Source organism: Biomphalaria glabrata, chromosome 16 (assembly GCF_947242115.1).
Source record: "Biomphalaria glabrata chromosome 16, xgBioGlab47.1, whole genome shotgun sequence".
NCBI lineage: Eukaryota > Metazoa > Mollusca > Gastropoda > Planorbidae > Biomphalaria > Biomphalaria glabrata.
Genome location: NC_074726.1, coordinates 25,177,221 through 25,432,824, shown reverse-complemented (window position 1 = coordinate 25,432,824; position 255,604 = coordinate 25,177,221). Strand labels below are relative to the sequence as shown.

The window sequence follows — 255,604 nt, the reverse complement described above, 5'->3', positions numbered from 1 at the left end:
CGTCTGTAAAAAAAAAAAAAAAAAAAAAACACACACACATGAATGTAGTCAAATATAGAATGTATAAAGCGAAAGATTACTTGTTCCCCCCCCCCTCTTTTTTTTTTCTAAGCCGTGTTCTCTGTCGCCGCGAAACTTACGTGGGGTAACTCTAGTCCGACTTGCAGAAATAAAAGAGTTATCTTTCCATGACTTTTTCGTGGTGTCCCGCATGTTTGGGCCACGAAGAGAATTATATATATAACGATAGATTAGAAGAAATAATATGAAAAGATCAACTAGAGTCTTTGCAGTCCTTGTGACACCGTGTCGCATACATCCGCTTCTCTAGGACATGACTCGGATGGCCTATATTTCATTCAAGTTAAGAAAGATGGCCTCCTTAGTTTTATGAAAGCGGTAGCAGGTGGATGAAAGTTCAGAAAGACATAATTACTAAGTAGAGTAAAAACAGGAGGCGCTGTGGCTGAAGTGGTACAGTGCTGGGCTCCCGAACCGACTATTTTGTTATTTAATTTCGGGATATTCAGAGTGCCTGCAAATGTCGCAACCTGTGGGCAATGATGACCAATAGCCCGTTGCCAAGTCACAGATCTGTACGACTTGGCAACGAGCTATTGGTTACTCTAAACTGCCCACAGTTTGCGACGTCACAGGTCAGTATTGAGGCCTACTATTACGATTGATCTCGCTCTGAATCTATCCAGCTCTAATGGGTATCTACTTTTTTTTTTCTAGTGAGAAAAGGCGGTTGGTCATTATCCTGATCACATGACACCCAAGTTTGCCGTGGGCCACAGAAATAGATTAAAAGGGGAACTTTCTAGTATAAACACAAGATATTCAGCTATACATCCACCATTGCTAAATTACAATTATGTATATTTTATCTTGAAATAAATAGTTCACTCATGTCTAATGAAGACCACAATGGTCAACCTAATGATTATGAAATTTGAATAATTTCTGAACAATGTTGACCTGTATCTTTGTGAGAACATGGAACCTACTTGTGAGTTTGGCGATGTAGTTTTCTACAGATAAATAATTATAAATTAAAAAAAAAAGACAGTTTATAAGTTACAGCAGCACAACATATGATATGATGATATAGTTATCTCATATATTGTATATAAATTAAAATATTGGTTTAAACAAAACAAATAATATATATATAATAATATTTTGTTCATTTATAACTTTTCAGTTAGGAGAAAGATAATTAAATGTACTTTATATAAATCAAAGGTTAAAGGACATCCCTGAAGGCGTGTTTAAACTTAACGAACACTTGCACTTCTGAAAGGTTATATGAATAATAAGTGCAAAGGGGAACAACTAGTAAAATGTTTATAATAGAAAAAAAAAGTTTTCGCATTAAATGTGTCATCTAGATTAATTGACGGCTAGATTGGTCTGTACAGCAGTCCCACCATTTCAATACGACTTATGATTGACCCAGTTAGACTTGGTTAAAGCTCATTTCATTTATGTTGGTATTTATGTTGATCTCGTTTTAAAAATAGACTACCTGTTCTATTTTAAGTCGACAATCGACCTTCTTCAGCAATCTGACCTTAAGGTGATTTTTACAGGCTCATGACAAGAGGCTGTACAAGGTGAACTTGCAATAAATCAATTTAAATAAACACAGAACTCATTCCTAAGAGGAAAAGCCAATTGTCTACCGGAAACAGGTTAGTTGATGTCATAAATTTAAAAGTAGCGCCTCCAGCAAATGTCGTAAAAATGTGCACTCTTTTTTTTTTATTTTTATATTTATTTCTTTATTTTGCTGCAAGGTATAATGATACAAATAGCATTGCTGTTATTATTATTTTGATTCTAATATTAAAAAGATATATATATTTTTTTGGCACTGCCATGGTTGAGAATCGTTAGAGACATGAATATTTCGTAAAATACTTCTTGACGTGCGGTGGACATCTTCAGAAAAGCGTCTATGGTGACGGTGAGAGAAAGTTAATGGTTGGTGGCTATGCATGGTGAATGACGCAATATAAGCTGCGCTGTCGTAAGCTGTATTGATGCACCACAGACGACCCAGAATGCCAGAGTGTAAAGACGTGTTATTCTAGTGATTTAGATTTTGTTCAAAATACCATTTTTATAGTATTACTAAAATCTACTAAGTTTATTGTACTTCATCTCAAGTTGAATATGTCTATATTATAATCAAAGCATGGGCGTAGCCAGGATTTTTTTTCGGGGGGGGGGGGGGTTTGGGGGGGATTTTTTTCTCCCCCCCCGCCCCCCGCCCCACCCCGCGAAAAAAATATATTTATATGCATGTATGTGTGTGTGTACATAATCTTTATTACATTCTGACCCATCATTCTTTTGGAAGACGCTTATTGTGCCCTAGAATAGGTTCTTCCTGGAGTTGGTGGAAAAATTGTAGACTTCCGCCAATGCTAGCAAGGGGGTCTGGGGGAGCGCTAGGAGCTCCCCCAGCGCGGGGCGATGCCCCGCAGCCAAGCACGATTTCTGATATTGAAAGCCAACAAAATGCATATTCTGAGGTATCTATAGTGAATTTTCCTGCTATTAAAAAGTTTTATTTCAAAAACCTGATGGGTTATTCTTACTGACTTACACTCTCCCGCGCCGTTCGGCGCATTAACCGTCAAGCTGTTTCCACAAAAATCTGTCACTGGCAATGTCTGAAGCCTCTTCCCACCTGCTCTGAGGACCTCCATGAATGAGTGGCGCCAAGTTATACTTAATAGGATGTCATTGCAACTCTTCTTATGCGTAATTCATTTTGTCGGAGAACATGTCCTGCAAACCTCATGCGACGCTCTGTCACAATCTTAATAAGGGGTCGACTCCAAGTTTGGCATAGGATTTCCTTGATTTACACCCTATCTCTATATCTGACTCCTAAAATCTGTCTAAGCCATCTTTGTTGAGCCTCATTTAGTGTTTTTCAATTTCGGCAGATGACTATTCACTGCACTTTATTAATTGAGCCCCGCCACTGGTAGAAATGTGTAACCTCTCTTGAATACGCTCTTGGAATTAAGAGACTGTAGTTTGCTTTAGATTTTATATCGAAAGGGGTTAGGGTTAGTTTTATCGTCAAAATCATCTGTTGGGGGTTGAAAACTAAAAAATCTCTGGAGTTATGTTTGTATTAAAATTCAAAACCCCATTTAGCTACGGTCATAGAATTTAGTAACTGTAGTTTGCTTTAGAATAATATTGAAGATAGAGGTTTTCCACCTCAAAACGCTCTGTAGGTTTTTTTAAACTCAAAACCATCTGGAGGGGTTTTAAACTTAAAAAATAAGCAATCTGTACTAAAAGGATCTAAACTCAAAACCCCTAATTGTCTTGGCTACGCTCAAATGATTTTAGTGTGTAATTTATTTATTTTTATATTGAAGAGGTATTTTTTATCATTAAACCACTCTGAAGGGGGGTTCAAACTCAAAACTCCTTTTGGCAACGCTCATAGTATTTTGAGTGCGTAATGCTTTTTTCTTACATTGAAGATGTAATTTTTAGCTTCAAACGCCGATTGCGGGGGGCTTAAACTCAAAACCCCTTCTGCTACGCTCATAGATTTCTGAGTGTGTAATTTTCTTTTTTTATATTGAAGAGGAATTTTTTTAGCTTCAAACTCCACTGGAGGGGAATTTAAACTCAAAACCCCTTTGAATACACTCATAACATGTTGAGTGTATAATTTGCTTTGTTTTTAATATTTAAGAGGTATTTTTAGCTTCAAACCCCGCTGAAGGGGGGTTTAAATTCAAAACTGAGTCAAAACCCATTTAGCTACGCTCATAAGATTTTGAGTTGTTTTTTTTTATACCGGGTATTGAAGAGGTATTTTTTACCTTCAAACCCTACTGATGAGGGAGTGGGGGTTAACTCAAATCCCCTTTGGCTACGCTCGTAGAATTTTGAGTGTGTAATTTTCTTTTTTTTTATATTGAAGAGGGGGTTTATCGTACATTTTGGAGGGGGTTTAAAAATCAAAATCTTCCTTAACTGTGCTCCTGAAATTTGGGGGATTGTCGTTTGCATTTTTGTTTGTTTTGTGTTATAGAAGAGGGGAATTTAACTGCTAAAACCCCTGGTAGGGGGGTTTTAAACTCAAACCCCCCTAGTAGGGGGTTTTAAACTCGAACCCCCCCCCCTGGTAAGGGTTTTAAACTCAAAACCTCCCTTGCTATGCTGAGGCAAGTGATAGTTTAGTATTAAAATCTCATCTAAAATAAACAAAATCAAAGCAAAAATCAGTGACTAAATTTCGATTTCCCCTACGCCCATGAATCAAAGTTATATATCGTTTTATTCACAAAGAAGTTATTCAAGTCATGTCAAGCTTTTTTAAAGTTAAGCTATAATACGCCTACAGCGGTTTAGTTGTCTACCAGAAGTTTGGTGCCACAAGTCAACGAACGTCCACAACCAGCTAACAGTGTACTTCTTAAAAGCACGAAATAAATAAAATATTACAAAACCCTGAGAATGTCTTTTAAAAGATGAATTGTCATCCGTGGTTCCTTTTCCAGACTTTATCTCACTACAGGAAGTGGACCAATTAGTTTGATACGGGGTGGCGGTGTGGTGGGGGAGGAAAGAGCAATGAGTTACATCAATGGCTAACGGGACACTGGTTCTGTTTGCTACAGGATCTAGTATTTAGAAAGACTATCTTGGACATAATTGTGTCTAGCTAGTCCACAAGAATGAAGTCATAAAGTGCACAATAGACAGTGATGAATGATAGTAGGGGAAACAAAATGTTGTTATTTATGATTCTTATAGTGCGTTCTCTTCCTTAGGGGAAACTCGCTGTACCTTCAGAAGAGCTTTGTTTTAAAACAGATACTAATGACCACATTCTCTTATTTGTAAGACTAATGCTCTTATCATTATTACAGGCTCCACTTTGATACTTTTAAAGTGTATTCAGAGCTAATGTACAGTACAAACTAAGATGTCTTTAAGAGCTTACTATAAAAGATAAATAAGATAGATAGATAGATAGACAGACAGACAGACAGACAGACAGATAGACAGATAGATAGATAGATAGATAGATAGATAGATAGATAGATTGGAGGAAGAGAGAAAGAAAAGGAAAAAGAAAGGGGGAGAGAGAGAACAAGAAAGAGAAAGAAAGGAGGGAGAGAGAAAGAAAGGGAGAGAGAAAGAAAGGGAGAGAGAGAAAGAAAGAAAGGGACAGAAAGAAAGAAAGGAGGGAGGGAGAGAAAAAGATAGAAAGAAAGGAGGGGGAGAGAGAACGAGGGAGAGAGAGAACGAGAGAGAGAAAGAAAGGAGGGAGAGAGAGAACGAGACAGAGAGAAAAAGGAGAGAGAGAGAGAGAGAACGAGAGAGAGAAAGAAAGGAGAGAGAGAGAGAACGAGACAGAGAGAAAAAGGAGGGAGAGAGAGAACGAGAGAAAGTAAGGGGGGAAAGAGAGAGAACGAGAGAGAGAAAGAAAGGAGGGAGAGAGAGAACGAGACAGAGAGAAAAAGTAGGGAGGGAGAGAACGAGAGAGAGAAAGAAAGGAGGTAGAGAGAACGAGACAGAGAGAAAAAGGAGAGAGAGAGAGAACGAGAGAGAAAGAAAGGAGGGAGAGAGAGAGAACGAGACAGAGAGAAAAAGGAGGGAGGGAGAGAGAGAACGAGAGAGAGAAAGAAAGGAGGGAGAGAGAGAACGAGACAGAGAGAAAAAGGAGGGAGGGAGAGAAAGAGAGAGAAAGAAAGGAAGGAGAAAGATTGTGTCTGTACTTAGACAAAAGGGAAGACACTCTATTACAAATAACAGGCCTTCCTACTGGCTAGGGAAAGAACAATAACAGGATATCTAAAAATAGCAAACATCTCCCGCCACTTTTCATTTGATGTCCTCACGTCCCCCGGAGATAGATGTCACTGAGAATTAATTGATAGACTAATTATTGACAAAACTGTATATTTTTTGTCAACAAGAAAATAAAAAAAGAGTTAAAGCAAAGAAAAAAACAGAGAAATGGGGGGGGGGGGGAATTCTTTCTATTGAGTTTGTCTTTCTTTTGAAGGAACTTGCATCTAATAATAGACCGGAGACATGAAAACGTAGAAGAAATTAAGCAAAAACTTCTTAGTATTAAAGGACGACACGGTGTCACAGGTTTTTCTTATTGAGATTGTTGAGATGTCAGATGTTACAAGATGTTACTGTGGCGTGCCGGGGATTCTGTAGATATATCTCTAGATCTAAATATCCTTTTTAATTCAAATACAGAACTTTAATTCAAAAACTTGGAACCACAATAATGTACAGTATGTACAGAAATAAATCTGTAACTTCTTTCAAAGTTGAGCAGCATAGGTAACATATATCAATACTAGTGATCTAATTTCACAACTGAAGAAATATATGCGACTTCTCTCTATGACATTTCTTCCACACCTAAACTCTCTAGATACTAGATCTTTCTCTACCCAGTCGTTTTCTTCGCTCCACCCCTGACGCTTCCTTTAACCAATCCAATCATACCCACTGGCGGATCCAGGGGGGTGGGGTGGCGGTAGGGGCGATCGACCCCCCCCCCCCCCACTCGGCCGCATGTATACGAATTTATTACTTATGTTAATAATATATACTAATTATTTATATTTCAACTTGTTTTTAGATTATTTCGCCCCCCCCCTTTCTAGTATTTTGGCCGATTTGGTAGGGTCGGGAGGGGGCGATGGCATCAATCCGCCCCCCCCCCACCATAAACTTTCGAGTGGGGGGGGGCGGTCCTATTTATTTGTAGAAATCACAGCTTGCTAACAGAATCAATTAAATATCTATATGATTAAAACTTGTTATTGGTATTTCAACTGGTCTTTATATTATGTCGTTCCCCTCTTGGCCAATTGGAAGGGGAGGAGCGAATACCTCTACTGCCCTTCCCATCTAAACCCTTTGAGTGGGGGGGGGGCGGTCCAACTTTTATGGAGAAATCATAGTATGTGAACAAAATTAGTCGAATATCTATATAATATAAACAGCTGGAAGTGCGATACATGCAATCACCTTCCCCCCATCAGACAAACCAATACTTTTTCTTTTTCTATTATAGTAAGAAATTACAAAATTTAAAAAATCTGTCACTAATATAATTTATATATACTATAAAGTAAATTCTTATATCGAGTCGCCCAACCCCTATTCTTTAATTCAAAATGCAATCATTAGCAGAAATTATAAAAAGGAGCGAGAATTAATAGTTTTCATTTTACAGCCCTTCCCCTTTCCAGACAGAGTTTGTGTAATTTCACATGAATTTTTAATAACTATTTTAAGAAAGAATTTGCTTTGGAAAAGTTATAATTCAAACGAAATTTTTCAATATAACAGTCACGGTTGAGATGAGTTCAAAAGACAGATAATCTTTTCCTAGTCGACTTTTTCCAACCTTTACTCTATCTCATATTTTTCTAGTTAAATAAATTTAGGATTATAACTCACAATTTATGCTTACATTTTATTGAATATTATTAAACGAATTTTTTTTTTTCGGCGCGCTCCTCAAAGCCTTAATCTAAATATGTGGGGTATCTTATCTTTTCAAAGAACAAATCGGTTGTATTTGCAATGTATTAAGGGACTATACATTCATATTAGAATATTTTTCCACATTATTCAAAAGGTCCTTTATAACAGAATGAATAATGAGCTGTAGGTCATGAGAATGCGTTACTGCAGTGAAGAATGCCAAAAAACGCTTTTAGTGTTGAGGCTTCTCCCCGAACCTCACTGATGAATAATAAGCTGTATAAGCTGTATATGTCAGGAGAATGCGTTTCTGCGGTGAAGAATGCAAGAAAACGCTTTTGGCGCCCACTGATAAATAATGAGCTGTAGATGTCAGAAGAATGCGATTCTGCAGTGAAAAATGCAAGAAAAAGCTTTTGGAGTCGGGGCTTCGCCCAGAACCCCACTAATAAGTAATAAGCTGTAGATGTCAGCAGAATGCGTTTCTGCAGTGAAAAATGCAAGAAAAAGCTTTTGGAGTCGGGGCTTCGTCCAGAACCCCACTAATAAGTAATAAGCTGTAGATGTCAGCAGAATGCGTTTCAGCCATGAAAAATGCAAGAAAACGCTTTTGGTGTCGGGGCTTCGCCCCGAACCCCACTAATAAATAATGAGCTGTAGGTGTCAGAAGAATGCGTTTCTGCAGTGAAAAATGCAAGAAAAAGCTTTTGGGTGTCGACTGAGGAAACTTACAGCGCTTTCCCAGGCCTCAACATGACTGTGTTTTTTTTCACCGAAGATTGAAAAACAGTCTTATTTTATTCTCATATATATATATATATATATATATATATATATATATATATATATATATATATATATATATATATATATATAATCGCCCCCCCCACTCCAAAGTTCTGGATCCGCCAGTGATCATACCCCGCCAGATTTCACCGGATGTGTCATGTCATGGGTTTCTCTAGAGTCTAGCACGTGGGGGTTTTCCTGTGAGTGAACTAAAACCTAAGTTTATTTTACCCTAGATTAAGTTTATTTAAATTGATACGTGACACTTAGATTACTTCAATACTTAAAGTTATTAGGGATTTTAAAAAACAAAATCTCAATGTGAAATTAAAAAAAAATGGATGACGGAAAGTAGAGAGACAGACAGAGCTAGAGATAAAGAGAGAGATAAAGAGAGAGGGAGAGATAAAGAGATAAAGAGAGAAAGTATGTGAGAGAGATAGAGATAGTGAGTGATAAAGAGATAGAGATGTATAAAGAGAGAGATAACTAGAGAGATAAAGAGAGAGATATATAAAGAGAGAGAGACAAAGAAAGACAGAGAGATAAAAAGAGAGAGAGATAAAGAGAGAGAGAGATAAAGATATATATATATATATATATATATATATATAAAATTATTATATATATATATATATATATATATATATATATATATATATATATATATATATATATATATATATATATATAAATAGAGAGAGAGAATGAGAGATAAAGAGAATGAGACAGAGAGAGAGAGAGAGAGAGAGTGGAAGAAAGAAATAGAAAAAAAAGAGAGGTGAAAGATAGACAGATAAGTAAGTAGATAGAATGATGGGTAGGAAAATGGTAAAAATAAAGTTCCCATTTCAGACCTTACGATGATGTAGGCCTAAAGATCACCGGTGGCCAGCACAACGACCAACCACCTTTATTTTTCCCCCAACAGGCAAGTATCAATTAGAGCTGGGCTGACCCAGAGGCGCCCAAAGATTCCGAAATTAAGAATCCCAGTCTTCACCCTGGATTCGAACCCGTTACTCCTGTTCACAAGCCAAACACTTTACCGCTCAGCCACCGCGTCTCCAATCCAGGTAAACCGTGTCTAGGTCATTGATAAAATCTCACCAAGTACTTTGCCACACATAGGTAATCTAATTAACTCATTCATTTAATCTATACTCTATGTTACTTAGAGGCTTGTCAGACAACGGAAGATATTTAAAATTCTCATACTTAAGAAACATGATGGTATTTATCGGGCATTCTATTTTAAGATACTTGTGTTCTATTTATAGACATGTAGCAGAGACTAGGTCAGTCTAAATTAAGGTACTGTTATTGTCAAAAAATAATGTATTCATATGCTTTCCGGAACTTTTTTTTTGCCGCCCCATACAAGTCACGACTTGGTTGACACAGAGGCGGCAGACGTGAGTCTAAGTCGTTTTTGACTAAGTCGTAGGTTTTTGACTTTTTGTTTGACGCCCTAATTTGTTTTGTTTGATGTCTTAGTTTCTTTGACGCCCTAATTAGTTTTGTTTGATGTCTCTGTTTCTTTGACGCCCTAATTTGTTTTGTTTGACGCCCTAATTTGTTTTGTTTGATGTCTTTGTTTCTTTGACGCCCTAATTAGTTTTGTTTGACGTCCTCACTTGTTTGGTTTGATGTCTTTGTTTCTTTGACGCCCTAATTAGTTTTGTTTGACGCCCTCATTTGTTTGGTTTGACGTCCCAATTTCGTATCTTCTTTTATGAAATACAAACGTTACTTCAAATAAGATGATTACGTCCTACGCTAGGTCAATCTAGTCATGCATGTTTCATTTGACGTCCTTATTTTTTTTTTTTTTTGGTTTGACGCCACTGGAAGGCTATTTAAATATAGATCAGTACAGGGTTTCGCAAATATAGATCAGTGCAGTTCTACGAAAATATAGATAGTAGCCTACAGTGTAAAAATAACCTTTTAATTTAGAACGAGCCCTCCACAGTACTCTACACCTACACAAGCTTTTGACACGTGAATTCTACTATTACTTTGACTTATACTTTCTGTGCTGCCTTTAGGCGCTCAGTAAACACAAGTTTGTCCGAGTCCCCTTTATAGTTAGCCAAGCCAAGGCAAGTTCAAGCGCACTTAGCCTCTCGACCATGCTTCCACAATACATTTAATCTGGCGTTTATCCTCTAAAAATAAATAAAAATAAACAATATCTGCAAATGCAAGTATCGCGCCTAGGAGTGCTAATTAAAATGTACGAACAAAAAGAGTTTAAATAGTGATTAACAGACGGAAGGATGTTTAATCTTGTAGTTTTTAATATGTCGGCTTAAAAAAAACAAAATATTACGTATATAAAAAAAGATCATTTTTGGTAAATTTAACCGCTGCGGTTTCGATCATGAAAATATCAAAAAGTTTTTCTAGATCCACGTTAAGTGATATCAGGTGAAATTTACATATAATTTCGTCTACGCCAGGTGGGAGAAAATTGTTAGTGATACGTGAGTGAGGGGGTTTGGCGCTTATAGATACGAATATTACAAGATGAACTATGTCAAGATTTTATTATTGATTATAAATTTAAAAAAATGCTTTGTTCTCATTTCTCTTAGTTAACTAGCGCTATTACTTCATATATATATATAGATAGATAGATTATAGATTATAGATAGATAGATAGATAGATAGATAGATAGATAGATAGATAGATAGATACATACATACATACATACATACATATATACATACATACATACAGAGATACATAGATAGATAGATAGATAGATAGATAGATAGATAGATAGATAGATAGATAGATAGATAGATACATACATACATACATACATACATACATACATACATACATACATACATACATAGATAGACAGACAGACAACAGTTGACATATATGTATCCTAACCCTTACCATAGATAGATAGATAGTTACATAGATAGATAGATAGATAGATAGATAGATAGATAGATAGATAGATAGATAGATAGATAGATAGATAGATAGATAGATAGAGAGAGAGAGAGAAAGAGAGAGAGAGAGAGAGATAGATAGATAGATAGATAGATAGATAGATAGATAGATAGATAGATAGATAGATAGATAGATAGATAGATAGATAGATAGATAGACTGATAAATTTCTTTATTTGTGGCGAATGTTTGTGAAAAGGATTACTTCAAGAACTGTACTACCAACACACACACACAATATAGACACAACACACATCACACACACATTGCCCGTTGCCTAGGGATTTTTTTTTAACATTAATTTCCAAAGACCATAAAACGGTCACATGTTTATTGCCTTCACTTGTTGTTAAGTTGTCATTAGAGGAAATGAACTCTTTGAGGGGAAAAGTTTTGTAGGGCATTTTCAGCAGACTTACCGCGTAGAGGTCGAAACGCAATGTCAAACTGTACCTTTTGAGGCTTTTTTTTTTTTAAATAACATAGCCATCTTTCAAACCCTGGCTTGATTTTTTTGAGGGCTGAACTTGACGGTGTTTGAAACCGTGTTGCTCTTAAATGCATGCATCTTTAATCCAGCTTGCTTGAATGGCAATGTCTTCGGTTCCGAGATGAAGGAAAAGTGCATGCCCAGCAACCACAGTGGCGACCTACATATTTTCCGACATTTGATGCAAAGCCGTTGTTTGCCGGGAGGGGGGGTCTTAAGTTTTTTTTACGTCTTCTGCGCATGTCTTCTGCACATGTCTTCTACAATAGGCTTTCTTCTGGGCCTCAAATGTGTGCCCCGCGGTCTTCTTGAGAGCTCTCCAACTGTCTTTGAGAAGCCCTATGCTGCCAGGTACTTTTCTCTATGCAAAATAGCGCCTGAGTTAATCTTTATAGCGCTTACGGGGGCACCCCTGTTTCCCTGTTCTTTAAGCTTGCCAAAAAAAAATCTCCTATGGCATACTGTCGTGACTCATGCGGGATTAGTGTCCGACTCAGCGCAGCTGTCAAGTTGCAAGTTACACCAGCCTCCTGCAGAACATGGTTATTTGCAAGGTAGTCCTGCCAGCGTATGCCCATTTTTGGAGAGGAGGCATCTTTATTTGAATCGTTCGAGGAGTTAGATGCCTTTTATAGAGCATCCAGGTCTCAGAGTCATACTCAACATAGGACCTGATACAGACTGGTGTGCCATGTGTATGCTGTTTTGACCATGTACTTTTTAATTATTATTCAGTGTGAGCGACGTAGATTAGAGTCCATTTTGCTACTATATTAGTAGTGCCTTACCTATCTCTTCCTGTGGTCAGAGGGTCCTATAAGTTATTGGCGCTCGTTTTAGCGCTTAAAGTCCTCGAGTCCAGACGAATCGATCCTCTGCGGTTTATTTCCACTGTGGGTAGACGTTTCGATGAGACTAGATGGCACCGCGGCACGGACCAGATGAGGCATGCGGGTCGTAGTTGCCATACAGTAAGTCAAGGCATCACTGTAAGTCACGTGACAGCGACCTACGGGTCAATGTATGCTCGTATTGGTAGTTCGGTGTCACGTGACACGCAGAACCAGCCAATGACACGTCTTATCAATACCGAATATTGGCGATTGCCAGGTTGGCTTACTCTTGATGTTTAAACGCCAGACCTCAAGCCTGCTCTTTGACATTCGACCAATATATATAAACATTCCACTTCCACTGTTTTCCATATAATCAGATATGGCCTGCTTCAACGTGGGTCATGTAATTAGGGACTTTTGGTTTACAGAGGTTCATGATTACAGAGAACATGATACTGGTCTAATGGATGTTTGGTTATGATTTGGGATGGTTCTAAAACTATATTGAAGAGAACACGCAAACGCTTTGCCAGCATTTTTTTTAGTTGCATTGCCATGTATTAATTAAAAGAAAAACAAGAAAAAAAATGATGATCTGTGATGTAATTAAATTTGTAATTGAGGGACAGAAGTGGATATTTCGTGAATTTTACCGTGATCGATATTTAAATGTATCTTATATAAAAAGTTGTACAAAGCTGTACAGCTTAAATTCGAATATGAGCATTCAAGCCTCCTCAAGCCAATACACTAACCACTGTGCCAGCGAAGGGTTTATCAAAATAGAAGGTTTTACAGATATCTATTGTAGTTAAGCGACAACCAAATTCTTTACACAAAGTATAAACAAATTAATCTCATACCACACACATCTGTCGAGCACAATTTATTTCCCTTGTTTGTTACTTAAAAAAATAATTACCAATAGTAAATTAACTAATTGGTTAATTTATTGAATTGATTTTTGTTTCGTCAGCAGCAAGAAATAACTTAGCGCCATATCTGTGAATACTGAAGGATGATTTTCTCTTGTCGGTATCAAACAAAATAAGTAATTACCAGTAATTAATTGACTAATTGTTAAATCTTTTTTAACTGATTTATGTCTGGTCGTCGACAATGAATAATTGTGCAAAGTTTCAACTTGATCAGAGATTGTGTGTGGGAGAACTAACGTGCACAAACTTTTTACCAGACAGACAGAGAGTTGATATAATGATATAAGCTTTGTAAAACTATGCAGATAGATAAAAAAGATGTAACATCTTGAAAACTTTTTCGTTTGATTTGTTGCATTTTCCTTCTAAAGGTTTAGTCCATTTGCGGCTACAGTATTGAAATGCTATCAGTGGAAATAAGTCACGATCTCTTGTTTCTAAGACTCATTAAGCTGCTAAGAAACTAAATGGCAGAATTGTTAGCTTAACTCTTTCTCTCCTAATTGACGATACCAACGTCGATTCGACCCCATTAAATCCAGTTAATTTTTGATTTTATGAACATTTATTTGCGTTGTGTAAAAAGAGCACGCAATCCTCTTTCTTTACCAAAGAAAACATTTTCTCAAAGAAACCAAAAAAAGTTATTCAAGTTAAATCAAAACAGGATAGTGAAATACAAATGAGCTAAATGAATAATTCCGTTGGAACGTGCAAAATTATTACGGTGAGAAAGAGTTAATTTTGCTGTGCAAAATTATTACGGTGAGAAAGAGTTAATTTTGCCAGTTTCTAAACAACATTACCCTGTATGTAGTCTATGACCATTGAAAACATCGTCCAGCGATAATTTTGCCACTACCCTGTATGTTGTCTATGACCATTGAAAACATCGTCCAGCGATAATTTTGCCACTACCCTGTATGTAGTCTATGACCATTGAAAACATCGTCCAGCGATAATTTTGCCATTACCCTGTATGTAGTCTATGACCATTGAAAACATCGTCCAGCGATAATTTTGCCATTACCCTTTATGTAGTCTATGACCATTGAAAACATCGTCCAGCGATAATTTTGCCATTACCCTTTATGTAGTCTATGACCATTGAAAACATCGTCCAGCGATAATTTTGCCATTACCCTGTATGTAGTCTATGACCATTGAAAACTTTCTTTCGACGTTGCGTTGCGCAAGGAAGATAATGTAGAGTATATACTTTTTTGGCGAGGCGCGGTGGCTGAGCGGTAAAGCGCTTAAATTGGCTACCGGTCCGGGGTTCGAATCCTGGTGAATACTAGAATTTTTAATTTCGGGATCTTTGTGCGCCCAGCTCTAATGGGTACCTGACATTAGTTGAGGAAAGGTAAAGGTTGTGCTGGCCACATGACAACCTCGTTAACTGTAGGCCACAGAAACAGATGACCTTTACATCATCTACCCGGAATTATGATTATGAATTAGTCTGAAAAACAAAACATTTAATTTTAAAACAAAATTTTTAAAAGTTCGCTTTCAGAAGATCAAATGGCATAGGTCCCACCAATTTTTAGCCCGCTTCAAGATTGATGACATCTAAAAAAAAAAGCTGCTTTTCCGATATTGGGACAAACTCGGGTAGGAAACACATCTATTGATGAGCGAAATAGTACTCTGTTCAGTCATCCCCCAATGAAAAGACTTACTTAGCTCTCTTTACCTATTGCCAACCATTTATGAGTAAAAGAAGTTAAATATTGCGAAGTTAAATATTGCGTACCAAGTTTATGGCTATACGCTATTACAGTTGTAGAAGAACACTGTCAACCTTTGTGAATAAAATAAAAGCCAACCTAATATTTCTAGATGGTCAGTCCATTTCAAAAGTAGCAGAAAGTTGTTTAAGGGCAGTAATTCAAAATGTTTTATAAGTAAACATAATAGCTAAAGTTACTCCCCTTACGTTTATTCAAAATAATTTTTGACTTTACTAAAATTCAATCATTCTTATCTTCTGTTCTAAACACACAGACTTCTTAGTAATTATAAAATCTTATTGTTATGCCGTTTGATTGTCTAAGAGCTGAGCCAAAGGCTCTTTGAGCTCTAGGTTTGAGAAAAAAAAAACTGATTAAACAGGAAAGAAAAAAAAATCTGTTTGAACAACCTTTCTGTCTGGAAGAGATCTGAGTCAATGCCTATGTAAAGCATTGCTATTTCCGATATATCTGGCTCTCCGGGCGCATGGGCTAGAATGCATGGCCGAAGGCCGAGTATACCATTAATGTAACGGTCCCTTGAGGAACCGCGCATGGATTATCGACAGGACCGCGGGAGCTCCGCTCCGTGCAATGGGACCACTCACGCGTACCCTTGGACACACCCACGGGAGTTTTGTTTTGCTATTCATTTAGCCTAATCACTTCCTCTAATGGTCGTTTCCACCCGAGTGCCATGTTGAGGCAGAACAGCGTGCCCGGGTATTGTAATGCCTACATGCAAAGTTGGTTGACCAATGTTTTCCAACTATTGTTTTCACCTAATTCTCTACACAAGGCTATCTCCCCTTAGTTGGATACACAAGGCTATCTCCCCTTAGTGAAATACACAAGGCTATCTCCCCTTAGTTGGATACACAAGGCTATCTCCCCTTAGTTGGATACACAAGGCTATCTCCCCTTAGTGAAATACACAAGGCTATCTCCCCTTAGTGAAATACACAAGGCTATCTCCCCTTAGTTGGATACACAAGGCTATCTCCCCTTAGTTGGATACACAAGGCTATCTCCCCTTAGTTGGATACACAAGGCTATCTCCCCTTAGTGAAATACACAAGGCTATCTCCCCTTAGTTGGATACACAAGGCTATCTCCCCTTAGTGAAATACACAAGGCTATCTCCCCTTAGTGAAATACACAAGGCTATCTCCCCTTAGTGAAATACACAAGGCTATCTCCCCTTAGTGAAATACACAAGGCTATCTCCCCTTAGTTGGATACACAAGGCTATCTCCCCTTAGTGAAATACATTCCCATATACAAACAAAGTAACAAAATTAAATAAATAAATTACAAATTAATGGCAATATCTTCCATTCCGAAGATTACGGATGATTGGGATGCTTTCACTAAATTTTTTAGCCTGCATCCATCAAAAAATTTGCTACACTTGGTAAATGATAATTATATTTTAGTAACCTTTTAATCAACTAAATTGGTAGAAAAAAAAAAGCCTAGCAACGGAATTGAGATGCTACAGAAAGATCCAAGGTGTCACTTACAGAGAACGCATCACGAATGAAGAGATTAGAAACAGGATTCATACAGAAATTGGGTCGCACGATGTTCTGCTAACCAATGTCAAAAAAAACGTACACTCAATTTGGCCACATCACAAGGTCGCCAGGGCTCGCAAAGGCATTCCTTCAGGGAACAGTACCAGGAAGAAGAAGAGGAAGAGAAAGCGGTGGGAAGACATCAAAGGATGGACAGGTCCTGCAGTGAATAAAATTCTATCCAAGGTAAATACCCCACCCACGTAACATTGGTTTAACCCCCTTCCGTTGCTAGGATCCTCTTCTGGAGATCTGCTGTCAGCATCCAAGAGTCCCATGCATATAAGAATGTAACCGTGACCAGGGAGCGCATCATCGTCTGATTTTGGTGTCGTGGGCTATGCCTTTCCAGATTTATTTTTTGCAAGTGCTGCTGAGGCCTGCACATCTGGCCAGTAGCTCCGAGGTATTTAAAACTACTGACACTTTTCAACTCCAATACGGATTCCCTTTTTTAAAGCCCTCTTGGCTATTGGTCATATTTTATTTTTACCAATTTAGAAGTTGTTTTAACAACTGGACGGGTAAACTCTCGCTAATTGATAGCAACGTGCAAAATAATATTTAAAAAAATACAAATAAATTTCTAAAAAAAAAACACGAAGGCTCTAATATTTTTGAAATGTTTTTCAACATTTCAATTTTTACCATAAACATACGATATATTGAAACATAATCACATGGATCTGTAAGTAATATAGTGAACCCAATCATGTAACATAGTGAAACTAATCACATGGATCTGTTAAGTTATATGGTGTACATAATCATATCACATTCAGTGGCGTAGCTAGGGTGAGGGAGGGGTCTAAATTCGAAAGTATTTCTCATTAGGTACGATATTGTGGACCATGGGACACAACGGAGCAACAGAGAAGAGAAATAAAAATAAGGACGCTTTAGCTGTTATTAGTTTATCTCTAGATCTAGTTTCTTTTTGAAGATTAAACGTATTATTTTGTAATCCTTTCGTTGAGGTTATTTGGCTAAGTTATAACAATATTATTTCATGTCATGATGTCGAATGTCAAAATGCGGGAGCCCCTAAAAAGGTCAGCCCACCATGGCCCCTAATCCCTAGCTACGCCACTGATCACATAGTGAAACAAAACAAGATGGGTCTGTAATGTGGTGTACATAATCATATCACATAGTGAAACAAAACAAGATGGGTCTGTAATGTGGTGTACATAATCATATCACATAGTGAAACAAAACAAGATGGGTCTGTAATGTGGTGTACATAATCATATTACATAGTGAAACAAAATAAGATGGGTCTGTAATGAGGTGTGCATATTCATATCACATAGTGAAACAAAACAAGATGGGTCTGTAATGTGGTGTGCATAATCATATCACATAGTGAAACAAAATAAGATGGGTCTGTAATGAGGTGTACATAATCATATCACATAGTGAAACAAAACAAGATGGGTCTGTAATGTGCTGTACATAATCATATCACATAGTGAAACAAAACAAGATGGGTCTGTAATGTGTTGTACATAATCATATCACATAGTGAAACAAAACAAGATGGGTCTGTAATGTGTTGTACATAATCATATCACATAGTGAAACAAAACAAGATGGGTCTGTAATGTGTTGTACATAATCATATCACATAGTGAAACAAAATAAGATGGGTCTGTAATGTGGTGTACACAATCATATCACATAGTGAAACAAAATAAGATGGGTCTGTAATGTGGTGTACACAATCATATCACATAGTGAAACAAAATAAGATGGGTCTGTAATGTGGTGTACATAATCATATCACATAGTGAAACAAAACAAGATGGGTCTGTAATGTGCTGTACACAATCATATCACATAGTGAAACAAAACAAGATGGGTCTGTAATGTGCTGTACACAATCATATCACATAGTGAAACAAAACAAGATGGGTCTGTAATGTGGTGTACATAATCATATCACATAGTGAAACAAAACAAGATGGGTCTGTAATGTGGTGTACACAATCATATCACATAGTGAAACAAAACAAGATGGGTCTGTAATGTGGTGTACATAATCATATCACATAGTGAAACAAAATAAGATGGGTCTGTAATGTGGTGTACACAATCATATCACATAGTGAAACAAAACAAGATGTGTCTGTAATGTGGTGTACACAATCATATCACATAGTGAAACAAAACAAGATGTGTCTGTAATGTGGTGTACATAATCATATCACATAGTGAAACAAAACAAGATGGGTCTGTAATGTGCTGTACACAATCATATCACATAGTGAAACAAAACAAGATGGGTCTGTAATGTGGTGTACATAATCATATCACATAGTGAAACAAAACAAGATGGGTCTGTAATGTGGTGTACATAATCATATCACATAGTGAAACAAAACAAGATGGGTCTGTAATGTGGTGTACATAATCATATCACATAGTGAAACAAAACAAGATGGGTCTGTAATGTGCTGTACACAATCATATCACATAGTGAAACAAAACAATATGGGTCTGTAATGTGCTGTACACAATCATATCACATAGTGAAACAAAACAAGATGGGTCTGTAATGTGGTGTACATAATCATATCACATAGTGAAACAAAACAAGATGGGTCTGTAATGTGGTGTACATAATCATATCACATAGTGAAACAAAACAAGATGGGTCTGTAATGTGGTGTACATAATCATATCACATAGTGAAACTAAACAAGATGGGTCTGTAATGTGGTGTACATAATCATATCACATAGTGAAACTAAACAAGATGGGTCTGTAATGTGGTGTACACAATCATATCACATAGTGAAACAAAACAAGATGGGTCTGTAATGTGGTGTACATAATCATATCACATAGTGAAACAAAACAAGATGGGTCTGTAATGTGGTGTACATAATCATATCACATAGTGAAACAAAACAATATAGGTCTGTAATGTGGTGTACACAATCATATCACATAGTGAAACAAAACAAGATGGGTCTGTAATGTGCTGTACACAATCATATCACATAGTGAAACAAAACAAGATGGGTCTGTAATGTGGTGTACATAATCATATCACATAGTGAAACTAAACAAGATGGGTCTGTAATGTGGTGTACATAGTCATATCACATAGTGAAACAAAACAAGATGGGTCTGTAATGTGGTGTATATAATCATATCACATAGTGAAACAAAGCAAGATGGGTCTGTAATGTGGTTTACACAATCATATCACATAGTGAAACAAAACAAGATGGGTCTGTAATGTGGTGTACATAATCATATCACACAGTGAAACAAAATAAGATGTGTATGTAATGAGGTGTATATAATCATATCACATAGTGAAACTAAACAAGATGGGTCTGTAATGTGGTGTACATAATCATATCACATAGTGAAACAAAATAAGATGGGTCTGTAATGAGGTGTACACAATCACATCACATAGTGAAACAAAATAAGATGGATCTGAAGCAATATAGTGAACAAAACAAATGGGGAAAAAAACAAGATTTAAAAAAAAAACGTAGTGTACCGTTTGTTTAAAATATTTGTACAGCACATTGTATACCAACGACACAAAATTTGTCACGTTTATTAAACGCCAAACCTAAGCTTACAACACAATTACTATAGATTACTCAGCAAAGCTATATAGGCTAGGGCCGTGGGGGACTTCAATATGACCACTGGTTATAGAAGGTCTGAATACTGACCTGCAACGTCACAACCTGTGGGCAGTTCAAAACACTAGGTCATCGCCACATCACAGGTCTGTACGACGTGGCAACGAGCTATTGGTCTAAACTGCCCACGGGTTGTGACGTTGCCGGTCAGTGTTAAGGCCCTCTATAACGAATGGCCTCGACCCAAGCCAAAAGACTTGTGAGAAAATAAAAAAAAGCAAGCTGCTAGATAAGACAAGAGAGTTATGCACAAGAAGCAGAATTCTGGGCTGGCATAAATATGCGGGGATCGACTTGTTCCACTGAGGCCATAAGAAGATCCATGAAGATACGATAATTTCCAAAGCGTATTGATGCTTCGTTCAGAATGTCTTACAACCTTCCTATCAGTTCAGAGGATTTCTTCCATTAAATCTTCAAGCGAAGAATCTAAAATTGAGGCAAGTTATATTGATTCGCGAGCATCTCTCTGTTATCTGCAACTCCATTATGATCATTATAAGGCATGGCATGAACATGCTTCAGGTTCATCATTGGATGGCTGTATTTTTCAAAGCCGTTGTAAAGAATACATTTTCTAGGCACGATGTTCTCTGTAAAGCGTGGTGCCAGCATACTACAGCCATAGGGAGAAAGCGTCGGCACCATACGAGCCGTAGTGTCCCACTGCGTCTGAGAAAACGTGGCCCCCTCCAGCAGTTTCTGATTAAATCCTGTCGGCTCAGAATGTGTGTCAATGTGAGTGAAAAGGCGAAACCTGTTGGCGAAGCTGCAATTACAAATGGGGCAAACGTAATGACTTAGTTGTTCGTGAGTTCCTCGCCTTTGCTTAGTGGCAAACTCTTTCTGGCACACGGGGCACTGGAATGTGATCTTAGCGAGTTCAGCAGCGTGAACTAAGGCGTGTCTCCTTAAATCAGACTTGTACACGAAACCACGAGAACAGACATTACAAGTATGAAGCTGATCGAAAGTACGCTTTTTGGCAATGTCTTTGTTGAGGACCTTTTGATTAAACTGCAAACGAAAATCTTGCTGCTGGCTTCCAATCGTCACAGGCGTATACCCGTTCACGTGAACGCCTTTATGCATATGGAATGAGGTCAGCGGCTGGTTTGATTGGCTGGCTGCTCTAGTGGTATTATGTTTGCTAATCAATTCTGATGACTTGATATGTGAACATAAATGTTTCTTCATGTCACAAAGTCTTTCAAATTTCTTGTAGCAGTGAGGGCAGGAGAAAAGAAAAGGTTGTTGATGTTGCAATATTTCATCACTCGAGGTTGTTTTTTGGTGGGGTGTGTTTGGAAGAATCCTTCTATAACCATTAAACTGTATATAGGCTCCATAATTTGTGTTTTCCTTGGAGAGAGACATGTAGATGTCAGCATTCTTTTGCATAGGTGTGTCTTTTGATTGGTTGGGTTGTTTGGATGCTCTACGAGTGTCCTTATCATTGCAATGGCTTTCTTTATGATTTTCAAATCCATTTCGAGATATAAATATTTTCAAACATAATTCACACCTTAAAGACAGAACTGGCTTTCCTGGTAGCTTGATGTGTGAATTCAAATGTCGCTTCATGTGACTGAATGTTTTGAAACTCTTGTTGCAGTCAAGGCACTTGTACTGAGTTGCTTTATGGCAGTGTATACGTCGATGACGTTGTAGGCCTCGATCACTTGTGAATGATTTTCTTGATGGTCCATTATGAAATTTCATATGCTTCTTAATGTAATTGAGTGTTTCAAAACTCGTGTTGCAGTCAAGGCACTTGTACTGAGTTGTTCTTCGGCAGTGTATACGTCGATGATGCTGTAGGCCTCGATCACTTGTGAATGATTTTCTGCACTCGGTGCACTCGTGGGGCTCGTTTGGTATGTGTTTTTTAAATGCGTGCTTCCTGAAAGCAAAATTTGAAAGAAAATCTTCATTGCAAATACTGCAGTGAGTGAGTTGGCAGTCAGCCAGTTTGTGCCTTTGGAAAGCAAACTTGGTGTAAAACGTTTTGCCACACGATTCACACTGAAAGAACTTCTTTTGGAGGTGCGCTAACTGATGACACCTGAATCTCCTTTCCTGGAGAAAGATCTTGTGACATTTTCGACACGCGTAAGGATAGCTCTCTGCCAAAACGTGCCGGAGCAAATGAACCTTGAGATTATAGAGACATGTGAATGACCTGTTACACAGAGTGCATATGTTCCTCCTTTGGAGGTGGTACCCTAAGTGGTTTCTTAAACTGCGAAGCAGAAACACGGACTTGTTGCACAAAGTGCATGTGTATAGTTTCGTATACTTGGTCAAGTGAAACGTCAACCTATATTTTTTGTTAAACCTTTTGTTACAGTTCAGACATTGAAACATTCGAGCACGGTGAAGATCCGCGGAGCTCGAGCGCATAGTTTTATCTCTTCGCTGATGTTCCTGTCATTAGTTTCGTTTTCAGAAATGTAGGATTTAACACCACCGATGCCGTCAGACAACCTAGCGAATTCTTATTTCATGTAAGCAGGCGGGAATATGTTTATACAATATTATATTTATTCTAAATCGACCACTGGCGGACGATGGCTATGCCTGCTCTAGTGTGGAAAAATATGTGGGTCGCAGCTGAAGCTGCGTATCCACGGGAAATACTGCATTGCTCATTAATCTTCGGACTGGAAGACAAGCTTTATTATTATATTTTATTCTCTTAGTTCAAGTCTTTTCTTCTGGTATGATTGGATTTCTAAAAAAGAAAAAAAAAAGGTCATTAGGTTCAAATGATGCTAGATTGAGATCTAACTCTTGTTAGCTTGTCCAAAGCACAGGTTTATTTATTTGTAAAATGTTTAATTACAAAAACATCTTAACTTATCTTATGGGGAAAAAAGGATAGAACTGCAAAATCCATGTCATATATCTCAATACTCTAATGTTTAACTCCCTTTTGCAAAAACAAAATTAATTAATTAATTTGAGTGGTACATTTTTTTTGTAAGGATCCATGGTATGTCATGAAAATGAATAATTGTGCACAATTTCATCTTGATCAGAAATCTGTTAAGTGGGAGAAACAAACGTGAACAAAACGTGTACAAAATGTGTGCCAGACAGACAGACAGAATGTAAGCTTTGTAACAACATTGTAGGCAGCACTAGGCACTTACTGTCTGGGCCTTACATTTTAGACATGGAGATTGTATACTAGGAACGAGAAACTGGTGTAAAGATCTGGACTTAAGAGATGCAGACTTTATGAATCTGAAAAATTAAACATCAAATAAATACTCTTCAAATTATAGTTTCCTATACAAAAGCCGTGTAGTTCTCATCACACGGAATGCCTGAGACATGCGTTGATCTTGGGATGTCAGAGCAGAGGCGGACTGGCTAGTTGGGAATTCAGACACATACCCGATTGGCCGGTGAGGCCGCCGAATTGACCACTAAGAATTATTGATTTTAAAAAAGGTGATCTGTTCACTTGGCACAAGGGATTCAACAACTGTTATTGAATCTTCTGGTTCACGAAGGAACATTCGCAACGCCATTTTTGTGGCATGTTGCGTCTCGAGAGACGGTCTTTTTCCTTTTCAACTTTTCATGTGACCAAAGAAGCCAATCCTGGATGCGGTCACAGTTTGGGCATCTGTAATCATCAGGCGCTGTGGCACTTTCACACTTCTATTTGTTTCTGGTGTATACGCCATCTGCAATTCAGTGGTAAATCGCTTGGCTTCCGAACCGAGGGTTCCGAATCCTGGTTAAGACTGAGATTTTGAATTTTGGGATTTTAGGGCGCCTCTGAGTCCGCCCAGCTCTAATGGGTACCTGACATTAGTTAGGTAAAAGTAAAGGTGGTTGGTCGTTTTACTGGCCTCATGACGCTCTCATTAACCATAGGCCACAGAAACAGATGATCTTTACATCATCTGCCTCATAGAGCGTAAAGTCTGAATGGGAAACTTTACTTTAAAATCTCCGATCAAGCAGAAATTTTGCCCAATTATTTCTTTTACCTGACAACAGAAGGATCAATTTTTTAAAAGTACTAAAATTAGTTGATTAACTATTGGTAATTAATTATTTTGTATTGGTATCTCGAACAAGGTAAAAAAAAATTCAACTTATTGAAGTAGTGGTATAAGTTGAATTAGTTCCCTTTATATGTTGCAGCTCTAAATGGAAACAAAAAATATATAACTATACTAGTTTCTAGTCACAAGTACCTCAATAACAGAGTGGCTAGGACGTAGGGTCCGAGGTGGCCTGAGCCACAAGTTCAAACTCATGACTTTCAACCTTTTTTTTTTTTTATGTTTTTAAAAACGGTAAAATACATCCAGATATCACTTTCTTTACCCCCCCCCCTTCCTCCTCCATTTTCCAAACTTGTCCAGACAGGTGATAGGATCGTACCGTACTGAGACAGCTAAAAGAATGAAATAGCGCTAAAAAAAATGGTACAAAGATTATTAATCACACAGATGATAAGAAATAATGTTTTGCAACAATAATGAAGAGTTGACAACGTACCCGAGTCGGGCTTCATTGCTGGTCTAGATCTATTACAAATTGAATTGCATGGCTGATCCAGACATTTACACTTCGTATAAGCTTTGTTGCTTTTTTTTTTAAGTATTTTTTTTCTTGTGTAATCATCGGCTTGGCTTATTTAGTTAGTGCTTACGCTGCAATGTACGTAAGTAGCTTGTGAAAGAAATGTGTAGGCTTCAGAAGAAATGGTGACAATAAATTTAAAGCCTCTTTCGCCTCCGACAGAATTCCTTCATGAGATTAATTTCCAACGAGATTTAATAGGTGCAAATAGGGCTGCCTGGTCGTGCGGTTTGCGCGCTGGACTGTCATTTGGATTTATCGATGGTCCCGCGTTCAAACCCTGCCCGCTACCATCCCCCGTCGTCCTGCGGGAGGTTTGGACTAGGAAGTAAACCATCTTCAACTCTAAAGAAACATCCGAAACATGTAAAACATGTAAATCATGTAAAACATTTTACAAAAGCAACAAAAATTTACGTTTATCTGCAACATCATGAATTTTCTCCAATCGGATGATTGTTGATTTTTTGTGTGTCAATATAGACCCCCCCCCCTTTTTAAACTAGCATCGTGTTTTCATTATTTCTAGATCTATGAGGTTCTGTTTTCATTCTAGGTCTGGGCACAGGCTTTTGGAAAAAACTAACTTAGGTTTGAGCGATGTCCAGACTAGTAGCTGAGACTATTTTTAATGTTTTCAGTTTCTATGCGCAGTCTTGCATTGACAATCTTTGTTGAGGTCGTAGCTTGTGGGGGCGTATATTTCAATTAAAACATGTTCTCAAAACCTAAATCAGATGAAATTAAGTACCAAAAAGCTACTAATCATTGATCATATATTGGTGTGTTGCGCCAGCAGGCAGCAGTCGTGTTTTTTCGTCTCTTGTTTTGGATGATTTTGTGTTGCTATTTACTAAAGCTTAGTGATCTTTCTTATACCATTAGATTTGTGTAGATTTCGTCTATAGATTGGTGTATTTAGTTCGATAGATTTAAGTCACGTTAATTAAAATTTAATTAGTTTTTGTATTCATTTACTATCCTTTAGTTTAACAAGCATCTAGATAAACAGTGACAGAGTGATACTCATAGCCCGAGGGATTGATGTGCTTGGTAAAACCGTGTGCCGTGGCCACTACATAGCAGTCGCGACGCAAACCTGTGTGTCATCCTTGCTAGTGTGTCAAGTCGTCGTACTGGAGTCATGGACGCAAATCTACTACGTCGCTTAGGACGCACATGTGTGTTACTCAAATCACGACTAGACAGCGAGGTTTTCCGAAATATTCGTCGACTTGGCATCGGGAGTAAACTGCCGACAGTTCGTGGGTCTAGGGCTGGGCGTCTAACACGCCTATGGTATAATCCATCGCAATTCAACTCAACAGATGCATGTCACACAGTTTCCAGGACTCTCAACTGTGTTGTTAACCCCACCCCCACCCCTGTCCTTTCTTCTACGACAGAGTTCAGCAGTTCCCTACAAAACTATTTTGTCAACCACCCCACCCCTACTACTCCTCACGCGACAGTGGTCATATGTCCCCATCAAAAACCTATAATTCGTGATATTACTCCTCCGGTGTCTTCAACATGTGCTACACCTCTGGTGACTATATCCTCCAGTCTTCTTAAAATAATGCACCTCAACGCCCAGTCATGCAGTAACAAAGCTCTTGAGCTTGCAGACACCATCACTGATGATAGCTACGACATCGTTTTCCTTAGTGAGACATGGTTTAAAGAAGTTGGTGATGAGCCAAGAACCATTGAGCTAACGCCACCAGGCTTTATTTTAAAGAGTCTACCTCGAAAAACAGGCAGCGGAGGAGGTTTAGCAATACTGTACAGAGACAGTCTAGCCAAATATGTAACAATAAGACCTGACAGCTCACCGTACACCACCTTTGAGATGTGCGAGTTACGCCTCTCCCACCACAGCAGAACACTGACTTTTATTTTCTTGTACCGCCCACCACCAAGCAAGAGAAATAAATTGACAACAAAAGTTTTCATCGAAGAATTTCAAGACCTCCTTGACAGTCACATTGCAACAAAAGATCTATTTGTCATAGGCGATGTGAACTTGCATTTTGACAGTGAAAATGAGACATACGCGGTGTCGCTAAAAAATGCGCTAAAGGATCGCAACTTAGACCAACTGATAAATGTTCCGACACATGTCAAAGGCCATACTCTTGACTGGATAGTTACAAATGCAAGTGAGCTTATAGCCAAACTCAGTATTTTAGACCGTGGCTTGTCAGATCATTTTCTCGTAAACTTTGAAATGCGCCTATCAAAAGCAAAAAGGCCAAAGAAAAACGTGACTTCCCGTAAACTTAAAGCCATAGACATTGCCTCCTTTAAAATGGACGTGACCTCTTTGCTGTTGCAACAGAGCAACACAGACGTTCTCAGCAATTACAGTTTTTGCTTGAAAAAGTTACTGGACAGCCATGCACCTCTTGTCACTCGTACAGTCTCAGTTAGGCCATCTGCACCCTGGATGACGGAAGACATAAAGACTGCCAAACTTATTCGCCGACGTGCCGAACGTACATTCCAAAAGACAGGTGTGACGATACATCGACAAATATATATCCTAGAAAAAAACAAGGTTAACCGTATGATAAGAGACGCAAAAGCTAGTCATATTCGACAAAAAATTGAAACTTCTAATTCTTCAAAGGAGCTATTTAGGATCACCGCTGAAATGTTAGGGGGAGCAAATAACGAACGTTTGCCGTCATCTATCCCAGTATCTGAACTTCCTGATTCCTTCAATAGATTCTTCATTGGGAAGATTGAGCAGATCAGAAATGACATGCCATCCCTCTCATCACAGCTTGACCACTCTCCAATCTTTCAAAATTCTCCTTTTTGCGAGTTTCAGCTTGTATCTGAAGATTATGTCAAAAGTACTATTTTAAAGATGCCAAATAAGTCATGTGACCTTGATCCCATTCCAACTTCCTTGCTCCTTGAATGTTTAGATGAGATTGTACCCACAATTACTAACATTGTGAACTCTTCACTGACTTCAGGCATTGTACCACAGCAATTTAAGCATGCACTTGTCAGGCCCTTATTAAAAAAATCCAGTCTTGACCCGGAATGTCTAAAAAACTATCGCCCAGTATCAAATCTTCCCTTCCTGTCAAAGCTTCTGGAGCGCATCGTGTTAGCGCAAATTCTTTCTCATCTTGAACAGTACTGTCTCTTGGAAGAATTTCAATCTGCATATAGGAAGTGCCGAAGCACAGAGACAGCAGTGGTCAGAGTACTAAACGACTTACTTCACAATTCCGACATAGGCCACATCTCAATTCTTTCAATGCTGGACTTGTCCGCAGCCTTTGATACGCTAGACCACGAAATTATGATGGCCAGGTTCTCTGCCACTTTTGGTTTAACAGGAATCGTCCTAAAATGGCTTGGATCCTACCTGACTGAACGCACCGAAAGTGTCGTTGTTAACGGAACAGAATCAACAAGCTTACTCTTGAAGTACGGAGTACCCCAGGGATCAGTTCTAGGCCCTGTACTGTTCACTATGTATACATATCCACTCAGCGGTGTCATACGGCCAACCGGCATCCTATACCATTTCTTTGCCGATGACTCACAGTTATACGATTCCTCAGTACCATCAGAGGTGTCGCATCTGGCAGAGAAAATCAGTAGTACCGTTGCAAGGGTGAGCAATTGGATGGTTGAAAATAAGCTCAAGATGAACGAAGATAAGACAGAAATAATTAAGATTGGCACTCGTAACAACGTCTCGAAAGTTGAAAGCACAGATTCTCTTTTTATTACGAACTGCCAGCTTCCTTATGTCCATGTAGTGCGGAATCTTGGAGTTTTCTTTGACTCAACACTATCTTTCGACCCACACATAAGTCAGCTCTGCAAGGGTCTTTATCTGCAGCTGCGTAGATTAGGCCAGATCCGACCATATTTAACAACGGAGTCAACAAAAACGCTAGCTGTGGCATTCATACTCTCCCGCCTTGACTACTGTAACGCCGTGCTAGCAGGTATACCTGATGACAAAATAGCCAAACTGCAACGCATACAGAATAACGCCGCACGAATAGTACTTAGAAAAACAAGACAAGATTCTGCTTCTACGCTCTTGCGCATGCTCCATTGGCTTCCCGTGAAAGCGAGAATCGATTACAAGGTCGCCACACTTTGTCATCAGTGTATATATAACAATGAGATGCCCCTGTACCTTAGAGAACTGATTACTCCATATGTCCCCCAGAGAGCCCTACGCTCAATGGACTCAACGCTTTTAGTGGTGCCACGTTTCTCCCTCAAAAGCTACGGTCTGCGGGCTTTTTCCGTGCACGGACCAAAGGTTTGGAACTCACTCCCCATTGATCTCAGACAGACAACATGCTATACCACTTTTAAGAAGAACATTAAGACCTACTTGTTTAAAACTTTTTTAGATTAGTTTTTGATTGCCATTGTCGTGTTTGTGTTTGTAATGTTATTACAGCGCCTTGAGCCTACATTTTGTTTGTTAACAGCGCTTTATAAATAAAATTATTATTATTATTATTATTATTGACTCTTGTATTAAAATGCGCCATATAGACTTAAAACAATTTTTAAAAAAAAATGATACCGATCAAAAACATAGATCTTTTTAAAAGACTAGATGATATTGATTTTCTTAATTATACTTGGATCTAGATCATCTAGAATACATATAGATCTAGACTGCTGGTCTCGGTCTAGTCATCTGGAACTTACATTATCATATATTTTACAGACATTACTTTAAAAAAAAAACGATTTTTACATCCTACGCATTTCATGTGTGTATCTAGTGATGCGTGTTAATCAATGACTTACACTCTACTAAATCGTTAGTGTTCCTGGCTGATTCAGTCATGAGTCAGGCAATCCATTCCATTCTCTAATTAATCATTAATGGTACTAGATCTACTAGTGACTAAAGAAGAAGGAGCACTTGTATTACTTGTTCAAATTAGTTCTAGCGTATGGAATAAGAATTAAAAGATCAAAGTCTGAAACTAAATTACTTAGAATAGATCTATGTTTCTAGATTGCATTTATTTTAGATCTAGATCTATTTACCTCCTGTATGTTATCAAGCTTTGAAAGTTTTTAAATTTTTTTAACTTCAACGGTGAACCGGAAGTTCATTACTGTGTGAGAAACAAAAAGTAAACGGGAAAAAATTTTTCGAATGAATACCTTGGAAATGAAGTGTACCCTTATTTATGTCAATGGGTGTACGTGTACCGTGTGCCCTATTTAAAAAAAAAAAAGAGTTAGCTTATATATTTAGTTCATTGAACAAGGAAAATTTCAAAAAATGCTTTAAAAAATGACATTTCCTCTTTTATACACCTGTTCAACCTTATTGCTTATGCCGAACAAAACAAGTATAATTTTTTTAAATTAACAAATAGTGGATTAACTATTGGTTATTATGGGTATTGGTATCGAACAAGGGAAAGAAATTGTGCTAGACAAATGGTGGTATAAGTTTCATTAGTCCCTTTGGGGAGGCTTGAGGCCTTTAACCCCTCGAGTTGGAATTCAACATTTATAAATGTATTTAAAAAGCAATCAAGGTAACGTTTAACCTTTAACCCTTTTTCCCAACTGGTCCAGACAAGGATAGGATCACAGCGCCTTAAGAACGCAAATAATATGCAATTGCGCTAAGTAAAAACAATTAACAAACATATGTATTATTAATAATATATTTATAAGCTTTTTGTTGTTGTTTCTAAAAGTATTTCACATATTTTTATTTACAATTCCTCTATTCAACTTGCTACTTCTTCGTCTTCATTATGCCCTGTGGTCAGAAGTTTCGAGTTGCTGGACATTACCACCTCACGAGTCAGATGTGGCACTGACAAGTAGAAGGATGGCCCTGTGTTTATGAAACACGTCCACTCTCAAAAGAATATGGACTATAATTGAAAAGGGCAGCAGACGACACGCGATCACCTGGACCGGGCAACGTGCACGAACAGCCTGCAGACACTGGACACTGTTTGGGACTATGTTGAATGGATCGCGTTAGTAAGAACTTTGGCAAGTGATTAGACATTGTTTGGTACACATTGCTGTTTGGTAAGTGGCTACAGTTTGCAATTTGGGAGTGCTACACATTGCTGTTTTGTGATGGGCTAAGCATTTTCTGTTCGGCATTGGTCACGCATAGTTGTTTGGTAAATGGCTACAAACTGCTGTTTGGAAAGTGAGCACACCTTATTATTTGATAAGTGGCTACACATTGCTGTTTGGTAAGTGGCTACAGTTTGCAATTTGGGAATGCTACATCTTGCTGTTTTATGATGGGCTAAGCATTTTCTGTTCGGCATTGGCCACGCATAGTTGTTTGGTAAATGGCTTCAAACTGCTGTTTGGAAAGTGATCACACCTTACTGTTTGGTAAGTGGTTACACATAGTTGTTTGGTAAATGGCTACAAAAGGTTTTTTTTTTTTGGTAAGTGGCTATATATTGTTGTTTGATAAGTGACTACACATTTTCTGTTTGAAATGGGCACGAATCGCAATTTTGGTAAATGGCTGTAAACGGTTGTTTGGTAAGTGGCTACACATTGCTTTTAATAGTGGCTACACATTTTATGTTTGAAAGGGGGCAGCAATATTGTTTGGTGAGTACACATGGCTGTTTTGTAAGAGACTGAACATTGTGGTTTGGTAAGCAGCTACACTTTGCTGTTTGTTAACTGGCTAGACATTACAAGTTTGCAGGTAGTAAAACATTTATTGGTTAGCATGGGCACGCAATTGTTTTGGTAAGTAACAACATATTGTTATTTTTGTAAGTGGTTACACATTGCTGTTTGGTAAGCGATTACACAATATCGTTTACATTTTCTGTTTAGGGGCACGAAAGCACACATTGCTGTTTGGTAGGTTGCTTATACATCGATGTTTAGTAACAGGGGCTACATTACTGTTTGTCGGGTGGCAAAATATTTACTGTTTGGTAGGGGCATGCATTGATCGTTGATAAGTGATTGCAAATTGCTGTTTGGTAAGTGGCTACAAACTGATGTTTGGTAAGTGGCAACATCTGGATGTTTGGTAAGTGATAACAGAAAGAAAAGCCCTTGCCAATTACAGGTGCAGGCGACCAAAATAAAACTTAAAAAGACCCCCGGAAAATAAGTAACATTAAAAATAAGAACCTGGAAGATACGCCGAAACATTCAAATTTTTCAGTCAAAATTAACTGATTCCGTGGGAAGGCAATGAAACAGAAAAGGAAAGGGACTTCACGAAGAATTAAGAGTAATAGGAATTATTTGATACCGAAAGTGGGTCCGTAGGACGCCCTGGACTATATTTGTAGAAATAATTTATCTTTGTTTTACTTAAAGTATTAAATAATAAATTAATATGTTCATGTTGTTTTTTGTAAGAGCTTACAGTGGAAAAGTGTGTTTTTATTATACATTTATTCTGTGGATAATTATAGTTAGACTATTTAAATGATTAGTAATAAGTTTTCACTTGTTTACTCTTGCACCTGTACATACTGCATCTATATACAAATAATGAGAAACTGCCAAAATATAAGGAAATATTTCTTTTTCCTAGAAACAATAACAATGGCCGGCATTTGTTTTCCTCACGTAGGCGGTTGTAATCCTCGGCGTGGCCCTGTACATACATACGATATATTAACCTATTAGCACTTGTTTAAATGGATGTAGAATATAAATATATTTTTTCCTCATGTTGATAGTGTAAATTGGTAGTATACGTTAGTCAAAGAACGAGCTAAATGGCCCGCTCCAACCTCCCGTCGTCCTGCGGGAGGTTTGGACTAGGATGTAAATTATCGAAAACTCTGAAGGAACATCCGTAACAATGTTCAGCATTTTACAAACGTTTTAACGTGTGTTAAGGTGGCGATCCTAACTTTGCCTTCTTTTCAATCCAACAAAAGGCTTTTCATTGTCTCAATGGACTCATTCACCGAAACGAACGGTCACGTGATAATATTGATAAAACAACGGGAAAAAACTGTCACGTGATAACCATAATTGATTAAAATTAGATTGTAATTTGTATAGAAGAGACAACGAGAATCATGTGGCTCAATGTTGTTTGTTTACGATTGGTGAATGAGGTCCATTGTGTGAAAGGCGATAGCAACGTCTTCTATTCTCAATATTAAGCATGAGTACAGTGTTTCAAATGACTTCGCAAACTCATTAATGACCTACATATTTTTCCACATCTCTTGCAGACACAATGGTTGTCCGCCAGGGGTCAATTTACATTTTATTTGCGTTTTCTGCGCCTGTCTTCTACAAGCGCTTTTCTCTGGACATACGTGTTCCACGCCTTCCCGAGAGCTCTCAGTATCTTTCAGAGACTTTTTTTTGCTGCCATCGATATTCCACTAAGCTAGTGAAGGCGAAATGTCGCCCGAGTTAATCTTTATGGTGCTTACGGGTCAAAAAAACATCGCCTTTGACATGCGATCATCCTTTAATCTATGACAAGTAAAAAAAAAACAACAACAACATAGCTAGAACACAAAGTATAAAAGAATTTCAATAACCTCACTACTTAACTCTTTCTCTCCTAACTGACGATACCAACGTTTGTTCCACTCGAATGTGGTAAATAATTACGGAGAGAAAGAGTTAAGTTGATGAAGCTATCAGAGAGACAGGGTTCTACCATTGTAACTCTAATAGCAAACAATAAGTTGTATGTCTTACCTGAGTAACTTAATAATCCATTTTTAACAGTAAAATATAAATTAAAACTTTTTATTTTGGTGTCAAAGAAAAGATTAATAAAGAAAATGATTAAGATTATTGGAAGTTTGAATAAGCAGAGGTGACAATCCATGGATAAGCCAAGTGATCTTGAATTAGTATAGGTCTCGTGAGCCAATGAAAGCTGGGTAATCAATTCTAAAATCTAATAGGCTTATATATCATTAAGCAAACAAAATTTCACCTGAAAATAACTATAAAATATGAAAACAAAACAAGAAAAATCTTATATTATTTCAAAGGTTTAATTTTTAACAATAATACTATTAACATTTTGGAACATAAAATTCAGTAATACAGTAAACACTGTCATATTATATAGTGAAACAAAACAAGGTGAATCTGCAATCAATATAGTGAGCATATTGATATCACATCGTGAAAAAAAGGGGAGATCCGTAATTTATGTAGCCTACACGAAAGAAAATTTAATTTAAAAAGCGAAAAGAAAGTAGCCAAAATAATGTGTCTTTTTAATATTCTCTTAATGACAAAATTTATTTTTAAAACACACACACACACACACAATTTGGAAATAAAACAAAATATGTAATTTAGATCTGAAACAAATCCCATTTTTAACCCATATAATGACCCTAATATCTGTGAATAACAATACGGACTACTACAGAGTACTCAACAATGCAACATAGGCCTATAAATGGAATGCCCAGAACACTTAGGCCTATAAATGGAATGGTCAGAACACACAGGCCTATGAATGGAATGGCCAGAACATACATGTCTATACATGGAATGCCCAAAACATACAGCCCTATAAATGGAATGCCCAGAACACACAGCCCTATAAATGGAATGTCCAGAACACACAGGCCTATAAATGGAATAGTCAGAATACACAGGCTTTTGTATGGAATGCCCATAACACACAGGCTTGTAAATGGAATGGTTTATAAATGGAATGCCCAGAACACACAGGCCTATGAATGGGATGCCCAGAACACACAGGCCTATGAATGGGATGCCCAGAACACACAGGCCTATGAATGGAACATGGTGACGCATTAAACTAAAAGAAGAGTTAAGAACAATTAGAGAAACTGGCAAGAGAATGTAGTGAGCAATATGTTTTACTAAGACCCTTTGTTTTATGTTTTTTTAAAAACAAAATATCCTATGATATTTATAACTCTTGTTGGTGCTTCAATAAGAATGCTGGACTATAAATCTCACAGCATTCTATTCTCAAAGAGTTTCTACTCCTTCCATTGGACTTTCCAGATTAAAATCTAGAATTGAGGCAGGGTAAATTGATTTGAGAAGCTCTCTCTGTTACATTTAAGTCCATTGTGATAATTATACGGCATGGCATGATCATACATCATGGGGATCATGGGAAGGATTCTTTTTTCCATGCCGTTGTAAAGACAGTGTTCGAATACATGTGCCGTAATTTTCTCTGTAAAGCATGGCGCCTGCATGGTGTGGACTCTCTCAGGGCCATGTTGTAGTCCGTGCAAATTGTGGACTCTCTCAGGGCCATGTTGTAGTCCCTGTAAATAGTGGACTCTGTCAGGGCCATGTTGTGGTCCCTGCATATTGTGGGCCCTGTCAGGGCCATGTAGTAGTCCCTGCAAATTGTGGACTCTGTCAGGGCCGTAAGATGAACAATCAGGCATCACATGAGCCTTTGCGTCCCAGTGCAACGGGGGAAACGTGGTTTCCTCTATCAGCTTCTGGTTCAGTCTTGTCAGATCTGAACGCCTGTCAATGCAATTGTTGAGCGAGGAGCTGGTAGCGAAATTCTCATTACCCAAGCGGAAAATGTAATAATTCTGTCCATGATTATGCCACTCATTCGCGCCATGAAGTAGCAGGTGTCTCTTTAAATCAGACTCAGCTAGGAAAGACTGGAGGCAAATTTGGCAATAATAAAACTGAGCCTTATGATTTTTAGAAGTTACGCGCATGGCGCTCATGTTCATAGTCTGTCTACCCCTATGGGAACGAAAAGCTTGCTGATGGATTTGTATTTGTTTAGGTGGATATTCGTTAAGGTGAACACCTTTATGTATATTGAATGAGGTCATTGACTGATTTGATTCTCTGGCTGCTCTCAGGGTATTATACTTGCTCATCATTTCTGATGACTTCATCTGTGAATGTAAATGTTTCGTCATGTCGGAGTGTCTTTCCAATTTCTTGTTACAAAACTGAGGGCACGCGCCAGAAAATCGCTGTTGACACTGAAAGACCACATCGCTTAAGAATTTTCGGCTTCCTGTCAAATTATGGGATTCTATTGGAATGTCTGTATTATCTTTCGGCTGACTAGAAGTACCGTAATTATTGTTTTTCTTAGGCTGAGACCGGTAAGATTGATAATTATTCGAGTTCAAACGGTTTTGTATTTTGAATGGGCCTATCGACTGGCTTGATTGGTTGGTGGGTCCTTGAGTACCCTTATATTTGCAAAAAAAAACTTTATGTACATGCAGGTGAGCATGAGATCTAAAAGTATCAAAACAAAATTCACATTTTAAAAGCGGAACTGATGGATTGATATGTGAATTCATATGTTGTTTCATATAATAAGGAGAGTTCAAATTCTTGTTGCAGTCGAGACACTTGTACACGTGGCAGTGAAGACGCTGGTGCAACTGCAGTCTTTTATTGTGCGCAAATGATCTTTGGCAACCCGTACAAATGTGATGATCCTTACTTTTGATATGACAAACTAGATGCTTATGCAATCCACTACGAGATCTAAATATTTTATAACATAATTCACATCTTAAAGACAGGACTTGTTTTTCTGATGGCTTAATATGTACATTCATATGTTGCTTCATGTATTTGAGTGTTTTAAAATTCTTGTTGCAGTCAAGGCACGTGTACTGCGCTTTGTGGCAGTAAGTCAGTTTGTGCCTTTGGAATCTAAACTTGGAGTAAAAATTCTTACCACACGATTCACACTGATAGAACTTCTTTTGAAGGTGCGCCAACTGGTGACAGTGAAGACGATGCAACTGCAGTCTTTTATAAAGCGCGAATGATCTTTGGCAACCGGTACAAATGTGATGCTGCTTACTTTTGATATGACAAACTAGATGCTTATGCAATCCACTACGAGATCTAAGTATTTTAAAACATAATTCACATCTTAAAGACAGAACTTGTTTTTCTGATGGCTTAATATGTACTTTCATATGTTGCTTCGTGTATTTGAGTGTTTTAAAATTCTTGTTACAGTCAAGGCACATGTACTGCGCTTTGTGGCAGTAAGCCAGTTTGTGCCTTTGATATGCAAACTTGGAGTAAAACTTATTACCATACGAATCACAATAGTAGAACTTCTTATGGAGATGCGCCAACTGGTGGCATCTGAATGTCCTTTCCAGGAGGAAGATCCTGTTGCATACACGACATGTGTAGGGGCAACTCTCTGCCAGAACGTGCCGTAACAAATGAACCTTGAGTAAAGAGATCTTTATGAAAGACTTATTACATAAAGTGCATAAGTTCCCCTTTTGGAAGTGGCACCATAAATGAACTCTCAAACTCTCCAGTACAGACATCGACTTGTTACACAGAGTACACGTGTATACCAGCAGATACTTTTTCAAGTGAACAGTCAGAGAATGTCTTCTCCTGAACCTTCTGTTACAATGCACACATTGAAACTGTTGACGTGACTGAAGATCCATGGAACTCAAGCTCAGACTAACACCATTGAAAGAATCCAGTCTTTGATTTGTCTGACTTTCTTTACAGCTTTAAAAATGTATGATGACTTGGTACTACTCCTGATCCTATCAGAAAACAAATGGAATTCTTAGTTCCGTTAAGCAGACACATGTATCTGTATAGAACACCATGTTTTATTCTCCAAGTCTTTTCTCTGCCATGATAAGATATCTGAAAAAAGACTAGTATAATGTTAGTACCTTACACCGTTGTAATGTCATTCTGGATAGTCAAACCAATCGTGTGTGTTGGCGTACCTAAAATATTTCATTACAACCACGTCTATAACTTTAAGCTCCAGTAAAACTAACCAAACTTTCTCACTTAACGTATACTGTCACTAGCAGTACACACAATCGTTTATCTTACCCCTTTTGCAATGTAGCGAAATGATAATAAATCTAAATTTATCTCTTTAATGCTATTAGGATTATGTTGTTTGTTTGTTTGTTTTTGTCAGTGTTACAAAGTACCATTATTAGCGCTCTCTCTCTTTCTCTCTCTATCATTCATGCGGATTGATACGACAGTTTAAGTGATTTCTTTGTAAATGAATCAGTGAGTCAGTGGTCAGTGGCGGGTGGTGCGAGCCGCACGTGGCATCAAGTGGTGGGGGCATCCAAACGAGGACCAAATTTCTCAGTAAAACTACACACTGGAACTACATAAATTAAAACAAACGCATTTATTTGTGTTGGTAGTTTGTTGTCCTATATTCTTTCTTAAATTAAATTAAATGTAGGCTGTAGACAAGCTTGAATCAAATGTTACCAGATTTGTTTAAATCTCTGAAGGCAACGCACTATTAAAACTTTTTCAAAGCCATATAGGATGTTACTTCATGGTTCAATGCACTGGTTATGGACAAGTTTATAAAGTTGTTGTTTTTTTAATTACTAATTAGTAATAGTCCAATCTCTTTTGTGGATCAGTGGGGGTATCTGGCAAAAGGATTTCCAACCGCTCAGCAAACACAACCCTGCTAGAGGCGGATTCGAATTCAAGCCCCCTTGTAAGGTGGCCAAGCCGTAGCCAAGGGGTTTTAGCCTCTCTGCCACACATCACTTGCTTGGAGGGAACTTGAAGTTTGTCTGTGACTAGGCAACAATAATGACAGCAAGGTTCAAGATTTAAATAAGCAAGAGGGGAAAATGTGGAGACATTATCTGTAGAGAATATTGGACATCGTGCGTTTTCCCTTAAAGCAGAATGTGGCACTCCGTGGGCATCACGAACTAGTTGAAGAAGAATTGGCAGTACAAAATCAAAGAAACAAAAACAAATCATACAGAAAGTTTAAAAAGCAAATATTTCTCGATTATTTTCCACAGAACACCTAAAATCTGGATCAAAATGTGTACGGTACATTGTCTTGCAGAGTGTCAAAGACGTTTACTGGCCACAAGAAAAAATTGCCTGGCCAAAAAAGATGAAGTCAGAGTTTCTATCAACACAAAAGAAAGTGGCACTTATGAAAGACCTTCCTTGGAAAGTATTGTTCATTAACAAATAACCCCATAAGAACAACGTCATGATAAATATGAATTTCCTGGCGACCGCTAGTTGTGAAAAAAAAAACACCAAAAAAAAAACACAAGCTCTATGAAACCTTTGTGTTTTATTTTCGGTATTTCCCCAAAAGGGCCAGAGTCTATATAGAAAGCATTAATAGGAATAGTTCACAAATTTCGTTTTTTTTTTAAGTGGTAAGTGTATGGTATGTCCGGTGTGCCTCAGTATCTTGCAATTTAGAGCAGAAAGAAATAATCTGTCTAAATAGGAATTGTGTATAATCATGTTGGGGTATACAACTGAAGTTGACTATGAACCAGTATTGCAGATGTGTTTAGATGTTTATGTTTTATTAATCTTTGTAATTGCTTTGACTACTTGCTGTTGTGTTGTATGTATAAAATTTAAACGTGGGGTGAATGTCGTGAATTGGCTTGTTTGGATCGTCGCCCCCTTAGTGTTTGTTTACATTTGTTAGCCTGTGTACTGACCGCATTTCGTATTTCGTGTTGTGATTTCTACTATGTGTGTAGATGTTTGGCATTCAGTGAAATAAAGCTTTGAATGTAACATGGTTTGTTATTATTAAGTACAACACACAACAAATCACACTTTGAAAAAAAATAAAATTATCTGCTATTGCAAAAGTGGGTGTCACCCGGTGTGGACCGCACCCCATCTTTTCAAGTGATGCCACTGCTTGGGTTTAAGTCTAGAAAACATTTCTAATCTAGGTATCTCTAGTGTAGATTTTGATCTATTTAGATAATTAGTAATAGTAATTAAATGTACATCCAACTATAGATCTTGCAAGCAGTAGGCCTAGATGCCTAGATCTAACTTTAACTTCTAAGAGTAGGCCTAAGTCTAGATCTAATTATCTATGCTTGCAAAAGTCGGTCTAATATTAGTGTTTATAATTTATATCGTATCTAGATTGAATAGATCTATATAGATCCTAGATAGAAATTCTAGAGTACGTAGATATGGAATTCTAGACATAGCTTTTTTTAATTAATCTAGATATCATTAGTAGATGAAGTTCAGACCATTAATAATTAAGAATTCTAGATCTACTTGATCTAGGCCAACTAGATCTAGATATATATCTATATCTGTAATCTAGGACTAGATCAGTACTAGATCTGTAGGCCTAGTGTAATCATATTGATATTAATGATAATAATAATTAATGTCTAGATCTATATATTTAATATTAGATTAGTATAGGCCTCTATATGCCTAGAGTGCCCTAGAGTCTATATATCATGACATAATTCATATCTAGATCTAATTATTAGACTGTAGAGATCTATTACTATTACTTACTAGATCTATAATTGAGTATTATTATTAGATCTAGATCTAGTTATTCTAGTAGTATTACTAGTAATATTAATAGTAATAGTAGCCGCAGAATCAGACAGTCAGACTATTAATACTACTACTAGATCTAGATCTACTAATTTTTTAATCTAGATCTAGTACTATAATTTATGTATAATAACTATATTACTATTAGCATTAGACTTAGACTAAATTATGATATATACTATATAGACTATGACTATAGTAATAGTTCTCTATAGACATATAGAGAGTTGATAGAGTCTAGATCTAGATCTATAAAATAGATCTATCTAGATCTATAAAATAGATCTAGAATCTAAATCTAGTCTTTTACATTGAAAATGTCGATCTATATATAAAGTAAACATAGAACTAGATCTATATCTACAAACGTCTGTAATAGTCTATAAGATAAGAAGAACACATTACCAAAATTTAAAGTTTCACACTTGTTTACTTCGACGGTTAACCGGAAATCAATTAGATTTAGTGTCAAACGGTGTAAGACGAAAAAGTAAACAAAAAAAAAAAGGAAGAATTCTGCGTTACGGTTGAAACCTTTTATTACCTATAGAGTACATGTATGCACAAACACATCTTCGTAACCCGTTGCATATAATAATGCCCCGAACTACACACATTTTTTTACCCGTGAATTCTAGAAGTACTGACAAATAATTTCTTGATGCTTTGCTCTTCCCGAGGAACAGATCTTGTCTTATCTTATATGGTACAGACGTTACTGTATTGAAAGAAGAAAGATCACTGTTCTCAAATTAGTCCACTCTTTACATATGTTTTAATATTTAGTCATCCAATCATAGATCTAGATCACTTATTCCCCCCCCCCCCCAAAATCGCCTTTCAAAAGTTCAATACACAATCATTGTATACCAATCTTAATTTGGCTTCGTCCATTGCTAGGCTATGTTTAACAAGTAGCCACAACATCTCAGCATCAAAAGGACGGAGCTATTTCATTCTGATTATTTCTTAAATGAACATAAACATTAATTTCTCGACTCTCAAGTTGTACTACTGCTCGCCCCAGCGGAGCGCGGTGTGATAACAGAGGTTATGGTTAGGTTAAGTGTCTCATTGGCCGAATAGCTGACTGAATTGTTCCATTACGTTATATTAAGATCAAGCGTTTACTGTTACTTTTGTCATAAAAATGTGTTGTTGTTGTTTTTTAAATATGTGTTAAGATACTCGATTAAATACCCTTTGGTTTGCATGATTTCGACGTTCTTTCACTATTGAAGCTGATTAAATCCAAACCTAAACCTGAGCCTGTACCTAATGGGGTGGCGACGGGCAGGCTACGAGTCTGGGGACATCGAGGCGACAGTCTAGATCACATAGGTTATAACACCAGGTTCAATTCAAAAAAGGTTTATGTGTCCCTAAATGCCTCGTGTGCCAGTAGGCGTTGAATGAATAAAGTGTAGATCTAATTTATTCTAAATCAATGAGCTGAGGTGGACCTCCTTCGATTGTGCCGTAGTTGTGGAAAGACTGATTCATCTCGAAGAGTAATTAGAGACGTTGTTTCATGTGACTCTAGAGCAAACTACTACTCCTTCCTCCATTCATCTCTCAAGAGAACTCTGGAACCCCTCAAACGGATTTACTTGAAATTTCGTAAACAGGTTCCTCTTACCTGCTCGCTTAGAAACGGTTTTGATATATTTGCAATATTGGGGGGGGGGGGGTAAATGCAAACTATTAAACTGTGTCTGTGTATTTTTTTTGTTTTAGTTTTTAGTATAATATATATATATATATATATATATATATATATATATATATATATATATATATATATATATATATATATATATATATATATATACAGGCCTACAGGCTCTAGATAACGGGAATTATACCATATAAAAATAAACAGGGAGGTTGTACTATCATTTTAAAAGGTTTATCTTCAATAATAATACTGATAACATTTCTTGAAAAACATAATATCATAACCATATCACAAAGTGAAATAAATTAGCGTTTATGTATGTATGTAGTGAATGAAACAATTTTAAAAAATCAATACATTTAATTAATCACAATAGCCTAAATATATGCCTAAATTATAGAAAGTGAGAATGAAGGTTAGATATGAAAAATAACAGTCTACCTTATGGTCTAAACAGAACAATTTTTTTAAAGACAAATAGGTTATAAACCCAAATATGTATGTACTCAAATAAAACAAGCTTAACACTCACCTGAAACTGAACCACCCCTTTTCATTATAAAAAGCTTAATGATGACATTGAACGGAATATCTAAAACAACAAACCAAATTCTACAGAATGCCCAACATAGCAATGCAGACCTTTTAAAAGCATGTCCAGGACACACTCCGACACAGTCCTGGACACAAAACTCAAAGGCCTAAAAAAATAATCCATGCTGCTAGATGATACAGGAAGAATAGAATTCTATGACTGACATGAGAAAGTAAAGGAGAGTCATAGTTTACTTCGGCCATATGCTTCAATAAAAAAAAAAAAACAATCCATGCTGCTAGATGATACAGGAAGAATAGAATTCTATGACTGACCTGAGAAAGTAAAGGAGAGTCATAGTTTACTGCGGCCATATGCGTCAATAAAAAAAAAACAGAACAGTTATAAGATTGCAAGACAATCATTTCTTTTCATTAATATCATCTTCTTCCATTGGATTTTCGAGAATAGAATCTAGAATTCAGGCAGTCTATTCTGATTTGAGAACATCTCTCTGCTTCCAACAACACGATTGTAATAGTTATATGTTAGGACAGGATCGCACGTATTGGAAATCACCGGAAGGTTGATATTTCCAAAGGCGTTATACAGACTATATTGTGACACATGTTTTGCAGAGGTGTTCTCCGTAAAGCGTGGCGGCAGCATGGCGTGGACTCCGCCAGAGCTATAGGGAGAAACATTAGGCATCACACGATTGGCCATGGTGTTTTTGTGCATCTGGGAAAACATGGCTTCCTCCGGTGGCTTCTGATTAGTTCTTGTAAACTCAGAATGTGTGTCAAGGTGGCTGAAAAGCAAAAACCTGTTAGGAAACTTGAGATTACAAATGGGGCAAATGTCATGACTTTGCACTTCGTGATTTTTCAGCCCAAGATTAGTGTCAAAAAGTTTCTTGCAGATGCCACACTGGAATGTGCTCTTAAAGATGTGTGCAGAGTGAAGTAGAGTGAGATTAGTGTGTTTCTTTACTTCCGACTCGGTAATGAAATTCCGGGCACAGTTTTTACTAGAATGAAGCTGGCCGAAGGAAGAGCTATTTGCTTTGTGATCATCTTGAGAGGATACGCGCGTGTCGTCCATATTCATAAACTGTTTATCCCCGTGGAATCGAGAACCTCGAAACAGGCTGACTCTTTCCCCACGCGGATAACCGTACACGTGGGGATTACTTTGCATCGATTGGTTTGATTGGTTGGATGCTCTCAGGGAATCATAATATTTGCTAAGCCATTCTGACGACTTGATATGTGAATTGAAATGTTTCTTCATATCAGAAAGACATTTGAATTTCTTGCTGCAAAGTGAGCACTACGGGTTTTTCGTTTTGTCCCACCACTGTTTGTAATAATGCACGACAGCATGACTTGTCCCATGACTTGTCCCATGACTTGTCCCATGACTTGTCCCATGACTTGTCCCATGACTTGTCCCATGACTTGTCCCATGACTTGTCCCATGACTTGTCCCATGACTTGTCCCATGACTTGTCCCATGACTTGTCCCATGACTTGTCCCATGACTTGTCCCATGACTTGTCCCATGACTTGTCCCATGACTTGTCCCATGACTTGTCCCATGACTTGTCCCATGACTTGTCCCATGACTTGTCCCATGACTTGTCCCATGACTTGTCCCATGACTTGTCCCATGACTTGTCCCATGACTTGTCCCATGACTTGTCCCATGACTTGTCCCATGACTTGTCCCATGACTTGTCCCATGACTTGTCCCATGACTTGTCCCATGACTTGTCCCATGACTTGTCCCATGACTTGTCCCATGACTTGTCCCATGACTTGTCCCATGACTTGTCCCATGACTTGTCCATGATTTTCGGTCATATGGAAAAAGCTGAGTTTTTATTGGAACGCCGGAAGAATCAATCAATGGCGTAGAAGTGCCATAGTGATAGTTTGTCTTAGTCGGATGCAAGTACGTGTTGAAATCCTTTAGCTTATTGAATGGGTCTATCGGTTGATTTGATTGTTCGGATGCTCTTGGAGTTTTCTTAGAGCTGCAGTGACTCACTTTCTTCAATATATGCGTTTTCATGTGTAACTCCATGTGATAAAATGTTTTAAAATTCCTGTTACAGTCGAGGCACATGTACATGTACCTTTTGTGGCAGTGCAGGCGTTGATGGCAGTCCAGCTTTCTATAACTTGCGAATGATCTTCGACAACCCGAACAAATGTGCCGTTCTTTCGGAATCTCTCTATAATCCTTCAACTGTCTAGAAACACCATACAATTTGCTTTTCTTGGGCGGATATCCATAAACGTGAGCGTCACTTTGTATGTTGAGTATGTCCTTCAACTTTTTTGATTGGGTGGATGCTTTCAGATCATCCTTATATCTGATATGACGAACTAGATGCTTGTGCAATCCACCACGAGATCTAAATATTTTCAAACATAATTCACATCTAAAAGGCTGAATGGATTTTCCTATTAGCTTGATATGCGAATTCATGTGCCTCTTTATGTGGCTGGATGTTTTAAAATTCTTGTTGCAGTCAAGGCACGTGTAGAGCGTTTTGTGGCAGTACATGCTTCGGTGACGCAGCAGGCCATGAACACTTGTGAAGATTTTTTCGCAATCAGTACATTTGTGGGTTTCTTTTGGTATGTGTTTTTTAAGTGTGTGTTTCCTGAAAGCAAAATTTGAACAAAAATCTTCATCACAAATACTGCAGTGAGTGAGTTGGCAATCGGCCAGTCTGTGCCTTTGAAATGTAAACTTGGTGTAAAACTTCTTACCACACGAATCACACTGGTAGAACTTCTTCTGGAGATGCGCCAACTGGTGACATCTGAATGTCCTTTCCAGGAGGAAGATCTTGTTGCATACACGACATGTGTAGGGGCAACTCTCTGCCAGAACGTGTCGTAACAAATGAACCTTGAGTAAAGAGATTTTTATGAAAGACTTATTACATAAAGTGCATAAGTTCCCCTTTTGGAAGTGGCACCGTAAATGAACTCTCAAACTGTCCAGTACAGACATCGACTTGTTACACAGAGTACACGTGTATGATGTCCTGTACCTTGTCAAGTGCAAATTGAGATTCATCATGGTCGAAAACCGTCTGTTGCAATGCACACAGAGATATTGCTTCGATTTTGTACGTTTCATTGTATTGAAGGTCAAGCTGACAACTTGGAATAACGAGAATTGAGACTACGTTGATGTTTCTGTCTTGCTTTCAAACTGTAGAATGCCTCGGTAACTATTGATGATCGTATCAGAAAACTTTTGAAATTTTTTTTTAATCAGTCAGCAGACTGACATGTATGTATTGAGCACCAGGTTTTATTCTCTCGGTCCAGGCGCGATGCGATTTCTGAAACGAAATTTAGAAAAGCAATTAGTTTAAGTGCTACTCGATTTGGGATAAAATTGTTGTTAGTTTGTCCGAAACTCACAATGAGGCGTGTTGAAATGTCTAATTACCAACACGTCTAAATTTAAGTCTTCTTCGTAACTGTCGTTAAGATTTGAGTCTAAGATTTGCTAGGCCGATGGAAACTACCTTACGTCTGCCTGTCGGAACAAACTTCTGTTTTGGAAAGATCCAAGCAGATGTAAATTTGTACATCCCTAGTAGCGAAGTCACGAAGTCTTTCTAGCAAGAAACAGGGCCGTTCGGCGTAATGCCTCGTAGCTACCATATATGTTGAGTGACTGCTCAGACACCCCCTTCCCCCCCAGCCCCCCCAAATTAGCTCTCGGAGCTGGGGACACTCGTACAAGATATGAGACATTGTTTCGACGCTGTCCACAGTGACGGCATCGGGAGTCGTAGTTAGGACGGAACAGGGCAAAGTATGCCCCAATTGTGATAGTAAGTGCATGTTTTTTTGCTTTGAATGTCTTTGTTGGGGTCTCTAGGGTCTAGACATATCCTTAATCCACCTCCTTTCTTCGCAACAATAACAAGTGAGTTGACCCATGCAGTGGGATGACACTAAAACAACATGAGCTTCAATAAACACAATGATTTTATTAGTCTCTACTATGTTCTTTACTCCACTTGTTCTCTCTCAACTGACTTCCTTTTACCCACAGTCCTGACACACTGCTGTTCACTCAACCATGTACACTCAAGGTCCACTGGTCATTTCATACACAGGCACACACATTGCACTACCAGACACTCAAAACACATACACTTACTATCACACCAATGTTCCGTCCTACATTGTGTAATTATTGCTTGTTCTAACTTCTTCAACCGCCGCCACGGATCATCGCGATCTGGGTGACGCATACGCTGCCAGACACTACGTGCTCTGTTGGATTGATGGATTCCTCCCGGGACTTTAACCACTCCTCATAAATGAGATATGGGATATCTGAAGTAGCTTGTAAAAACTTGCTTGGTGCTTCGAGGTGAGAGGCTGCCAAAGCTCCCTCTCGTGCAAGGGCGTCTGCCGTTTCATTGCCCCTAACGCCGAAATGTGAGGGTGTCCACTGCATGAAAACGACAGCGCTAATGGCTCGGCGGATGTTATCTGCGGCGCCGACTGCCTTTTCTAATACGGGCGACCAGCACAACTGTAGGCGCGCTGGTTTCGTTTTGGGTCATTTGGGCTCTAATGCCCGAGTTATCACTGTAAGTTCGGCGTCCATGATGCATGCAGCGAAGCCGCATGGCCTAGAGAGCCGGTCTGGGTAGATATATAAGGGCCCGATACCCAGAACTATCGGGGTCCCTCAATACCGACCCATCGGTATAACAGAATATGGCATCTGATGGGTAGGATTTTATTGTAACTGATGCCAAATTTTGAAGTTTTGAAATTTCGACGTTTACCGCCCGGTTTCAACTTGCCCCGTTTACGTTCACTGACTACTGCCTTTTTAGCATATACTGATATAGATCTAATAAAATTATAAACAGATGCTTAGATCTAGATCTAGATGTAAAATTCTTGTCCAGATCTAGTGTCTAGATCTAGTAGCCTATATAATAATCTAATAATCTAATTTGAAAATAAGGATCTATTTTAAACTATTTACCAATCATTAGAGATCTAGATTAGATAATAAAAGTACCAAATTTCGAAGTTTCACCCTCCTTACTTAAACGGTTAACCGGAAATTTAATTCCTATATCAAAAGAATAAAGATGCGAAACAAACTTTCCAAATAAATAAAATGCTTTAATGAAATACCAGGGACAATGGGGCGTATTAGAATAGAGTTACCAGACATCAGTAGCGGCCCTAGGGGGTGGCAAGTGGGACAACCACCCAGGCCCCGTACCTGAAGGGAACCCCGCTTGTAGATTTCCTTTTCACATTCAGCTTCGTAATCCAGATTAGTTCTCATTAACTAGATCTAGGACTTGTTACTCAATATTTTGGAAGCCTTCACGGCATCTATAAGATACCAATCCAATTACCATGCAAGTTCTAAGCGTGACATTTTTTGGTTTCAAATGGCGTTCAATTTCGTTAAAGACAGCCTCTTATGACCTGTCGATTCTACGAACATATCATTGTTTAACAGTTCACCTTGGCATAAAAAAAACAACTAGTACTATCCGGAAGCGACCAAATAACATCGTTTATTTTGTAAATAAACATCCAATGGGATTTGAATAGGAAAAAGCCTTGTGATCTGGTATGAACCAGTTGCAAGGCTATAGTTATTTCTGCTTGAAAGATGTAAAAACTTAACCCTAACCCTAACCCTCAGAACTGTGGACACCAGGTGGGAGGAGGCTTCAGACATTGCCAATGACAGATCTTTATGCAGACAGCTTGCCGCCCAATGCGCCGAACGCCGCGGGAGGACCTAAGTCTAAGTAAGTCTAAGTAAGTAACCCTCAATTCAATTTTACAATTTAGTAACTGACGTAAGCAAAAAAAAATAAATTAATAAGATGTAACTATATTACGTTTTTTTTGATGTGACAATAATTTGTAGGTGCCACCACTCAATGATGTGGTAGAGGGGTGTCTAATGTCTAATATGTAGGTCAAAGCCTCAGTAGCTAAGTGTGCACTTCCATAATCTTTGGACTGGAAGACATTCTGTTATCTTTGAATTACTCTTAATACTAACCCGACCAACCCATTTTATTTTTTTTCGATGAAAAAATAAATCTACCTTATATGGGAGTAGCTGGTGTCACTAAAATTCCAATTATGACATCTAGGTTGAGAGTCTAAGTCTAGAATGGACTAATCAGCATTTTTATATTTAACGAAGAATATAGCCGATATCAGGGACAGAACTGGGTTTTAAAATGTGCCCTGGCATTACCAAGGTCTGAAAGGGGAACTTTACTTTACTATAGATTGATTTTAGCTTTGAAAGAAATGTGGAACCACCCCCAGAAGTTAGTTTGTATGTTTTTGTCAAATTTGTCGGGAAATCGTTAGATCCGTTTTAGAAATACCCGATCAGTGTCCAGGTTACACCTAATGTATCTTTCGGACAGTCTCCATGCCACAGTAAAAAGGTCCCAATTTTGATGGGCGGGACACGTAGTTCGCATGCCAGACAATCGCTTTCCCAAACGACTTCTGTATGTGCCGGAAAGCGCTCTGAAGGTGGTCAATGCAAGCGCTATAAAGACACCCTTAAGAGCTCCTTCAAGGAGTGTGGGATTGACATTCGCGGCTGGGAACCACTAGCTCTCGATCGCTCCTCATGACGTGAAGCTGTAAGTGTCGGAGTCACGAGATATGAAGCAAGGAGTTTGGCCAGCGTGAAAGAGAACCGAACCAACAAAAAGCTGAGAGAAGAAGCAGGCCTATCTGCAACTGTCCAAACCTACCCGTGCCACGTATGCAGCCGGCCTTTCAAAGAGACGATGGGACTTTACAGTCATCTTCGAGTCCATAGGAAATGAGAAATGTACTCATTTTCAACCACGACTGAGGAGCTACAATGTACCTTTTGGACCCATGAAGAATTTGCAAGCATATAATAATGATAATCCACATGACTTATTTTGTAAATAGGTTGAGTAGTTTAATCAATTGTTTTATTAACTATACACATAAGTTGAGTCTCCTTGGAGAGAGTGCTATTGCTCCATTGGTAGATGTTAAGATGTTCCTGTCGTCAAAAGACTGAACAAGGGCTTGGGGTCGCTCGCCATTGATCCAACCCCCTAGACAACGACCCTCAAAACTGAGTCAAAACCACTAATGGCAACCCTATGTATAGGTGTGTGACAATGTGATTCTAAAGTGCTGAAAAGAGGGACACACATTATTATGATGTTTATAAAATGCTTCGCTTATCGATATTTCCGTATTAACAAAGCTTATATCAACTCACTCTGTCTGTCTGTCTGTGTGTCTGTCTGACCAAAAGTTTGTACACTTTATTTATCCGACATCCAATCTCGGATTAAGCTGAAATTTTGCTAAATTATTTCTTTTACCTGACAACACACGAATCAATTTTTTTTTAAAAAGTTAATAAACTATTGGTAATAAATTACTTTTTGTTGTTGTTGGTGGTGGTGGTGGAATCTCAAACAAGGGAAAGAAATAGTACTTGACTGAAGCGGTGGTATAAGCTGAATTAGTCCCCTTTATAGATTGTCGTCTGAGGCTTATTGCTAATTTTAATTACATGACTGATACAAACTAATTGATACACTTAATATAAGCTTTGTTTTTTTTTTAAAGTATTTGTTGTTTTTTTGTTGTTGTTTTTTTTTTTATTTTGCTTGTTTGTACACCGCATACACTAAAAAAGCTTTCTTTTTATAGATTAGCTTCCATGTATGAAAATCTCTAATAAGATCTTGCTACTAACATGATATTCACATCTGCCTTCAAGACCATCTGGGCTCTACAACTTTTCCGCAGGTTTAGAGTTAAACACGGAGGTGACTTTAGACTGTATAGCCTAACTTTTGTCTCAAAGTTCACAACTTAAAAGTAGAAAGTTTAGTTCTTTGGTTTTGGGAAATTCTAAGAAAATGAGTAAATCCTGTTTATGTTCTTACTTGATGTTATGGAATGTGTGTGTGTGTACTGGCTGAATAGATCCTTCGGTAGCCCTGAGTAAGACATGACAGAGGAGGAGAGGGGGGGAATAATTATGTAAGACAGTGAAAAAAAAATGTTTGTAAAATGTTTTACATGTTTCGGATGTTCGTTCAGAGTTAATAATTTCCTTCCTGGTCCAAACCTCCCGCCGACGATGGGAACGGGCAGGGTTTGAACCCGAGACCATCGATACGTCCGAATGACGGTCCAGCGCGCAAACCGCACGACCTGGTAGCCATCCACAGTGTAAGTTGCAGGGGGGGGGTGACAGAATGACGTGTGCTGCTAGCAGTTTCTTAAAGTGAGCTGTATTTGGTTAAATTGTTTAACTTGTGTTTATACATATGAATGTGTCTACATTGGACATGCGCACTTCATGTCCAGCCCATTGTAGATGATATGGCTGAAAATCGCCTCCCCCATACGAATTTTTAATGTGAATTTTTCTATGTGAAAGAATATTTTCAATGACTGCCGGACGGACGATGTGACATCAAAATGTCCTCTTTTTTGTATGATGTCTGGTACCTCAAGTTGTTCTAACTGCCATAATGTTTGTGGGCTATGCTATTTGTTGAGGTACGGGCCTTTTGATTCTGATGTGCCTTCAAAGAGAGTAAGACTGTACACGTTGTGTCTGCAGTGGGAAAGCTGCGTGGAATTTATTATGTTGTGAATCCTGTTGTGAGTCCTGTTGTGAGTCCTGTTGTGAGTCCTGATGCGAGTCCTGTTGTGAGTCCTGTTGTGAGTCCTGTTCTGAGTTGAAAGATAATAGATCGCTCTTTTCGGAAGAGAAAGTTCATGTTGTACTGTTTTCTTGGTATGGTCGTGTCTCTGGGACACTCTTCTTTATAGTTAATATCATTAATATCAAACACTGACTTGACGGTGTTAAATATATCTTATATTATATAATACAGAGGTTACTTAAAAAAAAGAAGATGATTACGCCCTACGCGTCATGCATTTAGTCATGCATGTTAACCAATGACTTAAATTCTGCCAAGTCACTGGTTTTCCTGGCTGGCTCAGGCAACCCATTCCATGCTCTAGTAGCACTAGGGAAGAAGGAGCATTTGCACAAATTTGTCCAAGCATATGGAACGAGGAATGTGCCTCTATCTTTGTGTCTTTTTGAGTATCTTATTAGATTTTGTTTTTTGTATTTGACGATTATGGTTTAGTGTTCAATATATGTGCTGATCTTTCCAGTGATTCCATTGTTGCAACCACAACCTTTGATAATCTGTCCATCTTTTCATTTCCCATGATGTGCGCGAGATCCGAAACATGTCAAACATTTTACAGACAAACAATTTACATTGTCACGTGACTGTGGTGTAAGAAAACAATACCTTTTGCTGACCTTGGTCAACAGATTTAGATGAGATGGACGTGTCAGAAATAAGTAGTAAATAAGTATACAGACAGCACTGAGTATTTAGAACACACACACACACACCCCACCCCCCGGGCCTCAATATAAAAAAAATAATAGTTGCACGAAAAACTATAGACGATCCATTATCACCGGGCAAGGTGCTACAACGGAGGCGAGGTGGCTAAGTGGGTAAAGCGCTTAAATTCCCAACCGAAGGGTCCCGGGCTCGAATCCTAATGGGATTATTTTTAAGGCTAAGACTAAGACTGCTTTATTGATCCTTATGGGAATTTGTTGTGATCTTTAAAGAGTCTCTGATTCCACCCAGCTGTAATGGGTACATGACTTTAAGTTAGGGAAAAGTTAAGGCGGTTGGTCGTTGTGCTGGCCACATGACACCCTCGCCACAGAATGACCGTTGTATTATCTGCCCTATAAATCACAAGTACTGAAAGTGTATCTTTATTTCAGGTTCAAAGTGGTGCAAGAACAATCTGCATATTCTGGGTGATGACTGGAACGATGCTACACATTGCTGTTTGGTAAGTGGCTACACATTGTCGATTGGTAAGTGGCTACACATTGATGTTTCTTAAGTGGCTACACATTGTCGATTGGTACGTAGGTGCACTTTGCTGTTTGGTAAGTGGCTACACATTGTCGATTGGTAAGTGGGTGCACTTTGCTGTTTGGTAAGTGGGTGCACATTGTCGATTGGTAAGTGGCTACACATTGCTGTTTGGTAAGTGGCTACACATTGCAGTTTGGTAAGTGGCTACACATTGTCGATTGGTAAGTGGGTGTACATTGTCGATTGATAAGTGGCTACACATTGCTGTTTGTTAAGTGGCTACACATTGTCGATTGGTAAGTGGGTGCACTTAGCTGTTTGGTAAGTAGCTACACATTGTCTATTGGTAAGTGGCTATACATTGCTGTTTGTTAAGTGGCTACACATTGTCGATTGGTAAGTGGGTGCACTTAGCTGTTTGGTAAGTAGCTACACATTGTCTATTGGTAAGTGGCTATACATTGCTGTTTGTTAAGTGGCTACACATTGTCGATTGGTAAGTGGCTACACATTGCTGTTTGGTAAGTGGCTACACATTGTCGATTGGTAAGTGGGTGTATATTGATGATTGGTAAGTGGCGACACATTGCTGATTGGTAAGTGTCTACACATTGTTGATTGGTAAGTGGGTTCACTTTGCTGTTTGGTAAGTGGCTACACATTGCTGATTGGTAAGTGACTGTGCATTGAAGATTGGCAAGTGGCTGCGCATTGCTGTGTAGTAAAAAGCAGACTTGCTTTTATGTTTCCTGTTTTAAATATATAAAATAAGTTAGAAAAAAAAAAGTTCAGATCAACCGATTTTCTATCCATCACTTAAAAATATTGCTAGTATGATAATAATAATTATCATTAGTAGTAATATATATTGTAAATTATCATAATTATAATTATAACCTGAATAATAAGTCCGAAGATTAAGTATGAGTGCAGTATTTCGCGTAGCAATGCATTTCTGTGATTTACAAATTTTGCTAGTGGTATACATGATTAAAATTTAATTTAAACTTAGTATTGATATTGTTTTTTCTTATAATTAAACACAAATTAAAACTTTTTTTTTCCCAAGGAAAAAACAAACAATAATGATTGTAGTTTTCTTATCTCAGTTGGCATTCGTTCTGTTACATATTTAGATCTGCAATTGCTATTGGCCAATCTAAATATAGCATGTCACGTCAAGTCACGTGGTGTTTGTTTGATAACTACGCGAGACGTAGTTTATAAACACCGGCACCGAGGATACATCGAGGCTTTTTTTTAGTAGGTCAGATTGCAACACGTCACACTATATTTTGGTTTTTCTATTCACTGATACAACAATTTAGTCAAAAAGATGGCTTTGGTAGGAATTCTTGGCAAAAAAGTCTTGCGAAAATCAGATGCTGTAGATGTAACCACCTTGTCTGAAAATGATGTTGTGGGTAAGTAACTAATTATATTAATAGTACATATTGACTTATAATTATAATCATCTCAAAATAAAATAATCTTATAAGGATATTAGATTTAGACTCATGATCTACACACAACAATCTACAACAGCACACCCCTGGCCTTGGCTGACACGGTGCCGGTAAGGCTATCTAGATTAGATTAAATCCTGTGTTTCTCTGGGTTCACAACTATTAACTGTAAATTGGCAGATTTCGTGTTCAAGTGGTAGTTCTATCATATCTAATATTCCGTGGTTAAAGAATAGCCAAACCTCCAAGGTCCAATGTTACATTTATTGACACTTTGGGTGTGTGACTGATTTCATTATTATTGACATTTCTTTTTGAGTTACATGCACATCCTATAATTAAATATAGATTTCTAGGACTCTAGGTCTAGATAAAGACTTCTGAAGTCCACAATCTAATTTAATTCTAGATCTAGTGATTAGTGTTAGGCATTCTTACTCAACTTACTGTCCATACAATAAAAGTGTGAACATATTAAAAACATAATCTAGATCTACACAAACTCATAAGCGGCCCTAAGGGTAAGCCTTACTCAAACATTTTGGTACACATAAACTCTTATCCCAACCACATTCACATTTAAGGATAATCCACATCCAAAATAACTGTTGAATAAAACCCAACTGTTTGTTTTTTTATCTTGTTCAAGAAATAAATTATATGCATGTGCATAAAGTTTGATTTCAGAAAAGTACAGCTAAGGTGGTGCGTACTTTTAGCTTCAAAGATCTAAATATAATGGACGGACAGACAGCACAAAATCATTAGCCTCTTTTAAAAGGTTAAAAGTTCCCTAATTAAAGCTTAACTTAACAGATAGTTTAGACTCAGTCAGATAACAATAAGAAGAATTTTTTTTTCTCACAGTAAAGATGCAATGTATGAGTGTTGCGTCTCTATAATAGTCATCTCTCAGACATTTAACTCTTTCCCTCCTAATAAACAATACCATCGTTGATTTTACCCCTTTAAATTCTATTAATTTTGTATTTTATAAACTTTAATTTTGTGTTTTATAAAATAAGCATGCATTCTCCTATTATTCTATACCAAAAGTAACATTTTCTGATTTTAAAAAAATGTAATTGAAGTTTTATCATAACAGGGTAGAATGTACAAATGTGAAAAAATAACAATTCTGTCAGAAGTCACAACGTAGGGAAATGATTGCGGAGATAAAGAGTTAATTTGCTATGTATAAAGTTGATTGAAATTAATCTCATTGCATTTGGGTTTCACAATATATCCTTAAAGAACTTGTTTTTTTGGTTTTGTTTTTTTTAATATCCGTTTCGTTCCTTCATATTTCTTACACTTGAGTTGTTTTCAACTTACAGCAACAATGAAATATTTTTTAGCATAATTATATTATTGAACAAGGGAAAGAAATTGCACTTGACCAAAGTGGTGGTAAAAGCTAAATGAGTCCCCTTTATAGGTCGCCACTGTAAAGTAAGTTTGAATCAAACAATTGATTACTATACAAAGTTCTATTTTCATACACACCTCACTAGCAGAGTGGTTAGAATGTCAGCTTGAAGAGGCTTGAGTCATTAATTCGAATTCAGGTCATTTCCCCCCTCCTTTTTTTTTTTATTATAAATGCTTTTATAAAACAATTATGGTAAAATTCACCAAGATATCTCTTATAGCTTATGAGAAAGCTAAAAGCATGAAATAATACTAAACAAAAAACAATCTTTTAAAATGTTTCTAATTGCACAGATTTATTGTTGTTTGCCTAGATCTATTACAAAATTACATGACTGATCCAAACTAATTGATACAATTACACTTTGTATAAGATTTTATTTTTTTTTTGTTTTTTTTTTAAAGTCTATTTTATGTTTTTCTTTTTCTTTAATATATCTTAGTATACTTTTCAGTCTCAGTGTTGTCTTTGGCTTCATAAAATGTACTTGAATGCCACATAGCTATGATAAGCCCTATCAATAAAGTGTAGTACATAGTTACATCCTCTTGTGAAGTGAACATGTTTTTGTCTTTGATATACATTATATCAGTATGTGGTTAAAACAAAAAATATAACGGGAACAGGATTTCTCTAAGTTGCTGGGTCAGAAAAAAAAAAGGGTGAATGTCATCTTTGTGTTTTCTGTTTTTCAAGAAACCTGTTAAATCTATAAATAGATATGAATCAGCATAAATTAAAGGAACCTTCGTTTTTTTCCCTTCCGACCCCCTCCTTTGTTGTTGTTTTTTTTTTATCATCATGTTATTTGATTCGTTTTTTGGGCTTTTTTTTTTATAATAATGACGAAATTGGCACCAGCTCAGGTAATAATTTCTGGAAAATGTATCTTTAGGCCCTATTTATAACCTTATCAGCTCAGAATCAACTGTACCATGTCCACCCCCTCCCTCTTTTTACTCTCTCCCTGTGTCTGTCTGTGTAGAATTTATTCGTTGGTTTGTTGGTTTTTGTTTTCCACCTATAGCTTTTTTTTTTCCTGGGAACTTTAGTCTTATAATTTCACTTAACTATATAAACTGTAGACTATCTTTGGGGCGTTAGTTAAAAACTCTACCTGGGTTGAACAACTTTAAGAAAATCTGTGTGTGCCGGTATCTCAAAAATGGTTCCCGGTCACTTCATCCTCGGTCACTTCATCCCCGGTCACTTCATCCCCGGTCATTTCATCCCCGGTCACTTCATCCCCGGTCACTTCATCCTCGGTCATTTCATCCCCTGGTCATTTCATCCCCTGGTCACTTCATCCCCCGGTCACTTCATCCCCCGGTCATTTCATCCCCAATTAAATATTTTATTTATAAATATGATTATGTAGAATGCTTTCTTTTTTACATTTTATGACATATTACTAATGCGTTTATAGTGTTTCCTCTTCCACTTTGTATTCTTAATGAGAAATCTAATATTATATGGTAAATCTGGATGTGTACTTATCTATAGCGTAATGATTAAAGGCCAAGGTGTAGTGCAAGTAGTGGGGATCTTTTGAGAGATAGAAGTGCGATTAGAATAATTATGACCGTGCCGCTGATAACTTATCATCAATGGCCAATGTGTAGTGCAAGTAGTGGGGATCTTTTGATAGATAGAAGTGCGATTAGAATAATTATGACCGTGCCGCTGATAACTTATCATCAAAGGCCAATGTGTGGTGCAAGTAGTGGAAATCTTTTGAGAGATAGAAGTGCGATTACAATAATTATGACCGTGCCGCTGATAACTTATAATCAAAGGTCAAGCTGTGGTGAAAATACGACCATGTTTCACTTTATTTGATTTTTCAATCGCTCTTTCTTGAAAATGGGCGAGTCATTTTTAGCCTTGTAATAAAGTTTTATTTTTTTCTAATAAAGGCGGTCTTCCTTATAAACATTAAAGTTACAAATTGTGTTATAGGACTTTATTTCTATCGATATTTCATTTCTACATGTAAATGTAAGTATGTATTTTGTTTATTGATATTCATTTTAGATATCGAAACTGGTGGGGGGCCTCTAGTTCTGAGAACATACCCGTCATGATGAGGTTCCTATATCCTTAAAATTAATTGTTTGAGTGCTTATTGGAAATAATCTTGCATGTATATTTAGGGTGTGATTCTCTCTCTCTCTCTCTCTTTCTCTCTCTCTGTCATTTAAATAAAAAAGGGATACATTAAATATTGCTTATTTAATGCTTTTTAAAATTACAATTTGTTAGATAAAATTATCAGATGATGAAAATATCAGGGGATGAAGTGACCGGGGATGAAATGACCGGGGGATGAAGTGACCAGGGGATGAAATGACCGGGGGATGAAGTGACCGGGGGATGAAGTGACCAGGGGATGAAATGACCAGGGGATGAAATGACCGGGGATGAAGTGACCGGGGATGAAGTGACCGGGGATGAAATGACCGGGGATGAAGTGACCGGGGATGAAGTGACCGGTCACCCTCAAAAATGCTTCTCTAACGATTTCCTTACAAATTTGACAATTTCTGTAGACCTATATCTTTATGAAATAGAAAATAGATACCTAATGGACACACGGTGGATTCTAAGATACGGACGTTTTTTTGACAAAAAAGATTAAAATAGAAGGGTTTTGACAAAAAAGATTAAAATAGAAGGGTTTTGACAAAAAAGATTAAAATAGAAGGGTTTTGACAAAAAAAGATTAAAATAGAAGGGTTTTGACAAAAAAGATTAAAATAGAAGGGTTTTGACAAAAAAAGATTGAAATAGAAGGGTTTTGACAAAAAAAGATTAAAATAGAAGGGTTTTGACAAAAAAGATTGAAATAGAAGGGTTTTGACAAAAAAGATTAAAATAGAAGGGTTTTGACAAAAAAAGATTAAAATAGAAGGGTTTTGACAAAAAAGATTGAAATAGAAGGGTTTTGACAAAAAAGATTAAAATAGAAGGGTTTTGACAAACAAAGATTAAAATAGAAGGGTTTTGACAAAAAAAGATTGAAATAGAAGGGTTTTGACAAAAAAGATTAAAATAGAAGGGTTTTGACAAAAAAAGATTGAAATAGAAGGGTTTTGACAAAAAAAGATTGAAATAGAAGGGTTTTGACAAAAAAGATTGAAATAGAAGGGTTTAAAATGTTTCGTTTGTGAATGTGGAGCAAGAGACCCACTTATGTCTTATAGTTCCTCCCTCCTCCATTGTACTTCACCTCTGACACGTTTTCAGTCCTCTTGTGTCTCATAGTCTTCCAAGTCCACGGGTCAACGCTTTCATAAATCGCGGCTGCCAGTTCAGTTTCTAGAAGTCTCTGTGACACCATCTTGTGCTTAGGGCCTGTTACGCGTGGGCTGAATCTTTGATGCGCTAGTCAAGCGATTACTTTAGAACAGTGGTTCCCCAACCTCCATTGTGTTCTTTGGTTCTACAGCCGCACTTGTATGTGACCTTGATCTTGACGTAGCCTACTAGTCCAAACTCGCTTTGGATTAGTGACTCCCAAGCCCTCGCTGTATTATTTGGTACTAACTAGTGCTTACATCGTTCATATGCTGTAAACAATCTAAAGGTTGTTGGTCAGTACGGTGTTGTTGACTGTCGTAGAGTAAGGAGACGGTCTACTGTCGACGTCGGTAATAAACAAAAACCGGAATGCCTTCTAAAAGAAGACGCTTCTTGATAGCTCCAAGATCAAGTCTCTTGCGTAACTATCTTAATTTCCGTTCTCTATTTTTATATTTAGTCACGTGACTACTCGTTTCCCCATGTCTATTAATATTTTATGCACCAACTACCTCACCCTAAGAACGATGTTAGTTAACAATCATAAAGGAATGGCTCAACCAATAGGTATCGGAACTACAAAGCAGAGCTATCTATGTTCAAAGAAATGACCAAGCCAAACAAACTGGACAATTACTAACTTTCTCCCCCGCAAAGAGCAATCTACAACCTTCCGACTAAGAACAGGACACACACCTTTAAATTACCATCTTAACCAAATAAATCCCACACACCTACCCCTCACCCTTATGAAACTGTAAGCAACATCCTCTTTGAAGGTGCCATCTTAATCCACCTTAGGCAGACCCTACTACCACTACAGTCCAACATAACCAACACCCTGTACGGCAGTGCTGAACAACTGAAGAAAACGGCACACTATTTTTCCTTAGCACATTCTGCAAAAGAGCTGACAGCTGGCAAAAAGAACGTGATGATTGCACCAACCCTCTCATCGGCCTCCTTCATTCCTAGAACGACTATGGTTCATCTCGCACACTTCCTCTTGTGACTGTGGAGAAGTGAGATGAAAGCCTGGGCATTGTTTATGGTCGGAACGTTGTCGCCCACACAGCAGTTCCCCCCTCTCCGCGCAGCTGATGTGACCAAAGGAACGGAATATCCGATACAGTTTGGGATCAGTAGCGCCGCAGGCTCTGCCAGGTTGTAGCACGGTGTGCCACAATCTGCCTAAGAGTCACCAGCTCCTGATTTTTCCCAGGGTTGTCTCCCGAAGCCTTTCCCGCGTTTGGGTACAGCCGCAAGGCAGCGGAGGTTTGGATTCAGAGTTTTCCTTCTCCTAGATGGGTAGCCAACCAAGGCTAACGAGCCCCTCCTGCCCGAAGCTTACTGGTTTAGGTGCAAGTTGCTCGCCTTTGCCCCTTCTCCTGTCTGTGGTAATGGTTCCGCCAGGCTCAGTATCTGAACGACTCTTGAAGGCCATGAGTTGGATTGGTTGTCAGAGGCTGTTTGAGACGCATGCTATTGGAAGCATTTTATAGGTAATGATGGGCTTAAGACCATTACCACTTCCGGCGTTAACAACCTTGCGGAACTTTAACAACCTTGCACCAACCCTCTAAGACTATATAAAATGTAGACTTGATCTTTGGGGCGCTAATAAAAAAAATTGCTTGTAGTTTGTAGTAATGGCCCCCCATTTAAAACACAAATGACTCGGGGTAGGCCTACTAAAAGATTGCGTGGATAAACTACAAAATCTAATCATCAGAAAAAAACAACTTTGCAGTGTCCCGGTTCGTTGATTGAGGGCCTCTACTTGAGATAATAACCACCTACACAGGTCATGATCTTGTTTGCTTTAATTCTCCGACGAGTGTACTCTACGCTTAGGTCATCACATCATCACTTGACTTACTATCAAATAAACGCCTGTCTTAAAAAGTGTTCCATGATATCTTGTGAATTACTGTACCATTGCAATGTTTTATAAGACACTTCTGACAATCTCACCCTACTAAAACCATTAACACTGTGAACTTAGGAGTATTGAGTGATTATATCTGAAGTCAGTGTTTATCTGCCTAGCATAGAATCAATATCGGAGGCGAAAAACCTTAGTCATAGGTCATATGAACTTTTGCATTACATTCCTGGTTGTATTTACAATGGCTAAACAGTGGTTCACAAATCACTGGAATGGGTGTCTAGCGAATTGAATTGTTGCTTTTGCCTCATTATGTTTAGCATTAATTGTTATTTTATTAAATGTGTTCTTGTGCGACAATAAGTTGAGAACCCCTGTAGCATAGAGGGATGGTTGTTAGATCTCAAGCGTTTATTTCGCTTATCGTACAAGAGACTTCATTTATAATTAAGATCAGTAATGCAATCATTGCTTGGTATCTTGACAGTATTTTTTTCTGGGTTAAATATGGTTAGTCTAAGTAGGGTTAATTGTTTTTAAAGGTGGTAACTCAAACGAAAAGGGGAGGGGGGGCAAGATGGCTTGATGTTGAGTTACAATGGATAATGTGTAGATGATTAAGACGACAAACACAAATAGCAGATGACAGATCTCCGTTCGCCTCCGCCTCAGAGAGCCCAGTTCTATCTCACTTCATAGCACAGTCCCTTCTGTCAATCCAGGTTATAGGGCACCCCCGCCGTACAATACCAACAGCACAACCCCTAGGATTGTTTCCGGTCCACGGCGACAGTCTTGCAAGTTACCAAGCAGGACGAAAGGCGTCTCTTTATCCCTCTTGTTGAACGCCCCAGACTTTCCCTTCTTGTCACTTTCATCTCATCTGTGCCCGTGGTTCCGTCTGGGGCACAGGCTACCAACCAGCTTCCCCCGGTTGATTCGGTTCTGTGCGAATGTCCCCGGGCCCTGTGACAGGGGCGTAGCCAGGAATTTTCCATCGTTTGGGGGACCGGGGGCTAGATCTCTTTTGGGGCCCCTGCATTTTGCGTAATATTTAATTTTTATTGTAAAAAAAACCACTCTTTTGGGGGCCCTCCGGGGGGGGGGGGATTTTCAAATTCTCCCCCCACCCAAGCTATGCCACTGCCCTGTGACTTGTCACTTTGGGTGGAAGGAATCCCCCCCCCCCTTTTTTTTTTCCAAAAACATTCCATTCTTGTCTAGAGTTTACTAGTGCGAAATGTCGTTCAGGCAGTGTCTGAGTTACATGGACATAACATAGTGATCTTCAGCGACTATCTCTCATGATGGTCATGCGGCTTTAAATCGTAGATCATCAGAATCTCTAAAACACATTTAAGTCAACATAGATCTATATGTAATTCAGGTTTACATAGTTTACAGATTGTGCTCCCTTGTCTACTGTTTGCTCTCTCACTATGGAAACACATAAGAGATAAACTGACCTCTGAACTTTGTCTATATGCACGGTGATGTTTTAACAAGATCTCTATTGAAAAAGTAGATGATCGATTTTTATAACAGCTGTTTAGTGAACCGCGACCATGGTAAGAACTCTGTCTAAATACGGCTCGCAGTTCGATGCTAACAAAGTCTTATAGATTATGTGGTCCATTGATTTTGTTTTTACTAGTGACTGAAATACCCCCTCCAAGTTAGGAGTGAATTATAAAACTTAAAGGCAATATTAATATGGCTTCTGCTGATAAGTTGTCACCGCCAATGACGTTTCTGGATAATTTGTGCAATCTTATGATTTTTTATTTATTTATTTATTATTTTGCTGGAAAGGAAAAGGGGGGGGGGGTGGACTATTGATGCTTTAATACAATGGTTCTCAAACATTTTTGAAGATCCGGGGACCCCTTTATGTAGTCAAGAATTACCCACGGACCCCTAAGTGAAAAAAACTACATAAATGCATAGATGATAGACACTAGTATCTAAGTTACAAATCTAAAAAAAAAAAATAATAAAAATATTTTGATGAGGGAGAAGTCATTGAAATTATAACTTTGGTTAAAATAGTTTAATATGATTTTTTGAGTGTAATTTAAGAGTGGCTCAATGTTAGTAAATAGCAACGACAAACTTACACTGGCAACTGTTTCTAGTCTGTTTGTTGTATTTGTTATGAGATTCATAGCGGCACTGAATCCACTTTCTACCAAATAAGTAGACAGGAAAGCAGTCCACAGTTCAGCTCAATGGAATTTTCATGATTAAACTAGACAATGTCAAGGACGCTACAAAAGCTACAAACAGAATAGTTTTAAAAATAGATTCTGCTGTGTTAAAAATTGTTCAAAAAATAATCATAGCAGAACCAAAAATAATCATAGCAGAACCAAAAATAATCATAGCAGAACCAAAAGCAAACAATAAAGAAAAAGCATAGCTTGTCAACACTTCTAAGGGCTTGGTGGCTCAATAGTAAAGCACTTGCTTTCTGAACCAAGGGGTCTCAGGTTTGAACCTTGGTGAAGACTGGGATTTTGAATTTAAGGATTTTTTTTTTAGAGCGCCCCTGGGTTAACCCGATTCTAACGGTTACTGAGCATTAATTGGGCATGGTCATTGTGCTGGCCACTCTTTCTTATCTTTTGCTCATCAACTGTATATTCGTATTTGCAGGCATCTATTTCTCTGCCCACTGGTGTCCTCCTTGCAGAGCTTTTACCCCAGTCTTGGTCGAGTACTACAACAAGCTGAGGAGTGCTGGGAAGAAGTTTGAGATTGTGTTCGTCAGCTCCGACAGAGATGAGGCCTCCTGTAAGGAATATTATGACAGCATGCCCTGGCTGCTGTTACCTTATGAAGAGAGAGACCTCAAGGTAAGACCCACTGATCTTAATCTTATTGTATATTCATATTTACTAGTAATCTTTCATATTAAAGAAAAACTTTTTTTTTTTGTATAATTTGGAAATATCTCTGCATCACTTTATATTTTCACACGAAAAGCTTATCATTGTATATTTTTTTTAATACTTTGATTTCTACAAAGTTTATATCAACTCTGAGTGTCTGGTCAAAATTTTTACACATTATTTCTTCCACGCCCATTTTTTGGATCAAGTTGAAATTTCGCACAATTATTTCTTGTACCTGACAAAACGGAAGAATCATTTTTTTGTTTAATTAACCAGTTAGTTAATAAGTGGTAATTTTAAAACTCTTGGTTTCCAAATCAGAGGTCTCAGGTTCAAATCTCAGCGAAGACTGGGATTTTGAATTTCAGGATTTTTCTGGTGCCCTGGTGTTCAGCCAACTTTAAAGGGTTCCTGACATTAGTTAGGGAAAGTAAAGGTGATTGTTTGTTGTGCTGGCTAAAATGTCACTATCGTTAACTGCCAACTAGAGTTACAGAGAACCTATAGATCACAGGCCAGAAAAAGTGGTGCTTTGCTCTTTCTACTTAGTAATAAAAACACGACCCTAGAAAATTGAATATCAGTTGTCTACCAGAAGTTTGGTGCTACAAGTCAACAACTGTCAACAACACACCAGATACACCAAAAAGTGTTGTTGTTGTTGTTTTAACAGATAACCAAAAAGTGTTGTTGTTTATTTTGTGGATTTGTCTCCATTTTATGACAATCTCCAATAATTAATTTTCTTATTTTTTGGCAAAAATTGCTCATCAAATCAAGAGACAAGTCTAACGTCCCTCTCACATCGTCAAGTTGACAATCATGATGCTATTGTATAAAACTGATGCACACAAAATATACTTCTTATAAAATTTTATATCTCATATTTTCTTCTTTTATTTATTTTTTTATTTATTTTTATATAGGAGGAGTTGGCCCAGAACTATGGGATACGAGGAATCCCTACCTTAGTTTTTGTTGATGCCAAAACTGGTGATACTATCTCTCTTGAGGGAAGACAAATTGTCAACACAGATACAGAAGGAGCCAATTTTCCATGGAAATAAATTCATTAATATTTATTTCTGTTCACTGTTTTTGTAATTTTGTTTGTTCTTTAGTCTTACGGGGTATTTCAGATAATTTTTTTTTCTTGTAGATTTTTCAAAATATTTGTAATACTTGACTTTGACACAGTTTTGTGATCATGCTATTTACTATTTCTTTCTCTTTAACATGAAATAAAATTTTATTAGAAGGGGCTAATGTATTTATTGAAATTTCTCAAACCACAATTTAATGTTGTTGTTTTGTCTCCATTTTTACCACATTTGTATATGAACTTCAACATACATTTAATGTTGTTTCTTCCAACAAGATTTGATAAGACACTTAAATCTGAACAAAAAGATATGGAATTTTTTTAAAGCTGTAAAACAACATAGAAATGGTTAATATTTTGTGTGTAGGTATGTGCCATAGTGTTTTATGTTTTCATTCATTCAAATATTAGTATGTTATGTAAGTAGTCAGTTATGTTACTATAAAGTCTACTAATTTTTTTTCTTACCATACTTATTTTGTAAATGTGCAATTACTTCTTTATTTTCAGCTTTTGTTGTTGTCTAATAATTATGCAAAGTGTTCAGGTCAGGTAGAAATGTTTCTATTTCTCAATGTTTTCTCCTAGGAGACTAAAACTCTTTGTTTTGTTAAACATACATTTTTTTTTAAAGATGTGTAGCTTCAAGATTGATAGATAAGTTTTGGTCTGTGAATATTTTTTAGATACAGTTCAGAAACATTTGTTTTCTTCCTTTTATTGCATAAACAGGAGAACACCATTTTATCAGATAAAAATTTCATATTCTGATACATTTACAACATAATCAGATGAACTATAGTATTAGTGAAATCCAAAAGGCTCTGTCATGTCTCATTTCATTTTGCATTGTATAGTTATTTATTTTGTAATTTTTTTACTCTTGGAGCTTTAATACTAACAGTGTTCTTAATCTAAAGAATGGAAAGGCCTAAATATAAAACAATCCATATTTAATATACTTTGTCATGTAAATTTTGTACTGCTAAAATATACAATCAAGTGAGGTCTTCTCTTGTTCAAACCACAATAATTTTACAACTCATTATGGACCAATTAGCAATTGTGATACCACATGTGATATTTTCTCTATTGCCATAGAACATTTTGTAACCATCTCATTAGCAGGCAATCTAATTATACAAATGTGATACATTCATTTTGAACACTTACTATTATACTGACTTAGTTACCGACTTGCAAAACATAATTCCAGTTTATCTTTAAGGAATTTTTTTCATAATGTTGTTAAATGTTATACTTAACCTAGTGAGGAAATTGTAACTTATTTAAATTGGCTTAGATCTGTTTCATATCTCAATGCTATAAATTTTAATTTTTATTTTTAAATGGGATTTAATGTTTTAGAATTAATAAACCTTTTTTTAAGGCTTGCTCATTAACAAGTATTTTCTTTTTTTTTATTTCCCCTATTTACAAAATCAACTAAATTTATTCACACAGAAAAGCAAAGTTAATAAAAATGACCATTCGAGACCAAACATTGAGAGACTAGAACTAGAGATTCTGACTGTTTTAGTAGCTTAGTGCGCCAACCATCTTTCTGCTACTTCATCCCATTGTTCGTTCATATTTTCTTTAGACCGACCCAAACACTTTGTTAAGTATGCAATTAATTTGGTTTAAGTCAAAGAAAATGTTTTATCAATCACAATTTAAAGGTATAGATATATTGGTGGTGTGTGTCAGGCAAAGAGCCACTTGAACCAGGGATCACTAAATATTTATATACCGGTATATATTTTGATTCTTCACTAATAAAATTCTTTAAAAAAAACTCATATCTTGTTCTTGTTTTCTACTTATAGATCTATCAAGAATCATCCTTCTTTGTCATTACTTATATCTTTGATTTGAAATCATCACATATTTTAAAATAGTAAGAAATCTGCAGCAGATAAATTTCTGACGACCTTCTTATCAAGTAAATTACAGGCTTTCTTCAAAACAAAAGATAATTATGTCCTATGCGTATCCTTGTGTAAACCTAGTCATGCATGTTAATAAGAGATTACTTTTCATGTCTGAGTATAGCAACCCGTACCATGCTTTAAGGACGTTAGGGGAGAAAGATCATTTCTACGAATTTGCCATAGGAATAAGAATTGTGTTTTTCTGGGTATTTTTTAAGCTTTTTTTTTATCAGTAAGTATTACAATGGAATTGTTATTATCAAAAATTATATCTGATGACTCAGGATTTAGCCTGAAATAGCAGAATTCATTGTTTAAGAAACGAAAAATAAAACTCTGTAGCCATATTACAAGGTCTACGGGGCTTGCAAAGACCTTCCTTCAGGGAACAGTACCAGGAAAAAAAGAAGAGGCAGACAGAGAAAGTGATAGGAAGACAACATAAAAGAATGGACGGTCCTGCCATTGAAAGAGGTTCTACCCAAGGCAAAAGACAGAAAGGAATGGAGAAAGACGGTTGACAAATCTTGTGTGGTACCCCAACGGTCCAACAAACTAAGGTAAAGGTCATCTTTAAGAAGAAATCTTGAAAAGATTGAACACACTAAGTTTGTAAATGTTTGTAAAATGTTTGACATGTTTCGGATGTTCCTTCAGAGTTGAAGATAGTTTACTTCCTAGTCCAAACCTCCCGCAGGACGACGGGGGATGGGAGCGGGCAGGTTTGAACCCTCGACCGTCGATAAATCCGAACGACAGTCCAGCGCGCAAACCGCACGACCAGGCAGCCATCTATATATCAAGCAATAATACTAACACTAATAGAAGGTAGGATTCGAAGATTTTACGGTATGCTGATGTATCCAAACACAGCTTGAATTTAATCTGTTGAAAATTGACACCAACAGTTGGGAAAATGAGTTACCGGATAGACTCCCCTTTCAATAAATAAAACTATAGTTTAAGTCGCCATATTCCACGAACGCAGCCCCGATGGGGTTTTGAGGTTTAAACCCACCTCAAAACACCCCTTTATTATTATTTTAGGCTAAAAACAACAGTCACCGAATTCCAAGAGCGTAGCCAAGAAGGTTTTTGGGATTAAAACCTCCATCCAAACCTCAAAACCCCCGCGAGCGATTGATTGTTTCTCGTGGCGCCGTGAGTGTCGGTGTTTTGGGGACGCAAAGAGCATAGCCGCGAGCAAAGAAAAAGATTAGCCCCAAATCTATCTAGTCATTCGTGTTAATAAGTGACCTAAACTCTGGTTAGTCGTTTGGTTTTCCTGGTTGATTCAGGCAAATTATTCGACTCTCTAATGGCAATAGAAAAGAAGGAGCTCTTCTTCTAATTTGTCCAAGCAATAAGAAATGTGTCTTTATCTGTGTGTCTTTCTGAGTATTTTATTAGGTTTTGTTTTTCTATACTTATCTTAGGCTATAAATTACAGACGTTACTTCAAAAGAGAAGATAATAACGCCCTACGCATTTCAATAGATGACAAATGTCGCATTTGGGGTTATCAATCCCTACTTTGATAATTGAAGTTTAACCGTATAGGGCCTATCGTACAAAAATGGACATAAGGTTTTCTTCTTTTTTTTTTTAAACTTTCTTTTGTTCCAAATAGTCTATTACCTAAATGTCCTATTACGAATTATAAAGTAATTTTTAAAATATTTATACCGCAACAATAACATTGTAACTTTCAATGTTTGAAGTCTTTCTGATTCATCATTCCGCTTTCTGCCACCTCGTATTGCTCCTCGAATGGCAATTATAGAAAAAAAAAAGTAAATGGAAAAATGTCAAGTTTTTTTTGCGTTAAGATCCATATCTCGATGTCTTAAGTTACCCCTGATAATTCCTTGTTCAGCATTACCCCCCCCCCCCTTTTTTTTTTCCTTTGGGGGTCTCGATCCCCGGTTGTCTGTTTTGAGAGCCGCTGATTAAATCGTGATTATGAAACTTAATGATGTTTTTTGGTAGAAGAGTTCCAATATATAGATCTGTATAGGTTTTTGACCGGTGTTAGCTTCTCGTAGTCAATGTTTGGCAGGTTGTTTTGACTACCGCAATGAGCACACTTAAGACACAAGGCCTAGTCAACCGAAACGAGATGACTTACAGCTACACACTTAGATAATTTTGATCTTTTTAGATCTACTCCTTTAAAGGCAATTAATTCTTGTTTAGTAGATCTATTCTGGTCTAGAATCCAATTAGTATTACTGGTAACTAAATTTAAAATTAAGTTAAATCATATCTGATTCTGATTGATATCACTATGCTGCATGCATAGACTGTGTCATAGATGATAGACGGATAGTTAAATTATTATTATACAATTTATAATACGCCTAGCGGCTAGCCTATAACTAGATCTATATGAGTGAGTATATCAGCCATAATAATCAGCTAATTACATAAATCAGGCTAACCTAATCATTTGCCTAATGACATGATAAATGATATGATTAGATTATTCATTTCTAGTATCATACTATGATTCATAGTATGATTAATAACTATGATATAGTATAGATTATAGACTCTTATAATAGTAGTTATAGACTCTATAGAGTCTACTATCATGCAGATCTAACTGATGACTTATCATATTCATATTGTGTCTATCATTATATGATTATTTATAGTTAGTATCATACTATTTATTACTATTATCATAGTCATAGTGACTATGACATAGTCTATCTCTTAGACTCTATGATGATTATGATGGTAGGAATAGGATAATAATTAATCTAAATAATAATACTAATAATTGCTTTTATATTACTTTCATGCTTATACTTATAGACTTTATAGTTATAGCATGCTCAGAGTGCTAGATCTATAAATTTGAATGATTATACTGATTCAGTCATTATCTTTTGAAGTATGCCTACTTTAGTGTCTTAAGTTACTAGTAAGACCTAATTTAGACTATGATTAACTTTATAAAAATATAGTTCAGATCTGGGAAGAGATCGATATCTAGTCATTTTAGAGTTTGAGTCTAGAATCTAGATCTAGTAGATTAGGATTTAGGAAAATATTATTTATATGTAAAGAAAATAAAGTTAATGTAAATTAACAATATGTTGTTGCTATGTTTTTTGTTGTTGTTTATTTACAATTGTCATATTTTAGTCATATAGACAATATGTAATATAGTATAAAATAATAGTATAATACATAGAGTCTGTCTAGATCTATGTACAGCTATTTTTTATTAAATTAAATTAATGATAATGACAAAGTATGATAAAAAGCATAAAATTTTTTTTAGAATTAGATCTAGATCGAGTAGGTTTTTTTTTTTTCTTCCTTTAAAATAAATGTCATCCTGATCTAATACCATACATTGGTTAACCTCTTCAGTTACAAGCATCAGTGCTATGGGCAGAGAGTTCAAATCAGAGAATGGTTCTCCTGCTTCAAAACAAAATGTTACATATGAGACAGTTACCGAGCACAATAAAAGAGATGATCAGTGGATAGTGATCAATAACAAAGTTTACGATGTGACAAAGTTTGCAAAGAAACATCCAGGAGGTGCTAAGATTCTGAACCACTATGCAGGAGAGGATGCTACAGTAAGTTTGTTAGGATCAACTAATTGACCTCATTCACCAATCGTAAACAAACAACATTTAGCCACGTGATTCTCTATCTCTTCCATACAAATTACCTAATCCATCAAGGCTGTCACGTGATACTTTTATTTTCATTGTTTTATCAATATTATCACGTGGCTAGATGTTGTTTGTTTACAATTGGTGAATGAGGTCCATTAGTTTTTTTACAACTTGCTTTGTATTTCTGGATGGTTGCCTGGTTATTTAGACTGCTCCTGAGTTCTAAGCCTTCCTGCGTCCATCCCCTGCCGTCCTGCCTTAGGTTTGGGCTAGGATGTAAAGTAAATTTAAGATCCCCTCTTAGACCTTGCTATCTATGGGTCAGATGATATTAAGGTCATCTGTTTCTGTGGCCCACGGTTAATGAGGATTTCATGTGGCCATCACAGTGATAAACAGATCAACCGCTTTTACTTTTCCCCAACTATTGTCAGGTACCCATGAGAGCTGGGTGGACTCAGAGGTGCCCTAAAGATTCCAAAATTTAAAATTGCAGTCTCCACAAGGGTTCAAACCCCTCTCACACCCACACACCATAAAACAGCCCCTTTAGAAATGGTGTGTGGATACTTACATGCTTTTTTTTTTTGGGGGGGGGGGGATCTCTTCAATCCATAACAGTGCTATGGACTTGGTCCTTAGGCATCCCAACGGGGATGTTGCTTTTCCTACCCTATTCACCTAAGCATGTCCTCTAATGACCGTTTTCATCTGGGTTACACAATGAGGCTGTGAAACATCGCCCAGAACTTTCATCTCCTCAAGAATGACATTATATATAACATGATTCTTTTGATATAATCTCACTGAAATATTATTTATTACAGGATGCTTGGGTAGCTTTTCATAATGACAAAGAGAAAGTTACCAAGTACTTGAATGCACTCTACATTGGGGATGTTATAGATCCTCCATTGGTAAATAAACATTTCATTTTTAATATTTAATGTATACATATAAAATTATAAAAATGCAATTGAATAACATTTGTTCCTATCATATAATTATTATTAATTATATTATATATTATTAACATATACACATTCATGACTTATGAAGCTTGGTTACTAGAGTAAATTGGGTGAATGGATTGATTGACTTGCTAAATCAGTAGTACCACTTTTAAATTCTAATGGTAGATTAAAGATTTACAAAAAGTAAAAATGATTAGTGGTTGCATAGGCAAAACATAGCCTATCTAGTACAGTGGAGAAAGATTAGTGTTTACCCCCAATATGATTCAAACAAAAAAAAAATTGTTGTTTATTTATAATTTAATGTAATATTATAAGCCCTAAATCTTTAGCTATTTCTTTTGTAATGTTTTTTGTTGTTTCCTTTTGCTTTTTTAAAATTATTGCTCAGTACAACATATCATTGCTTGTTGTACAGACTGAGTTTTTTTGTTTATTCATATCTTAGTAGCTTCATATCAAGTTTTCTTTTGTTTTCACTTTCAGACAAGTTTAAAGGAAGATTTCCGAAGCTTAAGAAAGCTGGTAGAAGATAATGGATGGTTAAAGCCAGAGCCTTTGTTCTTTATATGCCACTTCTTGCATGTTGTCCTCTTTGAGGCTGCAGCTGTTTGCTTGTTGTGGTACTTTGGCACTAGCTGGCCAATGGTGCTGTTAGCAGTGCTTTTCATGACAATCTCACAGGTAGGTCTTAGAAATGGTTACAAAAGATTAAGTTCCTTTGAGACTAAGAGGGAGAAAGTTCTCACCTTCACCTACCCCTTTGTCACGTATCAATTTAAATAAACCTAATCTAGGGTAAAATAAACTTAGCATATTTATGTCCAGTACGGAAAAACCTCACATGCAAGTGTCAAGAAATACCCATGACGTCATCACATCCGGTGACAGCTTGACATCTGGCGTGGGGTATTTGGATTGGCTAAAGCAAGCGTCTAGGCCGGGGTTATGAAGATGATTTGGAAGAAAGTGGGATTTAGATTTAGTTGTGGAGGAAACTTCATAGAGATAGGACATATTTTAGTTTTGAGTTGTAACTTGCAGTGACAAGTCTTGTATTTTATCTAAATATATTTTATTATTGAGCTTTGAAAGAAGATATTCATCTGATACAGTTTTATTTCTGTACATACTGTATATTTTTGTGATTCCAAGTTTTGAATTAAAGTTCTGTAATTTGAATTAAATCTTCATTTATTGAATCTCTAAGACATATTTAGATCTAGAGATATATCAACAGAATCCCCGGCACATCACAGTAACAACTTATCAACACCTTCCCACAAATAAGCATTCTGACAACAAGGAAGAAACCTAACTGTGATACCCTTAGTCTGTTGACCCAATGGGGAACCTCAAATACCCAATGGGGCACCTCAAGTACCCAATGGGACACCTTAAATACCCAATGGGGCACCTCAAATAGCCAATGTAACAAGGATACCAGAATAGTTGGAGTAAATTGAAGTCCCCCTTTCAGACCTTGTGATCTAAAGGGCAGATGATGTAAAGGTCATCTGTTTCTGTGGCCTACGGTTGACAATGGTGTCATGTGGCCAGCACAACGAACATCTGCCTTTATTTTTCCCAAACTAATGTCAGGTACCCATTAGATTTGGGTAGACTCAGAGGCGTCCAAAGATCCCGAAATTAAAAATCCCAGTCTTCACTAGGATTCGAACCCGGGACCCCATGTTTGGAAGCCAAGCACTTTACCGCTCAGCCACCGTGCCTCCAGAATTGTTGGAGAATGAACAGAAATCCTCTTTTAAAATTTACATACTTAATAACCCAAATTGAAAACATACAATGAATAAATACACACATTATTCCAAGTAGTATAAAATAAGCACTATAAAATAACAAATCCTAACTTACAGAATTAGATTCAGTATGAAGTTTTAAATCACTGGACCATCTAAATTAAGTTTTCTCCTCTATATATACTTTTCTAAACCAAATAAGAACTAGAAAGTCCTGCATAACTAAATTATAGCTTTTATATAGCACTACCTTCATGCTTATAGCATGCTCAGAGCGCTTTGGTCCAATCTCGTTTGTGGACCAGTGGGGAGAAGGGTATCTGGGAGAAGGTTTTTCCATGCTGCCTTTAGGCGCTCAGTAAACACAACTCTGCTCGAGTTGAGTGTCAAACCTCGAGCCCCCTTCATAGGTAGTCAAGTTCCCATATTCTAGAAACAAATTAAATTTTGATTTTTAATTGCCTCCCCTTATTTATTAAGACTTTTTAGTAGAGACATGAAATATCCAGTATCAAATGTGCAGAAAAACATTTTACATTCTCTGGCAGCATTGACATATTTTATTTTATGACAGTAATATTTTATCTAGGTTTTTTTTTTTTTGGACAGCGCTTTATGTAGAAACTTTAGGAGACAGCAAAGGCTTTGTTAAAGCAAAAAAAAATAATTTAAAATTAGCATCTGGCAAATGTCTAGCAGACACTACTTTTCAATTATGTTTGCGTATAATTTATCACCAGGCTCAAGCTGGCTGGACACAGCATGACTATGGTCATCACAGTGTATTCCCAGACATGAAGAGGTCACATATCTTTCATCATCTGACAGTTGGCTTTATGAAGGTAACTGCTTGAGTGCTTCAGCTCACAGTTTTGTTGAGCTTGTCCTAGCTTTATGAATGTGATGCTGACATAACAAATCATTGATCAAGAAAGTCAAATTCAAGAAAATATCAAATCTTATTAAAAAAAAACTTACTTAAAAACATAGGAAAAAAAAAGCCAAAGCCTTGCTAAGAATTATATCATTAGGCTTAAATGAAAGCCATGAAATTTGTGTTCATCTTAATGACAAGAATTAAATGTTCACCCTGATCAGTCTCACAAATTGTGTTTTGTTTATATTCATAAGTAATTAATTATTTGTTTCGGAAAAAGGGGAAGTTTATTTTACTTAGTGACAATGATGATATGTGTCTAGTAAAACAAGGATAGGGTTTTAGAGACAACAAAATAGAAGTCGACATAAACAGACATACTTTCAGGACAATGTAGAAATAAGTAGCATTTTATAAACATTAGCTGACATTTGACGGTTTCCTTCAATGCGATTAAAAATTGTTTGACATTCAGTATCATCATCGTCGATTTCTATTCTTTGTTCGGCCTTTCACCTGTGTTATTGAATTACATACTGTATTACCTCCATTTGGTTTATTTACATCAGACATTGCGGGAGCGCCTTACACATGGTATTCTAAATTTAGAGTTTTTCTCTACCTCGGGTGTTAAAATGTGGACCACGATAAGCACAAGTTGAGGAGATCCTAACCCAAGCTCTTAACCACTCAGCCATCACACCCTTAGCGTTAACTTTGAGATATATTAAATACATGTCAGCTAAGTAATTTAAATAATGATAATGTACTTATTAAAAAAAAATATTTTTTTAACAATCTTTGAATCTTTCCTACTTGCAGGGTGCCTCGTCCCATTGGTGGAACTTTCGCCACTTTCAGCATCATGCCAAGCCTAACATCATAAGAAAAGATCCTGACATTGAGGTTGCCTATCTATTTCTAATAGGAGATAAGCTCCCCGTAGAGTTTGGCAAGAAGAAAAAAGGATTCATGCCTTATCAATGGCAGCATAGATATTTCTTTCTGGGTAACTACAATTTGGAGTTTTCTCAATATTTTGTACAGTTGTAAGCTCTTAAATCAGAGTTTGGGAATTATATGTCATGTGTTATACACAAATTATCTATTAAATCTTTCATCGGTATGATGCTTATAGCCCCATGACAAGCAGTCCGCTTTCTGGCCTTCACATCAAGCTCAGGCTCTGTGAAATTTTTAACAATGACAGGATAAAAGGCACTGAGACCAGAAAGCTTCCAGACAGCAAGGAGTAGGAAATTCTCCACTGCCTTGTGACTAAACCCAAATATGGAAAAAGCTTTGGGAGTCAACTCTTAAGGAAAATGAGAACCCTTCGACAGATTTCAGTACACAGTGCTTATATAAATTCTGCCTGTATATTGGCCAAACGCAACTATACAAAAATAATGACATATCAAACAGAGCCTAGTATTTAGTATAGCAAGTTATTGTTTTCTAATGAAGTAAAATGATTTATTTGCCTAGGCATTACATTTATAGCATTGTTCATTTTGTTTTTAACTGCATCAACCAGGCTAAAAATTTGTCATAAACATGAACATTTAACTCGTTTGGTTTTAAAGACAACTTTCTAAATATCATTTTTGTCAAGTTGTAATAATAATTGTATAATAATTATAATATATAATAATATAGTTTATGATTTTTTGTGTTCAAAATAACTCATGCGTCTGCAATTGTTTGTTTTTTTCCATTTCTTCTAGTGGGACCTCCATTGCTACTTCCCCTGTACTTCCATTTTGAAATTCTGTATTTCTGTATCAAAAGAAGAGACTGGCTGGTAAATAAGTTTTGTATTTTCTTTTTATGGTTTCAAAACCTATCAAGATGTTTGAAGTTAAATTTGTAAACCCATGGAATCTTTTCTTAAGGTTTTTTTTTAAACCTATTATAACACAATTGAATAAATGTACACCTTAAATTTTAATATATTGCAGTGGTGGTTCTTAAATTGTAACTGGGATGATTGTAAGTATTAGAGATGGGAAAGGAACCGAATGATGAGCCAAACTATTTGAAAAAAACATTTCATATCACACTTCGCATCACATAAACATCATTTATTGCCTTATAAGCAAGTGTATTGGATTATTTGAGCTTACTGAGTCTAACACTAGCTTTGAAAGCAAAGACAACTGAAACTCTGTAATATTCTTCTTCCTGAAACTATGAAGAGTGACAATTTGTTACTTATAATAGAGGCAAAATATGAAGTTCTCTTAGCGTAACGATGTTAGGATCAGCTGTGCAGGTCATCATCTGAACGTAGCTGTTGAAATAGCTAAAAAAAATTCCCTTATGCTGATTTAGTTCATGATATGATCAAGAAGTGGTGGGATACTAAATCAGGAACTAGAACACCCTCTTAATTGGAATGTCGTTGGAATGTTTAATTTTTTCTTTTGCAATGCAATCCTTATCATGTCAAAACAGTAAGACAAACTTGAGCAACTAAACAATATTAGTAAAAATTGCTGTGTGACTTAATAAAATTTTTTCATCCATTTCACAGGCTAACTTGCAACTGTCACATGGCAGTGTACCAATATCCCCTGATGTATGAAAAATGTATTATTCATATTTTTCAACACTTGTTTGTTAAAATATTAGTCTTTTGTGATCGCAAATTTGTTTATTTTACGGCTGTGCTGAACAACTGAAGAGAACAGCACACTATTTTTCCTTGGCACAGTCTGCGAAAGAGCTCACAGCTTAGCAGCAAAAATCGGATAGTAATGACACAAGACATGAACTTCAAAAATAATACTTGGCACTGCTCTTGGCTGACTGCAATGCTTTGCCAATTCGGAAAAAGAATGATTTTCAAACTTTCCAATGATTGGATCAATGGTTAAAACTTTGTTGACTATTCCAGCCGCAAGTACTGCCAGTGAAAGGATACTTTCAGTGTGTGGAGTGCCAGTGAGCAATCTTTGAGCTATTCTATTTGAGCTATGACATTTGTAAAATACAACATGCAGCCCTGATTGTTAAACTGACAGTTGGCTACAATATCTTTGTTCAACGTCATATCATTAGTCATCATATTTACTGCTTCGATGTGGCAATATGTAATTTGAATGTTTGAAGTTGCAATAGCTAGTACGTGGCACGTTATTTGTGTTTATCTTTATTTATGTAAATTTCTAATTCATTTGAACTAATAAATTGAATTGAGCTTTATTACATGCACTAAGCTTAGCTTTCACCTAATTTCATAAAATCAAACTGAACTCAAACTTTAGATCTGAGTTAACTGAACCCAAACAATAGTCATTATCAAACTGAACTGAATTTGAACTTAAATCTAACCAAACTTGAACTTCATAAGATGGGCTCGAGTTCCATCTCTGGTAAGTATACAGTCAAGTGCTAAAAGTTCAAATATCCACCTTGTTAAAATCACTTGACCATATCCCTCACAGATTCTGTTTTAGTTTAAGCTTGTTGACTTAGAAAATATATTTTTTTCTATTTATAGGATTTGGCATTGTCCATTGGATTCTTCCTTCGCTTCTTCTATTTGTTTACACCATTCTTTGGAGGCTGGGGAACATTTGCTTTCTACATGGGCATTAGGTCAGTGTAAGATATTTGCTTGTCCACGCTAATATGATTTTATATAGTCTACATACATTTCTTTAGCAATCTGTCTGTTGTAATCATGGGACGTTGATATTGTTACGATCTCTCCTAATCAGGCCTTCTGTAAACACTGCTAAACACACATCAACACATCAAGAACTTGACGACAAGGCTCCAAATATTCTAGTGATTTAATAATGGTCAATTAAAACAGCCAATAGGACACAATTGGCAATACATCAACACTAAAAATGCTATGCTGTACATCACCGTACTAAACTAATAAACTCTACTGTCTCTATCTCTTCCTGGACTTGTACATACAGGACTCCACCAGGACCGACTTCATGGCAGACTAACAGTCCCGATCTACTCGCTGTCCTGTCTTGAACTGCACTGCCTTACACTGTGTCTCTGGTCCACGCAGGCTTATGATCAGATGACCATAACCTGGGTCCTATTCACATGCAAAGTTCATGCCAGTACTGTCCCTTGCCCTTCGATATAGCATGCTAAATTGTATTACTGGCCTGTGTCACATATATCAGCTGATCACACAGTTAACCCTATCGCGCCGCCAATAGGGTTACAACAATATTGATTAGGTTGTTTTAGCATGTATTCCTTTGAAATGTCCATCAAACTTTGAACATTTCTTTTATGTTTTTTAACTGTAATCTAGCAAAAGAACAGAAATGGTGGCGATGTGTGGCAGAGAGGCTAAGTATGCTTGAGCTTGGCATGGCTTCTAATGCGGGTTCTCAGGGTTTGAACCTGACTCAAGCAGAGTTGTGTTTTTATGAGCACCTAAAGGCAGCACAGAAAACCTTCTCCCAGATACCCCCCCCCTTCCAACTGGTCCACAAAAGAGATTGGAACATAGTGCTCTGAGCTATAAGCATGAAAGTTGCGCTATTTAAAATAATCATTTGAGTTCTTGTTTTTCATGAATGTATACATTTGTTAGTTGGTTTATCCTCAAGCTTAGGGCCTTAACATCCCCAGGTTTGTGGAGAGCCACTGGTTTACTTGGGTGACACAGATGAGCCACCTGCCCAATGTTGTGGACAGAGACAGCAAGGACATGGACTGGTTCAGCCTGCAGCTACGGTCATCCTGCAATGTCCACCAAAGCTGGTTCAACGACTGGTTCACAGGCCACCTCAACTACCAGATAGAGCACCAGTAAGTTTGCCAGTTAGGGCTTGCTTTGCACAGAGTAGAGATTAGAATTGATAATATTGTGGACAATTTCTGAGCTTAATTACATCTATTCACAGCTTATTCCCTACAATGCCTAGATGTAATTTCCACAAAGTGGCACCACTTGTTCAGTCCTTATGCAAAAAACATGGCATCGAGTATCGCAACAAAACACTTTTTACAGCGTGTGCAGATATAGTGAGGTAAGATCTACGTTGTAAGGTTTTTGTTGAAGATTGAATCAATTATTATTTAGAGGATACCCAAAATGGCTAACTGTGTTGAGAAGGATCTTGACGGGAAATGTTTCTGAAAATTTGAAACCTCTCTTTTAAATTGGAAGCTACAATGTTTATTTGTGTTTAAACCTTTTCACAACAATTTTAGCAATATTTTCAGTCAGTATTCATTTTTATTTGGTTTGATCTTTTGTTTTCAGTATGCTTAAAAAGTCTGGCCAACTGTGGTACGATGCCTACAATGAATAGCAGCAGTTATTGATCAGCTCAGTCATTTGTTCCCAAGTGTTATCACCTCTACAAACCCTGCTTCATTTATTAACAGTATTGATACCACTAGCCTTTAGGGGTAGAATGTACATTGTTTTTTGTTTTTGCTTTGCACGGGTAGAACAGTAGCTAATCAAAAAGTACTTAATGTGATGGTTTTGTTTTTTTGGTCTCTGAGTACACTCAATCCTAAATATAGTGTATGTGTTAAAAGATTTGCAACTAAGAAAGGACACATTTCACATCTTAAATACTCTGACAGAAATCTTAAGATTTAGTGGCACAGAGAAAATGTCAGTCAAGCTCTTGGGTATTACATGACTTAAAAAATGTATTTCCTAGTTGGCATTCGATTTAACTGACAAGTTTTATGCTATTTGAAATGTATTTCCTGTATGGCATTGCAGATTTCACTTTAATCTACTTTCTAGTTGGCTTCAAAGCTTCAGACACCAAAACGCTCAGCTCAATTTACAGGCAGGGATTAAATTACTCATTTTGTTTTTACAAATGTTTTATGACAGTCATTGTCAAATGAGACGAATGTGTGGCATAGTGAATTTTTTGTTATATGATTTTTTTTTTTAAATATCTAAATGGTCATAGGTTAACAATGTTATTCGCCAAAATATCTAGCATGGCAGTCCAGTTAAACCTAGTTTAATCAAGCCTCACTGACCTGATTCAATTTTGTTACAATACTCAGTCTTACTTAAAATCATTGTAACTTGTTTCTGCTGGAATGAAAAGAAAGCTTCGAAGATTTGAGAATAGCTCACAAATAGAGGATTAACTGTATTAATTTATTGTGATACTAGTTTTACAAATCATGTTGATGTTGTAATTGATTATTTTTGTTAGAGAAAAAACACATTTATCAAGTCGTATTTCAGACAAAGAAATAAATATTTCATCAGTATTGATATACTTGGCATGTACAGAGTCTACTTGTTTATTTATTTATTTTGTACATCTCCTTATTAGCTTTGCCTTTTTAAATTGATTTTTAAAGATGTATCTTTATTTATTGTTATATATATATACATTGCTACTTAGCTCATTACTTGTGTCAATAATTTTGTCTAATCTTTTTTTCAAGTATGGCATGGCAGGCTTTTAGCACATTTATCACTGTGTGCTGTATGTAATATTTGATTCAGACAATCACTAGCAATACATTTGTTTGCATTAGATATGTAAGTGTTTACAAGTAGTATTTGATTGGATAAATCTCACAAGATTGTTATCTGTAATTTCTTACACAATCAGATCTCATAATCGCTGATTCTCAATTTTGTGCATGCTTCACCTTTGAGAACATTTTGTTCCACATTTTGAGATAACTTTTGGATGCACTAATGGAATTTTAGGCAACCTTGACCTTCTGAAGTTGGAAAGAGGGGATTGTGGGAAAAGCTCAATTTTTTTTAAAGATTACAAATAACTTTTAAACTCATGGATCATTTGATGTCAAAGTCTTTACATTGTATACAGGGTATTCATTTCAATGTGTGTTTTGATGTGAACTTAATGCATTTTGTGAACAAAATCAATCTTACATGCACAAATATAATTTTTTACTTAATTTTTTGTCATTGGGTTGTTTTCTTTTGTGTTTACAGTATGCAGAGTCTACAGATAAATAGAATAATTCAGAAATTGCTATCACAAAAATGTTTTCACTTTAAAATGTAATTTCTATTAAAAGAAGAAAATATTAAAATACTATTCTATTTCATTATGTAGTAAGGTTGCCCCCCCCCCCCCCCTTTTCACAAAGCATATATAAACTCACTCTGATCTGTCTGGCAAAAAAGTGTACATTTATTTCTCTCACACCCATTCTCCAATCAAGTTGAAACTTTGTACAATTACATAAAAAAGGTAACCAAAAAGAATTAATTACTGGTAATTAATTATTTTGTTTAATAGCAACAAAGGAAACTATTACTTCAGTATTCACAAGTATGGCTAAATTTGTTAAATTTAGTCCACTTAAATGATTATTAAGGCAATTTCTCCCTCATGTATTCTCCTATCAAGTTGATACTTTAAACAATTATTTTCTTTATGTAACAAAACATGAATCAATATACAAAAATACTCAATTAATCAAGTAAATTAATTATTGGTAATTATAAAATGTTGACTTTAATTATAAGCCTTTAACTTCGGTACTCCTAATGATTTCTCATATTTTCCTTATCAGTAAAATATTGAGATATTATGTTCAGTATAGTATAAATATAGGCATCAGAAAAATAATAAATCACTTTCAGATTGTTACTCTCTTGGGCCAATCAATTGTACAACTATTTAAAGTATGGTGCATAACTGATATCATTCAATATAATATAAAGCAGAAAGTAAGGCGTATGTATGCATATATATGTATGTCCCTAATAAAAATTGAAACCACTTGACCAATCTTAATAAAACTTAGCATATATGTTCCTTAGATCATGGCTGAGGCGGTAGTGTGTGTTTAATGTCCCTACTACAACTGGAGGGTCCTATAAATACCTTATTGTATCTCTATTAAAGAATGAAACTTTTTATTTTTAAAATGTGACGGAACATTCTCCACATTTCACATACATCTAAATTTAATCCAGTAGATCAGTAATACCCAAACTAAGACCAGCAGGCTACGGGTCTTTATCCAGCTAGTTTACTCATAAAATTGCAAAGACGAAACAATTATACAGCCACTTATAATACTATGATTTTGTGTTAGTGCTGGGTCTGAATTTGTTTATCAACTGTACGGCTCATTCTTCAATACAAAACAAAAAACTGGTATAAAACGTAATTTTATTTCAATTTTCACATCTGAGATTGTCAGCTTCAAATGATGGTACTTTTATAAAGGTGCAAAATAAAAGGACAGCGGTTTGAAGAGATAAAATAAAGAGGGTCAAAGGCAGCGATAGTATAAAAATCAACATCTCCGTTCACTATGAGAGTACTCCTAAATCCAGACATCTTGTAACAGCAGACTATCTTTACACTAGTTAAAACTGAGTAATGTATCAAGCAATAGTTTGTTTTTATCCAGCGTACATTAGTAGTACTCACTTCATGTAGTAATATATGCATTCAAAGTGTTTACAGTCAACTTTAGACATTACTGTCAATATAAATGTATATTCTTTAGACTTGCCTAATGATATTACATAACAGCCTGCAAATCTATTCATTAAAATGTTTAAAGATTAAAAAAAAAAAAAACTATAGTGAAATATTTAAAAAATATATACAAAGAATTTACAAGAAGCAAAATCAAAGTAAAATGCCATTGAGTATTAGATAAGTGTCAGTAGATTGAAATCAAATAATAAAAGCTAAAAATTAAATGAATTCAGCCAAGGGGAGACACTAGCACCACATTTGACTCAAGTTATTAAGTAAGAAGAACAGATTAATAGATTATCTACACATATGATTAGCACTAGATTGGTTTACCCTATACCACCTGACTCCTAACTTGCATTTATAAAAGTAATCAGACTAGAACTTTTAAAGCCTCTAGCCCTTGAACAAAAAATATTGCACACACAAAGCTAAAATGTGGCCAGAGTGTAATTGGTTGCATTTCAATGTGCCCCTCTTCTCAGTGTTACATAATGATGTCGAAAACTCTGAGCCCCACAAAAAAAAATAAAAATACAAATACTTCAGTTTAAAACAAACTTGATCTTTGCTTCATGTCAGGAAACGTGAAAAAAAAACAACAACAGACAGAATCTAATTGTAGATTCTTTCAACTATAACCAAAAGGATTTTGGCATCTTTTCATTTAACCTACTATTAATACCGGTATTTGGTATATTGTTGTTAAACTTAAAGGAGACGTTCTGACTAGGCTACACATTTGCATAGTATTTTTTGCAAACCCTACCCCCTGGCATTGATAGTACACTAGGATTAAATTGTATCAATATAACTTTTTTTATAATAAACTTGTTACATACTTGATCAATAATAAATATCAGGCGCCCATTGAAAAATAAGAATTTAGTTTGTATATAATTACACTAAAAAAAGTGACTAATTTCACACATTTACATTCCTCAAAAACAATGTTAGAAATTTTAGGAATAAACTTTATTATATGTTCTTAATGATGTTTTCTATAGTCTAAACCCATGAAGTCACTAGTTCTGATACCGGTATAGTCATGTACACCTGTGATGCCCAACCATCTTTAGCCTGGTGGAAATAAACATTTCTATAGACATAGACAAGGAGCCAGAAATGGCCCACGGGCCATGATTTAAGTATCATTACTATACAACAATAGTAGGTAACCACTACATCCTTATTCAAAGATGCACAAGCAATGTCATTGTTTTTAAAATAGAGTTTCAGTATGTTGATGAGGAGATCTAGAGGCCAGCACATTTACTAGAGCACTATTTATTCCAGCTCACTTCTTCCAACAGAGCCGGGCAAACAGAAATTAGACATCTATCTGATATAAATTCAAACAGACTAATGCCAACTTTTCTCAACTTAACTTGCTGAACAAAAAAAATATATATATTAAAAATTTGTTGACTATGGACAGAAATTGTTAAAAAAAAAAAAAATTCAATTTTTTATTTAATTTACTGAAAATGTTAATTATTTTCTAAACTAACTAAAAAAACAAACAAACAAAAAAACAATTGTGTGGAGAAAAAAAATTATTAGTTAGACCATCAGCCATTTCACAGCAATATATATGCACAAATTTTTTTTCCAAACCATTAAAGAGTGTATAAATGATATTTTCTGATTAATCAAATATATCACCCCAAAAAAAATTATTTATACTAACTGAGACAATACAAGTCAAGGGCTAAAAACAAATGGCAGTTGTTGTGGCAGACATATAAATATAAAACCTAATTATAAATTATGATCTCTAATCAAGCACCAAGTATAGTTTTCATCAAACTGTTGACTACTTTTAATGATTCATCTTCAACAATGACAATGTCAAATTTGTCCATGTAGTGGTCAAGGTTCTCGGCAACCTGAAAAATAATACAACCATCCAAAAAATGTGTTCAGCATCCAAAAGTACATTTGAATGAGAGGCCAAGATAGTGACGGAGAGATTGAGAGAGGAGCAGAATAGAATAAATAGGTCAACAAGTATAGGGTCAGTCTTAATAGAGATTAAGTTCAGTGAAAAGAAAATTAGCAAACAAATATACTTTCATTCAATCCTAACTTACACAGGAGAGAGTTACAGTTTCATACAATGCCAACTTACACTGGAGAGAGTTACAGTTTCATGCAATCCTAACTTACACTGGAGAGAGTTACAGTTTCATGCAATCCTAATTTACACTGGAGAGAGTTGAAGTTTCATACAATCCTAACTCTCAATCAAGAGAGCTATAGTTTCTTAGAATCCTGACTTAAAATGGACAGAGGACAACACTAAGTTCCTATAATGATTCTTTGGTATGGATTGGTCTTTCTATTCCACTAATACAACTCTTGTAGGACTATCTAACTTAGGATATATTTTCAAATCCCAAATTTCATTTTAGCTTCTATCAAGGAAAGAAATGGACATGAATATAGCTAAAAGACTGGATACAAGGTTGATAAAACTGAGGCACTATTACGGTTTTGTCTGTATAGGGGAAAGAGACTTATTATTGTTATCATTATTATTATTATTATAGCTTTTATATAGCGCTACTTTCATGCTTATAGCATGCTCAGAGCGCTTTTGGTCCAATCTCATTTGTGGACCAGTGGGGGGGAAGGAGTATCTAGGAGTTGGTTTTCCGTGCTACCTTTAGGCGCTCAGTAAACACAACTCTGCCCAAGTCGGGTGTCGAACCTCGAGCCCTCTTCTAGGTAGCCATTGCTTTTGTATATATAGCCTGTCTTCCAGGCTCCTATAGCATGCTCAATGCACTTTAGCCAAATCTCTTTGTTTTTTTGTTTGTTTTTTTTTTTTGGGGGGGGGGGGGGGGGATGGAAGAAAGTTTCTTAAATGCCTATATATTCTTAATCTACTTCCACACTAAAAAAAAGATATTATATTTATAAGATCATCTTATCAACTATAAGATCAAACATGGCTATCCTCACAAGCAATGTCACCTTCTCTCTTTCTATACCACAATGCCCCTCTACTGGGACTCCCTGAAACAAATCCATTAGTTCTTTCTGCAGTCAGAACCCTTTTTTTTTTTTATTTTTGTCCTAAACCGTTGTAGAATGTTTCTAAAATCCCCTTTTCAATAGACTTGCTTTAAACTTTTTAAATAAAAGATTTCTTCTAGTCTAGTTGCAAGCCTGATTATAAATCATTGTGGAGATTATCAATTCTATTTTTAATAAAATCAGGAAGATTTTTATTGCTTAAATAATTTTTCAACAGGCCCATAGCCCCAGTGTATAAGCCCCCACCTGGGAAAATGAGTTGTTTTTTTGAGCTTTTCTATATATATTCTATATTCTAAAGGTTTAAAAGTATATAGTTTTTTAAACTAGACATATCGTTCTATTTTGTAAAAAAAATTTTTGTTTATTAATTAGTATTAGATCTTAAATTTCATTATTTTTTCAAAATATTTGTTTTTTAGGATTTTTTAAATTCAGGGTTATCCATCTTTGCCTGGGAAGGGTTTTTCCTAACTGGAAATAGGAGCTATTGGGTCCAATCAACCATGGCTTTCAATTAGTTATTAGACTAATTTACTTTGAGTAAAGTCCTTTTGCTCCATCAATGAATTCATATTGTGTGCCAAACTATTATGGTTCACTATGCTGTGTTCTAACCATGAATCTCTTTTGAGTTCCTCTAGATCTCATGTCATACCTTGAAGTTGAGAAAGCCAATCTTCAGCATGCACAGTACATGATCAGCACCTTCAGCCATGCGGAGGTCACCAATGGAGTCCCCCATCAGCAGGAGGTTCTCCCTGTGCCTGATGTTGAAGAAGTAATCACTGGAGTGAATAGCATTCTCATTCTTGTTGAAAGTATGGATCAGCTCATTCTCAAAGCCAACTATCACACCCTGAAACAGAGACAGTGTGGACAATTCTAATGAGTGTTTAGTTGCTATCACACCCTGAAACAGAGACAGTGTGGACAATTTTAATGAGTGTTTAGTTGCTATCAGACCCTAAAACAGAGACAATGTGGACAATTCTAATGAGTGTTTAGTTACTATCACACCTTGAAACAGAGACAGTGTGTACAATTCTAATGAATGCTCAGTTGCTGTCTATTTGAGTTCCTGGAAAGACAGGCAAGAGATTTAACACAAGACTGATAAGTTATGAGTCCTGGAATTTCAAGACAATTCTGAAAGTCTATTAAAACCTTGGTTTGACCAATGTTAGACAATGCATTCTATGTTTAGGTCCCCTCAACTCAACAATAAGAAACTTGAGCCGATTCAAAATAGAGCCATGAGATTTATAACTGATGACACTATAACCAGAAGCACTCCAAGACAAAACACTAAAAAGTAAAGTAGCAATAATACATAAAACACTGAATCATAAATTACACATTAAAAAAACACAACCTAATAAAATACTCAAAAAGATAAAGGCACATTTCTTATTTTATAAGCTAGGATTGATTCTTACAAGTGCAGTTTCTTCCCTAGTGCCTTTAAAGTAAGGAACAGGTTGCCTGAATTAGAATTAAAGTCTTTAATTAACAAACACATCAAGACTAACACATAGAGACAAGTAGAATGTAACTATCTTATAGTAAAAGACAGGTTCTGCAATGTTATCCACAGAAGTGGTCATGGTTTCATGCGACCCATTACCTATGGTAGCCTCTGACAACCAGCCCAACTCCTGTTCTTCGAGTGCAGTTCGTATACTGAGCCCAGCGAAATTGTTATCACAGACAGAAAGGGCAAAGGCAAGCAACTGGCACCTAGATCAGTAAAGCTTCAAGTAGGAGGATCTCATTAGCTTTGGCTGGCTAACCAGAGAAGGTAAACTCAGATTTCAAACATCCACTGCCTTGCAGCTATGCCCAAACAAAGAGAAAGGTTCCAATAGAGAACCCTGTGAAAAAAATCAGAAGCTAGCATCCCTTTAGCAGCTTGTGGCACACACCTGACAAAACCTAAGACACTACTGATTCCAAACTTTATCCTATATTAGCTGTTTCAATGTATGATGCGTGGAGATGGGTGGAACTGCTGTAAGGCAACATTTATTTTGTGAACAACAGACTAATTGACAATGAACAGAGTAAATTTGTAGTTCGAGACACTAACTATATGCTTTCTGAGACCATTCACTACCCTACTTTGATCTCATCTGTTAACTGTTGACCAAGTTTCTACTTTTCTGACTACCTTCTCCCTTGTGAAGAGTATCCTAAATTCATGCTTACTTTTGACTCAGGGAAGCCTGCTGAATGAAAAAATAAAGGGGGGTCTACCTGTTCATCAAATTTGAGAAAATTGGAAACAATCTTCATGTTTTCACGGTAGAAGTTTGCCTGCTGAGTGATGGCGAGATGGATGATGTCTCCAATACCAGCAGAGAAGATCAAAATCGGGATGTCCAGGTTGTGCAGCTCATCAAAAAAATCTTTGCAACCATCTCTGAATGATAAAAAAAATATTAAATAATTCACAGAAAAATAAATTCAACTTTAAGTAAAGCTTTATGTTCTGTCAGGGCTCAGGATGTTGCCTCAATCCTTCATTGCCCCACCCCACTGTAGACAATGCAACCACCATCACGATACTGTCAATCATATCCTTATGGGGAATATAAATAGTTCCATTAGGAAATTGCTGAATTAAAAAAGGTCAATGCCATCTCATAAATATAATTATTGAAAGAAAGTGAGGTTCTAAGAACTTTTGAATTAAATATTATCCATTCAGCATCAAATGAGACCAAACTATTGAACAGCAACCAACAACCAGAGGCAGTTATTTTTCTTACCTTAAGCGAGCATTCGAGTTAGCTACGATGTTTGTCAGAGCTTCCCTGGACAGCTTACAGGAAACTAATAGTTCATGACCTTTGGTCCACCTATAAAGCGAGAGCATGTATTTGTTAATTTTCCAAGTAACACAAAAACTATAAATTAATAAAACACTTTCAATATAAATTATTTAGCTTCAATATCTTAAGACAAAAACATGGTTACAAAGACAGTTTGTGTGGAAACAAACTCAAAATCGGCCCTCTATGTGGTACACCCAGGCAGGTAAAAAGGCAGGTTTCAATATTTTCAGAAAGAATATCAGAATGAAATTCTATCAAAGGCAAATGACAGAGAAGAATGGAGAAAGAATGTTGACAGATCCTTAATGGTGCCCCTACGGTTCAGCAGACCAAGGGATAGGTGAAAGTGAAGGTGAAGCTAGATGTGAACCTGGCCTGACTGAAGTCATATAATGATTATCTAACTGATCTAATTGTTTTGTAAAGGGTCAATCTCTTATTCAAAGTCACAAGAAACAACAGCATAATCTCTTATTCAAAGTCACAAGAAACAACAGCATTTCCGTTAAAAAACAAAAAAATTCCTTTAATTATGTTTCATATGTCTTTCCCTGCACATTGCAGTTCATGCAATAATATGAAAAAACTACTTATTAATTGTTGTTTTAAATTATGTTCCACTTGTATGCATATTAAATAGATTTTTTCTCTTTGAAAAAAATAGTAACCTTTTTTTGGTAAATGTAGTAGTTACTATGACAGAACTTACATAACTTAGCAATACATTCATAAAAAAAATTTTTTTTTCTTTGACAAAAAATCTTAAACCGTTTACATAAATGTGTTTGTTACTATTAATAGTGAATAGTTGTAGAAATAGTGTATTTTTATGAAAAAACTGCTTTCATAGTTGATTTTTAAACATTTAATTTTTCACTTTCAGAAAAGAAAAAAGAAGCTGTTGCATCAGAACTTTGAAAGGTCTAAAATATCATGTCGGATTTTCAATACCTTTTCTATTTTAATGAGATCTAAACGGGACAGACGGACATACATTCCACACAAAACTATTAGCGACTTTTCCCCTTTTGGGGGCAGCTAAAAATAATACATTAAGCAGATGAGGTAAAATTCAATCAATTGGGTGTAATAGTTTTGTGGACAACAAATATCTTGTGTATCGATTAGTATGTACAATCATAAAAAGTTTCCAAAAAAAAGAAAACGGTGACCATACAGTCTGCAAAAATTTGCTACATAAACCTATGACTTATGCTGATGATGCCCTGTTTACATTAATGTCTAATTAATGTTGCTGTGATGACCATGATGACCCCTTTATGTGTAATACTGGTGCATCGCTGGTATTTACGGAACATTTTGTGCCAGGATTTTGGTCTTGAAGAGATTTATTGTAAGGATAAACTCTTGACAAGCAGATGCCAGAGCATTCACAAGTCTCTGCAATCCTTCTTGCGAATGAGATATGAGTGCTGCATCATCGGCAAACAGCAGTTCCTTTATCAAGATACTCCGTCTCTTCGTTTTGGCTTTAAGGCGTTCCATGTTAAATAGCTTTCTATTGGATCTACTGTGGATATTTACTTAATCTTCCAAGGATTTAAAAGCACTGGTGAGTATAACTGAAAAGAAGATGCCGAATAGTGTTAGAGTCAAAACACATCCTTGTTTTACTCTCCTCTTGATGGAGAATGGCCTAGAGACGGAACTGTCAAATTGTGCGGTGCCCTGCATATTTTCATGAAAAGCTGACACTTGTTTCCGTAGCTTGTTTGGACAGCCAATTCTCTCTTATACACGAATGTTTCACTTTTTAAAAGTTAGTATGTTTCACTGCTATTATAAAGTTTAAATGTTTCACTGCTATTATAAAGTTTTAATGTTTCACTACTATTATAAAGAATGAATTTTTTACTGCTATTATAGAGTTTAAATGTTTTACTGCAATTATAAAAATTAAATGTTTTACTATGATTAATCAGTTTGAATGCTTCACTGTTAAAATAAAGTTTCATTGTTTCACTACTATCATAAAGTTTCATGTTTTATCACTATTATAAAATTCAATGTTTCACCAATATGAAGAGGTATTAATGCTTCACTGCTTTTATAAACTAATGCTTTACTGTTATTATAAAGTTAGTAAGTTTTATGGAACCAATTATTTTTTTTATAAAAGGGTGTGCGTTGGCCTTCAATTCTATAACCATATACAGCATTTCTTGATAACAAACAACAACAAAAATTTAAGTTTTATATAAGCAGGGTAAAAGTAAAATACAATTGAGAAAAAAATGGATAATTCCCTCAGAATGTGGAAAATAATTACAGAGAGAAAGAGTTAAGAAATAAAAAATCAAATTTCAAGGAAGCACTAAGCACCTGTTTTTTTTATAAAAAGAAAACTTTTAGCAAGTCACTTGGATGTGTTTAAACTCACTGCTCATACTCACTAGAGCTACTTTAGACATTTGTGTTTGTAAAATGTTTTTACATGTTTCGGACGTTCCTTCAGAATTGAAGATAATTTGCGTCTTAGTCTAAACCTCCAGCAGGGGGACGGCAGTAGGCAGGGTATGAACCCGGGACCATCGATACATTCAAGCAACAGTCCAGCGCGCATACCGACAATCAGGCAGCCATCCAATTCTTTGTATAAATGTTTATTATAAAAAAGAAAATAATTTTAAGAGACTATATTTTTTTTCTTTACAAGAGAGTTACATCCAAATATGAGAACCATTGTTAACATCATCTCGTTAATCATTTCAATGCACTCCCTAGTCAGGTCAAGACCAATTTAGCAAATAATCACAGAACTGTGAGATTACACTTACCATTCAATCATCTTTGGTATTTTTTCTTCAATAGTTAGGCTGTGATCGAATTCTATGGGAAGGTAATGATCTTTTAGCTTCGTGGCCTGAAATAAGCAAATGACTTGCTCTAAGGAAATGACTTTCCAAACATTAAACAACTATACTGTCCTAATAAGAGATTTAGGCTGAACCCTGGGACCTTAATTTTGTTAAGCTATTGACCAACATATATAATTCTAAACCCTGACAATTACAAGAACCAAAGAAAACTAAATTCATCATTTACAGAGTGGTACATTCAATGTCTAACCTCAACTTTGAAATAGTCTGGCATTACTGGGCTCTCTTCCAGTACACCTGGAAACAAAAAAGATGTTGAATGTTAAGAATAAAAGAATATGTTTTATATGAAATGTGTGTGATGAGCATGAGCCTGGACTGGATATTAAAACAAACAAGTCCATGAATAGACAGTAGCTTGTCTTGATGATTGTAAGTTCTATTAAAAGCTCTCAAATGCATACATTTTTGTCAGTATTTTGAATTTTTTTAATGTCTTTTAATGGTTTTGTTTTTCTTTGTAAGGTTAATCTTCCTTTGTCTTTCTATTTATTTATTTCATGTGTAATAATTATACTTAGCTTTAAAGTGAAAAATACATTTACATATATACTTTATACAAAATTTCTGTCAGTTTGGATTTCAACAAATTTTGGAGCAGTTTGTACATTTGTGAATGTCTAAATTTTGGAGCAGTTTGTACATTTGTGAATGTCTAAGTTCACAATGACAAAGTTTTATAACATGGCATAAGCACTATTGGTCCTAATGGAAGACACTACATGTACATAACATGATATCCTAATGGAAGTCATTAAAAGTACACAGCATGATAACTATGTGTCCTAAAGGAAGACACTACAAGTACATAACATGATATCCTAATGGAAGTCATTAAAAGTACACAGCATGATAACTATGTGTCCTAATGGAAGACACTACAAGTACATAACATGATATCCTAATGGAAGTCATTAAAAGTACACAGCATGATAACTGTGTGTCCAAATGGAAGACATTAAAAGTACACAGCATGATAACTATGTGTCCTAATGGAAGACATTAAAAGTACACAACATGATAACTATGTGTCCTAATGGAAGACATTACAAGTACATAAGTACATAACATGAGTACTACTTTAAACAACGCAGACACTACAAATACTTAACAAACTAGTACTATTTTTTATCTCATAATTTCTCCATGCTGTACACTTCTGCTATACAACTTGTTTTTTTAAACCAAGAAAATATGTTCAATGAATTTCATAAAATCTAATTGTTCTCAAGAATAAACTCTAGACAAAACTTAGAAGTCTAGAGTAGCAACTATGTAAACCAACATTAAACATCTCTTAACTTCATAAAACGTATACTTCTGTTATAGTTTGCATAAAGAGATAAATAACAATAAAATAAACAAAATAGAGGATTACTTTAAAATATAAAAAATTTTAAAAAAAACGGAGGGGGAAGCAAATCAAAGAAACACAAGTTTTTTAGCAAAAGGAGTAAGGAGATCTACACTTGAAGGAAGATACTAATGCACATTTAAAAAAAACACAGATCAGCAGTCTAAAAAACTTAGCTTTGCCAATTGGATGAGAGGAAATTATTTTGTTGTTAGAAAATAGACCTAGAAGATCAATCACATGACATTTCATTCTAAGAACAATAATGTGAATTATTTTAAAGCTTCAACCTAATGGACCCCTACAAAACAGGTCAAGACTCTTATGGTAACCAGTTTTAAAGGTTTGATTTTAAATTTATACTGTTCTGAATGTCCATGCAATTTACGATAGCAGACAAAATTTTGGTCAAAGTAAAAATTCATGACAGGCTCCAAATTTACCCAAAGAGAGACCGATTGATCAAATGATTGACTTTCTACTATCTTGCTGATGCTAAATGAATTTTACAATGGAAGTATATAAGAAGATTAGCTTTGTTTAGCATCTAAATCTACATGCATCTAATACTTTTGAAAGACCGCACTAACTTTTGTGTTGAGTTACATTAATGTTAGTATATTATCTACTCAAAAACTAACATTAACTGCTGATTCATCAAACTAGTTTTTTTTTAATAGTCATTACATGGTATCAAAATTCAAAAGAAATTCAGTAAACAAAAACATATTTCGACAAAAAAGAATAATTGTTTACACAATATTATAAAATTAACAAAACATTGTTACTAAATTATTTATAAATTTTAATTTTGTATTTTATGAACTGATTAAATCTTTTGAACCGAAGAGTCGGTACTGTAAGTGATTAAAATGTTCTTTTGTATTTTGATACCATATTGGAATGACATAAAATAAACACACAAAAAGAAACAAAGTTCTGGATGAAAAGTTTGGGACACACACACTATCCACTCACTGTGCGTAGTGCAGCAGAGCTTGCCATTTTCAGAGTATTTAGATAGTGTGCGATCAAAATCTGCCACAACCTAGGAGACAAAGAGTACACAAACTCAATATACATATAAACAAATATTAGTCACACATCGGGGGATGAGTACAATCCAAGCAGTCGCCATGCAGGTGGAGAAAGGGACTTACTGTGGGTCGTGCTGCAAGTTTTTCCATTTTTTGAGTGTGTGGTTAGTGTCCAGTCAAAGTCTGCAACCACCTATTGGAACAAGACAGGATGGGGGAGATAACTCTCAAAACTAGACTTGAGCCAAAAGTATTTTTTTTTAAAAAGCAGCATAACAGTTGAGTTAAAAAGTAGGATTGTAAGAGAAACCCAAGGTAAAAAGAACATTGCTAATGGCAAGGGCAAAAAAACAACAGAAAAGACAAACAGAAAAATAGCCAAAGAACAAGGAAAAACTTGTCCCTAAAGAATTTAAAAACAACAAAAAAAAAAAAGACAAATGAAATGCAGAACTCAATATTTAAAACATTTAGCTCATGGATAGAACCAAAGAAGTCAAATCATCAAAATTTCATGGGCTTTTTCTTTAAGTGATTCATACATTTTCTTTCATGGTGTTTTTATTAAAAACAGATTATTTATCATAAATCTTTTTTTTTTGGACTCCTTACGCAAGAATTTCCAAGTCCTTTACTTAAAAGTCTTAGTACCATTCAATAAAGGATGTTTACATAAAATAATACTATAATGCAATTTTGTCAACAGTATTTGAAATTCAGTCAAATCAATCAGACATTCTGATTTCCATGCCCTGTATCATGCAGCCTGAAATAATACTACAAGTTTGGAAAAACTAAAGAATTTATTTTTGTTTAAATCTATAAATAATGCCATCGACATAAAATAATTTTCCTTTGTATCTGAAGTCTGTGGTCTAGATTTCCATGGCTTATAGTTTACAGAGTGTCATGTAACCAGCACAATGATCAACCCCTTTATTTTGTACATGTGTACCCAACAGAGCAGAATAGCACCAGGGACATCATAAAATCGCTAATAAAAATCCTGACCCCATCAGAAATTTTCAATCACAGCTTTTCAGCCCCCAGCTCATCACTTTCACCACAGGTTGTTTACATTAAAAAAAGAATTACCCTATTTGCATTTGCATGGCATTATTTAAAATCCATATATTAATGGTAATTTCTAAACAAAAAGAAATTTCAAGACATACAGCAGAATTGGCTTTTTAATATGAAATAGAAGTTGATAAGGCCTCATTCAGTCAGGCAGTGACTATGGATCATCTCATAGAAAATGACATGAATGCCTGCGCATTAACTATGGTCAGAACAATTAAGCCCACACAGCTGTTGTGTCCAAAGTGACAATAAGAAACAGCTGTTGTGTCCAAAGTGACAATAAGATTTTGGATCAGCTGCATCGCAGGCTCTGCCAGGGTCACAGACTCCTGATTTTCCCCAGCGACAACTCCCAAAGTCTTCCCATGTTTGGGAAGGCCGAGGTTTGAATTCAGAGTTTCCCTTCTCCTTCCATTACTGGTTTAGGCGCTAGTTACTGGCCTTTGACCCTTCTCCTGCCAGTGATAACAGTTCCACCAAACCAATATCTAAGCCACACTTGAAGGCCAAAGGTTGGACTATAGAAGTACAAGAAAAAAACACATTTTAAGAGGATTCTTTTACTAAATTTAGTAAACAGCTCACAATTTTACATCAGATCTTGCTTAGGTCAAGGATGGAATGTTTGATAACAACAAATTCTACAAAGCAATCCGGCTAAAGGTTTTTCTTTAAATTAGTTTTATTAGAAAAATCAATGAAAACTAAAACATTAATTTTGAAAATCTCTAAAAATCGATTCTTTTGTTTTTAGCATAATGGTACTGATATATATTAGAAGCAGTACCAATGTGTCATTACTATACACCATCAGTCAGTCTTAAGAGTTAATATGATTATTTTATAAAGATCATAAAAGTTGTGTTGTTTTTTTCTAAGTCATTTGTCTAACCTGAAGTTTGTGGTGGGCATCTTTCATCATTGTTCTTATGGCTTGTTCTACAAATTTTTGATTTTTTATATGTACATTGGCATTGCCTAGTTCTGGAACCTGTGGAAATAAATGTTTGAGAAGCCAAAATGAGAAGCAGTGTCTTAAGTTAAAACTTTCCTCAAATGTGAAATAAGAAGCATGGGTAAAAACTCTTGCCCCAATTACTACACAATCATTTTCAGAAAATAAGTTTTGAAGCACATATATTTATTAAAGATAGTATTACACTTTCTAATCTTTCAGCCAAATATTTTAAAAAAATGTTAAAGCTCCATGCGCTGACTTGATGGTCCCAAGATCAAACTATGTCTGCTGCCATCTCACACCATCCTGTGTTTTTTTTTGGGGGGAGGGAAGTAAAAATCTTCAACTCTGAACGTCCGAAATGTAGAAAATGAGAAAAACTGTGTTCTGTGAAGGTGGTTGGACATCATGCTGGCCAAAAAAATTTTAACTATTGGTCCCTAAACATCTTCACCAGTCATTAATGCGATAAAGCAGCTGCATCTAATTTTAGTCTAAAACCATGAGATGAAGAATTTAATCATGATGTTATTGAGCAAGTAGTATAGATCTTGACTAACTAGGATTTTATGGGTTTTTGGAAAACTGGCATTTAAACTCAGGATTTAAGAACATTTCTCAGTCCAACCTCAACTCTTAATGTAAACCTTAGATATGGTGGGAAAAGATGATGATACTTTCCCACAAATTGACAGTAGATATCTTTTTAATCCACCTAATTCCTAATATACAGTATGTTCTAGCAAACAGGCGTTGCTTTTTGGGAGGATGTAAGAAAGACTCCAATAAACCATCCCATCTGCCATGCTGTTCCTCATTGGGGCCATGCGCTGCAGTGACTGCACTTTCATGGTTAGTGGCAGTACAGTATAAGAATTAGGGAAATCTCTCATGTGCTTGACCCTGACAGGTAGGGGTAAAACCAGTGCGACTCAAGGAAACCTGTCTAATAAAAATGGGATAAGAGCATATGATCTTCTAGATGATAGAGACCTTTGGACAGAGAGTTCTGTGAAGAGTCAATCTCTCCTCAAGGTAAAATCTTTCCCTTATGTCAAGGATCATAAAAATGTGCATGCTTGACCCTTAAAGGCCACTCTAGAAACGTAAGAAAAACAAAGTTTGTTTACTATTGTGCTGGCCAGTAAACACTGCCATTAAACAAAATGCCATAAAAAGTAGTACAAAAATGTAAAGTTCCCCTTTCAGACCTTTCAATCTATAGGGCAGATGATGTTAAGATCATCTGTTTCTTTGGCCAACAGTTATGTGGCTAGCACAATGACCAACCACCTTTACTTTCCTCAACTTAAGTTAAGTAGCCATTAGAGTTGGGTGGACTCAGGGGCACCCTGAAATTTAAAATCACAGCCTTCACTGAGATTCAAACCCAGGACCCCAGGTTCAGAAGCCAAATGCTTAACCTCTCAGCCACCACCAAAGGAGAGGACTGCTCTAATAGAAAAAGCACATTGAGAATGTAAGTAAAGCAGGGGAGACTTGCAAATGCAACCATTATGGCATAAGGTCTCAAAGAATAATTCTTTATTATTAGACCTACATTTCACAAATGTATTCTTAAACACACATACTTAGTTCAATTGCAGAAAAAAAAGGCAGTAAACTTACCAGAGCAATGAGTGAATTGGTTGTTTTACATCCGCTGGGTGCCTCAAACTGATACATTCTTGTAGAAATATCACAAAGTTAAATAGGACGGAAATCAGATAGAAGCAAATTATTGACTAATGACTAAAGCAACTGAGGAAAAAAAAATATAGCATATTGAACAAAGGCAAATTATCATAACAAACAAATTAATTTCATGACTTTTGTAAGGGTTTTTAGGGCTTAAGGCATTGCAAGTCTCCAAATCCAAAATTCTGTGGAAACAATAATTTTAAGTTTTTGTCTTTTTATCTCATAGACATCCTTCAACTTGGCAACTATATGGAATTTTACTTTCTAATAAGCTTTGGTGTTATTAACTATATAAACTTTTTTGAGAATTTTCAATTTAAAAAAAAAATGAACTTTCAACTTGGCAACCAAATGGGGGATTTACTTTCTAATATATTTTGGCATTATTGATTATATAGAAAGAAATGAACTGCACGGTAATCATTTAAAACACTTTCAAGAATAATGTTGACAACTTTTTAACAGACCAAATGCCTATTTTAGTCATAACTAACACCTGTATTACTTATAATGAACTGTAAATGAACAGAGTGTGATTTCACTGTGATCTCAGTGTGACAGCTAAACTTTGTTTAAATCCCCAGACTTCAAAACTGCTGTTACTAAGCTAATGGCTACCTATGACCTGAGCTCAAGTCTATAAAAGGAGGACCCCAAACAAAAGAAGAGCTCACTTGGATAGAAGGCAGAACTAATGTATAAAAGGTAAGGGGAAGACAGATGTCAACATTAAACAACTAGTGTCAACAAAATAGTCACAAAAAGCCCTGAAAAACTGAGTGTGAAAAACTCTTGTATCAAGAAGTCTTAATAGTAACATCTTTTTAGGTTTATTTATTAGGCCTATATGTACATGTTCTAAGCAACTGTTTAACTCTACCCCAGCTTAGTCTAAGTAGTCAACAAAATTTTTTTTACTTGTACTTTATGTTGGTAAAGCTAATTTCTCAATCTTTTGTACTCAAGATACCATTTCTTATTACCTTTATGAAGGTTCATCCCCTGCAATAGTGGAGTTTTATTAATTAATACAATATTTATTTAATGTTGTTTTTCAAATACCACAGGCGGAAGCAATTCAGCATCCAAATTCAGTCAAAATGAGAAGAGCTAATGAAAATATAGTCTGTCAATTAATAATGTGTTGAATATCAATAATGGGTTGAATGTCAAAATACAAAAGTTGAAAAGCTTTTGTCTTTGCTTCAGCCTTGTATACCCCATGAGGAATAGCCACCAATGCATAATCTGGACTAAGAACCTAGCCTAGAACTTAGCAAAGCAATAGATAGGATTAGGATATAATAATTTTTAATTCTGAAGGTTTATCCCAAACATATAAAACAAAGCAAAACATACTAGTGCCATAGTAATAAAACATGAAAATCTTTTGACAATTTTTGTGTAATTTCTTTCAAAAATGGAGCTCAATTATCTAAGAAGAAAATGTTAAAATGTTTTAATTTTCCTTTCATGAATTCTAACACAAACATAAACAATGGTGTTAACAGCACATTGAGCCTTGAGCAAGTTTACTAGTTACAGTAATAAATTTATTGGCTGTGATGTTTTATTTAAACCATACTGAAATAAATTGTAAGAAGTAGGTGTCACAGGATAAAATAGTAACCTTATTGTTATTATTATTAATTGTGAATTTGTTGAAGATAGAGCCTGAAAGTTAGGGAATGACCGGAGAGTGTGAGATTTTAGACAGTCAATGTAGTAGCTATGTAAGAAGTAAGTTAACTTAAAAAAGTAGTTACAATATAGTCACCCTAAGAGTAGGTCAGAGATCAATGTTAATGAGTTAAGGAGATAGCCATATAGAAAGTATCTTCATACTTTTTTTAGTCTGTTTATAGTGACTTTTTGACTGGATGACTCCAATTGACCTCTGTTGTGAATGACCCCTCAATGTTTTGATTTGCAAGAATGACCAGTGTGTAATGTGTATATATAGAAGGCAAGTAGCCTTGTTAGAGAAGGATGTTATATATTGACTTAAGTACTGTTTAGTCTAATATCAGATGTTGTTGCTGTTGAAAAACCTTTGTCATGTATCCATTTTTTAGTGGGTAAGTTTATTGTATTTTTTTCTCAAGATATTGGATTGTTGTAATTGTAGAGGATATTGTTTAATTGTTAGAATTTTGTTGCTTAAAATTGAGTAGCCCATTTGTATTGACAGTTCCGACGCCTCTCTATAAAACTCAACCCATCACAAGGCACTTTCACTGCATCTATAAATCACCTAACCAACCGCAACCTTGTTTGCTTCCCTGTGGTGATAAATTACTTAATGCAACCCTGCCTCTTGACCTAACAGTGGTGTTTGTAATATATAATCTACACAAATTCACAAAATTTAGTGAACCCCTTACTGTTTGTACAGAAAAGCTATGTAACAGTTCAACCTAAATACAAACTTTTAATGGTATTCACATTAAGTGATATAGTAAAAAAAAAAAGCTTTGCTATCTAACAACGAAAGTGCTATACCAACATACCTATGAACTTTGAACTGCTGACATTCTTTTCCCCCCCTGATGAAACAAGCTGTGTGACCTACGAACATCCAAAATCAAAATTTTAGTTTTTATGCAATAGCTTCATACAAAATATTGAAAATAAAGTATATAGCCAATATAGCAATGGCACTAGGGAAGAAGGAGCATTTATACAAATTTGTCCAAGCATATGGAACCAGTAAAGTGACTTTATAAAGTTTATCTTTTTTTTTTGTTTGTTTTTTTAGGATCTGTTTATTTTTTTTGTATTTAAAGCTTGGCTTATGGTTCCCTTTTATGACATTTAGATGTTTAATATTTGATACTTTGGATTTTTAGATCTGTCTATGTATAATTGCTACTTTACTCTAGTAACTAATATAATATTGTATAAAATCTATTCTGAAGTCACTAAACACAGTAAAGGACGGCTGCCTGGTCATGCGGTTTGCCATTTGGATTTATTGATGATCCCGGGTTCAAACCCTGCCCGCTCCCATCCCCCATCATCCTGCGATAGGTTTGGACTAGGAAGTAAACTATCTTCAACTCTGAAGGAACATCCGAAACTTGTAAAACATTTTACAAACAAACAAACAAAAGGGTTTCTAAATTTAATGAGTTTAGATCTAGAGTCTAGATAGTAGTTTACAAACTAATAAAATAAAAGTAAGGTCCTGTGTTACTTAGACTTTAGAGATAGTTAGTACTGCTACTAGTGTATTTTTATTTTTTTTGCTTTGCCTTTACTTAACTATTTAGTCTCTTCTAAAGACTGTTTTAGTGTTTAGATGTAGAGATCTAACAGACATCTATTTTTTATTCTATTCTATTGTATATATAGTCAATATAGATCTGAAGACGTTTTTTTTTTATCATATTATTATTATGAGTATAGACTATTAATACTATTATCACTATAGTCTATAGTTAGTATAAAATAAGTATAGATAATGGTATTAGTCTAATTAGTTTTTAGTATTTAGTATACTCAACTGTTACTCAACAGTATAGTGTCAGAATAGGTAGTATAAATATACTATATAGGTCTAGTTACCTAGTACCAGAGTCTAGACTCTAGACTATCCCACTATAGTCTATACTTATAATACTACAATATTATTCAAATCAATATATTATATACTACAACTATTACTAGACTACTATAACTAAGATAATTTACAATTGAATTATCAATTACACAATTAGTAAATCTGTGAATTACACTATGCTCCTACAGTCTACAGTTAGTGAGTTACACTACACTTACACTGTACTGAGACTGACTGAGTACAGAACAGTAGAACAGTGAGTGACACTGACGCCTGACGGTGACTGACAGCACAATATTTTTATATTTTATATATAATATTATTATTAATTATCTAGAAATAGAATCTATTTAATTACTTTTACAACTATTCCAAATCTAGGGTAGTGTAGATCTAGATGTAGTAGATCGAGACATAGAATAAATATATTAGATTAGAGTCTTAGATTCTAAAAGTCTAGTCTAGATCTAGATCTCGTTCTGAAGAATCATGAATGACAAGCCAAATGCTAGTGACTGTGGATCATCTTTGACAATTTATAGGTGAAGAGCTTCCAGGGGAGGTTACTTCAATTGTTTATATCTTCTCAATCTTGATCATTTTCTCTCTCTATATATATATAGATCTATATAATATATGGTAATATCTAATTCTAGATTCAATACTATTTTATACAAATCTTATATTAACTTTGTCTTTCTGTCTATTAATTTTGTACACGTTATTTCTCCCACTTTCCATTCTTGGATTCTTGTTTCTAACAAAACATGAATAAAAAAAAATTAAATAGCGGTAATTAATTAAGTTTTTGATACGTCAAAGGGAAATAAATCTTACATTATTGAGATTATGGCTGTAAAGGTGGCGTTCTTACACTTAGATTGTTGTTTTTGTTTCAAAGAATATAGTTTAGGCCAATAGTGGGATATAGAAGGCCTACTAAACAGTCTATTCTACCCAGTGCCGGATTTAAGTAACTGGAGGCCCTTACACTTTTTCAAAACCTGTAATGAAGTTCCACTTATGAATAATAACACTTAACTTAATCTTCATCTAAAAGTGTCTCATATTTTAGAAGAAATAAAAAGATTAATTTTAAATTGAACCTTTTCTTTTAGAAAAAAAAAATATATATATATATAATATGCCTATGTTAGTTGTAAAAAGTGTATATTTTTTTAGTTTATGGAGGTAAGGCCCATATGGTTGCCACACTTCCGTAAATCCAGAGCTGCATTTACATATTCCTAGCAGGCGACACTTCTTCATCATGAGATTGCTGCCAACCGACAGCGGTTTAAAGCTTTGGCAAAAAATTTTTTTAGAAAAAAAATTCTCTTTGAAATTTGGATATATATCTTTCTTATGGAGAATTACCTGTAGTCTAGTACCCAAGGAAATTGTCTGCCCTGCAAAGGGAGATAAGCCGCTATTCGTTTTGTGTAGCCCTTTTGTCTTTCTATTTTATACCTAGGTATGTTGGATTTTCTTCTTTAATTATTGGCTGTGAATCTATTTTAAAAATGTAGTTTCTTTTTGCCATTTTTGTTGCTGTGGCTAAATATTGAATAAACCAACGTTTCTTTATTTCCATAATTTGAAATCCAATTAGTAGAAATAGTTGCAAGGGCTCTGTTATAATTTGGATCTAGTAATCACTGGATATTTCTCAGTGGTCCAGATTAAGCGATTGTCTGCGTAAAGTGCCTTATTGATCGATTGATCGAAAAATGAGGTCTGGAAGGTCATTCAGTGGAATGGCTATTTTTAATCCTTTTTTAAATTTTTATTTAAATACTAGCTGAATCTAACCCACGGCCTGCGATTTAACCCAATTTGTAAAAGAGTTTCGCTCTTTAATAGAGATAAATTTAGGTATTTTATTTTTAGCCCCCCCTCCATCCGGTTCCAGCTGTGGAAAATACATCAAACATACATTACGGTCTCCACTATGATCTAAGGAACATTTATGCCAAGTTTTATCAAGGTTGGTGAAACGGTTTTGATTTCTATGCAGAACATTCAGCTTTATATATTAGATATGCTCTACAAATAAACCTCTTCTAAAACACTTGAGTATGCATAAACTACTGCAAATAAATAATCAGACTGGTGTTTTTTAAAAGAAAGGGAAATAGGCATATATCTTTGAAAACATTTGTAGTCTGTTTAAAGTTGTGTTATTTGTCAAACTATCATTATAAAATATATATTGTGTGTTTTCAGGTGCATTAAAAATCATGACAAAGAAACCCTTAAGAATCACAAAGTCCTAATCAAATTGCTCCAAGCCAGACCTCCTACATCACTTCAAATGAGAGTAACTATGGGAGGTGTTCTAGCATGAAGAGGACATCACTGTCTTCCTACCTGCAGAATAGAGTCAGCTGTTGATAGTATTGATGGAGCAGTAATAACACCTGTAATTCACTACAATGTTGTATTTTTTACCAGAGACTTTAAACTAATTGTCCCACTTTTCATCCTTGAGTGTCTTTACAAAGCATGTGAAACAATTCTAAACAAGTTTTAATCTACAAGGTCAACTAAAACACTGACTGAAAATACTTGTAAAAATTTTGAAATAATTTTATTCACAAAATGATATTATTTGCTTGATACCACAATGTCAAGCAAATGCACTAAAAACCATATTTATTTAGAATTATGATAATAGTAATATGAACAGATAAGAGAGTGATGAGAGCTGTGAATTCAGAGGACAACAATATCAGCTCAATCTCAAAGAGTTAACTGTGAAAGCTGGTTAATGTAGAAAGTGGTTGCCCTCCCCAGTTACTTTCTCCTTTTAACACCCCCCCCCCTCCTTTTTTTTTCAACACACCAACTCCCCAGTGAATAAACAGCAAAGGGCAACAACTTAAAACAAGAACATTATTTTAAAGAACTGTTGAAATAAAAAAAAAAAAAAAGCTTAATCTAACAACAAGTGACTGAGTAGTCCAATGATAGATAGATATATATGTACATACATATATATATATCTATCTCTATATACATATATACGCATATATATATATACACATACACACAGCGGTAGTAGTAGAGAACAAATGTACATTAACAATACAAGCATGCTTTGTGTTCATGGCAATCCACTGAATGGACAAACATAACAAACAAATCTTTGACTTCACGGCCCAAATTAACATATTTCTTTTCCCTTTTTATTTTATTCTAAATTTATATTGTAAAAATAAAAAAAAAAAAGCACCAGTTTACAGGGACTATAAAGATTGTTCTTCATTGGTTATCATACAAAAAAAATATTTCTTGCGAGATACAGAAAGAAAGAGTAAATCTAGGCTAATGGACCATTAGTTTTCAAGCATATCGAGATATGAGGCAAGTTCTAAGTACTGCCAGTGACTATAGCGAAAATATAAATAATCCTCTATACTGATCTGAAATAAGTTTGCATATTCTGAACACAAGTTGTTCAAGCCTAACAATGTTGTGGTAAATAAAAGTGTGCACATGTTTAAACCATACAATGGACAAATTTTATCCCACTAGACATTTCAAGGTTTAAAGGTGCAGTTATATAATTAAGACTTAACCATCACTGAAAGAAGCAGGTAAGGAAACATTATGAAAAGAAGTGAGAAAACCAAGAGCTCTAACAAGCAGATCACATAGTTGTACAAATAACAAGCATTAAAAGAAGAAAAAAAAAAACAGCTCTAAAGGATGCAGTTTTGAATTAAATTGAAGAAACAGTAGAATAGTTGTTGTCGATACAATAAAATATAATCTATTAGAAATAAAAAGGACATCTTTATATATAAATAGAGAGAAGACAGCGAAAAAGAAAATAATGATAAAATAGTAATGGATAACATTTGGCCAATTCGCTTGATGAAAAAAAAAAAACCTTCAGACATCCAAACAGGCAGGTGATAGTTTGACAATAAATAACTTAAAAAAAAAAAAAGAATGAGGTATACAAAATAAATTTCAACAACAAAAAAAATGTATTAAAAAAAATAACATTTGACATTTCTATTTCAAAGAACAAGGCTATTTCATTTTCTGGTCAACTTTTTTAAAAGCTAATCTTAACAAACGTGCTGGGAAAGTGATTGAATTGTTCAACAGTTATTTACTTTGTTTATAAAATGTATTCCTAATTTGAATTTGTAGTTTCAAAGGATTTAAATAAGAATGAAAAGTTTATCAATTAAAAATTTTAAGTTTCAAGGACAAAATTAGCCAAGTATATCTGCAATGGACTTTTCATGTACCTAGAATATAATCTTTCAAAAAAACCAGTAACATAATTATTAGCGTAAACAATTGTTCACTATAGTAGTAATAGTTTATTTCATGAATGAATGCATTGCAAACATTTCATAAAACGTTGGGTTAATGTTTTCCTTACATTTTATCCATATTATTACAATAATACATAAAGCAGTCTATTAGAATAATATTGTCCATACTAATTGTTAAGACTACAATTCTATCTCAATGGCTGGTAAATCTAGTTTCTAGACATCTGGTGAGACATCTACAAATAATAATGTAAAGTTGATAGTTAAATAGTTTCCAAACATTGTATTCTAGTCTTTTAAAATTGAGCTGCAGCTTAAGATTGTTTCTTTGTTCATCAATTAAGATCAACAAGCTGGCATTGCCTATCATTTCTTCAATATTGCTTGGTCAGTGGTGCCATGATAATACTAAAATAATATCTAATTAAGATTTATTTATTGAACAAAATTTCTGATTCTGTTTTCATCCTTAACTATAAAGTATAATTATCAGCTAAAAATGTTTCTGTTTTCATCCTTAGCTATTAAATATAATTATCAACTAGAAATGTTTGTTTTCATCCTTAACTATAAATGATAATTATCAACAAAAATATTTGTTTTCATCCTTAACTATAAATGATAATTATCAATTAAAAATGTATATTTATCTTGTAGATAATTAACTGCCAACTGATATATTTGTCAAAAAAAAAGTTTTCTATATTAGTACACACTGGTAAACTTATCTTACTCATAATGGATATTAAAAAAACAACAAAATAATTCCCCCCAATTTTTCGCTATTTTCAAATTTCCTTCACATTAAAAAGCATTCAAATATTCCCAGACAATACATTCTGTACTTTATTCATTTAATATTTTTGCTTTACAAATTTACATACGGTCCCATAAGTTATCGGATGCTAAATTCTCCAAACAACACAAAATGCTTATAAATTACAGAACCATTACTATTCTGTGACTCATGCACCCAAACACACAAATATCGGAACTAAAAAAAAAAATATGTTAAGGCCTTTAAAATCTATCACAACAAAAATGTGTGAAACTGTTCTTTATTTAAAAACTAAATTATTTCATGTTGTAAAAATCTTCAATGTCGTTGACAGGCAAGTTATAACAGCTGTTGACGTATTTCTGGTAGCATGAACATGAATAAATGTTAGTTAGACTAGCTCAGAATGTACACTTGCTGAGTCATTTTCTGTATTTACATTGGGATGGTCTTTAAAATAAGGGGAACGTTGATAGCTTTTTTTTTATTGTTCTGAAAAATTTTTCTTTTTCTTTATAAAGTAACATTTTGTATTGGTTTTCTTTGAAAGTAGTCTATAAAAAAGATTGTACTTTGAATATACATCAGACTTAACGGTCTTGAAGAGTTCATAAAGCATACTTGTCTTTAAAGAAAGCTCCACATTCATCTACTACTAGAATCAATGCTTTAAAATGCAACAAAAATGAAGAGAAAAAAAAAAAGAGTTAAAAATAGGACAGACGTTTGATCATAGATCAACTCGCTATTATCACATTAATGTTTCATACATCATGAAGAACAAATGCCTTTGCAGTGAAGTAAAGAATTTAAAAAAAAAAAAAAAAGATTCAACAAGTAAACTCTAGTCAACATATACACCTCTCCACACACAGCCACACTTGTACAGATTCTGTTCCCATAGTTTAAATACTAGTCTCTCCACACCTTCAAGTTTTGTGACACATGGCCTGTTGTCATGACGGTAAGAAAGATGAGGGTGTTTTTAGATTCTCTATTTCTTGACGCTGCTGATCTGAAGACATTATTCTGTAAAAATAAACAGATTTTGCTTGATTTTTTTCTAAAAAAAGAACAATATATAATGTAGTTGCAAGCATATAGAACAAGCCACAATTAGGGCTTTTATACGAGCATATATAAAATCTAAAGGCTGGACATTGATTGGAGCAGAGTGTATAGCATCAGAAGAAATAGCAAGCAACTTATACAAGTAGAGTCAAAGTGATAATAAATTTAATTTTTGTTCAGAAGAGGACTAGGAATTTCTCCTGAGTAGATATCACCACTATCCTACTTTTTACTAGAGTATTGATAGACAGATTGAGTAGTTAAAAAGCAACATTCTGACAACTTCATATTTTATTACTGTGATGCCTATGCTGCAACTGAATCTAGTCTGTGACGGGGTGTGACCTGGCCCTCACCATAACTACCGCACTTATTTTGTTCTTCAATAGTTCTTCTTAACTCTTTCTGTCTGTAATTATTTTCCATGTTTCGATGGAATTACTCATTTTGCTCATTTGTGTTTCACTACCCTGTTATGATTAATCTTCAATAACTTTTTGTTATGTAATCAGGAAATGTTATATTAGGTATACAATTATAGAAGAATGCATGCTCTGTTTATATAACACAAATTAAAGTTTATAAAACCCAAATTTAAGTTAATTTAATGGGGCTCAAATCAACATTGGTATCATCAGTTAAGAGAGAAAGAGTTAAAAATGCATTTCAACTAAAATGAGGTTTTTGTAAGTAGTTTGTATAAATTCTAGTTGAAAGAGGAATTGGGAAATATTTACCATTATCAGTTTAATTGCAGTGTGACCTTGTTACAAATAGTATAATATGGTCATAATAAATGAGAGAACTATATTTTTTCACACACTTGTAAAGAAATATATTTGATCAATGATCTACCATACTTTCTTGTACCATTTCCTATTGTACAGAATCAGGTTTTTGGCAAAATCAGTTATTGTATTCTCCATTAATTATGTACTTTGTGATGCCAGATTTCAGAATCAACATAAAGCTTATTGTAATATTTTAAACCATAATATTTGCCAAAGAAAACTACTTCATGTAAGTATGACACTGGGGAGGGAGCACACAAAAAAATAATCCAGCATACCTTTGTTCATGGAGAGTTGACTGGATTTCAGCTATCCGAACTTGAGAACGAGCTCTTTTAAGTTGAACAGATATCTGACTAATCTGTAGACTACCATTGGCCACCGACTCTTCCCATAGTTTTGCAGCCTGAGAGTGAACAATTTTACACCATGTTTTAACTTTAACATATGATGACCAGAAATGAAAAGGGATTCGTATTGCAGCTAAACAAAAACAAACTATACAACCTAAAAATCATTTGTGTTACACCATATCATTCGTATGCATTGGCACACTATTGTGACAGAAAAACCCTGTACATAATACATAAGGGTGTTCAAAATGTCTTCCCTCACAATAACACCTCTCTTGTCAATTGTATTGCACAGTTATATTAAATGGTGTTAGAAAGGAGATAGAAGCTTTTTATTCTGCAAATGTATTATTGCTTTTCAAAGTGATTAACTTTATGCTGTGATTTGGGTTATTTAAATAGTGTATTCCGCATAACTATAGCGTAACATTGCCAAATGCGTTAATTTACATTACTTTTGTGACAGTCTAAGTTCCTGCAATAGCGCAACATTGCCTTAATTAATTTTCATTAATTTTTAACTGTTACACTACATTGTTGCTGCTACAATTAAAGTGTTGAGATTATGTTGAGAACCGTTATTTTAAAGTGTCCCAAGTCTATTCTGTGTTAATGGGTACCAGACATCTGTTTTGGAAAAGTAAAACCAAATAATGTGCTGGCTTCAAGACACCCTTATTTATAGCTGGCCAAGTAAACTTTAGGTCACCTAACCAGGTCTTGAAGGAAACTTTCATGTACTGAAATATTTAAATCAGCTAAATGAAGCTAAATAAAAGCAAGTTTGCCTAAGGTTATTAAACAAGAAGATTGTTATCGAGAAGTTATTTTCTATGCAATGTCTACCTGTTTCTCCACTAAGTCTGCTTGCCAGCCTAACACATGCCCAATCAGTTTTTCATTATAATAGTTGCTAAGAGAAGCTGTTAATTTGGCAGTCTCCTCACGCTTCATGGCTGCAGCTGTTAGCGAGTTAATGGCTGCATTCTGTGAGCTGGAATCACTGGGAGTTGGGCTACCACTGAAATCACAGAAGTCATACCAGTTATGGACAATTGTTCAGAATTAGAAAAGCATTATGAGAATGCACATTATGATTATTCACAACAGTATGACACCAAACAAGATGTGATTTTTTTATACTCTCCTGCATACACTACATTTGCTTCCTGTGAATGCAATAATCCACAAAAAGGTGGACAAACTTTGTTGACAGTCATCTTCAATAAAGAAACTGCCCCATATCTTAGTGAATTAAACACCCCATATGTCCTTCAGAGAGCCCTGTGCTCCATGGTCTCAACGCGCTTAGTTATGCCACTTTTTCCCTTAAACTTATGGTCAGCTGGTCTTTTTAGTGCATGGTCCAAAGGTTTGGAATTTACTCCCCATTGAGTTCAGCCAAACCACATTTAAAAAAAAACATTAAGGCCTACAAATTAGATTAGTTTGCTATAAGGCCTACAAATTAGATTCGTTTGCTATTTTTACTCTCAATTTATGATTGTCATGTTGTCATAGTGACTAGAGCCTACAGAATGTGTTTACAGCACTACATACATCAAATTATTATTTGCATTTATGATTTGATTTATTAACTTAATAAACTGTTCACATTTGATTGTAAAATATTTTTTCTATGTAGCACATTTGATCCAAACCAACTTTCAGCTACTGATATCTAGTTAATGTTTTTTAAACATATAAGACTCTTACCAAGAGCTACGAGAGCTTGTTGCAGATACCGGACTAGTTCTTTCTAGCACATCATCTCCTTGTGAGTTATGCACCAACCCTGGAGAATGTCAATAAAATAGGCATGATTATTTTTAAATGGTTCAAAGATAAATCAATTCTATATCATATATGAAGAATGCCAACAGATTTTCAAAGAAGTTTAGGCAGCTGATTTAGTTATAAGCAAAATAATGTGGACAAAAAAAACATTAGTAGACTTGTACTTTGACATTTTAAATTTGTGAAATTAAAAGCTTGTTAGAAATTACTAATTGTTAATGCGTTTAATACATCATTCAAGTGTCACCAGTAAATCTGCAGATGTGTGTGCGCATGTGGATAAGGTTGAACTATAATAATTTGACATAAGTGCCTATGCCTGGATATAAACTATACTGATACAAAACTTTCATACTTGGAGTTGTGGTGCTTTGCTGAGCTCTAATATGCATACTCAAGGCCTTTTGAAGTTCTTGCAATGTTTGAATTGCTGAAAAAAAAATATGTGGCTAGAACATAAAAAAAAAAACAACAAAAAAAAAACTGGCAGCATGCCATTGATAGAGTTATTAGTTAACCAACAGTCTAATAAAATTCTTTATTGATCAATGCCAAATATAAAATTTAATATTAGAAAAACCACTGTAATGGAGCAATTAGATGACACAAGTGTTTAGGTGACTGACATGGTCTAAACTCATGCAAGAGTGATGGAGAGGTTCACACTAATATAGAGATCGATTGAGATCCTCTTTTGATTTAAGATTGATATGGTCTACACTAATGCAAAGGTAATTAAGATAGCCTACACTAGTGCTAGAGTAATTTAGATGGTTTACACTAGTGGTGGCCGAGTGATAACCAAACAGAGTTTTCAAGTTTGAATCCCGGGTGAAGACTGGGATTTTGAATGTCAGAATGCTACAAATACTTTGGATACAAGAAACCCTCATTAATAGTCGGTCATAGAAACAGATGAGCTTAACACATTATTGCCTACAAGTATACATCTTGCGTATTTTGTATGCAAATGGACACAAAAATACGCGAGTACGGTTTATCATCTGAAAATACGCATTTCCCCCTCTAAAGCAGAAAAAAAAAATGTATTAAAAAAAAAAAACAAGTAGTTCTTGCTAATCATATATATATAGATCAGTGTGTCAATGCCTGAAAATTGACTATTCCTATATTTGCACATTAAAAAACAACCAACTGTTAATGAAGCTGCTTACAGATCTAGATCTCTGGATTTGATTTTTTTTTTAGATGAAAGTGAGAAGGACAGAGGTTTTCATAGAAGAAATATTGGTTGAGCTTAATAGCATGATAAAGGGAATCAAACTGATGTTCCCTAACTTGCAAAATGTATCTTCTGTGGTAGCTACTGTTATAGTCACTAGCGACTAGCTAGGTTCCATAACTTATGAAGGCCTAAATTCAAAGAATGAAATCAGGGGCCTTTAAGGCAGACTCAATAGCCAACCTTTTTTATATTAGAAACAAGTTCAATGACTAATTAGGATTATCTGCCTTATAAAACTAGATGTCACTGATCTAGCTAAATTTTCTGTTGCTGCTATTATGGAATGTAAAGTACACAAGAGGCATTATGATCATAAGATCATTGCCAAATGACAAGAATGTTATCATTCTAACATATTCTAGAAAAGTCTAAGACAAAGACTACAAGTGTAAATATTTTGACAACTGTACAAAATGTCTTGTGTAACTTTATGCTGTGTTAACTTTAGGATTGCTGCCTTACGTGTATGTTTCCAGGTCTGGGAATATATTTTTCCCTTTTAGCATGTAGGCATCTTAACATCGTCAGCTCCCACAGGCTAATGGTCTGAAGGGGCTAACTTTATTCTTTTTTTTTTTTTTACACTATTGTAAGGATGATATAATATAAGTAAACCAATTTAACTAACAAAATATGCTCAATGAAAACTATTAATACATGCAAGAGATATATCACAAAAGAAACAAACAGATACTCTTGCCCTAGGGTAAACCACATAATTACTTTAAAAAAAAAGAGAAATACTTACTTTTATCATAGGTTCCACTTTCGCCTACTGCCTGTCTGTTTACTAATGTTGGGATTGGGTTTCCAATAGGCGACACAGACCTGTGAGACATGCCCGCTGTACTGACTGGATTGTGTACTGAGGTGGTAGATGTGGCAATGGGTGTACTTGTTGGTGGAAGCTGAGGTGTGCCAGCAGCAGAGGAACGAAATGATGATGGGGAAGGAGATGGCGATGAGGAAATATCCATATCATCTATAGGACCTTGTCCAGTATCTAATGGAAAGAAGAGTGTTATAAAGCATAACTATTCATTATTTGAAGTAAAATAAAGTCATGTAGCTTTCAAGGTACAATTTAACAGTAAACAAGAAAAACATTTTAAAAAATACTTTTTAAAAAAAAAAGACAATACCTCTTTTTTTACAACTTATAGAGCAATTATTTTGCTCTTAATAACTAATGAATGTTAGACTTTAAAAAAAATTCTAATGATAGGCCTATTTTTTTTTTTAATTCGAATGATAGGCCTATAGATCTAGACTTAAAATGTGCAAAATGTTCCTGAACATTAATTTATTAAACTCTTAAACAATATAATGCCTAAATGCAGGGGAGATGCCCAAAGAGACATAGTTTGTTCAGCATAAATATTTTCTAGTTCTCTAGCCAAATTTAAATTTATTACTTTTTACACTTTGAAAAAAAATAGAACAGTCAAACTAGAGTTTTCTCAGTGTAGACAACAAGATAGTTATTCTTTTCCCAACAGTATACATGAACTGCCAAATAATCATTTTCAAGATCCATGTTCATCCAGATTTTTTTTAGTTTTGAGCCTGCCCACCCTGAAGGTTTAAGTTTTCACAAAGGTACAGGTGGAATAGAGGTATTGTAAAAAAAAAAAAAGATAATATTAAAACCTCCTAAAAGCATATTCTGTAGTAAATAATTAATTTAACATTTTATTTGGGAAAGGGGGGGGGGGGGGGGTAATGACAAAATAAGAGTATAGCTAACTTGAATTTGTTATTATAATAAAAATAATTTGTCATGAGAGTTTATTCATGGCAAAAAGGTTTAAAAAAAAACAAATGACAAGCAGCCTGTAAATCAAGTTCTCAGTTCTCAATTTTATAAAATTGTGTATCAAGTATTTAACTTTTACTTTATGAAGCATCTCACAGACATTTCAAAGATGATATAACTATATCAACACTAATAATAATGAAAACTTTCTACCAATAAGCCTTGTTTAAAGTACCAAAGTACATTTAGGGAGTGAAGGTAGATATTAATTCATCGTTTACCAACAACTTATTTATGCACACGTTTTTATTATTTACTATTCAACATTATTTTTTTGTATGTAATTGAAAACAACAGCAACAACAACAACAAAAGAACATTTTCTTTTTATGGGGCAGCTTTCTAAAGAAAGTCCAATATTCCTTGGGTTCAACAACTATAGAAAAAGAACAATTTCTTTTGTTGAACATGAACTAAAAAACAGTGTATAAAATAAAAAGTCTGGAATTATAAAACTAAACATTTTGTATACTAAAAGGTACTACTGTAACACAACATTAAATAAAATGGAAACAAAGATCAGCAATTATCTTCTACTTTGAAGGAACGTCTGTAATTTGTAAGATAAATAAAACTCCAAATACTGATAACTTTTCTCTTCAATGTAATCCTAAATTGTAAATTGGAGTAATAAAAAAACAAAACAAACTCGAATTGATAGCCATAAGCTCAAAGCCACTAAGCCAAATTCAAGTTCCTTATTAATTTATTGTCAGAATAACATAATGATACCATATTGCGTCTCGTACACATTTAATCATAAAATTATTTAATGCTTATAAATGTTTTATTATTTAAAATTGTTTATGATGTATAAATACTGCATTACTCTAGTGCTGGGTGCTATTTAGATTGATGTCAGATACACGTGGAGGACATGTCAGAACTGAGCATTAAAGAAATAATCAATTTATAGACTAACAACTAAAGCGAATGTTTGCATAAAAATCTTTTTTAAAAAAAACATCATTTGAATTAGTTAATAAATGGAAAAATAGTTAATAACGAGCCATTAATAATTTTGTATTGTGACCTTAGATGCAATTTTTTTTGTCTTTCCAATGAAGCCAGAGTTACCAATGAAACAGTCTGTGACCTATTATAAAGGTTTATCTCGCCTGAAGTCTTTTATTATAAAAGCAGTGTGCTTGCATTAAATTACTGCTTACTTATTTAGTTTTCAAAATTAATAAATGTTTTCGCTTTCTGAAAACAAAAAAGTAGCTGTTCCCCCTTACTCTGAAAGATCTAAAATAAAATGCTATCAGATATTCAAGAAAAGGTTGCCAGCCAGTCCCTTTAATAAAAAAAAATGCACGTATAGCTTCTGATCTTGGAGACACAAGCTGACAGTACTCCAAACAATTCAATTTGAAAATAAGTGAGTAAAAGTGACTGAAAGAGAGTTTGAGAGCTCTCATAAAGGCTTCAAGACACACATTTCAGGATAAAAGAAAAACATTTGCCGAAGACGGGCGCAGAGGGCAAAAAGAAAACTTAGAACCTCAGAGGACAAAAGCTTTGTCTGTATAAGATGTGACATAATATGAATGCTGCAACTGGGTTTGAATAGGCATGTGAAACACTGCTCTAATACTTAATCTTCAGAATCAAAGACATTGCTTTCATTAAAAGTGACTGTGTGAGCAAATAAATTACTGATCCAGAAAAAATTTAAAGCAAGACACACATAGACACAGATGCCTGCATCCCAAAATGGAAAAGTGTATCCCCCGACCTGCAAATGTGTATTTAGATGGGAAAATGTGTATTTTTTTTTTATATAAAGAAATATACTCATGAACGACAGAAATCCATAAGATTTAAATCATGCATATTCATATAAGGCAGCACTCCTAAAAGAAGACTTGTTAAAATAATAGAAAAAAGGAGATATAAGAAACACTGACAGGTAGTAGATCAGCTCACTATTCAGCAACAATATGCACTAAATGCTAAGTGCAATGTGACAAAAATTATAGCGTCTAATTGCTGGAGCCCAAATCCACTTTCTTTTCACTTACCAGAATTATCTACCCCTAATGCTATACAATTGCACCTAAGAATGTAATAATTCTTTTTAAACTTTAGTTTACAGATTGAATATATTTTCATGTGTAGCTGTGTAAGTACAAACTGGAGTAATTCTGAATTGACAAGTGATGTACCAGGATTCATAGTCCTTATTACAAGAGGGAACAATTCTTCCATGTTTTTATTGGATCCTTCAAAAGAAATAGAGAACGGCCCTGATTGCAATCTTTGAATTGGGCTTTCATAAGTAGAGGAACCTAGTTCAGTTACTAAGCAGGAGATAATTTCTTCAGTGGGAAGCGTGGTCAAGAGGCTAGGTATGCTTTAGCTTGGTTTGTCTTGGCTACCTATGAAGGGGGCTCGAGGTTTGACACCCGACTCAAGGAGAGTTGTGTTTACTGAGCGCCTTCTCAGAGATTTCCTACCCCCCCCCCCCCTGTCCAAATGTGATAGGACCATAGCGCTCTGAGCAGGTTATAAGCACAAAAGTAGCGCTATATTAAAAAAAAATGCTATAATAATAATTTTAGAGTCAAGGCACATCAGTTTGATTCCCTTTGTCATAGTGTGGAGATTAAGTTCAGCCACAATATCTGCCATTAAAGCATTTTTGCCCTTGTCACTTTCATCTTAAAAGAATTTCCTTCAGAATAGGGTGATTTACAAAAATTTGTTAGAGAAGCAGCTTTACTAACACTTAACAGTGATTTTTTTTTTAATGTGGGTAATGTGTGTTTATAATTACACACGTCTTTATTAAAGATTCTGACCCATCTCAAGACGTAACCAAAGCCAGAGACTATGGGAGCCTCAATTGTCTTCCGAGACAGAAGAAGCCATGTAATAATAATATAATAATAATATATTAAATTAAACAAACAATGATAAATTTTAACTTTTGTTCATCTCTAAAAGTTACATTTAATCATTGAAAGGGATGTTTGAACTATCTAAGAGAAACAATATTTAAAAAAAAAAAAACAAGGTTACAAAGTGGTCCATTCAGGCAGGTAAAAAGGCAGCTTTCAATATTTTCAGCAAGAATAAGAAGCTATCAAAACTACAACCCTTATCTCCAATTATACAAAAAGAAGGCACAAAGAAGTTTTGCCAATATTATTATAATGTTAGGCTGACTGACGACATCATGCAACATAATACTGAGATATGACCGTATATTAATCTTATTATTATTATATTGTTAACATTAACATGTTTTCAATGAACTGATGATTGAGAATATATAGTTCAATGTAAACCTGGCTTAGCTGATGTTATTGAATGATTATCTAATTGATCGCTTTCTAAAAGGCCAATCTCTCATTCAGGACCTCAAAGAAGAAACTTTTCAATTCGGTTAAATCTTTTGATTGTTTTTATCAATAGTACATTGCAATGCAAGTGTATAATATGAAACACTGCTTAAAAAATGATATTTTAAACTGACTTTGTCTATTATGCATACTTTATAAAAAATGTGTCACTTTTAGTAAACATTTTATTTAAAATAAAAGTAGCTCATATAACAGAACACACTGAATTTAGTAATACAAATAGTTTTTTCTAAATTTATATAATTAAAAAAAACAACAACTTTGTATAAATATTTGAGAAATAAACATATAGAAAGTCCTCCCTTAATAATAAAGTCTCCTGTGTTTCTTATTATAATAGTGAATAGTTATAAAAATGGTGTATTATTATGAAATATCTGCTTATATAGTTACTTTTAAAAATTAAATAATTCACTTTCAGAAAAGAAAAAATTAGCTGTTGTATCAGAACTTTGAAAAGTCTAAAATATGATGTTGGATTTTCAAAAACTTTTCTAGTTTCTGTGATCTAAATGGGACAGACAGACCACACAAATTAAATAGCAGCTATTCGCATTTCAAGGGCCGCTTAAAAACACAAAATCTAAATAACCAAAATCAAAGACTGACTTTCAGATATTTAACAAATATGCAAATTTAAAAAAATGATTATAATCAGTAGAAACATATGTGTGGGGAGAAAGATGAGAAATTCAATTTATAAAGAAAATAATGAAATCATCACATCTTTAAGGAAGAAATCAACAGCCAGGGGAGCAAAACAGATAGATACAGCCTGCTGAGTAAAAACTGAGGGAACATGAAAGACAGCAAGAGGCAGAAATATTAAAAGAAAGGTAAAATAATGAGTTATCAGGTTTATTTATAATTAACACAAAAATATGCTTTGCAGTGTTAATAAAGGATGTCACAAGATACAATTTCAGAAATGTGGGAATATATATATGTGTGTGCCCTTTAGAATACAATGTCAGAAATTTAGGAATATATATGTGTGCCCTAATACAATGTCAGAAATGTAGGAATATATATAAATATATATGTGTGTGCCCTAATACAATGTCAGAAATTTAGGAATATATATATATGTGTGCCCTAATACAATAATGTCAGAAATGTAGAATGAATATATTATATTGTTACGTATCTCTCCTACTATCCAGGCTCTCTTCAAACTGCACCACACGACACAACAAACTTAAAGAACCTCACAACTCAGGGCTCCAAAGTATCAGTCAATTTAATTTCAAATACATTACTAATACTGTACAGTTGGCAATAACATCACACTAACTGTCCAAAACCTAGCCTTGCTCCGCCTGACTTCACACACCGTCTGTCTCTAACTTCGCCTCGTACTGGTCACATTGCGAGGTAACATGAAGTCTCGTCTTTCTGACACACTCTCTCTTATATAGTGTCTCTACTGGCCTTCTAGAATCGGATGGAACGTTCTTGACCACTCAGAATGATCACAATCGCCGTGACTTGCGTGCGTAATATTTACACACAGGTCGTTGCCGAACTGGCGTGTACTGTCACTGGTCACAGTTGACCGCTCGTCCTGCGCTGGACTGTGGCGATTTGAGTAGGCTAAAAACACACAGCACTACCCCCATCTGTGTCACTACCAGGTTTACAACACTGTCCCCTCCTTAGATCTGTCCGTCCCGGACAGCATCAATCTCATGACATGGGATGTGTAGTTTCATCGCTGCAGGTGGGGGGTCGATCGGTGGGGGTGACAGTGGGCTTGCCTCTAGAGCTAGACGAAGCCATCCACGTTGAATTCAGCAACTGTCGCTTTCGTCTTCTCTGCCAGTTGACCTTCACCTGGTTGCACTGACATCGTGGTCGCATCGCCATCCTCGAACGCAGCCAACGTCGCTTTCTTCTCCTCCAGTCGATCTTCATCTTGTTGCAATGACGTCGTGGTTGCATCACCAAACGTCGCCTTCTGTCATTCTGTACTGGGGGCAGCCATTTTACACATGGGGAAGGATTGGATGCCAGGGCCGGTGTCATCAAAATCAATGGCCTAACAGGTGGTTTCAAATGGCTTTCTCGAAGAGGTTTTTTGGGATGGGTTTCCGGTTCACTGGAGGGGACATTATGGGACAGGTCATCATCTTCACACTTGTATGGAGGACATGCTTGTGGGGCAGGTTGGTAACTCTCCACACGCAAAAGTCCCTCTCCTTCGGCATCAGGCTTCATTCGACTAGTCTCAGCAGCGGACCAATCGTCTGTTGGGTTGAGACCTTTTCGATTACTTTCTACTTGCATGGAAATCTCTGCTGCGTCATCAGGTTTCGATGGGTGTTCATAATCATCACCAGGGCTTATCTCGTTGGTCTTAACCTCTAGACAGACATCTGCAGGTTTCAAACCTCGCCGGTAGCTTTCATCATGCAAATGTTCTTTAACAGTTTCATCAGGTTTGTACTCGCTGAGGAAATCGCAGCAATCACCACATTTCTTCTCATGGGAGCTACTTTCGTATGGCTTACTATTAGAGTCACAGGTAGCACCATCTTCACTAGCATGGCCATCGTAGATGCGTATTTCGTAGCACAGGGTTTCTACCACCTCGTTCAAAGTGTTCAGCTCGGGGCTCGTCACTTCTTTCACTGAAGTGTACATCTGTTCTACTCTGGTACAGGTTTCTTTCTGTAAGTCACCCTTCCACACATTCTGAAAGTCAGCCAACATCTGTTGTTGAAAGGTGATCAGCAGCTGCACTACATCGGGTTCTAACTCGAACAGGTAAGTGTCCGGATCTTCACCTTCTTCAGTTAGTTCTTCTCTAAGGCGTGCTTGCAAGGTTTCTTTCTTTCCGATTGCCTTCAGCCCTCGATCACAGAGTTCTCGCCTCAGTTCTTTCAATTCTAGTTCGTTCAGCAGTTTCAGACGAGCCATAGTAGATCCGATCCCACTTCTTGACGCCAGTGTTACGATCTCTCCTCTACTATCCAGGCTCTCTTCAAACTGCACCACACGACACAACGAACTTAAAGAACCTCACAACTCAGGGCTCCAAAGTATCAGTCAATTTAATTTCAAATACATTACTAATACTGTACAGTTGGCAATAACATCACACTAACTGTCCAAAACCTAGCCTTGCTCCGCCTGACTTCACACACCGTCTGTCTCTAACTTCGCCTCGTACTGGTCACATTGCGAGGTAACATGAAGTCTCGTCTTTCTGACACACTCTCTCTTATATAGTGTCTCACTGGCCTTCTAGAATCGGATGGAACGTTCTTGACCACTCAGAATGATCACAATCGCCGTGACTTGCGTGCGTAATATTTACACACAGGTCGTTGCCGAACTGGCGTGTACTGTCACTGGTCACAGTTGACCGCTCGTCCTGCGCTGGACTGTGGCGATTTGAGTAGGCTAAAAACACACAGCACTACCCCCATCTGTGTCACCACCAGGTTTACAACAATATATATAAATGCGTGTGTGCCCTCTTTAGGCAATGTTGGCAAAGGAAACAAAACACTATCATGACAAAATTCCCCTAAAGTTTTAGATTACAACTTGTAGAAACCATTAAAAAAAAAACAAGAGTAAAAAAATATGGGCTAACTGAAAGTGCTTTTGTAAATATTTTTTAAATACTAGTCTCTCATATTGTTCAGTCTGTTATAAATAACAAATTAGATTAAATGTCTACTCAGTTATAGTAACTGATTTCATACTCTCATGCTCATTGGATTTTTAATGTAAAAGACAACACTCTCACCATAAATGCACTTATTACCGAGATGACTAAAGTATCCATAACAATTAATATTTGAAAATTATTTTTGTCTTTGGTGTCACAAAATACACATTAAAAAACACCTGAGAATAAAGACTTTCAATCAAATTTAATCATATTTTATCCAAGTTGTTTATATGAAGTACATTATTATCAAGTGTGAATAAGTGTGTTTTAATGATGTATTTATGTAGCCTTTTAACTTTACACCTATTTTAAATCATTTAATAGAAGATGTATATTGAATCTTACTTACTTACTTACTTAGAGTAGACTAAATACAAGAAAACTAAAAAGCATTTTAAATTATAGTATCATTGATAGGTTGAGATTAGAAAAATGTGCAATATTAAAATGCTCACCATTATATCTTTGAGAACCTTGACTATCAGTGCGGTGCCGCCTCTCGCCACTTCTTTTGTAATCCGTGTTAATAGACGAGCCATGTCCTTCAGTCTGTGAACGTTTATAGTCTGCATTAAGAGGTAAATCTGAGAGACCATTATTTCCGCCAGGTGTGGAACCTGACCTCTGGTTGTGTGGGTGGTATGAGTTACTTGGCGTGGAGTCACCTCCAGTGCGTAGTCTGTCCACACTAGACTTGTGAAATTCCCTGGTGTCCCTGCCACTGCCAGACAAGTCTCTGGGGTCCCTAATGTCTCTGAAGTGTTGTGTGACTGACATGGAGTCCCTACTGTGCTGAGACTCTGCAGCGTTCTCACCGCTGTTGTTGCGGTGTCCTCTAGCATGTTCAAGCTGTGGGTGATCACTTGAACTGGAATGTCGAGCAGCACGAATATCTGCCGCGTCTGAAGAAGTAAGAATAGAAAAAAAAAATAATGTCTTGCATTTCATGGTTTTTACTACCCTTAATTCCCTGAATTATGTTAATAGGCTTACATGTAAACATTTTATCACAGGAATTGATGACAAAGTCGAAATCATCAGGTTGTTGTTATTTGTTAAAGTCTAATATTATTTTACTACTTTTTTAGTGTTTGTAACTCTTCATAAAAGTTTCATTAAACGTCTATGTAAAATGTGTACAATGTGTAACTACATGTATTGAAGTCATGTCTGAAGACTTATTTTTTTGTGGTTCACTTATTCACACAATAAATTCAGTAGTCATGGCAAAAAAAAAATGTTTTTTATTTATAACATGGCAATACGTGAGCTAAAATGAACAAATTATTTCTTATTCCTTACTTTTGTTTGCATGAGATTGTGACAACACTCTTGGCCTCCCATCTTTTGATCTATGATCTGGGGTTTTACACCTAGAAATACAACAACAATGTGTAAGTTCTTATTACACCTAGAAATACAAAACAATGTGTGAGTTCTTATTACACCTAGAAATACAACAACTTGTAAGTTCTTAGACTAATGGAAAAGTGAATGTTATAGTTGAATAATGAAAGCCAACTCACAATTCACTGATCCACTCTTTAGGTTTCTCCCACTGAGATACTTCTGTTTTACAGTTGTAGTAGTACCTCTTGCCAGAACTGCTAATGTGTTCTGACCAGTCACCACAAACTCGTATGGCAGATTTCTGAACTTGCTGTAATATAATGAGTAACTACATTACTCAACAAAAAAGAAAATCTCTGCTACTTGACAAAATGCTTTATCCTACTGGACAAACATGTTTTATCCTACTGGACAAACATGCTTACTAAAACAATGTATAATGGGACAGTGCTGATTTCCATTTGCTTATTCTACCCCCCCCCCCTCTTTTTTTTCAGTAATCAAGCCCAGACAAATAAATGAAATAAAGATAATTAATAAACACTGAATTTTCAAATTTGTGAACTAAAGTAATGTTTTTTTCTTATAACCTTCAAAGGCAATGCTTATTTCATATCATGCTTAGCCCATGTAAAATAAAGTTGACAGCTCTATTGATTGGCCTAAAAAAAAACTAGGTTATACCTAGGAGAGAAGGAGAATCCTATACCAAAACTCTAGATTAATTTGTATTTAAGTAAAGAAATCTATTTTAAAAAAAAACAACAGTTTCCCATATTATCCAGATAAAAATTGCCACCTTGAAGTAGAGAAAAACATCTACAGTTTTTTGTGTGCTCTACCGAAATTTCATTCCCCTGCCAAATATTTATGTTGCTAAAAATCTTGCCACTACTGTGATATTAAAAAGACAATAAAAAAGTACCATTAAAAGCCCTAATATGGAAAAAAAAGTTTTCTTGTTAAAATGATATGATATTTTGGCACATCTGCACAATTTAGGCCATGTCATGCTCATAATCCCTCAAGTTTTCTTGATAAAAGATATTTTTGTCACCAATTTCTCTACTAGTTAGGTTGCTGTTACCAGCTTACCCTATGAATGGTATCTGGTATGTCATATGAGCAGCTGGCGAATGTACTATTAAGACTGTATTGAAAATGATGGAAAAAGGTAGAGGAATAGAAAAATTACAAACTACTTGTTAAATAAATGAAGCCTATTTGATTTCTACTGCGCCCTAAAAGATAGTGCTTTCATAAAAAATTAAAGCAATGACACATTGCTCAATAAAAATTTAAGATAAAAACACCTCTAACCAAAGGAGAAAAATAAATGAATGAAGAGATAGTAAGGAATGACCAATGTTCTAGGGATCATGGGTATGTGTGGCTGTTTTAGTTAATAGAAGTGTTTCATGAGTATTTAGAGTGTTAGCATGAATACATTTCAAATACATTGTGTACATGTTCTGAGTGTATAATTCATTATCAAATGACGAAATGTAAATAAAATTAAGCTGAATTTTGTTCATTACTCAATGTTTCTTCCTAATAAGACATTCAGAGAAAGAAAGCAGAATTAATGCCAACATATAGTCTACCATTCATAGTTAGGGGTTTGTGCTACACCAATGCATCAACAACAAGCAGAAAAGTAATAGTGGAAAATGGTGTATGCAGCAGAGGGGCATAAAGGTGAACACATTTTAGTACTATATCATAACTGTAATAAATCACATCTGATCTTTACTTTATAAGCTGAATTTTTAATCATAAAACAGTGAGGTGAGATAGTTAAGCACTTGACTATCAATATGAAAATCTCTGGTTAAGGTCTTAATTGAAGTACCAGGTTTTTAACTTGGGATTGTAAGATTGTCCTTTGGTCCCAGCATTGTCTTTTTGAAATTGATGCACATTCAATTGAAATACTTTTTAAAATCTCTTTTTCAAAAATAAACTGACCTCTTTGTCTTTGCTATGTTCTTTGCTACTTGAAATGGTTTGTCTTCCATTATTGGATGCAGAGGATGATGTTGGTGTCTTGTCCTTTTCAGGATGGCTGTTATAATCCAACATACTTGAATGCTGCTGAGGGGGTAACCTGTGTTCTGTCTGTTGAGATGATGAAGAGGGGGTGGAGCTTTTGTACTCAGATTTGGAGCCTGAGTGGCTGTTAAAGTCTCTGCCACCTCTTTCCCCTTGACTCCCAGAGCGTTCTTTTCGCTGACCAACAGGTGCTGCTGAAGATCTGTGGGAGTCTGCACCACTGCTGGGTTCTCCACTGAAGGCAAAACTAGTCTCCATGGGTATGGGACGGCCCAAGCTGCCAGTGGCCAAGTAGTGACTAACCTTTTTCTCTGCAAGACTGAGTGAGCCTGTTCAAAATCAAGAGGAAAAAAAAATAATTATTTAATTAAAAATGTTTACTCCATTGCTAATCTGAGAAGAAAAAAAAAACAATTTCTATGTCCTATGCCAGAAGATTTTTAAAAATCCCAGCATGCAGTTTATGCAGATAAATGGGACATATATATTCAAGAAGAAATCCAACACATTGGTTATAAAAGCTATGTAATGAATACAATAAGTAAAAAGCTAATAGAAACATAAGATCAATGCAAAAATAATGTTAATTGACAGCTACCAGACTTTCTATCAGGATGAGGTATAACTTGAAAATAGAATCACATGTGCAAAAGACATTGAGTTAATGATGTTAGTGATAACCAAATTTTGTAAAAATCAAAATATTACTGAAGGACTTTAAGTCTATTCAAACATCCCAGTATCTATTAGTGCTTTTAAATGAAATAAGTCCCTGCCAACATCCCTGTTTCTAGTATGTCTGTAATAAATAAACTCCAATGCCAAAAAGGGACTACTAAGAAAATCACTGCCTCACACATCTCATTTGATTCACCGGTGACAAAAATTTTATTTTCACCAGAGCCAGAGAATGTACATATATATAATAATACATAATAACATTAAAAAAAGGCTGTCATTATTTACCAAATGATTGATATGTAAGGAAACAGCCAACTGATTAAAATGGATACAATTGTAACCAAAACAAAAGTCACCTCTTTTTTCTTTATTTCTCTCAATATAAGCGGGCTTGTTCTGATTGCGGGAATTAATACGGCTGTTAAGTGGTCCATCGTCATCACTGTCGTCTGTAAACAAACTACTATTGTACTGCATGTCCTGATTTAGAAAAAAAATAATAAGATTGTGAAAAGCTTAAATACAATGCATGCAATTTAATTATTTCTCCATAATGCTATTACCAGGAAAAAAAAAAACACTACAAAATTGATAGTATAGCACTTTTACTATTTAGAAAAAGGTGGCTAGGACTGCTTTATACATCCTTAATGGAAATGTGTAGTGATTACAAGGACTCTTTTTTTTTACAATTAAAAACAATAATAAAAATCAATACTGGATGACATTTGAAAATATTTCAAAAGAAAAAACTTTGGCTATGAGTAAATTACAAAAATAAAGTACCTGATGCAGATGGGTGTCTTTTCTTTCATACCTAAGGGGAAAAAAGTACATTATTATATATTATTTATAATGATTATAATTGTACATAACAAGCATTTATAATTATTATTATAACTTTTAACTGTAATTAGATCTAGGGTGTAGATCTGTAAAAAGTTAAGAGCCCTTTCAGACTTTGTGATCTATTGACATAGAGCATTTGATGTAAAGGATATCATTTTCTATGGCCAATGATTAATAAGGGTGTCCTGTGGCCAGCACAACAAGCAACAGCCTCGACTTTCCCCAACTAATATCAGGTACCCATTAGAGTTAGCTAGATTGGGGGTGTCTTAAAAATCCAGAAATTTAAAATCCCAACTTATTTCTGAGATTCAAAACAAGACCCCTTGGTTTGTAAGCCAAGCACTTAACCACAAGTCACCACCACCCATGATTTACTGAAATATTTGATTAAATAAATTGTAAGTTTAGTAGTAAAAAAAAAATCAAAGTGATGGACATTAGAATTTAGGTACATCTAATCTACTATCTAGATCTAGTAGTAGTAGGCCAAAGTTTAATAATCAATTTAAAAACCGATCAAAGGTATTTTAATTTTATCTCATTCAGGGGTGCCACTTTTCCGAGATATCCCAGAAATATGGGTTTTGAGGTGTCAGATTTTTTCCCCCTTCCGGGTTTGCCCACCTACAAAATATAATATTTCCTGGTTTACTGTAGATTCAGAATGTAAACATTGTAGATCATCTTGAGGATCTAATTGCACATCTATTTCACAATATCTAGATTAGTTATTGTTTAAGCATTGACTGTTTAGGCTAAGTATTGTGCTGAAACTTGCAACTTTACTTTTTTCTCTTTGTGTTTTCTAAATAGAACTTGATAAAGACTTGATCTAGAATCTAGATTTAGGATCAAGATCTAGATTTAGGATGGATTAAATATAGATTAGTAAATCTATATAAAAGTGAAGGACAGTAGATAGCAGGATGCCCTGAATCGACATCATTTTAGACAAGGTCACTAATGAAGCTATCTGAGTTCTAGAGATAATGATTGAAGAATAATCTAGAATTCAAAGATACCCTAATTTAGGGATCTAGTTTAGATTATTATAAACAGATACTATCAAGCCTACAGCAAGTAATACAGCACATTCTAGACTAGATTAGAACTACATTAAACATATTAGGTCTTGGTCTGTTCTGGAACTAGAGCTCAGTAAAATCTATCTCCAATAAAATTTTTAAATTAAAGTTTAATTTTAATTAAATTATTATTAAATATAGTCTAGATAAATACTAGTCCATGTTTATTAATGGAATTAGTTATTAAATAATAATTATAATGTGATGAAAGTATGTAGTTTTACAGGAACAATGAGGGTATTACTATTTTTAGAAGTTAAGCTCAACTTTAAAAGAGAAAAACGTTTGCTTATTTTTTTTTTTTAATTGGGAAGGGGATTGCAAAAACACTGTTAATAGTATTATTGTGATTGGTATTATTGGCCTACAAAATCAACCTCTGACTAATTTCAGGGTTTGTGTATTTCGGTCTCAGGGTTTATACAAATTGTACACATTTACTGGACAATAAAATGACACCCCGATCTCATCATAGTCAGTGATAGTGATCATACTAGATCTAGAGGAGGCTCTTATAGTTTGAACACCCCATCGGATTCTCCTTTCTAAACGGGTCGCTTTTTTTTGTTTGTAATTCATTTGTTTTTATGTTTGGAGCTAAAATCGACGATTCGGGACTGAGCATGTCCAATTTTAGATAAGTTCTGGTAATTTTGTTCCGTTTTTCCAAAGCAGATGGCAGTTATTTAGATTCTCGGTAACCATGTATGTTAAGCTGTTGTTTTAACCTCCCCCGGCAATTCATACCCATATAAGGGATGAAGGCTATATCATGAGCATGTTTGATCGTAGGCTGATGGGCATATCAAAATAAGCTTCCAAACATCTTTAGAAAGACATTCCAATCACATTTATACCGTTAGCTGTTAAATAAAATTAAAAAAGGGGGTGTCCAAACAAATAATAATGAATTCAGCTCATTCTCCTTTTTGAACACAGCAAAATCGTATTAAGAAATATTATTGGGATTAATAAATCTATGATTTTTTCAATGAATAAACATGACCTAGATAGAGATATCTAGAATATATAACTTATGAATGAAAGAAAAAGTGTGGGCTGCTAATTTGAAGCCAGAGACCATGCCCACTGCATGTGATCACGCAAGATAAGCTGGCGGTAAGGAGAGGTATACACTCAGCGAGTAGTGTCACAAACTATCCAACAGGCAGTGGAGGGAAGGGGGAGAGAGTCATGAAAAGAATTATAAGCATCTATGGGAGGGAGGGGATGTTAAGATGTCACAAAACGAACATCCAAATTATGAAAACAAGAAGAGGGTCCTTGGATGGGAGTTAAAAGAAAGACAGAGAGAAAATACAAGTAGCCTAGTAGAAAATATAATGTTTATTAAATTAAAATAATTAATTTATAGCTCTATAATCTATATAAATTTATTTCTGTCTGTTTCTACACATAGATTATATAGGTATTTAAATAAATAAACTATACACGATATATATATATATATATATATAAAGAGAGAAATAGAGAGAGTATATGAGGAAATAGACTATAAATACATATTGCAAAATTGAATCTACTTCTTTTACTACAATCTAAATAATTTTTAAGTAACACCGATATAATTTATTAGCAATTACATAGTGGTGTTCAACACTGGTGCTCACTGTTCAACTAAAGGAGAAAGCCCAAAAACTGCATTCAAAATAGGAGCATGAAGTGACCTAATTTATTTTAAAATAAAATCTTGACTATGGGTGGTAATACAAAGGAACACAGCTATTTTTATAGTCCTTTAGTTGCAGAATAAGAATCTGCTTTCAGTTTTTTTGTAAGTTAAACCTTCACCAAATAAAAAAATAAAATAAAAAATTGACCTAGTTCCCGAAAGTCGGTGTTCAGTTATAAGAATCTACCATAATAATACTGTCATACTCAGTCATAGTAATCATACATTTTGAATTTAGATCTAGATTCTAGATCATCATCTACATAGGTCTAGAGTCTAGGACTAGATCAAGTAAAAATAAATTTGAGTTAGAAATCTATAATCTAAACAGTCTATATTCTAGATCTTTGAAATTTGAAACAAAAAGTAATTTTAAAATATGTTGAAATGTTGAATTTGACAACAAACCAAGCCAAAAAGTTGAAAAAGCAAAATTTAGTAAATCTGGAAAATTAGACTTCAGAAAGACAAACAATATTAGAAACTGCAATAATGGTAACAATCACATTGAAATGAATACTAAGCTTAGGACGCCAACATTAAAATATACATATAAATTTACATCTAATAGATAATGTAAAACTAGCATTATTGAAACAGACATAATAAAAAGTAAACAGACTACAGTCAAAACATAACAAATATGGCCGCCAAAAAAATGTAAGTGCTGAAATTATGATGTGTGCGAAGTATTGTTTACCCATCATTGAGTCTGGGCTGTTTCCTTGCATGCATTACCATTAATGCTATAGAACAATAGCAAAATGCAATGCAAAGGAAGTTATTTTAAGGGATACTAAAATATTTCATTCAGCTTGATTTGACTCTGTTCGTCTGGTTTGACGCCATATTAGATCTACATCCGGGGTAGTTAGAGAATTTCGCATAACATTTTCTAAAATAATGTTGAATTTTTTTATCAAATTGCATAAAAAATATTTTTTTTATTAAATAAAAAACTATGAAATCCATTTTATCAATAATTAGCATTTAATTACTCATTTTATAAATGTACACATTAAGGTCAAGGTCAAAAGGAAATAACTCGTTATGGCGATGTGTTTGTAAACAACGTGTGTCCCCGGCAGATCTAGATCTATATAGTTATATACACTTACGACACTTACGTCTAGATCTAGTAGACCTATAAGTAGAGATCTTCTTGTTAGAGAAATGATTTATTTTGTAACTTATTTAAGCATCAATTGATTCACCGCCAGTGTAACTAATATTAGTGAGTAATTTTAATTTAGTCGTCTAAACTCTCTAGTCACTAGTCAAGTCGTCTCTAGATCTAGTAATAAGTAAGTGATAAGTCTAGTCACTAGTGGCTAGTGGACTGTCTAGTCTGTGAGTAGTGTGACTCTGTGAGTCTGTCTGAGTGAGAGTGTCTCTATGTCACTATTGTCAGTACTGTCAACACTGACACTAGTCTCTTAGTATTAGTAAATTAGTACTCACTAGATCTAGTTAGTACAGCGACCCCTTTTTACAATCCGCCACTCTGCCTCGACCTTCCCCCACCCCCGCACACACACACAGCAATGATTGATGAATAGAAGAATAGACGATAACAATCCATTTTTTCGATGCTCATAGTCTTAGGCGACCCCTGGCAAATCGTCAATCGATCCTAAATCTGTTACTATAATTATAAGAGTATACTGATTAGAATCTACAACTCGAATGACAAGTTTTTGATCACAAATTAAAGTCAGTCATCAATCATTCAAAATTCAATATTGAATCAATATCATGAATTAATATTAACTAGTATTGATTTCTCTATATAAGCTATTTTAAAGATCTAGAATCTATATATAGCCTATACTACCTTAAGTAGTAGACTTAAGAAACTAAATTACTAAGACTTAATGCATACAAGTAAGCATAGCTCAGTAGAGTCCTCAATTGTCTTAGCTTAGACTTAGAGCAGTGTTTCTGAAACTTTTGTTTGTGATGGCCCACCAAGGCAAAAATAAATAGATCTAGTACTCCCTTTCATGCCATTCTCACCAATTCAATTCCTGCCTTCTGAGCTTCAGAAAAAAAAAGTGCTTTGTAATGTAGTACTGGCAACTACAGCTTACATTGTGTCATAATAATATATAGTGTAGATGCAAATAAAGAAGGTGTATGGGAAGTCTGTAGAGATATAGAGACCTCTGAGTTATAAATCTCAAGTGCTTGATCATCGTACAAACTTCCCAACCATTCTGCATCTTGTGGTACCATCGCACACACAAAAAATAAAAATCATTTGTTCTGACATTTTTCATTATGCTATTTTGTTCCGCAAACTCTGATTTCAAAAAAAAAAAAAAAAAAAAGCATTGCTTTTTTACAATTCAAAATGAAAATCATTTTTACAAACTCCCTCTGTCTGTCTGGTAAAAAGTTTATACATATATTTCTCCCACATCCAATCTCTGATCAAGCTGAAATTTTGCACAATTATTTCTTTTACCTGGACACACAAGAATCAATACAAAAAAAAATAATCAGTTTGTTAATTAACTATTGGTAATTAATTATTTTGTTTCTTATCTTGAACAAAGGAAAGTCATTTAACTTGACTGATAAGTTGAATTAGTCCCCTTTATTGTTTGTAGAAAGAAAAGTTTGTAAATAACTATAAAACCTATTTTCATAAGCAGCTGCCTGGCACAGTGGTTACCATATTAGCATGAGGAGGCTTTAGCCCTTGGGTTTGTATTCAGGCCACTCACTTTTTTTATAAATACATTTATAAGGCAATCCCCCAGATACCTTCTTCTTTCTCCCCCTCCCTATTTTCCAACTGGTCCAGACAAGCGATGGGATCAAGGCGTGATCATGGCCTATTGAGAAAGCTAAAAGCATAAAATTATTTTAAACAAAAACAATTGGTAAAAATGTTTCTAATCACACAGCTTAATTATTGTTAGTCTAGATGTATTACAAATTTAATTACATGACTGACCCAAACTAATTGATACCGGTTCAACTACACTTAAAATAAGCTTTGTTGTTTGTTTTTAAAAGTATTTTTTTTGTATTTTTCTTTTTTGTTTTGCTTGACCTCCTGGGCTAACACATGGATGCACAATTCCTGCTAATCCTCCATAATCAATTTTCATTGATCATCAGGCAAAACAATTTGCTCCCAATAGTGTTTCTTGCTCACTGGTTTATAAGAAAATAACAAAATTTCATGTAAGGAATGTATTATATATCTAGTAAAGATCTATGGACTTATTTGAATTTATTAAATATTTAGATTTTTTTTGCTTAGATGTTTTTAGTTTATGTTCCCGTCAACTTATTTTATCATTTTCTAAAAAATTAATTACATTCTTAGGTGACAGGCTTTGTCCGTCAGCAAATAATTACATTTATATTCACCATCATCAAACTTCATGTGAGACTAAAATCCTATCTTACTAAAGCCTTTGACTAAAATACTTCAGTTAAGGGCAATGCAACGATCACCATTTGCCTTTTCAGATCTGTCAAAATAGAATAGGGCAAGTCAGGTTTAGTTGAAAAGAATATGAGACAATGTTTCTTCCCACAGCGGAGTACTTAAGGTCAAAGTCCATCAAAGAGAAGCCCAATCTGGGTGCTTCATGTGCTCCCCAACTATGCTGGATTTTGTCCTTGCAATTTTATATTCAGAATCTTTAAATTTTTTGTTTCAGATTTTTTTATATCACAAATGTGTTTGTGCCATGGCAGGAAAAATAAAAATGTGGTATGTAAAGCAGATGAAGACACATTTAAGACATCCACAAAAAGGTCTTTTTGGATGGTTTGTTACGGTAAACAATGCTATCTTCTTTTTACAAAGAATATATAAACTCACTGTCTGTCTGTCTTGTAAATTTTTTTTTATATGTTATTTCCACCACACCTATTATCTGATCAAGTTGAAACTCTACACAATTCTTCATTGTTCCTAACAAAACATGAATCAATTTTAAAAATTACTAATTAGTTAATTAGTGGTAACTAATTAATTTTGTTTAATATTGAAAAGGGGAAATGATTCTTATTTCTGAGAGATATGGCTTTAAATTGGAGTTATTCTCCTTTGATAAGCTTTTTTTTTAAAACTAGTTTCAAAATTTAAATAAAATTTCAAATCAATTTGTCTATACTTACAATCACCATTTGTAAGTATAGTACCTAAATGCTAGCAGAATAGCTATTGAAATTCATATTGATGAAATGATATGTTCATTTCTTTTTCATTTTAGCAATATTTAACTAAACGGAATGGATTCTTGGAAGAAAATGCTGTTAGGTTGAGCAATATTAAGCCTGATCATCATGTTTTAGAAATTGGCTTTGGACCAGGTATTGGTCTGGAATCTGCTTACAAAATAATAAAAGGTAAACATATTCTGGATTTAGAATTGTCTGTTTCAGAATATTTCAATATTTAGATGAAGACTGAATACTACATTACACCATTTTTTACACAGAGAAGCAAAATGTGTTGATTATTTTTCTAGGTTTGGCATTTTATTTATTTTTCAACTCACTTTGTTTGTCTGTCTGTTTGGTTAAAAGTTTGTAAACATTATTTATCCGACAACCAATCTCTGATCAAGCTGAAATTTTGCACAATTATTTCTTTTACCTGACAACACAAGAATTAACCAATTTGTTAATTAAATGTTGGTAATTAATTATTTTGTTTGCTATCTCGAACAAGAGGAAGAAATTGTACTTGACTGAAGTGGTGGTATAAGCTGTATTAGTCCCCTTTTTAAGTAAGTTTTTAACAAACAATAGATAACTACACAATCTTCTATTGTCATAGGAGCTTGCAGAGTGGTCGTTATGTTGAATTCAGGTCATTCCTTTTTTTTTTTATAAATGCTTTTAAAAAGTAAATACAGTAAAAATTCACCTAGATATCCCTTTCGCCCCCACCCCCTCCATTTTCCCAACTGGTCCAGATCAGTGAACAAAAGGTATTTAAGGCCTGATTTTTGTTCATGTTAGCTAGTTAGAACTTGAAGCTTTTAGAGAGTTAGTTAGAATATGAAGAGATTGTAGGACTAATAGTAAAAAGTTTTAGTAGTTGTATTGTAAAGTTTTTGTATAATAAATATATGGAAATTGCTACAGCATACACTTGTTCTTGCATAGGAATCATCAACAGTTAGAAAGAACTTGCACCATAACAATTATGTTATTGTCAATACATTAAGATCGTTTCAAAAAGAGCTATTCCTCTTTGAAAATGTTAAGTTACTATATACCGGTACAACTGAAAATTAAGGCTACCTTTTTTTTTTTTGCTTTAGATGGCAATGGAAAACTTTATGGCATCGAGTCGTCATTTTATATGGTGGAAACAGCCAGTAAAAGACTTCATAAAGCTTTAACAGACAAAAAGTTAATGTTGTTTCACGGATGTGCCAGCAGTATTCCCCTCAACACCGATTCTGTGCATCGGGTCTTTCACTGCAACAGTTACTACTTTTGGCCTAGCATGAGGCCAGTGTTACGAGAGATTTATCGTGTGATGAAGCCAGGTGGTGTCATGGTCACAACCTTGTGCATCGACAATTTGAAAAAATCCCAGGTTAGTAGGTGCTGATGTGTTTGAACTGCCCTTCGGTCTTCATGTTGAGATTATGGTGACATTATTCAAAATCAGTTTGAAAAAATCACAGATTGGGGCACAATGGCCGAGTGGTTAATTGCTTGGCTTCTGAATTTGGGATCCTGGGTTCAAATCTCTGTGTAGACTGTGATTTCTGGATTTTTAGGGTGCCCATGAATCCACCCAACTTAAATGGGTACCTGACTTTAGTAAGGGAAAGTTAAGGTGGTTGGGTCATTGTGCAGGCCACATGACATCCTGCTCATTAACCCTTGACAATAGAAACAGATGACCATAACATCATCTGCCCCATTGATCGCAAGGTCTGAAAAGGGGAAACTTTTTACTAAAAAAAGAACTGTCTTTGCCATAAAGTGACGTAGAGCTAGAGATAGCAGAAGTCTATCTCAGATAAGCAAAAGATATCTTGTTTCATAATGGGGTGGTCCAGATAAAAAAATTTTCCTATGTATGTGTTCACCCATGTTTCCAACTAAATCATGATTAGTCAAAAATTAATAAAATAATTATTAATAAAGCTTTCTCACCACCCAGTTTAAAAATGAGATCAATTCTATCCTTATACATTAGACATAAGAAGCAAAAAATATGTCTAAACTGGCCTTCAGCATAATATACCTTACTAATGTATTAATTCTTAGTTAGTGTTATTTCTTTTTTTACCCCTACAAATATTGTGACTTATTAGGTCCTTATCCACTATGTTAAACTACTGATCAATGGGAAACAGTTTGAAAGCTCAAATCTTTTCTGCTTCAGAAAAATGGCTTCCTCAATAAAGGGATTGCAGACCCAGTAAAGTACATGGTGTGCCTTGAAAATTTTGGTTTTGAAAATGTCCATATTGAATATCAAAAAGATCCCATTACAGGTAGGTCTACATTTTGCTTCTTGTTAATTATTTTGAAAGATCTGCTTAGAGTTAGTTTTCTTGAATGTTCTACAACATGACTGATCTCCCCATTTCTCAGTCTATACAAACATAGATTAGCTCTCACAAATAAGAGATAAAAATTTTGTATCATTTGACTTCACTAGAAATAAAAAAAGAGAACATGCCCAATGAAGTGATCAAAAGAGATTACAAACAAGTTGTGGAGCCTATTACTAGATTGATCACATCATTTCAAAGCTACTCCTTGTGTATTGGCAGCACAACTACATTTATATCTGCTACAAAGTGTATCCTCTTGAGGCATTTCATGAAGTCCTCTATCAAAAAAAAAAAAAAAGGTCAGAAAGAGAAAACTAATCTACAATGCCCAACTTCTAATTACAATGCATTAATTGGGGATTTTAAAATACATCAATTCTAGTCTTGACAAAATGGTACAGACTCTTAATCTATTGCTACATTGACCCTGCACAAGGCTGTCCAAGGATGAAATACAGTGTCACTAAAGGTCTTCAAATAAGCAAATGTCATAATTTATTGAAGCTAACCATACTTGAAAGATTTCAGAAACTTCTACTAATATTTATTTAACTTAAAATTATATGCAACTTCACATTTTAAAAATGCTTTTTTTGTGACAACTCTTGATTTTGAATCATAAATATGTACTTTATGGTCAGGTAAAGAATTTCAAGCAATATTCTCGGAAGTCATTGAGAAACCAGCCCATGACAAATCCATGTTCAGTGATGATGAGGATGATGAAATCGAGAAAGAAGTTGAGCGATTATTCCATACCGGTAATAAAAACATTTCGGAGACATAGCTTTGGAAATGTGTAGACTTACCTACCTGGCTCTACTTATTGTTAGAGATTGGATGCTGCTGTGTATATATATATGCAAGTTGTAATACAACCTGGAATGTTTTTAACTTATGGTGGTATGTAAATATCTTTTAATCTGCAATGAGTTTTATCATTTGGATGATAAGTAACATTTGCTGTAACTGTCCAACATGTAAAACATAATTCTGTAAATAAATTTATGTTGTGCACTTTATTGATAAACATTGGTAATAAAAGATTTCTTGTGCAATGAAAGTCAAGGCTTACTGTGTATTACTTATGATAATGACTAACTGAAATAAAGACTTGCCCATAGATTTAAAAGGTAAAACTTTTTTTTTGTTAGGTCTTCACGTTGATCTAGGGAATATTCAGGAATAATTACGCCAAGTTTCATTAAGATTGTTTTACAAATAAAATACATGCTTGCATATGGACATCATAAGGGGTTATGAATTTTTGACCCAAATACCTCAGAAGGTTAGGGCAAACAAGTAATATCAAATACACATATAGTTAACACAGGGGCGCCCCCAGAGGGCTGTGACATCTCCATTGTGGTTCATTTTGTACACCAATAGTTCTTTTTGCTTCTTCACAAAATTCGCTGATGATTCAGCTCTCCTTTTCGTGTAGCTGGAAAGACCATTAAAATAGTGCAAACTTTTAAATACCTTGGTACCATACTATCCTGGACAATAAATTAAATTTTACTGCAAGTACTGATTATATCATTAAAAAGGGCAGCAAAGATTACGATTACTTTGAAAAATGCCCTCATTTAATGCTAACAAAAAACGCCTTGGCGATATTTTGTCACGCTCACATCTGCAGTATTTTACGTTTTAATATCTCTGCCTGGTATGACAATTAGAACATTTAAAAAAAAAATAAACTTCATAAAATCCTAAATGCTGCTGGTAAAACATTGGCAAAAAAAACTAACCCCATTTGAGCAACTGTTTGAGAAAAACATTCATAAGAAATTTAACAAGATTTTAGAAAAAAAAAATCTCCCCTTGGGTCAAGATTGTGTGATTTTACCATCAAGAAAGAGATACCAGACATGTATAGCAAAGAAAAACACTACTTAACAGACACAAAAACTCTTTTGTTCCCCTGGCAATCAAATCATTAAATAAAATTCAACTGACATAAACATTTCACATGTAAATTCTGAGTGAGTCTGGTATGAATGTATATTTTGGTTTTCTATAGTTATAATGTTTTGTTTGAAAGCATAAAACATTTTGCGAATATAAAAATTATAATTTTTTTCTTCCACATTGTCCTTTTGAGAGCTTAGATTTTTTTTTTTACCTACCCAACACAATTATCAAACAATAATTAGCTTCAATACTTTACACATTTGTCATCACCAGAACAGCATTATTTGTAACATGGGAAGACTGATCTTATGCCAAATATATATCTTTTTTAGCTTTGAGTTACAAAGGTCCCTTGAACACATTGAATATCAGCTTTCCCATAACGAAAGTCAGTGGTCTACAAAAAAGGCCCAAGCTAACGGACATACATTTCAAAACCAAAACAATGCAACCACCAAAAAAAGTGCAAACAGAGAATGTATAACATCTGGCAGACATGTTTTGTCTACTATATGCAGGTCACAGATGGAGCTGCAGAGCTATGTAATATACTGCACTCTTCAGACTTGAAGATTACGTCTATTGGGGCACTCTACTATTTTTGTTTAACTGTATAGAACAATTATAGTTCAAAACTGAAATTAGTGCTTTTGAGAAAGAGGGGGGTCTGATGTTAATATTTCTTGCAATGTATTACCGGTACCCATGATCTAATGCATCTTTAGAGAAATGTTTTTAAAAACTTGTTTCAAACAAATATTTTAATATTTATTTTTGTTTAAATTCATCATGATGGCTTCCATTTTAAAGCCTTAGTAGGCCTACATATAGGCCTACATCTCTGTGTAATACTTTATAAATGCATTTATTTATTCCGTATCAACTGGATCTAAGAACTATAATAGTGACTTTGGCTGCCTGGTCGTGCGGTTTGCGCGCTGGACTGTCGTTCGGATTTACCGACGGTCGAGGGTTCAAACCCTGCCCGCTCCCGTCCTCCGTCGTCCTACAGGAGGTTTGGACTAGGAAGTAAACTATCTTCAACTCTGAAGGAACATCCGAAACATGTAAAACATATTACGAAAAAACATTTTTACAGGGTTGTGACTGCGTACTGCTGCTTACAACGCAAAGACTTTAGAGTGCGCTACTGTTTACAAGGCTGTAACGTACCGTTGGTGAGAGCTACTCTTTGATGTTAGTGTAGGGGTGACATACTCGAGGTCCAAGCAAATGTATAACCGGGCCTTGAGGTTATAAATTATGGATCATGCAGTTATAAAAGGGCCTAGAATAGTCTTATATATATCCTCTGTTACCGAAATAGACACAAATAAGATAACATGTCGAATTGGTCAACACCGTCGCAAGATCCCAGGAATTCCCCACTACAAATCATAATTATTATATAGCTCCTCCTTCGTAGTCGAAGATGAGCACATTTCTCATTTCCTATGGACTCGAAGATGACTGTAAAGTCAAATCCTCGCTTTAAAAAGCCGGCCGCATACGTGGCATGGGTAAGTTTGGTCAGTTGCAGATAGGCCTTCTTTTCTCAGCATTTTGTTGGTTCGACGCTCTTTCGTCTGGCCATTCTTCTTGCTTCATATCTTGAGACTCCGAGTCTCACAGCTTCACGCCATGAGGAGCGATCGAGAGCTAGTGCTTCCCAGCTCTGAATGTCGATATCGCATTCCTTGAAGGAGCTCTTGAGAGTGTCTTTGTAGCGCTTGTACTGGCCTCCCTGGGAGCGCTTTCCTGCACACAGCTCCCCATACAGAAGTCGTTTGGGAAGGCGTTGGGTTGTCTGGCATGCGGACTACATGTCCCGCCCATCGAAGCTGGGACCTTTTACTGTCGCATTGATACTGGTCATCATTGGTCATTGATACAGTTATAATAGGGCCTGCAGTAGTCTTATATATCCTCTGTTACCGGGATAGACACATATAAGATAACGTGTTAAATTGGTCAACATCGTCTCAAGATCCCAGGGATTCCCCACTACAAATCATAATTATTGACAGTTAGGCTAAATATGTAACCAAGGAGGCGCGGTGGCTGAGCCTTAAAGCGCTTGGTTTCCGTACCGGGGCCCCGGATTCGAATCCTGGTGAAGACTGTGATTTTTACTTTCAGGGATCTTGGGCGCCTCTTTAGTCCACTCAGCTCTAATGGGTACCTGGCATTAGTTGGGGAAAAGTATAGGTCCTTGTGCTGGTCACATGACACCCTCGACGTAAAACCGTGGGTCACAGATGAACTTGGCCTACATCATCTGCCATATATATCGCAAGGTCTGACTAAAGAGGCCAATCCTTGATACACAGCTGCAGTCACAGGTTTTGCATCTGTAATCACCAGGTGCCGTTGCATTTTCACCCTTATTCTTTCTACAACTGTTGGATCTGCAATCCGTGACCCTTCTTTTCTAATCGCTCTCCGTGTGGATCTATCCAGTGCTTTTCCCCAGCTGTTAGTGTCTATTTTGGAGAGCTTCATGTCGCGTTCGTATACATTAGTAAAATACAGTAAGTAGGGCCTAACGTGGATCCACTTAGCCATTCTTGCGTTCAGATTTCGATACATTACTAAACTTTAATTACAATGAGGGCATGTGGGCCTACCAATAATAATAATAACTTCGAGTCCGAAGATTAATGAGGAATTCAATATGCTTATTTGCCATGGCTACGCTGCCCCAGCTGCGACCTTCAAATTTTGCCATACCCAGAGCAGGCATAACCATTGTCCGCCGGTGGTCGATTTAGATTTTCTTTTCGCCGTTTACGTCTGTCCACTGCAGCGGCCTTTGTAAGTGACCATATACGGCTGTCTCGTTTTGAAGCCACCTGCACATCATATGGACTGTCAAGCAATTAGTGGGCCGGATCGTAATTATTTATTTTTTTTACGCCAGGGCGAATTTTGACATCCAGTCCCCCCTGATCTACATTGTTACAGGTAACAGTGTCATATTGCGAATCATGGGTAAAAAAAACATCTTTTTCTTCACGAAAGATTCCCTTGAAGATCCTAATTTTGTAGTTACCAATACTTGCCTATATAATATTTAGCATACTTATTGAAGAACGTATCTTTTCAACTCAAGGTTTAGATTTTAGATCTAGAATAAGTGCTAATCTAGATCTATAGTCTATAGATTTAGAGACTCTAGATCTATATCTATATATCTAGATTAAATAACGATGTCATTAGACATAATTATAATTCGTGGCAGTATAAGTATTCATCATGGATTTCTTACACGAACTCGATTTAAAAGCCATGGTATTGGTACCATTTCTCATGTTCTAAGAAGTTTGTCACGGTGCGCCTGCTCTGTAAAACCAGTGTCAAGAGTGTCATGTCTTGGAGTACACCCTCTCACCGAGAAACTCAGCCATCGGCATGCTACACTGTTAACTTCACATGTAAAGCCGTTGGTGTCACCCAAGTTTAGTACGCTGTCTTCAAAGTGTTCTATACATTTCCATTTCAATAGCTGCAAACTGTGGAGATACTCCAAGAATGCTTTACCGTCAGTAGCAAGCTTTTCTACTGAACAAAAGCACACTGATGTAAAGATAGCTGACAAATTAAAGGAAGGACATGAATCTGATTTAGACAAAGGTTCTCTGGATGTTAATTCGTTATTGTATGACATACAAAAGGATTTTAGTGATACAAAAAATGCATCTGAATCTTCAGAGCCAGATGAAAAGAAATCAGAAAAGAAGTCTTCCTCGGAGCCCAAACTCACTCCAACACCAACTAGTCTTTTTACCAGAGATCAACTTACATTTGAAGAGGCAAATCGTACAACAACAGAATTTGAGTATGATTACCGAGTTGCAGAAGACATTGAAGAATATGAGTATAAAGATGAAAGAGAAATGTCACAGCAAATGATTCGGCCTGAAAAGGTTCTTCCAATCAGTTTAGAACGTAAGTTTTAGAATTTAGATTGTCATCTTTATATTTTTTATTGATACTAGATCCTATAGTATTATAATATAAATAATAATATTATAATTTATATACAGTGATTTACTTACTATGATGATGGTAACATTTGTTCCAGTAAACTTAAGAAAGAGCAGCATTTGTTAAAATCTTTGTTAAATATAATTGGGCTTGGGTTTTGAAGAATTAATGAATTCACACTAATTAAATAAGGCTTGTCTTTGAGAATGAGTGCAGTATTTTACGTGGCTGCACATTCCTAGCTGTTTTCCTACAATGTTTTCACATTCAGCGTCTTTTTCACCTTCTATGCCAGTCCTCTGCAGTAGATTTCCTTTTGGTTTTAAATGTGTATCTATCAGCCACTTGCTTCCAGGTGCTCTCTTCAGTGTCAATTAAAGCAAGCTGGAGTCTAAGCTGGTCTTTAATTCATAATAGTTACTTAATAAAATGCATAAAAATTATGTGAACGTCTTGTCATTTATATATATATAATATTAAATATGTAATCAGGAAAACATATTTCTGGGCATTTGGGATAAAAAATTGTCTGTTAGATATCTTCACTTGCTAAGGAATTATTTTGACATTAAGTTGTTGGCATTGAAAGTGTGACAGTGGTGGGTGTGTGTGTGTAAAATGATCACTTCACCTAAATTATATATATATAATTTTTTTTCTGTCAAAACGTTTAATATGTTTTTTCCCAACATTCCAATTTTTTAGAAAAAGTTTAATGTAAAAGATACATTTAATATATATCCTATTACTAACAATATTGGGATGCGATTGTTTAGTTCCTAATAATAGTCTGGTCCAATTAACCAGATTCAACTGTATTATAGGATTTGTTTTAGTACTTTAGGATTTAGTCAGAATAAATGGCTGCTGGTCTGATTTACTAGATTAGACTGTACAACTTCAACATTTTTTTACTTAATGGTTACTGATCATTGGCTTGATTAATAGGTCAGCTAAACTTACCAACGCATACTCAGTGCACTTTTGGGTTAATTGCTTACAGAATAATTTTATGAAAAAAAAACAAACTTAGGGACATAATTTAACTTCCAAAATTTTTTTTACTATACACTTTTAATTACTATAATAAGTATGTACATGATATATTTTTTTAAAAAATTACAATGAAAAAATATAGGTGTATGAGATATATTTGCAATAAAAATATCTTTTAATGGTTAACAGGAGGAGAAACTGGTGTATTTGAATTAGAGGAGCTGTTAGTGTTTTTAAATCACCTGGGCGCAGAGAACATTGTTACCATCCCAATTCCTTATGAAGCCAATTTTTGTGATCATATGGTGGTTGCTTCAGCCAAGTCAAAGCGTCATCTGTATGCCATAAATGATGAGTTTTTGTGGGTGGTGAGTTGCATTAACTTAACTATTGTAATCTGTTGTATTGCATGAATAAATATGAATACTAAACAAATGCTGCATGTTGGGTCTGGTGACTGAGTGGTAAAATAGCTTGGCTTCTGAGCCAAAGGTCTCGAGTTTGAATCTTAGTGAGGACTGTAATTTTTAACTTTGGGATTTTTAGGATGTCCTCGAGTCCACTCAGATCTAAAGGGTACCTGACATACATTGGGGAAGTAAATGGAATTGGTCATTGCCACATGATACCACAGTTGCCAATAGAAACAACTACATTTTACATCATCTGCCCCCATAGATCAGAAGATCTGAAAGGGGTACATTTACCTTTAATATTGTTGTTAAAAAGTTCCCTTTGAGACATACAAGTTAAAAGTGATAGATTAGCTGCATTCACTATTTCACTATTTTCTTAAATCAGTATGAGTACATAATGATAACCTTGTCCTTATGTCAGTATAAAATGTTTTGGACATGTTTATAAGTGATGACCACCCATTATCCTCACATTTATACATGTATAGTGAATGCCTCTTAGCATTGGAGTAGCATATTTTACTCCAGTAGTAAATCAGTTGAATAAATGGAAATAAACCACACTAGATGGAGAGAGACAGTGACCAAGAAAGCTATGGAGAGCGAAAAAACATGGGCCTCAGCTCTGGAAGATAAGCATGCCATGTGAAAAAAATGGCCAGATCCTCAACCATCAAAGCAAAAGCCACTTTAACCTGTGATATTTGTGAACAGGAGTGTCTCTCCAAAATAGGGCTCCACAGTCACATGAAAAGTGTTCAGGATGAATCATAGTTTCTCTGGGTTTGAATCTCGATGAAGACTGGGATTTTGAATTTCTGGATTTTTAGGGCACCCCTGAGCTCACCAAACTGTAATGGGTACCTGACCTTATATGGGGGAAAAAAAGGCAGTATGTCGTTGTGTTGGCCACATGACACCCTAGCCATTAACCATTGGCCAAAGAAACAGATAATCTTAACATCATTTGCCCTATAGATCACAAGGTCAGAAAGGGAAATTTTTTTTTTCTATGTTGGTTATATATTAAAGGTGACATTTGTTAGTGATATTTGATAGGAATCTTTTAGTAGTGACATGTGTTATGGATATATTAGAAGTAGCTGCGTTAGTGATATATTGGAGGTGACATGTTAGTGATATATTGGAGGTGACATGTTAGTGATACATTGGAGGTGGCATGTGTTAGAAATATACTGGAAATGACATGTTAGTGATATATTAAATTTTAACTTTTTTTTCTGTTCTTTTGCAGCACAAAAGAAAAAAATTGGACACTGATCCTCATTTGGTTATTGAAGGCCTCAACAAAAGTGATTGGACTGCATTAGACTTAGGTTGGTATATTTTTGTTCATGTTTTATATTTTATTCATATATATGTATAATTGCAATAGTAAAAATGCAGTGAAATTTTGGATTAAAAATTAAATTTCATAAAAAATAGCAGTATATCATATGATTGTGAAAATTGACTGGATTTATGAATCATTTTCTTAAAACTATAATAGTAATAATAATAATCTTTATTATCCATAAGGAAATTTGTCTTACAATTTGTGCATTACACCAAATAAAACATTATAACTATAGTAAACCAAAATATATAAATTCCCACCAGGCTCACTCATAATTTACATGTGAAAAGTTTATATCAGATAGTTTCTATTTAATGATTTGATTGCCAGGGAAACAAATTAAGAGTTTTTGTGTCTGTTTGTCTTTGCTATTGGTATCTCTGTTTATCCTTTGATCTTGCTTGGCATGCAATGCTCCAAAATTTGTTACGCCAACATTAGCCTAGATGTACAAGTAGTTAGGTCCAGAAATAACACTTTTGCGATCCTAATTGTATTAATCCACAACTTAGGTGAGGTTAGGTTTAACTTCACCTTGCAGCTTAAAATTGAGCAATTGACCAGATCTGTATATCTGCCTCTAAAAAAGAACAAAGAAAGGTTTGTCCCTCCAGGAAGGAAATAAGTTTTACTGGCTTTTAAATCCAACATCAGTTGTAATATTGTGGGTTTCGGAATAGTGAGCAGTCATTGTTGATATTCTTAGGAAATTGTTTATATACATCAGGACGACAACACTAATGTAAAAAAATCGGTTTCTTCTATCTGGGTCTTTGTTTATTTTTCATGTTCTCTCACTCAAACCTGATTTCCAATAAAAAATAAAACAGACTTCTGACTGTCTTCTTAGTATGAAAGTGTACACTTATTAAGTAAAAAAATGTTTAAAAAAAAAACCCCAGTGAACTCATGTTCTTCTGTATTTCCATCATGCTCAGTATTGAAGAACTCTTGGTGGAAAGTTTGCGCCTTGTTGTCCAAACATTGTCAGGTCAGAGATTTGCATAATGCCATTCCAAGAACTATTTTTATTTACAACTAAATTTTTGGACAGTTCTCATTTACATCCAGACCATGTTTTATATTGAACATCAATGGAACTTTTCGTTGTTAGTTCAATTTATTATTTTTAATTTAACTGTAAAGATAACCCACATTCTGCTAGCAATCTTGATGCTCTTTAAAATATTTGGGTTTATTTTAAATTTTGCATTTATTTTATTTTTTTGTGTGGGTTTTTTTTCAATTGAGTTCTGTAAAACTAGGTTTCTTTTTTGTTATATTTTATTTGTAAATTAAATTGTATAGTTCTGATTTTATTTCAAAATAATTTTGGCTTAAAATATAAGTAAAAACATGTAATAAAAAAAGAATACTTTTGAAAAACAAAGCTTATCTAAGGGAAAGAACCACTGATTACCACAATTTATACAAAAATTACAGGGTTTAGCTTTCTGCTATGTAAAATAAAATTAATTAATAAGTACTAAATGATTAACTAGTTAATTTGTGGATTGATTCGTGTATTGTTATCGACTATGAATAATTATGCAAAATTTCAACTTGATCCACCACATCTCTCAATAAGTAGCATTTATTCCCCTTATTTTAAAATCTAATAAAATAATTAATTTTTTTTTATTATTGATTTATGTCTTGTCAGGTTCAATAATTAATTGAATAATTTTTTATTTGATCTGAGAATGGGAAATGGGAGTAAAAACATGTTCAAACTTTTTAGCAGTCAGACAGACAGAGTTGGTATAAGCTTTCTAAAAAAATCGCCTACAAAGAAATTTTGAAAGGTTGAACTTGTGGAGGACAACTCTTGTTTCTCTCCCAAATTAATGTGAAGAGAACATGTAGGTTGAAGCACCGCAGTATGGGTATTCATTTCATTATATATGCTCATACTTTGAATTAAACATTTCAAAACAAAGGGGATCAGTGGAAAAACTGATAGGGGATCCCTGCAGCCAAAGTGGTAGTGCAACATTACATGAGACACAGTCACACTTATAAAACAAAGGGGATCAGTGGTAAAACTGATAGGTGATCCCTGCAGCCAAAGTGGTAGTGCAACATTACATGAGACACAGTCACACTTATAAAACAAAGGGGATCAGTGGTAAAACTGATAGGTGATCCCTGCAGCCAAAGTGGTAGTGCAACATTACATGAGACACAGTCACACTTATAAAACAAAGGGGATCAGTGGTAAAACTGATAGGTGATCCCTGTAGCCAAAGTGGTAGTGCAACATTACATGAGACACAGTCACACTTATAAAACAAAGGGGATCAGTGGGAAAACTGATAGGTGATCCCTGCAGCCAAAGTGGTAGTGCAACATTACATGAGACACAGTCACACTTATAAAACAAAGGGGATCAGTGGTAAAACTGATAGGTGATCCCTGTAGCCAAAGTGGTAGTGCAACATTACATGAGACACAGTCACACTTATAAAACAAAGGGGATCAGTGGGAAAACTGATAGGTGATCCCTGCAGCCAAAGTGGTAGTGCAACATTACATGAGACACAGTCACACTTGTATCGCATTGAAAACCATGGCATTGAATTAACTAAAATGAGAATATTTGTATCATTCACATTCTGTAGTAGAAAAATGGGTTGTGGAATGCTTATTTATTACTATTGTTTTAAAAATGGTCTGCTGTTATTGAGTGAATGATGTGTAGATTATCGTTATGTAAGTCTATTCAATATTTTTGTAATGTAGGCATAATCAGGATGAATACATGTACATTCAGCCATCTCTCATAAAATGCAGAAATATCACTTGATAAATAGCAGACACAGATAATGACATCTTGAAAATATATACAATTATTTTGAATCAGGACTTGATGAATGGCAAACAATAATAATCCAAGTCAGTAACAGCCCTTTGACTGTTATCTACTAAGTGTTTATGGTGACTGCCTTCAATGACTGCTTTCTACTGACTGCTATCAAGTAAATGGATAAAAAAAAGTTCCCCTGACCTTGCGATCTGTAGGGCAGATGATGTAAAGGTCATCTGTTTCTGTGGTTAACGAGAGTGTCATGTGACCAGCACAATGACCAACGTCTTTACTTTTCCCAACTAATGTCAGGTACCCATTAGATCTGGGTGGACTCAGAGGCACCCAAAGATTCCAAAATTTAAAATCCCAGTCTTCACCAGGATTTTTAAAATTATAGAACTATTAAAAAAATAAAGAAAATAATGTTTGATTAATGTACCATTTCATAATTAGTGTTTCTTTTAAAACAGACAATGACAATAAACAGAGAATTCCTCAGTGCTCTTATGTTTGCAAAGTATTGATTTTTTTTTTTTTAAATATGCCTGAGTTTGTTATGGATTGAAATGAAAACATACAACATGCCAACTATTCTTCACCAACTTTATGATGTACTGATGTATGAAAATAATGTTACAGTATATTTCCATTCTCATGTTCCCCTATGATTATGTTTTATTATCTAGGCAATATTGTCCTACACATCTTCTATGGGAATGCCAGGGAGCACTATGATATTGAATCATTGTGGACGCTAGGGCCAGAAAATGACCCAAAGTGTAAAGAACAAAATGACGTATCTGCCCTTTCTGCAGGTTAGACAAGACTGATTTTTTTTTTGTTTTTATTATAATTAGCATTTATATGGCTTTTTATCAAGTCCATAGATTAAGGAGCAGTGCAATAGTTCACATGGTTACACAGTCCTAGCTGTGATTTATAGATTTTGTCACATCCAGTGCACACATAACATTTGGCTGCCAGTAGCTGAATAATTTCTCTTTTTGGCATCTACCTCTGTCCTGTGCAGTAGATTGCCTCAATGTGAGCCGTGACATGGTTTTCGAGCTCGTGTTTCTATAGCCGATTGTTATTGATGGTGTCATGTAGCCAGCATAACAACCAACCACCTTTACTTTCCCAATGAATGTCAGGTACCCATTAGAGTTCGGTGGACTCTGAGCATCTTAAAAATCCAAAAATTCAAAGTCTCAGTCTTCAACAAGATCTTCACCTAAGACCCCCTTGGTTTTTAAGCCAAGCGCTTTATCCTGTCTTGAAATAGAATGCACTAAATAACTATAACCTCAGCTTTAGGCTATGCTGACAATTGTTATATGATTTATCAACAAAGGTTATTGTTATTGCACATATCCTAAGTTTTTTTGTTTTTTTTTTTAAATTTTTTTTAATTGTTTAAAATTAAACAATAGAGCATTTTTTTTGACAGTTTTTCTTGGTGATCAGTGAAAACTCATTATAATAATAAGTCTTGTCTTCGAGTCCGAAGATTAGTGAGGAATGCAATATTTCCCATGGCTGCACAGCCCCAGCTGTGATATACATATTTTGCCACATCCATGGCAAGCACAACCATTGTCCGCAGGTGGTCGACTTAGATTTCTTTTCGCCATCTGCGTTTGTCCTCGGCAGCGGATCTTCTTTTGGTCTCAAATGTGTATCCCTCGGCCTTCGTTACTGACCTCCAGCTGTCTTGTTCTGAGGCCGCATGCAACCAGGTGCTCTCTTCTATGTCAGCCAAGGAAAGTTGACGCCTAAGCTGGTCTTTGAAGCGTTTCCGGGGGGGGGGGGGGGGGCGCCTCTGTTACGTCCCCCCTTTTAGCTCACCAAAAAAGACTGCCTTTGGGATACGTTCGTCTCCCATACGGGATACATGCCATACCCAGCGTAACTGTCAGACCATAAGAAGTCCCTCTATGCTGTCTGTACCGGCGTTCGCAAGGACATCCCTGTTTGTAGTGTAGTCTTGCCACCGTATGTCCATGATGGATTGAAGCATTGTTGGTGGAAGCGCTCAAGAAGTCTTAGTTGTTTTCTGTATAGTGTCCATGTCTCAGAGCCATATATAAGGGTTGAGAGAACCACCGCCTGGTAGACATTGATTGAAAACTCATAATATATGTACATGAAAATAGCTGCGAAACCCAATCTTCACCTTTATCTTATTACAATAAGGGCATGAACAGGTTGGGCCTGATTCTACTTAGTTTTTTTGAACTGTGAGTGACTTGGTCTATAGTTTTTCGTTCTACTTTTCTCTTTGTTGACCACCCGCACATTAATGTGTCAGGAGAAAAATGAGATTTTTAGTGGAATCCTTGAATATATATATATGTATATACCTAAGTGCTTTTCATTGTAAAAAAATTTCCTATAAAAGTCATTCACAAAATATGTCTTGTCAAGGATTCTAAGACCTATAAAATGAAAGGAAGAACTGTGAATTTTAAATCCTCATCTTGCTCATGGAGTCGGATAAAGGTGGTTCCTGCTTAGGCCATATGAAAGTTTACTTTTCCAATAAGTTTTTCTTTCTCTGAGAATGGTATATTTTCTAATTTAGTGTTCACCAGTGTGTCATCAATAGATCAAATGTCTCATGGTGGCCAATAACCACACAAGTTTGTTTGTCAGAACATTTTCCCCAGAACAAACTGAAAGCTAATAAATAGAGCTAAAAATAGATCAGAAATAGCACAGTATCAAAAATCCAGATGTTTCTAGAAGTAATCGCAAGAATTTAAAATGGGGCAAAAGTGAAAAAATTGGGCGTCATGTGTTTATTGCACTTCATTTAAAAAGGAAAAAAAGTTTTCCCCCCACATTTTCATCTAATAGTTTACATTTCTCTAAATTATCTTACATTTCTCTAAATTATCTTTTCCTTATAATACATTTCTCTAAATTATCATTTCCTTATAAATAAAAGTGTTTTAAATATATCATGTAATAACTCACAGACATTGCTTTTAAAAACATTGTGCATTGTCAATAATTTTGTAAATTAATATTGAATGCTAAGGCTTGTAAATTAATCTGATCAATCTCTGTGCTCTACTTATTAAACCTGTTTCTACATTGTACTATTTGTCTTCCTAACAGAAAGTTTATTCTGGCTGGAGACATCAAAGAAACATGAAGCTGATGAAATCCCAGAGAACTCTAAAGCTACATCTGTTGATACAAAAACATAAAAATATTTATAATTCTTTTAAGGTTATACACATTTTTTATCCTGTTAATATTTTAAATAAATTGCAATGAAAACGTTACACTTTGGTTGTTGCTTTCAATGTGTTTATGTGCCTGTGTGTTTCATTAAAATAGCCCAACTTGAACCAAACCTTCTCTGAGAAAATTTAAACAACTCAGTTTAAACTTAAGCCAACCTCTATCAGAGAAACTTCCAAGCTTAATTAAAGCATCAAGTTTGGTGCCCCAATGGTTCAACAGACTAAAGAATAGGTGAAGGTGATCATCTTTTAAAAAGTAATCTGGCAAACAGAAAGTCTAACCATTATTTCAACCTAGAACTATATTGTCAAATCACACAAGATAACACGAAGATTTTCAGTAATAATTTTATTTGTTATAATGATGTACAAAAAAAATGTTTGTATTAAGTAAAATGAGAGCAGTAGAAAGGGAAGGGGGGAATATAGGAGCAGTATGCTGTTCATTAAATTATATCATGCATGAAAACAAACTGCTGGACAGTTTGTCATCTTTGTAAGCGCCAGTTTCACACACATAAACAACATACACATGTGATGAATTGGGATGAAAGTGCCTATATAAATAATGACAGTCTTTTCAGAAGTGGAGAAGGGAGGTAATATTCTAGAGAACTAACCTCCCTTGCTTCACTATCCAAGATGTGGGGGGAACATTTAAAACAAATTAAGTACATTATCATTCTACTTTTTAAACTGGCAAAAGTCACATTAATTCTTCATTCATTCATAGATTTGGCCAGCACACACTCTAAAACAATGGCAACATACTTGAGTCTCAAGATATTATGTTAATACATATCTATTTAGATTCATCATAGTTTGGTTTGAAATCGTCAAACAAATGGTTCAATTTGTGCTTACGTTACAACATAATGAAGCTGTGGGGCCTTACATCTAGCTAACATAAGACACACACAAAATATCTTTCGTACAGTTCTTTAAGATGAAGAGACAATACAAAATTTTTTTAAAATTAGGAAATGCTGTTTTCAGTGACATAAGGGTAATTTTCTAAATGCATTTAGAAAAAAAAAAAAGATAGTATCACTTTTTTTTCATGTTACTCCATTTAATATCACAGTAAATTGAATTCACTCCGTAACTCATTGAACTTGCTTATTCTAGTAAGCTCTACTCAAGGCAGTTAAGATTATGTTCACCAATTTTAAATTTGATAAATTTCATTGAAATCTATATAAAGAAAAAAAAATAGTCCATAAATACTGATGGCAACACACACAAATAATGTTAAAATAAAAATAAAATGTATTGGATAAGAGTGCCAGAAGCGAGTGAAGACTGGTGAAATTTTGTTTGTAACAAATTGTTTTGATCACAGCTGATTGAAGGCTGAATGGAAAGAGATTGGTTCCCTACTTTCCAGGTCCACACTTCTGCACACCACGAAATAGTGTATGACCCAAATGTGCCACATACAATAACAAATCACAAAACTTAAATTCTGCAACAATATATTAGCAGTTATGAAGTAGGCCATGATGGATCATGAACCAATGAACACTTGAAGATTCAAATACAATATATTTAAACTGAATAAAATAAAAAGACATCAGGTAAAAAGTTGTTCTAAGTTTAAAACAAGCTGTTCTAGGTTAAAAACAACAGGTTTTTACTAAGTTTAAAACAAATTGTTCTAGGTTAAAAACAATGTTTTCCTAAGCTTAAAACAAGTTGTTCTAGGTTAAAACAATTTTAAGGTTTAAAAAAGTTGTTCTAGGTTTAACTTTGTTGCACAAAGATAATTAAGTTAATATCTCCTCTCATGTAACCAATTGAATTAGGTTCCAGTTAGAAAACAAATATCTTTGCAGAAAAGGACAAAAAGTATTCAGTGTTCTGTATATTGACATTTTATTGTAATGAATTGATAGTGGTAATCTTTAAAACTAAAAAAAAACAAATTGATGAGGAGAAAACATAAGCCCAACATATTTTATTTAATACAGTTTTATAGTTACTTAGGGACAGTAAGAGAGAGGGGTTCACCTGATTGTGTGGCCATCACAATGATTCACTAATTTCTTTACTAATGGGACTGCATACAGAATGAAACTGTATTTCCCAATCTCAACAAAATAGCATTTTATCTGGTAATACCAAGATTTAAATCTGGTTAAAGGAAATCTAAACACCAATTAATTAAGACAACATTTAAAGAGTCTTAAAATGTTAAATTGCCCATCTTTAAAGAAAAAACAAGTCAAACTGACTGTTCATTGTACTGACCACACATTTCCATTGTTGACCTATATATATATATATATTAACCAACAAAACTGGTTAACTTTACTTTACATGATCTATGGCAGTGGTGCCAAATCATTTTCAGACTTGCAATCATTATATAAAATCAAAGTGGCCAGTTACTATATACTGCATTTAAAGACGATTAAAAAGGGCCTATTAAACAATTCAAACCAAAACAAGATTTCAAAATGATCAATATATTATTCTGTTGCACAGCCAATTTTTTTTTTATCTCCTCAATTATCATACATTTTCCATATTCAAAAATATTGCTTGTTTTTCTTTAAGCATATAATCTGAAACAGTAAGATGTGCGTGAAGCAATTACAAATCACTAAACTTCAGACCAGACAACCTCTGGTACAAGCGAGTTAATAATATTGAGATTAGCTTGAAGGGATGTGGGTTTCTAGTCTGATTTAATGCAACTAGGCAGAAATGAAGGAATCAAAATTAGTCACAAATTGTCACAGAAAACAGACCAGGTAAACAGAGTGATACACTTTGGGATGTCAGGTGTTAGGGTAATGTTAGCTCTTAGGTCTACTACCCACAGTACTGAGAGAGTTGGACAGAGACCAACCATGATAAAGGCCTGAAAACTGACCTGATATGTTGCAACCTGTGGGCAGTTTAGACCAATAGCTCATTGCCACATTACAGGCTTATGTTGCAGGTCTGTATTCAGGTCTTCTATAATGAATGGTCTCAGTTGGGCAGGCCAAATGAACAGTTACAATCTAGACAGCCAAAGTCTTTGAACTCAACTCATGATCACATGACATTATGGACCGCAGTATAATCAAGTATAATACAGCAGCAGTTCCTTTTTAACAAGATGCATTGCTTACCAGATTTAAACATTTTTTAAATTTATTTTTACTCTTACACACATAGAGATGTAAGCTTTATATACATACAAACAGTTCCTTATTAGCAAGATGTCAGGATGGTTTCCGTGATTTGTAAAAAAATTTTTAGAAACTCATTAAATGTGACAGCAAAATTAGAAAATAGTTTAGTGCAGTAATGATCAAGCTGCCACAAAATGTTCCCCCTGACAACCTCAGTGATATCATTCCAATTTCACTGACGTTACATACATATTAAAAACAATTCTGAGTTGAAAACACAAAGTAAAAAAGACCCAAACAATAAAAAAAGCTTCCTGTATTCTAATATTTTGTGACCTAATTACAAGACATTTGAGATCACAAGGTACAACTTGAAAATAATTCTGACTTTGAGGACAATGTTTCTTTTTGATCTCATACAAACCAATTTGAGGATAAACAAATAATTATAGGTAGTTCCTCATTTATAATATAGCTCTGTGAGAGTAGAAGGTATGCTGCTGGAGTATTTAGCTCAATGAACTTGGTTCTCTTTATATGCATTCAATAACACTTCATGTTTTAAGTTAGTAAAGTTGCCATTTCAGACCATACCTATATAGGGCAGATAATGTAAAAGTCGCCTGTTTCTGTGTTCAATTGTAAACTAGGGTGTCATGTGGCCAGTATAATGGCCAACCGCCTTTACTTTGCTCCAAGTAACGTCAGGTACCAGTTAAAACTGGGTGGACTCAGAGGCGCCCTAAAGATCCCGAAATTTAAAAAATCCCAGGATTTGAACCCGGGACCCTCCAGTTCAGAAGCCAAGCCATTTACCACTCAGCCATCATGCCTCTGCCTCATGTTTTGTGACACATAAATTATCAAGAGTTTTTTTCTTTTTCTAAATGTAACAAATGTCTTTAGTGTGTGTGCATTCATTTAAAAATGTCTTTAGGAATAGTGACCTGTTTTTTTTTATGTATAAATAACTGGCTTAGATTGCCTTCAGAACTTTCTTCTCAATCACAGACAGTTCAAATTTAGCAGACATATACATGATACATTTCAAAGATTTAATGATGTAAAAAAAAATACATTAACTCTTATAAATGCTAAACACTTTTTACAATTCATATAAATTTAGGAAATCAATAAATTTAATTCATATCTCTACTTTGACACTTATATCAATGTTGGTTAAACAGAGTTAGGTATAAGACCTACACAAAATGTGGAAGGAAAAAAAAAAAAAAAGAAACAGAATCTGTTATCGACTGAGGAGTTCATACTAATAGAAATAACTAATTTTTAAAAATTTATTCAGCCCATGATACTAATGTTGAGATGTCTCACTCCTTTGAAGACTGGTTGAAACTGTTTGGTGAGAGCTTGGTCTTCATTTCAAGTACCAATATTTATTTTATTGTTTTAAACCCAAACAAAACAGAAAGAGGTGCATAATGATGCATTTAGTCCAGGATGAGCTAATTAAATATATTAATCACACACACACACACACACTTAATCCTGCCATTTTGTTTGTTTGTTTGTTTCAGACATCACAGACTTGATAGTAACTTAAAAGAGATTAACTTAAGATCAAGCATGTCAAACTGAAGATCTCAAAAAAACTTGGAACTTCTATAGATATGGAGATTTTTATCTAGGTTTAAAAAACTGAACATAACCCAAGATCAATAATAACTGTTTTCTTCTCTAAGGAATGATTAAACTTTTATTTATTTTTTTTTACTTGGGGAAAAAAAAAAAGGGGGGGGGAGGTATTTTTCAGTGATTACTTGTACAAACTAAACTTAGGATTCTGACATACTTTGATATTAGTTAGGGCCAAAAGATGATCACCGTCAAGTGGATTTAGAAATGCTTTGATTTGACATGCTTGCTTGAGGTTTCTTTTACCTAACACTAAATTTGTTAAGTAAGAGAAACACTTTTAGTGGGTTGCATGCACACCAGAGGATGGTGTTCATGTCCTACAACTCTGCATACTCTACCAAGAGGCCCAAACAAGACACTGGCCCTGAAAAACACTATGGAGAACTGCCTAATCTGGAAACCACTGTGTGGTTCATTTCATATAAAGGATTACCTTTCATAAAAATGAGAATAACGAAGAAGACAAATCGTTATAGAAGACCTCAGCACTGACCTGCAGCATCACATTCTGTGGGAAGTACAATGTGGCAACGAGCCATTAGTCTTCACTGCCCACAGGTTGCGACATTGCAGCTCAATGTTCAGGCCTTCTATGACCATTGGTCTTGGCTATATTTCCCGGCTATATTATATACACCACTGCATTTGACATTTTCGCATTTAAAGGGCATCAAAATTAATTCCTTTTTTCATTATAAATATGTACTTTAGTTAACACAGGCACAGACTTATCTCAATATTACAAAAATAGCAAGCATAATGATAAAACATACATAAACATCTTTACAACATTCAATATTTTTCTATGTCAACAAATACTCCAAACATTTAATCATAGTAAAAGATCACCAAGGCACTGGGTCAACAATAATGGTTCTATCATTTGTTCCAATTATTAGCAAACATGTTGGAGAGAAAGAATCTTAGACGAACTTGGCAAAAATGTGTACAATGTAAAAATGTAGGTTAGTAAAATGAACAATTGAATCAACATCGTACATCTCCTTGTAAATATATGAACAATGTAAAAAAAAAAAAAAAAAAAAAAAAAAAGGTCAAATATATGGCGTTGAAATAAATAGAAGATTGCTGAAGTGACAGGTCTGACTGGACAGAACATATGGGTGTAAAGAGACAGATCAAATGTAAGGCAATACATCAGCAGCAATAGTTTTTTGGTGGGCAGGAAATGGTGGCCATAGAATTAGTATTATACAGAGTTAGCTAACATTTCAAAGAAAGGAAGAATATGTAAAAAATAAAACTCACTAAAATAATTTTTAAAAAAACATAAAATAACCCCAGACTAAAATATAAAACACTAAAAAAAATTATTTTTTTAGACGTTTTTTCTATTAAATTGTACGCTAGGTTTGCCTTTTTAGATAAAATTGTCTTGGGCATACTTATAATTTAAAATAATTAATTTTACTACATAACTGAGAAACGGAGTACAGTTAGCCTAAACAAAACTTTATATTTAGTTTATACAATTCTGGCAACTGTTTACAATAAAACTTAACAGTAAAACAGAGCTCTGCCATAAAACAAAAAAGAATGTCCATGATCAACAGAATTAATAAAACATGTCAAAGAGAAACAAAAGCATGATTATAAATTTGTTCAATGTAAAATAAATCCTTCTAGCTTAAGTAATAGTTGCCCACATTTGTTTGCATAGTTTACACCTGACCTATATTATATTTAGTCACTGGCTAGCAATGTTCTAGTTATGTAGCACTTGTAGTCAATACCATATCACCTCCCTTGACCTCTACTAAGGGAATCTCTCACTTTCAAAATCTAATACTCAGCAATCTGCACATGTCAACTTTTCATAATCCACACAAGAACACTCCTATGAATTCTCATAAAGACCAATTTCTGCACAAAGAAACACTTAATTCAGAAACACAGATTGAATACTTTGGCAGCATTTCATTATCCATAAAAAAACAAAAACAATTCAGCTAGAAATCTTGGCCCACAAAATAAAAACAAACTAAGTTTGAGACTGTAGGCACTCTCATTATTTGATTCTCACATGCAAATGACCTGATGGGGAAAAAGAAGATGGTAGATCTTTGTGCAGGGCACCTGACTCCGTAAGTAACTGTTGCTCTTAGCTTTCAAGACGCACTGGATAATTCCTTTTTTTTTTTTTTTTTTAAAGTTCATTGCAGCTGTTATTTTAAAAAAAGAATGAAATACTGTTTCTGTACAAAATTGTCTTTCAATGATTCTGAAATATTACCCAATTTATTTTAGTGTAGAAATAATGTTATGAAACTGCTGATTGGATGAAGACATTTTGAACATTGACACAGGTAACAAATAAACTTAACAACAACATATCTAAACTTTAAAGTTGAAAAGTTCTATCGGAAGTCCAGATAAGAGCCAAAAGAGAGAACAAACTTCTTGAGGAAATGGGGCTGCGGTGTAGCCCTAGTCTTCTTTAGGGGAGCTTACTGCACTTTAACAGACCCCCTAATACGATAAAGGTGGCAAAGGGACATTGCTTTTTCTCCGTAGAGTATCAAGTGTAAAAGTTTGAAAAAAAACGTTACCTTAAAACAGTACAGCATAACCTGCTTATTCTAATACATAAAAAAAAATGATCATAACAATAAGTTATTTGTATTTAGTTTCCAAGCTACATTAAATACAAACTCATTGGCTATCTTAATTTTGAAGTGGAATCATGATTTTTAAAGTCAACAATTTGGCAGTCCTTTAGGTAGGAGGGTTATGTATTTATAGGTATATACATGGGGAGGGGAGACTTAAATAGAGTTGAGCTTTGTACAAAGCCATTAAAAAGTCCAAATGAATCTGAGAAACAATGATTATTTAGGATTTTAACTTTAAATTGGTCTCTAGCAACATAGATAGGAGAAGACCCATTCAATGTTCATCTCAATGATCACACCGTTTGATTACAGTCAGGTTTTACAATCAATTATGCACAACATTTTATCACAAATCAGAAAGTCCATGAACAAACGTTTGGCCTAAAAGTTTTCAATGTTTCTCAATATTACCACAGACTTTTTTTTTTTAGCTAGGACTTTTGGATGAACAAAGCAAATTTCAAAATTTCACATGCTGACAAGAAGATTTCTCAATGTATAATTCAATCAGAACTAAATTACCTTTGATGAAGTGTCTGAAGGACAAAAGTAAATCAGTAAAGACAAAACTGCAATCCAATAGTTATGCCTATCACATGTGAGTGTTTTGAAAAACTTGATACCATTGTGTATTTGTACAATTATAACACCTATGGCTAGAGCATAGCTGACTCTATTAGGTTAATAAATGAGTCTAAATAAAATGCTGCTTCAGTAGTAACCCAATAGAAATTTGAGACTAAATAGAAACAAAATAAAACATCTGGCAGAACTATGGTTTCAACTATACATTAATTCATCTTTCTACACAACTCATTTAGAAGTACATTGTATCAGTCTACATTAATACATCCCTATACTGTTATCAAAGTCTTTTGGCAGTAGGTTGTATTGCTTTTCTGTTATCATCATCATCAAACTCCATTTGAGTGAGGGCTTGAGAGGTTCAAGTTCTCTCTTACAGAAGCCCTGGACAAAAACCCTGCTGTTTTGCGTAGTGCATACATGTCACCATACAGGTTGAGAATTTTTGGTTTCCAAGACCTGTCGAGATGGAGATCAGCAAGTCTGGGGCAGTCAAAAAGAAGATGTTATCAATTAAATTTAGATTTGATAAATTATGCAGGTTGGGCATGCAAGGTCAGTGAAATACTGCACTCATTCTTAACCTTTGCAATCGAAGACAATTCCTTATTTTATTATTATTATGAACAGCACTGGTTTCTTCCCAAGACTTCATGTAAAGGCAAAATGGCCTTATAATCTTATAGCAATCACTTCAAAGTGTAAATTGGTTTCATTTAAAAAAAACATTCAACTCAAACCTCACGAGCCTAGGAATTCTGACTTTCCTCTCTACCCCAAACCCAGTGACCAAACGTTATCGTAAAAATTACATTTCAAATAAAGCTGTTAGCCTTGAATGTCTAGATTGTGTTGGGCAGAGGTGAAACAAAAATAGCAAACTTTTTGTATAGAGGATTTATTTCAAATGACAAAGTAGATAGTCATTGATAGATATGTTACTCTCATGAGTTTGACTCAACTTGCTAAATTTATTATGCTACAATACAAATAGAATCGTTGTCTTGAGATTATTGTTCATTTCAAGTGGATTAGAGAGATCAAAAATGCTAATGATCTATATTTCCACCTCAAGAGAAAAACATATTATGCTATTGGGTCAACATGTGCAGCAGTTTAGGCCAAAGTTACAAACTTTAACATCACTCTTATAAAATATAGACTTTGCTCTATCAAATGTTTTGAAATTGCATAAACGAAGTTTTTTTTTTTTTTTTTTTTTGGGGATTCATTTTAAACTGACAATAGATTTAGAAATGGTTTTTAAAACCACAGCAGAAAAAAACATTTTCTGAGTTCAATTTGTGCACCATTAGTAAGAAAATTTTGTGCTTTTTTTCTATTTCTTGGTTTAAATATTTTATTTTACAGATAAGCATGTCTTGCTTATTTTGGCATTGCCTTCACAGTGTACACACACGTGTCATTACCATTGCAAGGAAAGATTGTTTGGGCAACAGTTATATACTTGGAAATGAATTCTTGTCAAGAAGACTTTATGCAACACGCAAGTACAAAGAGTGTAGAAATATTTTTGTATAACAACTGTGTTAATCCGATACATGGTAGAATGAGTTTTAAGACCTATTACCACCAACTTCTGTTCAAGTTTAAAATTTAAAATAATAAACTCTACAACATAAAATAAACAATAATTTCTGTCTTACATCATTGAAATTAGAACTATAGTACATAGAGAGTAGGCCCACTTCATGATTTGACAGGTTTTAAAGAAAAAGGTGAGGGGGGGGGGAATAATCTGGAATTGAAGACTTAGCTGAAAAGATTGATTATAGAATAGGCTCAACAGTCTTTCTATGTTCAACCCACATGAAATAATAATTTGAAGTGTTTCTTTGCTTTGAGAATTCAACAACAGATACTGTCACTTGTATTCTGTAGTGTTGTGACCTATAATCAAACTGAGCTTTTTTTACAACTTTGATCACGAATGTAATGAAATAGGTCCACAAGTTTACCCATAATAGAGAAGTAAAAATCTAAGTCTTTGAAGTGATATACATGCTTAAACACTCATCCATGACCAAAGAAAAAAAAGCAAATTTTCTTTACAATCTCTCATAGACTCCAAAAGTCCTACATTGTACAACACCATTCTTTTGATTGATTACGTTTGTAAGTGCACAATAAACCCCCAAAGTCTAACAAAAACTAATGCAAACATTCAACACTTTGCTTCTAAAAGTAACTATATTGTTCACTTTGATACCTCTCAGGAATATATCAAACAGAGTCATGGCACACAAGGCAACCTATTGATAGACCACTTCAGGATGTACATTCTCACTGTATGAGTGTTGAGGTGAACTTCTTGGCTTCATTGTAAAAATATTCTCTGTTGCAATTGGTAACAGTTTTCAGTAACTAGAATCTCTGTAAAGTGAGGGAATGACAATTTATAAAATTGTCAGTCTAGGCGCCACATAGATTTAGCAATCAAGAATGTATAAACCTCAGACCTGGCAACCTAGGGTATCATACATCTTAGGCCTGGCAACAGATGTGTCTGGTGTGCTGCAATCTAGGTCACACACATCTCAGACCTGGCAACCTAGATTCCATACATCTCAGACCTGGTAACTGATGTGTCAGATGTGTTACAATCCAGGCAACACACATTTAAGACATGAACCTGGCAACCTAGGTTCCATACATCTCACACCTGGCAACCTAGGTTCCATGCATCTCAGACCTGGCAACAGATGTGTCTGATTGGCTGCAATCTAGGTAACACACATTTCAGACATGGACCTAGTCTTCATACATTTCAGGCCTGGTAACCAAGAAGCCAAACATCTCTGGCCTATACTATGATCTCAGGAAAGCGCAACTTGATAACCAGTTCTTTCATAGAGATATACATTTTTTGATCAGCTAATACTATTTCTAAGACAAAAATTGCATATAACTAACTCCAAGCAAAACTGGACAGTATAAGCTATAGTATGTATCTCTTTACAAAATGGCACCATTTGAATCCCATTGTAATATACAATCTTATATATAAATATATAAATTTATTATGTTAAACATTTGAAAAACCAAAATTATTTATATATACTTTTAAAAACACATCAGTAGGCATTCATCAGGTGAAATTCCTTATAAGTACTTCTGATGTCTAGGCTATATCAATATACAAATATAAAACGCATGATAACTCCAATATTTGTTTTTTTGGTCCATACAGCAGATGAAGTAGTACATGACACTATATGGCAGACGCAAGTCATGCTACATTCCAGTTTTAAGGAAAACTTCCTCACTTTTCAGACATGTGAATCCTCTTTTTGGCCACAGATAAATCCTCTAAGAATTTTTTTTTTCAAACCAGCATAAAGTGACCATATCCTTTGGCCACAGAGAAATCCTCTCTAAGAAATTTTTTTTCAAACCAGCATCAAGTGACCATATCCTTTGGCCACTAAGTCCTCCCGGGAACAAACAATTTTTACAAGTTGTCATTTCAGCTACTCCCCTTTACTCAAGGGCATTGATGGGCAGAGTAAAATGCTGCTCAACAAAATACCCAATGACGAGTGAGAATTTTGCTTTTCTCAAAAATTTAGTTGATGCTTTAAAATGGAGGAACTTTTAATAAACCTCTTTTAAAACACTAATGAAAAACGTGTTCTTGCTCTTACACTGGCTTGATATTTATGTTTACCCCTATGTAATCAGGAGTAAGTATTAAGTCAAATCTTTCACGAATCTGTGTTCCAGCAGGTCCTCTGCGGATGGACGCTCTGAATTGTGTCTCTGAAATGTGAGTGCAAGGAAGTCTTTGACTACAGTCGAGGAGCCAGGGGGCAATTCATATTTGGGATACTTGCAGGTGGCTATTTGGAACATAGCCGCAAAAGGTTCGTACTCTGCAAAGGGAGGCTTCTTGGTCAGCATCTCCACAACAGTACACCCGACACTCCTGTAAGGAAATACAAATAAATAGGAGAACTTAATTTCATGAATATTGTAATAGGAATTTTATTTAAGAACCTGAACTCAATAGCAAGATTTGAGATATTGGGTGGTCTTATTAATTATATTATAGTTTATAGATATTCCTTTAACTGACAGAATCAATACAGCTATCAAATATCCATGTAATAATCTAGTTCTCCATGTTAACTGTCACATTTAATTAAGCCTTTTTTTTTCTGCTTAGTCCCACCCATATCAGAGAGAAAGGAAATCTGACAATGTTTTTATATGTAAAATAAAACAACTTGTTTGAAAGCCCTCATGTATTAGACTGAGAAAAAAAGAACTTAGGTGTTAGATGGGACAAAATAGGCCCCATGCTGCAACTAGGTCTGCATAGTCACTTGATGTAAACTCCAGACTTCTTTTCATGTTGACAAAAATGCATTGCATCCTATTCATTATTGTGCATGTTTTTATGTTTTGTTTTCTTTGTATTAATTCTATAGCTACTTTTTTTACTACCATCTGTCCTGAACTGAGTAAGCCAGAGATATTGTTTCAAGAGGAATATTTGGCACAAAACAATAAAAAGTTTGGCTGCTAGATAAGCTTAAGCAAACAATCTTAATATTAATTGATAAAGGAATTTAGATTTAGAATTAAATTTATTAATAAAATATATTAAAAAATACAACTTATAAAAAACAAACAAAAAAAAAGAAAGCTATTTGTAAGATTTGTATTGTGTGTGTGTGTGTTGTTTGGTTACCATTACATTACGTTAGAAAAAAAATGAGTCTGTTTAGTACAAGATAGTGGACACTACATAATACACTAGATATTGGTGCTAACTAATTGAACAATAATTATCCTGGACTATCATTAGCTTACCATAAATCTGCCTTGCGGCCATAGCCTTCCCCATTGATCACCTCAGGAGCCATCCAATGAGGTGTACCTACTGCTGTCTTCAAGCCTGTGGCGCTGGTGATGGTCTGCAGGCGCTTAGAGGCCCCAAAGTCTCCCAGCTTGATGTTACCAAGGTTATCTCGCAGTACGTTCGCAGCTAAGTGATCAGACATGAAATAATCAGGCTAAGGTTTAAGTGAGCCCTCTTAACACCATCTACAAACGATCTCTAGTTTTAAAGTATCACGGAGGTTGAGCAATTGCTTGCATCAATCTACATATAAATTAGTTAAGCTTTTTTATTTGTGCCTTATCAAAGATTAACATCTTAAGCCTAGATCAATAGACTAGCCCTTGATTTGAAACCAAACAATAAAAGTCAAGATTTAGACTCACTCCTACATAAACTTAGTGCTTGTGGTGACAGATAAAAATTCTTTACTACATTTATTTAGTTCTTTAGTTTTTGTCAGCTCCCTACGAATCATTCTTACATGTTTCTTTACTACATTTATTTAGTTCTTTAGTTTTTGTCAGCTCCCCACAAATCATTCTTACATGTTTCTTTACTACATTTATTTAGTTCTTTAGTTTTTGTCAGCTCCCTACGAATCATTCTTACATGTTTCTTTACTACATTTATTTAGTTCTTTAGTTTTTGTCAGCTCCCTACGAATCATTCTTACATGTTTCTTTACTACATTTATTTAGTTCTTTAGTTTTGTCAGCTCCCTACGAATCATTCTTACATGTTTCTTTACTACATTTATTTAGTTCTTTAGTTTTTGTCAGCTCCCTACGAATCATTCTTACATGTTTCTTTACTACATTTATTTAGTTCTTTAGTTTTTGTCAGCTCCCTACGAATCATTCTTACATGTTTCTTTACTACATTTATTTAGTTCTTTAGTTTTTGTCAGCTACTTACGAATCATTCTTACACCTTTTGTTTAGTTCATTGAGCAACAAGAGCCATCTCATTAATGCAGCTCATAAGGTAATAAAAATTATTTTTTTAAGGGTGTTGGGGGTTAGCATATTTACCAATGCAAATCTGATTATACCAAACTTGGATCAAATATATTAAAATATAATATTATATAATATAGATAAGTAAGGGCTGGAAGCTCTTTTAAACAAAGGTGCTCATTTTAAAATGATTTCAATATTAATTAGTTTTCAGGAATGTCTTGAATAAAATTTTTTTAAGTTAATTTTAGGAGATGTACATTTAGTTTATAAAAATCTTGGTAAAGCATTAGAACAGAGATTAAATTCTAAAAAAAAACATCCTAACATAGGAGTCAAGTTATAAAGATTGGGTCTCAGACAGGGATATACTATGCCAAAGTGAGAGTCAACCACTTGGTGAAGTTGTGACAGAGCGTCGCATGAGGTTTGCGGGACATGTTCTCTGACAAAATGAACTACGCATACCAAGACTTGCGATGACATGGAGGCCAATTTGAGGAAAATGCAAACAGGGATGTCGTCGTATAACTTGGTGGCACACTTTCATGGAGGACCTCATAGCTGTGGACACCAGGTGGGAAGAGGATTCAGACATTGCCATTAACAGATCTTTGAGGAGACAGCTTGCCGCCCAATGCCAAACAGTGCGGGAGGATGTAAGTTTAAGTCTAAGTAAGTCTAACATCTGAGGCAAATAAAACTTTTGTTTATAACTGAGCTGGCCGTATAATAAATTTCTTCTACAGGTATTGTTTATGACTTTATGTCTCAAAGTGCGAGTTACCATTTCACAATATGCATTATCAAGACATGGAAAGTGAAAAGAAATGAATCTTGTGAAGATTGTAAGTCAATGACTAGATAAGTTCACAAATGAAACCATCAAAAGTTGCCTACCTTTAATATCTCTATGAACTATGACATTTTTGTGTAGAAATGCCAGTCCTTGTAAAATTTGCTTAGTATATTTACGTGTGACATTTTCTGTCAACGCTCCATAAGTTTTCATGTGATCTAGAACTGAGCCCTAAATGGAATATTTAAAAAAATTGGTCATATAAATAAACTAAAACACTGTCATTCATACACAATATCAATCATTGCTGATAAAAGACTAATTTGCATTCAAACACAGTCAAGTATATGTAATGGTGAAACCATATCATTTGCACCACACAAACTAATACAATCAACAATGTCAACAGAGCAGTTTTTTCTCATTACTAACAATTATGGTAAATGTTTCTCAATGCATGCACCATGAAGAGGTTTAGAAGAGTTTTTTTTTTTCAGTTTAAAAAAATAATAATTGTGAAAGGTAATGTTGCACAAGTTTACCCCAGGCATATATTCCATGAAGATAGACAGCACTTTATTCTCCTGTTGACATCCATAGTACTGAACAATTCTCTCATGCTGAAAGTTGCGTAACAGTTGCAGCTCATTTTCCAAAGCTCTAACTTCCTGTAAGGTTAAAAGATGCTCATCTTAAAACAATGAAATCTTTTTTCTAGCTTTCTTTTTAAGAAAAAGGGAAAAACAATCTTATCTTAAAACAATAAAATCTTTTTTCTCAAATGTTGAATAGTTAAATATTAACTGGGATTGTTTACATTTATAATAAATAGTCTGCATAACTGCAGGTCAAAATATAGCAATACGCTTGAAACATTAAACAGCTAAAAGGGTATTATCGTAAAAATCATGATTTTATTTAGTAATATCAATAACCCAATGAACCATATAAAAAAGAACATTTTGATTCCCAAACGATGCTACAATTGCTAGGAGAAATGGTCTAAAGGGAGAGATTCTGTTTACCTTTGAGACTTCAGCGTTCATGGTGCCTAGTTGTACTTGCTTCACAGCCAGCTCGATGGATGAATCCGAGTCACAGCAGAGGTACACTTCTCCAAATGCCCCAGAGCCCAGCAATCGACCTCGTTTCCAATTTGTCGGAGCACGGGGAGCTGAAGTACAATTATATGAACAAAACGAATTAACTAAGTTAAAGATGTCAGAGCTATCTCCTGATGAACTATTTATTAGCAGAATGAACAGTTTAGAAGTGGACGCTGAGAGGTAAAAATGTTTGGCTTTGAAACTGAATGGTCACTGGTTTAAATTGAACTTTTTGGGAAGTCCCTGAGTCCACATAGCTCAAATAGTTTACTTGACATTAGTTGGGGAAAGTAAAGGCAGCTGGGCACTGTGCCGGCCACACCTAGTTAACCAATGTCCTTAGAAACAGATTAGCTTAATTTCATTTGCTCCATGGACCACAATGTCTGACAAGGGAATTTAACTTTTTTTTTTACAGATGAATTTTAATTAGGAACCCCCAAATGCTGTAAAGGATTACCACATCCTTAATTAAACAATTTTAAAAATGTATTGACCTTTACATCATTTGCCCTAGAGATCCCAAGATCTGAAAGGTGAGCTTTACTTTACTTTTTTTTACTTTAAAAAATGTACTGTGTGTTGGAGATCATTTTATGAGGTTGTAACTGCCTAGACAAGCTGAAACTAGTGTGTTTTACTGTTAGTGGAATTCTTGCCCCAGGAGGTAGACATGCTCATACTTACATTTTGAGAACAATGGTCCACTTATAGACAATCTCCCACCAGGAGAGTCCCAGTCGCCGTCTGCAGGGAAGCAGCCACTGCTGGAAGAACTGTGAGAGTCTAAGGTGCCCTCAGAGCTGTGAGACATCAGGGTGTGAAGAGGCTCATTATCCATACGCCGAAGCCGTGAACGAGGAAATGTTTGATGCCCTGTTAGTGACAATAAATCTGTTAAATCCTATATCAGAATTTTATTATCAATCACAATATATATTTGAACTGTTTGATTTTAAACTGGGGGTGTGGTGGCTGAGTCCTGGGTTGGAATCCCTGTGAAAACTGGGATTTTGAATATCAGGATTTTTAGGGCACCCCTGAGTCCAGCCAACTTTAATGGGTACCTGACATTAGTTGGGGAAAGTAAAGGTGGTTGGTAATTGTGCTAGCCGCATGACACCATGCTTGTTAACCATTAGCCATAGAAACAGATGACCTTAACATCATCTGCCCCAAAGAATGCAAGGTTTGAAAGGGGAACTTTACTTGAAAGTATTTTCCCTTTAAAAAAGTACAACTTTGCAGGTTTGAAATTCTGAAAATAAAGATAAATTCCAATACTTGTGTGAATGTTTGTGTAAGAGTGTGACAAACTATTTCTAAAAATGTCACCATTGTTTAAAAATAAAAAACAAGCTACTCCACAAGTCAGATCTATATGCCAACCAAATAAATCTCTAAATAAATGTGGCATGACATTTTCAGACATAGCACAATGAATGTTAAAATCAAGTGACATATTTGCATTCGACTTGGATTTCTAGCTTGAAAATGATATTTTCCCTCAGCTACAATCATGAAAAATACAACTAGCTTTAGTTGTAAGTATTGAGTGTGCTGGTAAACTCTAAAGTATTTGCTATCAATAATGAAAGCGTCAACAAGAAATCAAACACCTACCATTGTTTTTGGCCTCTATTGTTGATTCTAACTGAGCATTGTCTATACCTCTTGGAAATGTACCAAAATGTCTTCGATCTGAAAGAAAAAAACAAACATCTGAGTAATTAAAACAAACTTCTTTAATATGTAATTTATTTCACACTGAATTAAAAACCAACCTAGGGCCAGAGGTCTAAAGAGAAGACAGATAAAGTAGACTTTGTTTGGTGGGGGTCACCAATAGTTTGAAAAATGTTTTGGATGTTCCTTCAGAGTTGAAGATAATCTGCTTCCTAGTCCAAGCCTCCCGTAAGACAAAGGGGGTGACAGAGGGCAGAACATGGGACCATTGAAATGAATGAAGACAGTCCAGTGCACATACCGCATGACCAGCAATCCATCCACATCCATCCTTTCACTATCTCTGCTCTCAATGATCCTTTAATGTGTGACTAATGATAGGGAAGGATTGTTTTATTTTCTGAGATGGGTCACTGTGTGGGGTCAGCTTTGTCCCAATTATTTACTTTCCAAAATGCTTGACACAGAGACCTCAAGTTTTGACTGGTGCATGATAAGGTAGGGAGCTACATGATAAGGTAGGTGGCTACATGATAAGGTAGGTGGCTACTTGATAAGGCAGGGGGCTACATGATAAGGTAGGTGGCTACATGATAAGGTAGGTGGCTACATGATAAGGCAGGGGGCTACATGATAAGGCAGGGGGCTACTTGATAAGGCAGGGGGCTACATGATAAGGCAGGGGGCTACTTGATAAGGCAGGGGGCTACTTGATAAGGCAGGGGGCTACATGATAAGGTAGGGAGCTACATGATAAGGCAGGGGGCTACATTATAAGGTAGGGAGCTACATGATAAGGCAGGGGGCTACATTATAAGGCAGGGGGCTACATGATAAGGTAGGGAGCTACATGATAAGATAGGGAGCTACATGATAAGGCAGGGGGCTACATGATAAGGCAGGGGGCTACATTATAAGGTAGGGAGCTACATGATAAGATAGGGGGCTACAATGTATTTTGATGAACATTGGAGTTTTCTCAATGGAAGCAGGAATCCTTCCAGATTTAATCTTATATCTGGCAATAAATCTCAGGTCTAAAGTTAAAATTAAATCCATTCAAGTTTGTTCTGTTTACAACAGGATGTCTTGCACAGGCAAACACACACACAGTCGTGTCTTTAGTTATTTCTGTAATCATCAATCTTGTACTGAGTTATCCATCTTGTTTGTCATTCTGATAGTGTTACAATACAAATACACAGAGAGCACAATTAAAAATAGAATATAATTGTCTGTGCCAGCAATTTATTTCTCCCTCCCCACTACCCAGAGTAGAATTTGAAAACCTGATACCTCTTGTATTAGCAGTCACTGCTCACTATCACATAGGTGTGTTGATGGGTAATTGTAGTTCCACCTTTCCATAGGTCACAAGTTTGATGTGACCTTGTAATGGTTGTCATCAAATGACATGTTGAAAGCATAGTTTTTAGGCTGCACTATTTATTGAACTTAAACTGTCACTCCACTAGAACAAGTAGCTTAATACTTTGAATAATAAATAACACAATATGCTGTATACAACTCCATTTCTGCTCCTTGACCTAGTGATTTCCATATTTGACGATTAGCCAATCAGAGACATTTGAACGGGTGGTCTGTGACCTATTTACACCTTTAGCTCACCAGTTGGATGATTTTTCTACGTCTGCACTGCATGCGACACTCACCAAGACACAGTAACAACAGAAACAGCTTACTTTGTCTTTTATACAAGCAAAAATTTAGTGTAACTATTCTTACTTATAACTTTAACTTAGTATAACTATTCTTACTTTTAACTTTAACATAGTGTAACTATTCTTACTTTTAACTTTAACATAGTGTAACTATTCTTAATAGTAACTTTAACATTGTGCAACTATTTCTTGAACTTAGTGTAACTTTAACTTAATAAATTGAATGTGACATGAGGACACCAAATTGTATAAATAGCAATTAACCTTTCATGACCACTTCATCTTTAGAATGTTCAGATAAAGCACTCCGCCTCGAGTCTCTCCTTCTGCCATAGTTGTCACTGCTGTGAACATTCAGAACAACATTAATTACCTTCGGTTCAATAATTGATTGGCAGCAGAGAAAACTGAACAAACAATAGCTAATTGTTCACAAGTATAATCATATCCAAGCATTGGGTATAGTCATAATACTAGGGAACATACAAACAGAAAAACAAAACATTAATAAGGTATCAATTTGATAGGTAACAGAGAAAATAGATCAAACTATTGCTAATCATTGACATATATAAACATATATATACAACTATAGACAATACACGTGGAAAAACATAATGAAGTATCAATTTGAAACAAAATATGTTTGGGCAGACATCCTCTCTGACATGTTTTTAACCGACTTTATTGTTAACTTAAAAAAAATAATATTTGTATACCAATGCAAGTTTATGTTAATCTATTCAGTTTAGTTTATTACAGATTAAATAGGTGCTAATTAATTATGCTTCCTAATTAAAAGTTCCCCCTTTCAGACCTTGTGGTCTATGGGGCATGTGATGTAAAGGTTATCTGTTTCTATGGCCCATGGTTAACAGGGGTGTCATGTGGCCAGCACAAAGACCAACCATCTTTACTTTTCCCAAACTAATGTTAGGTACCCATTAGAGCTGAGTGGACTTAGAGATGCCCTAAAGATCCTGAAAGTAAAAATCACAGTCTTCACTAGGATTCAAACACGGGACCCTCAGTTCGGAAGCCAAGCACTTTACCACTCAGCCACTGCGCCTCCTGCTTCCTAATTTGTTCAGGCAAATTTCAAAAGTTCTAGCATGTGTTTGTCCTGGCATATATAATTAGAGATGAGTTTTTATGTTTCTTTCTGAATATTTAAGTAGATTTTTTTAAATTTTATTTGTAAGTTTTTTGTTTTTTTCTAAATTATAAATATATGGAAGACAATGGATGCGCCCAGATGAGTCACTGGCTTTGGTTACGTCTTGAGATGGGGCAGAATCTGGAGTGACTGATCAAGCCTATTCTGGAGCGGCAGAGTTTGCCACAGTTCGTGCATGTATATGCATCAGTGCTAGGGCTAGCTGACAGGACATCTCTTGTCTGATGCAGCTTCGTTTCTTTTGCATTCTGCGAAGTTCGTACCATCAGGTCTCCATGCTGTCAGGTCTTGGGCTATCTCCTCCCACACACTTTGGTCGATGCCCGTGGCTCTCATGTCTCGCTTGCAGACATCTCTGTAGGTTAGTCTTGGGCGGCTCTTGGGTCTGACTCCCTCTGCAAGGTCAGCGTATGAGATGTCTTTAGGGATTCTTCCATCTGGCATGCGAGTGACATGGCATAGTCTTCTCTGTTGAAGGAGAGCATAGATGCTGTGCATGTTGGCCCGTGTCAAAACTTCTTGGTTGGTGACACGATCCTCCAGGAGATGCACATTATGCGTCGCAGAAAGCGTAGGTGGAAGCTATTTAATCTGTGTTCTTAACTACTTTATAAATAATTAGCTTGAATATATCCTGAAGTGCAAAGTTTAAGCTTAGCACATTAAACAAAATTATTACTAGATTTCTTTTATAAGCAAACATAGGCATACAATAAAAATATTTATCACTTGGTCATCTGCCCAGGAAGCCTTGAATTTTAATCACGCACTGTGTCTAATTAATTATTAATATGAAAGACAAGATGTTGCGGATCTGAAACTATTCTAACAAGGAAGTGGATGTATAGGATCTCAAACTAATATGATGATGGGCAAAATGTAGAGGATCTCAAATTATTCATATCTCCAGAAACATGAATTTAAATTCCAGATAATTACAACAACTTACTGGCCACTAATGTAGCTGCTGTCAATGGAAGACATTGAATCTGATGTGGATCCATCTCTGTGTTGATATACATCCTAGAGAAGAAAACAACAAAATATATAAACTATAAACAGGAACACTCCTTTTGTAATTGATAGTAGCAATGAAAGAAAGGAAAAAATAATTAATCCATGAGAACAAGATTAGTCAGTGCCAAACACAATTTTTAAATTATTCAGTGTCGAGCACAGTTTTAAAAGGTAGATTTCAATGTTTAAATTGTAGTAATGGCTTAAACTAGGAAACTTAACATGAGTTAGTGCTACCGAGAATTTGTAGTCGACAGACCTAGAAAAAAACATATGTTTGGATTTCGGTAGTTATTACAGAAAACTGATTTACATTAGGTAACTTTGTTTGTTAGTTTCTTCATTAACATTTCGCTTTTCAAGCAATAATAATGCTCAGTTCAACCTATTTTGTCTACATTCAAAAACTATACAAGAGCTTCAACATGAAGAAGAATACCAGCACTGCCAGTTAAGCGTTCATTGCCGGCTTGTCCATCGTGACGAGAAGCAATTCAATAGTAAAGTTATTGACAGTTTTGGTAGCGTTTGCATTTTTTTGTTTGATCAACCATAGGGATGCACGGACCTCACGGATAAATTTACCAAAGTGTACAGTAAATAGTTTGTTCACATGTAGGGGTGACGTAGTGCACTATTTCTTTTCTTTAATATTCTTTGTCATAAAAAAGTTGCAATTACGACCTTGAGCCATGAGTGGCGACTTGCACCTCCCTGCAAAAAATCCTGCAGGCGCCCATGTTACCTAGTTTTATATTAGTTATATAAATAAATGCATGAAAGAAAGAAAGATTTAAATGGTCAAATATTTATAGCTTTATTCATAAATTGATTTTTAGTTTTAAAACGTGTAAATAATTTTTGCTAAAAAAAAATTAATTAATAAATTAAAAGATAATGCCCCTCATTTTGTTTGTTTTTTTGTTCATTACGTGTAAACTTACCAAATCATTGTGATTGCTGGGCTCAGGGATAAACACGCCCTCTCCATCTACCTTTGTATAGGAGTCTGTCCTGACATAGGAGCTGGGTAAGGAACCAGGAGGCGGGCTTGGTGTCTGTCTTAACTGCATAGAGATAGCAAGAAGAGAAAAGTTATTACAAAGTACTTTTCATTTTTATCTTGGATTTCATTTAGTTCAAGTTTTAAAGTATGCATATTACATTCTGTTGTGGTTTAGTATAAATACAGATTAATCCTGGATGTTTGTGGTATGCGCTCTGGACTGTCGTTTGATGGTCTCGCATTCAAACCGTGCCCTATGCATATGTTTCACAACCTGCAGATAACCAGTGCAAAACGAGATTATATTTTTGGTCTGTGCCCCAATAGTGGTCAAAGAAAATATTCTTGTTGGCCCCTGCAAAAGGAGATGATATATTCATATCAGTAGTACAGAGAGCCAGCAGCTCTGGGCCATCCCATTCCTGAAGGGAGCCATCTGCCTTACACCAGGGTGAGAACATTTCTAATCAGTTTTGAGAAAAACCAGAAGGACAGGTCAATGGCTACATGGCGGAGTAATCTCATTTTTCTTTCACAATTTTACTGTTAATGTTTTTATATAAGTATATTCATTTGTCTGGTTACTTGAGACAAATGTATTTACAAACAGTAGGAAACAGAGGAACTCCTGGATCTGCATTCCTAGTGATAATTGGCATGTCCTGTTCATTGTATGGGGTAAGAGGTTTGGATGTCCAACATCTTTATCTACCCTCTCTCTCACACTCTCTCTCTCTCTCACACACACACACACACACACACACACAAAAGCACCACAGGAAACACTCAAGCTCATTCCAATGGGATGTGGTGGCTGAGTGATAGACAGATCGCTTGGTTGCCAAATGTCCCCCAGTGAGTCATGAGGTTTTAAACATAGAATTTATGAAAAATCCTGGATACAGCTTTAACAGTCACAATATACAGGGTCAGTACAAGAAATGAGTAGCTATGCTAGCAGTAGGACACCCTGGTAAAACAACTGGAGTCGGAAATGGGTAGATTCAACGTCTCCCATAAATATTACTGAAGCACTTTCTAGACGTATTAGTATAGCCTTTTTTTTTTTGAAGCATGACTAGGAAGAACACTGCAACAAATGAACTTCGAACTTTGTCCGAAATGCCAACAAAGGCTATAAATAGGACTATAGACAGGCACTTGCTGACACAATAACTGCAAATGTAAATTACCATTAAGTGATAAAAGGTTCACATATTCCTGCCTGGATGTGTTTGTCTGTGCCTGTATGTGTGTGTATGGGAGGACATGTGAAAAGAAAGTTCCATATAACTTTATAACCACACGTGGTTCACATTTAATTCACCAACCAAATTATCATAGAGAATCCAACATGAACAAATAGGTGTTGGTTTCTTTTTTTCTTTTTTTTTTCCAAGGAGGTGAGTGTCATGAAGAGAATCGAAATAGGAAGGAGGAGGTCTAGTTTGAACCTATTAAAGAATTTATAACAACTTATGTTTATAATGACCAAATCAATCTAGATATTCAGGAAGACTTCTGTGTATGTATAAATGACTTAGTATCCTAGTAGAACATCATATTCCTCTGCCCTTTGTTACTATTACTGTTCTTCTTCTCCATACGTTTCCAGCCTTTTGACGTCATCAGATGTTGTGCACAAGAAAAATGAACTTCAGAAAATGTCTCGCTTATATGTAAGTCACGTTCCATTTACACATAATCTCCAAACAGAAATGTTCATGAAGATCTGACCCCCCCCCCTCCTCCCTTTGGAATTAAGATTTGCTTTATTTTGATATCCGTGTATGCCCAATCTCATAAAGCCTCCCCCCCCCCCCCCAAAAAAAAAAAAAGTTTAGAACAAAGCTGGCACTATGCAGCGCCTTTAAGTCTTGCATATCTGAAGATAAACATATTGCGGTCTCCTGGACTCTCTAGTTCCGTGTCAGTGTTTTTCAATCATAAGCAATGTCAAGTCACGCTACAATGATCACCTCAGCATTAGCCTGCAGACTTCGCTGTGCTTGGTGGTAATTGTTTTATTTATGGAGTTCCTCAATATATATATATATCCAAGTAGGCGCGGTCCCGGGTTTCAATCATGGTGAAGACTGGGATTTTTAATTTCGGGATCTTTGGGCGCATCCAAGAGTACACAAAGCCCAAATGGGTACCTGACATTAGTTGGGGAAAAGTAAAGGCGGTTGGTCGGTGCGCTGGCCACATGACACCCTCGTTAGCCGTGGGCCACAAAAGCAGATGACCTTAACATCATCTGCCCTCTAGATCGCAAGGTCTAAGAGGGGAACTTTACTTTTTTTTATATTTTATATATCCAAAGATCTATATAATGGTGAACGGATGTATAAATCTACACAAGCCTATATCTCTACTTTCAAAATTCACAGTCTTTACCCAAACCGAATTAATTTGATAGAGCATTTAGATCTACAAATATAGACCTAGATCTATAGGGGCCCTACTTGTCTACTATTTTTAATCATAGGCCTACTCATTTGTTTCATTCATGCTGAAAGACTAATATCTTGCTCTGTCAAGCCTGTCTATGCCAAGTGTGGACACCCGTGTCTTTACTCTGTAGATCTAGTCCATTGGATGTATTGGCCTCTCGGAAATTAATGAAATTAAAAAGGTGGGGGCAGGTTTGATAGTGATAATATTGTCATCTAGTCTCTCTCTCTCTCTCTCTCTCTCTCTCTCTCTCTCTCTATATATATATATATATATATATATATATATATATATATATATATATATATGTAATCTATTGTTAGGCACTTAGGTCTTAGTTAGCACCATAGTTAACGGACTTTGAACGCGACACTTAGTGACGTCACGGATAGTGGGTGTTGGTTTGCCTTATGTTATAAATGATTATTCAGATGGTATTAGAATTTAGGACTTCAAGGTGGCCCACATCATATTACAGACAAAGATTCGACTGTGGCCTTTATGCATTAAACTTCGTTCAAGTTTTAGTTATCCAACACCCTGGACTTAGTTCTTCGCCTGTTATTGTAATGGTGTTTGTTAGACTGTACTAGGACTAGTAGGGCCCGAACAAGACAAACATCTCCTGAGTAATCTGTCGAAGTCAGACATGACAACTTCAAGATAAAACTTATTACACTATAGACCCAATAACTTATAAACATTCCCACGAAAGAGGACCCACAAACTCGCTTCTATGTTGGATGCTGCTGGCAGTCAGTGTACAATAACATACAAGAGTAACGCGGAGAAAACGATGGCCATGATAATGCTCGATCCCTGGCCCCATGTATCACCGCTGGCGATACTCGACGCGCCGTGTTCCCGAGACTGACCGAGCTCTTATTCAACCGCGGCACGTGACCTCTTTTCCCTGTAACCCCGTTTTCTCCGCCTCGCAACTCTCCCCCCCCCCTCTCTTCTGCCTCCTCTTCGCTCCAACGGCCCCCGTGTACCCGGTGACGTCATGTGACCTACACCCAAGTCACGATTATGACCCAGATTGACTAACTGGGGTCGCGAGAAAGGGTAGGGGCAGGGGGGGGGGGGAAGGCTTAAGCCGCCTACACTCAACTCCGCACCGTGGCACAACTAGAAATAGAGATATAAAAGCCTTGCCCCTGCTATGAGGTTGGATTGGATGGGAGGGTACATGGCGGAGCAGACAGTTTCAATAAGAAAATGTGGGAAATCGGGGAGTTGAAGGATGTTTTGAGAATCAAAACTGTTGCACTGAGCACGTTCAACGCATTTTTTTTTCACAGGCTACAGCACATTCAGAGATCCTAGAGTCTTCAAGTTATCTCCCCTTCGCACCCTTTGAACAACTGACAGCTCTTTAAACGCACAATCTTTTGTTACCGACATTAATTCCGCGTGGAATCCCCTGTCATCAATCAAAGGACACATGTCAGCGAGAAATCGTCTGACTTGGAGCACAAGTATCGACCTCCAGAAGTGAAGTCATACTCCCCATGAAACAGCAGGGGAGGGGGGGGGGGGTGGCTGGGTTCGAACTCCGTACTATCGCTACAACTGTCCTACATCCCACACGACCAGGAAGTATTCGACAGGATCTTGCTAACGTTTATCCATTCTTTTCCCTATTTGAATACCTCTAACCTTAACCGTAGATCAATGTATTGGTATGAGACGTAGACCTTGGGCATGACTTTTTTACATTTTGGTCCGACAGGGTTTTCCCATTCAAGAAGAAAAGGAGGGGGGGGGGTGTTTGAAAGACCCAAAGCGGAACGGTTTACATGGTTAAACAAACAAGTCAAACTGAAGTATGTACACCATTTCGTCCCGAAAGAAACCCAATGAAAAAATATCAAATTTCTTTTGTCATTTTTTTTTATATATCACGTAAAAAGAAAGGTGACGGGAAAAAAACGAAAATTGTTCAACGCCGATATATCAAAAGGGGGGGGGGGGAGCCAAAACAACAATTAAGCCAAAATGGAGACAAATACCAAGAGTAAAGATATATTGATATTTAATTATAGATTATATGCATAGTCTATATGACAAGAGAAGAGATATTCTCTCGACTCTCAGGGTATCCGTAGTTGTACGTGATGACCAAACATCAAACAAAAGAACCGCTGAACACAGGCGACTTAAAGATTACAAGATTATCTTGTACTTCTATACGTAGAGTAGACTTCAGACTACCTTACCCTTCAAAGAAAGATTACATGATTATCTTGTACTTCTATACGTAGACTTCAGACTACCTTACCCTTCAAAGAAAGATTACATGATTATCTTGTACTTCTATACGTAGACTTCAGACTACCGTACCCTTCAAAGAAAGATTACATGATTATCTTGTACTTCTATACGTAGACTTCAGACTACCGTACCCTTCAAAGAAAGATTACATGATTATCTTGTACTTCTATACGTAGACTTCAGACTACCGTACCCTTCAAAGAAAGATTACATGATTATCTTGTACTTCTATAAGTAGACTTCAGAATACCTTACCCTTCAAAGAAAGATTACATGATTATCTTGTACTTCTATAAGTATACTTCAGACTACCGTACCCTTCAAAGAAAGATTACATGATTATCTTGTACTTCTATATGTAGACTTCAGAATATCGTACCCTTCAAAGAAAGATTACATGATTATCTTCTACTTCTATACGTAAACTTCAGAATACCGTACCCTTCAAAGAAAGATTACATGATTATCTTCTACTTCTATAAGTAGACTTCAGACTACCGTACCCTTCAAAGAAAGATTACATGATTATCTTCTACTTCTATACGTAGACTTTAGAATACCGTACCCTTCAAAGAAAGACCCTTTTGAAAAGGAAAAAAAAAGCTTTAATCGCCAAGGAAACATCAAAGAGAAAATGAATAATAAATAATAATGAAACAATCACAGACAAAGTTGCGTTAAGAAGGATTGGAAGACTGTTTTCTAGAATAAACGATTCGGGGAAAAGAAAGGTATTTCAATCCCAGGTGAAACTAAGGACAAGAATGACATTCCTTACATTAAGAATAGATTCAACATTGCGGGGATTTAATTCAAACGACGATCATTAAATACTACCACTTCATCAATCAAAACCATATATCCTCTATATATCCACAGTTCTTAGACTTGCTAAGACAGTTGATGAAGAGTTATGGTGTAGCCTGGGATGGCTCCTACAAAGCCCGTGGAGTCTGGCAGCATTTGCTTCGCCCGGACCGCGACGATCCATGGTGGAGGCTAAAAAGGTCGGAACAATCTATCATTGCGCAGTGTAGAACGGGGCACTGCCCTGTTGGTGCTTACTTTGCCCGTTGCTGACACTGTGGAGAGTCGGTGGAAACAGTGACGCATCTCTTGCAAGAGTGTCCGCAGCTCTCGGGGTAGTTTGTCTGCAGTCACTTGACCTGTATGGGAGCTTAAAGGCACTACGCCTAACAGCAGAGTTTCTCGCCAAGGCTCTACGGGAGGACTGATCCTTCCAGCCTTGCCACCCATTGGAGTTCATCTCAGGTGTAGCCAACGGTCTTTATGGATCAGGACTATTGGAACTGTTTAACCGCTGAGGTCAGGCCCCGGGGTCAACTAGATTTAGAGAAGATCAGGTCAGTCCCGAGGCAATACACTAACAGGTGTTCATGTTATTTAAGGTCATCAGATACAGAGCCGGACGCTTGACCATACAATCGAATCTTCTACTTTCAAAATGGGGACTCAGGTAGGCCATCCTTAAAGTCTTTTGTAAATGAGCGGGAAAACAAAACAAGCATACGTGAGTTGTCCTACTTAACGTTCAGTAAACTAACCAATCAATAGTTTGTCCTATTTTTGTAACAATCTAATTGTTGAGATATACAATAAATATCACAACACATAATTGGGGGGGGGGGGGGTAAAAAGCGATTCTTTTCCTTGTATTTTCACAATTTATTAAATAATTGGTTAATTTTTTATTTATTAATTCATGTTTCGTCAGGTACAATGAATAATCGTGCAAAGTTTCAACTTGATCCGACAATTGGAAGTGGGATAAAAGAAATGTTCAAACTTTTGACCAGACAGACAGACAGACAGAGGGACTTGATATAAGCTTTGCAAAAAAAGAACTAGTGCATATTTTTTTAAACACGTCTGCGCTATGATCTACACGATTACAGATTGCATAGTTCCTGGATAAAACCTAACTTTATACTCGAGACATGCTATTGTTGTTCTAGAATCCGATAATCTTTCTACAATAATAAAGCCTAAACTTTTTAATTTTTAGGTGAGCTTTAAAAGAAAAATGTCATTGCCTAATAATTGTAGTTCCCATGCCCCAGTGTCTCTTCTCTGATCTCCTGTTCAAAAAAAAAAAAAGACATTTGCCTATTTTTCACCTCCGCTTATCCCTAAGTCTGTTGAACCGCTGGGGCAACACACATGATCTGTTGACCGTCTTTCTCCATTCCTCTCTTTTTGCCCTTTTTTTTTTTTTCAATGACAGGCCTGTCCATTCTTTTATGTAGTCTTTACAGTCTGCCTCTTATTTTTCCTGGTACAGTTCCCTGAAGGAAGGTCTTTGCGAGCCCTCAGGACCTTGTGATATGTCCATAAAATATTAGTTTGCGTTTTTTTGGTTGTTTTTTTTACGGTAGTTAGCAGGTCATCGTGGGGCCCAACTGTTGATGTAATCCTGTTTCTAATCTCTTCGTTAGTGATGCGGTCTTTGTAAGTTTGTATGCACATATGTACACAAACAAAGACCGCCTATTGTAACTGAACATATAAACCAGAGTCCTAGACTAATTCCGTCACATATAATCCAGAGTCCTCGACTTATTCCATGGTGAACATTGTGGGGCGTATACGACAAAGGGCGTAGGGCGTAGACCAAAGTAACCTGTCAATTCAATTTATGAACACCCATCAGGTATATTAATATTTCACTTTTTCATATAGATAATCTCGAGACTTCACCCCCCCCCCCCCAAATCCCAAAGTTTGCATACAGGTACAAGTCTGTTACCGCCCTGTCAAGTATGGACTTCAAATCTGAAGACAACCAGCTCATAACTAAACACCTGAATAGTCCATGCGTACAATACGTTTGCGTCATGTCGTCAGAGGCGTTTCCTCGTGGCGAGCAAATAACGAGGGCGGGGCCGTGGTCCCAGCTAATGTTCAGATCCATTTGAATATGGTAAAGCAAACACTATGCCGCAATGTGAAGTAGTGTGGTGGGATATAAGCTTGGAAAGATACCCGTGCCCTAGTCTCTTGTGAGGCTTCAGCTTCATCGTGTTCCTGTTTTTCAGCACTTCTGCTGCCAAATATCACGATTTCAAGTCGCAGAGGTCTCAATGGCAAGTCAAAAAATAGAATAAAATAATAGTGCATTCGTTTCGGTCATGCATGGTGCGCGACGCATGGTTGATCTTTCATGTTTTCGGTTCTTATTTCACTGGGCTATGAAATTCCTTTAAACGTTATGTAAAAAAAATAAAAAAATATGTGAACCTCGCTGCGATTCATTAGAACGTTATTGGGTTACTAAATTATTTTGAATTATTATTATTAGTATTATGTTAGAAACGAATGAGCATTCATTCTCTGGGGCGCTGCCAGGGTCGAGTTTCGCTAAAGAGAAACCAAATTCATCGTAGTCTCTTTAACAGTTTTCACTGAGGTGCAGCAGCATCGCCCTCTGACAGGCAACGAGAATGTTGAGGGCCTTGAAGGTGTCTGTGAAGTCAGTTGTTGATATAACAGTGGGGTATTATTGTTATTTCGGATAACTTCCATAAACGCTTAATCTCCAAGCCTAGGTTCCCATATTTTCGTTGTTTATCTATTTCAGTTTTTCTTATATTATGAGACAGTGGTACGGCATCTGCCATTAACGGTAGCGTTTTTTTTCTTTCTTTTTTTATCAATGAACAGAACAGCAGCTCAGGGCGATTTAAATCGACCGTTTTGTCGGTCAAAATAGGCCTATCCCAGTACAGCAGTAGTTCAGTAGACTCGAGAACCTCTTTTGGCGAGTATTTATAATAAGGAAGAGTATCCTTACCGATCAAATTATTATTAAAATTATTATTTATTATTGTTACGTAGGTTTTGTGAAACACTGTAAGGCATCCAGCCTGCGCTAGCGTTTTTAAAGGTTATATCAACTCACTCTGTCTGGTAAAAAGTTTGTACACGCTATTTCTCCCACATCCATTCTCGGATCAAGTTGATACTTTGCACAATTTTTTCTTTTAGCTGCATACACAAGAATCAATTTAAGAAAATTGGTTAAATAACTATTGGTAATTATTTTGTTTGGTATCTTGAACAATGGAAAGAAATCGTACTTGAAAGCTGTAGTGGTATACGTTTATTAGTCCCCTTGAGGAATCTTGAGCCCTGAGTGAACATTTTTTTTATGCATTTAAAAAACGATCATGTAAACATTCACCAAGATACGACTTTCTTCCCTCCACCTTTCACAACTGGTCTAGACAAGTGATAGGATCATAGCGTATTGAGAAAGCTTAAAGCTAAACAAAACCAATTGATAAACATATTTCTAATCGCACATATTTATTATGTCTAGGTCAATCATACATATAATGACACGACTGATCCAAACTAATTGATACAATTACACTTAATATTAAGCATTTTTTTTTAAAAGTATTTTTAAAATGTTTTTCTTGTTTATTATAGAGGAATATGGATTGTGCAGACCAAAACCAGTCTTTAGGCCAAATGTATACCTCAGTAAGAATCAGATGTAGCAAACAAGGCAGATCGCAACTGGGTTTAAAAGTTTAAACACTTCGGAATCGAAGACAATTCCTTGTTTATTTATTTTGACAAAGCTTATATTAACTCCTGTATATTAACTCCATGCTCAGTGCTTTTATGGTCCAATATCTTTTGAAGATCATTGGGGAAAGGGGGCTTTAGGGAGAAGGTTTCCTTGCTGCCTTTAGGCGCTCAGCGAACACAATTCTGCTCGAGACGGAATTCGAACTCGCCCCCCCCCCCTCGCGCCGTAGCCAAGCGGTTCTGGCTTCGGAGCCACACATGCCATTGGTGTAGAGATAATTATTTATCCTAATATACAAATCCCAAGATCAGTTCTTCACCACCTTCTCCCGTGTAACGGAGGTAATAAAAAAAAACAACACAAAAAAACCAGACTTCTAATTATTTCTCCCTTCTTACTCAAAAGGCTGCCACCTCTGTACATTGAGCACAAATGCCAAGAGACAGTGGTTAGTGGAACGGTTCGCAGTTTAACCGAATCGACGCTATGAGCGTCTCGCAGATTACCCCTGACATTAATGGTCGTCCAGAAAAAAAAAATATGTAGGGAACCTGCATACGAACCAGACGTGTGATGTGATGGGTTGGGAGGTCAAAAGAACGGAGAAGGAAAAAAACGTCATATCGTCTGCTACCGAGAACCTGTACGTTGTTGTTTGTTTTTTTTTTTCATCGCAGACTTTATATAGGTCTCGGCCCGACGTTGATAGACAAGAGCCGGTGATATAGGGTCTTCTCTTTCCTCTCCAGATCTAACCGCCCAGAACGCTTGATGGCAAGCAACATAGAGCTCCGTAAAAGACACAGTTCTACGAAACGAACAACGAACACCTACAACATGAACAAAAAGGTTCCTTTTTTGGGGGGGTTACTTTTGTTATTTTGTTTTCTGCCCACAAGGCCACGGTCACACTGAGACAGGACGAGAAGAAGCAAAAGAAAATACTTGATTGATTTACTCTCTCTATAAGTACCGAAACAATAGTCCTCATCATTTATTCTTTTTTTTTAAATTGGAACTACTTTTCATCGCCTCCTCACACCCCCCTTTTTTATATAAATAGTCATTTTGAATATGCGTTCTATTTTTTGTAAAGAGAATATCCACTATTGTTTTTGTGGTGTCTGTCCATCAGTATGTCTTTCAGGTTTTGATCTGAGAGATTAAAACCGCAACTGATTTCATCACAGCGTGTAACGTACTCTAGCTACACAGACTTAAGATAATTTGAAAATAAGCCCTTTTATCTTTAAAATCAAATTTGGAAACCAAGTTGTTTTTTTTTAATTAACTCATACCATTTTTAAACAAGACAGAAAAATCGTATAGTTTATTCCTGCATAGTAATCTAGAAGAAACAATACAAAAGGAACTTAATTAAACTCGTGTTTTTTTTTAAGTTTTAAATTCTGAACTATAAAGATTTAATATGTATATATTTTATGTTTTGTCAAATAAATGTTTTTAAAAAAAATATGTTTTCTTTGGTGCAGTAGTACACATTGCCTTCCAAAAATGTGGATTTTTTAATTTTTAAAATTTTTTTTTGTTAAACCAACAAAGTATGCATATTTTATGCACATAAATAAAAACATTGCTACAAAACCTTGCATCATCACACCAGGGGTCTTTCAAAGAATACCAAAAAAAAAAACACGCAATATATGTAATGTAAAATCCGTCTGTCCTTATGTCCAACTCCCTACAATTTCCAGGCTGACCGCATTCAGGCAGACGACATGTACGACAAGATGCAGTATTATGATTCCTGAAGTTAATGGACATGATTGCTAGTAATCACATTTTAACCTGAATGGAGGTAGGTATAACTAAGATGGACTGTTTGTAAAGCACAATTTCTAGCTTACACACATACAGTTTCTTGTTATGTTTTGTTAATCAAAAGATAGCATAAGTTCTTGATATTTACAAATACACTATAGAAAGTCACTAGTCAATCTTTTATCCCAAAATCCAAAAGTACTATAGAAATAACCCCCTCACAATAGTCGCGCTCGAAAATATCAAATTACATAAGAAATACTCCCCATACAATCCTGTGCCGTCTTGGAGTTTATATGAAAACACAAACTCCCTTCGTTATCTTGTATTATTTTTTAGAATTTCTTTTACTTTCGTTTTCTATGTCACCATTTGATGGATATTATGTACACGTGGGAAATCAGTAAAGCAAATTCGCATCACAAAAAAAAATGTCAGAGAGCTGGTGACTCGGAGTAACAATCGCTCAAGTTGATAAACCATAAACATGATAAAATCATTTTCACGTATCACAAATACGATTTGCACACAAATAAACTAAGTATTTTCCTGGAAAAGACTAATTCGATTTCACTATCTCTAACCACACAAACGGTCACGGCTTCACGAGTGAATCTATTGTCATAACAATGAATTATGCTCTTGGATGCGTATATACGAACTAAAATGTGTTCCCAAAGAGCCCAACACTTGACATTGGCAGAGGCGTCGCTAGTGATAGTGTCACACGGTGCGGTTACTCAATGGTATCAAGATATCCCCCCCCCCCCCCGCCCTCCGAAAATAAACCTTTAAGCTAACGTTTTTACATGTTCAGAACCTTAATGCCGATACTTTAAATTGTTATTGCCAATAAATGAATAAACCTCCACCCTGGTGTTATCTCCATATCGGTGTCACTCGGTGCGATCCGCGCCCCTTGCACCACCTTAGTGACGCCACTGCACTCAGGTGATAATCAACCGCATACACCGTTCCTTGCAATGACCATTTCAGTTTCACTCTCGAGGTAACTTCTCAATCAGAACAGGGATTTTCCAGGAATGTTAAGCCCCGCTTCCACCGCTAGATACTTTACCCTAGATTTTGGTATAATGTGCCTAGCTGAGATAACAGTTTTGTTTTGTACAATATGATTCATAAGGTCCGCTATACCAGAGTATATCTAAGGCGCACAACACTCAAAAGAAAAAGGAATCAGTTTTTTTTTTTTTTTCCAGAGACACAAATCGTATAAACTGGGTTTTTTTAACTTAAGATGAGGTAGTAACGGTAGGCTCAGTAAAACAAACCACGATATCTGTTGAAAGCGATAACAGCATGAGACTGTATTCAATTATAACACGCAAAGAGGTGAACGAAGAGGTGGATCCTCAGCCACAATAATATAGCACACGTTTTTACTGTGTTTAGTTTTCGTCTTACTCGAGAACTTAGGAAAACGTGTGTGAGTGGGAAGCGTGGGATTGACCCCTTCACCTGTCCCTTGGCTTTACCGCTGGGGCACCACACAGGATCTGTCGACAGTCTCTCTCCATTATTCTGTCCTTTGCCAAGATTAGAGTCTCTTCCGTACACAAGCCGGTCCATTCAATGATGTTATCCTCCCAACGCTTCTTTCACCTGCCTTCTCCTTCTTTTCCCTGGTACTGTGTCGTGCAGGAAAGTCTTTGCGAGTTCCGTGGATCCCAGTATATGGCCAATCAGTATAACCCATTTATCTACTTTTGACTTAATGAAGGAAGTCAATCAATCTGTGCAGGGAGATATGATTACGGAATACTTCCTTGCTAAAAAAAAAAGAGGGGGAGGGGGAATCTATCCCTTGATGACAATACGCGCATGCCAAAGAAGGGAGCCACCTATCCCTTGATGACAATGAGCTCATATTCTCACTATTTAAATCTACAGCCCAGTATTCCCACATCCGCCCAGGATTTAATCATACACATTCTCGCCATAACGTTTCAAGATATAATCGTATAAAGCAGTGTTTCCCAAACTGTGTTCCGCAGAACCCTAATGTTCCGCGAGGTCTGATTAGGTGTTGCACGAACTACTACTGAAATAATTAACTAGTAGGCCATCACGTTAATTAATCTCTCTTAAAAAAATATAAGCAAAGTGTTCCGCTAAATACTCAGAATGTGCTAAGTGTTCCGTTAAAAAAAAATTGGGGGAACCACTGGTCTTAATATGCGAGGCCACAGGGATGCAGTGATTAAGAACAAGGTACTTACAACTGCTGTTGAAGCTGTGTGGTAGTGACTGCTGGTCTCGGACAGTGGCGACACCGGAGTAAGATACAAGCGTAGACTGGTGGTGTGGGCATTCTGGTCCACTAACTGGACGGCAGTTTCAAGGTCTCCCTGAGACTTCAACGGGATGTAGATCTAGATATCAGAAAGAAAAACAGTTGACAACGACTCGTTGAATGTGTGATCAAATGGGTAACTAATGAGTGCACGCCGTACTGCTGGCAATGCTGGTTTGAATATCTTTGACATGCACATGGATCGATTTCATACCGATAGTGATGGAATGAACTTATATAAGATGCAAGATTTCAGCCTGGAGGATCTGAGTGGACATCTTTGTAAGGCCGTACATTGGATGACAAACTCCTGGAGGGTCTGAGTGGACATCTTTGTAAGGCCGTACATTGGATGACAAACTCCTGGAGGGTCTGAGTGGACATTTTTGTAAGGCCGTACATTGGATGACAAACTCCTGGAGGGTCTGAGTGGACATCTTTGTAAGGCCGTACATTGGATGACAAACTCCTGGAGGGTCTGAGTGGACATCTTTGTAAGGCCGTACATTGGATGACAAACTCCTGGAGGGTCTGAGTGGACATCTTTGTAAGGCCGTACATTGGATGACAAACTCCTGGAGGGTCTGAGTGGACATCTTTGTAAGGCCGTACATTGGATGACAAACTCATGGAGGGTCTGAGTGAACATTTTTGTAAGGCCGTACATTGGATGACAAACTCCTGGAGGGTCTGAGTGGACATTTTTGTAAGGCCGTACATTGGATGACAAACTCCTGGAGGGTCTGAGTGGACATCTTTGTAAGGCCGTACATTGGATGACAAACTCCTGGAGGATCTGAGTGGACATCTTTGTAAGGCCGTACATTGGATGACAAACTCCTGGAGGATCTGAGTGGACATCTTTGTAAGGCCGTACATTGGATGACAAACTCCTGGAGGGTCTGAGTGGACATCTTTGTAAGGCCGTACATTGGATGACAAACTCCTGGAGGGTCTGAGTGGACATCTTTGTAAGGCCGTACATTGGATGACAAACTCCTGGAGGATCTGAGTGGACATCTTTGTAAGGCCGTACATTGGATGACAAACTCCTGGAGGGTCTGAGTGGACATCTTTGTAAGGCCGTACATTGGATGACAAACTCCTGGAGGATCTGAGTGGACATCTTTGTAAGGCCGTACATTGGATGACAAACTCCTGGAGGGTCTGAGTGGACATCTTTGTAAGGCCGTACATTGGATGACAAACTCCTGGAGGGTCTGAGTGGACATCTTTGTAAGGCCGTACATTGGATGACAAACTCCTGGAGGGTCTGAGTGGACATCTTTGTAAGGCCGTACATTGGATGACAAACTCCTGGAGGGTCTGAGTGGACATTTTTGTAAGGCCGTACATTGGATGACAAACTCCTGGAGGGTCTGAGTGGACATTTTTGTAAGGCCGTACATTGGATGACAAACTCCTGGAGGGTCTGAGTGGACATCTTTGTAAGGCCGTACATTGGATGACAAACTCCTGGAGGATCTGAGTGGACATCTTTGTAAGGCCGTACATTGGATGACAAACTCCTGGAGGATCTGAGTGGACATCTTTGTAAGGCCGTACATTGGATGACAAACTCCTGGAGGGTCTGAGTGGACATCTTTGTAAGGCCGTACATTGGATGACAAACTCCTGGAGGGTCTGAGTGGACATCTTTGTAAGGCCGTACATTGGATGACAAACTCCTGGAGGATCTGAGTGGACATCTTTGTAAGGCCGTACATTGGATGACAAACTCCTGGAGGGTCTGAGTGGACATCTTTGTAAGGCCGTACATTGGATGACAAACTCCTGGAGGATCTGAGTGGACATCTTTGTAAGGCCGTACATTGGATGACAAACAATGAGCGAGTGCCTTAAAACTGCAATGAACTATGTCCTTCATTTACTTGTACCAAATCAAAATACAATGTACGAATGCCAACCTCAGAGTGAGTAATAATGGAAGCTCTCAGAGTGGATGAATGAGCGCTTTAAAGAATGAAGGAATACCTTGAATCAATGAGTTCCGACGACATGCTGCGTTGGAAGTGTGTATAAGATGAAAGTGTGTATAAGATGGAAGTGTGTATAAGATGGAAGTGTGTATAAGATGGAAGTGTGTCTAAGATGGAAGTGTGTCTAAGATGGAAGTGTGTATAAGATGGAAGTGTGTATAAGATGGAAGGCCGCGGGATACACATTTGAGATCAAAGGAAAATCCGCTGCCGAGGACTGACGCAGAAGGCGAAAAGAAAATTTAAATCGACAACCGACGGACAATGGTTTTGCTTGCCCTGGCTGTGGCAAAATTTATAGGTCACAGCTGGGGCTGCGTAGCCACTGGAAATACTGCATTCCTCACTAATCTTTGGACTTGAAGACAAGCCTTATTATTATTATTATTATTAGATAGAATAGAAGCTGTAACACATATCTTGCAGTACGAGAATAAGTGTTTTTAAGCGTATGAATAAATACATTGGAATGATTAGATGGTGTAAATGAGTTGTGAACGAATGCATGTCTTACATTGTAGAAACAAGCACTACTCACCTCACCACTACTTTGTGTGTAAAACAGATTCAACTGTATCTGGTACATGTCCTGCAGTTTCCCCACCAAGTCTCCATACTTGACAGGTCTAGACACTGAAAGTACCCTGAGGGAAAAAGAAAAGACCTTTAAGATACCTGCAGGCAGCTGAGAGTTATCTTAAAAGACCTTACGAAAAGCAAGTTTCTCTGTTTAGCGTCGTAATAATAACACGACACAGTAGGATTTAGGGACCCGAATACTTCACATTACAAGACTGTTGAACAACAAAAAATGTGTATAGACTTAGTTTCGCCCAACCAGAAGTGAAAATTGGATCTTCAATAATATTCTGACTCTAGGCGATTATTACTGGCAGCCGCTCGGCCACCATAGAAACTGAAGTTTATTGACTAGTATGATAGTTGCCCTTTGAAACTTGAAATTTTTTTTGGCGGGCGAAGTTGAGTTGACTTTTTTTTTTTTTCAAATATCGAGGGTGTTCTGACGCCATACAATCTTCACCCAATACAGCATTATATATGTTTATCGTCAACAGTAGTATTTATCTTTGATAGGTCAGTCTTCTTCATTATTATGTTGGAGCGTTCGGATGACTAGACCAATATAGGAGATAAACTGCGCAGTGGTTTTAAAATCAGGGAGCTCTCCATGTAGTTTTCTTTCTATAGGGATGTTTTGGGGCCAGTGTCTTGTTCGGAGCTTTTGGTAAAGAATGCAGTTTTGAAAGGCATGGTCAGCATTCTCGGGTGACACTCCACATGGGCAGACTTTACTGGTTTCAATTTAGAGCTTCCGGAAAATATGTTGTCTCATTATGTTTAGTCCGGTTCTGAGGTGAAAGATTAGACGTTGATCTTGTCGGGATAGCTTATAGTAGGCGTCATCTTTCTTGTGATTCGGATGAGCGCTTGTCCATTTCTCATTTATTCTATTCACTATTAGTTTCTTCATTTCTTATGGATTGAATGCAATGTTTAATTTTGAGTTTGTTCTCCCACACTTGGCAAGTGTGTCAGCCTTCTCATTTCCGATAGGTCAGTGAATTCAGGAACGTTCTGGATCCTATCGAGTTTCAACATAGTTACCTGCCACCTTAACCTTGTCAGCCTTTTAGCTTAGAAAATATGGTTACATAATAAGAGTGTTAGCTTTGCGTTCTGTTTTATTTTGCTATTTTGTTGTTCTTGACTCAAAGCTCTTGGGAAATATATATCTTTCTAGCTTTAAAAATGGTTGCCACTTGGAGATAGCACATCTTCACAGACGTTATCAGTCACAGGATAAAAACGTCCCCACCGATAGAATGATTTAATGCTCCCAGACAGCAAATGGAAATATGTTCACGGGATAAGGCTCTGCTGAAGTCTGTCATGCGTTGCACAGAAACAGGCAGAGAACGTGAAGACAAATACAAAGTACATCAAAAGGTTGAAGCGCGAGTGGCGTGAAGAGGGAGGAAGAGATACATCTAGTCTACAATCTTCACAGCCATCTGATGGAAATTTTATTTTTCTTTGAAGACTATCGAAGTCTTACGGACACGACAGCAAGGTTCATCTAGTGACAATCTAGTCAAACCTTGTCAGGGAATAGGGATTTGAATACTTAGTACCCCAGCACGGAACTGATCGTATATAGTGAAGACGTAAGACCATTTTAAGATGGATTCGTTAACGCAATTCAGCTGCGTTTTAATTAGGGTAAATTAAAGGTAAAGGTGAATGGGAATAGGGATTTTAATACTTAGTACCCAAACACGGAACTGATCGTATATAGTGAAGACACAAGACCATTTTAAGATGGATTCGAAAATGCAATTTAGTTCGGTTTAATTAGGGTAAGTTAAGGTGCTCCTTTCAGACCTTGCGATCTATGGGGGAAGATAATTTAAAGCTCTTATGTTTCTAATGCTGATGGTGAACGAGGGTATTATGTGGTCTGCAAAACGGTCAACTGCTCTTACTTCCCCAAAGTAAGACGAGCAACAAGTGCAGTGGATCTGGGGCGTCCTAAAAGTCTTCACCGGGATTCGAACACCATTGTTCGGAAGCCAAGCGCTTTTAACTACCTCGTCCCGCTTCAGTTATGGTGCCGTAGGTCAAAGAAGACAGTCAAATGTTACTTCCCACAATTTATACACAACTAATCATGGGATGGATGCGCGGTGGCTGAGCGGTAAAGCGCTTGGCTTCCGAGCCCGGGGTACCAGGTTCAAATCCTGATGAAGACTGGAGTTTTTAATTTCGGGATCTTTTGGGCGCCTCTGAGTTCACCCAGCTCTAATGGTTACCCCGCACATTAGATGGGTAAAAGTAAAGGCGGTTGGTCGTTGTGCTGGCCTTATGACACCCTCGATAACCGTGGGCCATAGAAACAGATGACCTTTACATCATCTGCCCCATAGATCGCAAGGTCAGAAAAGGGAACTTTACTTTATTGTTTACTTTACTTTAATCATCGGGTAAAAGCCTATGTTGTATTGAAATGAATGGGTCAGCCACACTAAGAAATTCCGTGTTCGATAACTTCTAGATAATTCTGAAACTAAAAAACAAATGTCCATGCCAAAGTACCTTTTTTCCCCTCCATACTCGCACTTGACTTTGAGCTCTTTGTTCCTCTGGAGCTTGTGAAGAGCGGCTTGCCGGACCTGCTTGCTGGACTGCCTCAAGCCAGTGTCCAAAGTCTGTTTGATGGACGCGACCACTTCAGAGATGTCCGCTTCTTCAGCTGGAAGCACAAACAGAAACGAGAACACTGTCACCAAAAACTAGAAGCAAATGTTTTAGACCGGCCAGTGTTAGGATTAGACACATCTTGTTTTTATGAAGGGATTTGTGAACGGCATTGGTAAGATGGTGTTGTGGAACACAAAAGAATCGGTACTCTCCAAGAATATTTTTTTTATAATACCTCTATTCAGGTCACAACTTCGTGGAGGTTGGACCGGGGGGGGGGGGTGGAAAGTGGAACGTGGCACCTTGACACGAATCTCAAAAACGGCTCTAAAGATTTTCCTAGAAATTTAACAGCTTATGTATGTAGTGTAACTGAGTTGTTTATTTTCTGCGTGTGTCTAGCGTGTCAGAAGGTCATGTCTAGTGTGTGTGTGTTTATAGTACTTCAACAATGTGAGACGTGTTTCTATTCGTTCACTGTTTACTGTCGCCTAATCTTGTTGAATAAAGCCAATATCGTGGTTTTCTATTATTTGTTATTTCATTACAATGTATATCGCCGAGAAAAGAATTTCTAGCTTGTTGGCCACACGGGGAAAACTCTAATTTGACTTATAATTTTTCTAAGTATAATATGAAATAAGTATAAATTTGGCTATAAATAAAAACAGTACATAGTCAGCCGTGGTGTACCGACAAATGAGCTATTTATTAAATTAAATGTTGCTTTCATTTTATTGATTATTATCTATGCTTTGGTAATTTTTTTTACGTAAATCTAATCTAGATCGCATCTACATCTAGATGTCTATATAGTAAAAGTACCAATAAATAATCATATATTTACATAATTGTAGCTTTGGCTGAGTGGCTAACGTGGTTGATACATGAAGCTGGCGGTTTCGATACCCTGCTTGAGCCATTTATTTTATGTAAGGTTTTAGAATGGAGGTATTGATTGTATTTTTTAAAATTATTTATTTTTTTAATGTTTTTTCTAGTTTTTTTTTTTAAATTCCTAGCTGTTAGCTGACACTTTCTTCATGGATGGAAGGTGAAATATTTCTTCATGGATGGAAGGTGCAATGGTAACGTTGGAAGTAAATAAAATGAATCATTTCTATTAAATTTCCCAAGTAGACGTATAGCTGGATGGCTGAGTTGAAAGAGCGTCACGCTAATAATACGACTGTCGCGTGTCCTATCACCCAAACATTTTTAGTTGACTGCATTATTTGAACATGAAAAAAAATGTTCTATTACTTGTTGTTTTTTTTTTTACAAAGCTTATATCAACTCCCTCTGCTTGTCTGTCTGGTCAAAAGTTTGACCATGCTTTTCTCCCATTTCCCAGTCTCGGATCAAGTTGAAGCTTAACACAATTATTCATTGTACCTGACAAGACATGAATCAATTTTTTTTTTAAAGTTAGTTAAATTAAGTTAAATATTGGGGATTAATTATTTTGTTTGATATAAAATAAAGCGAATAAAATGGTATTTGATGAGAGATGTGGATGTATATTGTGAGACACTTAGTATTATTAGATTGTATAGAGAGACGCACCATAGCTGACAGATTTTGAACGCAACATTTAGTGACGTCACGACTTAGTTGGGTTATAGATTACTTCATGTAAATATAGTCAGTTGGTATTAGGACTTCAGAGGGATAACTTGATACTACAGATAGAGACTCGGCTGTGGCCTTTTCAGTCTATATTTCGGTTTGGACTTAGTCTTTTTTACATGTTCCATGTGTAGGTCTTGTTAGTTGATTACATCGAATACACCCGCACAAGAAACCCAGACATCTCCAGAGTAATCTGTCAAAGTCAGACACGATTCAACAACCACAAGGGCAAGGCCTATCACAATATATGCATTTAATTCCCTTTGTATGTTTTGACACTTTTTCTCACACTTTTGTTCTAATAATACGATTGACTTATTGGTGCCATGACTTTCCATGTACTGTACTAGTCATCCTCGTTAAAAAAGAGAGAGAGAAACTCGAGTTCTGTCTACTTCGATATTAAGTAGAAGACATTGCGTCTGTCACTAATGGTTTACCGCTATTTTAACTAAAAAAAAACAAACGACATTAGTTATTACAATACCTCATATTAGCTGAGGAGGGGGGGGGGGGGGAGACGGGCAGTTCGAAAACAGCTCTAACGATTTTCCTAGACTTTGGACAGCTTATGTATATCTTTGGGAAAAAATAACTGCCTAATTGGCCAAAGAGTGAAAACTATAGTTTGACCGTTATAGTTTTTTTCCAAAATATAATTAACTTAAAATTAAATTTGGCTTAAATGCTGCTAGCAAAGTCATTGGTAGTAAACAAGCTTCATTCGGACCACTGTTCGAGAGAAACATTCCTAAGAGGGCTGAAGTAAGCAAAGTGAAGGCCCCCATTCAAACCTAGTGATCTATGGGGCAGATGATGTAAAGGTCATCTGCTTCTATGGCCCACGGTTAACGAGGGTGTCATGTGGCCAGCACAACAACCAACCGCCTTTACTTTTCCCCAACTAATGTCAGGTACCCATTAGAGCTGGGGTGGACTCAAGAACAGCTCGAAAGTAAAAAAAAATCTTCAGGATTCGAACCCGAACCCCCGGTTCGGAAGCCAAGCGCTTTATCGCTAAGCCACCGCGCTCTAAGGCTAAAAAGATTTTAAAAATGAAAAAAAAACAAAAACAACTCTGTGCCAGGTTTTTTTTAGATTTTACCATCACAAAGGACATAGAAGATACCGTTTACAAAAACAAAACGACACAGAACTCTTTTTTTTTTCCACCTAGTAATCAAATCATTGAGTAGAATGGATCTCTCTCCTGTGAACATTTCACATGGAATGTTTGAGCGCATGTATTTTTACAGACGAGAACAAATTGTAAGACACATAGCCTTATAAAATGCCTTTTAAATCTTAAACATGTGCACATCATGAGGATAGTTTGTTTTTTTTTTTATCGAAAGTGCACCATTTCACTAAATTATCACAACGTCACATACAAATAATCGAAGATTAATGAGGAATGCAGTTTTTCCCGTGGCTGCGCAGCCCCAGCCAATTTGTTATTGTATTAATCTGACAAATGACAAAACGTTTTCTATATAAAAGTAACGACCAACACAAAATCCTTTTTTTTTTCCATTTTTATTCCTTTGTATTTCTTAGGTAGCTATTTTTAATACATACAATACACTATTTTTAAGTATTGTTTAAAAAATGTATTGTCGCATGTAAAATAAGATTAGCACGTTATTTTTTTTTAAAGATTCATTTTCATAGCCCCAATAGTATCAGTTGCAACTACATGTATCAAGCAAAAGGATAAGGTGCAATTTTCAATGATGCTTTTAGTTTTTGAGATCTAAACCTGACAGACGAACGGAGAGACAGACTCAACTAAAAGTCACTTATCCCCCCTATCGGAAACCGCTTTACAATGTACGTAATATTTTATATTTATTTTATAGAGTATCTAAAAGTGAAAGTTTATTGTTTATTAAACGACACTGCTGGCTGTATTGTTTTATAAGCCTCACAGCAATTCGCTCTGTCTGATTATCTGGTCAAACGTTTGGACACGTTATTTCTCCCACACCCAATCTCGGATCAAGCTGAAACTTTGAACGAAATATTCTTTGACAAAGACAATACATGAATCAATAAAAAAAAAATTAACCAATTCGTCAATTAATTACTGGTAATTAATAATTACGTTTGATACCGACAATGGAAATTAATTCTTCAGTATTCATAGATATGACTAAATATTTGGGTTTTGTCCCCTAAGATAATTGTACACTTTCTCCCACGCCCATTCTCGGATCAAGTTGAAATTATAAGCAATCATTTATTGTACCTAACAAAACATGAATCAATTTGTAAAAAAAATGAACCAATAAGTTAATTATTATTGTGTTTCATATCGAAAAGAGGAAATACTATATTATTGAGAACTCTAGCTGTAAATGTGGAGTTCTTCCTCTTACATAATTTTTTTTTTTAATATTTTGCTTGCTACAAAATGTTTTTTTTTTCAATGCTAGTATTTGGTATTGTAGTCAAACTACGAGCTGTAGCAAAAGGTAAAAACAAAACAAGTCTCTTGTCTTTTCTGGAATGTTGAACCTTCGACCTTTTCCTAATCTTTCACCCGATACAATTCCTCCATGAATCTCAATGGCACGTCAGCAAAGTTTTCCGAGAAGTTAGCTGTCTAAACAGATACCATACGGTACACTTCCATAGATCTAACATACAACACTGCTTCTATCTAGAATAATCTAGATCGTCTCTACCGGATGCAAACGCACACACACACACACACACACACAAACCGCAAAAGCACAACAGAGATACTTATTGCATTAGTACCCTCTTGCTAATCAAGAGGGTATCATGCCATTTGCATATCAAAATTATTTTTTTACTTCGCTTATGACACTGTGACCCAGGTAATGATAATGGCTCTTTAAATAGCTTGATGTCGAGTGTTCTCGAGCCTGGCGACGTGGGGTTAAACCCATGACCTACAGTCCACCACAGGAGTCTTTATAAAGACACGTCAAGCACACCACTTCGGGCTAGCAGCATATCTGGCTTGCGGCCGTCGTAAAACCGGACCCGTTTGTACAGCGTAGCTAGGAGTGAGTAAAAGTCAAACCAGCTCGACGCGGAAGTTGACTCTAGTGAGCTACTAGAACTTGTTGACATCTAGGCCACGTCTGCTGTACATATAGAACCGCGTGTGTGTGTGTTCAGCTCATGGATGCTTCTTAAACGTATGCAGCATGTGCGTGTGTGTGTGTGTTTGTATATCTGTTTGTGTTAACTATTTGAGATTGTCATGGATGATATAGAAACACTAACTAGCAAGCGTTTGGTGTTTCCGGTGTACAGAATAAGCCATGGGTTTTTTTTTAATGTATATGATTAGTTGTGTGCTATTTTTAGCATAAACTAATTTCAATATGTAGGAACCATTAATAATTATAGCTTTTATATAGCGCTACTTTCATGCTTATAGCATACTCAGAGAGCTATGGTCCAATCTCATTTGTGGATCAGTTTGGGGGGGGGGGGGGGTATCTGGGAAAGGGTTTCTGTGCTGCCTTTAGGCGCTCAGTAAACACAACTCTATTCGAGTCGGGGGTCGAAGCTCGAGCCCCCTCATAGGTAGCCAAGCCAAGCGAAGCTCGTGCGTACTTAGCCTCTTGACCACGCTTTCCACTATTAGAAATTTATTTTATGGTTTAAAACGTATTGAAATCCAGCAGATTTTATAAGAAGATCAAAACATGAGTTAAATTATTGCTCAATTCTCTTTTTTTTTTTTGTTTGGCAACGGTCAAGTTCAGTTTGGCGTGATTGACATCGTTTAGTTTCTCATGAAAATCTCCACTACTGGGCACGCTCACACACAAAAGCGTCAAGTGATGAATGGACACTTTCTGTCGAAGATCCTGTTGCAATTCTGCTTCTGCACTGGCGCCCACCAGCACACCGTTTTGACCCCGGGCCGAAACTCAAGTGTTGTGAGAACATGATAGGACAGCTTCCGCCCAGCAGTGCGAGTTAGAAGAAAGCAGGAGGGAAGCGTTTGTCCCGCTCCGTCAGCAAAACCGCGAAAAATGGCTCGTCGCCAGTGAACAGGCCCAGCAGAAAGGCGAAGACAACGTCGGGCTGCTGTAAGGAGTTGTCAGGAAGGCGAACGTGGTAGTTCCGAGAAGTGGAAGATATTTCTGGGGGTTAGGGGAAGGCAGCCGTTCCCACATGATAACAAAGGATTGATCTGTGGCAGTGGCGAAACATGTGCGACAAAGGCGTCACCAATGAAGTATGTATGCTCGAGAAGAACCGAAGACCAAGACTGCTTTTTATTACTATACCACTATTCAGCTCGCACATTCGGAGTGGGCAAAACCCTTCTGGGGAAAGGGTGGACACGGTTCTCGAAAACGGCTTTAACGATTTTCCTAGAAATTTGACAGTTGATGTATATCGTTGATTTTTCATGTTTTATTTGAATTGACATATCTTTCACAATGACCTGTAAATAAACATCATCATCTTTTCAGACTCCGTTCGTTTAGTTGTCTCCCTTAAATTTATAGCACTCCTTCGAACGAGTTGCCTCCCTTAAATTTATAATAATCCTTTAATCGTGGACACCTCCACAAGCTCGGGTCCTGAAAATTAATATTCCTCTACGAGCATGCATTTCTTCTAGTTTCACATCAATTGGCATGGTGTGTTTTTTTGAAACACTAGTGAATGGTTTGGATAAGACAACACTTGAACCGCTGGCTTAATGGCTTTCAACAACTGTGTTTGTCACACAGTGTTCATTGACAAACATTGAAGTGTTGAAAACAAAGTTCAAGGATGTTTTCATCATTGCATGTTCGTTTGGCGGTTTGTAGTTCAAGGGTCGTCCACTGGGTCGAATGGCGGCCGCCCTTAAGAGAATTATTACACCATAAGTGCCCACTGGAGGCGCGGTGGCTGAGCGGTAAAGCGCTTGGTTTACGGGGGCCGGGGTTCGAATCCTGGTGAAGACTATGATTTTAAATCTCGGGATCTTCGGTCGCCTTTGAGTCCAACCATCTCTAATGGGTACCTGACAGTTGGGGAAAAGTAAAAGCGGTTGGTCGTTGTTCTGACCACATGACACCCTTGTTAACCGTAGGCCACGAAACAGATGACATTTACATTTAGACCACAAGGTCTGAAAGGGGAACTTTACTTTTTGTTTTTCCCACCAGCACACCGTCACATTTGAAAACAAAGTTTCAGGATCCTTGCATATTAGGATGGCGGTTTAGTTCAAGGATTATCCAACCATGAAGTCTCGCGCCCTGGGACGAATGGCCGACTATAAGAGAATTATTTACAACGTCAGTGTCGCTGACAACCATTAAGTCGGATTTGAAAACAAAGTTCAAGGATCCTTACATCATTGCACATTAGAATAGCGGTCTAAGACAATGGTTCTTTAACAGTGAAGTCTAGACCCTGGGAAGAATGCCCGCACATAAGAGAATTATTACAACGTAAGCGTCGCTGAAAAACATTGGTTCCGATTTGAAAACAAGGCTTAAGGATTAGGATGGCGGTTTAACTCTTTCTCTCCTAACTGACGATAAAAACGTTGATTCCACCAGAACGTGGTAAATAATTACGGAGAGAAAGAGTTAAGGCAAGGGAGATATCTGACGCATTGTTACGAATGGCTACCAGCGAGAGAAGAGCAATATACACGGGTAAATAAAACCATGAACAATATTTTTGAGGTGTCACTTGTAGCTAAGAGCCTACTTCACTCAATAGTTTATGTCATCATACACACAGGACTGCTGGCATAATTATCACATAGCCAGTGAAAAAAAAAAGAAACAAGGCTAAACCAAAAATAAATACATATCCCTAACCAAGGAATATTCGTGGAATGAAGCAATGCTCTTCTTTGAAGAGCTTTTTCTTTTTCAATTATAGTTATAAGTATCGCTGCAATCACAGTGAATCTCACACATTATTCTTAACAGCATATGAACTGCCTTTAATGGTAGGCTTATGCATGAATCTCAAAGTAAAACCGGAGGATCATCTATAATTATAACTAGTGAAAATAAAGATGACAAGAAAAAAGCTTCTAAATAAAATGGCCTCAAGAGACGTCTTCACAGCCAATGAAGCTGTAGCTATAGGGATGGCGCAAATGAAACGAAGGTTCGGATTCTTAGCTAGAAAAAAGTTTTTTAAAAAGTAATGTTCCCCTTTCAGACTTTGTGTTCTATAGGGCAGAGGATGTAAAGGTCATCCGTTTCTGTGGCCTACGGTTAAAGAGGGTGTCATGTGGCCAGAAAAACGACCAACCGCATTTACTTTTCCCCAACTAATGTCAGGTACCTATTAGAGCTGGGTGGACTCAGGGGCGCCCGAAGATCCCGAAATTATAAATCCCAGTCTTCACCAGGATTCGAACCCCGGAGCCCGGTTCGTAAGCCAAGCGCTTTATCGCTCAGCCACCGCGCCTCCTAAAGAAGTTAAAGCCAGAAAATAAAAATATTTCTGCTATTACATAAACTAGGCATGTATAGAGTTGACCGGTCTTTAAATACAATACTTCGACAATTTATAACTTTCTATACAATACACTTATTTAATATAACATTTAATATATACCATGAAAAATGTTTTTTAAAATATTAAAAACAACAACAACTATTCCTCGTTTTTTTACATGTAATATGGCGATTATTTTGCTTTAAATAAATAATGAGTGTTAGATAACAAAAAAAAAGGGAACATTTTTTACATTCTTTAAAAACCAAATTTATAATGAGTTAAAGAAAGCAACCGTCCGAATGCTGCCATATATTTAAATATTGCAAGTTCTATCTTTCCCTTTTCTATATATAAAACAACATTAATTTATTAGGACTAATTGATTAACTCAGTGATGCCCAAAATACGGCCCGCGGGCCAGAACCGGCCCGTGACATGGTTCCATCCGGCCTACCGAAGTGTTGACACAAAGTGTAGAAAATCCTCCCCCCTCCCAACCCAATTACTTTTTCTCTGATGGATAATAACCATGACTTTTAACAATTGTGCATTGATGAGTTAATGAAATGGGACTCTAAATGTAGAATCTACTAGGATTTGTAGAACATGATAATAAGCCAATATATTTTGCTTTGTAAAGAAAGTCTGCCTGTTTACAAAACAATTTATGAACGGCATTGTAAAACAAATATGACGGCATTCGTGGTTTGAGACGCAAATAAAAGATTCAAAAGAGACAAGAAAATAAGTTGGGGGTAAAGCTAGCTACAATGTTGCTCACGTTTTAAGTGCCAGAAATGAAGCCATTTTATGACACTTAAAAAAAGATAAACTTTAAATTTTCCATTAATTAATGTAAGTTCTAGTCAAACGGGTTTCTTATCAAGTTGTTTTAGGTTAAGTTCACTTAATTTATTTTTTGTACCTTTTTGCTGATGTGGCCCGCGACACGAGTGTCGGAAATTAAAATGGACCGAAGGTCGAATTAGGTTGAGCATCCCTGGATTAACTAATTGGTTATTTTTTTTATTTATTTATTTATGTGTTGTCACCGACAATGAATAGTTGTGAGAACTTAAAGCTTGATCTAACATTGGGAGGTCGGAGAAAAAAAATCGTAAAAGAATTCACCCAGAGTGACTTGATATAAGCTTTGTTTTTTAAAAAAAAAGGAACTTAATTGTGGCGACATCATAGTTCTCTTTGGGTGCAATCATTCAGCGATAACAAATCTACGGCCCGCGGTTCTTGTAAGGCCCGTGACGCGGTGCTATCAGGCTTTGCCAAAAGTGTATAGTGAAGCCGCGGGATTCGATACAATCGCAATCAATGTGGTCCGTGACGAAGGAATCAGAAATCGATAGCGCCCCCCCCCCCCGGATAAAAAGACTGGGCACCACTGCCATGACGTGGTGGCTGAATGGTCAGGCGCTTGGCTTCGGGGGGGGGGGGGTCCCGAGTTCGAATTCAAGTAAAGAATTGGATTTCTCATTTCGGAATCCTTGGGCGCCTCTGATTCCCCCCCCCCCCCCAAAGCTCTAATGGGTACCTGACATTAAATGAGGTAAAGACGGTTGGTCGTTGTGCTGACCACATGACACACTCGTTAACCCTAGGAAACAGAAACAGATGACCTTTACATCATCTGCCCTAAAGATCGCAGGGTCTGAAATTGGAACTACCACTGCCATAATACTTAGAGGCTGACAGCAAAAAAATTATTACAACTTAATATTTTTTTATTATACATTATAAAGGGAACCACTTTAACGCATATCGCTTACATTATAAATGGAACCACTTAAACGCATATCGCTTACATTATAAATGGAACCACTACAATGCATTTCGCATAACTTTCACTATAGACCAGCAGTTGTATTGCATATACAGAACTTTCCATTGTATCTCATTTAAGGAACTTCGGATAGGGGCCTACTACGTAACTTATTAAAAAATCTAAAGATATATTAATGATCATTTTCCCAACATACATTTTCCACCGTAGTTTCTGTGGAAATTATATGGGTAAAACTATCGCCTTCTTTCGGCGCATTGGTGGTGTATTCAGTTGTTGTTTTCTCAATATTGTGGGGAATATATACATATATTGTGGGGATATAAACATATTGTGGGGAATATATACATATATTGTGGGGATATAAACATATTGTGGGGAATATATACATATTGTAGGGATATATTCATTTTGTGAGGATATATACGTACTGTGGGAAATATATATGTATTGTGGGGATACGGATAATAAATGAAAATTTAGTGTTTGTATTAGAAAATATATTCGTCTTTGCATTTTATTCATTCTTTACTAAGCACAGAATTACTTTACGAGCCTTGCGTGTAGCGAAGCCATACAGTATAATATAAGAATTCTGTTTCCTACATAGATCACACTCAATAGCAAGAATTACCCAATGCTTCAATCTATATACTAGAATTGTTGACCTCAAGTAATTATTCATTAATTTGAGGCGCGAGAAGCTTCTTTCTCTAGATTCCACAAGTATGGGTATTGCATAATGCCTTTTTTTTTATCGCGCGTAGCATTGGCGTTTTCCATATTGAATGACACCCCAAAATGACTATTTTTGTCTATATATTTCAGGAGATTTGTATGAGTTTTCTAAAGACTTTAATAATTTCCGTATATTTCAAGGACTTTTTCGTATATTTTGCAATTTCAGGAGATTTCAAGGAGCTCCTGGTAAATCGACAGAAAGCCGCCGTAAATCTGTTATAAGTTATAAAATGGTTTAGTTTAATAATTTATACACGGGTCCTATGAAAGTGCGGGGCCCGTCTCGGTCGCATAGGACCGGCATAGGTTGCAGTGGCCTAAAGCCGGCCCTGAATGCGGCGTATGCTACGCCGCCGGTCGACTAGTATACAATAAAATAGGTGTTCACACGTGTTGACGTCACTGGCAAGCACGCCCGTGTCAAACGTTCAAAGACCATTGAGGTTTGCTCCACAACTGCCCACATCCTTGGGTGAGTTTGGCTAATTGAAAGCTTACTCTGTCCGTTAAGTGGTATTACTTTTTTTTAAAGCGTGGTGAGAGAGAGAGAGAGAGAGGCGCAAGCTGAAAAGGGGTTAACGATTGTCACTGAAACAGGTAAGGGCTTAAAAACGAAAGAATTTGTGTAAATCTGCTAAAATATTTATGCTAATTGAAGATGTGTGTGTGTAATCAATATCAAAAAATCCCCGACGGTCTTAGGCGACCCCTGCCAAATAGTCATATAAAAGTAAAGTTACCCTATCAGAACTTGCGGTCTATAGGGCAGATGATGTAAAGGTCATCTGTTTCTGTGCCCTATGGTTATCAAGGGTGTCATGTGGCCAGCACAAAGACCAACAGCCTTACTTTCCCCAACTAATGTCAAGTACCCATTAGAGCTGGGTGGACTCAGAGGAGCCCAAAGATCCCGAAATAAAAAAATCCGTGTTCACCAGGATTCGAACCCGCGACCTCGGTTCGAAGACCAAGCGCTTTACCGCTCAGCCACCACTTCCTCATTCGACCCCCCAATGGGGAGGTTTCGCGACCCACAGTTTGAGAATCGCTTCTTTATAGTGATAACGTCTGCCACTTCATACTATCTGACTTTATTGACACTTTGACATCAACGAGTCCTACACTTCTGTTGATTGTAACTCACACACTCGATAAAAGAAACCAAACATCAGAGTTAGTTCAGCAAGAGGGGGAAAAAAGGAAGTACAACATTATAGACCTAAATAGGCTAAAGTACTTGGGTAGTAACGCGTTCAGTTACCTCTGAAAAGAGAGAGAGAGAGAGAGAAATAAGGGAAGGCGCCGCATATTGTAAAGTTTCTGATATAAACACTAGTTGCAAATAGCTCCAAGGAAACTATAATTAGAAGTAGATTAACAACATACGAGAGAGAGAGAGAGAGAGAAGAACTGCACATTGTACAGTCTCTGATACAGACACAACTTGCAAATAGCCTCAAGGCAACTATAATTAGAAGTAGACAAACGACAAACAGCTTTAAAGTACAGCACTGTGTTGGTAACGGTAAAGTTGAACAACCAACACTTTCCAGTTCTAGTTCAGCCAGTTCCCTGTACTCATCCACTGCCTAAGTATTAACACCCTACAGGTTTCTTTTATCTCTCTCCGCTCCCATTTCCCCTAGCGTGATTAGCTCAGCCTTTCGTTGGGACCTTAACTGTAGACTAGTGAAAGCCTTAAGGCGAAAAGTAGGCTACCTGTGATATGAGGCCATTATTTAATGCTATGCCGTGTTGATGACTTTTGGGGCATTTATTTCATAATGAGAGGAGGAATGAGAGGGGGAATGACAACCCTTCATAAATCAAGGTCTTAAGACTGAAAACAGCTCAATTAGAACTTGATGACCCGTTTGCAATTTTCACTTGGATTTTTGTTTTTATTTTTTTTTTACCTATCCCCTAGTCTGTTGGACCGTTGGGGCACCAGGCAAGATTTGTCGACCGTCTTTCTCCATTCCTCCCTTTTTTTTTTTTTTTGCCTTGTCTAGAACCTCTATCAATGTCCATTCTTTAATGTAGTCCTCCCATCGCTTTTTCTGTCTGCCTCTTCTTCTCTTTCCTGGCACTGTTCCCTGAAGGAAGGTCTTTGCGAGCCCCGTAGATCTTGTAATGTGACCAAAGGTTTTAAGCTTTCGTCTTTTCACAATAGTTAGCAGGTCGTCACTTGGATACAGATATTTACAAACAAAAAAAAAGGTTTTGTTTCCTTATTTTAATGATGGATATTTGAAGATGTATATCTGTGTTTCTGTTTATTGTGGGTGTTTGTTTGTTTTTTTCAGCTAGACCTAGGTTTAAAATGCACCAAGACCTTTTAAATGTGTGTTTTAAATGCTTAATATATAATACTAGTCGACCGGCGACGTAGCATACGCCGCTATTTTGCAGGGCCGGCCTTAGGCCACTGCAACGTATGCGACCGCAGTGAGCCCCCAACTGTGAAGGAGGGCATCTTTAATTACTGCCATAGTAGACACTTTAATATGCATAATCAAATGTCACATAATAAGCAGTGACGTACATACAATTTATATAATGTTTCAATAGGGGAAACAAGATGGCGAAGGCCTGTTTCCTATAAGTTAAGTTCCCCTTTCAGACCTTGCGATCTGTAGTACAGATGATGTAAAGGTCATCTGTTTCTGTGGTTAACAAGGGTATCATGTGGCCAGCACAACGACCAACCGTTTTTACTTTTCCTCAACTGTCAGGTACCCAATTAGATCTGGGTGGACTCGGAGGCAGCCGAAGTTTTAAAATCCCCAGTCTTCCTTAAACAAAACTTTTAAGTCTTTAACAGAATTCGAACCCGAGACAGGCAACACTGAACACTGAAAGAACATGAGCTTTGGACAATGCTTGCCGCGCTATTCAACACGCAACACGTGACGGGCTGACAAACCAATGTTTGGATATTTTTGGACATGTAATTAATGTCGATTTTTAGAAGCGCATTTTTAGCCCTTAAAGTGCTGAGCTGTTTTACAATGAGGGCATACAAAATGGAGTTACAATTCTGAGGTTTAGAGGCTCCTCTACCACACGCGTTTTAAGAGTTAATGACCCACCATTCACCCTAGTGAAATCGCTGGCTAAAGCTTTTAGAGACAGGAGAAAAAGAAAGATAGAGAGAAAGTGTGCTTATAGAAAAGAGCGAGAGAGAAAGAGAGAGAGAAAAGGGGGAAAAAAAGGTTAACCATTCCAAAAGCTTTTATACATTTATTTCTAAAACCTTATTCAGTTGAATCAATCATTACAATTATAGACCTTAAACTATTACATTTACAATTGACTTCTATGACCCCAATTCAATTTTAACCATTTTTCAGTCATAGAAGATATGGGTTGGTGTTACAAAACATGTCTCTATCAGTTGCTTTGTTATCAGGCTATCAAGTAGGGGGAGGGTGGGTGTCGGTTGTTGGAATGACGCGACAGAGAGTTGATTAGGAGCAAAACGGCTTTACGTAACGGAAGGAAGAACTTGTTGACAACTCTCCAAAAATTTAAACTTGCTAGATCCAGGCAGGGGAAGTAAAAAAAAACAGGGCTTCAAGTGGCATGGCTCTGTCGCGTTTGAATCTTTGAAATACAACCAACCAACTCACACACATACACACACTGTAGTTTTAATCCGCGCGGGGGGGGGGGGGGGGAAAGAGAGAGAGAGAATGTGCCGATAAAGAAAAGTAGGTCTAACTAAACGCGCGGGTTCCAGTACTAACAACTATTTCTTGAAACGAAGGAAGAAGTCCCATAGTACAGTGATCCCTTGGCTGTTACGTTCCAGAACCACCAGCGAGAGCTGAAATCCGCCATATAACGTAACAAGTTTTTGTTTTTTTGTATGGGTACGTACAGCTCCAGCCAGTGGCGTAGCTAAGTTGGTAGGGGAAAAGGGGGGTTCACCCCCCCCACACACACACACTTAAGGGTGGCCCCCCAATGAGTTCCCGAAATTAGTTTTTTACATTAACGCCATTATCTCATGTCATGGTGTCGAGTGTCAAAATGCAAAATGCCCTAACCCTAACCCCCCCCCCAGTGCCCCTAAATCTTTTGCTACGCCACTGGCCCCAGCCTATGAATATGCGTGATGCCTGTGCATTGTAGACAGGGCCGGATTTCCGTATGTGGAGGCCCCTGGGCAGGATTTTTCGAAAATTTTAATAACGATCCACTTATAAATGAAAATATTTATATCTAAAATCATGCTATATTTTAGAAAAAAAAGAAATAGAGTTCTTGTAAATTTAATCTTACTTTCCTTTAAAAAAATATTTAATATGCATATTTTAGTTTTAAAAAGTTTATATTTTTGAGTTTGTGGAGGGTAAGCCCCCTTGGTAGACGCACTGTCGTAAATTCGGAGCTGTAATTACTTTTTCCGAACATGCTACAAGTGTACATGTCTTAGTCACAATATTTTGGCCAACGAAAAAAAAAAAAAACAAATGCGCCGTTCGGAGCATCGGGCGGTAATCTGTCGGCGGTCCTATTTTTATGGAGAAACCATAGTTTGTGAACAAAATTAGTTGAATATCTATATAAGCTACGTATTCATATATGAACCCATTTGTATACTAGGTCGCACACTTACTCTAATCTCAAATTTTATCATTAGTAAATATAAAATGACAAAGGGTTGTACCAGGTGGGAGGGGCGATACATGCATTCGCCTTCCGCCCATTTACATTATAAAAATAAAAATAAAAATACTGGTTTAAAAAGAAAACACAATGAAGAGAGTCCAAAGAAAACAAAAGAAAAGGCGTGTAGAGCAGTTGATGTATTCAAGCTCAGCAAAGAAAAATGCCATGAACAAAAGGTAAGTGGCAGGAAGCGTAGAAAGAATGCTACAGCCCTGCGGTGAGTGTAGAAGAAAAAGATAGAAATACTAATGTTAGGAAAACGAGCTAGTGTAATCACGTTTCAAATCTAAGAATTTCTATTATGGTGACCAAAAAACAAACAAAAAAAAAAAAAACAAGATTAGACAACCCTTTGCATTAATATGAACCATTATCTTACTCGCTTCCACGGGGGTATTTCGCAATTAAGTTGATCCCAGTAATCTGCTCTGTGTTCACCTTTTGAGTTTCAAGATCCGCTTTACATTCCTTGAGCATTAAAATACGGTGAAAAGAGAGGGGAGTGAGAGAGAATAGGATTCAAAGAAACGTGACACAATATCAACTTTTAAAGAAGCCTGAAGACAAATGTAACAAAAGGAAAAGACGAAGAAGTCAAGAGACAAAAGTAGCAATCTCAAGGACGCTATATTGTAAGATAACTGTTGCCAACTGAATAATAACAAAATTACAAAAATAGTTAATGTTATTACAAAAAACTCAGATTCGGCCAAACAAAATACGCAGGCCATGGTCTTATTTTGATTGTCTAAATAAAATGTCAAATTATCATTTTTTAAATATTCAAAACAAGCTGAACTACCTATTATCGATACTCGTAGAACAGTGATGCCCAAAATACGGCCCGCGAGCCAGATCCGGCCCGCAGAAATGCCAGCAAAAAATGTAGATAATTCCCCTCCCAAAAAAGGTTGAAAATGTATCCTACCTAGACTTTTTCTCTGATGGCTTGGTACCATGAAATTTAATATTTGTGGGTTTACGAAATGGGAAATGGGAGAGCCGAAGTAACTACAAGTGGACTCTGAATTTAGAATCTACCAGGAAAAGTGAACGGATCTTAACTTGTTTGTGGAACATGATAATAAGCCAACATGTTTGTTTTATAAAGAAAGTAAGGCTATTAAAAAAAAAACACCAAAAAAAACAACATTTAAACGGCATTATAAACCAAAATATGGCAGCAGTCTTGGTTTGAACAGCGAACAAAAATATTGTTAAACTACGCTAATAGATTGGAGTATCAATGGGAATATTTACCTAAAAGAGACAAGAAAATCAGTAGTTGGTAAAGCCTAGCTACAATGTTGCCCACATTTTAATTAGAGAAATGAAGCAGCTTTCCGACGCTTAAAAAAAAAAGAGAGATAAATTCCAATATCCCATTAACTGATGTAAGTACTAAATCCACAAGTTTCTAATAAAATTGCTTCAGGTTTATTTTATTTCATTTTTGTACATTTTCGGTGATGTGGCCCGCGACACGAGTGTCGGAAATTAAAATAACCTGCAGGTCGAATTAAGTTGGGCATCACTGTTGTAGACGTTTAGGCAAGAAAAACAAACAAAACAACAAATTAACGATATGCTGCATGCTGCCTTTATAAAAGGCATTTTTGTTTAATCTGATCAGGATTCGAACGTGCGCCCTCTTGATTGATCAAGCTCATTTACCTTCTCAGCCACGCAGCCAGACATCCATCAAATGTTTTTTTTTTTTGGTTTATTTATTTACTTTTGTTTATATATATTTTTTTTGTGTATTAAACAAAACTTATTTACCAGACTATTTTAATGATGTTTTCAGATGTATTTATCTATATCGTGATTCATAGGCGTATTGACACGCCTCAATATATTATAGGTCTAGTCTTTTACCGGTAGGTCTAAAAATAGATTTAGGTCTAGTCTAGATATAATGGATTACATCTAAAATTACATCCGGTCTTGATACGATGAATCATGATTAAATTAATAGATCCACTCAATAGTTATTCATTAATAGTTCTTCAATTGTGATCTTAGAGACTATTTTTTTAACCAATGCGCGAATACATCAATAAATGTAGTTTATTAATGAAGAAGTTTGAACCTCCTCTTTTTAAAATAAAATTTAAAAAAATGCTTGCAATTTAATTTAAAAAACAATTAGCTTTCAGAAGAAAAAAAAAAGTAGCCGTTGCACCAGAACTTTACAAGATCTGAAATATCATCATTTTGGATTTTATATATTCTGGTTGTTGCTATCTAAACGGGACGGACGGACAGGCCACAAAAAAACTAATTGCGGCTTTTCTCCTTTCTGGGGCAGTTAAAAATTACTTCGCGTTATAAGTGAAAGAGCTCATAATGTTGATTTAGCAATGCTTAAAAGTGAAAAATAATTATATATATATATATATATACTGTTAAGAATGCAACTCTTCTGTATTCTGTAAACCGATTAACACAAAGGTAGCTGGCTTCCATTCATGAAAAATCCCCCCCATTGAGTAATAAAGGTGCGCTGGGTTACAGTGACATTGGACAGGGCTGGTGCTACTTTAATTTCGAAATCAAATCAACATGAACATTTGGCAAACATTCTCGACAGCACTAATCTGGCACATCGTAAACAAACTCACCGTTGATGTTTTTATCCATCCTGTTCCCTCCGTCCACAGACCGTGGTTATGGACAGGAGTCGAGATCACGGTGGAGCTGCCTGGGGGTTATATCCGTGAGTCATTCCCCTTTTTATTCCATGGCATACCAGAATAGCACATCCACAAAACACATGCACATCGAAATAAAGTCAAGGTAATCCGCAAGAACTGTTACATCTTAAAAGAATGCTATCCACATGAACTTATCCAGTGTCATGACCCTGGCCTTGGCATGGAAATATCTGGAGAGTAAAAAAAAAAAGGGCAATTATTATTCAAGAAGCTAGTGTCAAGCCGAGGTCAGCGAGTTCGAATTCCAACGTAACGGATCTAAATGGGAGAGTTTACAAACCTAAATTCAACATAATTGTCACGGAATCATTACTTTGTTTTTGTTTCACAAATGACGATTACTATACGACTTAGTCCAAGCCTGGATTCGTTGTGGCTCGATTCTCGGTGAAAATTGGGATTTCGAATTTCGTGATTTTTTTTTTTAGCCAGCCAAAACTAATAGGTACCTGGCCTTCATTGGGGAAAGTACATGCGGTTGGTCGTCGTCATGCCATTCATCGTCTGCCCCATTGATCGCAAGGAGTATCTTATTTTACTTGTCAAACGTTGAGTAATTGAGTCAAACGGCAGGGGTGACAGTGGGCGGAAGTGAAGGCCACTAAAACGGGTGGGTAAAGATTATTATTATTATTATAGCTTTTATATAGCGCTACTTTCATGCTTATAGCATGCTCAGAGCGCTTTTGGTCCAATCCAATTTGTAGATCAAGTGGGGGAGGGGGTATCTGCCTTTAGGAGCTCATTAAACACAACTCTGCCCGAGTCGGGTGTCGAACCTCGAACACCCTTCTAGGTAGCCAAGCCAAGCCAAGTTCAAGCGCACTTGGCCTCTCGACCACGCTTCCCACAATAGATATTGTCATGACTAAGGTGGCGACGTGGCTAGAGGTAATAGCGTGTGTGATCAGTCAACAAAGATGACACAGGCCAGCGCTAAGCGAGCGGTCAACAGAGACGAGTGGCTCACTCCTCAGATGGTCATGTGATCACCCGGAAAGAACCGGGCAACGTTCGATCGTATTCCAGAATGTCGTCGAGAACAAGCGTAAAAAGTTAAGTTCCCCTTGCAGACCTAGTGGTCCCTTGCAGACCTAGTGGTCCCTTGCAGACCTAGTGGTCCCTTGCAGACCTAGTGGTCCCTTGCAGACCTAGTGGTCCCTTGCAGACCTAGTGGTCCCTTGCAGACCTAGTGGTCTATTGGGCGAGAACCTAATATGAAAAGGGAAGGTGTCAAGAGTCAACACAGGATTCAGTCCGGCACTGACCAATATTTTTATTTTGAAAAAAAAAAGAAGTAATTTTCACGTTAAACTAAACAATGTCAAGGATGATAAATTGAACTTTAAAGTTGCCAAACAATTTTTTTTTTAAATTAGCTACAGTTTAGAAAATGTGATTGTGCATTAAGCAAAAAAAATTAACAAATAAAGTAAAAAAAAAAAAAAAAATTATCAACCCTTCCTGTATGAAGTACATCGGATACGACATCAAGCTATCTATATAGAGTTTATCCGCCATACATTAAAAATAGACCCTGGAAAGTGCTCGAAATAGGATGAAATAGCACTGAATTCTTGATCGCTAGCTGCGCCAGTGGGGGTGAGAGGAGAGATTAATGATGAAAGATAAAGTGTCTGGAAATACATTTAACTAAGCATTTTGTCAAAAGTCTACAAGATGTTTATCCCGCAGTCTCTTAATTACTTTATAAAGCACGCCTCCGGCACCCCTTCGGGGCCCTAAGACTTCAGAGATGTCAAGCACCCTTGGAGCCCTAAGACTTCAACGGCGTGTAGCATCTGAACGGTGACAATGTATGTTAAGCAACCCAGGAGCTACAATGACGCGAAACACCTTTCCGGGCTACAGTGATCCGATGCACCCTTTTCAACTGCAATGCATCGACCCTTTTGAAAAGTAGGCCACTGATTTCGTAAGTCTTCTTATCAGGTGGAATGGTCTCAACATGTCCTGTTTATGAGAGCGTGTGTGTGTGTGTGTGTGTGTTGGGAGAGAAAAAAAAAAGGATGGGGGGGTGGTAAAGAATGGAGATCAAGACAGGAAAAGGGAGAGGGCAGGGTGCGAGCCCAGTGGTTGCCCATATCTCAACTTGAAGAGTAAAGACGCTGTGAGGATACCGGCCATTATCTGTGTGTGACGTACGCAGACTATATCTTGACAGCGGAAAGGAGGGCCTGGTGAATCTATCAGCGTCCATTGCCGCTTGCAGAATCTAATTAAAAGCAACACTTGAGCGGTGGGGGTCGTTATGATTAAAACAATTGTACGCGTGTAAAGACAGCGGGGGTGGAGAGCTTAAGCATACAATAAGCACAATAAAGGTCACACTCAAATGCATTGTCCCTGTTAATGAATCCCGAGATTTGTCTGCATAACGTAGCGATAAGCCATTCAAACGCTTGCTGGCGGTTGTAACTAAAAGTTGAAAGCTTCTGCTGATCTAAAAAAAAAATGTCAAGAATAGAATTAGATCACTAAATATTTCACACAAAAAAAAATCGAGATTTTATAAGTACGTGTAATACAATACAGGCTTCTTTGCGATCACGATATCAAAATTCGCTTGCTATTTTGGTTTTCTTTTTAAAGCTTGATTTCCTAAATAGTGGGCATTAGTTTGGCTGTCCGGTTGTGTGGTTAGTGTTTTGGACTGTCGTTTCGATATTCCCGGGCTCGAACCCTGGCCGCCAATATCCCCGCCTTCCTGGGGGGAGGTTTCGTATAGGACAGTGTTTCCCAAGGTGGGGTACGCGTACCCCCATGGGCACGGGAAGAGTTTGAAGGGGGTACGCGTTGCACATAATCAACTATACTGATTTTTTTAAAATATTCATTTAGTTTATACATTAAAATACAATATTATAAGTTTTAAATCCTTTTTGTTATTTAAGCTTTTATAAACTCAAATACGGCCCTATTTTACATTTCAAGACAAATTTCTACAAGACCCGTAAATGGATAGGGATGTTACAGCTTCCGTCGACACGCCCACTTTTTCAATTGAAAAACTATGTTTCCATTTTTCTTAGAATGTTATTGTTGTATCTCTGAAGCATGCAAAAAATAAACTCACTAATTGAATATTTAATTGCGATAGTTTTATTATTTTGTGTATGTAGACATACTAAGAAAAATGACTACTAAAAAAAGGGGGGAGGGGGGCCGAGGAGTACTCAGCGTTACAAAAATTCTAGAAGGGGTACGTGTTACGTCTTCATATTGGATGAGACTCTTTAGACATGAAAACGACAAATCACAGTTTATAAATACTTTAATCTTTATTAATACTGAAAACACTTTCTTGTTCATATTCCTCCATTTTGGTTCTTCTTCTCCTTTCAACACGCATTCGCACCATTTCACATTTACACTAAGATGCGCACGTAACAGTACGCATAGGTCAAAAGTTTTTGAAACACTGGTCTAGGATGTAGAAATCTTCAGTTCTAAAGAACATTCGAAACATATGTAAAGATAATATCCCCTTCATCGCATTATATCTTTCCTCTCCCCTCCCCGACAATGCCACATCTTGCTGAGCCTCTGCCCAATCTTCCAATCGCTGTGGTTGATGTCATTTCTTAATGCATAAACACTGGCACGTGTTTGTTTTATGTGTGTGTTAGCACGCCTGACAGCACAGCATAACAAAAAGCAAGAGTCATTTTGACAAAGCTTATACACACTTCAAACTCTGTCTGTCTGGATACAAGTTTTTACACGTTATTTCTCCCACACCCAATCTCGGAAATTTCGCACAATTTTTTTTTTAAACTGACAACACAAGAGTCAATTTTTTTTAATTAACCAATTAGTTAATTAACTATTGGTAATAAATTCTTGTGTTTAGTATCTCAAAGAAAGGAAAGAAATAGTACCTGACTGAAGTGGTGGTATAAGTTTAGTTAGTTCCCTTTATAGGTTGACGTCTGAGGCGTATAACAAATTTCAATTACATGACTGATCCAAACTAATTGATATATTTAATATAAGCTTTGTTTTGTTGGGTTTTTTTTTATTTATTTTTTTATTTTGCTTGTTTGTTTTTCTTTAAGGAAACCGCAACTAAACAGTCTAGTATATTCAGCAGAACCGATAAATTCACGACAACTAAAGTATATACCATTGGGGCGAAGGATATATGGTACACGGAGCTAGAGCCATTAGGGGTCCTTAAAATATTATCTATTAGAATTAAATTGTATCAAGTTTATTGTTTGAAACAAGCCCAACCGAAGTAAGTGTATTGACTTTCATTACTTGTCCATGTAAAAGGTAGAACCAGGAATGGAAAGTTGTGTAAATGTACTGATGCCTACAAGGGGATGACTTGATTTTGTTTTAACCCCACTCTACCTACGGAAATAGGGCCCGATATCGTATTTCCTTGCCCAGGACCTTGTGTGCCTTGCTTCGCTATATACATCTAAATGTCTATACATAATCGTCTTTTTGTAAAGTCATATAACGTCTTTAGATAAGTTCTCTGTGTACCAAAGTACTTTTTTTTTTTTACACTAAAAAATCTAAGTCAAAACTATGTCAAGTAAATGACGCCCGATCGCTCCACTTTTGTTATAGAAGAGATGTGCATACCTAACAACGAAGTACATTTGATTCAATAAAATTTGAAACCAAATAATGGTTGATCACTGCAGAGCACAGGTAGTCTTGGTATCACAAGATAACAAGGCTTACCAATGGCTTACGTGAACTCGGAAGGAAGGGGCGACTTTTATAAGCGTATACACATTGTCGCAAAACCAATCGAGACTGAATAGAACGGATCATCGTGAATTGAATCTATTGGGTATTTTCACACTTAAAGTTAATCACAGTAATCTTTCCTTTGATTTTTTTAAGATCCCGTTGACGTGTTTTTTTTAAACACTAAGAACAAACAATGTCAAGGACGCCATAATGAGAGATCACTGCTGTCGACAAAGTAAGTAAAAGAGCTTAGAACTCACAGTGCAGAAAAGAACAAATAAAAACCAAAAAAAAAAAAAACCCTCTAAAAACTATAATCTAAGGGGGAAATAATAGAATTATATAAGGGGACAAAACCCCACATATTTAGCCATATCTCTAAATACTGAAGGATTAACTTCCCTAGTTGGTATCAAAATAATTAATTAATATCCCTTTTCAGACCTTGCGATCTATGTGGCAGATGATGTAAATGTCATCTTTTTCTTTAGGCAACGGTTAACGAGCAGGGAATCATGTGGCCAGCACAACGACCAACCGCTTTTACCTTCCCCAAACTAAAGTCAGGTACCCATTGGGTGGACTGAGGGACACCCTTGAAATCACGAAATTCAAAATCCCATTATTCCCCGAGATTCGAACCCAGGACTCCAGGTTCGGAGGCCAAGTGCTTAACCACTGAGTCACCGAGCAAAATAATTAATTACTAATTTTTTTTAGAATTTGTTGTTGGGTACAAGAAATGGTTGCGGGAGAAATAACGTGTTTAAAATGTGTACCAGATAGACAGATTTTGATGGTAAAAATATGCTTTGATAAAATACTTGACTAATCGACACGTCTGTATTCTACAGACCGGACATGCGTTCATGTATTAATAATCTCCAATTCTTTTATTGTGACATTTAATAGTTTGTATGTTTGGACATGATTAATGAATCAACGTAAGAAGAGGCTTTTGTTTTTTTTTTTTTTGTTTTTTTTTTTGTTGTTGTTGTTTTTTTGGCAGAGTTTATCGATTTTCTGTAGACCTATTGATCTGCAAGATGTTCTACAATTTTCGGCAACTCCTAGATAAATGCCTAGCAAGGGGAATTTTAGTAAGGTACCTAGCAGTAGACTAATAGGCTACTGATACCTTTCTAGGATGGCTGCCTGGTGGTGCGGTATGCGCACGGGACTGTCGCTCGGATTGCTCAATGGTCCAGGGTTCATACCCTGCCCGCTGCCTTCTCCGTCGTGCTGCGAGATGTTTGGTTTAGTAAATTATCAACTCTGAAGGAACATCCGAAACATTTTTACTGTAACCCTCCTCCGTTTTACCCCCACACCCAGCTTTCTCTACTATTTTATAGGAAATTGCTAAGCTTTTTTAAAAAAAATCTTTGTTTAGCAGTTCAGCGATGTAAGTTTGCACGTTTAACACCATTCTCTCCCCTCCCAGTACGCTTTTTATTCCATAACGTTTTTTTTAATCATAAATAAACACAAAATAAACAAGGAGTTTATAGAATAAAGGAAAGCATTCTAATAGACCAGTGTTTCCCAAAGTGGGGTACGCGTACCCCCAGGGGTACGGGAAGACTTTGAAGGGGGTACGCGTTGTACCTCATTAAATATGTTGATTTATTATATTCTGTTATTCTTTTAAAATAAATTAGTAATAAGTTTTAATTCACACTCTGTAATATTATTTGCTTTCATATTTATACAAACTCAAAATCGGTATTATTATATACATCTTGAATATAAATATCTAAAAGATAGGGTAAAAATATAAAAAGCGATGTTTTTCAAGGTTAAGTAAGATCACATATTGTTTTTATACCCACTATGAAAGTCAGATATGTACAAATTAGTCCCCCAATTGAATAAGTAATTGTAAAAGATTTATAGTTTTTGATGTACCAATAAAAATGGCATTAGAGAATTGATTCGTCGTGTGGAGGGGTACACACAGGTCAAAAAAAATTGGGAAACACTGTAATAGACCTAGTCTCGATGCGGATTTCACATTGTCAGCTCAAGTCTATAATTGGCTTTGTTTGTGCTAATGAGACGAAATCCCATTCAGGACAACGACAAACCGCCAAAACCCCGTGGCCAATTATTCGACAAACGATTAAGTTGCTTGGATGCAAAACACACGCAGTCATTAAGACTGCCAACAGAAACACTTCAGGCCGGGCCTACACGGCGGCTGACCCAGATAGTTAGGAAGAAGGGGGGAAATGCGCTCGTTCCGTCATGACATTTGGGGACCAACAAGCTCATTAATACAGCGGCGACATTGGCCGTGAAGATTAAAACATTGTCCTACGCATGGGCATGCAATGCGATGAACAGCAGCAAATATTGCAAAGACAGGCTCTAGACTGCAACCCACACATGGGAAGAGAGAGGCTGAGAGACCAAACAGGATATCAGTAGGCCAAGAAGCAAAGATGGTATGATGGACATGGACCCAAACTGAGGGGAATAGCCCAGGCGGAGTAGCACTGGTGACCCCTATGCTCCAGTTGAAGTCAAAAGGACTAAGTCAGGTCACGTGTTTTCTTATTAAATAATTAAAACACAAACCCAAAATAATATATCATAATATCATGAAATTGGGTTTTCCTATCGTTTCTATCTAGACGGACTGACGGACAGTATCACAGACAGAACATAAACTACTAGTGGCTTACCCCTTTCAGTGGGGCCACTTATTATATGGATTGAATCGAAGGATCAATCCTACACGGAGGAGAATAAAACAGAACATTCATTGAATCAGAAAAGGTAAGTTCCCTTTAACTCTATCTCCTAACTGACGATACCAGCTTTGATTCCACCAGAATGTGGTAAATAATTACGGAGAGAAAGAGTTAAGACTTTACAGTACTTGGAGAAGATGTTTCAACGGTTAACGAACGTATGCGGTATGAATTGAAGTCAAACGTTCAATAGTGCAGTACCTACATAAGGTAGTATATTTTGAAACAATAAAAAAAAAAAAGTACCTACATAAGGTAGTATATTTTGAAACAATAATAAGGCCTACAGGCCGCTAAAGCATTGAAGACGGGCGAGCCCGTTAGCTCGTGTGTCTCTATGGTGACGGTGGGAAGAGGTAAGCTATGCAGTGTGACTGATGCAAGATAAACGGCATTGACGTCAGCTATCCTGGTTGGATAGAAGACTCCAGACCGCCAGACTGAAAAGACGTGTTTGTGTACTTAGATTTTGTTCAGAATACCATTTTATATTATGACTAAACATCTACAGTATTTATTTCATTTCATCACAAGTTGAATTTGGTTATATTGTAATAAAAGTTAAACTTAGTTTTGTCCACTGCTAAGCCCGCCTCTGCTTTCTGGAAGATGGTTTTAGCCCTCAAAAAAAAAAAAGTTTTTTTACGTAAAGGTAATTATGTCATTTATATTTTAGGAAACATTTTCAACATCACAACACGGTGACAAATTCGTAGTCGGCAACTTTTGGATGAATCGTGCTCGTAACTTTATCGCCACAGCGACCTACAATTAACCCTTAAAACGCGTATGGTAGTTTAGCCTCTAAAACATCAGAATTGTGTATGCACTCATTGTAAAATAGTTCAGCACTTTCCACTTCGACGAAAGTGAAACCATTAATCACGAACTGCCTTTTCTTATCATCGTATTAAAAATGGTTTATATGTACATGCCTGCATTCATGCATAAAATATACATACTTCATTTTAAAAGCAAAAAGGGCACGATTTAGAAAATCCAAAAGTAGCGTTCGCACATTGAACGTATGAGCATATTTTAAACATCGTGAACATCACACTGAGATCGGAGTTACAGATATACGGAGTGTTACAAAGGTACTACCATGCCTAACACGAAAAGACTTTTTCCTCTTGTTTTAATTAAAATGGCTAATATGTATGTATTTGCATAAGATATGCATAATTAATTTCAACAACAAATGAGTAGACTTATAGAAAAACTGTAATAACATTGGCATCTATTTGGGGACAAAAGGAAAAGCGCATTTAATGTTTGAGAAAAGTATAGATCTATATACATGTGCATAAAATGTATACAGAGCTAGCTTATAAAAAAAAAAAACTTTAAGAAGACCGGAAGTAGCAGTTAGAAGCTGAAAGCCATGGTGTACTTTAATGGAACTTTCAATCAACAGTTGGTTAAAACCTAAACTTGACAAAAGTTTTTGTTTTGTTTTTTCTGACGGGAGAGGCTTTTAAAAAAAAAAATATTCATTGCTATGTGAACCTACAGGAAAATGGTGTTCGGAAAATCCGATTTGATAAAATGGAATTCGACTCCAAGCGTTATGGTTCACTGCAGCCACGCCGAATTGCCAGAAGTGAAATCTCAAAATGTAACACGGTTTTTTTTGGGGGGGGTTATACAATCAATATATAGTAGTATATATCAGGTTACACACAGAGAGGGGAGTGGGTGATTCCCCTCCACCCACAAGGCCCAGACAGTGATAATTTAGTAGAGATAAAGGAAATAGTAGGGTTTTTGTTTTTCTTTTATTCTTCCCAATACGTTTTAAATAAAAGAGAAATGCAAAAGCTGTATTAGTACAAAATGATTGAGATATATATAACTCTTGAGCCTAAAATTAGAGATAGTATTGGCTATGTTGGGGAGGGGGAAAGAAGGGGTAATAGAATTTACGGGCCTAAAGTATGTGTGTAAGGGGGGGGGGGGCGAAGCACGAATAGCAGCTAGTGCTACAAAATTTCTCCCAAGTTGTGTATCTTAGACTATGTGAAATGTTGAACGCTAATAAAACACCGAGGTTCTTTTCTTTCGGGGGGGGGGGGGGGGAAAGAACAATTTAATGTCAGGCTAGCTTATCAGTTTGTCCATGACAATAGCACACACAGCTATGTCAGCTCAGAGAAAAACCAGTTGACATAGAAAACGGGAACTCCCCCCCCCCCTCCTCTTAAGACCAGAGAGAGAAAGAGTATAAGAGATAAGTGAAAGAACGCGAGCCGTTTCATCCTCCTGCTTGTACACGCGCGCTATCCTCCGAGAGCGCCTCATCCTGTCTGGCAGCAGGGGTGTGTGTGTATGGGGAGGGGGGATCAAGCCGTGGACATAAAGAACGTTATTGTTGTTTTGTTTCGTTGTTTCTTTCACAACTTGTTATACTTTTTGTTTCGCACGGGCAGCGGGAAGAAATGCGGTCGACTTTTGATGTAGCTGTGTGCATCTAGTGGCACTTTGCATCTTGTGGCACTTTGTTTGCATCTTGTGGCACTTTGTCCACAATTTTTCGACATCTAGATGGTTGTTGGGGTAAACAGAGGATAGTCACTTGGAGGAGGATAGTGACTCGTATAACCACAGATGACCTTTTTTTTTTAAGATTATAATAACATGGCCATTCCTTCGAGTCCGAAGATTAACGAGGAGCACAGTATTTCACGCGACTACGCAGTCCCAGCTGTGACCAACATATTTTGCCACATCCAGCGCAGAAATAACAATTGTCCGGCGGTGGTCGATTTGGCTTCTCTCTTCGCGTCTACGCCTGTCCACGGCAGTGGATTTTATTTTGGTCTCAAGTGCGTATCCCGCGGCGTTTGTAAGACCTCCAGCTGTTTTGTTTAGAAGCCGCCTGCAGCCAGGTGCTTTCTTCTGTGTCAGTTAAAGCAAGTTGGGCGCCTAAGCTGGTCTTTAAAGCGTTTCCGTGGGGCACCTCTGTTACGCCGACCACCTTTCATCTCACAAAAAAAAAAAGACTGCTTTGGCATACGTCGTCCCCCATACGGGATACGTGCTCCGCCTAGCGTAGCTGTCAAACTATCCAGGGAAGAGTTGAGTAACGTTTAAAAAGTAATGAAAGACCACAAACAATTTCACAGGGCTGGATTTTTTTTTTCAAATAAAACTATTCAAATATTACTCCAAATTTAAACCAACAACACACTATTCGCTTTAGGAAATAAAAGAAGAAAGTTTTCTACCTTATGACCTTAGGGATGGCTTGAAATATTTAATTAAGATTTACCTTAGTCTGTAATGGTTAAGGTGGGTAGCACGTGATAAGCAGTACCAGCAATTACTTTTATTTTTCTTAGAACTGACTACAGCTAGATGGACAGAGGAAATGACATCGGAAGTAAAAAAAAAAATGAAATAAAATCCAACTCTTCAAGTCAGAGCTCCAGTACCGGGTACTTAAGTGAGGGAGAAGAGACTCGTCTACGAGTCCAACCGGACAGCAAACGATGCAGTCCTTGCATATGTCAATGAAGAATAATAGGCCCCGGCATGTATACCCACCAAAAAACTAACTAAGTTAATCGTTATGACCGAACAGCATTTAGACAGAAGTCACCACTTTTAGGATCTTAACAGGCACACCTTAAGTGTGATAAAGCTAAGGAATTGAATGTTGGTTTTACTCATATCTGTCTGTTATTTCAAAAAAAAAAAACTTTAAAAAAAGGAAGGAAAGCACCACACAATCACTGACATATCCCTCAATACTGCAAGGCTTATTTCCCTTTTTCAACATAAACAAAATTAATGAATTGCCATTAATTGATTAACTAATTGGTGTTTTTTTTTTATTCTTTTATTGTCTTCGGCTATGAATAATAGACCTCGTTCACCCAATCGTAAACAAACAACATTTACCACGTGATTCCCTCTGTCTCTTCTATACAAATTACGATCTAATTTTAATACACAATGGCTATTACGTGACAGTTTTTTTTTTCGTTGTTTTATCAATATTATCACGTGAATAAATGTTGTTTGTTTACGATTGGTGAATGAGGTCCATTGTGCACAAATTTCAACTTGATCCGAGAATAGGAAGTGGGAGAAAAAAGTGTCAAAGAATCCAGCCAGCCAGACAGAGTTAATATATAAGCTTTGTAACTAGTCACCTCTTTCTATCTATAACTATTGTCAGGGTGGATTCAGAGGCGCCCATAGATCTCGAAATTAAAAATCACAGTCTTCACCAGGATTCGAACCCGGGACACCCGGTTCGGAAACCAAGCGCTTAACCGCTCAGCCAAGCACAGGCGCTTGGCGAGATCGAGACCCCAAGTGTGGGTAGCACACAAAGGAAAACAGTTTCTATGCCTCATTTCATTTTCTGTTCTGCTGAGTACACTGGACCAATTGCACCATTCCATAGGGTGAACATCTTATTTCAGGAACGCCAAAGATTGCGTGCCTAAATACTTAACATCAAATACTGAGTAACAGACACTCATTAGAGGTGAAGTAATTAGTATTCCTAATTCGCTGGTGTGTCGAGATATAAAGATTGCATCATAACACATACGGGGACATACACACACACAAACACACACATGTATTTGGTGAGCTGGGTCAAACCTGTCCAGGGATAAATCCAGGGGTGCCACCCATGAGACCAAGTAAACCCTGAAACCCGAATTTCCAAATTTTACAAACCCTGAAATCATAAACCCTAAACTTTACCAACCCTGAAACGTACGGCATATACAATTTAAGCACCAAAATTTTACGAAAGAAGAACAGTATTAAATTACTACCTAGATCTATATCATAATATGCCCCCCATGTTTTAAATATGTAATTAGTAAGCCTATAATTATAATAAATAGAGCTTGTGTGTATTTATTGATAAAGCTTGTAATACAAGTTAACAGGATTTAGTACAATTTTATATTAACAATGTTTGTACACCCCCCCCCAAACACAGTTATTTTAAATGATGTTTCTCTCTTTTAACATTTTTTCCCTCATTATTCATTTGAAGCAGCCTACTTTAAACTTTAATCAACATTGATCAAACTGATTCCATCAATGTACATGCATGGACCTGTAAATCTATTGTAACAAGATCAAATTGATTTTGAGATTTAGTCCAGATTTACTCCAAAATGAACATTTAGATTTAGTTTCTAATATTTAAATGTAGACCTAGATGGCTAGAATGTGCTGGACTGCTTATACATAATTATAATTTATTTGTATAAATCAAGATCTATTGACCAATCGATCTATTTTTTCTAGCCTCTAAGTAGTCTAAGTCTTCAGGCGAACGCAAACTTATTAATTTAATTCTTCAATCATTGATTCTAGAATCTAGATCTAGTTCTGATCTAAAAACGATGTAAATATCCTAAATCTAGATCCTACTTATATAATACTCTAGACCAATATAGCTCTAGACTAGTCTAGACATAGGCTAAGGCCCTATGTCTATAAGGAACCTATACAAATATTAAAATATAAAACACGGAAAGAAAAAAAATAATAATTTCTCACGCGTGAATTTTTTTTTTCTTTCTATTTCTAGATCTAGGACTAGCCGCTAGGTACGCGAGTAGATCTAGACTATATCTATACTAAATACAAGACTTTACAGTCTAGATCAGTTCTAGATTGATCAAAGAAATAGATCTAGACTCTAAATCGAGCCGATTCGAGGCGCGTTCCGTAGATCTAGAAATTCTCTATAGATCTAGAATGTTTACACTTTTTTGTCACTTAAAAAAAAATACTGTACCGGTAAATAAAGCTTAGTGCGCATGCAAAGTGAAAGTCTCGCGAATCGCGAGATATGAGACGGGTCGATTTTGTTTAAAAATGGCGGCTCGCGCGATCGGAACTAACAAACTAAAATTAACGGGAGAAAATGACCAGAAATTTCGAAAAAATCTAAATCAACTAAAACCCTGGATTTAACAAAATTGTAGAAGGCAAACCCGGAGGGGGGAAAATCGGACCCCTCAAAACCCGGATTTCCGGGTTATTCCGGAAAAGTGGCACCCCTGGATAAATCGCATTCTATAAATAGAGCCTACAATGTGACATTTCCTCGCAAAGGTTAGTCTAGGTGCGGTAAAGGAGGGTGGATTTGGGCTTCGCTTATATAAAAGGGGAGGACAACTCAAAATGACATTGAACTTTGATGGGTTTTTTTAAATATAAAAAGAAGCAATTTAATGTAATCTCCTTTTTGAATATGCAATTACGAATCAAGTTTATGACACATAACATGGAGCATTTTGCATAAAGACATTTCAACTCCATGTGTTCGCCTCATAACGTAGACAGGAAGCTGACAAGGGTAACTACTCTAAATTACTCATTTCCTGTTGTAATGCATAAAAATATTTTATTGAGTTGAAAAAAAGACATACACCCATTAAGATAACTCTGCTGGAGTAATAACTAAATAAATACTTTTTGGGATGTTATTTAGGCTTCAGATGATGCCAAACAATGAATGTATACTGTTTTTGCTTTCTATTTATAGCAATGCTCTACGTACACGCTAAGAGAGGAGCAAGGTGAAGCCGATGAGAGAATACGACAGGGCTGTGAGCCGACACCATTTGGAGGTACAGGGAGACAGAAGTGATTTGATGGTGCTGGGAGACAGAAGTGATTTGATGGTGCTGGGAGACAGAAGTGATTTGATGGTGCTGGGAGACAGAAGTGACTTGATGGTGCTGGGAGACAGAAGTGATTTGATGGTGCTGGGAGACAGAAGTGACTTGATGGTGATGGGAGACAGAAGTGATTTGATGGTGCTGGTAGGCAGAAGTGACTTAATGGTGCTGGGAGACAGAAGTGACTTGATGGTGCTAGGAGGCAGAAGTGACTTGATGGTGCTGGGAGACAGAAGTGACTTGATGGTGCTGGGAGACAGAAGTGATTTGATGGTGCTGGGAGACAGAAGTGACTTGATGGTGCTGGGAGACAGAAGTGATTTGATGGTGCTGGGAGACAGAAGTGACTTGATGGTGCTGGGAGACAGAAGTGATTTGATGGTGCTGGGAGACAGAAGTGATTTGATGGTGCTGGGAGACAGAAGTGATTTGATGGTGCTGGGAGACAGAAGTGACTTAATGGTGCTAGGAGACAGAAGTGACTTAATGGTGCTAGGAGACAGAAGTGATTTGATGGTGCTGGGAGGCAGAAGTGATTTGATGGTGCTGGGAGACAGAAGTGACTTGATGGTGCTGGGAGACAGAAGTGATTTGATGGTGCTGGGAGACAGAAGTGATTTGATGGTGCTGGGAGACAGAAGTGATTTGATGGTGCTGGGAGACAGAAGTGACTTAATGGTGCTGGGAGGCAGAAGTGATTTGATGGTGCTGGGGGGGGGGGCAGAAGTAACTTAATGGTGCTAAGAGACAGAAGTGATTTGATGGTGCTGTGGGGAAGAAGTGATTTGATGGTGCTGGGGGGTAGTGATTTGATGGTGCTGGGGGGACAGAAGTGATTTGATGGTGCTGGGAGACAAGTGATTTGATGGTGCTAGGAGACAAGTGATTTGATGGTGCTAGGAGGCAGAAGTGACTTGATGGTGCTAGGAGGCAGAAGTGACTTGATGGTGCTAAGAGGCAGAATTGACTTGATGGTGCTAGGAGACAAGTGATTTGATGTTACCAGAAGACAGAAGTGACTTGGGATTACCGGGAAGCGAAAGTGATTTGATAATGCTATGATAAAGACGTGACTTGATTAAGCTGGGAGACAGAAGTGACTTGATAGTGCTAGGAAATGAAGTGACTAGATAGTGCTAGTAGAATGAAGTGACTTTAGGGCTAGGAGAATGAAGTAACCAGATAGTGCTAGGAGAACGAAGTGACTAGATAGTGCTAGGAGAATGAAGTAACTAGATAGTGCTAGGAGACGAAGTAACTTGTTAGTGCTAGGAGAATGAAGTAACTAGATAGTGCTAGGAGAAAGAAGTGACTTGATAGTGCTAGGAGAATGAAGTAACCAGATAGTGCTAGGAGAAAGAAGTGACTTGTTAGTGCTAAGAGAATGAAGTAACTAGATAGTGCTAGGAGAATGAAGTGACTAGATAGTGCTAGGAGAATGAAGTAACTAGATAGTGCTAAGAGACGAAGTGACTTGATAGTGCTAGGAGACGAAGTGACTTGATAGTGCTAGGAGAAAGAAGTGACTTGATAGTGCTAGGAGATGAAGTGACTTGATAGTGCTAGGAGAATGAAGTGACTTTATAGTGCTAGGAGATGAAGTGACTTGATAGTGCCAAGAGAGGGAAAAAAGCATAGGGCAGCAAGATGTATATGATAGCATAGAATAAAAATATGGTATGGTTGGGACACGGGATAGCAAGACCTCAGTTCTGAGAGTTGGAAACATAGTGATGACTGGAGTAGTGAGATATTGGTGCTGGCAGAGAAGGCAATGTATTGAAAAAGTTAAGCAATACTGGATCATGCTAGTGAGATGAAGGGACTGGAATAAGGTCATAACATAAGGATGGTAGGGGAAAGCAAAATATAGATGGCAAGGGATATTTGAAATACAGGTGAACTTCTAGCTTACCTAACAAGTAGAGACAAAGTGAAAGGCTCAGCATTTCAAATAAAGGAATTAGGAGAGTCTTCCATTTAAAATAGTTGAAATGTAAACAAAAACAAAAGGTAAAAACTTTCTTTCTTTTGTTTTAACATTTTATAGATAAATATAAGTTACTGCATTAGTGTTTTGGGTGAGGTACTTTAATTTTACATACATTAAGATGCGGAATGTGTGGCTAAAAACCAATTGGTTACATATCAAGAAGGCAGACTGAAGGCAGCACCGAAACCTTCCAGATTCACCCTCCCCCCCACTGGTCCACCAATGAGATATCACCATAGCGCAATGAGCCTTCTATAAGCATGAAAGTTGTGCTACACAAAAGCAAATTTTGTTTTAAAAAATTAATTCTACTAATATTTATGTCTCTTAAAGTACTGGAAAAATAATATATTTGCCAGCCTCAGTTTTAAACATAAGTGATTCAAATTGTAAGCACTTGGAAGTTTGTCATAACACCATGAATCATTACAAGTACATCAAGCTCGTCCATCTGAAGTGTTTCATAATACAATACAAAAGTGAATGTTGTTACACCATGATTTTTGAGTCGCTTGTATAAAATAATGTAATTACGCTATTTGAAAGAATATCTGTTTAAATTGACTTTTATTTGTATGTACAAGATCAGCAAAACGTTCTGTTTTTTTTTTTAAAGTGTTCATTTTAATCAGATCTAGATTAGATTATGACTAAGAAAAATATAATTATAAATTCCCAGTTTATAAGTTCTTTAAATACACTCGTCAATGATTATTAATATATATATATATATATATATATGTAATCTAATATATAAAGCAGAAAGTAAGGCGTATCTATGTATATCCCACATAGAAATCATAACCGTTTGACCAATCTTGATAAAACTTGGTATAAATGTTCCTTAGATCATGGCAGAGACCGTAGTGTATGTTTAATGTCTTTAACACTACAAAAAGTAAATAATTGTATTTCTATTAAAAAACAAAACTTTTTAACATTCTCCATGTTTAGCATAGATCTAAATTCAAACCAGTAAATCAGTAGTACCAAAACTAAGGCCTGCAGGCTGCGGATCATATCCTGCTAGTATTTATATTGTTATGTACTCTCCTAATCAGGCCTTCTGTAAACACTGCCAAACACACAACAACACATCAACACATCAAGAACTTGACGACAAGGCTCCAAATAATCTATCTATACATACATACATATATATAAATTAAATGGTTATATATGTTATATGGTATATATTATATAGATTTATCTATCCATCTGTATAAAATTATAAATCCCCAGTTTATAAGTTGTTTAAATACAATTATTATCATACTTATAGATAGATAGATTGTATCATATATAACCATTTAATTTAGAATATATCAAGAAATTATTTCTAGATCTATCTATCCATCTATACATAAATCCCAGTTTATAAGTTTTTAAAATATAATTATTACCATATTTATAGATAGATTAGTGTCGAACCTCGAGCCCCCTTCTAGGTAGCCAAGCCAAGCCAAGTTCAAGCGACCACGCTTCCCACTATCAAGCAATTATGTCTAAGTCTAGTCAGTCAAGAGAAATGAGTCTGAGACAGATAGATATCTATTCTATCTATAAATAATTATATAAATAATAATAAATATCATTATCAGATTGATTATCTACTAGATCTAGAGTATTCTAGAGTCTAGTCTAGAAATTTTAAAAAATCTAGATCAGATAGAGATCTAATCTATAATAAAATGTATAGATTAAAATAGAATATATTGAATATAATCTAGCTAGAATAGATCTACAATAGTGGTCAATAGTCAATGACTCTATGAATAATCTGCATCTAGCTAGATCTAGAATACATCTAACTATTCTAACTAAATCTTCTTCTTATATAATACAGACATTACTTCAAAAAGAAGATGATTACGTCCTACTAGGTATACTAGGTCTAGATCTAGATGTACTATCTAGATCTATAATCTATAAAAAAATAAATACTATAATTATAATCAGTAATAGATCTAGAATTCTAGATATCTAGATTCTAGATTCTAGAATAGATCTAGATCTAGAATAATCTAGAATCTAGATCTACATGTAACATATGCCATATGCATAGATAGAAAAAATAATAGATATTAGAATCATAAGATCTAGATCTAAATCTAGAATTCTAGCTTGGCTTAGAATATTAGATCGACTTTACTTTAGTTTTACCTGAAACAATTTTAATGCCATATACTATATACTGATAGAATCTATATATTTATATTATATATATAGATCTAGATGTAGATCTACTAGACTCTAGACTAGTCTAAATGATAAATCTTGATCTAGATCTAGATCTATATTTATATAGAATATAGATCTATATTATTCTATATCTAGGTCTAAATTATAGATCTATACCTATAATGCCACATATACGTTCCATAAATCCAACATGAAATTCTTTCCTTAGTCTCCAGGAATGCATCCAGATAGAAGTAGATCTAAATGCATGCGATACTGATAACGTCGACTAGCGAACAACACAACACACACACTTCACTTGTCACTTAGCCTAAAACTAAAACTCGATGACAGCTAACTGAAATATGTCACTTTTTTACTCCATATTGGAATGACTCCAGAATTCTGATTAATTAATCCAATTAATAAACTACTTGAACACTTTTTAAAACTTATTAAACTCTGTAGACAAAACTAAAATGACAAATACTCTCATGAAATCCAAAATAGGGAACTACTGCTTTACAACTCGGCCATTGCGCTGACGTCATAAGCACACTCCTTACCTTTTTTTTTTTATCGGCTGCAAGTCTACATTACGACACACTCAAACCACAACCGTGTAATAATGTAAATGCAATTTTTTTCCTATCACAGTTAATTCCCTTAGTGACCGTGCTCATGTAGGATAAAGGATAATTGCACTGTCAGAGATTGAAATATGACTTTTTTTCCCACCTTATTTGTTTACATTTCTGTTTCCATAGAAGCCTACACGATTTTTTTTTATTAGTAAACAAAACACAAGGCCGCCGTTGTGTTTTCTGTTGAGTCATTTTTTTAGATATCGCAAACTGCACTCCTCATTAATCTTCGGACTCGAAGACAAGCCTTATTGTTATTATTGAAAATTTCACCATGTTAGTTCTTGATTCTACATTTTTATATCTAACACAATGTAGCTGTTATTTCTTCGTATTTCGGCGTCATAAATAAGTATTATAGATTCTTTTTTTTTTAATTCCTCCTATTAACTTGCAAAAACTATTAGCCAACACCAAACCAAATAAAGCGTCTGGACCTGATGGTATTCCAGCTAGATTACTCAAAGAACTAAGCAATGAGCTAGCCCCAGTGTTCAAAATACTTTTTCAGGCTTCACTTAACCAGGGCAGAGTACCAAAGGACTGAAAAGAAGCTAATGTCACCCCCCTCCCTATTTAAAAAAGGAGAAAAATCTGACCCAGGAAACTACAGACCAGTATCACTTACCAGCATCACATGTAAAATCCTAGAACACACAATATGTAGCAACATCATAAACCACTTAGACATAATGTCCTCACACCATACCAACATGGCTTTAGGAAATATAGATCATGTGAAACAAAACTAATAGGACTAATTGATGAGTTTTCTTATCTTCTTATCTTATATAATACAGACGTTACTTCAAAAAAGAAGATGATTACGTCCTACGCGTCATGCATTTAGTCATGCATATTAACCAATGACTTAAATTCTGCCAAGTCACTGGTTTTCCTGGCTAGCTCAGGCAACCCATTCCATGCTCTAATAGCACTAGGGAAGAAGGAGTATTTGTACAAATTTGTCCTAGCATATGGGACGAGGAATGTGCCTTTATCTTTGTGTCTTTCAGAGTATTTTATTAAATTTTGTTTTTGTATTTGAAGATTATGGTTCAGTGTTTTATGTATGATTGCTACTTTACTTTTGAGCCTTCTGTCCTGAAGGCTTTCTAAATTTAGTGATTTTACTAAAGGTGTTACTCTAGTCAAATGTGAATATTCGTTTGTTATGAATCGCACTGCTCTATTTTGTGTCTGTTCCAGTTTCTTAATGTTTTCTTGAGTTGAGGGGTCCCAAACGGAGGATGCATATTCTATTATTGGCCTAACCAAGGTTAAGTAACATTTTAGTTTTATGTTCTTATTTGATTTATAGAAATTTCTTTTAATAAATCCTAATGCTTTGTTTGATTTTTTTGTAGTTTCATCAATATGTGGATTCCATGATAGTTTTTCATTTATTATAACACCTAGGTATTTTGCGTTTTTAGTCTGTGATACTGGTTTGCCATGAATAAGATAAGTGGAATTAATTTGTTTTAGTTTTTTTGTTACTCTTAACAACTGACATTTTTCTGGGTGGAAAGACATGCTCCAATTTGATTCCCATTTCTGTAATTCATCTAATTCTCTTTGTAAAATATCTGTGTCTTGTGTTGTTTTTATTGTTCTATATATTATGCAATCGTCTGCAAATAATCTGACTTTTGTTCCTGAACTAATGCAATTTGGTAAATCATTTATGTAAATTAAAAATAGTAGTGGACCCAAGACTGTACCTTGAGGTACACCTGAGTTTACTGTTATCGGTGTTGATTTTCAAAAGGTTTAGATAATAGTGAACAAATAGATGCTATCTTACTAGATTTTTCTAAGGCTTTTGACAAAGTTCACCACCATAGTTTGCTTAAAAAATTAAAATATTTCGGCATTAATGGTCCACTGCATCAGTGGATTAAAGATTTTCTGATAGGGAGAGAACAAACTGTAATAATAAATGGCTCTAAATCAACACCGATAACAGTAAACTCAGGTGTACCTCAAGGAACAGTCTTAGGTCCACTACTATTTTTAATTTACATAAATGATTTACCAAATTGCATTACTTCAGGAACAAACGTCAGATTATTTGCAGACGATTGCATAATATATAGAACAATAAAAACAACAAAAGACACAGATATTTTACAAAGAGAATTAGATGAATTACAGAAATGGGAATCAAATTGGAGCATGTCTTTCCACCCAGAAAAATGTCAGTTGTTAAGAGTAACAAAAAAACTAAAACAAATTAATTCCACTTATCTTATTCATGGCAAACCAGTAACACAGACTAAAAACGCAAAATACCTAGGTGTTATAATAAATGAAAAACTGTCATGGAATCCACATATTGATGAAACTACAAAAAAATCAAACAAAGCGTTAGGATTTATTAAAAGAAATTTCTATAAATCAAATAAGAACATAAAACTAAAATGTTATTTAACCTTGGTTAGGCCAATAATAGAATATGCATCCTCCGTTTGGGACCCCTCAACTCAAGAAAACATTAAGAAACTGGAACAGACACAAAACAGAGCAGTGAGATTCATAACAAACGAATATTCACATTTGACTAGAGTAACACCTTTAGTAAAATCATTAAATTTAGAAAGCATTCAGGACAGAAGACTCAAAAGTAAAGTAGCAATTGTTAGACACCTTATTTATAGTTTAGTTATTTAGCGACGCACCATAGAAGACGCATATTGAACGGGACTAGTGACGTTTGGGATATGTTGGGTTAGAGACCGGAAAATCAGTTAGCGATATAATATTCCAGGGTAACGACGTGTTTAGTGACAGAGACTTCTACTGTGGCCTTTTATTAGAATAAATCTATGTGAAGTTGTTCATCAGTGTTGACTACATCTCTTCACTAGTTAAAACAGATGTTTATTGTTTATCTGGCTTGTTGTTCAACTACACGGAATACACCCGAACAATTACACCCAAACGCTTGCAGAGTAATTGCGTTGAAATTCAACAGTCATCCATAGTTGACCTCAAGACAGTCTGAACAAGCAACATCACACAATTATACATAAAACACTGAACCATAATCTTCAAATACAAAAACAGAATTTAATAAAATACTCTGAAAGACACAAAGATAAAGGCACATTCCTCGTCCCATATGCTAGGACAAATTTAAGTCATTGGTTAATATGCATGACTAAATGCATGACGCGTAGGACGTAATCATCTTCTTTTTTGAAGTAGCGTCTGTATTATATAAGAAGATAAGATAAGTTCTTCTGGACGGGTATTTTGGAAAAGGCTCTAACGCAGGCATGGGCAACATAAAAAAAAAACTTACTATGGCGTGAAGGGCCGCAGCCAAAAATCTGTTGAAAAACATAGCCTACTAGTTTTATGTAGCCTAAATTAGAAACATAACAATATAATACCATAGTTAATAATAATAATAATAATCTTTATTATCCGTAAGGAAATTTGTCTTACAATTTGTGCATTACACCAAACAAAAAACATTATAACTATAAGAAACCAAAGTGTACATTCACACCAGACTCACTCATAATTTACATGTGACAAAGTTTATACCAGATTGTTCTTATTTAATGATTTGATTGCCAGGGGAACAAAAGAGTGTTTGTGTCTGTTTGTCTTTGCTATCGGTGTCTTGTATCTCTTTTGTGATGGTAAAATCACAAAATCCTGACACAAAGGGTGATTCTTTATTTCGAGGATCTTGTTAGCTTTTTTATAGATGTTTGTCTCAAACAACTGCCCAAATGGGGTTTGTTTTTTGCCAATGATTTTGCCAGCAGCATTTAGGATTCTATTAAGTTTATTTTTATTTTTAATGCTCAGATTGCCATACCAGGCAGTGATATTGAAACTTAATGGAATAACAGTCTCTTAGCTAAATTTGTAGTATAATTTCGTTAGTGAAAAATTACTATGATTATTAGGCCTACGCATTAATATCGTTGTCGTGATGCGTGACATCTTTTTTGGGATAGAAGTTTATTAGTGTCAGGTTGAAGTTTGTTTGCCACTGACACTTTCACCACTGATGACAAATTTTGATAAGATAATCTCGAATGCTGATGTGTTTTTTTTTTTTTTGTAGGTTTCATTATGAAAAAGAACTGACCACAGAGATAACTTCTTAATTGCAAACAAAGCAAGAATTCTGGCTGGAACTTTCCGTAATTCAACGTACCGTTCATGTAAATAACTGTACAATTTTTGCTCAGCCACTTCTATATACTTCGTTTTCAACAAAGAATCTGACTGCAATTCTATCAGCTCTAGTTGTACATTAGCAGCATTGTCAGGAGCAAATGAAAATGGAGATACAAACATTGAAAATTCTTCCTCGTATGAAACGAAGTCACGAAAACGATAATTGAAAGCATGTAATAAAGATTTTAGGTGTAGAACGTATTTAACAAATGTTGCAGGCGTATTTCTCGTGTGGAGTTTTTGATCTCCCATCGAGCGCCTCCCCAGGTGGCGGATAGGGGAATGCCCTCCAGATATGGTGGGTACCGGGGAAATAAAATACCCGGGGTGGACCAAAATCAAACCTGCTGCCTTGCAGGAAGTGGAGGGATCCACAAAGGCTAGGGCACCTTACCCGAAAATAAAGGCAGCTATCCAGAGAGCTGAAAGGGGCAGCCCCCCAGATGGTTATGCACAGGGCTAACAACTCTGTCATATAAAAAATACTGTTACGAAAGCTAATACACACAAGAAAACCCGGACAGATCTCAACGGAAAACGACCTAGGCCTGGAAAAGGACATGATTTTTGTTTTGCGACATGGAACGTGCTAAGCCTTTATAGAGCAGGTGCGCTAGCCCAACTTACTGAAGTGTTAGAGAAATATAGGATACCCCTTGTAGCCCTACAGGAAATCAGGTGGAAAGACTCTGACATTCTCAGAACCAAGGAGTATACTATATTTTATAGTGGTGGAAGCACTAACAACCTAGGTACAGGTTTTGCTGTTAAAAAGGAAATGGTAGGTAATGTCATTGGATTTAAACCTGTAAGTGATAGACTCTGCTCACTACGTTTGAAAGGAAAATTCTTCAACATATCATTTATCAATGTTCATGCCCCTACTGAAGATGCAGATGATAACACAAAAGAAGCCTTCTATGATGGACTGGAAAGAATTTATGATGAAGCGCCAAAGCATGACATCAAAATAGTCCTAGGAGATTTCAATGCAAAAATTGGAAAGGAACCAGCATTCAGACCAATAATTGGCAAAGAAAGTTTACATGAAGAGACCAACAATAATGGCATAAGATTAGTGGATTTTGCATCAGGAAAAGGAATGTCTATCAGCAGCACAAAATTCCAACATAAGAATATTCACAAGGTAACCTGGATCTCACCTGATGGCAACACCCAGAATCAAATAGATCATATACTCATAGATAAGAGACATGGATCAGACATACTAGATGTAAGAAGTTTCAGAGGAGCTAATGCTGACTCAGACCACCTACTAGTAAAAGCTAAATTTAGACAAAGAATAAGTACCATACACAATTACCAAAGAAAGAGAGCACAGCAATATGATAGTCAAAAACTCACAAAGGATCCACTTGTTGCAGAAACTTATAGAATGGCACTCCAAACACAACTGACAACATTAGAAAAGGACTGCGAAAATAACATAAATGAGCATTGGGAAATAATAAAGCATGCTATCAAAAGAACAGCAGAAGAGGTAGTTGGATTTAAACAAAAGAACGAGAAAATAGGGTGGTATGATGATGAATGCAGACAAACTATAGAAGAGAAGAACAATGCCCGAATGATAATGCTACAGAGAGAAACCAGGAACACTAGACAGCAATACAATGAAGCAAGAAGAAGGGCCACAAAAGTTGTAAGAAAGAAAAAACGGGAATGGGAAAAGTCCAAGATTACTCAAATTGAGGAACTAGCAAAGGAGGGAGACATGAGAGGAATGTATATGAAAATTAAAGATGAAAAGAACGGATTTCAAGCTAGATCACACATGTGTGAGAACAAAGATGGTCAGCTTATTACAGAAAACAGCAGGGTCATTGAGAGATGGGCTGAATACTTTGAGGAGATCCTAAATACCACTGAAGATGGAGACAATGGAGAATATGAACTGCCGCATGGGGGACCAGATCCCTTAGTGAACCCTCCAACACTCATTGAAACATCAGAAATAATTAGGACCATGAAGAATCACAAAGCACCAGGAGAGGACCAAATCACAGCAGAACTAATTAAATATGGAGGGAAAGACTTACATTCCCAAATACACAGACTAATATCAAGAATTTGGGAAGAAGAAGTAATACCAACAGAATGGGAAACGGCTCTTATAACCCCAATACACAAAAAAGGATCCAAGTTAAAGTGCTGTAATTACAGAGGAATCTCTCTACTAAATGTGACTTATAAGATACTGTCTAGGCTTATAACTAAGAGACTTGGAAAATATTCAGAAGAAATCTTAGGTGACTACCAATGTGGTTTCAGACCCAACAAATCCACAACCGACCACATCTTCACACTAAGATGTATACTAGAAAAATGCCATGAATACAACATACCAATCCACCAACTCTTTATAGACTATAAAATGGCTTATGACAGTATCAGAAGGAAATACCTATATGACACACTACAGGATTTTGGAATACCCAATAAGCTGACAAGACTTATACATATGACATTAAACAACTCAAAAAGCAAAGTCATAATACAAGGAGAACACTCACGGGAATTTAGGATTAAACGAGGATTAAGACAAGGAGACGCACTTTCCTGCATGCTTTTCAATTTAACACTGGAGAGAGTTATAAGAAATATAAACATAAACACAAGGGGAACTATTACTAACTACTTCAGGAGAGAAAACATGGGTCCACAACCAACAGGGACGATATACAGCCAACCTCTACAATACCTTGCTTATGCCGATGACATTGCCTTATTGGGTAAAGAAACCTCTGACATCGCTAGAGCCTTCATACAACTAGAAGAAGCATCTCGACCAGCAGGACTTGAGGTCAATGACAGTAAAACCAAGTACATCACAATGACAAGAGACAATCAAACAGAGGGTCAAAATATCAAAATCAAAGACCACGAATTTGAAAACGTCCAAACTTTCAAATATCTAGGAAGTACTATTAATTTCAAAAATGACCTACTAACAGAAATAAAAGAAAGAATAGCAGCAGGCAACAGGGCATTTTATAGCACCCACCATCTACTTAAGAGCAAAATGATTTCAAGTAAAACCAAGAAAATAATATACAAAACTATAATAAGACCAGCAGCAATGTATGGAAGTGAGACCTGGACACTGACAAAGACATCAGAAAATTTGCTTAACACTTGGGAAAGAAAAATCCTTAGGAAAATCTATGGTGCCATACAGGATGAAACAGGGTGGAGGACACGCACTAACCATGAGTTATATCAATTATATGAAGACCCACCAATAGTGAACGAAATAAAAAAGAACAGACTACGTTGGGCAGGTCACCTTGAAAGAATGTCAGACAACAGAGGGGCGAAAATCGTATACAGGCAAAAACCAAAAGGCAGGCGACCCAAAGGCAGACCCCGAATGCGATGGATAGATGACGTGGAAGCAGATCTGAAGCAGCTTGGGGTTAGGGCGTGGAGACGAAAGGCCCAGGAGAGATCTGAATGGAAGGATGTGCTAAAGCAGGCCAGAGCCCTCCATGGGCTGTAGCGCCACTGGGATGGATGGATGGATGCAGGCGTATTTAATATTTTTTAGTTCCTGGCTCGTTGAGAAGTGAACAAGGTTTTCTCTTGATACTTGGTTATCCACAGTCGTAACTTTGCTTAAAATCACTTCACATCACAAGCAGTTGTGACAATTTGGTCTTTATCTTAAAGTTTCAAATTCAAGTCTTGCAGGTGACCGCAGTGAGATCAACTGCAAATCCTGAACCCATTCGTCAGTTTGGAAATGTTCAACAACCTTTGTTAAAAAACAATACAACTTCCTAACGCAAGGAAGTTGATTGTTACGTTTTAGATTTTTTTTTATATTTGCACTAAATATTTAACCTGATAATTAGTGGTGACTGTTAAACGCTTAATAATTTAAAATTATTTTGATAATTCTTGAGGTGGCCATGTTACAGTGAAAACTCTGGTTTGACTGTTATAATTTTTCAAAGTACAATCATCTTAAAAATAAATCTAGCCTACATTTTTAGCGGCCCCCGAAAGGGGAAAAGACGCTATTAGTTTTGTGTGGAATGTCTGTCCGTCCGTCCGTCCCGATAAGATCTCGTAAACTAGAAAAGATAGTGAAAATACGACATCACAATATTTTAGACCATTTAAAGTTCTGATGCAACGGCTACTTTTTTCTTTTCTGAAAGCGAAAGATCAAATTTTTAAAATCCTTTATGCAAGCAGTTTTTTTTTTCATAAAAATGCACCACTTTTACAACTATTCACTATTAATAGTAACAAACACGGGAGGTTCTTTAGTAGGGGAGAAAATAACCTTCCATTTTTTAACACATTTATGCTAATGGCATTAGAATTTTTGTCAATTTTTTTTTTTTTTTACATTTGTTTTGCTAAGTTAAGTAAGTTCTGCCATACTAACTAGACCTATAGATAGAATTTAATTCTGATGTTCTTTCTGAAATTATTGAAACCTGCCTGGGTGAAACACTTCGGGGGCTCATTTTGAGTTTGTGCTTCCACACAAGCTGTCTTTGTAACCTTGTTGTTTTTTTACTTTGAACACGCCTTCGAATAGAATTACCACACTGGACTTTCTTAGTAGGCCTATTCAGTAAAAGAGTTAAATAAATAAAGAGACGTCCATAAACATCATGTAGAAATCATGATCTGGACTGTTTAACAGAAGAACCTGATTGTGCAAAGCTCACAGGAAAGACTCCATGCAATAATGAAGCACAAGAAATAAATATGAGACGCTGTAGCTGATCTGTAAAGCGCTTGGTCTCGGGTTCAAATCCTGGTGGAGACTGTGATTTTTAATTTCGGGATTTGGGAGCCTCTGAGTTCACCCAGCACTAACGGGTTCCTGACATTAGTTGGGGAAAGTAAAGGCGGATGGTCGTTGTGCTGGCCACATGACACCCTTGTTAACCGTGGGCCACAGAAACAGATGACCTATACATCATATGCCATATACATCACAAGGTCCGAAAGGGTAACTTTACTTGACAATAAATATTAATAGAATAAGAAATTATAGACCCCCATCAGCATCATAGTGGAGTTAAGTAAGAAAGGTTTTGTTTTAATGTTTTGCTTTTTTAGCGGCCCCCGAAAGGGGGATAGACGCTATTAGTTTTGTGTGGTCTGTCCGTCCGTCCGTCCCGTTTATTGTTTGTTTTTTACAAATGTTAAGTTAAGTAAGTTCTGTCATACTAACTACTACATTTACAAAAAAAAAATACTTTTCTTTTTAAGACGAAAAATCTATCTAAAATGCATAAATGTGGAACATAATTTAAAACAACAATTAATAAGTAGTTTTCCATATTATCGCGTAAACTGCGCGGCACCACAGACAAATAACAAGGAATTTCTTTGAAGCTTTGAATAAGAGATTGACCCTTTACAAAAACAATTAGATCAGCTATACCCAATCATGGGAAAGGCTTCGGGAATCCACCCTGAGGAAAAATCAGGAGCTGGCGACCCTAAGGCAGCACCCATTGCTACACCCTGGCAGAACCTGCGACGCCGCTGGCCCCAAACTATCGGAACTGCCATTCCTTTGGATACATCAGCTGCATGGAGAGGGGGACTGATGCGTGCACGACATCGTTCCGGCCACATCTAATGCCTAGGCATTCAGCCCATTTCCATGAGGTGATCCATAGTCGCTTCGCTACTGGAGGCCATAGAAATGACAACAGTTAGGCCAGGTTCACACCTAACTTAACTTCACTTTCACCTATCCCTTGGTCTGATGGACCGTTGGGGCACCACACAAGATCTGTCAACCTTCTTTCTCCATTCTTCTCTGTCATTTGCCTTAGAAAGAATTTCATTCTGATATTATTTCTGAAAATATTGAAACCAGCCTTTATCTGCCTGGGTGGACCACTTCGGAAACACAAACTGTCTTTGTTACCTTGTTGTTGACCCACTTCACTTTTAAACAATATAAAAAGGTTAGCCTCGAGTCCTACAATAGGAGTGATTGCATTTATGAAGATAAATTATAAGGGAATTACCTATTTTGATACATTTGGATCAACCGGAGCCCCTCTTTCATTCAAGCACACCTGATTCTTATTTAACATTTGTTGTGCTACAAAGTATGCTCCTATTTGTCTACCTTTTTTCACAAACAAATTTATTGGTCCAGAGTGCCCTAAAAGTAAATCAACCGACAACCACATGCATGCAACAGCCAAAAAAATAATTTAAAAAAAATGGACTACAAAAAAAAAAAGTTAATGTCTTATTATTTTTTCTTAATCAATCACAGACATTGCAAACATAACTTAAACTTCACATAAACATTTCTTTTAAGATTTTTTTTTTTTTTTAAATGTCAAAGAAGACATGATGTTGTATGTCAAACAAGACATTACGATTTAAGTTGAACATTCTATTCTCATTCTAGCTCTACTCTGTGTGTTTTAAAATGCACAACATAACTTACTAATATTAACTGTTTGTGTTAGTGTTTTAAAAATACAGCTTACACTTTATTCTTCCAAAATATGTAACGTTGATGAAATATGTAATTCATTGCACCTAGAGATAACCAGCCTTTCAATCAAATAGATGTTTAAAAAACATATCTACATTAAAGTCTATAAGCAAAGCAATGTAATGCCAGTTGATTTTTTTTTTATCAACATGTATGTTTTAAATAAGAGTAAAAGTTATTTGAAAATTTATTTTACTATTTAAAAAAAATAAAAATTTTCGCTATTTGCAAATCTCAAGATGTTCAAAAAGATTGTATTTTTGAATTACATTTTTACCCTCACACTGATTATTTAGATCATGACATTCACCAAGTCAACATCACTGTCAAAAACACAAAGTCAAAAATGTATACAGCCAAATGAATCATTATTTTACACTAATGACCAAACAAAACAAAACAAAAAAATCTTCACTGGGACAATTCATTAAAATAATATATAGGAGACATCTGAATCCTGACCAAATTATTGGGCACAAGAACTATACATAAAATAGAGGGGGGTGAATTCTCAGCAAACTGAAGGACAGAGAAGTCAACTGTGGCACATTACGGGGCTTCATAGTCTTAGTATCTCATGGGTGTACACATTTCACTGAACAAACTTGACAAAACTCCCCAATCATGAGACTAATTTCATAGGATAGAAAGTGTTGTTTGTTTTTTTTAATATAATTTTACAAGATGGGCTTTTGTCTTGTCAGATAGCTCTGTTTTGTACTAAAACATATCCATTTGAATTAAAGTAACCAGTAGCATTACCAGCTTGTGGAAATCTTCATAACAAAATGTTTAAAAAAAAAAAAAGACTTCTAATTCAAAGTCTAGTTATTTATATTTAATACTATTATTTCTCTATACTTAATAATTTAAGCTAACACATTTGTTACTGTAGTTTGGAAACCCAAAAATGTATTTGATTTCATATTTTTTCCATTCCTTGAAACTGTAATAAAACAAGGTTACAAAGACAGTTTGTGTGGAAACACAAACTCCAAATCTCCCCCTGAAGTAGTCCACCCAGGCAGGTAGCAATATTTTCAGAAAGAACATCATAATTAAATTCTAACAAAGACAGAGAAGAATGGAGAAAGAATGTTGACATCTTGTGTGGTGCCCAGCTGTCCAGCAGACCAAAGGTTAGGTGAAAGTGAATATGAAGTTAAATGTGAACCTGTCCTAACTGACGTCTTATAATGAATATCTAATTGATCTATTTGTTTTGTAAAGGCTCAATCTCTTAAATCCTCAAAAAAAAAGACAAAAACATTTCCTTAAAAAAAAAAAAATCCTTTAGTTAAGTGTTCTATGGCTGTGGTGTAGCACTGCAGTTCACGCTATAATATGAAAACCTACTTATTAATTGTTGTTTTAAATTATGTCCAACTTATATTCCAACTTATATGCATACTACATAGATTTTTTTTTCTTTAAAAATAAGTAAACATTATTTTTGTGTAAATGTAGTAGTTAGTAGGATTTTCACTATCTTTTCTTGTTTACGAGATCTAAATGGGATGGGACAGACATTTCACACAAAACTAATAGCGTCTTTTCCCCTTATGGGGGCCGCTAAAAATTGTTCACCTTCAATATTAGGTTGCAAACATTTTTTAAAAATTAGACTAGTTCTCTGTTTCATTAGGAAAGAAAAAAGTTTTTCATTATTTAAATCAAAAAAGAAAAAAAAAGAAACTAAACTACAAAAAAATAAAATGAAATTTATAAAATATGAAATACAAATTCATCCTGGATTAAACTCACAACAAAAACTACAAACTTTTACTATGCCAGCTATCACTTTTTGTTGTACAGCTTGTTTTGTCTTTTTCACTTTACAAATTTTTTTTTGTCTCCTGTACTGATAAATATTATCAAGCAGAGGGAGGCACGGTGGTAATGGACTTGGCTTCCGAACTGGAGGTCCCAGGTTCAAATCCTTGTGAAGACTGGGATTTTTAATTTTATTATCTTAGGGCGTCTCTGAGTCCACCAAACGCTAACGGGTACCTGACATTAGTTGGGGAAAGTAAAGGCGGTTGGTCGTTGTGCTGGCCACCCTTGTTAACCATGGGCCACAGAAACAGATGACCTTTACATCATCTGCCCCATAGATCACAAGGTCTAAGCATGGAACTTTATACTTTTTTGAGGGAGAGTGCAAACACCACGGGAATTTTAATTATCCAGAAAAAAGTTTGAGTTTGAGTTTTTGGCACATGTCCCATAAAGCAATAAAGAACTCAGCCTTTTTCAACATCTATGATCAGCAAGAACAAAGCTGATTAACAGTGTGCCATGTCATAGATAAACAGTACCTTTTTTTTTTTGCCTTGAATTCTCCACAATAAATTTGCAAACTGCTAAACAAACAAACAAAAAAAAAACAGTACATCAACTAATATAAAAACCTTTCAACTAAACTAACATATACAATTGAAGACCACAAGAAGCAGTCTTCGCAGAATTGAAGTGGATAGATCCTATTTACAAGGATAACACATAGTCTGCACAATGAACCACATTGTGGGAATCCATTGCTATGTTTACCCAAAATTGCCTTCAAATCATTAATCAAATAAGACAGTAATTGTCAAATAGAAATTAATAAATCCTGGTGGCCAAGCCCTATGTAAAGGATCTAGAGTTTGCTTCATATCCCAGTAAAAAAATAGAATTTGTATTAAATTGGTAATGACAATAAGTCCATTCAGCTTTAATGAGTACCAAACATTTCAGAAAAAAAAAGAGTAGTTGGTTGTTATGGAATCGACACAACAAACAAGTTATCAATTGGCTAATGATAATGACGACCAATTTCAACAACTCCATAAACAGAATACTACTGTTAAACAGGATAGAAACACAAGATTACTGAAGTTAACATTTCAGTGGTCTACTGCCTACTGATCTAGCCACCACAGGAAACAATAGCAAATAAATCATGAAGTAGCGTCTTATTCTCATTTAATACGTTCTTTTATTTATTTGAAATTCACATTTTGAAAAGGCAGGGTAAAGACCTGTATCTTTAGTCTTTATAACTGAAAGTGTTTACAAAATGTATGTTAAATTAAGCTCTAAAAAAAAAAAGGGTATTGTATATATGTCCTAATTTCAGATATATTCAATTTTGAAAATATCACTAGCATATTCCTTGGCTATTTTTTTTATATATTGTCCCTCCTCTCCCCTTCCACCCCTCCCTCCCCAAAGTTACTAGTCAGGAATGTAAGAAAAAAAAAGTGAACAAGTTGAGACGTTGATATTGTTATGAGAAAATGGAAAATTACAAAGTTACACAGTAACAAAAAAAAAATCGCACACTAGTCAATACAAAATTGTAGACATTTTTAATTCAGTATATCAGTTGACCATTACTACAAAATCAAGTGTTGCCAAGATGTTCAGTTATAAAACACCAGAATGATCATGTTTAAAACCAGCCTCAAAAATATAACAAACAATCTTAAAGACAAGAATGGTATAATACAAAGCAGGGATTTATATTGAATTCAAAACTATCATTTGTCTAGTGATTCTGGCAATATTGGGGGTGATATAACACTGAATCTACTTTGAATAAATACAGGTACCCTTGACGCTACCCTACAACATGGGTACTAGTAGCAAATCATTATTTAATCACTGGCATTTACATTGAAGCAAAATATGCATGTAAATGTCTTTTTTTTTTTTTCAGAGACCAAATATTTATTGCTACTTGAAATGCCAACATAATAAGCTAAAACATGTGAAAGATCATTAAATGAGTTACAGTGAAATGAAATTAATTTTTGTTTATACAAGTCAGCAGCCAAGCTGAACTTTTTTTTTTGGGGGGGTGGGCTATAGATACTGCACTCAGAAATGGGGAAAATAAAAAACCCAGGATTTATCAGACTGGTTGCTAACCTCTATGCCAACACTGGTGACAGAAAGTGGTGAGTAGGGGAGAATTAATTCATTAGCAAGCCTGACAGTTAATGTGTGGCCAGGTAAGAATTACCCACTGCCTTAACCTTTTCATACCAAGAGCCCATTTACATAGAGTACAGATCCACTCTCTGAATTTCAACCAGAGCCTTTGTCAGTCAGCCATGAATGTAGTAAGTACATTAAATAAATAACAAGGATGACACGCAGCCCTGTCATTCTAAGACTACAACTGATACTAACTCAATCATCAATCTTTTGTTACAAAAAAAAAAAAAAAAAAAAAAAAACTTTCAATTATGACATGTATAGCAAGTTGTTATAATGCGATTCATCATATAAGTAGTAGTACAGTTGCAGTTTGCTTTATAACTAAAAAAATAACAGCAATGCTGCCAAATTTCATTACAGACCAAAATATTTTGATCATTACAGAGGTTGATAACTAGCATACTAAACTCAACCATTCAGGTCAAACAGGCATATCTATTATCATTCTTATATTACACATACATAATCAATCAACCATAACATTTTTTTTTTCTATACAAAACCATACATCAGTGCCATATATAAATTATATATTTTTTTTCCACAAAGAGTTTAAAAGAAAAATTACACATCTGAAATGAAATAATGTAGTTAATGTTGGCATTTCAATAGTCAGTGTCAGTTATATGTGGTTTGAACATATCAACCTGACAGTCAATATTGAATACAGCTAGCTATGAAATGTGCATTTATCCTACACATGGTTTCAACATGATCTGAAGTAAAATGTGAAAGGGGGGAAACTTCGAGAAAAAAGGGCGATAAATCTGTCATACTGAAGGAGTTAAATAAAATAAAAATAACTTTTCACAAAATTGTACAATCATCAGCCAAACTGAAACGAGAATCCTGGGAAGCCACCGCTATGCGAGTGACCTCCGTGGCTGAAGTGGCCTGAGTTAGGATGTCCACCAAAGCTAAATCCAGACATGTTGCCTCCTCCAAAGAAAGCCTGGAAGATCTGGTTGGGATCCACTGTGTCTATAAAAGATGAAGAATATTCAAGATGAATGTGTGTTATACAAGATAATCAAGAAAAAAAAATTATTAGCATTATTTTGTCCTTCACTCCTGTGTGTCATGTAGAAATAAGCTTTTAAAAAGTCCTTAACCATTTCACAACTAGAGTTGCCGTACTGGTAGTTTACTAGTCACCAGCAATCGCCTTCTTTTTTTCATTTACGCATGTACTGCAAACACAACTCAGCTTGAACTACGAGCCCCCTTCATAGGTAGCCAAGCCAAGCCAAGTTCAAGTGTAATTGGCCTCTCGACCACACTTCCCACAATAAATGAGAACCAAGAAGAATCCCAATATTTAAAAATAATTGAATATTTGTACATTCAATTTTATCGCACTATTTAAAATAAATCTAAACAAATTTATTAGCTGGAACAGGCAGAATGAAGATTTATGTAATAGAGTTTACAAAATGTTTAATTTTTTTGGTTTATCTGCCCAATCAAATGGATTTTATTTCTTTACTTCTAATAAAAGAGATTGTACTATTTTCTTTTTAAAAAGAAAAAAAAAGTTGAGCTTTTTATTTAGTTTACATGAAAATATAAAAAAATATAATTGTCAACAAGAAATAAAATAAACTCACCAAATCCCATTCCACCTTCTTCCTCTAAGTCTTGTCCACTGTCATAGCGGGCTTTCTTTTTAGCGTCAGATAATATACTGTAGGCTTCACCAAGTTCTTTGAATTTTTTCTCTTCTTCTTTTTGTTTATCTACAGTATCATGTGAATGACGATCTGGAAGAAAAATTTAAGCAAGGTATTTATTTTAATCACAACTGAAACCCTGGATTCCTAATTAATAGTTGCCAAGCAAGCCAAATAAGTCAGCTATGTAAACAAAGCACCCAAAATTAGTTAGCTCTATACATATCCTCTAATGGACAGATATAATGACCTATAGTGAAACCACTCGATCCACATACATCCTCATGGAACATAGGGTCTACTAGCCTCATGGAACATAGGGTCTACTAGCCTCATGGAACATAGGGTCTACTAGCCTCATGGAACATAGGGTCTACTAGCCTCATGGAACATAGGGTCTACTAGCCTCATGGAACATAGGGTCTACTAGCCTCATGGAACATAGGGTCTACTAGCCTCATGGAACATAGGGTCTACTAGCCTCATGGAACATAGGGTCTCTTTTGCTAGTCTTTTAATCGCTTCCCTGCCCTCTCAGCTTCATCTAGCCACTGAGTCGCCATGTTATTTTTAGTCTTTCTCACGTCTTGTAACTTCTGGGTTCCAACCTATGTTCCGTTTAGCTATGTTGGAATTTTTTTTAATGTGTGTAACCAATTCATCTCTACTTTAAAAACTAGATTTCGTCTAAAAGAAACAGCTTTCCATGTCACAAAATGAATCAGCCACATCTTTATTCAATGAAGACACGATATATTTTTCCATGCATGTTACGCCATATTTCATAATAACATAATATAATAATGAAATCTGCATACCTGGATGATGAATTAGCGCACGTTTTTTGTAGGCTTTCTTGATTTCATCTTCTGAAGCAGACTTGTGCACACCGAGTATTTTATAGTAGTCCTTCCTTTTGCTCTTTTTTAATTCCAGTTTGGCAGTTTGTAATAACTGCTTGTTTTCTGGGGACAAAGACAACAGATAGAAAAACTTGAGGCATAAATAAACATGCATGCTGCTTAAATGAGCTTGAAAACATTATATACATTACAAAATTTGTCATATCAACGTTCATTGTACTGAATAAGCCATTTCTCTTAAAGTGCTTGCTTCCTGTGGAGCTTGGAATAAAAGTAACCCTTTCAGGCCCTGCGACCTCTTTTTTTTTTCTGTGGCTCACGTTTTCTGAGGATGTCATCTGACAAGCAAATTGACCAACAACTAATGTCAGGTACCCATTAGAGCTGGGTGGACTTGGGTGCACCCTAAAAATCCTGTCACAGTCTCATTGACATTGAGTATTATTTGTTCACCTTGGGTCAAGAAGGGATAGCACAAGAAAAAGAGGAAGTGAGAAATACTTAACTCTAGTCAGTTTCCTTAAGTACTCAGTGCAGTATACATATAATTAAAGTTCCCATTCGTTACCTGCTGTGATGCGGACGTGATTTAGGATTGTAATTGTCCTTGGTGTGAGATACACATATTCTAGAGGACCACATGACCTTACAATTGGTAACCAGTATGGACCTGCCCTAACGTTACAAATGGTGTCACAGTATGGTTATGACCAGTAAACAGTCATAGTTTGTCTCCTACACAACACAAATATCACGAACGTTACAAATCCCAATCTTCAGCAGGATTCAATCCCGAGACCTCTTGGTGCTTTACAACAATGTTCCATTATAATAAACTAAGAGAAATAAAATGTGAAATGGTCAGTCCAATGAAGTTTGATACCACAAAGTTGAAATGTATGGTTGCATGTCTACCTCTAGTTTTAGCCATTTTATAAATCTGTTCATAATCTCTCACAGCTTCTTCAAATAATTCTGTATCAGTGTAGCTGTGATAGAAAAAAAAATGGCATTGGTCAATGTTCATAATTATTGTCTCTTTTCAATTTTTAATTTTAGTTTGCAATTATCAATACTTGCAACCTTTCTTTCTTTAAATTAAAAAAAAAAGATAATTTACCATTTGGCCCTTCTCATGTACGCTTTAAGATAAGTGTCATCCAATTCAATGGCTTTAGAGCAGTCTTGAATAGCTTCATCTAATTTATTGAGCTGAAAAAAAAATAATACACAATTGTAAACTAGAGGTTTCTTCTTTTTCATCTAGTCAGCTTTTAACTACTATGCTGTAACTCTTATGCAGTTTGTGCCAAATAAAAGTAACATGCTGTAAACCAGAGGTCTAAAAAAAAAATTTAATTTATATACAACTAGCTGGATATGATCCTCGGCCTGCATGCCTTAGTTTGGGTATTACTGATCTATTGGATTGAATTTATATCTACCATACATGGAGAATGTTCCCTTCACATTTTTTTTATTTAGCCAAGAAATAAAAGTAGAGTATGAAAATGGGTGTACCCATTCAGTAACATATTAATAAATAAAATACTGTGAAAACGGGTTTATCCGATTTAGAAAAAAAAAAAATAGATTCTCTCAAAAGACACAGCATACAATATTCTAATTCTGACATAACACTGAGGAGTTTGAAATGGGCACTATCTTTATTGTTGCAATATGTCTATAGCAAGTCCAAGCCAGTGCTTGCTTGACCAGTTTTCAGTAATGACTTGGTTTATTTAACAAAAGGAGGTGTCTGTATTACCCAATACCACCTATTTAACTGTTGCATCTACTATCTCTTGATATACCCATAACTATTTTGGTTCTAAAATAGTTTCAACGTCCTAATACTAGCATACTACTCATATATTACAACAAAATTCTATACCATTGCCTACCTTTGAGCAAACAGTGGCTCTATTACAGAACAGCTTGGAATTTGTAGATTTGTTATTTGGGTCTATACTCAGCGCATCTGAATACAATTTGTAGGCATCCTGGAAGTTGCCAGCTCTGAAGGCAGTATTACCCTCTTCTTTCTTTAGAGTCAATGCTTTTGCTTTCTGAAGAAGAACAAAAATAGTCCCAAGTTGGTGAACTGATTGATGCCACACTTGTAAATGGATTTCAAATAACCCTCAACATTAAACAAAAAAGTGTTAAATACAAGAGGAATTATTAAAAGAGGTTCAGCTATGTGAATCATTTCATTATAGATTTATAGACTAAAATGTAGTAGTTCCTCTTTTCAGACCTTGCGATCTATAGCACTTAACCAGTCAGCCAATTCCCACCATCCAAATGTATAGAATATTAGTAAACAAATGGTTTTATTTCTGTCCTCAAAACTGAAAGAAAGACAATTACCCTAAAAATATCTTTTGCCTTGTGGTGATCTGGAGCTCTTCGTAAAACTTCTTGAAAATGTTGGAAGGCCTTCTCTGTGCTGTCTTGATAATAAAGACACATGCCTCGTACATATAGGGCATCTGCATTCATTCCTTCCCTTTGTAATATATCACTAGAAACCAAAGCAAAAAAAATTAATTAATTAATAACCGTGTCACACAAGCCGTAAATCTGTAAATACAAGTTAACTTAGTTACAGGGTTACCTCCTCACCATTGAGAAACTGGTGAGATTTCAGTGGGAAAAATAAATTTCATTAAGAAAAAAAATGTAATTTTTAAAGTTTATGTGAATTAGCAACTGGGTTAGTATATTAACATTTGAGTACAACACCAGAAGGGTCCTCCAATTTAATTTGAATGACTTTTTTAAGATGTTATTATTAGTCATGTTACCTTCTACACTCACAACCGTTACCTACTTTGCTAATTCTTGTGCTTCTTGATATTTTCCTAATAGGGCTTGAGCCTCAGCCTTTTGAATTTTAAAATGGAGAGCAGCTGTGCAGTGTTCTATACATCGGTCAAGATAAAATATTGTCTGAGAAATTAAAAAAAAAAAGATATGAGAACAATTACTCTCCTTAAAATTAACCTAGAAACCTTTAGAGAGCTCTTATGTCCTAGAAAGCTCAATTAGTATAATTAGAATGACATCGGCCTAACTGAAAGAAATCCACTAATCTCAATCCTATTACAGAGCAGTGGTTGTGATCCCATTTTTCATTCAACATAGGATACACATATGGCTGCTTAAGTCATTGATCCTGTGTGTTGTGTTTCTTTTTATTTTTCTTATTATGAAGTTGGTGGTTTCAAATAACTATTCCTATATCTGTGATGAACTGTGGTCTCTAAATCAGTCAGCCTTCCACACAAATTGTCTTCCAAAGTGGTGTTCTGGGGCTAGTAACTCATTCTGACTTTTTGATAAAGTGAGCAGCTTTGAAATACATAGTCAGCATTCTCTACGACATTCCTCAAGAGCATGTTTCACTAGTTCCTACATTCATCTTTTGGAATAAGCTTTTCATTGTATTCCATTTGTGCTGGGATCCATTGAAGAACAGTTTTCTTGCTAATATTGTTTGATATAAGAGGCATTTTATTTTGTAATGTTTTTGTTAGTATTCAGTGCCAAATAATTCTGCCTGACATGACAACTTTTCAAAAGCATATAGATCTACATATATTTTTTTTTTTACATAACTAAGATATTACAGTGCATGCTGTATAAAAAACAAATACGTGTACACACAAAGTAACACACAACACAGTACTACGATCTAGGGCATTTTATTTAAAGTAGAAGCAGAAAAATAAAAAGGAAGGTCAAGGTCAGAGTGTAAACTACTCTGTTGGCAGACCTTGAGCAGAGATGTTGGGCTGTAAGTAAGTAAATAAGGAAACATTGGAAAGAAAAAATAATGGCAGAAAGTCAATGTTAAACGACACACATAAACATGATGTAATAACTAGTCAACTTACAGTTCTATAGTCTCTCTTCTCAAAATTAGCTTCTGCTTTTGATATATGTTCTTGTACTTGAGATGCAATATTTGACTAAAACACATGAAAAAATGTTAAGATAATTCAAAAATGTTAACTATTCATGAAATACTTGCATCACTAATTCAAAACCTTAAGCCATACCTCCTGGATAGCAACTGTGTTGTTTGGTTCAATCTCAAGTACATGTCTGTAACTTCTGAGTGCTGCGACTGGACTACCCAAAGCTAAGTGACATTTACCTTCCCTTAGATAACCCTAAAAAGAAATATGTAACAAAAAAAATTAAAGGCTGTAAATTTTTTTATAAACCTCTACCACCAACTCTACTCCTAATGTGATGTATAAATTTCTATATTTATTCGTCAATGGAATTAAGGAAGCTCTTTGCTAGAGATTTACATAACTGATGGTACCTGGCCCAGTTTTGACTCCTTCGCTGGGCAATCGTAAGTCAGCAATTCTTATATTTTAATGCAACTCTTTAAGTTGCTGATTTATATAGTTTTAAAACATTTTAACCTTCGCAAGACAGCCATATGGTTGCACACAAGTATGACTGTCTCTCAAGGGTATGCATCTGACCTATTTAATTTAAATGTTAATTTGAAATATTTAACACAATATGGAATAGGGCCCAACTTTGAATAGTGGATCACAAATAATTTCTCCTCTTGGAGTAAAACTGGTGATCACGTTTTTTTGGTTTTTTTTTTAAACATCTAGAAATGGCCACTGTAACATTTAGTATTTCATTTGTTGACCAATAAAGTCTATAAAGTTGTATTTTTTGGATGAAAAACATAAATTGGATAATACAAAGGACTCAAGTTTCTTCTGGGGTATTTTCTAGAGCTTAAGGTTCAAAAGATGGAATAGGTATAAAAAGAAAAAACATAACTGTTAAGAAAGCTTTGTCTGCTTTCAAGTCATTGTTAGGCCTCTCACTGGTTGATTGGTCATTGAATTAACATCTCTGTCAAAGTGCCACAACAATGAGTTTCAAAGCAAAATTGAAGAGACTTAATTACTAATGTCTGCATCATTACAACAGTATTTAAGTTCCTGTTGAAGTTTTCTGGCACTCTAGTACAACATCTAAACTTAATCTCAATAAGGTCTGGTTAGGACGCAATAGTTTCAATCTATAGCTATTGGCTTTAAAATTATAATCATAATGCTCCCTAACACTAGAATAATTCAAATCCATTCTCTTTAGTGCTATTTAGTCACTATACAAGTCAAAATTCAGTGTCATGTTCAAACTGATGAAGCTGATTTTCTGTGATTTTTTTATCTTAGCAAACTGATTTGGCATTTATGTTAGTGGTATATTTATTAAGGTGGTGCTGATGAGCACTTTATACAGTTTTGATTAGCATTTAAATCAATAACAACTCTTTGATTTTTGAGTTTGAAAATAATATAATAATCTTGGTGTGACATTAACATATGCAATAATTAATGAAGAATGAAATTAACCTTGACAAAGCCTGTATCCAACTGTAGAGCGTACTGTGCGTCTGCTAAACCATCCTTGAATTTGTGTAGCATGATATATGTTGCTGATCTGTTTCCATAGTATGCAGCACAGTTTGGACATAAATCTGTTAATCAAAGCAAAAAAAAAAAGTTTATATTATGCAGAACAACATCAGCAAGGAATTACTGCTTTCAAATTGTACTTACTTATTGCGTCTGAGTAGCATGCCAATGCCTCTGAATATTTATGTTGTTTGTAAAAAGTGTTGCCTTCTTCTTTTTTAGCCTCAGCCAAATTCAGAATTCTAAAATTGAAATAACAAAGCAAGCTGTTTGAGAATACATTGTTAAAAAAAAAAATGCGGTACAAGAATACATTTATTTATAAAAGGGACAATAAAAGGGAATATGGATGATTAACATTCACAATTTTGTGAAATTAGAATAAACAAAACAATTTTGAGTGGTTAATTGCTCCATTCTGATTTCACTTCAGTGTAATGGGTGAATGGCTACAGGAATCATTAAGTACTAGATGATTGGCTGCTTTACTCCATAACAGCACACAACTACTTGACCCAGATTCTATGGACCTCCAAATAACAATCACATATAAATATATATAAAGAGAGTATATTACAAAGAGTGAACTGGTCCTACAATATTTGTAACTTCTCAAGTCTAGACAGAATGAAGCTCTTACTTATTCAAATGTAAGTTACAATAATTATTTTTTATCATCAGTTGTGAAGTTTCCTATTTTCTAGAATAACACCAAATTAAATTGCTTTAATAAGATCTCATTTATACTAAAACTAGGTCTAGAAGACTATACTATAGATCTACTTGAATCTACTCTAGACTAGCTAGTGACCAAGTCTAATACTAATGGACTTGAATCATTATTTAAAATTTATTAAATATGATATTCAATAATTAATTATAATATAACTAGGTCAAATTTAAATTTGAAGGTTGACAAATCTGAGTCAATTGACTAGAGACTACCAATACAGAACAGATTCTAGATCTAGATAGATCTAGATTCTTTAAATTATTTTTGAAACACAATAACCTAGATCTACTTTTTTTTTTCCCACACCTACTTTTTTTTTGTGGGACAATAATTCACAATACTGACAATAGAATAATATTCCTAGAATTTCTAGAATAGATTCTGTTTCTCAATTAAAAAAAAAACAATTAAAGGTTTCTAGATTTAGACTAAAATGTAGACTCTAGATCTATCTTATAAAAATTATAATTAGTTAATTTACTTAATCTATATCAAGATAAGATGTCGCTTTAACTTCGATATTTCTTATCGTAATTTCCCAGTCCGTTTTCTAGGTCTTTCTATTTTAATTTTAGCTCAAAAGGAAAGTAGCCAAAGTCTTGTGATGTAAAAGAAAAATACTTTATAGATCTAGAGTATAATAATTTAGATCTTTAGAAACTATTTAGAAAAGAATAAAACCTAACCGTTCTTCTTCTATTACAGGCTCAAGTTCAAGATCTTGTTCAGCGTGTTCTGTTTCGTGAGGGAAATCCTCGTTTGTCATTTCCACGTCCGACATTTTACCTCTTGTTGAGCAACCAGGATCTCGCGATAATTTTTTTTCCCGGCGTTAATTTACGAGAAAGCGGTCGAGGGGGTTGGAGACGGCGCAGTAATCTATTAGATTTTTCCGATTATTTAGGACCAAATATAATTTTAAAAATACATTTCGCTACTTCAGTTCTTGTTCAGTTCTTGTAAAGAAGACATGGTGGTAATTATATTTATAATTAGATTTATTATTTAAAAAAAACAGAAGTATTTAGGTTTAAATCTTTAAATATTATTTTTAACCCTCCGATGCTAAATAAAAAAATAAATCTTAAACAAATTAATTACAGCCTATTCATCTTCTAGCTGTTTCATATTATTATCTAATCGGCTTTTAAAGAAATAGATATCGTAAATCTAGTCTAGATCGTAGATGTATATGAAATTCTGAAAGATATTTATTTTTGTATTTATAGCTTCAAAATAATTATTTTAGCCTATAGTTCACAGTAGACCGACAAAACGTAAAGATGCATATAAATGATAGAATGAATGAATCACGAGTCTTTATACTTAATATTGAGAGTATGGCAGAATAGGTCTCTTCACCTGGCAACAAAAATCAAATTTTATTAAGCAGTGATTCTCACCACACTTTTATTGGGTGTTCTATCGAAGGCTCTTAGGTGGCTTCTGTTAACTGTGCGCTGGGATGAACACTTATCCCGCACGGGAGACGACCGCACACCAAAAGGCATCATTGGCAAAAAGTATTTATAAGGAAAAGGCAGCAGATGGACTCTGAAAGAAACTGTGGGAGAGCTGCCACAAAGGCTGCGGGACACACATTTGAGGACCAAAGAAAAGCCCTTATTGAAGAATGGCGCAGAAGACGAAAAGAAAACTGAAATAGACCGATGGAAGTCTGCACTGACGAGATGCGGACAAAATCTTCTGGTCGCAACTGGGTCAAGTGAAATACTGCAGTCATCCATATCGAAGACATATTGCCATTATTATTATTAGTCTATCAGTGCCTAAATATAATCGTCTTTTTTTTTTTTGGTTGTTGTTTTTTTTTCTTCTTTTTTTCTTACTTATCTTAATTTATCTTATAAATTGCAGATTTATCCTTCCTTCAAAAAAGAAAATAATTACGTCATATGAGTATCCTTAATAATAATAATAATAATAATTTTATTTATAAAGCGCTGCATTAACAAACAAAATGTAGGCTCAAGGCGCTGTAATAACATTACAAACACAAACACGACAATACAAATAAAAACTAATCTAAAAAAGTTTTGATCTAGCCATGCATGTTAACCAAAGACAAATTCGCGCTGCATGCTAACTCCTCGGTTTTTCTGACTGATTCAGGCAACCCGTTACTATATACGATGGCACTAACAGGGAAGGATTCGAGCATCTGTAGCCTACCAATTCATATTAACATATGGGATAAGAAACACGCCTTTATCTTTGCGTCTATATAAGAAAGCCTTAGTTTATTAGATTGTTTTTGGATTTGTAAGTTATGGGGGACAAATGCATGCATGCAGTCATTTTTTGGTTAGCTGAAAGGGGTCGAAGTAACAGAAGTGCCCCACGGAAACGCTTTAAAGACCAGCTTAGGCGCCAACTAGCTTTGATTAACATAATATAGAAGAGAGCACCTGGTTGCATATTCGGCCTCAAAACGATACAACTGGAGATCTCTCACAAAGGCCGCGGGATACACATTTGAGACCAAAAATAAAATCCGCTGCCGAGGACAGATATATGTAGACGGCAAAAAAATTAATCTAAATCGACCACCGGCGGACAATGGTTGTCTGCGTTGGAAGTGGCAAAATATTTAGGCCTATATGTCGTAACTGCAATGGGCCTGCCTAGCCATAGGAAATACTACACTCCTCATTAATCTTCGGACTCGAAGAAGAGCCTTATCAGTGTTTTAAGTGTTATTGCTACTTTACTTTTTAAAAAGCTTATATCAACTCACTTCGTATGGTAAAAAGTTTAAACACGTTATTTTTCCCACACCCATTCTAGGATCAAGCTGAAAATTAACTCTTCATTGACGAAGGTAATACATGAATCAATAATAATAATAATAATAATAAACAATTAGTTAATTAATTACCTACTTTGTTCGTTACAGACAAGGGAAAATAATAATTCAGTATTCCGAGATAGCCTGTAGATAGGCCTAATTGTAGGCCTATCTGTTATTTCTCCCTAACTCATTCTCGGATCAAGTTGTGACTTCAAACTATTTATTAAACTTCATCAAGACATCTTCTTCTTCTAGCCAGCTTTATTGCTGCTGAGCTGTCAGCTCTTTTGCAGACTGCGCCAAGGAAAAAAAAATTGCTGTTTTCTTCAGTTGTTCAGCACTGCCGTACATGGTGTTGGTTATTTTGGGCTGTAGTGGAAGTAGGGTCTGCCTAAGGTGGATTAGGAAGGGGCATTCAAAGAGGATATGGTTTACGGTTTCATAAGGGTGGGCGCAGTGTCTGCAAAGGGGGAGTTGTGTGGAGTTTATTTTGTCCAGATGGTAATTTAATAGAGGTGTGTGTCCTGTTCTTAGTTGGAAAATTGTAGATTGTTCTTTGCGGGGGAGGAATTTAATACTGTCCAGTTTGTTAGGCATAGTCATTTATTTGTACGCCTGTGTTTACTGATGCCCATTGGTTGAGCCACTCCTCTTTGTGATTGTTGACTAACATTGACCTTAGGGCAGCGGTTCTCAACATTTTAAGCTCGGCGACCCCTTTTTACACCCCCCACTCTGCCGCGACCCTCCCCCTCTCACACCCACAGCAACAGAAGAATAGAAAAAAAAATCCATATTTTCGATGGTCTTTGGCGACCCCTGGCAAATCGTCCACCGACCCCAAGGGGGTCGCGACCCACACGTTGAGAACCCCTGCCTTAGGGTGAGGTAGTTTACAGGTGTACAAGACTTATATTCGTCGGGATCCATTTCTACTGCTTCCTGTGGAATTTCAGCAAAAGACTACTCCGAGACAGCCATTAAAAGCAAACTATATAGTACTGTGTCCACCGGTTATCTCTGTCAGCTTTTTTGGAACGAGGCCGTCGGTAGTTGTTAGAGGCGCCATATAGTTTGGTAAGTAGGCCTAAGTAGAACGGAGTGATCCAAATAAAGAGCGCGTCTCCTGCGTCCGTGTAGGATATCTTTGTGTTTTCTGAAATCTCCAGCCACCATTTGTTTTTTAATTCGCGAATTTTTGCCTGCAAAGTAGGCTATTACACGAGGCTCTGTAGAGGGACTTTTTTTTATGTAGTTGGGGTTCGCGAGCACAGAACAGCAGTGGATGCATTTTTTTATGATAAACTCTTATTGGATAGCTGTGTTGCTCTCGTCACACCAGTCTCTGTTGGGCTTACTGCAACCACCCACTTTCTCCAGTTTGCCTCTGGGTCAATGTTCTGGTGCTTTCTTGCTTGCTTGCTCAACACTAAACATGGGTCTAAACTGGTCCTCTACATCCACCAACTTTTCAACATTTAGCTTCCTTGCCCGAAGATATCCTTTTTTTTTTTTTTTTTCTATGGAGCTTTGAACTTGGCACAAACAAGGCGGTGGTCTGGATAGCAGTCGGCACTTGGCACAACCTTGGTGTGCCTTACTTCACCAACAATGCATATGCTTCACTAGTAGGCTTATATAGTCAAGTAGATGCCAATGGTAAGAGCGCGCGGCACCTCCATGTTATCTTGAAGCGTTTTTGTTTTTTTGGTTGGAAAAATGTATTAGTAACCACAAATTAAATTTAGATATAAGCTATGTAGGTACCTTTTATCTACAAAAGCACATCAGTAAAAAAAACAAAAACGATAATATACTATGATGCTAAAGTTAGGTTATTATACATAGGCCTATACATAAAAAAAATCATTTAATAGCAGTGCTAAGGCATCAATAATGATTATTTTGTTTGTATGATTGTTTTGGACATTCCTCATGAATGAAGATTATTAAGTCCTAGCCCCAAGTGTCGTGCGCATCTAGAATTGCTTCTTGTGTGATGTTTCTTTTTATGCACCATAATGATTTGTGCGCTAGTTCCTTAGGAAGCGCAATGTTGATGTGATTGCTTCATTGCTTCTGTTGTGTTTGTGCTGATGGCGGATCGTTTGCTGGAGTTTTGTGTAGTGTATAGAGTTACCGCGCAAACTTCTTAACTTGCAGATGCTTACATCAATTTAGACCAAATTGTCACGTACAACATTGGAGTTTTGTCCAAGCTAGTTAAATTAAGCTCTTATTTTGATGAAGTTCTTAGCTGGTATAATTCACAAGGTCTGAAAGGGGAACTTACAATGATAATAATTGAACTAGGACCCTACATAAGGAGGCAGTATCTTGATATACTTTTAGCTTAT

General features: G+C 36.0%; 12 protein-coding genes across 21 annotated transcripts; 5 read left to right on the top strand and 7 right to left on the bottom strand.

Annotated features, from left to right (window-relative positions):
- Nucleotides 1-19,355: 19,355 nt before the first annotated feature.
- LOC106068414 (zinc finger protein 814-like) lies at nt 19,356-30,255 on the bottom strand. Its single transcript, XM_056014293.1, has 3 exons — nt 30,186-30,255; nt 23,678-23,771; nt 19,356-23,256 (listed from the first exon to the last, which is right to left on the bottom strand). The coding sequence occupies exon 3, from the start codon at nt 22,923-22,925 to the stop codon at nt 20,952-20,954; it is 1,974 nt and encodes a 657-aa protein (XP_055870268.1). The 5' UTR covers nt 22,926-23,256; nt 23,678-23,771; nt 30,186-30,255; the 3' UTR covers nt 19,356-20,951.
- A 4,148-nt stretch (nt 30,256-34,403) lies between these two features.
- Nucleotides 34,404-42,149, bottom strand: LOC106068413 (zinc finger protein 493-like). Its single transcript, XM_056014292.1, has 2 exons — nt 40,896-42,149; nt 34,404-37,775 (listed from the first exon to the last, which is right to left on the bottom strand). The coding sequence occupies exon 2, from the start codon at nt 37,562-37,564 to the stop codon at nt 35,147-35,149; it is 2,418 nt and encodes an 805-aa protein (XP_055870267.1). The 5' UTR covers nt 37,565-37,775; nt 40,896-42,149; the 3' UTR covers nt 34,404-35,146.
- Nucleotides 42,150-43,143: 994 nt separating this feature from the next.
- Nucleotides 43,144-47,839, bottom strand: LOC129923417 (zinc finger protein 431-like). 2 transcript variants are annotated; one of them, XM_056014294.1, is made up of 2 exons: nt 47,786-47,839; nt 43,144-46,070 (listed from the first exon to the last, which is right to left on the bottom strand). In XM_056014294.1, the coding sequence occupies exon 2, from the start codon at nt 45,860-45,862 to the stop codon at nt 44,036-44,038; it is 1,827 nt and encodes a 608-aa protein (XP_055870269.1). In that variant the 5' UTR covers nt 45,863-46,070; nt 47,786-47,839; the 3' UTR covers nt 43,144-44,035. The 2 variants fall into 2 exon arrangements, with proteins under 2 accessions (XP_055870269.1, XP_055870270.1); XM_056014295.1 differs by having other exon boundaries at nt 47,750-47,822.
- A 6,078-nt stretch (nt 47,840-53,917) lies between these two features.
- On the top strand, nt 53,918-66,584 carry LOC106060311 (tryparedoxin-like). The gene is made up of 3 exons (XM_013218133.2): nt 53,918-54,124; nt 63,442-63,641; nt 64,607-66,584. The coding sequence occupies exons 1-3, from the start codon at nt 54,037-54,039 to the stop codon at nt 64,745-64,747; spliced, it is 429 nt and encodes a 142-aa protein (XP_013073587.1). The 5' UTR covers nt 53,918-54,036; the 3' UTR covers nt 64,748-66,584.
- Nucleotides 66,585-68,726: 2,142 nt separating this feature from the next.
- LOC106060307 (acyl-CoA 6-desaturase-like) lies at nt 68,727-80,882 on the top strand. 2 transcript variants are annotated; one of them, XM_056013987.1, is made up of 11 exons: nt 68,727-68,950; nt 70,101-70,315; nt 71,185-71,274; nt 71,818-72,015; nt 73,835-73,936; nt 74,794-74,980; nt 75,699-75,775; nt 77,477-77,574; nt 78,586-78,765; nt 78,861-78,986; nt 79,223-80,882. In XM_056013987.1, the coding sequence occupies exons 2-11, from the start codon at nt 70,118-70,120 to the stop codon at nt 79,269-79,271; spliced, it is 1,305 nt and encodes a 434-aa protein (XP_055869962.1). In that variant the 5' UTR covers nt 68,727-68,950; nt 70,101-70,117; the 3' UTR covers nt 79,272-80,882. The 2 variants fall into 2 exon arrangements, with proteins under 2 accessions (XP_055869962.1, XP_055869961.1); XM_056013986.1 differs by lacking the exon at nt 68,727-68,950 and adding an exon at nt 69,090-69,108.
- A 1,207-nt stretch (nt 80,883-82,089) lies between these two features.
- LOC106060312 (cytosolic 5'-nucleotidase 3A-like) lies at nt 82,090-101,420 on the bottom strand. Of its 5 annotated transcripts, none has more exons than XM_056013989.1 (11): nt 101,257-101,420; nt 99,847-99,904; nt 97,265-97,396; nt 95,570-95,668; nt 93,718-93,787; nt 91,394-91,440; nt 91,102-91,187; nt 88,238-88,327; nt 87,723-87,888; nt 86,125-86,325; nt 82,090-84,313 (listed from the first exon to the last, which is right to left on the bottom strand). In XM_056013989.1, exons 3-11 carry the CDS (start codon nt 97,319-97,321, stop codon nt 84,206-84,208), a joined length of 924 nt encoding a protein of 307 aa, XP_055869964.1. In that variant the 5' UTR covers nt 97,322-97,396; nt 99,847-99,904; nt 101,257-101,420; the 3' UTR covers nt 82,090-84,205. The 5 variants fall into 5 exon arrangements, with proteins under 5 accessions (XP_055869964.1, XP_055869963.1, XP_055869965.1 ...); XM_056013988.1 differs by lacking the exon at nt 93,718-93,787 and adding an exon at nt 93,536-93,605; XM_056013990.1 differs by lacking the exons at nt 93,718-93,787; nt 101,257-101,420 and adding exons at nt 93,536-93,605; nt 101,117-101,205.
- A 2,046-nt stretch (nt 101,421-103,466) lies between these two features.
- LOC106060308 (WW domain-containing adapter protein with coiled-coil-like) lies at nt 103,467-128,686 on the bottom strand. The gene is made up of 13 exons (XM_056014468.1): nt 128,509-128,686; nt 124,965-124,995; nt 124,535-124,658; nt 123,414-123,826; nt 121,622-121,755; nt 121,398-121,468; nt 120,551-120,997; nt 111,978-112,232; nt 110,339-110,413; nt 109,903-109,981; nt 109,033-109,207; nt 108,112-108,239; nt 103,467-107,000 (listed from the first exon to the last, which is right to left on the bottom strand). Exons 1-13 carry the CDS (start codon nt 128,547-128,549, stop codon nt 106,928-106,930), a joined length of 2,046 nt encoding a protein of 681 aa, XP_055870443.1. The 5' UTR covers nt 128,550-128,686; the 3' UTR covers nt 103,467-106,927.
- Nucleotides 128,687-128,839: 153 nt separating this feature from the next.
- LOC106060315 (uncharacterized methyltransferase YdaC-like) lies at nt 128,840-135,425 on the top strand. 3 transcript variants are annotated; one of them, XM_013218139.2, is made up of 6 exons: nt 128,840-129,042; nt 131,489-131,608; nt 132,047-132,182; nt 133,106-133,386; nt 134,188-134,299; nt 135,004-135,425. In XM_013218139.2, the coding sequence occupies exons 2-6, from the start codon at nt 131,519-131,521 to the stop codon at nt 135,147-135,149; spliced, it is 765 nt and encodes a 254-aa protein (XP_013073593.1). In that variant the 5' UTR covers nt 128,840-129,042; nt 131,489-131,518; the 3' UTR covers nt 135,150-135,425. The 3 variants fall into 3 exon arrangements, with proteins under 3 accessions (XP_013073593.1, XP_055870446.1, XP_055870447.1); XM_056014471.1 differs by lacking the exon at nt 128,840-129,042 and adding an exon at nt 129,094-129,112; XM_056014472.1 differs by lacking the exon at nt 128,840-129,042 and adding an exon at nt 129,140-129,158.
- A 3,931-nt stretch (nt 135,426-139,356) lies between these two features.
- On the top strand, nt 139,357-149,137 carry LOC106060314 (uncharacterized). Of its 2 annotated transcripts, XR_008775395.1 has the most exons (6): nt 139,357-140,227; nt 141,452-141,630; nt 142,934-143,015; nt 143,974-144,026; nt 146,531-146,659; nt 148,968-149,137. XR_008775395.1 is itself a non-coding variant. In XM_013218137.2 (5 exons), exons 1-5 carry the CDS (start codon nt 139,489-139,491, stop codon nt 149,057-149,059), a joined length of 1,221 nt encoding a protein of 406 aa, XP_013073591.2. In that variant the 5' UTR covers nt 139,359-139,488; the 3' UTR covers nt 149,060-149,137. The 2 variants fall into 2 exon arrangements, 1 of the variants encoding a protein (XP_013073591.2); XM_013218137.2 differs by lacking the exon at nt 143,974-144,026 and having other exon boundaries at nt 139,359-140,227.
- A 295-nt stretch (nt 149,138-149,432) lies between these two features.
- On the bottom strand, nt 149,433-226,905 carry LOC106060316 (mitogen-activated protein kinase kinase kinase 2-like). The gene is made up of 15 exons (XM_056014469.1): nt 226,531-226,905; nt 207,932-208,194; nt 189,899-190,055; nt 187,323-187,428; nt 184,711-184,863; nt 171,335-171,457; nt 170,323-170,396; nt 168,461-168,540; nt 166,452-166,529; nt 165,516-165,704; nt 164,748-164,896; nt 164,265-164,390; nt 163,824-163,953; nt 161,937-162,111; nt 149,433-161,046 (listed from the first exon to the last, which is right to left on the bottom strand). The coding sequence occupies exons 2-15, from the start codon at nt 207,948-207,950 to the stop codon at nt 160,812-160,814; spliced, it is 1,794 nt and encodes a 597-aa protein (XP_055870444.1). The 5' UTR covers nt 207,951-208,194; nt 226,531-226,905; the 3' UTR covers nt 149,433-160,811.
- On the top strand, nt 222,087-222,914 carry LOC129923298 (circumsporozoite protein-like). The gene has a single exon (XM_056013568.1). The coding sequence runs from the start codon at nt 222,087-222,089 to the stop codon at nt 222,912-222,914; it is 828 nt and encodes a 275-aa protein (XP_055869543.1).
- A 14,143-nt stretch (nt 226,906-241,048) lies between the features above and the next one.
- LOC106060318 (dnaJ homolog subfamily C member 7-like) lies at nt 241,049-251,276 on the bottom strand. Its single transcript, XM_013218143.2, has 13 exons — nt 251,122-251,276; nt 249,847-249,944; nt 249,640-249,764; nt 248,302-248,415; nt 248,137-248,211; nt 247,071-247,189; nt 246,608-246,761; nt 246,139-246,303; nt 245,355-245,446; nt 245,150-245,223; nt 244,190-244,336; nt 243,309-243,461; nt 241,049-242,682 (listed from the first exon to the last, which is right to left on the bottom strand). Exons 1-13 carry the CDS (start codon nt 251,214-251,216, stop codon nt 242,528-242,530), a joined length of 1,566 nt encoding a protein of 521 aa, XP_013073597.2. The 5' UTR covers nt 251,217-251,276; the 3' UTR covers nt 241,049-242,527.
- Nucleotides 251,277-255,604: the final 4,328 nt, after the last annotated feature.

Excerpts from the sequence above, each read along its gene's own strand:
- LOC129923298 (XM_056013568.1), top strand. The coding sequence starts at position 222,087 with ATGAGAGAATACGACAGGGCTGTGAGCCGACACCATTTGGAGGTACAG.
- LOC106060316 (XM_056014469.1), bottom strand. Across the intron at positions 165,705-166,451 it reads AATAGAGGCCAAAAACAATG|GGCATCAAACATTTCCTCGT; the intron begins GTAGGTGTTTGA and ends TGTCACTAACAG. Across the intron at positions 164,391-164,747 it reads TGAACGCTGAAGTCTCAAAG|GAAGTTAGAGCTTTGGAAAA; the intron begins GTAAACAGAATC and ends TTAACCTTACAG.
- LOC106068414 (XM_056014293.1), bottom strand. The coding sequence starts at position 22,925 with ATGCGCTCGAGCTCCGCGGATCTTCACCGTGCTCGAATGTTTCAATGT.
- LOC106068413 (XM_056014292.1), bottom strand. The coding sequence starts at position 37,564 with ATGGATCTTCAGTCACGTCAACAGTTTCAATGTGTGCATTGTAACAGA.
- LOC106060307 (XM_056013986.1), top strand. Across the intron at positions 75,776-77,476 it reads TCAAAAGAAGAGACTGGCTG|GATTTGGCATTGTCCATTGG; the intron begins GTAAATAAGTTT and ends TTCTATTTATAG. Across the intron at positions 78,766-78,860 it reads AACTACCAGATAGAGCACCA|CTTATTCCCTACAATGCCTA; the intron begins GTAAGTTTGCCA and ends ATCTATTCACAG.
- LOC106060314 (XM_013218137.2), top strand. The coding sequence starts at position 139,489 with ATGTCATTAGACATAATTATAATTCGTGGCAGTATAAGTATTCATCAT. Across the intron at positions 143,016-146,530 it reads TTGGACTGCATTAGACTTAG|GCAATATTGTCCTACACATC; the intron begins GTTGGTATATTT and ends TTTATTATCTAG. Across the intron at positions 146,660-148,967 it reads CGTATCTGCCCTTTCTGCAG|AAAGTTTATTCTGGCTGGAG; the intron begins GTTAGACAAGAC and ends TCTTCCTAACAG.
- LOC106060312 (XM_056013989.1), bottom strand. The coding sequence starts at position 97,321 with ATGTATCAGTTTGAGGCACCCAGCGGATGTAAAACAACCAATTCACTC. Across the intron at positions 91,441-93,717 it reads AACTTGCAGCACGACCCACA|GTGTACTGGAAGAGAGCCCA; the intron begins GTAAGTCCCTTT and ends TTTTGTTTCCAG. Across the intron at positions 91,188-91,393 it reads CAGACTATTTCAAAGTTGAG|GCCACGAAGCTAAAAGATCA; the intron begins GTTAGACATTGA and ends TGCTTATTTCAG.
- LOC106060318 (XM_013218143.2), bottom strand. The coding sequence starts at position 251,216 with ATGTCGGACGTGGAAATGACAAACGAGGATTTCCCTCACGAAACAGAA. Across the intron at positions 248,416-249,639 it reads TGGATACAGGCTTTGTCAAG|GGTTATCTAAGGGAAGGTAA; the intron begins GTTAATTTCATT and ends ATTTCTTTTTAG. Across the intron at positions 245,447-246,138 it reads GAGCCACTGTTTGCTCAAAG|CTCAATAAATTAGATGAAGC; the intron begins GTAGGCAATGGT and ends TTTTTTTTTCAG.
- LOC106060315 (XM_013218139.2), top strand. The coding sequence starts at position 131,519 with ATGGCAGGAAAAATAAAAATGTGGTATGTAAAGCAGATGAAGACACAT. Across the intron at positions 131,609-132,046 it reads TTTTTGGATGGTTTGTTACG|CAATATTTAACTAAACGGAA; the intron begins GTAAACAATGCT and ends TTTTCATTTTAG. Across the intron at positions 132,183-133,105 it reads TGCTTACAAAATAATAAAAG|ATGGCAATGGAAAACTTTAT; the intron begins GTAAACATATTC and ends TTTTTGCTTTAG.
- LOC106060308 (XM_056014468.1), bottom strand. The coding sequence starts at position 128,549 with ATGGTAATGCATGCAAGGAAACAGCCCAGACTCAATGATGG. Across the intron at positions 124,996-128,508 it reads CAGCCCAGACTCAATGATGG|GTATGAAAGAAAAGACACCC; the intron begins GTAAACAATACT and ends TTTTCCCCTTAG. Across the intron at positions 121,756-123,413 it reads AACATAGCAAAGACAAAGAG|CAAGTTCAGAAATCTGCCAT; the intron begins GTCAGTTTATTT and ends ATTATATTACAG.
- LOC106060311 (XM_013218133.2), top strand. The coding sequence starts at position 54,037 with ATGGCTTTGGTAGGAATTCTTGGCAAAAAAGTCTTGCGAAAATCAGAT. Across the intron at positions 54,125-63,441 it reads GTCTGAAAATGATGTTGTGG|GCATCTATTTCTCTGCCCAC; the intron begins GTAAGTAACTAA and ends TCGTATTTGCAG. Across the intron at positions 63,642-64,606 it reads ATGAAGAGAGAGACCTCAAG|GAGGAGTTGGCCCAGAACTA; the intron begins GTAAGACCCACT and ends ATTTTTATATAG.
- LOC129923417 (XM_056014294.1), bottom strand. The coding sequence starts at position 45,862 with ATGAAACGTACAAAATCGAAGCAATATCTCTGTGTGCATTGCAACAGA.